This window comes from Pelodiscus sinensis, chromosome 8 (assembly GCF_052426305.1).
Source record: "Pelodiscus sinensis isolate ZL-2025 chromosome 8, ASM5242630v1, whole genome shotgun sequence".
NCBI lineage: Eukaryota > Metazoa > Chordata > Testudines > Trionychidae > Pelodiscus > Pelodiscus sinensis.
The window spans coordinates 56,905,754-57,194,111 of record NC_143059.1 but is presented as its reverse complement, the minus strand read 5'-3'; the positions used below and the strand labels follow the sequence as shown (position 1 = coordinate 57,194,111).

General features: G+C 42.4%; 1 protein-coding gene and 1 pseudogene across 3 annotated transcripts; one reads left to right on the top strand and one right to left on the bottom strand.

The window, feature by feature from the left end:
* Positions 1-85,465: 85,465 nt before the first annotated feature.
* Positions 85,466-194,504, top strand: PLPP4 (phospholipid phosphatase 4). 3 transcript variants are annotated; one of them, XM_089780194.1, is made up of 8 exons: positions 85,541-86,177; positions 89,467-89,568; positions 124,736-124,844; positions 131,704-131,794; positions 135,609-135,672; positions 137,013-137,137; positions 179,447-179,617; positions 191,405-194,504. In XM_089780194.1, exons 1-8 carry the CDS (start codon positions 86,122-86,124, stop codon positions 191,602-191,604), a joined length of 918 nt encoding a protein of 305 aa, XP_089636320.1. In that variant the 5' UTR covers positions 85,541-86,121; the 3' UTR covers positions 191,605-194,504. The 3 variants fall into 3 exon arrangements, with proteins under 3 accessions (XP_089636322.1, XP_089636320.1, XP_089636321.1); XM_089780196.1 differs by lacking the exon at positions 179,447-179,617 and having other exon boundaries at positions 85,466-86,177; XM_089780195.1 differs by lacking the exon at positions 89,467-89,568 and having other exon boundaries at positions 85,557-86,177.
* A 23,959-nt stretch (positions 194,505-218,463) lies between these two features.
* On the bottom strand, positions 218,464-219,623 carry LOC149524016 (uncharacterized; annotated as a pseudogene).
* Between the last annotated feature and the right edge of the window lie 68,735 nt (positions 219,624-288,358).

Below are 288,358 nucleotides of genomic sequence, written 5' to 3'. Positions count from 1 at the left end.
TACAGATGCTGGGATCCACCTGTGCTGAGTTCATTGCAGGGGTGGGCCAACTATTATTTTTATTGGCAGACGCAGGCCTGGTTTGGTACTATACTTTCAAATAGGTTTGCACAGAAAGCAAAGCCAGCATATTTTCCCTTTCTTTCTGTGATCTGAATGTAGGTGAACAAGAAAATCAGGAAGAAAATCTTTATTAAATTTAAGATGTAGTGCATCTGGAGAGCTCCTTAGGTGTCCAGTTGAAGAAAACGTCTTAGCCCATCTATAATTTACCACAACTTGTGGTCAGGACATACTATATTTCAGCTGTGATAGTCATCAAGGGCCTTTGAGTTTCTGAAAACCTTCTGAGAAGTGAAATCTATTGATTTCATGGTGGTGTTCAGCACCCAACAGGATTAAGCAACGTGTCTTTCTCCTAGACCGTACAGTACTATCTATAATTGCACTACTGTAGAGCTGCTCTGGCAAGATTTGATTGAAAATCTACTTTATTGAAAGCCTTATTGAAGTAACCCCAAAAGACTGCATTATACAGACCTACTAGACAGTGATACAATAATCTACAATGATTCTGGGACTAGAACTAGAGAAATGGACTTGGCAGCTCACAGATGCTATAATTTATCATTCTACTGCTAGCAAGAGAGATAAAGATGCAGGATGAGGGGCTCCCAAGTTTTTTTTTTTTTTTAGTTTATTTGTTTTTGACATTTAGAGGCTCTCTGGCCTACAAAAACCAGTCCTCTGGGTTGAAAATACACAGCAGCAAGTTTTTCAAACATTGCTCCAGATAGGCTGGAAATAAATAGAGGCTTTCCGCCTCTTATCTCTATACATGAGGGATTAATATTTTATTATTTGGGCTATTACTAGTCCACCATGCTAGCTAAAGAACTAAAGAATCTTGTTCAAAAATCTTTTTCCTCTCGTAACTTCATTTAGAACTTTTTGTGAACATATGCCAAAGTCGTTACATCATGATATTTCACTTTATTTTCTGTGTTGCTAGGCTGGACAAACTCAGGAATTTGAGAAAAAAATAGTTTTTTTTCTATCATGCAGAATTCACATTGGACCCATTTTCATTGGCTGCAAGTTTTTAATCAAAGTTGTACTGAAATACTTACCAAACTGGTTTCCAAAATTGTTGCTTACTGAAAGAGTGAAAATCATTTCAATAGAAACATTCAATTAAAAATGTCAAGAATTTTTTTGCAAAAAATAGAAAATTTCAGTGATGTCCATAGTTTTTCACAAAATGTATCTTTCTAGTTAAAGGCGTATTTTATGAAAAAAGCCCCTTTACGTTCTCTAATTTCCAACGAGATCTATATGATACAAAATTTCGTCTTCTTAAATCATATAAATTTTATTCTTTATGAGGCAATAATATGTCTGATTTTCCATAAAAGCACTGAGGATGTGTCTGAATGTTCCCCAAGATCTTTTATAACTAACCAGTTAAGTGTTGCTTATATTTTGATAAACTAACTAAGCCAATTTTTCTTATATATTTAATGCACTATAATAATATATATAATATATCATGCATAATAATTTCCTGCGGTAAATTTATTTAACTTAGAACTGATTTCTGAAGCTGCTGTGTTCTTCACTAGTTACATGAAATTTGGTTTTAGTTTATGTACAACTGTAGCAGAATCTATTCATCCTGCAATTTTACCTGTTTTTAGATTGTAAAAAACACGTTCTAAATAAAAAACTGAAAAAGAGATAATGAAAAGAGGAAAAGAGAATTTGAGAGAAAATGAAAAGAGGAAAAGACAGAAAATAATCATTTGAGAGAAAATAAGTCATTTTCAATCAAAAGGATACAATAATTAGATGAAAATACTTTTTTCTAAGATCAATATCAATGTTTCTTTTGCAGAAAAAATCATTTTGCACAGAAAACCACTGAACTTTTTAACTCTGTGTTTTCACTGTTCTCAGTAAGAGGCAGTGTACAACCATAGCACAAAGCATCACAGAATTGTGAAACACAGTAAAGTTCTTTTCAATTGATTTAGACAAAATTAAAAGGCAAAACACAAGTACAGAGAAAGAAAATGTTCAGTTTTGCTGCTTTCCTGAAGGTTTTGATGGCAACCCATTTACACAAGGAAATAGAAGGACACACAAAATACATTGCTGAAGAAGTCCGGTTGAAAGAAATGATTAATATGTGGTAAGGGAACAACAAAAGGACAATATTTTAAGTTTTCTAGTAATACTAATTGATTTGGCATTATTGTTTTTAATAACACTGATCGTAATTAATTCATCTGGGATTAAGGAAGCTATGTATTGTATGGCCTCAGAGGGTTCAATTCTAATTCATTAGTAGTAAAACAAAATCATTAACTCAGATTTTGTTAAAAACAGAAGAGCAGCACATCTCTGGAAACAAATTGGACATGATATAACAATGAACCACAGGAGACATGAATAGAGTATGGGAAATAGTTTCAGTCTTATTACTGCTGCTTCTAACCAGGTAATTTGGGACCTAATCATAGAGTCATAGAAGATTAGGGTTGGAAGAGACCTCAAGAGGCCATCTAGTCCAACCCTCTGCTCACACCAGGACCAACCCCAACTAAACCATTCTAGCCAGGGCTTTGTCACGCGTGGCTTTAAACATCTCTAAGGAAGGAGACTCCTCCACCACCTCACAGGCAGCCCATTCCAGTGCTTCACAACCTTCCTAGTTTTCCTATTATCCAACCATTGCTCCTCATTCTGTCATCTGCAACCGCTGAGAATAGCTTGACTTCATACTCTTTGGAACCCCCACTTCAGATAATTGAAAGCTGTTACTAAATCATCTCACATCCTTCTCTTCTGCAGACTAAATAAGCCCAATTCCCTCAGCATCTCCTCATAAATCATGCACTCCAGTCCCCTAATCATTTTTGTTGCCCTCCCCTGGACTCTCTCCAATTTGTCCACATCCTTGTTGTAGCAGGGAGCCCCAAACTGGATGCAGTACTTCAGACGTGGCCTCACCAGTGCCAAATATAGAGGAATAATCACTTCCTTCATTCTGCTGGCAATGCTTGTACTAATACAGCCCAATATGCCATTAGCCTTCTTGGCTACAAGGGCACACTGTTGACTTATATCCAGCTTCTCATCCAGTGTAATCCCCAGGTCCTTTTCTACAGAATTGCTGCTTAGCCAGTCGGTCCTCAGCCTGTGGCAGTGCTAGAGATTCTTCCATCCTAAATGCAAGGCTCTGCTTTTACTCAGTCTTCTTAGTTGCTTTCCTTGATATGCTCCTCTAAACTCTCAGCATATACATTCGATGGCCTCTCATAGACTTGGGGATCCTAATTCAGAGATTTATGAAAGGGTTTAAATTTCCCATTAATAAATGAATGTGAATGAAGTGTAGCTTTACTGAGATGGCTTTAAGAAGATGCAGATTACACCAAATTAAATTCCCGTAGGTTCGCCTCTAAATTTCTACCTGAGAGGTCAAAACTGAATTTTTCAAATACAGCTTTAGGTGCCTAAAGTAGACAGCTGCATTTGTATTTAGATAAGTGGGATGATTTCAGAAGTGCTGGGCATTTGTAGGTCCTAATGAAGCCATAGGATTTGTAGTGAGTGAGCAACAAGTACGTGCTTAGCACTTCTGAAATTCAGTCTATTTGTTGGTAGTTACCAACACAAGAAGGAATCAGTCATGGTGAGTTCTCTAAACATGTCTGTCTTCAGGGGTTGCCAGAGGGTCATATATGCATTTAGGATATTTAATTATTTGAAAAGTGAAAGAAAAAGGCAACCCCCCCATAATCTAAAAGAAATTCCAAAAGAAACCCCTTCCCTTGGATTAACTGTTACTCCTTGTGCAATGAGGAGTAACAGTTAATCCGAAGGAAAGGGTTTCTTTTGGAATACTGTGTCTACACGCGGCGAGTTAATTGGACTAGTGGATTTTTAAAACGGCGACCGGACGCAAATATGCTAATTAAGTGCGAGATGTTTAAATCCCGCATTACATTAGCAACTTCGGTATGCTACGTTTGCATCCCTAGTTCGGACTAGTAAGCAAGTGTAGACATACCCTTTGAGACTTGTCTACTCTGTCTCCCAGGTTACTAATATTTATAAACTCTGGCCATGACTGTGGAGCTTAGAATGTGTCTTACCAGAAACTGATATGGGAATGACCAAATTATCTCACTTTTATTCCCCCCACTTGAATTTGACAAAAATTACAGGAATAGGTATATTTTCTATTCATCCCCTTGACTTTTTTTCCCCAGAAAGAAAAATCTGCTGCTATTGCTACTTATAGTGCCCTGACCCAAAGAGGTCAGCAATGGCTAACTGTGTTGCTGACTCAAGTTGCTTCATAGAATTTTTTAAAAAATACTTTGGAGATCAAGTATGGTTAGCAGACTGATTCAATAGCCAGTCAGCCTGATTTATTCTCTGAAATCCTCTTACTCCATAAAGAAGAAGCATTAGAGGAGTCTCAGTCTAACATCTCTCTCTTTGAAAACAATTAGTGAAGACAGGCTATTTATATCAGGCTATTCCTAAAGCAATGATGATTAAAGTGATGGAGCACTGTACACAATGTTTCTGACTATGATATGTGAGAGTTGGAAAGCAGAGATATGTTGCCTCCCTTTTGAGGTTATTTTTAAGCCTTTTCTGATGCCTTTGCTCTAGAATCTGATCTGATTGTGTGCATTTTCATATAACACAGAACATTTAGCCATTCTTTAACCCTCCAATGTGAGGCTTTCATAGCCCAACAATTTAGCCTCCGAACACCCCTGTAAGATAGCGAAGTATTATAATCCCAATTTACAAATTAAATAGCTTGCCCTAGGTCACACAGCAAGTTACTACGAGAACCAGGAGAGACCCTCAGACTCCTAGTTCTAGATTTGTGCTCTGAGCACTAGCACACGTCTCTGACTTTTTTCAGATTGGCACTGCTGGCTTGGGTGAGCTGCAAAAACTGTCATTGTCTTCCAAAGGCTATAGTCTTCTTTTGCCTTGCCTGCCCCCTCATTGCCTTAGAGGCTACTCCAGGCACATTTACCCTTGACAGCTGTCACTTAGATGCTGATGCATGTTTACTTCTTCCCAACCATATGGCTGCATGGCTGGCTTCCTTCCTTCCTTCCTCCCTCTCTCCCTCTCAAGTTGCCTCCATACCCCATTTCCAGTCCCCTTTTGATCTTTATTTTGGATGAATGGTTTTATATCACAGCCTTTAATTAGTTGTTTTAAAAATAACATATTGAAATATTATCAGTTAATTTGAATAGTATTGTTAACTTACCAGTAATTTTAATAGTACTGTTTTGTAATTTAAATGCTTACCATTAGATTTTGGTATTTCCATATGGCAAGTACATTTTGTGGGAAGTCTCTCGTGGAGTTTACATGCTATTGATGATAGAACCATAGGGTTACAGCCCTGATCACTTTTTAATTTTACTTGCCCTGTGGTTTTGTGAGCAGTGAAATACAAACTATTTGTGATGGTAATTTTGAATATTGGAGGAAATAGAATAATGACACAGGACATCCCAATACAATGGATCTGCGGGGACCTGGATGCGCAGCCCTGTTACAGGGAAAATGTACAAAGACCTGACATTGTGCCCACTGTGTTTAAATTATAAGGATGGCAGGTAGTGTGGTCTATTATTAAATTTGTTCCACTCTTTCCTTTATAAAATCCTGTTATCAGTTGCTTATAACATTGCTAAACTTTAACTGTTTGGGCTGAAATTTTCCATGTCAGGGTTTGGCCTCAGGCTGAATATTTTGGGAAAATTTCAGCTGAAATGGTGTTGCCATTTCTGATAAGTCTGCAGAATGATCCATTGTCTTGCTTATGTTAAAAAGAATATTGAAATTCTTTTTAATAAATTCTCTAGTGCACCCATGGAATGGAGCTGGAACATGAGATTTAAAGGTGGTGCAAGGGGCACTTTCATCAGGGTTGTACAATGTGACATCCCTGTTACAATACACTCACATTTGCCTATGTTATAAACCTCTAAAATATCAGTTTGCACATGCTCAATAAAGACTTCTTAGATTTCTTTAGCAGCTCAGATCTCTGCACTGGGCAAGCTTGCTCTTTTCACAGTTCCTAATGTATGTACATGCATCAGCCCCACAGAGCAACTAAGTCTGGTCCAACCCAGGGCTGAAGCCAGACTTTCCATGAAATTACTGCTTCAGTTGCCTTGTGGTGATGCTAAACACTGGACCTAAGAAAAGGGAACCTGTCTCTCTCGTGTTCTCAATGGCTATTTATGCTGACACAGCCAGTGTGGAGGAGGAAGCCATATGAGTCAAATGCAGCAGAGATAAAAACTTTTCCAGGGGAGGGAAAGGAGTAGTTTGCCATAAGGAAACTGGTAAGACTGGGATCGGGACTCACTACTAAGGAAACCGGGACCCTGCTCTGAGAATTATTCAGGATTATGAAGTAGAAGAGACTCTGTTGTCCATGGAACCCCTGCATTATTTGTTACAGAACCCAGAAGATGTGTAAAGATTGAGGCCGGACAGTGAAGGAAGAGAAAGTATGTGCGTATGGTTAAGGCAACTGAATGCTGCCCTAGAACAACAGAGTCAATCCCAGTCTCTGTCAAAGGGTTCCTGTGTGATCCTGGGGGTCACTTATGAACTTCACAGATGGTCTCTAAGGCTATGTCTACACTCGTGGCTTCTTGCACGAGTATTATGCAAATGAGGCTAGACGTAGAATATCGCCGAGCCTCATTTGCATACCTAATGAGCCACCATTTTTTTCAGAAGAGGCTCTTGCGCAACAAAGAGTGTCTACACTGACCCTTCTTGCACAAGAAAAACCCTCTTGCACAATGCTTTTCTTCCTGAAAAGTAATAGGTGTAACAGCATTGCGCAAGAGGGTTTTTCTTGCACAAGAATGGGCAGTGTAGATGCTCCTTCTTGTGCAAGAGCCTCGTCTGAAAAAAATGGTGACTTATTAGGTATGCAAATAAGGCTCGGCGATATTCCATGCTTAGCCTCATTTGCATATTACTCGCACAAGAAGCCGCGAGTGTAGACATAGTCTAACTGTGTGTTCCACATTTTCTGGGAACCCAACTTGAGAACCTGAGATCTGATCTGAAAGGCTAAGCAGTCACAGCTGCAACTGACATTAATGGGAGCTGTGCATTGAACATTCCCATTTCCTGGATATTTATGACCACAATTAGTGGATACTTTTGACCTGATTCGTTCTGTTCCTCAGCCTCCCATCTGTAAAGGGGGAGGACACCTCCACCGCACACACAGGTGAAGATTAATTCATATTTTCATATTTGAGTGATTTGCTAGTGATTGGGCGTTAGAAAAAAATTCCTAACTGTCAGGATGATTAAGTGTTGATAAAAATTGCCTAGTGAGATCGTGGAATCACCAAAATTGGACATTTTAAAGATCGTATTAGACAAACACAAGTCATGGGTGGTTTAGATAATACTTAGCCTTGCCTAGAGTGCAGGGCACTGGACTAGATGACCTCTCGAGGTCCCGTCCAGTTCTACATTTCTATGATGAAAGTCACAGAAAAATAAAATGACCAATTCTGTCTTCAGAGTAGGGTTCAAATAATGTGCAGTAAATAAGGTCCAGAGTTGCACAAGGAGGATAAAACAAAACGTTGAATAGCTTCTATTAAATAAGCACTATCCATCCATACACAGAATGAGGCAGGGACACCTGTGGAAAAAAATTATGTGATCATGTAATTAAGGACTGTATCCTAATGCATATGCACAAGAAGACTGAAATATGATTGCATAGTTAGCCTTATTTCTGGCACGTCCTAACTTTCTCATGTTTGGCTTTGCAACATAATGTTCTTTGAAGGTCCTTTGTGATTTATGGGCTAAAAGCAATGACCTGGATTCTCCCACTCTATGAAAGGCAGCCAAAGGGAGGACTGCTCTAAAGTTTTATCATGGAGAGTTTCTTCCTAGTTGTTTGGGCACTGGAAATGCACATCTATTTATATCCACTTTTTCCTTTCCCTTATTTTGAGCAAGATTGTGGCTTTAGATCCAGCCCAAGCAAGAGAACCTGCATCACCCTAGACTTGTCAGCATCACCATTCCTCGTCTAGGGCTGGATCTACCAGGTGCTCAGCACCTTCCACTTTCAATGCCTTCAGTGAGTGTAGAGGCTGCTCAGCACCTTGCAGGATCGAGTCCCTGCTTTCCACTTGCGCCTCTGGGTTATTGCTGGTCTAAACCAGCAACAAATAACAAATCCCACCCCCATTCTGGGTGAGCCATGCTGGCCAGCAGAAAGGGTGTGGAGCCAGTATTCTGCCCAACAGCTTCAAGTGTGTCTACTTACTTTCAGGCCCACCAACAAGTGGGGGAGGAGGAAGGGGAATGGAGGAAGTTACCCTGGGTCCTGGTGAGTTAAAGGGGCCTAGGACTGCTGGCTACTGTTGCTACTGTGACAATGGTGGCAGTCGGAGCCGTAGGCCCTTTAAATTGCCACCAAAGTGCTGCTTTACATGCTGGCTACGTCTACACTGGCCCCTTTTCCGGAAGGGGCATGTAAATTTCACGAGTCGTCGTAGGGAAATCCGCGGGGGATTTAAATATCCCCCGCGGCATTTAAATAAAAATGTCCGCCGCTTTTTTCCGGCTTTTAAAAAAGCCGGAAAAGAGCGTCTAGACTGGCCCCGATCCTCCGGAAAAAGTGCCCTTTTCTGGAGGGTCTTATTCCTACTTCGAAGTAGGAATAAGAGCCTCCGGAAAAGGGCACTTTTTCCGGAGGATCGGGGCCAGTCTAGACGCTCTTTTCCGGCTTTTTTAAAAGCCGGAAAAAAGCGGCGGACATTTTTATTTAAATGCCGCGGGGGATATTTAAATCCCCCGCGGATTTCCCTACGACGACTCGTGAAATTTACATGCCCCTTCCGGAAGAGGGGCCAGTGTAGACGTAGCCGCTCTGTGTGGCTCTCAGTCTGGGCAGCATGGAGGGCTGGCTGCTCCCCCTCCTGCCCCTTCCACTCTTAGCCCCACCCCTTCCAGCCACCTTGCCCGGGGGCTCGCAGAAGCAGTCAGTGCCCCTGCTTGCTCCTGCATCTCTGGCACCAAGGTCTGGATGCAATACACAGGGGCTGTGTCTAGACTGGCCAATTTTTCCGCAAAAGCATCTGCTTTTGTGGAAAAACTTGCCAGCTGTCTACACTGGCCGCTTGAATTTCCGCAAGAACACTGATGATCTCATGTAAGAAATCAGTGCTTCTTGTGGAAATACTATGCTGCTCCCGTTCAGGCAAAAGTCCTTTTGCGCAAAAGCTTTTGCGCAAAAGGGCCAGTGTGGACAGCTCAGATTTGTTTTGTGCAAAAAAGCCCCGATCGCGAAAATGGCAATCGGGGCTTTTTTGCACAAAAGTGCATCTAGATTGGCACGGACGCTTTTCTGCAAAAAGTGCTTTTGCGGAGAAGCGTCTGTGCCAATCTAGATGCTCTTTTCCGCAAATGCTTTTAACGGAAAACTTTTCTTAATGTGCCCAGCCCAAGTCAAAAGCTAGCCCTGTGAGTGCTGACAGCTTTTGCACATATTAATTAATTGTTTATTTTAATTGGCTTGTCAGAAGCTTTTGAGCCACACTGACACATGCTGCTGCATTACATTGTTCACAGTGTTATCTGGAAACATACAGAGCACACAAAACATGAACACAGCTGTTTGTCACTCAAAGACTTTCATTCTTCTGGGCTTTTATTTTTAGAGGAAAATGTCTTTTCTCCTTACTTTGTCCCCAGTTTGATATCAGAATGAAAAAAGGGTAGCCTGGATTTCTCCTTGTTGTTTACATATGTGGACAGTCTCAGTCCCTCTTCCCTTATGTTTCCATTTGCACAGGCTCCTTTTAGGTTCAGCTGTGAAAAAGCAGCTGGGTTTTCCTATTTGGCCTCCCTTGTTTCTTTGCAACAAAATTAATATTTAATGTTTTCTCCAAATCACAGACCCCAAGACTTGTTCAGCAACAACATCAAATAATAACGTATATTATGATAGCACCTATGAACCTGAGACAAGGATCAGGATTTTGCTGTGCTAGGCACCATATAGGCATGCAACAAAGAAGTCAGTCTGCCCCATAAAGCTCACAGTCTACATGACAGATGGGCGCACCGTATAAAGAGAGTGTAGTATATTTGAAGTAAATCTACTGCTGTTAACAAAAGTTTCACTGGGGGAAATCCATAGTAAGTAAGAGCCGAGTTTGGTCCATTGTATTTACTGACTCGAGCAGGAGAACAAAAGTAGATAAATATTGGGGTGGGGATTTTCAAAATGAGGTAAAACTTTCACTTACTAGAATGGGAAGAGAGGAAGGCCATTGCTCTACACAGTTGAAAATCTCGCCTTAGCTATTTACAAAATTATTTAAACACTGGGGATAAGTGGAGTGTTCAAAATTTTACTGGCTGAGACCATCCTAATGGATGGATGCATCGATAAGGTGGAGTTAGGAAGGACAGGCAAAAATTGCTTATGCCAGAAGGTGTTGCCAGGGGAAGGCTGAAGTAAAGCAAAGTGACAGGGGGTCTCGGTGCATCTGGATCTTTCTCCTCAGCCCCTGTTAATGATCCCCTTTTCTGTGGCTTCAGCGTGGGCACACATCCAGTTTTCATCTGGAAAGCACAGGTTTGGACTTGTGTGTCTGGGTATCATCTGGTAAGCCCTGATGTTTTATTTTTGATTTTATTTGTGGAGATGCTTGCTGTTGATTTTGAACTTTACCCAAGCTTACCCAATGAATTCTCATCACCTTCATGAAGAAGGGTCTGTCTGCATTTGAGGGGACTGACCTTTGGTTGTCTTGGTGGGCTATGCCTACTGATCTCAGTTATCAAACAGACTGTCCCCTTTTGACAAATGCCAGGTACAAAAAACCATATAAATATAAAAAGTAAAGAAAAAGAACAAATCTAGGATCTTTTGGCAAAGTAGAGATTTTTGTGCTATTTCTAAGAAAAATACCAAAGAACTAGGCCAGGTACCACAAATATAATCAGAAAATGTGCCCTGGAGCAAACTATCTGTAGACATTCGCAAATGTATGTCTTGACTGTGGCTGTGTAATTAATTAATTAATCTCTTCTGGAAAAGCTTCTTCCGAAAGAAGCCTGCAGTCTAGACAGAGCCCAAGATTATGTTGATTAGCTAAAGGATTTAAGTGTGTGCAAAAATGGTTGTGGACCACTGAAAATAGATGATGCCCCAGATTGTTCTTGTAGATAAGTTCTCCACAGTGTGTAGATCCTCTGTAATCTTGACAGAGGATGAAAACAACATGCAAACTGACTGCTGAGAGTTTTTCTGATTTCAAATGAAAGCTTCAGCGTGGCCTCAACCTAGAGCACTCAGCATCAGGATGTGAACAGCAGTCATCCCTGTGTCTTAATCAGATTAACTCCACCATCATGAAAGACTAAAGTGATCAGAACGTGAGTTTAACCAAGGGAATGAAGATGCTAAACTAGAGTTTTTCAAGGATTTAGCCACCATAGATCAAATCTCTCCAGCACACAGCTTGGTGCAACTACACATTACCTATAATTTCTCCTAATGGAGTACATTTTATTCCATCATAAGGCACTGATCCTGCAAGGTTCTGAATGAATTTGGTCTTTTTTCTTCTATTTAATCATTCAATAACCATCTCTGAGTAAATGCCTTAGTTTTTTTCTTGTATTCTCTCATAAGCATGTAAGAACAATTTGCATGCTGTCCACTATTCATGATATGCAATTGATTTCCTAAAACACATGCTAGTTTTTCTGCTAGCTGATTGGATAACTGAAACTTTATATGCAGGAGAATGACAAATGAGAGCTATGAAATAATGATATCTATGTTCACATGAAGAACAGTTATTCCCCAACCACACTAAAATATATATTTGCATGATTATCAGCGGATAGTGAATAAAAGAAGGCATGCGGATATTTACCTGAGTTGGCATTTGGCATGTCAATATGAATGTTGTTTCTGCAGCATCTCACCAGCTTTTCTCAGAGGCTATATCTAGATTGCAGGCTTCTTTCGGAAGAAGCTTTTCTGGAAGAGATCTTCCAAAAAAACTTCTTCCAAAAGAGAGTGTCTATACAGCAAAAGTGCATCAAAAAAGCAATCTGCTTTTTCAAAAGATAGTATCCACACTGAATGGATTCTATCTTGCATTTAAGCTGTGATTACTATGGTCGGAGTGGCCACCAGGGCACCTGTGCTTGTTTCCTCTCCTCTTTTTGCAAAAGTACTCCCTCTTCCCCATCCACACATGCCTTCTTGCGAATGAGCTCTTTTGGAAAAAAGCTTCTACCTCATAGAAAGAGGTTTACCAATGCTGGAAAACCCCATCTGTTCTTTCAATTTTTTTTACGAAAGAATGCGATTACATTGTGGATGTAAGTGATGTTTTTTCGGAAAAACGGCTGTGTAGATATATCTTAAGTTTAAATGAAGACCATGTTTGTCCAAACATTCTTTGCTAAAAAAAACTCACTCTCCAAATCCAATTCTTGGCAGCTCTCAGGTTTGCTTTATTTATGTCTTGAATCAAAAGATATCAGCAATGGGTTTGTGAAGCTTTTCTCAAATAATTCTAGAGGGACCTCTTCAAAATAATATGAATCTTTAGCAAGCATGTTGCAGTGGTAATTAATACTAATACCAGGGCTTGCTACATTAAATCATTGGAAAAATATCATAGCTGCACCAGGTGTCTTAATAAATACCACTTATTTATTTCACAGGCCTCTTGTCAATGATTTCCCACACCTTGACTGTAGGATACATTCTGTCACATCCTCCATCCACACGGAAAGCATTTTATTCTTAGGAAACTTTTACAACCCCTTAGTAGTGGACCTTCTAACTTTTTGTCTGTCTAAACTTTGGACTCTAACGTGACACCTTCACCTTTATCTAGATATAATTTACTTTTTCCTCCTGTCTTAAACACAGTCCTTTCTTTTTGTGTCTCTCTTCAACCACCACCTAGTTTCTGTTGGAATATCTTCTCTGTATTCGGTAACATATGGGCACTAATGCCCTGACATCATTACAAATGACAATAGAGAGGTGCTAAATCAAAGGTACTTCAGCATATGTAGGAAGGTTATCTGGTTCATTATGATAGATAACTCTCTAAAAATGCTAGAACTCTCCTTATTTCATTGACTTTGTACTGTGGCAAGCCTACCCATCTTATAAAGCTATTAATAACTTAATCTGCCCTGTTACAGCTAATGTGTTTCTGAGAGCTGTGTCATCTGGGGGGAAATGATATATTTATGTACGTTTTTAAACAATCAAATTGATCAAAACTGGTGCCAGTTTTCCAAGTGAAGCAAATTTGAAACTAATTCCTTGGCTATTTCTTTTCCCTGATTGTTTCTTCTGAGAAGAGATTACTAGATCTATAACAGCAATGGAAAGTCATTTGTATAAGCAGAAACTCATGGATCAGAGACTTCAGCCAAATCCTACTGAAGTCAGTTGAAGTACATCTCTTGACTAGTGGGCTGTGGTTTACCTATACATATGTACGTACAGAATACCAGGGCATCAATATACCCTAGGGAGCTCAAGAGTCCTATGTGTTTCCTTCCTTTTTGTGGGTGGCTGCTTACCTCAGAGCATGAAAAAAGTCTGCTAATCTCGCTTATCCATTGAATTGCCATTCTGTGGCACATAGTGCACGAGCAGAAGTACAAATATACAAAAGTAAAGTAAGTATAGCAGGAGAAGCTATCTAGCACCTAAACATTAGTCTATAGTGTGGCTAAAAATGATCTAACATGCCTTAGTTAAGCCATTCAGAGCTTTATGGATCTTAAATTCCACCCAGAAGCCAAAAGACATTATCACAGTCTCCTAGCCAGATGAGGCAAGAGGAAAGCATTCCTGCAGATTATTACTGTGTGAGATCATCTGTCAGGAGCTAGAGATCCAGCAGAATCTTCAAGCTCTTATAAAAAAAAGTGGGCAAATACCTTATGTAAGATAAGGGGCATAAAGAGAGGTGGGAGAGGAACAGAAAGAGAGAGAATGAATGAATATTATACAACAGAGCAGGGTGGGGAGAGAGAAGAGAAAGAATGATTTTAGTTAGGAGCTGAACATTATCCATTAAAAAGTAGATAGTGGTCCAGAATCCAGTCTCCACTCTGGCTATGTAGGGGTATGTCTACACTACCCCGCTAGTTCGAACTAGCGGGATAGTGTAGACATACCCTAGGGGAACTCCCTGGTGAAAACAGCTCTTATGCCATGGCGTTTCCAAGTCAGTGGCAAAGGGGTACGACCTGGTGATATGCAAATATTTCTGAAGTTTCCTGGCTGCTCAAATGGCCAGGTGTAAGTCTGAGTGCTCCTGAAAATCTCTGCGGGTGAGTCCGAACAGCACCCTTTATATCAGAATGAGCTGCACAATTTGCGCTATATTGCGTAGCTTATTTTGACTGTATTTCGAAATACTCAGCTTATTTCGAAATTTGGTGCTGTCTACATGGCACCAAATTTTGAGATAACGTGCTTGTGAGAGGGCGTTTGCCCTGCACTGACCCTTTAAGGGCAAAACCCCAGCCCTGAGTGAGGGCTGAGAGTGAAGCCCCAGCTGAGGCAGTCCTTGTTAACAAAGGCCCAGCTGGGGGCTACATAAAGAAGGGCTCCTGGAGGGAGAGAGGGAACTGACTGCTGCTCTGGACAGAGGGCAGTAGGCACCTGACTGCCAGGGAAGCAGGAGGCTTCCTGGAGATAGAGCAGTGTTGGGGCAGGCAGGAAGGAAAGCAGGGCTGGGGAGGATCTGGCCAACCAAGCTCTCAGGTTGCAGGGCCTGAAGCTACTGGGCTTCAAGGGCAGCCATGATAGGAAGGGACATCAGGTGTTCCCTGGAAAAAGAAACATGGGGAGATACCAGTTAGAGGGAGACTTCCAGCCAGCCAAACAAGCTAATTCCCAGGTCTGCCAGCTGGGGGTGCCATGGTGGTGAGTCAGCCCCCTGACAGTGCTATTTCGAGACATCCCTTAACCCTTGTGGGTTATTTTGAAATAACGGATGCATGTAAAAGATGTGGAATAGCTATTTTGGGATGCCTCTGGTATCCTGAAGTAGCTCTGCTGTCTAGACGTATCCTGACTTACACCGAGGACCAACTTGGTTTTAAAGATACTTTTTTCCCCCTCCTCTCCTGAGTGCAGCCGGTAGAGCTCACATGCAGCTCAGGACCTGGGACCGCGATTTTAATTTGTAGTAAAGCACCGCTGTTTAATTGTTCATAACCAGTAACTGGTTCTAAAACTCGCAGTATCTCCACATTGCTCTGGCCGACGGAGCCTCATGAACAGCACAGCATGCCCCTTTCCAATCTGAACAATGGCCTGGGGAGGCTTGTGTATTAGGATGTAATAACACGAAGCAGGAGCCACATTACTAACATCACTCAGCTTGCTCATGGGGAACGCAGACTAAGGCCTCGGGGGCTTTTCATTTTTCTTACATATGTTTCATGTTTTTGCTTTTAGATTCTTTTTCAAGCAAGATGAGCTTTACCCTATCTTTCCAACAGAGCTGTGACTTCCTAGTAAGGCACCGTGCACCTACATGCTTCGCTTAAAGATTGAGTCTTTTGGGAGGTGCAAGTTGAGGGTTGTCAGCACCTTACTGCTCCATAGCACCCCAGTCATCACAGATTCCTTAAGCCCTTCCCAGAGGCATCCTGTTCCTTGCAGAATCAAGCCAGTTATATGAAAGGGTTTCTGCCACTGGTTTCTGCATTATCTTTGATTTTAATTCAGGCCAGACCCATAAAGGACACCTATCAAGCTTACAAGCTACTGCTCTGTTTCATTTGGTTATCCCTACAACATGCTGTAGGATGGACATGCATTGCAGTATTCAGTTTGATTTTCACATTGGAGATGTATGGGAAAGTAACCACAGTATTATCTTTTTTAGGGCTATCTGGCCAGGATTTTGAATTAAGACCAATTAAAATGGATGAGTGGTTGAAGGACATAGTTTGAGGCCATTAATTCCTTGTTGATGGAAAATCTAAAACACAAGTATGTGAACAGTGTGTTACTTTGTATATAATGAGAGATCAGTCAAGGAAACGCGTGCTCCTCTGTGTTTATACATATTACATTTACAAAATGCATTCAGTCTGTGCACATGCTTAGACCCTTTATGGCTACACTGACAAATCAGCTCCAAAGACAGAAATAAAGGCAGAAACTGCTATAGAATTTACTGCCTCAGTTCAAGGTACACTGAAAAATAAAAAAGATATTTCTAGTGAACTGCAAAGCCAACAGCCGAGCTGACAAGACAGAAATAGTTAAAGAGGGAAACATTTTGAAGACTAGGGACACTCTCAAACCTTAAAGTTCATGTCTATCTTATTTTGTACCATGAGATCCTCCAGAAAAGTCCACAAAATTGCTTGGCAAGAAATTAGGCCAACAGGTATAATCAAAATAAACAAATGAATAAAAATGATGCCTCGAGCGTTCTTGGAGCAAGGCAAAGCCTGCATACCAGATCAGTGCAAGGAAAGGAGAAAGAACAAGAACTGTCAGGAGGATACATCAAGAGAGGGCTCCAGATTAATGGAAGCTCAGATAGGAATGAGAAGTCAAGGATTAGTAAGCAAGAAATCAACAAAGATGGCCTATTCTGAATAATTTATCTCTGCTGTGAGAAACTGACTTTAAATTTTACTAGCAAATCAGCATTAGCACAGAGCTGGAATGGAATTTATCTGGAGAAGAATGCTAGAAAGGATGAACTGAAGTTTAGGGAACTATTAAGTACAATTGGCAGGACAAGCTAAACATGACAAATACCCATGGGCCAACTCTGCCCTGACTTTCAAGCATACAGTCCCTCTTGAAGTTTAGAACTGGGCTTTTAATAATAGAATGTGCCTTTTAGCATAGTCTTGGTTCAGAAAGTGCTCCAGTGCAGGCTTAGCGTTCAGATAAATTGTACTCCAGAGAGATACCCCGCTAAGGCACAATTAATTCCTTCCCAGCTTTCACCTTATCCCAGAGAGGCAGAATAATAATTTGCTGATAGCATATACTATCATCAGATTACAACACCCCATGTGCCTGCTCAGATGGACTGTGGCTGCCTGTACCCTGTTTCTCCATTCCCACCTAGACACCTGGGTAGACTACATAGGTAGTTCTAGACACCTACTTACTCCTGTGTACCTGGCCCTTGGGTAGACCACACAGGGCATAAAATGGCTTTCTACTGCCACCGATTCCCCTGTGCATGATTGTAGCCTGTCATAATCTGGTCTTTAGAGCCCAAAGCATGAACTCATAAGTCCCAGAACTTCTTCAGTTAGTTCAAGTGAGGGAAAATAAAAAGCTGTAACTCAAAGCAGCAATTCATTATGAGATACTCTTCTAATAATGTATAAATCATATATAGTGCCACTGATTGGACATCACAGAGGAAAAGATATTTCCTGAATGTATATCATTTTTGTAAGTGCCATGCTATTATTACACAGACATTGTAGAAGTTCAATTAAGCAGGAGAATGCAGGTTTTAAACACTGCTTAGCCATCAAAAATTTTCACCACTTCTTAAAGTAATCTATGACCTAGAAACAATATGCAATCAAGAATCTTTCAGTATATGTGATGAGAAAATCTCTGCAGAACTAGATCAAAAGGCAGAAAACTAATTGTCACAAGGCAGAAAACATTTCAAGAAATTCAGAGGGAATCTTTCAAAATTGAAAAGGTAAGCATTTCAGTTGCCAAAGGTCATCCATTTCTAGGACCTCAATTACGTCAAAAGAAAATCTTTGCTAGAGTAATTTATCTCCCTTTGTCAAATAATTACAAGGAGATCCAATGTACACAAGTCAAAGAGGTTCTCATTCATTTTTTAAAATTTTCTCTTGTGTTTGTTGTTAACAGCCTATATCCTAGATAGCTGTTACATTACCATTATATTGTTATTAATATTATTAATATTTATGAAGAACTTATCTTTTGTGTCATGTGGGTCACACAACTTGATATTTCTGGCAGTGGCTTTTCAGTAAACAGTCTGACTTTTTGGAAGGAATCATTAGAGACCCGATTGTTTGTGTATAGAATAATGATGCTTTGTATCATTATAAACTTTTCAGTGACTAAATCTTTAAGTGACTAAATCTTGTAACCTCAGTATTCATGTACTCCCATGACTTAGTTTGTGGTAGTTTAGATAATAGCATGATAATTATCTAATTTAAAAGTTAAATTGGAAACCTTTTCAAGGGTGAATACCGTGCACAGTGCAGTTTAAGTATTTCAATGCATATTACAAACAATAATCAAACCCGAGTGTATTCCTAGTCATATAACCCTTACTCACGTTGGTGGCAATTTATTCAGACAAGTGCTTAAGAAAGTGGTCTCCATGTGATTAAGAGTAGGAAATCTACCACAAGTATCTATTCGTAATCCATGGCTCAGTGTATACAACATATCCCTGTCCATGCTTGATATACAAAGGATATGGCCATGCTAGAAAAACCAGTAACGGGACTCCATCCTTTAATGAAAACTGTATAAGCTGTTGCTTCCAGCTGTAGAAATCTCACATTTAATCCCTAATGATGACCAAGATGATGGTCACCAAATACTGATAGTGTTATCAACAGAATGTGCACCTCTCATAGAATCTTAGAAATGGAAGGGACCTTGACAGGTCCTCAAATCCACTCCCCAGCAGAACTAAATATTATCTAGACCATTCCTAACAGGTGTTTGTCTAACTTGCTGTTAAAATTCTCCAATGATGGAGATTCCACAACCCTCCCTAATAATTTATTACAGTGTTTAACTACCCTCATAGAAAGCTTTTCCTAATGTTCTGCTTATAGCACCCTTGCTGAATTTAAGCTCATTGCTTATTGTCCTAGCCTCAGAGGTTAAGGAGAACAATTTTTCTCCCTTCTCCTTGTAGCACCCTTTTATGTACTTAAATACCGTTATCATGTCTTCTCTCAGTCTTCTCTTCTTCAGGCTAAACAAACCCAGTTTTTTCAATCTTCTCTCATAGGTCGTGTTTTCTAGACCTTTTTGTTGCTCTCATGGCAGAACAGTCAAGGGCAAGGTTCCAGACCAAGTGTGATCCAAGAAGTCCTCAATGGCAGAGCAGTCGAAGGATAACTGCACAGTGGAGTTGAAACTGTTGTGTAATGTTACAGTGGCTGTGAAGGTGGATGAAGGCTACAGCAGCTAGAGAATCTCCAATTTGTCACAGTGTCCATGCCATTGGTTTCAAGCCCTCTATCTATCAAGGACAGTGTGATGACTGTTGTGCACTAGTCTCCCTACTTTAAAAGAAGTCCCATACAGGCATCTTCCAGTTTTGAGGAAAACAGCACCTGCACAGGTGAAAAGTCCGGTAGCGATTGGTGAGTGGTGACAGGAACAGGACAGTGAGAACTGGAAGTTCCTAGTCACAGACTGACACTCAGGCGGTAGGTGTGTGATTCGGTCGTCTTGCTCCAGGATTGAGGCAGGTTGAGCCTCTTGGCAGCTGCACCCATGACTGAGCAGACCTCTTTAAGGACCCACTCTGCTCACTCCACATGGGGAGAGGGCTAGAAAAAGTGCCCTAAAAATAGTCTTCCCTGTTTTCTTCCTGTCTGGAAAGCCACAACCAGCAGAATCACCACCCCAGTGGTCGAAATATAAGAAACTTTTCAACTTTGGAACCTGGAACATACGTACCCTGCTGGACAACTCAGACAGTGACTGTCCAGAGCAATGTATAGCTAACATCGATATTGCTGTCTTGTTCAAAACTAGAAGAGCTGATGAAGGACAGGTGCGGGAGGAGAAAGGAGGATACATCTACTTCTGGAATGGGAAATCTTTAGATGAACCTCTATTGTATGGAATAGTCTTTGCTATTAAGAAGAAGCTCATAAGGTGCCTCTCTGAGCTGCCAGTAGGCATCAATAGGTGGCTTATGACACTCTACTTGAGGCTCACCAAAAACCAGCAGGTAACTATTATGAGTGCCTATGTGCCAACCATGGATGCTGATGAGAATGTAAAGGAAGATTTCCTCTCTCCGTTGGAAAATATTTTATTGGAGACCCCTAAAGAAGATAAGATCATTCTTCTGGGGCATTTCAATGCATGCATTGGATGAGACTCAGACCTGTAAAAAGGAACAATTGGGAATGAAGGCGTAGGCAAAACTCAGATGGGATCCTGCTCCTGACCAAGTGTGCTGGACATGAACTTATCATCACAGACACTCTTTTTCCACAAAAGGACAAGTTCAAAACATCTTGGAGACACCCGTGTTCAAAGCACTGGCTTCTTCTCGACTATGTCATAGTTCGTGCTAGAGATCATAGTGATGTACTTCTCACAAGAGCAATGACAAGTGCTGATGACTGTTGGAGTGATCATCGCCTCATTCAATCCACAGTGAAGTCCTATGCAATAGCTCCTGAATTTTGAATTTGCCCGCCAACTTGCTGAAGAAGAGAAGAGGCGCAGGAGGAAGGACTGGCTTCTAGTCATGTTCAACAGCCTCCTGCTGTACCTGGAAACATCTGTCCTCACTGTAATAGAACTTGTGCTTCAAGGATCGGCCTTATCAGCCACCTGAAGGTCCATAACTCCCATGGAAGATGATCATACTCAGCAACAAATGATTCCCCCTCCACATCATCGTCATCTTCTATTAACCTTCTCCAATTTTCCCATATCTTTCCTGAAATGTGATACTCAGAACTGGACACAATGCTGCAGTTGAGGACTAATCAGTCTGGAGCAGAGCATGGAAGAATTATTTCTTGTCTCTTGCTCACAACACTCCTGTTAATACATCCCAGGATTGTGTTACACTATCGACTCTTATTTAGTTTGTGATCCACTATGACTCTCAGATCCCTTTTTGCAGTATTCCTTCCTAGACAATCATTTCCTATTTTGTATGTGTGCATACAAACTGATTATTTTTTCCTAAGTGAGTGTTTTGCATTTATCTTTATTGAATCTCATCCTATTCACTTCATACCATTTCTCCATTTTGCATTTTAATCCTGTCTGCCATAGCACTTGCAACCAACATAAGCTTGGTTTCTTTGCAAAGTGTATTTGTATTTGTAAGTGTATTTGTATTCTCATTAACCATAAAATGTCATGCTAAACACCTATTGATATTTAAATATATTTATATATACATAGATAAATAAAACTCAATTCTGATTGCTGTTAATTAGTTAATTCAATCATGTGATCTTAGTTTCGGCCCAGAAGCATTAGTGGCAAACCAGCAGAGTCTAAATTACTGTTTATCACAATTATGTAGTAAAACTGTCTGATAACAAAATTGGAGTCAGCTGAGTGTGAATAAAAACAGGAAGAACATATTTTGTAGGTCCATTAGCTAAAAAACAAGAAAAATTTATTTGGAAAAAATATGCTCTGGAGATGGATGATAAAATGGTAGTGTCAAAGCTTTCTTTAAGGTGTGAAGCGGAATGTAGCAGTTTATTAAATTTATTTTTGTATCCATAGCTAGGATTTTATTTCTAGGATTTCTATTCACTGAATACAGGCAGTCCCCGGGTTACGTACAAGATAGGGACTATAGGTTTGTTCTTAAGTTGAATTTGTATGTAAGTCGTAACTGGCTCCAGATTCAGCTGCTGCCACTGAAACTGACCAGGGGCTGACTACAGGAAGCCGGAGGCAGAGTTGCTCTGCCCCCAGCTTCCTGGAATCAGCCTGATCAGTTTCAACAGCTGCTGAATCTGGAGCCTGGGACAGAACAGCTGGGGCGCTGCCCAGTAGGTTCCCACAGGACCAACCCGGCAGCACCCCAGCTGCTCTACCTGAGGCATCCCGCAACAAAAGCCTGGTCTGCTGGGGGGGGGGGGGGAGGTGCACTAGCTGCACCCCCCCCCCCCCCCAGCAGACCAGGGAGACCCGAGCAAAGCCGCACAGGCGGAGGGACCCCACTGCCCATGCGGCTTTGCTCCTGTCTCCCTGGGGTGCTGGGGGGAGTTCCCCCCAGCACACCAGGGAGACCCGAGCAAAGCCGCACAGGCAGAGGGACCCCGCCGCCCGTGTGGCTTTGCTCCTTTGCCCCCGAGCAAAACTGCACAGGCGGCGGGATGCTGCCTGTGCGGCTTTGCTCCTGTCCCCCTGGTCTGCTGGGGGGGTCCAGCAAAGCCGCTGGACCCCTCCACCAGACCAGGGACACCCGAGCAAAGCCGCTGCCTAGGCGGCTTTGCTCCGGTATCCCTGGTCTGCTGGGGGGGTCCAGCGGCTTTGCTGGACCCCCCCAGCAGACCAGGGAGACTGGGAGAAGCTTTTCTCACCCCGGAGGACACGGGTGGCGACCCGCCGCCCGTGAGCTCTGGGGTGAGAAAATCCCCGTTCGTAAGTGCGGATCCGACATAAGTCAGATCCGCGTAAGTCGGGGACTGCCTGTGTACTTTAATAAATTACCTTTTCCCTGCATAGTTTGTATCTAACATGCTAACAATAAGAAACAAAGAAAAATCACAGTGGATACACACACAGAAGTTTTAAGGGTTTCCTTTAAAATTGTGCTCCTTTTCATGAGGTTTTCTTAACTGAATATAACCAAGTATTCCCAGAGCTGGAAATTACAGTTGTACTTTTTATTTATGTTTGGCCTGTGCATGGTGTAACTTAGAGGGCTGCCTCCTCCATTCCAGTAACTTACTGTCTCTTCTGTGAGAGGCATAGTAATTGAGTCTTCTTTCTGGAACTCTTGAATGTTTACTTACTTAGTTACTTACTTAGAAGTCTGTGCATATTAAATTGCATAGCACTATGCATAACACAGCAAGGCTTTTTATTTTAAAGAACAACAGAATATTTGGGAAGCTGAGGTCTAAGCAGAGAGCAAATTCAATTCACTTCTGAGGTAAAAGTTGCATTCAGAATACAAACCAGAGAGGCTACTGCCTTTCCATTTCTTTGCCTTTCAGTTGATGTTAAAATTATCCACCTAGCAAAGCCCCAAAGCTTAACTTTAAGAACATGAGTAGTGAAACCTATTGGTATTATTGGGACAACTCATGGTTAACACTAAATACTACAGACAAGGCTAAGTATCCTTAGGGAGCAGTCAGCAATCAGTTGTAACTAGACCCAGACTTTGGATTCCACTTGGATCCATATCAGCACTGAAATTAAAATTCAAAACTCAGAACATGTTAGGTTTTTGGAAGGTTGATACAGCCCATCACCTACTCCATTCTGTCACCCGAGGCATATTCTCTCTCCGAGGTCCTCCTAGGACATCACAGGATCAGTCTGTCCCCAGGCAGACTCTGTGCCACGATTCTATAACTGTAACCATGACAGTCAATGGATAGCAATCCCTATCATGTGAGCTCATTAACTTTTTTAACCCTGTGTTATGATATGGGACGGAAGCTAAGAAAGGGTATGTCTACACTACAAACTTAGTTCGAACTAACGGACGTTAGTTCGAACTAACTTTCATAGGCGCTACACTAGCGCTCCGCTAGTTCGAATTTAATTCGAACTAGCGGAGCGCTTAGTTCGAACTAGGTAAACCTCATTTTATGAGGATTAAGCCTAGTTCGAACTAGCTAGTTCGAATTAAGGGCTGTGTAGACCCTTAATTCGAACTAGTGGGAGGCTAGCCCTCCCCAGGTTTCCCTGGTGGCCACTCTGGCCAACACCAGGGAAACTCTATGCCCCCCTCCCGGCCCCGGAACCCTTAAAGGGGCACGGGCTGGCTACGGTGCCCGTGCCAGGTGCAAGCCTGCCAGCACCCAGCCAGCAGACCCTGCACCTGGCACGGCTCGAGCCAGCCACCCGATGCCCCCCAGCCCTCCCCCTCTTCCCGGGACCAGGCTGGCGGCTCCCAGGAGCTTGCCCGGGACCGCAAGAGGCGGGCACCCTCCTGGGCTAGTGTGGACATCGTGGACCTTGTCCACAATCTCCTCACTAGGCACAGGAAAGTGGCCAGCTTGGGCAGGAGAGCTGCCAGCCTGGCCACCCAGGAGCAGGTGTGCATGAAAATCAAGGGAGTCCACTGAGACCCCCGACCCTGAGCCCTGAGCTTACAATGGCCGTCCTGGGTCAGACCAAAGGTCCATCTAGCCCAGTAGCCTGTCTGCCGACAGCGGCCAACCCTAGGGACCCTGGAGGGGATGGACCGAAGACAGTGACCAAGCCATTTGTCTCGTGCCATCCCTCTCCAGCCTTCCACAAACCTTGGGCAGGGACACCACTCCTACCCCCTGGCTAATAGCACTCCTTGGACCCAACCTCCATGACTTGATCTCACTTCCCTTTAAACTCTGTTCTAGTTCTAGCCTTCACAGCCTCCTGCAGCAAGGAGTTCCACAGGTTGACTCTTTGCTTTGTGAAGAACAACTTTCTGTTACTAGTTTGAAGCCTGCTACCCATTCCTTTCCTTTGGTGTCCTCTAGTCCTTCTTTATGGGAACTAATGAAGAACTTTTCTGTATGCACCCTCTCCACCCAACTCCTGCTTTTAGAGACCTCTATCCTGTCCCCCCTCCATCTCCTCTTTTCTAAGCTGAGAAGTCCCAGTCTCTTTAGCCTCTCTTCATATGGGACCTGTTCCCAACCCCTGATCATTTTAGTTGCCCTCCCCTCTCCCAGCCTCTCTCTTCCCCTCTCCCACCTCCTTTTCCCAGTCTCCCCCAGTTTTGTTCAGTAAAGACAGATTTCATTTTTGAACACAATTGTCCTTTATTTTGTACATCAAGAAAAGGGGCTAGGGAAGGGTAAGTGGAAGGAGGTGAGGGAGGAATGGGGCATGAGCCCCCGATGGGGAGGACTGGGATGTCTCTGTGGGCTTCTGGGGGTGGAAGCTCTCCTGCAGCCCCCCAATTGCCTCCTCTCCCCAGATGGCAGCCTGCGGCAAGTGCAGCCGGGCTGATGGCCGAGTGGTGTGATGTGCCCAGTGTGGGCACTCCGGGCACTCCAAGCCAGGACTGGTTTTCAAGCGGGGCACCCCTGCGAACTGTCTGTCCGGGGTGGGGGTCGGGTCCCTTTAAGCACAGCCCTCGGCTAGCCTGAGACAGCATCTCCACGCTCTAAGTCCTCCTCTGATGCCCTGCCGGCACTGCTTCCGGCCATCCTTAAGCCCTGTTCAGGGTCTACTTAATGTGGACATGCTAGTTCGAATTAGCAAAACGCTAATTCGAACTAGTTTTTAGTTCTAGACGCATTAGTTCGAATTAGCTTAGTTCGAATTAACTAATTCGAACTAAGTTAGTTCGAACTAACTCTGTAGTGTAGACATACCCAAACAGAGCAATAGACTCATAGACTCCAAGGTCAGAAGGGACCATTATGATCATCTAGTCTGACCCCCTGCACAGTGCAGGCCACAAAATCTCACCCACCCCTCCTAGAATAATCCTCTCACCTATATCTCAGATATTGAAGCCTTCAAATACTTTGAAGACCCCAAAATGCAGAGATCCTCTAGCTGTGATCTGTACCCCATGCTACAGAGGAAGGCAAAAAACCTCCAGGGCCTCTGCCAATCTACCCTGGAGGAAAATTCTTTCCCGACCCCAAATATGGCGATCAGCTAAACCCTGAGCATGTGGGCAAGACTCATCAGCCAGACACCCAGAAAGTTCTCTATAGTAACTCCTATCATCCCTCCATTGACCTATTTCCCACTGATAATGAATGGTCAATTAGATACCAAGATCCTGTTATCCCATCAAACCATCCCCTTCATAAACCCATCTAGTTTAATCTTGAAACCAGATAGATCTTTTGCCCCCACTACTTCCCTTGGAAGGCCATTCCAGAACTTCACTCCTCTAATGGTTAGAAACCTTCGTCTAATCTCAAGTCTAAACTTCTTACTAGCCAGCTTATATCCATTTGTTCTTGTGTCCACATTGGTATTAAACTTAAATAATTCCTCTCCCTCCCTGGTATTTATCCCTCTAATATATTTAAAAAGTGCAATCATGTCCCCCCTCAGCCTTCTTTTGGTTAAAGTAAACAAGCCAAGCTCCTCAAGTCTCCTTTCATAAGACAGGTTTTCCATTCCTCGGATCATCCTAGTGGCCCTTCTTTGTACCTGTTCCAGTTTGAATTCATCCTTCTTAAACATGGGAGACCAGAACTGCACACAGTATTCCAAATGGGGTCTCACCAATGCCTTGTATAATGGCACTAACACCTCCTTATCCCTACTGGAAATACCTCGCCTAATACATCCCAAGATCATATTAGCCTTTTTCACGGCCATGTCACAATGGCGGCTCATAGTCATTCTATAATCAACCAGGACTCCGAGGTCCTTCTCCTCCTCCGTTACTTCCAACTGATGTGTCCCCAGCTTATAACTAAAATGCTTGTTATTAATCCCTAAATGCATAACCTTACACTTCTCACTATTAAATTTCATCCTATTGCTATCACTCCAATTTACAAGATCATCCAGATCTTCCTGTATGATATCCCGCTCCTTTTCTGAATTGGCTATAGCTCCCAACTTTGTGTCATCTGCAAATTTTATTAGGACACTTCCACTTTTGGTGCCAAGATCAGCAATAAAAAGATTAAATAAAATTGGCCCCAAAACTGATCCCTGAGGAACTCCGCTAGTAACCTTCCTCCAACCTGACAGTTCACCTTTCAGTATGACCCGCTGTAGTCTCCCCTTTAACCAGTTGCTTATCCACCTGGTTCAGTATTTTGCAATGTTGTGATAGCCATATTGATACCAGAGTATGAGGGAAACAAGGCAGGTGAGGGCTGAATGCACTTCTGTTGGTACAAGGTACAAGCTTTCAATCTACACAGAGCTCTTCTTCAAATTGACCCTCAGCTGCTCATGTCTTGTAAAGTGACCTGTTACAACATGTATTAAATATTCCATCCTGATTTGTATTTAGCTCAGACACTCTGATTGCCTTCCCCAGACTTGTACAGGTTGAAAGCTTGCACCTTGCACCAACATAATGTGGTCCAAAACTATATTATCTCACCTACCTTGTCTCTCTCACTGCCAGGATTACCACATTTGATCTTAGCCAAAAGCCCGCTCCTCTGCACTGTAAATGACACAATTTAGTCCATTGGCAGGTAAGTTTATACTTATAGTTTACATCCAATTCAGGTCCTATTAAAGTCAGTGAAAGCTTTGGTGTTATCCTAAATGGGACTGGATGAGATTTTTTTTAAATTCTTTTTCCGTTTCTCTACTCTCTTAATAAATACTGCAAAATCTGCCTTATAAACCCTGCCATTGTAGAACTTCTGAAGTTGCTACCCGAGGGGTCTGTTTAATTGAAGACTATGTAATCCAGTCACCTCTTTTCACAAAAAGTGATAGTGTTGCCAGCTCCCGCCATGTTATTGCAAGTCTCTTGATATTAGTTATTCCCTAAAGCTCCACTGCCGGGAGCATATGTGAATGTCAGCTTTCAGTTTTAAAAAAGTATGTTTCTAGACTTCCTGGTTGCAGAGAAAAGCTTGAAAATAAAGAACATTAACGGCTCAAACCCTGGAACCTATCATCAGATGTTAAGCCAATTCAGTGACTAGGGACATGGAGTGGGGGCTCAGCTATAATTTTTGAATGTCTGGATTGGCAATAATAAAAATATCAAACACAGCCGGAAGTGTAGATGTACATTGGTTGCATTAATTCTTGCATTGCTAGTGGAAGTGAATTGAAATCTGACATGGATCTTCACACTGGCCCTAAGTCATTAGAATGGTTTCCTTTTTCTGTTTTAAACATTGTTGGCTGTGTCTACACTGGCCACATAACCCGTAATTGCTATGGAAACGAGAGAAGTCACAATAGGGAAGTGCGCGGGGGATTTAAATATCCCCCGTGGGATTTAAATAAACATGGCCACCGCTTTTTTCCGGCTTGGGGAAAAGCCGGAAAAGAGCGTCCAGACTTCCTACTTGCAAGTAGGAATAAGAGATCCTCCGGAATAGGGCTTTATTCCGGAGGATCGCGCCAGTCTGGACGCTCTTTTCTGGCTTTTCCCCAAGCCGGAAAAAAGCGGCGGCCATGTTTATTTAAATCCCGCGGGGGATATTTAAATCCCCCGCGCATTTCCCTATTCTGACTTCTCTCATTTCCATAGCTATTACGGGTTATGTGGCCAGTGTAGACACAGCCTGTGGGGATAATCTGTGGAACGATTGGCTGAGTTTTTTAAAACACATGGGCTGTGTCTACACAGGCATGAATTTCCGGAAATGCTTAAAACAGAATAGTTTTCGTTATAAGTATTTCCGGAAAATGAGCATCTACATTGGCAGGCTGCTTTTCTGGAAAAGCCCTTTTTCTGGAAAAGCATCTGTGGCCAATGTAGACGCGCTTTTCCGGAAAAGAGCCCCGATCGTCATTTTCGCGATCGGGGCTTTTCTTCCGGAAAAGACTACTGGGCTGTCTACATAGGTAAAGCAGCTGATTTTCCGGAATAAGTGGCCCAGTGTAGACACAGCCAGAATGATTACAAGATTCAGAGTTCAAGCTGCTGGTCCCATCCTGGTAGATCAGCCAAATGTAGGTTGTCATGCTTCAGACCCAAGAAGACCCAAACAAAGCAGAATGTGGCAGACAATGAAAAAACTAATGTTAAGTACTTTGATTTGGACTTCAAAATATACCACATTTGATGCTAACTAATTATTCACAATGTCATTAGGGAGCTAAGCATTGGGTTTGAAATACCAAGACTCCCATATTGGAATCCCTAAAAGAACATGGTAAATAAAATGTCAGGCCCTTTGGTGTCCATAAATCTTTTCTGATATAAACCATGTCCTTAAAAACCCATGCTCCATCTGTCACCCATAGGGACGTTAGTGATCCTGTGACATCTATGAAAGCACAAGAGAGTTTTGCCCTTCTGTCTTTGGCCAGTGTTTCGTCAGATATCCCCAGTGGCTGTTTTTTCCCTGACTTTCCCCTCTACTTCAGAAACTGATGTAACGTGATTGGTTTTTAGTTTTCTTTCAGTTTTCAATTTACAAGGCCCAGGAGGTTGCACGTACTTGGGAACTGTTGCTGCTGCTACATATATCACAACGGCAGAATTTTTAGGTTTCATTATTGCTATAGCAGCTCTTCTGACCTCTTCATGTTGCACATTGGTATCTCATTTTGGCACAGACACAGAGATGGGCATGAATAGCTGAGCAAACCTTTCCCATGTGCTACCATGCAGTTTCCTCTTATTGGAAAAACGTGCCACCTCTCGGGGGCAGCCTTTTATTTGTTCATCATCACAATAGATCAACAATTACATTAAGATTTATTTATATTATTGTAGTGTCTAGTGGTGGACTAGACCTCAATTGTGCTAGTTGCATAAATACAGAACAAGGACTGATCTTCCTTCCTTCCCCATTCATGTTAGGGATAGGACATCAGGGGAGAGAGACATCTGTGGGGTGAGAGGGTAGCTCTCTTTCCATTCTGATACAGTTCTTGGAGTTGTCATAATTCAGGGCAATTATGTTGGTATTCCTCCCTTGTGATCCAGCATGTCCACCAACTCTTAGGCTTCTCACTCTCCAGGATATGTCTACACTAGCCACCCTAGTTCGGACTAGGGTGGCTAATGTAGTCATTCAAACTTGCAAATGAAGCCTGGGATTTAAATATCCCAGGCTTCATTTGCATGTTTCCTCATTGCAGGAGGAATAACGGTAGTTTGAATTAGGAGTTTTAGTTCAAACTACCAAGCCCATGCTGCGTGTAGCCGCGGGCAGGTATTTCAAACTACAGGGCATTTAAAAATGGTGGCGCCCGGGAACATGCAAATGAAGCCCGGGATATTTAAATCCCGGGCTTCATTTGCAAGTTCTAATGACTACATTAGCCACCCTAGTCCGAACTTGGGTGGGTAGTGTAGACATATCCCCAGCTATTACCTCTCTTGAGCAGAGCCACACATCTCTTTCCCTCCTGAATGGAGTATTTTCCAGCTGCTTAGCTATTTGCCTACACTGTGAATTTCTCTGTAAAGTCAGACTGCCTAAGCAGACCTGCTTTCCCTTCTCCTCAGAAGCTATAAACAGCATAACTGCCCACACTTAGAAGTTATCACATAGGCCTTTCTAAGCAAAACCACATTTATTCTTACAAAAAAAAAAAAAGCAAAAACCACATTAAAACAATAAAGCACATGTCAGTAGAGTTCACCCCAACACCAATAATGGTTTTGGTCAGTAAACCATCCTTCAAACCCCATGAAGGGGTTTTTCTGTGGTCACAAGTTCCTAACTACTGTACTATTATCTCTGAATAAACAGCCCCATAAATCTGAGTCACTCTTTTATCCAGTTTGCATCTTTGAAGATATGTGAATAGGTAATCAGCCAGACAGTGGATTTCTCCTCAAGTCACAGCTTCAAAAGACTGCATCTGGAGGTGGTTGTTTGCCTTCCCCTCCTTCTAAATATTGTCTAAGCTTCCAACTTAACATTGTTTAGCACTTTGTTTCAGGGAGTGCTTTGAAGCTCATAATATTTCCCCTAGTTTATATTAGCCATGTCTTCTCCTTAAGGAAGCTACATACCAATCCACAATAATAGAAGAACATTTGCATTCTTAATACAATGAGCTCCTAAAATTCAGGCTACTGCAGGAAATTGCCATGTTCCTCACAAGTATCTCTGCTATCTGTCAAACACAAAACCAGATTTTGTGATATGGTCATCTCTCTTAAATAATGGCCTGAATCATAAGTTTATTTAGAGCAATTCACTTACTATGTGTCATATGGGTCATTAATTTAATTTCCTATTGGAGCTTGTTGAAAATTTTTCAATAGAACATTTTTTCATCAAAAATGAAATTTTATAAAAATTGAAACATTTGAGGAATAGTTTAATAACAACATTTTCACTGGGAAAAAGTTGAAATACTGTATTTCAAATGTTTTTTTTTATACTGTCAAAATATTTTGTTTTAATAATGTCAAAATGTTTCATTTCAATCAGGTAAAATGTTTTGGGGCTCTTGTTTAGGTAATTGTACTTTGCCTTTTAATGTTAAAATATTTTAATTAGTACATTATATTTGTGTATGTGATATTTTAATGTGAAAGTTTAAATAAAACAAATCACTGTTATTGAATCAAATGTTTCAGTAATTCTGAATTGAATTTTTTTTCTGAATTTTTTTATTCTATGGGAAATTTTGGCTTTTCATTCCAATGTGGAAAGAAAAAATATTCTCTTTCCTAACACCTCTAGTTCCTACCAAATTGGAAGAAATTAAACTTATAACCTATAGATGAAGGGCTCCAAAACCAGGTTTCTGAGCCATCTAGTTCCCCTCAAGCCATGCCAGTAGCATGGCACATGATCTCTGAGTCTGTCATATAACATTCACTAATGTTGAATAATTAAATTTCATACCAAATGATGCCCAGAATGCAGTGTTTACATATTAAATGTTGTGGACTTGCTCCTCTGACGGTATTCAGGGATATAGAGAGTCAATGGAGCTTTAATGATTTACAGCAGCTGTGAATTTTGCCCAATATTTTTATTTTTTGTGATTTTTTTTTAAATTGTGTGTATTCCTCATGAAATTAGAATAGGTAGTAAGAGATCCAAGGACAATGAAAGCAGGCACAGCTTAATCTTCCTCCATGCAGCTCTGCCAGGGAACCTTCATCCTACCTCAAATGTTTTTAGTGCATAGTGGTCATAATTAAGATCAGCATTATCCAGCATTAGGGATGACTAGAAATGACTCGGATAGGATTGAGCCAATTTTTCTCCTATATTAAACTAGGAAATCCCTGACATGTCAGACCTTGTATGATGACTTGGGAAAAGATATGTTTTTTATGGCTATCACTTCAGCTGCAATTTGACAGCTACACTTATTTATGTCAGGCATCACTGTGATACATATGTGGCTGTGTCAGGTGGCAGGGTGACAAATGGCCACCTCTACTTATGCCCCTAACATTCAAATCTATGACACAGCTTTTTACAAGCAGTCCAATTTGGATAATCTCCAGCCTACTCTCATGACAAGATGAACATTCATCACTGTGAGCTGAAGGCATGGATGAAATTAACAGTTGGATTGTTTAGTGGGAAGTACTTAAATCTGTCTAGTTTATATTTAGCTCCTTGTAGCATCACTTGGGGAACAAATATCAGGACCTGAAGCTACATGCCCTTCTAACTGTTGTAATCATTTTGGCTGTGTCTAGACTGGCAAGTTTTTCCACAAAATCATCTGCTTTTGCGGAAAAACTTGCCAGCTGTCTACACTGGCCGCTTCAATTTCTGCTAGAACACTGACGAACTCATGTAAGATCGTCAGTGTTCTTTCAGAAATACTGTGCTGCTCTCGTTCGGGCAAAATCCCTCTTGCGCAAATTGGTTGCGCAAGAGGGCCAGTGTAGACAGCACAGTACTGTTTTGTGCAAAACAGCTCTGATGACTAAAATGGCGATCAGGGCTTTTTTGCGCAAAAGCGCGTCTAGATTGTTGAAAAGTGTCTGTGCCAATCTAGATGCTCTTTTCTGAAAATGCTTTTAACGGAAAACTTTTCTGTTAAAAGCATTTCTGGAAAATCATGCCAGTGTAGACATAGCCTTTCAGCAATCATTTGACACAGAGGATTAATTTCTTTTCTTGCAAAGCCAATTGTTGGGATATAAAATTTAACAGAACAGAAAGCTCTGTGGTCTTTCTGAACTCTATCTGTAGACAAACTAGCTGAGAACAAGGGTTACACCAAGCATTGTGATAATTGGAAAATACTAGGGTTCTTTCCCAAGGTATGCTGTCTAGAGTGTAAATATGATGCTAAATTTTTTCTCATCATAATACTCAGCTTTTATATTGGGTTCTTTACTTACAAACCCTTGGAAGATATTATATATTGAATCCTTCCAGTATCCTTTGGAGGGAGAGAAGTATTAGTATCTTTAGTTTATTGTTAAAATTCAAAAATTGAGATATGGCCTCTAATTTTAGGGATGTAGTGCCTGATTTACAGAGGTCCTCAGAACTCCTGCCCCCATGGAAGTAAATGGGAAATACAGTTGCCCAGCACCTTTGAAAATCAGGCAGCAGGTGGGCATTCAAAAGTTGACATACCCAAGACTAGAACCCCCTAGATGAGAACCTCTTATTAAACTACAGAGGAGATTAATATCAAACAGATGACTAAAACACATTTCTCCTGCTTCGTATGGGAGAACATGAATTGTATGTGAAGTGTAAGGTCTGGTGATTGGACAGTTACTCTCTAAAGTAAAGTGACCTGATGTATAGTGATTGGACTGTACTAAAGCACTCACAAATGCTATGGAAGTCTGGATTCAAACTTTGCAGCTGGAACCTTCTTCATATTGAGCCAAATGAAAACTCTGAATTAGAAAAAGAGTAAACTTTGGGAAAAGGCAGGTCTCACTTTTTGGCCTGGACCTATGTCTGCTATAAATTAGCCAGTGAAAAGACAAAGGTTAGCATGGGTGATGCTGTCTAAGACTATCAGAATCATTTCTAAATGGCTAGAAAAACTCTGGATTGGAATCTAGTTCTCTTGGTGTGGAACGGAATCTTGCAAATACCGCCGGCCCTTGCTTGAAATAACAATAGCCAATAAGCTGTGATATTTTTGAAAGTGGTTCACCAAGTTGCTTGAAAGTCCCAATAGACAATGCAGAATGTATCTGTGGTTAATTTGCATTCAATATTGTGGTTCTGGGGAAGTATTGCAATGGATACATGTTTCCTGTTAAAAAGAGAGTTTCCCCAAGAGCCACTTAATGCTTTCCATTGAATTCAGTGGGGCTTGAGTATGTTCAGCAGCTATCAGAACTGGACCCACTGTGAAGAGAGAGAAAATAATAGCTCACCAGAACAGAGCCAATCTGCAATGCCAGTTGCTTAGCAACTACTTAAAGCAATTTGTGAAACAAATGACATAGTCTAAAGACAGTAAAATTCAATCTTCAGCATCAGAACATAGGAATTACCACTCAAAACCAAGTAATTTTGAATTTTAATCCTATCCTCTAAAGCACGTACAGCCCCTCCCACCTTAGTATCATCCATGAACTTTAAATAAGTGTACTCTCTATGCCATTATTGATGAAGAACTGAACAGAACCAGACTCAGAAATGATAGCTGCAGAACTCGACTTGTATATCCTTCCAACATGACCATGAACCACTGATAAATTAATACCTGGGAATGGTTATCCAACCAGTTGGACCCATCTAAGTTTATTTCCCTAGTTTATTAATGAGAAGGTCATGTGAGACTATATCAAATGCTATACAAAAGTCTCCTGATAGACCACATCTACCTCTTTCCCTTTATCTACAAGGCTTATTGTCTGATTGAAGAAAGCTATCAGGCTGGTTTGCCATAATTTGTTCTTGACAAATCCATCCTGACTGTTACTTATCATCTTCTTATCCTCTAGATGTTTGCAAATGGATTCCATAATTCTTTGCTTCATGATCTTTCCTGTTACAGAAATTAAACTGACTCATCTGTAACTCCTTGGGTTTTCCTTATTTCTCTATTTATAGATGGGCACTACATTCACCCTTTCCCCATATTCTTGGAATCTTTCCTCTCTTCCATGATTTTTCAAAGATAATAGCTAATACAATGCAATACAATTGTATAAAATTATTCTGTGGACCTATAAAAATAAGATAGAGAACAACTTTCCTCCTTTAGTATGTTGTGGCGTGGTAGAGGCTTTTTTTTTTAAAAATGCATCCTATAGGGTTCTATCAAAAGGATATAATTTTCTATTAAATTCTATCTGACTTTTCTTTAATGAATATCAAAGCACAGAATATAGGGCAATTTTCTCCACTAGTTTAAAATTAAAACCAGTTTTATGTCAAGTACAATAGCAATTTTGAAACATTTGAAGTTGGCTGCTTCATTTATTGATTTATTTATTTCCAAATACAACACAGATGAAGAACATTATGGAGAAAATAACTACACAACTGCCTGTGGAAACACAATCTCTTTTTGAGTCCCAAGAATACAGAAAGAAAGCTTTCATAATGTGCGATTTCTTCTCCTTTTACACTCCTGTAATTTTAACACAGCCAAAAAGAATTTTTTAATGGAAAAACAGTTTAAAATGCACTCCTGGGCCCAGATCTAACGAGTTTCAGAAAGAAAAAGGGGTTAGTATAAAAATGTGAACAGTCTATAAACTATAGCAGTTCTATTGGGACAAAGCAAAGGATAAAAAAGAAAGTAATACTTGCTAGAATGTTTAGGCTCTGCAAAGGTAAGAGTGGTAAATCTTACGGCTGCTCAGGCATTAGGGTCAACGTAGTAAACCAAAGCATTTCCTGGTTGATGTTCAAAACAGTGGCAATTGCAGAGGTAGATTTCATACTCTGCTTCCTCCCCATGGGTAAGACATGAATGGTGAATAGGGTCTCCAACACAGGTTTTGCTGCTCACCCCAAGTACAAAACTCAGGCAGGTCTTTAATTTGCCCTTCCCATGTGCAGCCCTGTTGGCCTGACTGTTGCCACCTCCAAATAGAAAAGTTAAGTTATCCCTATGGTTGCCAAATACATGAGGAACTATCATCATCATTATTGTTAATAATAATAAACAATATTTCCTACGTTCACCAAGGGTATTTTTTGCTGCTTTCGGCAGCAATCAGCAAATCCTGATCTCATTGAACAGAGATGGAAAAATAAGGGACTCCTGGCATGCCTAGAATGGTGAGCCTCCATATAAGAGGGGATTATGGACATGTTCAGGGCTGGGCAGGTGGGTTAAATCTACATGTCCTAAAATCAGTGTGGAAGAGAAACTGTGGGATGTGTCCACTTCACGCTCTTTTTACTGCCATCTCCAGATGACACTGAAACCTGATTATCTGTCCTCCCATATTAGGGTTCAAGATTCCATCACCTAGTCATGTGACACAGAAACACCACTTCCTATCAGTAGTCTTTGGGCATGTCTACACAGCAGGCCGAAATAAGCTACGCAATTTGAGCTACGTCAATTGCATAGCTGAAGTCGAAATTGCTTATTTCGGCTTTTGACGCTGTCTACACAGCAGGAAGTCCGAGAAAGAGCACTCTTCCTCTGACTTCCCTTACTCTTCATAAAATGAGGGTTACAGGAGTCAGAGTAAGAAGTCCTCCAGCTCGATATTATTTAGACATCATGATGAAATAACTGCTTTCAGTGTAGACACAGATTATGTTATTTAGGAATAATGTCAGTGATTCCAAAATAACACTGATGTGTAGACATTCCCTTTGAGTCCAGATTTTCTCCCTTTATCATCCTTTGACCCAAGGTATCTGAACCATGAGGTTCCACATATATCTCTCAGGCTACGTCTAGATTGCACGCCTTTTTTTACAGAGGCTTTGTTGACAGTATCTGTCAACAAAGCCTCTGTCGAAACAGAGAGTCTAGATTACATTATGCAGATCGAAAAATAGATCTGCTTTTTTGAAAAAGCGTGTCCAGACTGCCAGACACTCTGTCGAAAAAAGAAGGCACCCGGAAGTGCTTCTGGCAGGGCATAGGGGTAGCCTTTATTTCCAGGTGCTGCTGCATGCCCTTTGCAGAGACATGTGCTTAAAGGGATCCCCCTGGACAGCCGTTGCTCTGCTCCTGCTTCTGGCTTGCCTACCTCCTAGAGGGAAAGCAAAGCTGCTGCAGTTCTTGCTCTGATTGCCCTGCTTTCTCGGACACCACAGCAGTTTATTTGCAGGGTATTTTTCTGCTTTTCACCTTTTATTTGGCCATGGAGCCTGAGTTGCCCCTGGGCAGGATATGGCCCCACGCTGCCATACTGCAGCTTCTGCTGCATCTGCATGACTCTGTCATGAATCTCCTGCCCATATGGACCCAGGCCACACCAAGGAGACCCTCCTCTGGGATGCAGGAGCTCTGCCCTTGCCCCCAAACTTTTTTGGGGACAGGCAGAGTTGGAGGCATGAGACGAGTTCGGACTGGTGGGACCGGCTCGTCGTGCAGCTCTGGGATGAACACTGGATCTTCAACTTCTGGACACACAAGGCCACATTCCTGGGTCTGTGTGCCTGGCTCGCCCCTGCTCTGGAACATCAGGACACCCACCTGCAGCCCACCATCCCCCTGCAGAACCGGGTCGCAATCACCCTGTAGAAGCTGGCCACCCCCGACAGCTACCGCTCCGTGGGACACCACTTTGGCATGGGGAGGTTTACCATCAGGGCTGTCTTGATGGAGGTAAGTCACTGTGGGTATGTCTACACTACCACCCTAGTTCAAACTAGGGTGGTTAATGTAGGCAACCGAAGTTGCAAATGAAGCCCGGGATTTGAGGTGTATCGGTAGTTCGGAATAGGAAGCCTAATCCGAACTACCTAGACCATGCCGCGTGTAGCCGCGGGCACGGAGTCCGAACTAGCGGACATTTAAAAATGGCGGCGCCCGGCAAGATGCAAATGAAGCCCAGGAAATTCAAATCCTGGGCTTCATTTGCAACTTCGGTTGCCTACATTAACCACCCTAGTTCGAACTAGGGTGGTAGTGTAGACATACCCGGACAGGGGACAGGCCCTGCTGAGTGGGAGGGTTAAGAAAGGGGGACTGCCAGGCAAGGGCAAGGGGGAGTGGGGGATGGAGTGGCACTTGGAGGCTGCTCCTCGGCCACCTCTGCACTGATGCGGGGTAGGGAGGCATCCTGACAAGGGGGAAGAGAGGACTGGAGGAGCTGGGGGGGAAGAGAGGACTGGAGGGGCTAGGAGAGCTGGAGGAGCAGGGGTCTGGTGTGCAGGAGGAGTGGAGCCCGTGACAGGGGCAGGCAAGGCAAAGAGCTCCCTCATTGTGACACAGATGGAAGTGCGCTGCTGGACCAGCTCGCCCAGCAGCCTGGTGCACCACTCGGCCTCTGCCTGTGTCCTCTGCTGGAGGGTCCTGTTGAGGTCCTGCAGGGCCACAATGTGCTCCCTCAGCAGGTCCGTGTACACACGCCAGTACCTGCAGGTGCCACGGGTCCAGGATGGTGGTGGGGCAGGTGTGGTGCTCCCCTGTTGGGTAGAGGGTCTGTCTGTGGAGGGAAAGAGGAGGAGATAATCAATGTCTGTGTGCACCCCTGCTGTCCCCGAGGGCATGCCATGGCTGTCAGGGGCTCTCCTTTGGACAGGAGACTCAGGGGTGTTACACGTGACACTGCGTGTGAGTTGGGCAGCGGCCTGAAAACCTCACAGGGGCCCCACAGTGGCAATGTGGCTAGCTGGCCCCCCACACTGCCAACCACCTGTGTGTGGTGACCCCTCAAAGCACTCACCTGATGTTACCTCTCCAATGTCCATAGACGCCTGGGAGGCCTCTGTGGTCTGGGTCCCTGCTGCCTCTTCTTCTTCCTCCTGGTGCAGCTCTCCCGCCTCTCCTGCCTGGTCTTCCTCCCTCAGGAGGGGTCGGTCCATGATGTGGTGGGGTAACCCAGACTCCACCACACGCAGTGGAGTCTGGGCTTCCCCACCGCCCAGGATCTGCTCCAACTCCTCGTATTAAGGGCAGGTCTCAGGGGCTGCCCTGGAGCGAGAGCTCTGGTCCTGTGCCCTGGTATATCCCTGCCGCAGTTCTTTTACCTTGGCCCTGACTTGTGCCATGGTGCAGGGGTGATGTCCTTTGGTGGCTAGTCCCTGGGCCAGGTGCTCATAAATGTCCGCATTCCTGTGGCGTGTCTGCAGGGCCTGCAGGGCTTCTTCCTGGGACCAGAGCTCCAGGAGGTTTTTGATTTCTGGCCTTGACCAGGCCAGTGACCACCTGTTGGTGCCCCTGGGTGGGCCCGAGAAGGGCCAGGGGGACTTGAGGCTGGGACATGACTGTCACAGCTGGCATGAGTGTGCTGGCTAGCTGCCGGACCTCAAGGCCTGTCTGTGCCTTTAAGAAGCTGTGGCCAGGAACCACAGAGGTGCTGTACCTGTAAAGGCCAGACTGTCCACCAGGGCTTCTTCCTGGAGGCCTTTTTTGTCGACAGAACTGGCTCCCTGCATCCACACACCCCTTCTGTTGACAGATCTCTGTCGACAAATGCATTCTTCCTCATAAAACAAATTAATGGAGATTGCCTATCTCCTAGAACTGGAAGGACCTTGAAAGGTCATTGAGTCCAGTCCCCTGCCTTCACAGCAGAACCAAGTACCATCCCTGACAAATTTTACCCCAAATCTCTAAATGGCCTCCACAAGGATTAAACTCACAACCCTAGGTTTGGGGGGGAGGGGGCAGTGCTCAAACCACTGAATTATCCCTCCCCCTGAAGCTTTACTGCTGTCAACAAAACTGCTGCTTTCTGTCGACTTACTGTCGATAGAATGTGGCGGTAGTATAGACGCAGGTATAGTTTTGTCAACAAAAGGCCACTTTTGTCGACAAAGCCCTGTAGTCTAGACACACCCTTAGGGATTCCTTTTTCCTTCCTTGATTTCTTTTAGAAACACATTAGCGTCCTTTTTAAACTGCTGGGACTTTGCCTTTTGAAAAGGAGGAGATAGCAGTCCCTCCTTCTGATATTGCATTTCATTCTCTCTGTCGGCTGTTCTGTGTCCGTGTGTTTGTAGAAGATCTAACATCGTTTTGCCTGTTCTGCTGTTACCCCCTTTTTAAGTAATTCTTGCTTTTCTGCTCCACGCATGTGAAGTCTGAAGTTTCCCTCTGATCAGTGTATAAGTGCATAGGTCTACTGTTGGAATAACGTACTACTCAGATGGAAAGAGAGTGGTAGAGTTGGGACTATACAGGTATTCTATTGTTTAGGTTTGAGAATTTGTACCATATAGTCCTTGATTCATTTTCAGTCTTGGCCTCTATGCTCAGTTGCATATATCTTGCTTTACCGTAGGCTTACATCATGTCTTCTCTCCTAAAGAATATTGAATCCACAGTAACACAGCTTTGTAGAATTTAGTAGTTAAGTTTCCATTGAACTCAGTGGACATTTGTCAGAACCTGTGCTGCAAAAATTTCTATAATGAATGCAAGTTCACAGTCCGTTTTAGTTGACAGCCTTTTATGTGTCTTGGACGTTCTTTGCTTTTCCTTGATTAGTCTCTGTCTAGCCCTGGTCAGCCACATTTCCCATTTTCCACTGTTAATTTATGTACTGATTCTAAAAGCTAAAGATACTCATTGAACTATGGATCTGTAATAAATCTCTGCAAGTTCTTTCTTTCCATGGATCCTTCTGACCCTTTCCATTTTCCAGTGCACTTTGCTTATCAGTACAAGCACATTCTTAAGAAATTATCAGCAAAAAGGCCCATCAGAACATTGAATTCTCTCAGTTGTTTTATGTTTACAATTAAATTAGACAAGGAGGGCCCAATATACTATCACAATTCAGTGGGGGCAGAAATGAGCTTGTAAATAGCATATTTAAATGTACTGTCCACTTTCTGTTCTCTTTTCCTTCTGAATAAGAGCACCACTCTCCTATCAGAGATGTGTTCCAATGGAAATCAGAGACTAACATGCAGATCAGAGAGAGGAAAGTTTTGCTCTTTATAATCTCTACACATTTAAACATATAGGCTGCATGATGTCACTGCACCAAATATGTTACTTCAGATAGCCCCTAAAGTAGGCACATAGTGATACTGCAAAATTTGTTTAAATCGGTGTTTTGAAAAAAACACAAAATCATAAAGAGATCCTGTATGCAGATTGTCTAGAGCATTGGAAGCAGAGATGCATAGAATCTTACTGGGTAGGAAGTATAGGCACCAGCAGTTACAGACTATACCTCCAGACACTAAATTCATCCCACTTCAGGGTGCCCCTCATAATATTTTTACAGCTGGGACAGAATGAAAAATTACAGTATGTCAGCCCTATGGTCTTTTGGGAACAACAACTAACCAGAACTGGACTCACTATACTTTAATAAGAAAATGATTTCTCTGGACCAATAACTCCTGTTCCATGTGTTGAAAGATTGCAAAGATAAGATGGAGGTTCCTTTATCTTTTATAACTGCATCCCAAGTACCAAGATTTATAATTTATTTTCTTTTAGTTGAATTGTTTTCACCACAGGTGAGGTCACTATGAAATTGATTGCATATAACATTTTTACTAAACTGAATGCTTAATGAGACTTGAAAGCTGGAAGAATGTCTTGTCTCTTGGTATTAGTAATTTGAAGGGATCTGTACATTTCCAGTCAGTATTATCTGATTTGGTTTTCTGTTAGTCAGAACTGGAGCTCTTTAAAGATGTGGCCTTATGATTGGGAGACCATACACATGTGAAATAATAAATCTTGGAGTCAGCATTAATTCTGCATTGACATATTTAAACTTCACTTGTTAATCCTCAAATACAATTTATTTGAAGACCCTAAAAATTCTCTCCTTATACGACAGCATGTTTTTAAACCAAGAAAATTACACATCTACAGAAAAATGTACATATTAATATGCAATCAGTATCTGAATGCATATCTACTGGCTAAAGTATAAGGGCTGCATGGCATGATAGAAGATCAGACACCCACAGACAGCAAGCAGAGAGGCAAGTCAGACAGAACGGAAGACAAAGCAGGCAGGGAGGAATTAGGAAGGATTATTTATTATTGTTGTTTATCTGGATAGCAGACTGTGCTAAATACTCAATAGACACTTGAAAAAAGTTTCCTGACCCCAAAAGTTGATGAGCTAAAATCCTGATGCTGTGAAAAGATCTGTGCACGCAGGCACTCCCCAACTCCTTGGGAGACTCTGTGAGGAATTCTGTTCAGCTGAGGGATTCACTTGTAGGATCAGAGTCTTAGCAGACATGCCAATACAGGAAAGGGGGAAGGGATGCATGGAAAAGCAATGCCAATGAACAATATTAGCCCAGTGGCTGAGAGAGGGGCAGAAATTTGCCCTCCTGGACTGTCAATTCTGCCCTTAGTCACTCTCTTAGGTGCAGTGCATAATTTTTGTGAAGTGAAATTTCCTGTTAGAAAAAAAGTGTCAGAAATGCATCACCAGCCCTTCATATGAGAGATAATGCTGTATGGTGACGCATTTCCTCTTTTCTAATAAAAGCCTGAAAAGTTGGGTTGGATAAATCCCAACATACAAGACAACCATGTCTCTTAAATTATAATTTTTGTCTGAAAATCATTCTAAAATATATATTGGTAAAGTGTTGTATATAGCCTTGTTTTCAACATTTTTCTCCCAAGGGATCAACAGGAAGGAATTGTCTCTCAGTCAGAACAGTTAAAGCTAAAAGAATAAATGAGTTGCCATAGCAATCTTTTATTCTTATGGGATTTCCTTCTGTTCCCGGTGCCACTTGCCTTTTCTTTTTACAGCTGGAAGTACAGTTCCTAATCTTTGAGGGTATGTCTACACTACCACCCTAGTTCGAACTAGAGTGGTAATGTAGGCAATCGGAGTTGCAAATGAAGCCCGGGATTTGAATTTCCCGGGCTTCATTTGCATAAAGCTGGGCGCCGTCATTTTTAAATGTCCGCTAGTGCGGACTCCGTGCCGCGCGGCTACACGTGGCACGGAGTCCGCACTAGCGGACATTTAAAAATGGTGGCGCCCGGCTTTATGCAAATGAAGCCCAGGAAATTCAAATCCCGGGCTTCATTTGCAACTCCGGTTGCCTACATTACCACCCTAGTTCGAACTAGGGTGGTAGTGTAGACATACCCTGAAATTCCCCCAGTACCCAAAAGTCAAGTGAACTTCATGGATTTTACTGAGCTTCTCTGCCTTTCTGAAAGTCTGAATCAGGGAACTTCTCCAGGCATAGATGATAATTTCAGCTTCTCACCAAGCTGCCACTTTCCCTCTCATTTTCAAAGCAATCCAAAAGGCTTTAGTTGTGCAACTCCTGCTGATGTTAAATGGAGTTGTGCAACTTCATCTCTGCATGGGGTTTTGAAAAATGGAGGAATTATTTTCAATTGATACTACTCATCTCTAAAACTGCCCCTTGATTTTCAATGTACTCTTTGCAGCCAATGCAGCTGTGACTAAGCTCTGCTATGTATTTGAATGTGGGGTGAATTGGCTTTGCCTGCCAAAGGGAAGGGGAGTAACAAGGGAGGGAATCTTGAAAATGTGAGGAAGTAACCAAGTCTTTAACTGAAAGTTCCTTTTACTAACTGCTAGGTGGAACACTGTATTATTAGCAGGGGGTATCTTTTCCTCATTATCTACATGTATGCCAATGGGTAGGAAATGAAGAAGACAGGAGTTACTGTAGGTCCTGAAGTAAAGAATGTGGAAGTGCACAGAAGCATTAGTCATTAAATTTAATCAGAGTTGGGTTTTAATCAAACATTGTTTTTCCTCTAGGAAATTTTGAGTTTTCATTAAAAAAATGAAAATAAAAAATTTCCAACAGAAAAATGGCAATTTTTTCCCCAGAAAACAATGACCATTTCAATTCTCGGGAGTTAGGATTTTCATAAAAAATTCAAAATTTTGCCATTTTGTACCAAAAAGATCAGTCGGTCAAAAACTCAATTTTCTGTCAAAAAACAGTTTTGACCCCCCCTTCCCAAAATCCATCCAGCCCTGGTTTTAATTACAGTTTTGGAAAGACTGTGAGTTTAACTTAAAAAAAAGTGTGATGCTGTATGTTACAGTGATAATGTTGAGTACCTTAGAATCAGGAGTGCAACAGTTATAGTTCTAACTTGCTTACATTGTAAATGGAAAATATTTGCATTTCCACATCTAGTGTAACATTTATTACATTATATGCATCCTCATCCTCATCCCTATGATTAAAATAATTAATTAATAATTTTCAATCATAGAGCTGCTTTTATCCAAAGATCTCAAATCACCTCACAAATGTCAGTATCTGTAAGGTAGCGAGGTACCATTATTTCTATTTTACAGCTGAAGAAACTTAGCCCATAGGGAATCCACCTCTAGCAACTCTTTAGCATGTTCAGCTCCCTCAATTCCCACTGAGGCTAAATAATTTGCCTGGTGTCACACAAAAAGTTAATAGAATTGCTGGGGACAGAACCTACGTCTTTTGATTCCCAGTCCTGTATTTTAACCTTCATCCAGTGCTGAGAATAAAATTACATTAACTGTGTCATCAAGGAAGTTTGTCCCACAAATGCATTTGGAAACCAAGAGCAATTCCTTAATATTTTAGAGGAAAAAGAAACCCCTATATTTAACTAGGAAATGAAAGGACCTAGCATCTTATTTAGTGAGACCATATGCAATTTTCATACAATGGGCATGTCTATACAGCAGCGTCATTTCAAAATTATAATTAGCATTATTTCGAAATAACAAAGTGAGCATTTACACAGCAAGCCCATTATTTCTAAATAATATCAAAATAATGGGCGCCATATGCCAAATTCTGTAACCCTCATTTTACGAGGAATAACGCCTCTTGATAAATAACTATTTCAAAATAGGGCATGTGTAGACAGGGCAGCTGGAGTTATTTCGAAATAAGTGGCCTCCAGGGCTTCCCACAGGTACCCTGCTGGCCACTCTGCCCACACTCATCAGAACTTTATGGTTCCTTTTCCCCTACAGCCCTTAAAGCCATAGCCTCAGGGGAAAGGGCTTGTGGCACAACACAGGCCCTGCCAGCCCTGTGCCACATAGCAGCAGCCTTCACAGCTTTAGCTGCCAACATGAGCCATCCCCATGCTCTGTCTGAGCCCTCCATGACTTCAACCAAGCAGGCAGGCAGCTCCCAAGACCTTGCCCAGGGACAAAAGAGGCATGTGCCTTCCTGGTTTGGTGCGGAGATCCTGGACCTCCTTGAGGTCTGGGGACAGGAGGCAAACTTCCAGGATCTCCACACCAGATGCAGGAACGCCTAAATCTATGGCTGGATGGTTGACAGCTTGGGCCGCAAGGGCCACATGCACACTGAGGACCAGGTGCGCATGAAGATCAAGGAGCTCAGGCAGGCCTATGCCAAAGCCAGGGAGCACAACTCCTTCTTTGGGGCGACACACCACACCTGCCACATCCTGAGAGGGGGGTCAGTCCCTTCATAGAATCATAGGGCTGGAAGAGATCTCCAGAGGTCATTGAGTCCAGCTCCCTGCCCAAAGCAGGACCAATCCCAACTAAATCAACCCAGCCAGGACTTTGTCAAGCTGGGACTTAAAAACCTCTAGGAATGGAGATTCCACCACCTCCTTAGGTAACCCATTCCAGTGCTTCACCACCCTCCCTGGGAAATAGTTTTTCCTAATATCTAACCTAGACCCTCTCCAATGCATCCACATCCTTTCTACAGTGGGGGGGCCAGAACTGGATGCAATACTCCAGATGTGGCCTCAACAGTGCTAAATAAAGAGGAATAATAAATTCTTGAGATCCCTGGCAAGCGGCATCTGCCGCTCACACACCTCCCCCCAACACCCTGCCCCCCTCTCCTCCAGCAGGCCGGCATATAAGTCTTCTGTCTGTGAGGGACACTGACACTGCCAGACCCGGTGTGTGCGCGATATGGAGGGAAGCTGAGCCGCTCCCTTGCTCCTCCTCCCGCATGCAGGCTCCTGGCCTAGCCATCACATTCCCATGCCAGCTTGTCCCCATGGTGTGGGGCAGTGAGGCTCCCCCCTGGGATATCTGTGTCCCTGCAGGAAAGGGCCCGCTGTTCTGGCCTCAGGTGTCCTTGCTGGAAGCACATCCCCTTCATCTGACCTGATTCCTTTTAGTCTTGGCTCAGAGATGAGGGCTAAGCTTCATGCACAGTGCCTCCAGGGATGACTGCCCATCTCTTTGTTCTCCACAGCTGGACCAGCTGCAAATGGGGCGCGAGCCACACCTCCCATGCCAGCCTCCTGACCCCGCATGACCAGCAGGTGAAGGCAAGTCCAGAAAGATCTGTAGTGGGAGCACATTGCCTGCCTGTGTGCCCTGCAGCTTTCCCTGGACTGGCAGTACTGCAGACTGGAGGCGAACCTGGAGCTGCACTGAAACACCTGGCAGGAGCTGCAGCAGCAGGACTGGACCATGTTGCAGCTTTCACCACCACCCCCGACCACCTCATGGTTGCTTCTGCTGATATTCCCACTACTGCTTCTGATTCTGCTCCTGCTGCTGCCCCTGCCCCTGCCTTCTCCCCGTAGCCCCTACCATAGCTGCTGAGGGCCCTGCACAAGAGGCAGTGGGAGCATCCGAGGCAGGCACCAATCCTAGTGATGTGAATGACTAGTCAATTAGTCGACTATTGTATAAGCAAATGCTTATCAGATAGTCGATACACTAGTTTACTAGTTGCTTCCCCACCTTGCTGCCTTTATAATATTATGTCATATTGGGCACCCAAGAGTAGAGGCACTCAAAATCACTAGTAACTTTTGAAAAGCTCGGCCTTATATATGTGGGTATGTCTAGACTACATGCCTCTGCCGACAGAGGCATGTAGATTAGGCTACTCAACATAGTCAATGAAGTGATCAGCTGATCCAGCGCGGAAGTCTGGATGTGGATCTGTCGGCAGGGGAAGTCTTTGATGACAGATCCTGTAAACCTTGTTTCACGAGGCATGAGAGATCAGTAAGCAAAGGCTTCCCCAGCCCACTAGACTGCCACGCTGTGCTGGATCAGCTAATCGTCGGCATAGCGCGGTGGCTATGTTTATTTTAACAAAGCAGGGATTATTTAAATCCCCACTTCATTGACTACGTCGAGTAGCCTAATCTACATGCCTCTGTTGGCAGAGGCATGTAGGCTAGACATACTCTAGGACTGTGTCTACATTGGCAAGATTTTGCGCAAAAATGGCCGCTTTTGCGCAAAATCTTGCCACCTGTCTACACTGGCTGTGAGTATTTGCACAAGAACACTGACGGTCTAATGTACGAAATCAGTGCTTCTTGTGCAAATACTCTGACGCTCCCATCAGAGATAAGCCCTCTTGTGCAAGTATTCTTGCGCAACAGGCCAGTGTAGACAAGCAACGTTAATTTCTTGCGCAAGAAAGCCCAATGGCTAAAATGGCCTTCGGAACTTTCTTGCACAAGAGAGCGTCTACACTGGCACGGATGCTTTTGCGCAAAAGCACATCTTTTGCACAAAAGCACATGCCAGTGTAGACACTCTCTTGCGCAAATACTTTTAACAGAAAAAATCTTTTCTGTTAAAAGTATTTGCGCAAAATCATGCTGGTGTAGACGCAGCCTAGATGTTTAAAAAAATCCATTTAATAATAGGGACAAGACAATATTATTTAACAACTACTAACAGCAATAAAAAAAAGTATAGTTAGAATATATAGTGCCTCCACCTAAACAATGGTAACAAGAGTTGACTGAATTATAATACATGGAGTTTTTGTTTTGTTTTTTAAAGAGAGGATTGTCATATTCTGAATTAAATAAAGCCAGAGGTGAAAGGTAGGGAGACTATCAGGCCAGTTTATAGTTACAGGCAGTCCCCGAGTTACGCGGATCCGACTTATGTCGGATCCGCAGTTACGAACGGGGATTTTCTCGCCCCGGACGACGGGAGCGGCGGGACACCCGGTCCCGCTGCCCGCATCCTCCGGGGCGAGAAAAGCTGCTCTGCATCTCCCTGGTCTGCTGGGGGGGGGAAGAGGAGCCAGCAGACCAGGGAGACGCTGAGCAAAGCCGCAGAGGACCCGGGCAGGACTGCGGCGCTTCCAGATCAGTGCCGCAGTCCCTCCCGGGTCCTCCGCCGCTTTGTTCAGCGTCTCCCTGGTCTGCTGGGGGGGGACGCAGCTAGTGCGCCTCCCCCCTCCCCCAGCAGACCAGGGAGATGTGGAGCAAAGCCCCGGGCCTCTGGTAGAGCAGGTGGAGCACTGCCGGTTGGTCCCGCAGCACCGCTCCTTGGTGCTACTGGACCAACCCAGCAGCACCCCAGCTGCTCTGCCCCAGGCGTCCCCAAGTCAGCCGCTGCTGAAACTGACCAGCGGCTGACTACAGGAAGCCCCTGCCCCGGGCTTCCTGGAATCAGCCGCTGATCAGTTTCAGCAGCAGCTGACTTGAGGATGCCTGGGGTTCTTAAGTTGAATCTGTATGTAAGTCGGAACTGGCGTCCAGATTCAGCCGCTGTTGAAACTGATTAGTTTCAGCAGCGGCTGAATCTGGACGCCAGTTCCGACTTACATACAGATTCAACTTAAGAACAAACCTACAGTCCCTATCTTGTACGTAACCCGGGGACTGCCTGTATTTCTGAGTTAGCAAAAAAGCAGTTATTATTATCATCACAATGAAAGATAAACTGGGTTAAGAAGAGAGAGTATTTACCATAAATCCCTTAACATTAATTGGCTTCTATTTTAAATATTCCCAGTTCACGTACCTGATGTCCATGGGTGTAACAGGGCATTTGCCCTACACTGTCCCTTTAAGGGCAAAACCCCAGCCGTGGGCAAGGGCTGTGACCAAAGCCCCAGCTGAGACAGTTCTTGTTAATGAGGGCCCAGGTGGGGGCTACATAAAGGACTCCTGGAGGGAGAGGGGGAACTGATTGCTGCTTTAGTCAGAAAGAAGGAGGATCCTGACTGCCAGGGAAGCAGGAGGTTTCCTGGTAATAGAACAGTGCTGGGGCAGGCAGGCAGGGCTGGGAAGGCTCTGGCCAACCAGGCTGCAGGGCCTGAAGCAAGTCCAGAAGCTACTGGGGCTGCAAGGGACAGCCATGGTAGGCAGGGGCAGCAGGACCACGCCCTTTTGCCAGTGATGAGTGGCCATTACAGACTGCAATTTGCCCCTGAGGCAGGGGCTAGATGAAGACTGACAGTGGGTCACTGAGGCAAGGTGGGTGCAGAGGGGCTGAGTGTTCCCTGGGAAGAGAAACACGGGGAGACACCAGCTAGAGGGAGGTGTCCAATGAGCTAAACAAGCTAATTCCCAGGAGTGCCGGCTGGTGGTGCCATGGTGGTGAGTCTGCCCTGTGACAATGGGATAGGAGCCTCTCCATTGACTCCAGTGGGCTTTGACTCTGTCCTCATGCTCATCTATCTCTAAAGATAATGGGAGCTATTTTCATCACTAGTATACAGTTAATTTCTCCACTACACCCTTCTTTTATTATTGTTTTTAGTACAGTTGCACTCAAAATGACCTTTGAAACACACACTCCTTCCCCTGCAGAAAGCACCATCAAAAGATAGCTCACCTTTGTCTTGACCTCTGACATTGCACTCTGTGTTTTGTGGGTATAGATCTTTGTGAGGTTACACTCCATTTTCTTCATAGACATATTGAGATGCTCTGAACATGGTATATTTTATGCAAGATGTGTCATGTGAAGTATTGTTGACAAGGTGATGTGGTACTAAATATGTTTATTGAATTTATGTGCATGTATACATTTCTGTATCTGAAGTTAGGGGTATTGTCTATGTAACAAATTGCCCTGACACTACAAAGCCATGTGATAGTATCCCCTGGTACAAAATACCAGCTTCAACATTGCTGGTACTTTTTCACTGGAAACAAAGACTTCTCGCCTTATGTAAATTCTCTTTAAGGCTGGGAAGCGAGGCAATCTGCCTGTTTCTTTAGGGTATGTCTAGACTATATACTTCTTTTGAAGAATCTTTCGAAAAAGCTTCTTTTAAAAAAAGCTTCTTTTGAAAGAGATCGTCTAGAAAGCCACAACTTTTTCAAAAAAGCAATCTGGATGCTTTCTTTTGAAAAAGACCTGTTTGCAGTCAAGAACACCTTTTCTTCAAAAGAGCTCTTTCAAAAAAAGGCGTTTTTCCTCGTAAAATGAGGTTTACCACTGTCAAAAAAACCCATCACATTCTTTCAATTTTAATTTTGAAAGAACACATCGGCAGTTTAGATGCAGGTGAAGTTTTTTTAAAAAGGCCACTTTTTTCAAAAACCCTGTAGTCTAGACTCAGCCGTAGTGTATCAAGCTTAGTTCATATTTTGTTTTGTTTGCTCAGTAATCTGCTCTGTTCTGTGTTCTATCTCTGAGAATCAATTACAATTTATCTTTTGTAGTTAATAAACAAATATCTTATTTTATAACATTACCCAGTTTGTGCATTCTTATCTGCGGGTACTAGGGCAAAAACCTATGCATATTTCTCTCCACTTCAGGGAGAGGTAGCTATTTTATGAGCTTGCACTGTGTATGCTTTTCCATACGGCTTACACAGTATGTGTGGGGGAAACATGGGCTCTGGTGGGTTGGTCTAGGGGAGCTTCCCTCCCCAAGCCATGGGGTCATCCATTGCCCATGCATTGTGCTAATCTCCCCAGAAAATTCTATGGTATGGACAAGCAAATTTAGCACTACTGATGTACATCTGCATGCAAGTAGGGATCTAAAACTTATAAATTAGGGATTTAGAGGAAAATCTGGTCCAATATCATTTTTATATATATGAACTATCCTATTTTAAAATAAGGTTTATTGCTGGATTTATTGGGGTCCCTCTTTCTCCTTGCTTTCTTGGCAGACTTACCTGGCAAATGTCACCAATGCTTTGATTGACTTCCATTTCTGACCCTAAGATTACTCTATAGGAAGGGCTACAATAATTCCTCTCTTTGATGGAAGCACCTGTCAAAAGTGACATTGAGGAGAGAGTTCGGTCCAAAACAAATGTTAGAAATAGAGATCAAATTTACATATATTTCATAGCTGCTGCCAATAAATGGAATGCCCCAAATCCCTGTAAATCTTGTACTCTGGTGCTGTGCAGAGCAGACTTGATACAACTAGCAGAGAAACGGTCTCATCCTGAGCTGTCACCCAAAATATTTCAATGTGTGTAAGAGGAAGCAAGCAACCTCAGTAAATATTGTGAAGTGAATTTAATGCTTCTTCACAAACCTAAAATGAACAACTCATTTTAGTCTCAGCTCCATACTAAGACAAAATAGGTTGAGGTCTATTATCAGATTTCTGATTTAATAATTAATTATTTTTCTCCCTTCAATCCCCTTCCAGTCAAAAGAAATATAATGAAGAATCTGTTAACTCATCCCCAGCAAAAAACAAGCAAGCAAACAAAACCCAGAATATAGAAGGCATAATGTGTACTATATATTTGAGAGAGTTTGTCCGTGTTTGTGTGTGTCTGTCTGTCTCAGTGTCTGATTGTTTAGGAGAAGTTCTTGAACAAAAAGAGCTAGGACTACCAAATACAGTATTCAGCTTCCTCCTATAATATCTTAAAGCAAAATAAGAGTTTAGTTGTGCTAGGAAAAGGGACTTGTCTGGAGTGGGATTGCTTCACATACACCTATAGAGAAAAGAGAGAGAATAATGAGGCGGGTGAAAGGGACTGGCTAGGGACATGCTCCCCCTCTGGTACTGTGCCAGGCCCAAGCCTCCCAACCCTCACAAGATCTTTAGGAAGGAGGGCCCTCCTAGATTCATGTAGGGACATTTCTGTCTCTTTTCATTCATCACGGAGCAAGGGGAAAGTGCACAGTTTATTGCATTCCTGGCTCTGGCTGGGGAGTGCAGGAGGCAGATAAGTTGTGAACTTTGCTCTTGCTCCCTTACAGGAACAGAAAGGGGAAGAGCAAGCAGCCCTGGTACAAATCTTGGGGGGTTACTCCCCACCCCCCGTGCATCCCCACGAGCACACACACAGAGAGTCTTCTGTCTAGATCTCCTCACCGCCCAACCCTGACTCCTGCATCTCCCACACTACCAGCGCCCCTGCCCAGAGCCTCTCCTTAAGGATCCAAGCAACATTGGGTAAATGTGCTAGTAATCTAAATAATCATCCTTTATATTCTTATGCACTAAAGAATACAGGGAGCCAGATACTCAGCTGGCTTAGGAAAGCTTCACTGAAGTCAATAGAGCTATGTCAGTGTATATCAGCTGAGGCTCTGGCTCACTAAAGCTATGATATAGCAAAATGAAAAGGGTTAGACTAATTCTAGTCTTGAATCATCCCTAGTGCATAATCATCACTCAGAACATCCACATGTGACAATCAATACAGTTCACATCTTGCAAAACAAATCTTGCCGCGAAAGGAGGAATTGCTTGATGCCTGAGCTTATGAGCCTATCAGTCAAAAGAATAACTTGTCAGACACTTATCATTAACATCAGTAAAGGGAATGATTTCCTTGAAAACTCAGTGAACATATAGGCCTATTATATGCAAAAGTATAGCTAGTGGCTCCAAAAACTTGTATTGCATTTCTTACTGTCAGTGGCTTGGAAAGAGGTGCTCTCCATTTTAAATTGCTGAGTGGAAAATGGAATCTCTATGCTACTAAGGAGAAATAATGGGACATTCTACATCCAAATATCTATTACTCATATAGCTGTCAATCATGTGTATCCAATCCTAATGCTGTATAACAACATTTACCCATTCAGTCACACTTGAGAGCTGTAATTCTCATAGGTATTTTGTTATGCTAAGGACACTGGTTATAAATTTGTTTGGTGTGCAAATCAGTGTGTTTAGGAGAAGAATGCATACCTCACATTCAGTAGTCTACATTGCAGTTGAGAGAGTTGATTGCAACAACACAGGTGAGCATATTCAAGTGAACTCAGGCTAAGTCAAAGTTCCTCCTTTGATCTAGCTTGATCAAAGGTATCTCAGGTATTTCTACACAGATTGAAATGTAGATCCTGGCTCATAATCATGCTGGGAATTAAGAACGCTTAAGAGAGGGAGAGGTTAAGTCGAGTTGGTCAGAAATTTACCAATGGAACTTTTTTCCGCTGAAAAATTATAATTTGTCAAAAATGAGATATTTCAATTAAATGTGTTGATTTTAATGAAATAATTTTGAAAGTAAAATGGGGGGGAGGGAGCATTTTGTTCTTTTGTTTAATTTAATTTAATTTTATGGAAAGTTACAGAGGGCTTTTCCCCTCTGTTCCACTTCAGTATCAAATGTATTTTTCTACTTACAGCATTCCCCACAAAACAAAAACTCCAATTTCTTCTCTGCTGTCGAGCTGAGATTTTAAATGAGGGGATGTCTAACAAAGAATGCTCAATAACTGTGATCACTGCACATGTGAAGGGATATTTGCTCTACAGAGAGAGAAGGCAAATGCATAGGGATGATACTATTGCTTTTTGTTTTTAAAGTGTGGGTATCATCAGAAAAGTAACTGTAAAAATAGCACCTTTGTATTGACCAAATCCATTCATCATGTATATTTAGAGTTCACTCTGCTGACCTCAGTATCAAAGAGATTCTTACAACTGGCTATTTCTGTTAGTCTTACAGAGCCAATGCAGATACTAAAGAGTGAACTGGGTTCTATTCTGCCTTGTGCAATTGGCAAAGAAAGTGTTAACTAAGTTCCAGTTATGGAATCTTTGTTGCTACTGATGATATATAAACCAAAGTAGCAGTTTGATTTTCAAAATCCAGAGTGAGTTCTCAGGGCAAGCAGATAGAAAGTACATACTTTACATGAGTAAAACAATCATTTGCTCTGAAGTAATTAGTGGCAAGTTCCTTAGCTAGTATAAAAAAGCATAGTTCTGCGGTTGCTGAGTGAAGATTCAGCAATTTACACCAACTGGGGATCTGATCTGTACGTACGGATATTTCATTGTCTCACTTAAGACTGTAACCTTGCTTTCAAGAGCATAGCTGACTAGAAATGGGATCCTTAGTTCAAAGCAGGACAATAAACAAGCACGAATATTTCCAATATTTTAGAGAGACTATATTTGTACTGGGCCATAAAATGACACCATAAATCACAGCCGATGGCTTCTCATCAACTGTATTAAAATAGATGTTGAAATGTGTTTATTACAATGGGGCTTTATGTTTTCATTTCATTTTTCAGTGAGAAAATAGGGAAATAAAATATTATTTCTCAATCTAGGAACCCAGAGTTGCTTCAGCTGTCGTCAGACAGAGGAGGTAGGTTTTCAGCCAAATTCTATTGATTAAAACAAATAACTATGTCTGTATCATTCTGGCAGATGACTTTTTGCATTGCATTGATGTGTCCCTAATCTGCCTGTAGGAAGCCTGCAGATCTCACAGTCTTGCTGGCTCTCCTTTTAGTGCCATCTAGTAGAAATCAAAGCTGATCTCCCTTTAACTTCTGCTTATTGCTGGAGTGTCTTATGCTCGAAGTAGTCACAGATCAATATTCCACCAATAAAAGCCATAGAACGAATATGAAATCAAGGTTATGTTTGGGTTGTGATGGCATTAAACCCCTTTTGATGTTTTTGCACCATAGTGTAGCTAAGTCACCCTAGATGTGCAGCAAAAGGAGACCGCAGTCTCAAGAAGGGGGGAGCAGGCCACTGCAATTTTTGTCATTGATTCACAACGATGTCCTCTCAGGACAGGTTCTACATGACTTGAGTCACTGGGGCCAAAGAACAGAGTTGGCAAGGGGAATGTGCCCTGAATATAGAAGAAGGACCAGGGAAATTCAAGAGTGGAGAGCTTGAGCAGAACCAGAGAGCTAGAAATGGTGGAGAAAAGCAGAATCAGAAGCAACAGGGGAATCAGAGGCAAAATCCTGGCCCTACTGAAATCAGTTGGAGTTTTGCCATTGGCTTCAGTGAAGCCAACAATTCATCTCAGATGGGTAAATCTTGGATGAAAGCCTGGTGTCCACAAAATGGGCAACAAAATGGCAAATGAAATTTAATGTTGATAAATGTAAAGAAATGCACACTGGAAAAAATAATGCCAGCTATATATACGATACGATGGGGACAAATTTGGCTACAACTACTCAAGAGAAAGATCTTGGAGTTATTGTGGATAGTTCTCTGAAAATATCCACTCAGTGTGCAGCAGCAGTCAAAAAAGCAAATAGAATGTTAGGAGTCATTAAAAAAGGGATAGAAAATAAGACAGAAAATACCTTATTGCCTCTGCATAAAAGCATGGTATACTCACATCTTGAATACTGCACACAGATGTTGTTGCCTCATCTCAAAAAAGATATATTGGCATCGGAAAAGGTTCAGAAAGGGGCAACAAAAATGATTAGGGGTTTGGAAAGAGTCCCATATGAAGAGAGATGAAAAAGACTTGGACTTTTCAGCTTAGAAAAGAGGAGACTAAGGGGGGATAGGATAGAGGTCTATAAAATCATGACTGGTATGGAAAAAGTGAATAAGGAAAAGTTATTTACTTATTCCCACAATAAAAGAATGAGGGGTCACCAAATGAAATTAGTAGTCAGCAGGTTTAAAACAAACAAAAGGAAGTCTTTCCTCACTCAATGCACAATCAACCTTTGGAACTCCTCGCAAGAGGATGCGGTGAAGGCTAGAACTTTAACAGGGTTCAAAAAAGAGCTAGATAGATTCATAGAGGTTAGATCCATCAATAGCTATTAGCCAGGATGGGTAGGAATGGTATCTCTAGTCTTTGTTTCTCTGGAGGTGCGTGACAGGGGAGGGATCACATGAGGATTCTGTTATGATCCCTCTCTCTGGGGAATCTGGTGTTGGCCACTGTCAGCAGACAGGACACTGGGCTAGATGGACCTTTGGTCTGACCCAGTATTGCCTTTCTTATGTCCAAACAACCCGACAAAATTTAAATACTCTTGGGGCAAAACTAGGTTGTCCGATCATGTAATCACCAATTAATTTTTGAATGAAATGTATTTTTCTATTTTAACTTGTTTCTGTTAACTAGTCCTTTATTTTGTATCTATAAAAACCAACTATTTAATGTGCATTTGTGAAATCCGAAGGCAAATTACAAATATTTGATAGGAGCAAAATATTCTGGTGGTTAATATAGGCAAAAGGTTGTGAGACTGAATCATAAAGGGAAGGAAGTTTGAGAACCTCTGAAAAAAATGTTATCAAAACTCTTATCAAGACATTTTGATGATTACAATGTGGTTTGGTGTTTTACATTTTTCTCTATGCCAAGCAAAATGTTGGAATAATCACTGACTCCTCATACATATATTATCACCAACAATACTAAAGAAAGAGTGGGACAGATTGTCATAGGGCTGACTGTAATTTGAAGGCATAGTTCTTTTCATGTCTCTAAGGCTACGTCTTCACTGCAGAGCTATTTCAGGATACTGGACGTATCCCGAAATAACTATTCTGCTGCTTTTGAGTGCACCTGTTATTATGAAATATAACAGGCTTGTTATTCCAACGTCCCTGTAAACCTCATTCCACAAGGAGTAATGTGCTATTTCGAAAAGTCCTTATTTTAAAATAAATTGCAGTCTAGACAATGCCAAACTTCAAAATTACATCGAAATAGATATGCAATAAACATTGCTCAAATTGCATGTCTTATTTTGACCTCTACTGCCATATAGACACACCCTAAAGCACCTTTTTTGGAATAGCAGTTTTCTCCTCTTTTTTTTCCCTGTTTTTTCAAAACCCAGGTATGAGGGAATTTCCCAGGTATTCAGAGTTTCCCATCTCTGAATTAATAGCAAAAGCATCCTGATGGAAGATTAATAAAACTTTATTACTTACACAGGAAGCTCTAGTGAGACTAATCAAATCCATTTCAAGGAATAGTTTTACAAGCATTTTACAGATACTATAAATCTATGATACTGTTATAGTACAACCTCAATGCAGGAGCCTCTAGGATCAAGTTTCCTCTACTGTTTACTTGTACCTCTATGTCTAATTGAAGTTCAGTTAAAAGCTCCCTTTAGAACAAATTAGAGCATGAAACATTTCGGAGCCTTGGAAACTTTGGCAGAAATTGTGTTATAGTTATGGGCTACATTATTAACAGAAATGTTCTTTTGTGTACAGAGACTGCAAACTGTGAGTGGTGTTAGATTCTTCCCTAACACTCAACAAGAAGTGAATAATCATTAATTCCTTTGGTATTCATTGGAACAACATCAATTATGATGAACACACTTAGAATTAATTTGAATGTAGTACCAAAGTTTGTAGGAATCCCCTTGTGTTGTTTTAATTGATATCCTCTTCAAAACGGCTATCCCTTTTGATACTGATAGTCACAATAAGAATCTTTATATACACTTATAGAAGAGGAAGTGGAATCTTTCAACAACTTCAGTGTGGTATTTGAATACAACAATATTGGTTTCTCATCTCACAGTGTAATGTGGCTTTCTCTACAGGGTCACAATTGTGGCTAATGGAATAGAACAGAAATAGGATCTGAGTATATAAATCGTGTGGTGAGATTCTGCTCTTAGGCCTGGTCTGCACTTGGACCTTAGTTCAAAATAATCTCCCCAAGTTCGAATTTGTAAGTGGTGCATTCACACTACCAAGTCCATAATGCCGAAATAAGGTGCCGTGGAATTTGAACTCTGTACTCCCGCTTTTCATGAGGAATAACACTAATTCTGAATGTGTAAGTCCGAAATAATAGTAATGGGGATGCTCTGGTGTTGCTAATTCAAACTAATTGGCCCCCGGGAAGCCTCCTGCAGCTCCCCATAGTGCTTCCTGGGGCTCTCAGTCCGAGGCAGTGAGTCCACATTAACGGAGCCTACCTTGGACTAATTTTGATGCTTCCTCGTAGTGAGGACCCAGAAGTTCAGATTTATTAAATCGGGAGTCCATAAATCGAATTTAGTAAATTCAGAATAATTTCCTAGTGTAGACATGGACTAAGTTATAGTTGCATCAGATTAACCTCCATCAGTGCCTGCATAATTACTTTGTATTAGCACTGGAGGAACTGAGCGCCAATCCTTCTGATTGACTCATACAGAGTTAAATTCTGCCTGTAAGCCCTGATCTACCCTAGTAAGTTATTTCAAAATAACTCCCCTTATTTCGAAATAACAAGTAGAGCGTCCATACTACCAAGCCCGTTATTTTGAAATAATAGAGTGGTTATTTTGAAATAATAACTCTTGCTTTCCATGAGGAATAACACTAATTTTGAGGTAGTTATTTCAAAATAGCGGTAGTGTGGATGCTCCGGTGTCACTATTTCAAAATGACTACTCTCCAGAGTAATTCATACTTGTTACTTGCCAGTGCTTCCTGAGGTTCTAAGTTGAGGTAGTGTGGCTATATTAATGGAATCTGCCCTAGACTAATTTTGAGGCTTCCCCATAGTGTGGACATGTTATTTCAAAATGATTATTTAGGAGGTTATTTTGAAATAAGTTATTTCAAAATAATTTCCTAGTGTAGACATGCCCTAAGTTACAACCATCTAACTTGTAAGCAAGATATGAAAAGCAATTCTTCCACTCCACTCAGAGCTGATGAAGTGTCAACTGGAGTCTTGTGTCCAGTTCTGGGCACCACACTAAACGAAAGGCATGAAAAAATTGGAGAAAGTTCAGGGGAGAGCAACAAAAATGATTAAAAGTCTAGACAGCATGACATGAGAAAAGACTGAATAAAGAGTTTGTTTAGTCAGGAAAAGACACGGCTGAGGAGGGACATGATAACCGTCTTCAAAGTAAAAGAGTCTTCAAAGTTATAAAGAGTAGGGTGATAAATTGATCTCCTTAACTGCTGAGGACATGACAAGAAGTAATGGGATTAAATTGCACCAAGGGAGAATTAGGTTTGACGTTAGGAAAATCTTCCCAACTGTCATGATAGTTAAGCATTGGAACAAATTGCCTAGGGAGGTAGTGGAATCTGTCATTGGAGATTTTAAAAATGATTTAGACAAATATCTGTCAGGGATGGTCTAGATAATATTTAGTTCTGACACAGCACAGGGGACTGGACTAGACTGAAGTCCCTTCCAGCCCTACATTTCTGTTTTTATCTATTTTTAATTGTATATCTGGTACAGAAGCTAGAATTGGAAACCAGCATGTCAGTCTAGCTGTCATTTAGGCTTGATCTAAAATCAGCTAAAAATAATGGGAGTTTTTCCAATTATTACAATGGCCTTCTGATAACAGCCAGGTGTATTAGTACAAATCGGGACCGCCTCTTGTGAAGTTACATCTGATGGACAGCAGTGTTACTGAGTGCGGAATTGGGCTCCATTGTGGCATTACTCTGAATTTACACAATGCCCCTGTAGTGTGGGAGTCCCTGGATGTGTTGTAGAATGAGACCATCCAACACTCACCCCACTTTGGCACATCCTGCCCCTGAGGTTGGTTCCCCACTCCATATTCATTGAGACCTGACACAAGGTCTTGGCACATTCCAGGTTTGGCAGAGGTGTGGCTGGGCCAAACCTGAGGCCTTCCTTGTCTTTACTTATGTGGAGATCAATGCTCTAGTGATCGATCTTCTGGGGTTCAATATAGTGTGTCTAGTAATGATAAACTGAATGCTGATGGCACCCCCATCAACTCCTGTACTCTATAGGATTGCGAGGAGTAAAGGAAGTTGATGGGAGAGTATCTCCTAACAACCTCCTGCAGTGGGACTGCCCCAGAAATTTGCTTTAAGAAAAATCTACTTCAGCTATGCAATTCTCATAGCTAGAGTTGCGTATTATAAGTTGAATTTCTGGCATAGTGCAAACCTGGCCTGAATAGTGCTGAGACTTTGTACAAAGTGAAAACACCTGAAGTGGGGAGATGAATATTGTTCCATGGGACAGGAGCTGTGGGAGTTGCTGCTACTCTGTGATTTTTATTTTTTTATGGTTTTTAAAGTACTTTGTCATTTCATTTCATATTATTTCACATGTGTGAAAAAGGGGGCCCTGACAACAATCTACAACAAGTTTTTTCAGCCTGGTAGATGTCAAACCTAAAATAGTTGTATGTTCTTGGAGCCCAGCTAGTTCCAGGAAATTGAAGAGAAAAGATGGGCCAGATAATATCTTTCATTGGGCCAGTTTTTATTAGTGAGAAAGACATGTTTTCAAGCTATACAGAGCTCTTCCTCAGGGCTGGGAAAGGTATTTTGAGTGTCATAGCTAAATACAAGGTCAAACAGATAGTTTAGCATAAGTAGTTAACACATATTGTAAGGGATTTCCTGATAACACTCCTGTTGTCATATGGCAAAAAGGGGGAAAGGGCAGGCCAGTAAATTACAGATTGTTATTATAGGACATAAACCCAATGGCTACGTCTACACTGGCCCCAAATTCCGGAAAAGTGATGTAAAGCAGGTAAGTCAGAATAGGGAAATCCGCGGGGGATTTAAATATCCCCCGCGGATTTAAATAAACATGTCCGCCGCTTTTTTTCCGGCTTGGGGAAAAGCCGGAAAAAAGCGTCTAGACTGGCGCGATACTCTGACAAAGCCCTTTTCCGGAGGATCTCTTATTCCTACTTTCAGGAAAGGGATTTATTCCGGAGGATCGCGCCAGTCTAGACGCTTTTTTCCGGCTTTTCCCCAAGCCGGAAAAAAAGCGGCGGACATGTTTATTTAAATCCGCGGGGGATATTTAAATCCCCCGCGGATTTCCCTATTCTGACTTACCTGCTTTGCATCACTTTTCCGGAATTTGGGGCCAGTATAGACGTAGCCGATGTCTCTATTAAGAGCATGGTTTTCAGTGTTTTCAAACAACCCCCACTATTTCCAAGCATCAGAAGCAAGCTTCCCACAAACCAGGACACACTAACTCAGAGCAGCACCGGACCCTGCCTGAACAATAGGGCTACGTCTCCACTGGCATGAATTTCTGAAAATGCTTTTAACGGAAAAGTTTTCTGTTAAAAGCATTTTCGGAAAAGCGCGTCTAGATTGGCAGGATGCTTTTCCACAAAAGCACTTTTTGCGGAAAAGCGTCCGTGGCCAATCTAGACGCGGTTTTCCGCAAAAAAGCCCCAATCGCCATTTTCGTATCGGGGCTTTTTTGCAGAAAACAGTACAATGCTGTCTACACTGGCCCTTTTGGGCAAAAGTCTTTCGGAAAAAGACTTTTGCCCGAACGGGAGCAGCATAGTTTTTCTGGAAAAGCACTGATGATTTTACATGAGCTCGTCAGTGCTTTTCTGGAAATTCAAGTGGCCAGTGTAGACAGCTGGCAAGCTTTTCCGGAAAAGCTGCTGATTTTCCGGAAAAACTTGCCAGTCTAGACACAGCCCAGATGTAAAACGTGTAGTCATTGCTCCATTGTTCTAATGATCAACATCCCCTACATTACATCTTTTATGCTCCATAGATCCTACACATCCCTATCGCAACATGTGATGTACCTCCTCCCATGGACTAAATTCTCTCATAACTGTATTGTTGAATTAACACAGGCAAATGATAAAAGACAAAACTTGCCCCTATCACCTGTGGGCAAGCACTTTTCTCAAAATAATCATTCTATAGCTGATCTGTCAGTCCTCATCCTCAGAGGAAACCTGCACAATATTTTTAAAAGATGAGTCTGGGACCTTAATTCGTAACTTTGCTAGACACTAGAAATCATTTAAAAAAGCAAATAGAATGTTAGGGGTAATTAAAAAAGGAATAGAGAATAAGACAGAAAATATCGTATTGCTTCTTTATAAAAGCATGGTACACTCACATCTTGAATACTGGATACAAATGTAGTTGCCTCATCTCAAAAAAGATATATTGGCATTGGAAAAGGTTCAGAAAAGGGCAACAAAAATGATTAGGGGTTTGGAAAGGGTCCCATATGAAGAGACATTAAAAGGACTTGGACTTTTCAGCTTAGAAAAGAGGAGACTAAGGGGGGGATATGATAGAGGTCTATGAAATCATGACTGGTGTAGAAAAAGTGAATAAGGTTAAGTTATTTACTTATTCCCACAATATAAGAACTAGGAGTCACCAAATGAAATTAATAGGCAGTAGGTTTAAAACAAACAAAAGGAAGTTTTTCTTCACTCAGTGCACTGTCAACCTGTGGAACTCTTTGCAAGAGGATGTGGTGAAGGCTAGAACTGTAACAGGGTTCAAAAAAGATCTAGATAGCCATTGATGGACCTAACCTCCATGAATCTATTAGCCAGGATGGGTAGAAATGGTATCCCTAGCCTCTGTTTCTCTGGAAGTGGGAGACAGGGGAGGGATCACGTGAGGTTTACCTGTTGTGATCCCTCCCTCTGGGGCATCTGGTATTGGCCACTGTCGACAGACAGGATACTGGGCTAGATGGACCTTTGGTCTGACCCAGCATGGTCGTTCTTGTGTTTTTATGTGACATTTTAAGATGTAAAGAAGAGCTCTATGTTGATTAAAAGCTTGTTTCTCTCACCAAGTCATCTTGTTTTTCTAAACTTCAAATGAGGGCTGTCGAGCAATTAAAAATGTATTGTAATTAGTTTCATGATTAAAAATATTAATTGTGATTAATTGCACAATTGTGCTGTTAATAACAGAATACCATTCATTTTAAATATTTTGGATGTTTTCTACATTTTTAAATATATTGATTTCAATTACTACACAGAATACAAAGTATACAGTGCTGACTTTGTATTTCTTTTTTATTACAAATATTTGCAATTCAAAAAACAAAAACATATTTTCTATTCACTTTAGACAAACATTTTAATGCAACCTCTTTATCAAATGTAGAGTTATGTACAAAAATAACTGCATTTGAAAATAAAACAATGTAAAACTTTAGCGCTTGCAAGTCCACTCAGTCCTTCTCTAAAGAGAAGCTAGATAATTTCATGGAGGTTAGGTCCATAAAAGGATATTAGTCAGGGGCTAGAAGTGATGTCCCTAGCCTCTTTGTCAGAGGCTGGAGAAGGATGGCAGGAGACAAATCGCTGATCATTGTCTTCAGTCCACCCTCTCTGGGGTACCTGGTGCTGGCCACTGTCGGCAGACAGGCTACTGGGCTAGATGGACCTTTGGTCTGACCCAGTACAGCCATTCTTATGTTCTTGTTCAGCCAACTTCTCAATCAAATAAGATTGGTTAGAATTTGCAGAATAGAATGCTTCTTGTTTACAATGTCACCTGAAAGCAAGAATAAGTATTTGAATGACACTGTTGTAGCTGGTGTTGTAAGATATTTACATTAAACTTCTGAAATCATGCTCCATATCTCGACCCACCAGATTTTGGACAACACTTCAGATTCTTAAGCTTTGAGCTGAGTGCTGAAGCATTTTTTAGGAATTTTACATTGGTACTGTCTTTGTGTTGTGACAAATCTGCTGTGAAAGCATTCTTAAAATGAACATGCTGGGTCATCATCCAAGACTGCTATAACATGAAATATATGGCAGCACAGGAGACACAATTTTTCCCCAGTCCCTCAGTCACAAATTTAATTGATGCATTTTTTTAAACATCATCAGCATGGAATCATGTCCTCTGGAATGATGGTGGAAGAATGAAAGGGCATAAGAATGTTTTGCATATCTGACAGTTAGTACCCTGCACCATCAGCTACAAAAGTGCCATGTGAATGGCCTCTTCTCACTTTCTGGTGTCTCCCATCAGTGTAAATAAACATTTTTGTCTTAGCCACTGGCAGAACAAGAGATAAAAATGATTGGACTTGTAGGCTCTAAAGTTTTACATTGTTTTGTTTTTCAGTAGTTATGTAACCAAAGAAAAATCTATATTTGTAAATTGTGCTTTCACAATGAAGAGGTTGCATTTCAGTACTTGTGTGAAGTGAAATGAAAAATATAGTTTCTTTTGTTTATCATTTTTACAGCGCATATATTTTTAACCAAAAATAATACCACAAAGTGAGTACAATAAACCTTGTACTCTGTATTGTAATTAAAATCAATATTGAAAATGTAGACAAACATCCAAAACATTTAATAAATGTAATAAATTGGCATTCTATTTTTACAAGTGCAGTTAATTGTAATTATTTTTTAAAATTGCAATTACTTTTCTGAGTTACTCACATGAGTTAACTGTGCTTAACTGACAGTGTTATTTAAAATATTATTCCTATTACACTCTTTGCCTTTACTCCCTTTACTTCAATTCTCAAGTCTAGTGGCCATGGTCTCCCTCTCTGCAGAAAAAAAGCCAATGATGTATATCATCTGAGAGAGTAAACACCTTTCAAACATTATAAAACATTAATCTCTAAAAGTTGGCTGCTAAAAAAATTTCTGGATGGGAAAGTAATCAGAATGACTAGACTGTAAAAAGTGGATGTCATCTAATTTACTCCATTACATTGTTTCTGAATTTTAATTACATAAAACTTCTCAGTACTTTAAAAATATATACAGAGAAATTATTAATATTTATGCCTGATCTTATATTCTGTCTTTCAGCCAAGACTGTGTGGGATCCATCATAATACTTTCTTATCTTTTTATCTGACAAGCGCTACAACTACCCAGTCAAAAATAAAAATCTAACTCTGGTTCATGCCCATACAGAGGGCTAGATCATCAGCTGGTATAAACTGGCATGGCTCCACTGAAATAAATGCCCGTTGAAACCAGCTGAAGATCTGACATAGTATATTCTTATCCATCTTCACCAATAGCTATTACTACTTTCAATGCATTTGGGCAAGACAAGCAAACTCATGCTTAATTTGGCAAATAAATATATTTCAGATTTTATTTGCTTGGTGATAAACTGCAGGATTACCAGACAATGGCATAAATGTGTAGTTCTGCACATTGCAAACAACCGTGTATCAAATTGACTAATGAATTTAACTGATGTGGAATAAGAGGCTGCTTTGCATTGTGAACTGGAACAATACCAGCTCATTTACTTAATAATCAGCCTTCCCTTTGACGAAATGCCATAGGCTGCATGAAATTACCAGTAACACACACACAAAATCAGTGGTGTGGTCTGTTCATTTGGCTGCTGTTTTTGTCACATCCTTTAATGCAGGCAAGACAAAAGGCAAGGAAAGCAAAAGAAAGAGAACATTTAAGATGACACTAATGCTAAAGCAAATATAAGCACCATAGTCTCATAGGCATTTCTAGGCTGCATTACAGGGAACAATTAAATTATTAATACATTTTCCAAGCAGCTAATCAGTAATACCAAATGACTGAACACCATCTTCATGAACTCTGTAGGTTGCATCTGTTCAGAGAAGGCAAAACTAAATACTGGAAATATTTGTTGTTAACTCAATCCTAACCCTCAACAATGTCGTGCTTTGCCTGATCCTGGCAGGTTGTGTGCTAGTCATGTCCTGTAACCCAAGCCAAAACAGCCTAAGAATTGCAGTGTCAGGGTTACACTGGCTGCTAATTCCCCCCAAAATTCACAGAGCTGCTGGAAATTGCCAGGGTGTAAGGAGGAGGCAAGGTTGCAGGGCATGATTTTTTTTTTATTAAAGAGATCTTCCAATGCAACAAGCAGAAGGCTCTACTCACAATACTGGAAGCTGGGAACTTGCTGTTTTATTCAATTGCATCACAGAACAAAATAGGGCAGGAAAAATTCCCACTATCGAGAGTGAACCTCATAAAGGCCACTTTACTATAGGTGGGATTTATTTTCTGATGGAGACTCGGTGTTTAAAGGGTTGGGAGCATTGCAGGACGAGATCTATAGATGGTCACATGGTAACTGCATATTACATAGTCAAGTTAAAGAAATGCTTGCTAGCTTGCATGGATCAGCTTTTTGATTCTCATTTCATACATTGGTGAAGCCTTTAATTAAACAGAAACTACATTTGCATATTGGTCACAATAAAGATTACATTAATGTATGCCTAGTCTCCCAGGGTATTTCTGATAGTGTTATCATCTTGGATTGTAGAGCTAGCTGATGCTGCAAGATGGCAAATTCATATAGGTGCCCTATTTTTCTGGAACATGGTTTCCTTACGAGTGATGTCAATTTTAAATATCATCTAATCAAAGTCTGCAAAATATGTCCTGCATTAGTCCTCTGTTGAAATTGCATGAATTCTATGGGAGGACACAATATACTTACAGATTAAACAGGATATTTTCATTGGTTGAACTCTACATTTGATTGATGGGTTGAACAGCTGTGACTTGTACCTTTATATACAAACACATATATAATGTATTCTTAATGACGCCAAAGTTCTACCTTCTGGGCTGGAGAATACTTAGGTCAGATTTTCTCATCTTTGGCACGAGCTGTGGGTGACATCAGTTACCCAGACTGGGCATAAGATCCCCTTCAGAAGTGGTCTGAGAAATAAACTGATATAAAATCAGAACTCCTTCTGTACTCCATGAGCTTACCCAATATGTCTAACAAAACATCTTCTGCATGTCCCTATGATACATACAAAATAAAGGTGTACCCTCTAAGAGTTGCAGCTTTTGAGTATGTAGTTCAGCATTCACTGGGTTAAGATGACACGATTGTGAGAGAAGATTTGCTCTGCTGGTTCTGTCACACGAGTACATGAACCAAATCTGACAATGGCCTAAGAATTTCAAGTAGGAAAGAACTTTCCTTTAGCATTATCTGGTACCTATTTAGGAACAGAATTCACATCTTACTCACAGAAGCTATAGCTTAGCAGCTGTTGTCACAATTACTCATCAGAGAAACTTCACTTTCCCTGTCACATTATCACTGACACATTCTAGGGTTGTGGTAGCCTGTTGAATAATAATGTAACATGATTCACAGTGGGAAACCCTCTGGGCACAGTTCTTCTGCTTACTTGAAGGTATGGTTGCATTGAGTACAGCCATAGCTGAACATTTTAACTTCTTCCAGCATTGTGAATTAGTTTGTGCATTTGGAAGGGCTCTGGCTAGGTAATGAAGCAGTCTGCCTACTGATAGTGTGCACCTCAGGACCTTCTATAAGGTAAGTAAAGTGTGCTGGACCAGTCTCACCCCTGGTATAACTCCACTGAAGTTGCACCAAACAGGATTTTGACCAGAGACATTTCATTGCAAAAATATTACTGCTTCTCTTATTGTTACTGTTACAGAGGCTCCTGGCATGGGTAGGCTATTATGAAATGTCAAATCAAGACCAGAGCCACTGCATTATCACAAAAGAGGAATCCTCAGGATATGACTTACCTGGCATCATAACAACACTCGTAATCCTGGCTTTCCTGATCGGAAGATAATAAAAGGCTAAATTGGCACCCATTAAGTTATTGGAACCTGTCCCTTCTCATGACCTCTCAGATTAGGTTCAAGCAGAGATGAGACAGAACCAAGGTTCCAGATCAGAACAACTGAAGTTCTGGGCTACTCAGATATAACTTTTGTGAATGAGCTCTGGCTTTTACAATGTGGCCAGACAGCATCCCAGATCCAAACTCTCAAGGATTCAAATTTTGCAACTTGTGCATATTCAAGGAGGGAGCCATTCCATTTTATTATCTCATGGTGTTAGGTTTATTCATTCTTTCTCCTTGAATTCCACCTCAGTTTTACATTTCCTGTTTAGTGTAACTTTTTTTATCTGGTGGCTAAATGTCAATTTTCAACAAATGACCTGAAGTAGAGATCGGTGAGCTCAAAAGCTTGCCTCTTTTGCCAACAGATGACTTGGGGTCCAATAAAAGATCTGACATACTTTGTGTCTCTCATTTCAATGAAGTGAGTTTGCTAATCAAGGGCAAGATTCTGATACCTTCACTTGCTTTACAGGAACTTAATGCACTAATACCTATAATGAGATTATGATGTAAAGTGCAATTAAGAGTAAAGGTATCAGAATTTGGCATCAAGGGTGAAAATGGCTATAGTTTAACTTGGAATTACAATAAATGCCAAGAAGACAAAATGGTAGCATCTTGGGTGGGGGACAGTAGATAAAGTATACAAATGCAGCAACGAAGTACTCATAGCACAAGTAACATCTTATGTGTACCTAGGAAGCTTGATCATTGCCAATGGCTCCATCAAGGATGAGGCATTAAAAAATAGTTGTGCTTTAGCTACAAGAACTGAAGAGAAATTTATTATAAAAACACTACATTTGGTGCCAAAGTGAAAACTTATGAAACCCTGTACTAGCAGCATTAATCTATTGTCTGGAAACAGTTGCATTAAACAAAACAGACAACAGAAAACTAGATTCAGTAGAGAAGAGAGAGTTTTGGAAGATGGCAGGTATAAAGTGGAATAATATTAAAGAAAATGAAAAGCTAGGAGGTAAGTAGGATGTGGGTACAGGATTGACTTCAACTGAAAAGCTTGTGGCAGTGCAAACACAATAGAAAACACATGAAAGCATGTCAAAAGAAAATATGTGAACTCAACCAAGGTCAATCAGACTTAGGTGCTGGCCACAGGATATTATATGCCCGGAATGACCAGACTGCATTTAATAGAAGAACAAGTCATGAGCAGGAATGAATGGTGACCACCAACTGTGTCCAAGTCTGTAAAGAAGTTTTGTAATGAGAAGTGATTCTCCTATTACATACAACCTTATGGATGCTTTAATACAGATCACTGTACAGTGTTATTGTTAGAAAGCAGATTTAACACAGGTATATAGGATCATTAATTGGTTTTATGAGCATACCAAAGTAGGAAGTACGTATTGTACTGGAAAACTTGGTGACTGCAGTGTCACAAATAGCCAACTGGCTCTTTAACATGATATAAGCATTGCACTGTTTAGCGCTGGCGTGAAGACATGCCCACATCCATGGGAGCAAATATGGAAATATAGTTAACCTATTTCAAAGCTCTTTTTCCAAGGGCAGGTGAGAAATGATGAAGTCCACTGGAATCAATGTTACACTTTGCTGGGCTCTGTAATTTAAGGAACTTACATAGCTTACCCTGTTGAGTCAGTGGTATCTGTATCACTGTATACATATTAGAAAATTCTGCTTCAGTAGGTAGATGCAGTGAGTAACTTATACTTATTGTGGTGTAGTTCTAGGCCACAAGATGGCTCTAAGCACATGCATTCAGGGCTTAATAAATTTTCAGCATGTGTATTTGACATAATTTCATTAAATGAGGAGTAGTGAAATGCACTGATACTTTAATGTTCAGAATAACTGTCTAATTAGGCACAATCATGAGACTATTATAGATACTTAGACAGTAACTAAAGAGAAATGCTAACAATTTTCTTCCATAAAGGTTTAAATATGATATTCATTCAAAATGATTACATGATTACATCAAAAAGATCGAGGTTTGTAATTCTTTTGAGATGTAATCACTGAAGTTTCTTTTGCCTGTTAGAGACCACTTTAAGGTAAAAAACAATCATCAATAGACAGAATAGTAGATATTTAGACACCAAACCACTCTATGTCCCTACTCCAAAGGCCATTTTCTACCTAGATTCTGGTTCTCTCTACAAAAGTTCTTTGTCACCAGAGTAATACAGTACATGTTCTAATATGATGCCTAAGGTTAAGGGTTATGTAGCATACCATGTGTGTGTGCAATGTAATGTATATGATCTAGCAGTGGCAATTAAATGTCTTTACCTGCACAGGCTATGTTTGTTCCAAGCAGGAATAACATCTCTATTTATGTAATGGCACATTTACAGTCAGAATGGATGTATTTTTTTCAGTGATGTGCCCATTTCAAAACCATTTCCATAATAAGAACGCTATTGTGAACTATGCAAAAGTACATATACTGTAAGCATATGCGGCCCAAGAAGCAGGTTTTGTTGGCAAAAATATGTGCATTTATGCAAAATACTTTTGCTAGATACATAAATAAGTATGTGTGCACAGCAGACAAAATCACCCGAGAGTGTCTTTAAAAATTCTGCCCTGTGGAAATTCTGTAACACAGAAATCATTACCTAATTCAGTAGGTTAAATCCTTCAGTGATGTAAACTGTGGAAGTCTGAGACTCAACTTGTTTGTTACCACATTCCTAGAATAGAGCCCTATAGATCCCTTAATCCTGATTGCCATGAAAGTCAATGAGCACTGTAAGGAATAATGTCAGGATAACTTCTTGAGTATGTTCAGAGAATCATAAATATGAGCTGTGTAGCTGGGAAAGAGAGTGAATTTTCCCTCAGTAGCCGTTGGGTCAATTGGTCAGGCAGTCATACAGAAGAGAGACAGGGACAGCAGTCCCAAAGTTAAAGCATGGATAGCTCTAGTATCATTGAAGGCAGGAAGTCCAGGTGACAGAAGGGAGTCCAAACTACTTCTTCCCTATGTGGAAGAAGAAGCAGATTGTTTCTTTTTAAGCTGGAATTTTTGTAAAGGTAGAATTGGGTCTATCCCTTGGATTCTTCTTGAGTTGGCTTTTCATTTTTTTAAAAATTGACTTGCATGGATATACATTGAACACAAGACAGAGGGCTGCAGGGTTGATAAAAGTTGGTTCATCTGGACATTTTCTTTGTTTTTAGCTGTCTGGGCTCACCCCAGCAATTTGGGCTTTGGGTGGCAGCTTCGGACAGCCCTAACACTCAAAGAACAACGAATTTGGCATCAGAACTGTTAAGATTTGACTAAAATGAAAAGCTTGGCTCAAGTTCACTCAAGTCTTAGCAAATCATTTGACAAACTTGGGCTGAATGAAAAATCGAACCAGAAGAGATTTTTGGTTTCAGATTTCATTCCAAACATCTTGCATGATTTTGGTGGAGATTTGATTTTCTTCTTTTCTGAAATATTTTTTCTGTGATGTATAGAGATCACTTATAGGGCTGTATGGCAGATTTTCTCACCAGTGGGACCAATTTCCCCTACAAAAGTAAAGTTTCTATTGCCTTTAATAACAGTTGTACCAGTATGAAAAAATATAGAATAACTTTTGCTCTGTTATACCTATATGTAAGCAGAGCAATTTTAATGGAGTCACTTTCACTTGGTGGCTTCAGCTGAGTGAAGTAATTCAATGGAATTGCTTAGTGATTTTGTGCCATATATATCCATGTGTTAGAGACAGCAAAATATGTTGCTTAGGGAGCAAGACTATCTCAGGTAGTTTAGTCATCTTTTTACCTGCCAAGTCTCAATATCTAAGCTTGGCTTTGCACTCCAGAGGACCTCTTTGATGACCCATATCTCAAACTACTAAATTGTACTTGCAAATATGGTATTGGTCTTTTTTCTTCTGTTAATTAATATGGGGTGCTGGCTCTGGCCCACTTCCAGTGGTATATATGTACCATATACTTGTCTCTTCACAGCCATCTGAAACCCTACCTCTGTAAGTATGTTTTTTTCTCTCTGATTTTTTATAAGCAAAAATATAGGCTAATTCATTCTGGAGTGAATTTTAGTAACTAAGGAATGACCTATATAAATCTTAAAATTCGCTTATCAGATATTCATCCATATACATCGAAATTTAGCCAGAAATAAATGATGCAAACAAATATATTCTACATTTTCCATAATTTTTACTGCTTATAATGGTTTTGATAAATAACCTGAAATAACAGATGGTACATTGTGTTAAGCTATGGGACTTTTAATCTACAAGGCTATGCACAAAGTTCATTCCAAGGCTATGGGGACAAAATTGTTCAATGATGCAAGTGAAATGAGTTGGTAGCAGTCTAGTTGTTAATGCATGTGTTGTCACATCACTTTATCCATGATCACACAGACCCTGTTCTTGCACTGCAAACGCTAGGTAAATTCCTGTAGCTGTACACTGACTTCAAGGCTCTGGGTGGACACAAGGGTTTGCCTGTACACTACTCACTAGAGAGTGAAGATTCAATTTTCATTTATTGGTTCCCTTGTTGGAGATCTGAAGTTAGGGACCACGGGCAAGATTTTGAAATCCATCTTGCCCTTCAAGATGGTCCCTTAACTCAAAATTCAATGACACTAGCAGAGCAGTATAAGGAAATTTACACTGTTACTGCCCAAGTGGGACCTGTTTTGTGTAGAAATTGGGCTTGAATTTCTAGTGCTATCAATCTTCTTCACTATCACTAAAATCACTAACTGAAGTAGGGGAGCAAAGGACAGAAAGTCGACTGGAAAAATGTTCAACCTTAAGACTAGAGCAAGTTGGGAATTGTTCACCAAAGTTTTTTTGTTGATAAGTACTGGTTCAGTGAAACTAAAACTCGGCATGGAAATTGGATAGTTTTGATTAATGTAAAAAATATCAGGGAAGTTGTTAAAATAGGACATTTTTATGTTTGCTAAATTAAAAGTTTAATTTTCTTGGTTCAAAATGACTATTTGTTTTGAAATCTAAGTTCCAGGAAAAAATGTGTTTTAAATTAAAAAATGTCAACTTCAAAATAAACTACTTCAATTGACCCAAACCTATTTAAGCTTTTTTGAAACACTAGTATGATACACATTTTGAGATTTCATATATTTTTTTCCAGTTTGGGAAGGGATTTTTTTTCAAAATGTTGAACATTTTCCCAGAATAGAAAAATCATTCCCCGTGCACTTTTACTTAGTTCTTTGAGTGAAAAACCTTTCATAGTTATGATCTCCCATGATTATAGCCACTCAGCATGAACAAGGAGGTAATAATTTCTGTTTAGAAGCATGTTTACAGCCACACAGCATGGACAAGCAGGTAGTAATTTCTGTTTAGTGGTGGGATATTAGCAGAAATCATGTGGGTCATACAGTTATAATTTCATTTAAATGAATGAAATCTGCAGGGCTGAATTTGGCATAAGAACTTTCATGACTTGCGCTGTTCCCCAAAAATCAATGTTAGTGGATCTGACTCAACAAAACATTTGGCATTATAATTATATCACAATGTGTTTAAATCCTCAACACGCATAACCAGTGATATCATTCAAGAACTGTGTATCTGGTACCTTCAATTGGGTAGAAGTCAATTTAGCAAGAAACAACAGCTACATAGATGTGGAAAGAACGTTAAAATCAAGGTATTTACATAACCCTCAACTATAAGAAAGATGATCCTTTTCATTTCATATAATTGATTTGTCTGTTTATTGTGATTATGATTGATTTGGCTATTTTTGATTGTGCTATATGACTCAAATCCTTCCCAGAATGAACTCTAACACTGATTTCTCTCTCTCTTGTAGATAGATCTGGTACAAACACAAAGAACTGATGGGATCACAGCACTGAGGCAACAATACTAAAACAAAGACTAAAAGAGATTTTTTTATTTGGACTCCCTATGTCACTTACAGAAGTTAGTGCTCCACTGGGGTTGAACTACCTTATTCTTGCTTTCTGCCAAAAGGTCATTTAAAAAAAAAAAAAGTAATTATTATTTACAAGTTATATTGTATGTAAGGTCCTGAACCAAAGCCCAATCCAGTTAGGAGAAAGACTCCCATTGACTTCAATAGGTTTTACATCAGGATCTCAGTCATTTATTCTTTAGCAAGGATGTGGAGATGAGTAGCTATGAAATAAACGTTCAGAATTCTGGGGTGCTTTGATCTGTGAGTCATTTCATTACCCTCCTTGCATCCAGAGACAGGAAGACTTGCTTGTATTTAACTGGGTGTCAGCTCCCTTATATCACTAGTCTGTTGGCCACCCAACAGTTTCCTCAGGGCTCTACCAGCTTTTCCTTTGCCTCACAGGTTATGTTATCCCACAAGTCCTTCTGAAAGTAGCCTCTTGTAATATCCATCGCCTGTCACTGGATATTCACAGAAATTACCAGGCTAGCTGTTCCCGGAGAACAGTATATACAGAACTTGGCCAGCACAACTCAGCATCATGTCCTTTTTACACTCATACCACAATCATAAGTTTATTATTAAAGGGTAAGATTTAAGAGATATAAAATAAGAATAATACAAACAAGAAATTGTTCCATATAAAACAGAAAATAAAATGCAAACCTGTGTCTACACTTATCATTAGTTATCTTTCCTATATAATAAAGCAAATTTTCCCACAAGGATTCAGTCTTTCATAGAGCTAGCTGGTTTTCAGTTAGCCAGAATCCAAGCATTCATGAATATCAGTGAATGGATAACAAAGTGTCTTCGTTGCTTCTCCTTATATTTACCAAAACTCATTGTTTTTGTCCATAGAGTTAGGATGACCCTTCCTCTCTCTTCATTCCATGCTACCTTCCTGGTGTTCTGGTTCCAAGTTGTCTGTCACATCCTTATGTTGATTCCATATGCAAAATAGGGCTTTGTCTGAATTGGCTTATTATGAACCAAGGTAGACAGATGATTCTACATTTCCTTTTTCCAGCAAAACTGATAGTCCTGACTGCCTGGAACACATATTTAAAAAGATCTTTTTAGTACATATACACATGCCTTAATTATCACCAGTATATACATCTCACAACAATATGAGAATTGGTATCTCATATAATTTTCTCTATAGATAAATATTAGGAAAGTGACTTGCTAGGTATAATAAGTTTGTCAGACCCGTTAAGAGTTGTTGACTTACAGTAATGTACCCTTTACTAGTTGGCCTTAACCAGTGAATAATGACATTCATCTGATGAAGTGGGTTCCAGATCGTGAAAGCTAATGTCCAAATAATTTTGTTAGTCTTTAAGGTGCCATAGGACTCCTTGGTGCTGTAGCTGAAGTCAGCATACTTAGATTTACCTACCACGGTGTCTTCATTGTGGTAAGTCAACAGCTGATACTTTCTCATCGATTCTGCCTGTGCTTCTCATTCTGGTGGAGTTGAGACGAGAACACTCAGCAGGCAATATATCATGACTATACTATGTTAGGCACAATAAATCGACTTTGCTGGATTGATCACTGCCCATTAATCCAGCGTGTAGTGTAGATAAACCCTTAGAGACTATGGCTGTTCCTGGCCAGACAGACCAAGTGGAGCAAGCTCCTTTAAGAGTACTGGTAGCCTGAGAGCCATTCTAAAAGAAGCAGGGAAAAGTTGGGATCATAAGCTCACGCCTCCATAATAGAAGGCGGAACAGGGAAGCCACTGAGAAAAGCAAATGCTGCACCTCCTTTCAGGGATAGGCAATGACCAAGTTTCCACAGCAGTCTGAGCTCCAGGAGGAATGGTGCCTTTCAAAGACACAATGCTTGTAAGAAAATCTGCCAGTGCAGAGCGGGCTTGCACCTCTCCTAATTCAGGGCTGTGGCTAAATGACTCAGGGCATGTCTTCCCTCACTGTGTCAGAGGTCAACATTCTGGTGTTCAGTTTAGTGGGTCTAGGTAAGATCTGCAAATCGAACGCTGAGGGCAGTTCCAGCTGGCATCCATACTCTTTGAAGTTGCAAGGAGTAAGGGAAGCTGACAGGAGCATTTGCTCCCATTGGCCTCCCGCTGTGGGGACGCGGCCAAGCTCAGTTTAAGGTAAACCAATGCAAGCTACATATTCTATGGAGCTGGAGTTGCCTACCTTAAGCTGACCTTCCAGCTCTAGTGCAGATTTGGCCTCAATATAGACATTAATATTGCCCCCTTCCCCCTGAGATGTCCTTATATCTAATGGGGTATTGGAAAGTTGAAGAATCAGAACAAATTGTATCCAGATGCAACTTTGTATCAGAAAACCAATCTGAGACATTTATGTTTCATAAATTACCAGGAGCAGTAAAGATTTTGGAATCAGACATTAGTAAACAGATAACTGCAATAGGATAACTTTTGATTCATTTTAAAATTATTTTCTATTCAAATAAGGGTTGACTAAGGCCAAATGAGGACATATAGGTAGTATGCATGGTTCTTAGGTTGGCTTTGGCAGACGACCTTGCAACATACTCTCCACATGTCCCAGACAGAGAAGCTTGCAAGCATCCAGCACACACCATTGACTAGTTCGCTCAAGGATCTTGTTACTAGTGATCCATTGGTCCCAAGTAACTGCAAGAGGTTTTACTGAGACAGCAAAGGTGAAAGGTGGAAGCTGTTCTATCTGGAGTATGTGACCCAGCTTTTACAGCCATAAAAGAAGGTACTGAGGACACAAACCCCAATAACCAGATGCCTTTATGTTCAGGGTTAGCAGCTTGTTGCCCCAGACATGTGAGGTAAGTTTTCCAGTGGTGAGCATTGCCAATTCTCACATCAAGTTCCCTCACAAGGCTAAGTGCACTGGTTAAAGTTGAGCCAAGATAAGCCATCACAATACACATTGTCTGGAGTTTCATTATGGACATAGCTCTGAGAATGGCATGTTGGTGATATGTGAAGTGACAACTGTTTTTTGATAGTGATTACCATGCCAAACTGGATACATGCATCAGAAGATTTATTCATTATGACCCGTAGTTCACTGGGTGAGTCAGGGAAGAATGCAGTGTCATCTGCAAAGAGCAGATACCAAATAATGAGTTGGGTGACATTACATTTGTGCTAAAAATTGTCTTGCGCATTGTCCTCAATTTGATTAATACTCCAGAGTGAATGTTTCTGAAAGCATGTTTAGGAAGACTAGAGGAAAAGATTCTAAACCCATTGGCTACATCTAGACTGGCATGATTTTCCGGAAATACTTTTAACGGAAAAGTTTTTCCGTTAAACATATTTCCGCAAAAGCACGTCTAGATTGGTCCCGGAGTTATTGTTATAACGATGCCCTTTTGCGCAAAAGTATGTCTACATTGGTAGGATGCTTTTGCACACAAGCAGAAGCCCAGAATCATTTTGCAAAAGGCAAAAGGGCACCAGCCCTTTCTGGGGGCGGGGGCTGGAGCTCCTTTGAGACACGTGCTTAAAGGGATCTCCCTGGACAGCCGTTTCTCTCCTGCTGCGAGCTATAGGACCTCTTGCAGGAACTGTCAGCCGTAGCAGTTTTGGTGGTTGCCCTCTGCCTTTTTGGTCACCACTGCCTTTTGCCACTTAGTGCCTTTGCTTGTTTTTTTTTCATCTCCCTTATTTTTTCTGCCATGGAGCCAGGGGTGGCCATGTGCCTGCTCTGGCCCCTGCCGGCCATTTTGGAGTGCCTGCAGCTGGTGCTCCAGGCTGCTGCCCTCCTGTTCCAGGACATGGAGGCGCAGATCACTTTGGATTCCCTCACCACGGAGGCCATGGCGTCCCTGAGCATTCCCACCCCAGCGTGGAGAGGCCACTGTGGAGACTGGACACCGGTATGGACTGGTGAGACCGGCTGGTCCCGGGGCAATGGGGCGATGAGCAATGGCTCCAGAACTTTCACATGCAAAACCAGATGTTCCTGGAGCTGTGTGCCTGGCTCGCCCCTGCGCTCCAGAGAGCCACCACCCAGCTGCGAGCACCCAACCCCGTCGAGAAGAGGGTCGCCATCGCACTATGGAAGCTGACCACCCTGGACAGCTACCGATTTGTGGCACACCAGTTCGGGGTGGGCAGATTGACCATCGGTGCTGTCGTGATGGAGGTAAGTCCCAGGGGGAGTAGGGTGGGGGGAGGGTGTTGCACTCCATGCCCAGGGGCAGCCAAGACTCCAGGCTGGGTCACCCAGGGGTTTGGGCCATCCCTCCCTTGCACAGGCCTGCTGGTGGGGAGGGGCATGGGGTGAGGGGGCCCTGCTGTCTGTGTGTGTGTGTGTGAGCACAGAGGGCATCACGCGGGGGGAGGGGCCCAAGGGAGCACACACTCACCCTGCCTTATGTGATGTGTTCCCCTGTGTTTTTCTGCACCCTTCTGCAGGTCGTCTACGCCATCAACGATGTCCTGCTCCCAAGAGTCATCCGCCTGTGCGATGTGGATGCTACCATGGCCGGTTTCGCTGCCTTCGGGTTCCCCGTCTGCGGGGGAGCCCTGGATGCAACCCACATCCCCGTCTGGGCCCCGGAGCATTGAGTGGCCCATTTTATGAACAGGAAGGGATACTGCTCGATTGTACTCCAGGCCCTCGTGGACTACCGTGGCCACTTCTTAGACGTTTATGCGGGCTGGTCCAGCAGGGCACATGACTCCCGCATCCTCCGGAACTCTGGTCTGTTTCTCAGGCTGGAGGCGGGCACCTACTTCCCCCGGTGGGAGTTGACTGTTGGGGATGTACCTATGCCCATATGTGTCATCAGGGACGTGGCCTACCCCCTGCTGCCCTGGCTAATGCAGCCCTACACGGGGCGGCCGGACCAGAACCAGGCCCAGTTCAATGACCACCTGAAATGGGCCTTCAATCATGTGGAGTGCGCCTTCGGCCGCTTGAAAGCCCGCTTCCGGTGTTTGCTCACCCGTCTCGAGGTGGGTGAGCAGAATGCCACGGAGGTAGTGGCTGCATGCTGCATGCTCCACAATCTTGGGGAGCGGAGGGGGGAGGCCTTCCTCCCTGCATGGATGACAGCTGAGGGCCAGGCCTAAGAACAGCCCCACACAACTGCCATCCACCAGGTGCACCAGGATGGGGTGCGCATCCGGGAGGCCCTAACGGACATGTTTGCCCAGGCCCCATAGTAGGGTCGCCTCGGTCGCCCTTTACAACTCCCTCCCATCCCCTACCTTCCCCCTCCCTTCCCCTCTCCTTACCTCCCAATAAACACCAAACACAAGTTTTGTTTTGAACAGAAAAAACTTGTATTTTTTTATTTACAAGGGGGAGAGGCGGAGGAGATCTTGAACTGGGAGGGGGAGGAGTTACTCCTGGGAGGGGTGGCCCCTGCGAGCGCTCCTGCGGGGGCAGACCTGCACATGGGGGGCAGGCCGCATCGGGGAAGGCTGCACGGGAAGGTGGGCAGGAGTGGCAGGAGCAGGAGGGGCAGGGACAGGAGCAGGAGGGGCCATTGCAGGAGGGGGCAGGGGCAGTGCTAGGGGAGGGATGGCGGGGGCATGGGGCAAGGCCAGGCCATGATGGATGGCATGGCCAATGTGGGCGGTGAGGGTGGCAATCGTATCCACCATGTGGACGCACTGGGCCTGGAAGGTGCCCCAGGCCTCCTGGCGCCACTGCAGGTCCACCTCCATGTGCCGAGTGATGGCTGCCTCGATGCACTCGACGGCCTGCATGTGGCACTGACAGAGCTGGTCCCGGTGGCAGAGCCGCCGCCTTGATGGTTGGGCAGCTGGGGGTGATGCTGCTGCCGCTGCTGCTGCAGGACTAGAGGGTCCCCGGCTTGTGCTTGGTCCCGCTGCAGGGAAGAGAAGAAAGGATGGGTCAGTCAGGCAGCCTGGCCACTGTTCCCACCCCTCATGCCCTCCACTCCTGAGCCCAGGTGACATCACAGTAGTGTGGCTTGGGCCCACTCGGTTACCCATCTTCCTCCCGTGTTGTATGTTTGCATACGGGACTGCTCCTGGAGTAGAGTCCTCCTCCATGTATTGTAACCACCAGTCTGTGTCCTGGCCCCCTGAAGGGTGGGAGGGCGCTTGTGCTGTGTTCACCTGTGGAACTCCCTGCCGGTGGAGGCTGTTAGGCTTTGGGCTAATCAATGGTGTTTGACAGGGAGCGAGATGAATCCTCACACAGTGCCTGGGAGCACGTCTGGCAGACGTGGTCTGGGCTCTCAGATCCCCATCATGTGGGATGTCTCCTGGACAGAACCAGGGGTGACTGGGGAGTGTACCATCCTTGCAGCAAAACTCAGGTGGCCCTAGGGCCGGCCCGAGCACTTCCTCCCTCCTTCCCCCCTCGTTAGCCCTCACACACGTAGCCCAAGGACATGTGTGGCCGCAGTGGGGACTTCCCTCGGGGAGCCAGCCAAGGCACCAGGAGCAGGCGAGGGGTCAGTGGGGGCCACGCTCACAGGGCTGTGATGCTGCTGTTTTCCCAGGAGCAGTTGGCTGTGCCTCACAGCCAGACATGGGACAGTGGGCCGTTCTGTGTGCTGCACCCTTGCGGAGGTGCGGGCTTTGGCCTGAGTCTCTGGGAGGTTCCAGCCAGCATCCACCCTTCCCCCCTGGTCCTGCCGGATGTGTGTGAGCAGCATGGTCCCAGGCGTGCCCTGCAGCTGCCTGCCGTGGCCACATGCTGCTCGGTCACCAGGCTGCACGTGGTTGCCTAATGCCTAATGCTACACAGCATGTAGCTCATGCGGCCTGAGTGACACGCTCTCCTCCACCCTCCTCCGGGCGCCTGGCCCCTCCCGCGCGCCCTTGAGAGTGCAAAGTGTAACACTCACCGGTGGATCCTTCCCCGGCCTCTGTGGATGCATGGGAGACATCGGGGCTGCCGGAGGGGGCCTGCAGGGTGGCAGTGCTGGCCTCGTCCTCCGACGCACTGCTGATGTCTCCTTCCCCCGTCTTGGAGGTCCTGGTGACGGGGGGGGGGGGGAGGGAGAGGGCTCATGCTGCTGTCCACGGGGACATCTGGTGTCTCTGGTGCTGGCTGGCCCAGGATGGTGTGGAGCCATTGGTAATGGGGCCAGGTGTCGGCTCCTGGCCCTCGCTGGCCTGGACATAGCCCAGGCGCAGCTCCTTTACTTTAGCCCGGACTTGCTCCAGGGTCCAGGCTGGATGGCTCTGCTGGGCGAGTGCCTGGGCCATGTGGGAAAAAATGTCCGCGTTCTGGCGCTGGGAATGGGTCTCGTGCAGGGCCTCCTCCTCCTGCCAGAGGTCCAGGAGGTCTTCCAGCTTCCCCGGGAACCAGGATGGGGCCCTTCTTTTTCTGGCCCTGGGGGCCTCCTATGCTGGGGGTGCGGGTGGCTGATCCCCACCTGGAGCTGCCATCATGCTTGGGGAGTGTCTGCTGCATGGCAGGGGCCATGTGGCAGAGCTCTGGCCAGAGGTCGGAGAAGGGCTCCTGCCTTGTGACCTCAGCGTCTGCTTTAAGAGGGCTCGGGTTACCAGGGAGTCCAGGAGCTGATTGCCTACAGAGCCTCCAAGCGTCCACTAGGGCTTTTTTCCGTTTAGCCTGCTTTTGCACAAAATGTCTTAGCTGCCTGTCTACACTGGCCCTTTTGTGCAAAAACATTTCCGGAAAAGGGCTTTTTCCCAAACGGGAATGTCAAAGCATTTGCGCAAGAAGCACTGATTTCGGACAGTAGAACATCAGTGCTTTTGCGCAAAATCTTGCCAGTCTAGACGCACCCACTAGGTGCTACAACACAGCCTTATTTTATGCCAATATCAGTGCTAAACTCATTGCAAACAAGGCCAACTATGTTGAACGCCTTTTGAAGGTTGGCAAATGCTACATAGAGAGGTGCTTGCTGTCCATGGCTTTTTTCTTGCAATAAGCACATTGTCGAGCACATTTCAGTTACAGAGCATCCAGTTCTGAACCCACAAAGGCTCTCAGGATAAATTATCTCAGCAAGAACTTGATGTTTTTCAGCAGGAACCTTGAGAGCACCTTGCCAACCATGCTGAACAAAGATAGCCCTGGGTAGTTGTTTCTGTCTGCTCTTCTCCCTTAGGCTGTGTCTAGACTGCAGGGTTTTTACGAAAAAAGTAGCCTTTTTTTGAAAAAACTTCACCTGCGTCTAGACTACAGCCGCGTTCTTTCGAAATTAAATCGAAAGAACGTGGCTTTTCTTTCGACGGCGGTACTCATTTCACGAGGAAGAACGCCTTTTTTCAAAAGTGCTCTTTCGAAAAAATGCGTTCTTGAATGCAAACAGGGCTTTTTCGAAAGAGAGCATCCAGACTGCCTGGGTGCTCTCTTTCGAAAAAGTGGCTTGCTTTTTCAAAAGTACTGCTTGCAGTCTAGACGCTCTTTTTCGAAAGAGGCTTTTTTGAAAATATCTTTTGAAAAAGCCTCTTTCGAAAGAGGCTTGCAGTCTAGACGTAGCTTTAGGGTATTTCTACATTTCATTCCTCTTCTGAGAGAGGAATGCAAATGCAGACACCCAAAATTGCAAAAGAAGCGTGGGTTTGAATTTCCTGCGCTTCATTTGCATAATCATGTTATGGCGCTATTGTGGAATAGTGCTATTTCGAGAAAAAATGGGGTTATTTCAAGATAAAAAAGGAGGGTTTTATCTTGAAGTAACCCCAATTTTTTTCTTGAAATAGCGCTATTCTGCGACTATGCAAATGAAGCGCAGGAAATTCAAATCTGTGCTTCATTTGCAATTTTGGGTGTCTGTATTTGCATTCCTCTCTCGGAAGAGGAATGGAGTGTAGACATACCCTGAATTTGGTATAAAGTTATTAAGTTAGACTGTGGCTTTCTTCTCACCAGGTGCAGCGAAGTGTATGGATGTCACTCCCAAGCCGTGTTCTCTCTAATCTGCCAGGCAGCACAGCTTCACAGGTGATGAATCAGCCCTGTCCAGTCAGAGGCTCAAGGCTCCATGCAGGAGCAGATTGACTGGGTGGGGCTAATTCATCACCTGTGAAGCTGTGCTGCCACAGATGAGAGGGAACACCCTTCACAAGCTTCCTCTCCCCTGCCTTTAGCAGCTCTGGACCTATCCAATGGGATGTGAGCAATGTTCCCTCTACTTTTTGTCAATCTGTCTGCAGAGAAAAATTTGTATGTGGATGTGCACCAAGGCATTTGTGGATGTGCACCACCAGTAGAAATACACGTTGCTTGCTGTGGGAGACTGTGGGATCTCTGCTAATCAGCTAGGTGGCATTTGAATCTCTCCTGGGTGGCTGGATGTCAGTGAGGATTACTCCCATGAATAAGGGTTATTCATATATCTCTGCAGAGGTGATGCACAAACACGGGAGGGAGAGAGAGAGAGAGAGAGAGGGAGGGAAGTAGTGTGTGTGTATGTATTGTGTGTGTGTATGTATCAGCTAGGTTAGAAAATGTTTGACAATGGAAGGCATACCAATTAAGTCTTTTCAATGGAGAAGGAGATTAACTTCATTTAAAAGAGCAATCAGGTATAGAGGCCTCAGTGGGACTACTCATATAATTAAGCACATGTTTAAATATCTTGCTGAACTGAGGTCACAATTATTTTTAAAAACCAAGAAAATGTGAAAGGAAGGCTCTAAACTCTATTTCCTATTTATGGCCATGCAAGGAATACACTCTAGCCCTATGGTAGACTTTCCTTCCCCCCCCCCCCAAGCTTCTGAAACTTGTTTTATGGCCCCAGTTACTTCTCACTTATTTACACACAAAGGAGTATATTAATGCACAAGGACCAAAGATAAAAATGTGAGCATAGTGCATGTCTAATGACATATCTTTACCCAATACAAATCTGATTTTTATTAAAAATCAGTGCAAGCCACAAATAAACAATAATAAAGATGAGTTGCTAAGAAATGTCTTTTCAGTAGCTATGCAACAATATGAGTTCTTGAAATGCGTCTGTGTTCCAGATGAGGACTCACCCTTTGTGAGTCATATGCACTGTGCTTCAACCACTCTTTTCAAAGGAAGTAATTCCATTGTATTTAATCAGGTGCATCTCAAATACTGCCTAGAACAGGACTAGGCAAAATATGATCTGTAGACAGCCCGCAAGAGCCTCAGCTGACTCCCTGCCTGTTCTGCCCCCATTTGGCACTTAGGGTATGTCTACACTAGTCCCCAGTTCGATCTAAAGAGGCTAATGAGGGCAACCAAAACTGCAAATGAAACACAGGATTTAAATATCCCATGCTTGATTTGCATGTTCCCGGCCGGTTGCCATTTTAGAAATTGACTAGCCCGAAGTAACTACCCGCATATACACGCAGCAGTGAAATTGGATTCCGAATTCAAGTCCTAACTCAAATTAGCTGGTAAACCTCATTGCAGGAGGAATGTTTGGCAGTTACTTCAGGCTAGTCAATTTCTAAAATGGCGACCGGCCAGGAACATGCTAATGAAGTGTGGGATATTTAAATCCCGCACTTTATTTGCAATTTTGGTCACCCTCATTATGCTCCCTAGATTGAACTAGGGGGCTAGTGTAGACATACCCTTAGTGAAGGCAGCTACTGCAAGGCCATGTGCATCTCTGAATGCTGAGAGCTCCAGGGAGAGAGCTGAGGAGTCTCACACTGCTCCCGCTCCCAAGAGTTCCCATTGCCCAGTTTCAGGCCAATAGCAGCTGCCTGTTTGCAGGACAGGCAGTATGTGAAGTGTCCCTCCCTCCTGGATTATAGAAACAATCCAGAGCATGCAGTTAGGTATCTAAGTATGAATACACTGAAATGAGTTTGTGCCTACATGTTACAATGCTGTTTACTTTGTATCTGTATGCTGTAATCATAACCACACACACTTTCCAAAAATATATATTTTCAAAGGCCACATGAAAGTAAGTTTGGAGTTTATGTAAATAAAACTGAGTTACTCTTTTGCATTAACTTCAGTGATTCTGAACTCCCACATGGTGAATATACCAAAAATAATTCAAGTCCCCATATGCATTCAGGAAAGAGGAACCTAAGTGAGGTTTGTGTTTGCCAATCTGCACAGAGACATTGAGCCAAATACACTTGTATAAATCTAATTTCAGATATTAGTTGGACATTGTCTGTGTGCAGAAAAAAATGTAGTTCTGGGAACAAAACCTCATCCCTAAAGCTACAAGAGAAGAATTCAGTCAAAACACTCTGCCTTGGTTATACACAGAGATCCATAAGCAATAGGGAAGTTTATTTGGATCAATTTACAAGAAGGATTAGGGACTGAGGGCAAGGGACAACTGCTGGTTTATCACAAACTGAGATGCGAAACAGATTTCATTGCCTAAATATTAGAACTACTGATTCAGAAAATATATTAGCAGCTGCTTTCTGAAAGGGAGCTATACATGATATTCTATTAATATCACTGATGTTACAATAGACATAATGGAGAACTGGAAAAGGCCTCATGTTGCCTCTCTGTCTGTTCATTGATGGTATGGATGCAGATTCTGCCATTTGGTCTTACAAACAACACCACTGAAATCAATGGGGTTACTGACTGAACAAATGTGGCACAATTTAGTACTTGTATTATAAATACAGAAGTTTGACTTTTTACATGACTGTGAAGCATTTAACAGAATGTTAAGTGCTATATAAATCATACATATGATCAGAGATTAAGATTAATCTCTTACTTGCACTGGCAACAAATGTAGTTAAGATGTCAGTGCCCAAGCTCAGTAGAGAACCTATGCTAAATATGATGAATATGAGTTTGGCTTGTAACTGCCAGCTACACAAGTTACCAGCAATTAAAACTGCTTACAACAATATCCTTTGCTCTTCCTCTCTTTTTGCCTGGTCCATTTCTTACTGCAAATTCCTGCTTTGTGAGCCAGTTACAAGAGAAGGAACTCAATATGTCGAATCCTGATCTTGGATGCTATTTGTTTAAATAACACAGGTTTAGAGGGGTCTGTGACTCAGCGTTTTCCAGGGTGTGTCTGAGTAGATTTCCCCAAAGATTAAAATGGCAACAAAGACTCTATAATAAAGGCCAATTTGTTAATTTCATTCTCATTGAAAATGCACTGAAAATTTAAACTGTCTCTTCATTTCAGTGCAGCAGCAATATGCAAGAACATTCTTTCCCAGTGTTACCCCAAAACTCAACACAAGTAGAGGGTCCTTTGATGAATGTGAACAGCCCTCAGTAACGAAGTCCCTTCTACGAGGGGAGGCTGGGAGATTAGGACTGGTGTTCCGAAGGAATATTCAGCCTTCGATTTAGAGGCAAGTGTGAAATGCTGCAAACCTGAAAGTACCTGGGGAGCCGTCACAATCCACGGAAATGAGCCGCTGCTCAGACAATCTTTCCTGATTACAGTGGGTGTCCCTACAACGCAGCCGGGTGCATGAATCCAGATGGGTCCCGGGCAAAGAACGCGGCGCCGCAGGTGTCTGCTTGGGAGCTGTGGGAATCCCCCTTTTCCAGAGAGCGTGGGGATTTCCAACTTCACCGAGCCAGCGGGGGAGTCTCGTCCGTCGGGAACGGTAAAACCCCCTTGGGGCGAGGGGGGCTGTCTGGAAGGGCGGGGGACGGCCTGTGAAATCCCTGCGCATCAGAGACAACGGGAAAGCACCGACGAGGCTGAGAGCTGCACGGAAGGGGGGCGACACGAGCGATGGAGCTGCGTGGCTAGCGGGAGGGGGGGGGGGGTAGCTCCTTTGGGCTGCTGGGCGGAGCCTGAACAGCCACGGGCAGGCAGCAGAGTTTGCGGAGTGGGGTAGGAGGGGAGGGCAGGGCGGGGGAGGGGAATTCCCCAGGATTCTCCCCCGCCCCCGTCTGGAAGTTAGTCTGGGGACCCTCCCCCTTCTGCGCCTGGGCACGAGCGGATCAATAGCAGCCGCCGCCGCCGCACGGGCGCAGGTGTCAGCGTGGCTGGCAGTCAGCACAGCCCGGCGCCAGGTGCGCTGCTCCGCGGGGAGACCGAGCGTTGCCTGCGGCTGCTGCCACTGCGAGCCCGGCCCAGCCGTGTCCCGCCGCTGACTCTCAGCCCAGGCGGGGAGGGAATGGGCAGGAAGGGCCCGGGGCTTGCTCGGGCTCTGCGGGGGCTGCTGATTTGCCCAGCGCCTGGTTCCCCCAGCGGGCGTCTGGCCGGGCGAGAGCAGCCGAGCCCCGCACCCCGCGGCCGCGGCTCTGGCGGATGGAATTGAAGGTGGGGTGCTGAAGTGGCCGACGCCTGCCTGGATCCTGCCCTCCGCCGCTCGGCCGAACCATGCGGGATCTAGCTCTCGAGATCGGGATACGAGTTCTGCTCTTTGGTGTCTTCGTGTAAGTACCCGCCCGAGGGAGAACTCGCTCCTGGCTGCCCCCGCTGCTGCTGCCGAGCGCCCGAACTTCTCCCTGCCCCCCTTGAGTTGCCTGTGACTTTCTTTGCTATCCGCCCCCCTCCCATTGCTTTGCTACAGAATCCTCCCCCATACATAGAATTCTAGAATCGAATCCTAGAATCGAATCCTAGAATTCTAGAATCGAATCCTAGAATCGCAACATAGAATCGCCCTCAGGAAGTCATCGAGTCCATCCCGCCCTCTGTCCTTTTACACACACACGCTCCATCCTTTTTAGATATAGAACCACATCTAAAATGCCTTCCAGAAAGGACGTCCAGAGCTTTGCATGCATGGGCTGGAGTGTTTCCTGCTCAGTGCCTTCCCATTTTTAAAGTCAAATGGGTTTGATCAAGAGAGCCAGGTGGGACTGGACGGGCTCGAAGGAAAATAGAACTCGAGGAGCAAGGGACTGCAGAAGTAGGATGGATGCACGCCAGGCGTCTGTCTGTATCCCTGGCCGTCAGTCCTTCCTCTTATTTTTGCCCAGCTTCTTTCTTAATAAGCTCCTGGCTTTACTTGATGTCGAAGGTGGGGAGCAGGGGAGAACTCCAAACAGAAGGGTTTAATCAATCCAGTCAACACCGATGCATGCTCCTAACAACTGACGCCTCGACGCCTTCCTAGCCTTTGCCTGAGTGCTGTATCTTGGGGCTTGTAATGAGGAAGCCGTGTCCGTCTGTGTGTGTGCACGGTCGTTTCCAGCCGTGTATTCAGTTTCGGTGGCGCCCACTGTAGCTTTAAGTGAAGGGAGAACTGTTGCTATTCGCCGATCTCAGAAAATAGGAACGTAGGATAGTAGGGACCGATGGTTCCTTCCTACCCCTTTCTTGTCACAGATGTTTTTGAAGGCTCTAGAGCTGCTGCAATGAATTTCGTTGTGTACCGAGGATAATCTGTAAAGAATATGAATAAAAAGACAGCGATGCCCTATCTATGCTGGGACAACAATGATGTGTCAAGGACCAATAAATAAATAAAAATCCCAATTTGCGGGAAGGGAGGGAGCGTGAGTGAGCGAGCAGGTGGTCTTTTCTTTTAGATCAGTGTTAGTTTAAATTTCATAGCTAATATATCACAGCCTTGAAACAACTAGCTGGGTGTCAGAGTGTCATGCCTCTTTCAGAATCTTCAGCTCACATTCCAAGGACATGCATTCATGAAAAAAGAGCAACATCATGATTCCTAAGAAAGACTAGTCACATGAACATAAAAATATAGTAATTAAGGTTATGAAGTGTGTATTTGTATTTGTACAAAGGAAGCTGAGATGTTGGAAAACTGACTTTTTAAGATTCTGGGAGAAATACAAGTGTTTTCTATAGCTACTCTATTTCCTTCTTATTCCTTGTCAAATAATTACTATTGTTGTACAGTAATTTTCCCTGCATCAAATCTTAAACCAATAAAATGTAACAATCCCTTTTTTCCTTTGATAGAATCTGTCACACTTTAGAAATTTGAACAATAAAAAACTTGATTTTAAATGGGTTTATTATTCAGCAGCTAAATGTTTAAAATATGTATTATCAAACTTTGCGATCTCTATAGTGTAAGTGAAACTGCAGCAGTTTCTTTGATCAAATGAAGGTTATTGCCACTGGATGGAATTTTTAAAAACCTTGTTTATTTTTTACCTACTTAACTATGAATCTGGTTTGACACCAACACATATAAAAATAGTACACATAGACATTGCCTCACAGCTAGTAATATCTGAATCCTTTGATTTTATTTCTACCTGAGTCTGTCATTGCTAATGAGCATAATATACTTCTAGCTAACAATCTTCAAAGCTCTTATTTAAAAAAAATATTAAGGCAGGTCTTTTATGAGAAATGAAGCGCATTGGATAAATGCGACATCTTCCTTTTGATCTAAATCCTGATATTTTTCATTGACTCATAGAAGAGTTGGGCTGGCACCTTGAGAGGGCATCAAGCCCAGTCCCCTGCACTGAGAGAAGACCAAGTAAACCTAGACCAAACCATAGCAAAAGTTTGACCAACCTCCAAGTGATGGAGAATCCACAACCTCTTTTGGAAGCCTTTCCTGAGCTTAAACCTATAGCTAGACAGTTTTTCCTGTTACCCTAAATCTCAATTGTTGTCACAGATTAAGACACTTACCTCTTGTCTAACCTTCATCAAATGAGAACAATTGATCACTTTCCTTTTTATAACAGCCCTTAACATATTTGAAGGTCCCTTCCGAGTCTTCTTTTCTCAAGACTAAATATGGCTTGGTTTTTTTTTTTAAATCTTTCCCATAGGCTAGATTGTCTAAACCTTTAATCATTTTTGTTCCTCTCTTGTCCTGTGGACTTTTTCTAAGGGTGCATCTAAACAGCATCCTAAACTCGAAATAAGATACACAATTTGCACAGTGCAAATTGTGTATCTTATTTATTTTAAAATAGACTATTTTGAAATTTGGCAAGTCTACATAGCACCAAATTTCGAAATAATGCACTATTTCGAGACATCCCTTAATCCTCATGGAATGAGGGTTACCAGGACGACAAAATAGCTTGCCCCTTATTTCGAAAACTATTTGAAATAACTGGCAGCTTTTTAAGACGTGGGGTAGACCAGAGGTATCCCAAAATAGTCGCACAGAGTAGAGATACCTTAATTGTCCACATCACCCAGAATTGAACATAGCACCCAGAACTGAACACAATACCTCAGGGGAGGCGTCACAAGTGTGAAGTGAAGTGCGATAATTATCTCTTGTGTCTTACATATGACAATCCTATTAATACACCCCAGAATATTAGTGTTTTTCATAACTCCATCACATTATTGATCCTTATTTCATTTGTGATCCACTATAACTCCAAGAGCCTTACTCCAACCTAGACAGTTATTTCCCATTGTAGCTGTGAATTTTTCCTTCTTAAATGAATTATTTTTCACTTGACCGTACTGAATGTCCTCTTTTAGACTTCAAACCAATTATCTAATTTATCAAGGTAATTTTGAATTCTAATCTTGTCTAACATGCTTTTAACACCTCACAGCTTGTTCTCCTTTACAAATTTTATAAGCATACTTTCCACTCCAGAATCTGTGATTTCAGTACTTTCATTAATTTGTATTGGACTCAAGACTGACACTTGTGGAACACCCTTAGATACATCTTCCCAGTTTGACATCAAATCACTGGTAACTACTTTAATTACAGTCTTTCAACCAGTTGTATATCAATCTCATTGTAATTTCATCTAGACCACATTTCCCTATTTTGCTGATGAGAATTGCCATGGGACTGTGTCAAAGCCTTACTAGGATCAAGATCATATTTGCTGCTTCCCACCCCTCATCTACCAGGTCAGTGGACCTTTTAAAGAATTTTTCTTAACAAATTCACGCTGGCTCTTTCTGAAAACTCTGTTATTCTCTAGGTGATTGACAAATTTTTTTCTTTGTCCCTTTTGGGAGTATTGAAGATGGGCTGGCTAGTCTATAAGTCCCCGGGTATGTTTTGTTATTTCTTTGTAAAAATACAGTTTTGTGTTTTGCCCTTCTCCATTCATCTGGGAGCTCACCCATCTTCTGGAAGTTCTCAAAGATAATTGCTAATGGTTCCAAGATTGCAATAGCTAGTTCCTAATATGAATTTTATCTGGCCCTTCCAACTTAAATACATCTTTCTAGTGAAGACTGAAGCAAAATTGGAATGAAACAGCTAAGCTTTCTTGATGTCATAAGTTATTGGCTCTCCTTCATTGCTAAATAGATAATCCACATTCTCCTTTCTCTTCTTATAGCCTTTTAGGTTCTGTACATTTTGTGCCTTAGCCTCTAAGATTTTGTCTTTACATACTTATGTTATTCTTTTATACTCCTCCTTAGCAATTCATCCATGTTTCTACTTTTTGTAGCACTTTAAAGACTAACAAGATGGTTTATTAGGCGATGAGCTTTTGTGGGCCAGACCCACTTCCTCAGATCAATATGTGGAAGAAAATCGGCACAACCATCTTGTTAGTCTTTAAAGTGCTACATAGTTCTGTCTTTTGTTTCAGCTACACCAGACTAACACGGCTGCATCTCTATCACTATTCTACTTTTTGTAGTATTTCTTTTTGATTTTCAGATCTTTAAAGAGTTCCTGATGGTATTCTTCCTAGCTTTCCATCTGCTCTCACCTGCTTCTGGACCTCAGAACAAATATACATATTTTTGATTTATAATGCACCTTCTCCTTTTTTCCTTACCTGTTTGGCTGGTACAAGCTATACCCCCATACTATTATTCCAGTCATGAGCTATATCCCATCAAGTCTTTGTAATGTCAGTTAAGTAACAATTTAGTTTATGTATTAATACTTCCAGTTCTTCCTGTTTATTTCCAATTGGTCTTGCATTTGTGTAGAGCGGACCACTTATGAGGGGAGGGGATAACTTCCCTGGGGCCCGGCGATTCAAAAAGGCACAGAGCTTCTGGCTGCTGCTGCTACTACCATGCCAGCTACCCCGGGCCATTTAAATCCTTCCTGGAGCACTGGCCACACAGTTAAGATGGCTGCTCCATCCCCGCCCCTTCTAACTATGGCCTCGCCCCACACCTTGCCCAGAGTTCTGACAGTTCTGCCATCCCCGCTGGTGTACCCATGTCTAAGATGTTAAGAAGATTCTACCCCAATTTCATTTTTGCAGCTCCTATGACTCTGCTATAGTTTTCCATGTCCCTCCTCAGTCACCTTTGAACTTAGTTCAAGGCCCTCCTCAATAAATTGGTGAACCAGTGCATGAAGGTGCTCCTTGCCTTCTTGGTTAGCTGGACTCCTCCTATTCTCAGATGGTCTCCTTCCTACAACAGCATCCATCGATGTTCTTGATTTAGTAGTTCACAGCTTGTAATGGTGGAAAGAAATGCTTTAGGTAACATCATACAAATTCCAAAAGCACAATAACTTATCATACAAGACTAGCCCTTTCATATGGCTAGTCTTCCACTTTTGCCTTCTAGTAGTTCTGGTTTTTAAATATATTGCTACGTCTACACTGGCATGATTTTCCGGAAATGCTTTTAACGGAAAAGTTTTCCGTTAAAAGCATTTTCAGAAAAGCGTGTCTAGATTGGCAGGATGCTTTTCCGCAAAAGCACTTTTTGCGGAAAAGCGTCCGTGGCCAATCTAGACGCGCTTTTCTGCAAAAAAGCCCCGATTGCCATTTTCGCGATCGGGGCTTTTTTGCGGAAAACAAATCTCTGCTGTCTATACTGGCCCTTTTGCGCAAAAGTTTTTCGGAAAAAGACTTTTGCCCGAATGGGAGCAGCATAGTATTTCCGCAAAAGCACTGACAATCTTACATGAGATCGTTAGTGCTTTTGCGGAAATTCAAGCGGCCAGTGTAGACAGCTGGCAAGTTTTTCCGGAAAAGCAAGTGCTTTTCCGGAAAAAGTGGCCAGTCTAGACACAGCCTATGTGTGCGTGCACACATACACACAGAGTAAGATATTTTCAGCATCCATTTGGCAAAGAAGAGATCATGACTTCTAAAAGTACTGAAGTCATATCATTTGAAACTCACATCTGGGTACGTATTTTGGTTTATGATCGTTTGCACATTAAACTATAATAGTTATAAGGATAGGATCTCTGGGTAGAATGGGAGTATTCTGATAATCTTAGCTTCACACTGCTGTTTGCTGATAAATTAGGGGTGGCTGGCATCCGGTTTTCGCTCAGACAGTCCGGTAATTGCGTCTTCTGTCCAGAAAAAAACCTAGAAAATACTGGACATATAAAATGTCCGGTATTTTCTGTTTTTCTTGGATGGAAGGTGTGGGCGGGGAGCACGGGGAGCTCAACAAGTTTGGCTCCCCATGTTTTTTTTTTGTTTTTGTTTTTTTTTTTTTGCTTAACCAATTTTTTTCCCTATCATGTTTGGGATTTTTTGTGAAAGTATCTGGCAACCCTACTGATATTGTAACCCTGGCAGATATTCTAACCCAGTGGTCCCCACCCTTTATGGGCTCCCGGGCGTGCCTGGGGCCGGCACGGGCGCCGCGCACCCGCATGTGCCCCGGGGCTGGGGCCGCCCGAGCGCCGCGCACCAGGCGCCGGTGAGTGTCGCACGCCTGGGGCCTGCGCTTCCAGTGCGCCGCGCGCCGCGGGGGCGGGGCCAGCCCGGGTTGTCGGCGGGCGCCTACAAATGCCCCAGCGGGCGCCATGGCGCCCGCGGGCACCGCGTTGGGGACCACTGTTCTAACCCATCGCATTTGTGACCTCTGGAACATGGAGTGTGAACCTCTACCACATTAGCTGATAGCCAGCTGGCTTTTAGCTCATGCTGTAGAGCCAACTCATTATTCTCTTTCTCTAAGTGGTCTCAGTGCCCCATGACGGGACAGTACACCACACCCAGAAGGTGTGTGGTCATACGATTATCAGGGCTCCCTTTAAGCTGTGCACAAAAAATTGTAAGCTGCTCACTTAGCCTGCAGAGCCGCACCACGGCACTCACCACCACTCACTTTCCTGCTGGACTGGAAGATGAGTGGTGGTGGTGGTAGTGGCCTGATGCGTTCTGGTGGGGCCATGTGGTAGCAGGCGACTGCCCCCGTTTGCTCCAGCTGAAGCTGGGACACGGTGACACTGTCCCTGCTGGAGCAGCCTCACCAGGCCTGGTTCTAGCTATGGCAGGCAGGATCCCATGGCCGAGCCAGGGCTGGAGCTGCGTGGCGGGTGGTGGCAGCTGCTCTGGTGGCCCTGGCTGAGGCTCTCGGTTGCAGCACTGGCCAGGTGGGCAGCTGGCTGGTAGCGCTGGGCTCTTCCCTTGCCCACCAGTTGATGGAGCTGGGCGTCCCAGCCCTTCCTCCTATAAAGAGCTGCCAGCTGGCTAGGGGTTGGGCAGCCCAGCTCCATGTCCCTCCCCCCAGCAAACAGCTTCCGGAGGGGTCAGGTAGCCCAGTCCTGGGGCCATACCCTGCAAGAAACCACCAGAGAAATGGGCAACTCAGCTTCAGCCACCCCCCAGCAAGAAGCTGCTACCTCCCCAACCTTTCAGCCTCCCATACTGAGCTCCGCTCTGCCCTGAATCCTGTACCCTCTGGCCTGAGCCCCCCCCCCCCCATACCTCCCACCCCTTGTCCTGATTCCTGTACCAAAGAGTCATGCACCATGTTAATTATCCCTTGGTTTAGGATTTTTTTTGTATAACAAGTTAAATCTCTCTCTCTCTCTCTGAACCGTGTATTTATATGTGTGTGTGTTTTGTTAGTAACTGGTGCATATCCGAACAAGCACACATGATGTCAATGTTGGTGCACAAGACAAAACTCACTCTGTTCAGGGATGAGAAGTCTTAAAGGGAGCACTGCCTATGATAGACACTATTTTCTAATCTCTGTATTTTCCTTTCTAATAATTTTTTTGCTGTGAGAGAAGAAGGAACTCTACTTCTGAAATGTTGTTAGCTCGTACAGCTTTATATTTTATTTGCGTTTTTGTTACAACTTGTAATACAATTCATGGAGTCATTATAGGGAGGAGAGATCTTTCAGATATCTTAAAACCCCCCATTATTCTACCAGTGTTAACGAAATCCGGAAAATTGTCAGTCCTTGAAGTCCGAAGCTCTCTGACTATCTAGACCGCAATATTACAAATTTTCCTATGCTGTCCCAGTATTGGCCTGGAGCAACCATCTAGCATTGAGATGCTCTAGGATTCAACAAAAGTGACAAGGAGTCCTGTGGCACCTTATAGCCTAACAGATGTATTGGAGCATAAGCTTTCGTGGGCAAAGACCCACTTCGTCAGATGCAGAAGGATTCAGAAGGCTTTGTGGTCTCCATCCTTCATTAGGGAAAGACACCCATTGACTTCAGTGAGCATGGGGGGGCATTTCTATACTGAAATTGCCCATTGAAATGTGGATACAGTATTTGTCCTCTAGAAACTGGATTGAGAACATCTTTGTAAACTGAATGTATTTTGTTGATTTTTTGGGTCAATCTTCACAGACTTAGAATGTTTACTTTAGGAGAATGGTAATAACCCATGGAACCAATCCTTTGAGAGTTGTCTTTTCCCCCAAGATGGATTTTTAGCTTCAATCTTCAGACTAACTCAAAATAATATACTGGAGCATTTTTCACTGTGAGACACAAAAGAGAAAAATGCATTTTCAGTGCCATAACATTGGCTGGTGATGACTGTCGTATTTCCTGAAGTGCTGAAATATGTGAAAGTGGAATATTTGATATAGTAGTTCAGGTAACTTTGTTGACAGTTGTTGAAATTCACTATATGTCTAGTTTGAAAACATACTGCAACAGCTGTATCCCCTGTATTTAAAAGACTAGCAAATTTTTCTCTCTGTAGGGCTGGTAACCACCATCACTCTTCTTGTGATGACAAACAATTGTAGTCTTGAAAGTTTCTGAAGTTCTTTTTGAAAATAATACCACAAACCACCATAATTTATGCACCCGTTTGGCACGTACAAACATGGAGTTGGAATAATTCTCTAGTTCAGACTAATACAATCATAATAACGAAGCAGTTTGAGAAATCATTTAAGTTGGTGTCTTTATCTACACTTGATAAACAAGGCACATCTTAGCTATTAAAATCAAGTGACAAGGTCATGTGCTTTCATAAGGATCATGTGCTGAAGATTATTTTACTCCTCAAGGCTTATTGCTACTGAAGGAGAGGTGAGATTAGTAATATTTATTTATTTTGCTTCCTACAGTTCTGAACCACAACTTGCTAAATTGTTTACAAGGAAAAACATAGGCTGATGCACACTTTCCTGAAATGAAGGGTAAATTTTCTTTGAGTGCATCGAGTGAAACAACCTCCACCCATAACTGCAAACATAGGAAAATGTAGTGTTGTTTTTTTATTCTGTACAGTTTTCTTCTGATGAACTACGTTTCCTTCCGTGTTAAAAAATATTCAGCATCATAACATGGGCTGACTGAGACCATCCTTCTGAGAACGGATATGATCACATATAGGCAAAGGAATGCTTTTAAACTGTAGGAGTTCATCAGCTTTATAATGTAAGTGGAGGCAAATTTTATATTTGGTTCGATAAAATCAAATACCTTTTAAAATCAACTCAACCATTTTAATAATTAATTTGAACTTCATGTTGCTTTTTAAAATTACTCTGCATTAAAAATAAATACTACTCTGAGGTTACAAAGCCAGATATTTAGGATTGTGGAGACCCATTGTTGATATTACAAACTTAAGAGTTTAATCCTTTATTCTTAAAATAATTAAAAAAATAGTTTGGATGGTTCCATGAACTGAACACATTTTGTGCCTCATGTATTTGTAGTTATTCCTAAGACTCATAATATTTTTGATGGTGTCTTATTGATGCAGAAGCATGTTAAATTTAACCTTTCAACTGATACACGGTAACTGTAACTTTTGCCAGTCATTGGAGATTTGATAAGACAGTCTTTACTGACCTGACAATTAGAGGAAGCTATAGAAATATCTCAGGGTATATTGGTCTTTTACATAAAAAAGGAAATATTCATGGAGTGTTGCTATTACATTTTAAGGATGATTGCAGATAGGAATTACCTAGTAATCTATATTGTGAAAGAGAATCCTTTTCAACCATTTCTTGGATGTCTCAGAACATCACACCATTGGGTTAAAGTGAGGATATGAGTACTGGTGTTCATTGTTGACGGTTTAGCGTGAGGATTTTTAAAAGAACAACATATCCCTAACATTTCTCAAGCTGCTTCCAACTGATTAAAAAGAAAATCTTTCAGGACTGCTTCATCAAACCTTGAGCTCTTCAGTGAATATGATGTAATTACAATATAAATGCTACTCAGGGTAATTGGATATCTTCCCGCCAGCACAATCTTGTTAACGGCATTTCTGGAAGATATATATTTATCTGCCAGCTAATATACATATGTATTATATACATATATGTGTATAATATTTATATTATTGTTTACTGTGTGTGCTTTATCTACAACAGAGATGAATATTTGTAAACAATAGATCATAGCACTAATTAACTCTGCCTACTACTTTCCATAGTATGCTTTTCCTCTTTCATTATTAATATATCTTACATTAACTGATGAAGTGGGTTTTACTCATGAAAGCTCATGATCTAATATATTTGTTAGTCTCTAAGGTGCCACAGGACTACTTGTTTTTAAAGTTACAGACTAACATGGCTACTTCTCTGAGACTAATTATCTAGACAGGTGAGCTCTTTCTTCAGTAGACTTTTCTTATCTACTGTCTATTGTTGTAGATTAGGACCAGAACTTGAACGTTTGTTCTAAAATGAATGGGTAAGCAGGGAGGATCTGAAGTCATAGCATGGTTGTGTCTGGATTGTCTTTTATTGCTCACTAGCAGATTTGCCTGGTGTTGCTTGGGTCTGTAATTTGGGAATTCCATCAAGTATATTTTCTTTCTTCAATCCTATAAACTCTTAGCATCACTGTGTTTTAACAAAAAAAGGTCTCTAGTCAATTTGGTTTCCAATAACACTGTCTTCTACTTTTCAAAGCTTATGCATTGATTTAGCTTTGCAACAACTGAGCACTACTCCAAATTTCTCTGTTGTATCTCTTTTCTGTAAGGTTTACTGAGAAGCAATCCTATTCCAGGTTGATTCTATTTTTTCTGATTAATCTTGGTTCATTCTCTTTCAACATGCACGCAATTATGTCAGTTTTGAGGACTGTATTTGTTTTGTTGATTCTCTCTTGATTCTGTTTGGTTTTATGAGATGCAATCCCATTCCAGGTACATCCCATTTTTCTGGCACAACCAAATCCTCATGTTGCTTTAAGTTATGATGAGAGGAAGCTGTATGCCAAATTTTGGTGGTCCTAACTCTTACCATTTAGGAGGAGTTCTTGATCAAACAGACAAACTCTCTAAAATACTTGCATTGAACCCAGACAGAATGAGTTGCAGTAGCTTACCCTGAAAGAGAAGGAAACATTGCTCACTGTATGAGGTTGAATTATTGTGTGGAAGGGCATGGGTATAAATAAAAGAAGGGCTTCCTTATCCTAACACTTGCGGCATTTATATGGGTTTGATAATATAGAGTTTGATGCCCTCATTTGTTGGTGAGACTAGAGACCTGGCATTTCCCTTTCCCTACCAATGTCCTTTCTACCTTTCCTAAGCTGTGATAGAGCCAAATGCTCCCTACCTCTTTTCCATTCCAGGAGCATCTTCCTGTTGTCTTAGGGTATGTCTAGACTACATGCCTCTGGCGACAGTAGATTAGGCTACCCGACACAGTAAAATGAAGCGGCGATTTAAATAATCGCCGCTTCATTTAAATTTACATGGCTGCCGCGCTGATCCGACAAACAGCTGATCAGCTATTTGTCGACCACCCAGGTATGCCTCCTGGGATGAGGCATACCTGGGTGGTCGACAAATACCTTTGATGTCGGCAGGGGAGCGTCCAGACTATCGCGCTGAGCCGACAAACAGCTGATCAGCTGTTTGTCGGCTCAGCGCGGCAGCCGTGTAAATTTAAATGAAGCGGCGATTATTTAAATCGCCGCTTCATTTTACTGTGTCGGGTAGCCTAATCTACATGCCTCTGTTGTCAGAGGCATGTAGTCTAGACGTACTCTTATGCTTCTTCACTGCAGGAGACATACAGCTGTCCATCATCAGCAAACTGACGATACATAAATCTGAGGCATCCCATGATCATTCTAAGTAGTGTCTTGGTGAATAGAGGAGAGATTATAGCATCATACACAACTCCAGATGATCATGATCTAATGACAGGAGTCCATCATGACTCTTTGTGATATGCCTGGTAGAATTTGTGGATTTGCTGAAGTGCTGCCTTATTTAATTCTGCAAGAATTTTTATGCAGGGGTTCTGTATGGCTAATGGTGTTAATTTCCTTCAAAGGGATCTAGAAGTGATGCCATGTAGAGTGCAGAAGTTTGTTTGTTATGCAAGACTAGGAAATGGTTATTTGTTAGTGACAGTCAGGTAATTTTTCTGTCTGGAACTGCGTTGTAAAGGGTCTGGGACAGTGTTCCCTCTAAGATTTTCCATCCATGCATGGAGTGAGTTGTGTCTTATGCACCATTATTGAGGTCATGTGCACTTGTTTGAATGTGTGCCACTGTGGCTCCCAAGTAATTAACAAATATCTTATATGTATTTTGTAAAATGTTATGGAAGAAAGAATACTAAAACAAAGGATAATTAACACGGTGCATGAAATATGCAAAGAAATACAAAGAAAGTCAAATACAAAGAAAATTAATACTGAAAAATTTTCAGTAGCCAACTTCCTCTGTTTATAGTCCTCTTCCAAACCCTCCTCCAGCTGGATCAGATGATCTCACTTCCAGTTGTGTGCTTACTATTAGAAATCAAAACACCAAAGCATATTAGAGCATTTGCCAGCAATATCAGATGTATGAGATCCAGCACAAAAGTTTGAACTACAGCATCTCTCCACTTTTATTACATACCAAGTAGGGATGCAATATTGTAGTCGATGAACCAATTAACCAATAAGCAAAAGCATTATAGGTTAATGCTATAGCACGACATACATTTTCCCCCTCCTTGCCCTTGCCAGTAAATTTTTTTAACAGGCTGGTCAGCAGCCTGGTTCTGCTGGCTTGCGCCAGGTCTGGGACCTACCCCCACTACGGCTCTGCATTTAAAGTGTACTAGGAGCCAGGCGAGCAAGCAGCCCAGCTCATTTCCAACTCACACTGGGTCTGGGAGTTCAACTCCCAACCTGGGCAGAAGCTGCTGCCACCTCATGCTGCTGCCTCTGTATTAGAGACAGCAGCACGAGGTGATAGGCAGCCAGTCCGTGAGGGGAGTTGGTTTTTAAACTTGTTCCCTTTGTGGATAAGCTCCTGCCTGGCAACACACGCCGCTGCCTCTGATACAGAGGCAGCAGCTTGGACTGGCAGGGGGCTGATCCTCAGGAGTGGAGCCAGAATGCACTGGCTGCCTGCATCATCCCTGGGGACTATAGAATGGTTGAGTAACCAATAAGAATTAACGAGTTTAATCGATTATTCAATCAATCGATATTTACCATCTCTAATACTAAGGCATGACCACAGTGCATCGATGCAGGAATGCTGAAAGAGTGAAAGATGTTTCTAAGCTCCCTTAGTGCCTCTGTATTTTCCATCTTGCCAGAAGCAAGTCAGCTGCTGTTGCATGTTAAATTATCCTCAAGGCTACTCTAAATCTGCACTGCACAGTTCCATAGAAGTCATAGGAGGCCAAGAATAAGCACAGTGCAGAACTGCTCTAGTTTTCTTTCAAAATGCCCCTATCTTGGGAGCTTTATGGGGGAGGAGTCAGCACAGAGCCATTCAATTGGCTCTAAGCAAGACAGGGAGTCCCTTACCTACACTGGGGGTAAGACCCAGGTAGAGAAGGGAGATCACTGTGTAATTCTGCAAAAATAGCATGGACACTCATTGGCATAGCCAGGTGGAATCCTTTCCCCTCTCTGCAGAGGTGCTGGGAGCCTGTGGCATGCTGCTGTGGGAGTCATCACCTCTCACCCCGTGGCTGGGTCCCTTCCTGGTTACCCCCCACCCAGTCTCTGAGCCAAGTTGTTGCTGTCTTCAGACTAGCAGCAGGACAAGCGGCGGGTAGCGCTGTGTGGGCTGCCATGGGCCCAGGTGCTGAGCCATGAACCTTCCCCTAGGGAAGCTCCCCACCCCCAAGGCAGAAGGGAAAGGCTGTTACAGTAATTGTCTATATTGTATTTTACTGTCTATTTGCACTGTATAAGAGTGTCAGCTTCAACAATCCAGGTGGTCAAACATTCATTTTTGTTACTACGTGTTCATTGAAATTTTATTACAACCAAACTGGAGGCGAAGGAACCAGAGTAACTGGATTGCTTTTGTTTGGGGGTAAGGTAACAGTGTTTACAGGCTGTGTTGTTGCTTATATTAAGATTGCTCATGCAGTGAAATGAATCAAATGGCAAAACAGCTATGAATCAGAAATGCACCCATAGCAATAAATCTTCAGCTAGTGTAAATCATCTTCAGTGGAGCTACTGTGACTTACCCTAGCTGAGCTCTGGCACAATATGTATAGAAGCCATTGAAAAAACTCAAATGAACTAACAGCAATGTCCTGTAAAATAAATTGCATTTACAGGGATAGGTAATGGAAGGCAAAGACTGTAGCAATATACACCCTTCTTGGGAGGATACTGAGCAGTTTCAGGAACTGAGCATGAACTCACCTGCAGGCTTGTACAGACATGAGGACACCACTGCACTCGGGTATCATCGTTAAATATCCTGTATCTGGGAGTGATCGTGGGAAATAGAAATCTCAGACTTGGTAGGGTTGCCAGTTTTGGTTAGATGTATTCTTGGAAGATCCATCAAATGACATAATATTTAATTAAAGATTAATCTTTATTTTTGGAGGATCCAAGAGAATCCTGGAGGTTTGGCAACCTTAAGACTTGGTTAGTCCTCCATCTTATCCTGCAGACTTGTAGTCAAATACTTCTATAATACTCTGAAAGAACAAGAGTTTTGCTGCTGTCCTTGAAATTTATAGCAAAGGGGTAGCTGTCAGCTAAACAATATTTCTTCTTAAGAAGGATTTCAGAATGCTTATGGGATTCTGCTAGGTGTACTATGGATAGTATAGTGATAGAGGTGCAGCTGTGTTAGTCTGGTCTAGCTGAAACAAAAGACAGGACTATGCAGCACTTTAAAGACTAACAAGATGGTTTATTAGGTAATGAAGCTCATAGTCCTGTGTTATGGATAGCATGTTTTCTCTAGAAGCAATGGGCTAGATCCTCACTTAGAATAAGCTGGCATATTCCAATTGGCTTCCACTTTATCTGGCTAAATATCTTCATAGCACAAATTGCCGAGCCAGTGGTGGGAGCCACCCGCCACTGATAGGGCCCTGGGTTGGGGCCCGGCGGAGAGGGAGGGCCCAGGCCCCCTTAGCCCTGCTGCCCAGAACCCCGGCGAGTGGGAAGCTCAGCCAGAGGACTAGGCTGCAGAGCCGGCATCCGGAGGACTAGACCAGGAGGCCGTATTTCCCCTAAGAGAGGGGCATCGTACTTTGGGACTAGGCCCGTGGGCCGTATTTCCCCTAAGAGAGGGGCATCGTACTTTGGGACTAGGCCAGTGGGCCGTATTTCCCCTGGGAGAGGGGCATTGTACTTTGGGGGCTAGGCCCAGGTGGGGCCGAACTATGCCCCGGATGGGGGTGGCAACCCCAAACCAGGGGGGAGCCCCCCGACAAGTACCCAAAGCTCTTTGTCAGGATGGATGAATACTGCTAGTAGAGATTGGCAAAGGGTGCGGAAACTGAATTGGGATAGTAATCTTGCCCATGTTCAATTTCCTTTTCATCCACTATTAACTAGCCGCTTTGTACACATCTTTGTTCACACTACTGTCTGCTGATTGGCTAGTGTTACTAATCTTGGATTTGCTTGTGAACAAGTCTATTTGTTTTTCGTTAATCTACTTTTTCTGCAAAAATTATACCATGGTGTCACGAATTCCCCTCACCCTCCTCCCTCCCCAGGTTCGTGTGGGAGTGGATCCTCGCATTAATGGCACGGATGCCCCGCTCCCTAGCTTTGTTCTGGGCTTGTACTGTTAAGGGGGCTAGGTATCGGTCTACGCCAAGGTACTTGGGAGAGACCAACCTACCGCCCAGCAAGCCCTATAGGTCCCTGTGGTTGGTGCAGGATCACCAGTTGTCTGGGGTGGGGTGAGCTCGGCGCCCGCCGTGGGGTTACTCATGGCCCTTCCGAGTCTGTCAGGAGTGCTGTCAGGGTTGGGGTCTCCGGGCGTCGCGGCCACGGGTCTCGCGTGTGCCCCGGGGTCTCCTGTCTTCTGGCGACCTCCTGGCAGTCTCTGCCGAGTCGGCCCCTCAGGCTGCCCGCGCGCGGTGCTTCCCGCCTGCCCCTGCCGGCTTCGCCCCCTTTTTCCACCGTCCCGCACCTCCGGCTGCCCTCTGGGAGGCCTGCGCCTGTTCCGCGTTCTCGGGCAACTCCGTCGCCACCCAGTAGCTCCAGTCGCTGGTTCTCCCGCTGCGCGTCCCCGGCCTCTTGCTGGGACTCTCGCGACGACTCCCCGCTTCCGGCCGCCTCCCTCCCCGACCAGCTGGTCTGGCCGCTTTTTAAATGCGGCGCGCGGACCTGAGCGCATGCGCCGCACCGTCGGGGGAGCGAGTCAGTCTTCCCTCCCTGCCCCTGGATCTCGGGGCTGTCCGTGGGAGTGCACGTGGCCGAGGGCACCCTGTTACACATGGCTACATCTAGATTGCATCCCTTTTTCGGAAAAGGGATGCAAATTAGACGTATCGCAATTGCTAATGAAACGGGGATTTAAATCTCCCCCGCTTCATTAGCATAAAAACGGCTGCTGCTTTTTTCCGGCACGGAGCTTTGCTGGAAAAAAGCGCCAGTATAGACGCAGATGTTTCAGAAAATAAAGCCTTTTCTGAAAGATCCCTTATCCCTCTTAAAATAAGTTAAATATCCCTCTTAAAATAAGGGATCTTTCGGAAAAGGCTTTATTTTCCGAAAGATCCGCGTCTAGACTGGCGCTTTTTTCTGGCAAAGCTCCGTGCCGAAAAAAGCAGCAGCTGTTTTTATGCTAATGAAGCAGGGGAGATTTAAATCCTCGCTTCATTAGCAATTGCAATACGTCTAATTTGCATCCCTTTTACAAAAAAGGGATGCAATCTAGATGTAGCCCATGTGTTTAAGGTGACTGATTGCACATTATGAATAATGAAACATGAACACTCAAAATGAAAGTGTCACGAGTGACTTAGCCGTTGAAAATTGTCTAGAAAAGTGATGGAGGTACAAGCCGCCATGTTTGTCTCTCCTTAGCTGGGTTTGAAGTCCTTATGATGTGGAAGCAAAATGCAGGACAATGTAGCACTTTAAAGACTAACAAGATGGTTTATTAGATGATGAGCTTTCTGGGCCAGACCCACTTCCTCAGATCAAATAGTGGAAGAAAGTAGTCACAACCATATATACGAAAGGATACAATTAAAAAAAATGAACAAATATGAAAAGGACAAATCACATTGCAGAACAGGAGGAGGATGCGGGGGGGGGGGAAAGGAAGGAAGGTAAGTGTCTGTGAATTGATGATATTAGAGGTGGGGAGAGTGGGATGTTTGTGAGTTAATGGTATTAGAGGTGATAATTGGGGAAACTGTCTTGGTAATGGGTGAGATAGTTCAAATGTTTGTTAAGTCCTTGTTGGCAAGTGTCGAATTTTAACATGAATGACAGTTCAGAGGATTCCCTTTCAAGTGCAGATGTAAAAGGTCTTTGTAGCAGAATGCAGGTGGTCAAGTCATTGAGAGAGTGTCCTTTCTGGTTAAAATGGCAAGAAACTGTTTTCTCTTTGTGATCTTGTCTGATATCTGTTTTGTGGGCATTAATCCTTTGGCGAAGTGTCTGAGATGTTTGTCCAATGTACATAGCAGACGGACACTTTCGGCACATGATAGCATAGATTATATTTCTGGATGCGCAGGAATATGTGTTCTTGATCTTATAACTCACTTGGTTAGGTCCAATAATGGTATCAGCAGAATGAATATGTGGACAAAGCTGGCAACGGGATTTGTTGCAAGGGAAGGTACCAGGGTTGGTATTAGTGTGGTATGTCCTGTGGTGGTTGGTAAGAATCATCTTGAGGTTAGGTGGTTGTCTATAGGAGACTATGGGTCTGTCTCCCAGAGCCTCTTTGAGTATGGTATCCTGTTCCCCCAGACTAACACGGCTACATTTCTATCACTATTCTTATGATGTGGGACCTTGAAGAGCAGAAGCAAGGGGGGAAATGGTGGAATGTCTACCTCAACAATTACATTTTCTATATGCTAAAGCTGATGCTGCCTATGGACAAGCTGCCAGAACTACACAGCTACTTCCAGCTTGTTAGGATTGGGGGAATGGAAGCCAATTGCTTGAGAAGGCCGAGTTATGTTAACACAGGACTGACTCTTGAGAAACCCCCTTTTTTTACTGTTTATATGCTTTCGGAGATTCCCTAGACAGCATCAGTATTTCACATGATATTTCTTGCAAGGATTCCTCTCCTGGTTAACACAATTTTCTAGAATCTTGTATGACACAATTGCTCACTGATCCTTGGCATGGCATGGATCTTCCTACTTGTCTCTTCCTATTAAACAGAAAATGTTGCTTCTGATCTGCATCTTTTCTGCAGCAGAAGAGTGAAAGCTGAAGGTGTAATGACACCACTAAGCCTTTTCATTCATCCCCAGAGTTATGGCTGGGTTCCAGTGAAAACTACAAAAAAAAAATGTTTTGATAGAGCAAAAAAGAAAACCATTAAATAGCACGCTCAGAAAACTTAGAACAAACTGTACAAAGCTCAGCTGTTTCCCTGCACAGGGACTATGTGAAAAATGCAGATCACCTCTTCAATGTTGATTTCTGCACATTGATGTCACCTTTTGTTTTGAAACTCACTCAAAATTTGTTCTTTCATTTCACATCAAAACCATCAGCCTCTACTAATGGCTCAAAGGTGGCACACAATCGAAACAGATCAATAATGGGACCCAACACAGCCTTGGTGTCGAGCTACTAGATTTAAAGAAGGGGGCAAGTGCTTATCAGTTTAGAGGTTAGCATGGAGATGACAGTGAAATACAAAGGGACTTCTAGCAGGGAGGTACTGAGAGGATGAAAGGAAGGGGGAAGGAAAATTAAGGTCACCAACAGAAATTAAATCTCTTTGTCTTCCTTGCGGTTTCATTTCCTCATTTCACAGCCAACAAAAGGACAATATACAAATAAAGATGGAGTGTGTGCTGCTTTATCAAACTATCTGTGAACATTAAGCAAATGTTCCAGGGAATTCTGGGAGCATTTTGGTTGAAAGCAAAGACTCTTTGAGGTATGAGAAAAATCAAACATTAAGAAGTAGCAACAATAAAACTTTTTGGCTGTCTGCAATATAGTTTGATTAATTATTAATGTACTTGGGTGATTAAGTGTACAATAGGAATTATGTTTTTCTGTGCGTTCTGAAGAATAGAAAACAGCCTGCTTTCAGTCAAATCACTGGCAGAACAAAGCCTTGTGAAATCGCCTACTGCTGTGTCAGCATTTTAACTGCTTAGGGCTATGTTTATTTTCACAGGATATGTCTACACTGCAAAGTTAATTTGAAATAACTGTTATTTCAAATTAACTTTAATAGTGTCTATACATGCAAACCGCTATTTCAAATTTAAATCGAAATAGTGGAGCCCTTAATTCGAATTTGGTAAACCTCATTCTACGAGGAGTAACGCCAAGTTCGAAATAGCTATTTCGATTTAAGTGCTGTGTAGACACTTAATTTGAAATAGGGGGCCTCCAGCCCTTCCCAGGGAGCCCTGGTGGAGCTGGGCACAACCAGGAAAACTTACTCTTCTCTCCCCCAGCCCCAGAGCCATTAAAGAGGTAGACCCTGGCCACAGTGCCTGTGCCAGCTCCAAGCCTGCCAGCCCAGAGCCAACAGTGGCCACCAGGGCCCCTGACCCAGTGGCCCCAAAACATGAGCCAGGAAGCCACTGGCAGCCAGCCCTCCACCACTCCCCCGGAGCAGTCTGCCAGCTCCCAGGAGCCTGACAGGGGCTGGAGAAGGTGGGCGCCTTCCTGGTCCAGTGTGGAGATCATGGACCTTATTCAGGTTTGAGGGGGATGCCCCCAACATCCATGATCTCCGCACTAGATGGAGGAATGCAGCCATCTATGGCAGGATAGCTGTCAACCTGGACACCAAAGGCCACATACGAACCCAGGAGCAGATTGGCATGAAACTCAAGTTGGTCTGGCGAGACCCCCAACCCTGAGCCCTGAGCTTCCCCTCCCTCTTCTTCCCCTTGCTTCCCCCTTCTAGCTCCCTCCTCCCAGGTTTCCCCCTTCCCTCTCCCACCCTCTCTCTTCCCCTCTCCCACCTCCTTTTCCCAGTCTCCCCAGAGGTTTATCTCTCCACCCAGTTTTGTTAAATAAATAGAGTTTATATTTTTTAACATACGTGTCTTTTATTTGACATCAGGAAGGGGGGCTAGGGAGGGGTAAGTGGAAGGACATGAGGGAGGAATGGGGCACGAGCCCCCAGTGGGGAGGACTGGGAAGGCTGTGAGGGCTCCTCGGGGTAGATGCTCTCCTGCAGGGCCTCCTGGATCCTGACAGCCCTCCGATAGGCCCTCCCGGATAGCAGCCTGCAGCAAGTGCAGCCGGGCTGATGGCAACGACCCCACGAGACGCACTGGCATGCTCGGGGCAGCTCTGGCTCCATGTGGCCGAGTGCTGTTGTGTCCCGAGTGCAGGCACTCAGGGCACTCCAACACAGGACTGCTTTGCTGTCCATCATTGAGGTAGACAAGTAAGCGGGGAACCCTGAGAAGTGTCTGTCCAGGGTGGGGGTAGGGTCCCTTTAAGAATGGAGCTCAGTTAGCCTCAGGCAGCAGCCCCACACACTAAGCCCTAACCTGATACCCTGCTGGCACTGGTTCCGGCCAGCCTTAACTTTCGTTCAGGGTCCACTCAGTGTGGACATGCTATTTTGAAATAACAAAACGCTATTTTGAAATACTTTTTGTGTATAGATTCATTATTTCGAATTAACTTAATTCAAAATAGTTAATTCAAATTAAGCTAATTCGAAATAGCGCTGTAGTGTAGACATACCCACAGAGATTAAAGGGACATTAAGTAGCTTAAACTCCTAAATTAAGTTTTGTCCCAAAAAAAGCGAGCGAGCGAGAGAGAAACCCTCTGGGCAACAGTACTTAACATAAATCATTCACTGATACATAGAATCAAAAATAATTCAATAAAAATATTAGCTGGCGGGATGAGGAATAAGGTATCATTTCTTGGTATCTGTGCTATCACAGGCCTACCATTCTTCTTAGTTATTTCTGCTACACCAGTGCAGAGATGATACATTGGGCTAGGTGCTGTACATACACAGGTTGAGAGAGAGTGCTAGCCTCAAAGGGCTTGCAATTAAACAAGACAAAGGGTCAGAGGAGGAAGTATGATCCTCCTGTTGGCTGAAGTAAAGAACAGGAAGATTGATTTACTGCAGAGTCAGACAGGAAGTCCATGGCACAGCTAAGAATTGAACCAATCTCTCCCTGAATTCCACTGTAGTGCCTTACCCATAAGGCCATTCTTTCTCTCTATTGGCATGTCAGTCATGCACAGAATCTTGTAGGAAGAAAACAGTAACCAGGACCTAAATTTCTTAAAAAAAAAAAAAGCCTTCTTTATACATCATAAAAATAAGCAAACAAACCCATTTTCCCCCACCCACTTTCCAGGTCATGTGCCCAGAATTAGGGCTAAGAGAGTCAGTTAGGGTGAAATAAGAAATAACCAGAACCTTTACCCTAAACTTTACTCTCTTTGTTTGTTTCAATCTTTGCTCCCACCACCATTTTGTTTTTGTTTACTTTTCCAGACTTTTGTCATGTCCGGAAGGAGAAATAGGGTTGTCAGATGGTACTTTTTGGTCGAGCAAAAAAAAAAAAAAAAAAAAAGGAACGTGGGATAATAAGCCCCCTCCCCCGTTCTGGGGTGCCCTGAGCAGCGATTGCAACCCCGCCTCCCAGCTGGGACTCCCAGGCTGATAGGCGGGGCTACGATTGGCGCTGGGAGCCTGTGATTGCACAGAAGCCTTGTGGGGGAGTGAGGAGTGGTTGGGAGTCTCAGCCACTTCCCCCGCCCCTGTCATACTCCTGCACAATCACAGGCTCCTACTGCCGATCATGGCCCCGCCTTCCAGCCGCTCCCCCCGCCCATGCCAGGCTTCCATCCGGTTCGCAGCCGGAAAAATCAGAGAATATCCGACATTGCACATGTCCGGTATTATCTGATTTTTTTTACCGGACAAACAGTGCAAATACCGGACTGTCCAGTAGAATACCGGACACCTGGCAACCCTAAGCAGAAATGCAGAAATGTCTGGAGTAGTTTTAGAAGATTTCCAGCTTCAACTTATCAGTTTCAGATGTGATGAGAATTGAGATGCATTTCGATGTCCGGATGTTGTACCAATCAAAATTTCTGACCTTTTCACCCATCAAGAGCTCATACCTCTCTCAAGGCATACATCCTGCTCACAGGCAGTATGCTGCTTAGCCAATACTGTGGGTGCAGATATCTATCCCAAACCAGTAGTAAGCTATAATGTTTTAGGCTCAGATGTACTTGTTACTTGACAAATGAGCACTACATATTTGTTGGAGAAAGAGCTAAAAGCCCCTTTATTAGATCCATCCCCTTGTCCTATTCCTTCCAAGTTTTAGACTACAGCACAACAGACCTCCTGTTACAGAAAGGAAATGAGATAGCTGAGGGCTATTTATCACTGTTGATTTTCACAGTGGAGCAGTCTGTTGTGATTAATCTCAGATGCTTCTGCAATTCTGACACTTGGAAAACATCAGACACTGTTCCGTTTTAAGCATTTCCGGAAAAGGGTGCCAATGTAGACACAGCCCAGATGTTTCACTGACTTCAGAGCTATACTGTCCCCTGTCGTGTTTTTTGGTGTTTGTACTCTGGACTGTATTGCAGAACACAGAACAGTCAATGATTTCAATTTACTAAAGCATTTACCTCATAGCATCCCCATAATGTCCATGCTATTAAGCCCATTACTGAGCAGCCATAAGCATGTGATATTATATTTATATTTCATCTAATAAAAATTAATTGTAATTATTATTATAAAAGGGGTCCGATGACTGTTCAGAGTCCATAATACTGTATTTTAACACAGTTAACAGTTTTTGCAGACATTTAAGGAACTGTAGTGCTTCTCTGTCTTTCCAGACTACTACTCCCCTTGCAGTTTGATTTATCTTGCATACTCCCAAGTTTCATTTCACTGAAAAACTACTTGCTTACAAAATCAGACATAAAAATACAAAAGTGTCATAGCACACTATTACTGAAAAAATGCTTACTTTCTCATTTTTACCATATAATTATAAATCAATTGGAATATAAATAATGTACTTAGATATCCATGTATAGTAGATGGAGCAGTATAAGCAAGTCCCAGCAGACCACAGGCACCCAGACTGAAGCGCCAGCAGCGGCGGTTCCCCGCGCCTCTGAGGCTTTGCTCTGGCAAAGCCTCAGAGGCGCGGGACCCCCCCGTGGCTGCGGCTCCAGTCCGGGAGCCTGTGGTCTGCTGGGGACCGTCCCCAGCAGACCACAGGCACCCAGACTGAAGCCGCAGCCGCAGCGGGGTCCCTCGCCTCTGAGGCTTTGCCAGAGCAAAGCCTCAGAGGCGCGGCACCCCGCTGCCGCTGCGGCTCTGCTCCCCGTGTCCCTGGTCTGCTGGGGGGGGGGGGCGCAGCTAGTGTGCTCCCCCCCCCCCCAGCAGACCAGGCTTTTGTTTTGGACTCTGGGGCAGAGCAGCTGGGGCGCTGCCGATTGGTCCTGCAGCGCCCGCTCTGGGCAGTACTGGACCAACCCGGCAGCACCCCAGCTGCTCTGCCCCAGGCGTCCCCAAGTCAGCTTCTGCTGAAACTGACCAGCGCTGACTACAGGAAGCCCGAGGCAGAGTTGCTCTGCCCCGGGCTTCCTGGAATCAGCTGCTGATCAGTTTCAGCGGCAGCTGACTTGGGGACGCCTGGGGTTCTTAAGTTGATTCTGTATGTAAGTCAGAACTGGCGGTCAGTTTCAGCAGTGTCTGAATCTGGACGCCAGTTCCGACTTACATACAGATTCAACTTAAGAACAAACCTACAGTCCCTATCTTGTACGTAACCCGGGGACTGCCTGTACTTTTATGTAGTATGTTCTAAAACTAGGCAACTATGTAGATTAATTGAAGTATCCCTGGAGGAGCTGAATGCCAACATGGGTATGTTTTATTTTAAAGTGATTCTTACATATTGAGATGAACAGAAAGCAAATGATGCAAAGACAGAATTAAATAGGTTAAAGAAATGACCTTTGACTAAAAGAAGCAAAGAGAACCCAAAATATAAGAATTGGACTAGTTCTGCTGTGGTGATTTTTTTTTTTCCTGCTTCACCGTAATCACCCTGCAATCTGCTACCTTGTTCAGAGCTGTGGTGTAAATCTACTTCTTCCTTCTCACTTTGATCATTTCCCTCTGTATGGGTGAGAGTCATGAAAAGGTCGGAGTAAAAGTTCTCTTAACTCCCACATAACAAATCTCTTTTGCGTTTCATGTAGGTTTTCTTGCTCCATCTCCCTCCTTCCCAATTGTACACACTTGGGGTATGTCTACACTACAAAGTTAGTTCGAACTAACAGACGTTAGTTCGAACTAACTTTCATAGGCGCTACACTAGCGCGCCGCTAGTTCGAACTTAATTCGAACTAGCGGAGCGCTTAGTTCGAACTAGGTAATCCTCATTTTACGAGGATTAAGCCTAGTTCGAACTAGCTAGTTCGAATTAAGGGGTGTGTAGACCCTTAATTCGAACTAGTGGGAGGCTAGCCCTCCCCAGGTTTCCCTGGTGGCAACTCTGGCCAACACCAGGGAAACTCATTTGCCCCCCTCCTGGCCCCGGACCCCTTAAAGGGGCACGGGCTGGCTACGGTGCCCGTGCCAGGTGCAAGCCTGCCAGCACCCAGCCAGCAGACCCTGCACCTGGCAAGGCTCGAGCCAGCCACCCGCTGCCCCCCAGCCCTCCCCCTCTTCCCGGGACCAGGCTGGCCGCTCCCGGGAGCTTGCCCGGGACCGCAAGAGGCAGGCACCCGCCTGGGCTAGTGCGGACATCGTGGACTTTGTCCACGATCTCCGCACTAGGCACAGGAAAGTGGCCAGCTAGGGCAGGAGAGCTGCCAGCCTGGCCACCCAGGAGCAGGTTTGCATGAAAATCAAGGTGGTCCACTGAGACCCCCGACCCTGAGCTTACAATGGCCGTACTGGGTCAGACCAAAGGTCCATCTAGCCCAGTAGCCTGTCTGCCGACAGTGGCCAACCCTAGGGACCTTGGAGGGGATGGACCAAAGACAGTGACCAAGCCATTTGTCTTGTGCCATCCCTCTCCAGTCTTCCACAAACCTTGGGCAGGGACACCACTCCTACCCCCTGGCTAATAGCGCTCCATGGACCCAACCTCCATGACTTGATGTCATGTCCCTTTAAACTCTGTTCCAGTTCTAGCCTTCACAGCCTCCTGCAGCAAGGAGTTCCACAGGTTGACTCTTTGCTTTGTGAAGAACAACTTTCTGTTACTAGTTTGAAGCCTGCTACCCATTCCTTTCCTTTGGTGTCCTCTAGTCCTTCTTTATGGGAACTAATGAAGAACTTTTCTGTATGCACCCAGTGTGGGTAGTCCGGGCACTCCAAGCCAGAACTGCTTTGCAAGCGGGGCACCCCTGAGAACTGTCTGTCCGGGGTGGGGGTCGGGACCCTTTAAGCGCAGCCCTCGGCTAGCCTGAGACAGCATCTCCATGCTCTAAGTCCTCCTCTGATGCCCTGCCGGCACTGCTTCCGGCCATCCTTAAGCCCGGTTCAGGGTCCACTTAATGTGGACATGCTAGTTCGAATTAGCAAAACGCTAATTCGAACTAGTTTTTAGTTCTAGACGCGTTAGTTCGAATTAACTAATTCGAACTAAGTTAGTTCGAATTAGCGCTGTAGTGTAGACATACCCATACCTAGTAAGATACAATGCTATTCATGATACCAAATAAGAGCTTCTAAAGGCTTTAGGATCTCAGATTCTTTTGGCACTATAAAACAAATGTTAGATCCATGTCATTGAAATTATGCTGCTGTGTTTTTCAAATGTACTTGTGTGGCTTATGCAAGTTCACTTAACGAATGCCCATTCCTCTTAGGTTTCATAGGACCATATGAATTAGTGCAAGTGTAATCCACACATGGCTGGGTGTGGTGAGAGTCATGAAAAGGTCTGAGTAAAAGTTCTCTAACTCCCACATAACAAATCTGTACATGGCTTTTAGACCATGTACAGAGAGAATAATGAGTCTGCTTCTTTACAGCCTTACCTGAGAGCCAGCTGGCTTTTAGCTCATGCATTAAACTCTAGAGGTTTCAGGTTCGGTTCTGTTTATCAGCATTACAAGTAGGGGTCATCCGGGATTTCAACTGGGATATCTGAAGCTCCAGAAGTGATTCCTCAGCAAGGGGGAAATGTGTGTTCTTAGATTAGCATGGAAGCAAATTTATTTTATGGTCCTTTTGCCCCTCCCTCCGCCCCCAACTCCTAATGCACTTCTCTTTTGATTCACAATTATTTGATGCTTTCCCTACTGATTTCCTTCAAACATCTCCTGGGCAAAAACATGCTGAATTTTTTATGTTTTTTTACATGGAGCAAAGTTTGATGTCACAGAGGAAACATTGTTAATTTAGTATAAACACTGTAGCTTATTTATTCACAATACCCAGGAGAGTGTGAGGATAGCAAATTAGTGGGAGGCTGAGTAAACACGATTTCTCAGTGATAAAAGATCATCTGATCACAGCTTGGAAAAGTTTATTGGCCTTGAAAATATCAGTACTACAGGTTGACCATCTCTAATCCATCATTCTCTGGTCTGTCAACATCCATGGTTTGGCATGATTTTAGTTGGCCGCTGTCCACTTTCATGAGTGTGGCCAAGTTTTCCGCTGTCCCATAAAGTTTGTTTATAGCCACCAGTCCTGGCTCTCAGTGTTCTGTGCTGTTATTTAGCTCTAACTTACTCCTACATTCCTTTTGACAACTCAGTAAGCAGTGGAAGTGTTGGTAATGCTGCTAGACAATATTGACTTCCAAGTGCTTCCGCAAATTCTCTGGTCAAGCACTGGTCAGGTCCCGAGGTGCTGGAATGGAGAGGTTCAACCTGTAGTCGGTTAGCTGTATTCCTGCCACAGAATGCCAGTGAGCAGTGGTCTCTCCAATAAACCTTCATCCTTCTCTGTACTGCAGCAACCTTAGTGCACAGCATCTGTGCAACTTTCTTTCCCCCACAGTTTTAGCTGCTAATTGATATTATTTATTATTATTGCTTACCATATGTTAGGTGCTTTCTGAGTACAGAAGAAATCAGTTCTTGCTGCAAAGACCATACAGCAGGGGTCAGTAAAAGGGCCTCCATGGGCCGGATCTGGCCCACCAAGTGGATTGACCCGGCCTGTGGAGGTCCTGCTGCTCCCCCTCCTCCAGGCCAATTAGGGCCTAAGGACTGGGAGTATGCAGTGCTTAGTCGACCCTGGTGGTTGACTCTAAGACCCATGCCCCTGCGGGCAGGGAGTGTGAGACTTTGTGCTCCCACCTGCCCCCAGGCCAGTCTTCTCGTGCCCTGCAGGGGGCGTGGCACTTCTTAGTACCACGTGCTCCTTGCAGGAGGAGGGCAGGGCGGGAGACTTCATGTGCTCTCCCCCGCCAACAAGTGCTGATTGGCCAGGGGGTGAAGGGAAGCGTGTGAAGTCTCCTTCTACCATCAGGGGCACGAGCACCTACAGGGAACCGCCAGCTGTTCAGAACAGTCGGTGGTTCTCTTGAGGGGCGGTAGCAGTGGCAAAGACTTCACATGCTCACCCACAGCCAGACCAATCAGGATCTGTGGACAGGGAAGCAGGAAGTGTCTTGGCCCTGCACCTTCTCGGGTGTCCTGGGGCTACTTGAAAAGTGTCTGAAGTGGTCCTCTTATCATCTATAAAAGGAAGGACCCCTTGAGTGTGTGTGTATGGGGGGGGGGGGGGGGAGGCTTTGCAGCTAGGCCATTTCTAATCTATTTTTTCTGTTGCTATTCCTACAGTCATAATAAATACCAGCCCATAATCACAGAGTCACGATGAGTTAATTTCTGGAACAATAAAAACAATTTCTGGATTATCAGTGTTTCTGATTAATGTTAAATAGCCTGTGTCCCTCAGGATAAGTAAAGTTTCACATCAGGATTATAGACAGTTAATCAATAGAGTGGAAACATTACAGCTCATTGTTTTTGGGAGTATATAATGCCATATTTTAGCTAATAAAAGGAAGGTGACAAAGTTCCCTCTTAAACACTATAGCTGTTTCTTTATCTCCTTTCAGTGCAGGTGGAAATTTGATATTTATTTTACCTCCTTGTTTCAGTGCAGCTGTAATGTGTTATAATAACCACCTTCTGTCAAATCATCCCACAATACTTCACAGACATTAATAGCTGAGCTCTCACAACATCCTTGCTAAGGGATAGATCTAATGAAGCCACATTTTATAGACTGGGAAACTGACAAACGGAGAAGTTAAGGTGAGTATTTTCCTGCTTTGAGACCAGTCAGTTGTGGATATTCCAGATCTGTGAAAATCAAACTGCTAATTGAGTTGCCTAATAGGGATGTAAGGGAGTAGCTGAGTAGTTGACTAACCAATAATAATCCTGCCAAAATCCTGCAATATGTACCCTAAAGGGTACATATTGCACCTGGAGGAGAAGATTTAGTAAGTTAAATCTCACATTCAACTCCCAGCAGCTCCTTCCCTACAATGGAAAATAGAGTTTTTTACAACTTAACAAGACATTAAAGGTTCCCAGACATTAAATATCTGCTGTCCTGACATTAAAGATCCCATGGCATTTTTTTCTAAGAGTAAAAATTTTTCCAGTCATCTGTGGCCAGTATTTTCCTCTCCCCACACCTTATGCTCTTTGTATATGCGTAAAAAATGCACATGTCCCATAATCAAATCAACCCATAAAGAATAAGGATGTTAAATATCGGTTAGTTGAATAGTCGCATAATCTCATGAATTCTTATCGGTTAGTTGACTAGTCTATAGTCCCTGGAGGCGGGGCCAGTAGACAGTGTGCTCCACCCTCATTCCCGAGAAGACCCTTGCCACTCAGCGCAGCTGTCACTGTATCAGAGACAGTAGCACGGGGTGCCAGGTGGGACCTGGTCTGTGAGGGGAACCAGTTTAAAACCCAGCTCCCTTTCTGGACCCGTGCTGTCGCCTTGTGCTGTTGCCTCTGATGAAAAGGCAGCAGCGTGGGGTGGCAGCAGCCCCTGTCTAATCTGGCCTGAGTTCCCAGATCTGGCACAAGCCGGAACTGAGCTGGGCTGCTGGCCAGCCTGCAAAAAAAATTTACTGTCAAGTAGGGGAGGGGGGAATGCATGTAGTCTATAGCATTAACCTATATGCTTTTGCTTATTGATTAATCAACTTTCACATCCCTCATAAAGAACCACCTCAGCTTCTGCTGGTTCTCCTCCCACCCCCTTACACCTGGATCAAGTTACAGTATAAGGGTCAAAATTTGCAAAACCGTTTAAAGTTAAAGATGTGCTCTAAATGTTTTTATTATTACATTCAACTGCTGAAATCCACAGTGGCTGTGAAAATATTCAGGCACAGAGGTTATCCATATGCGAGCCATTAATTCACTTAAAAGGGAATGGAGACCAGTACTTTGCTAGTCTTTGCCTGTGAGGTAAATATTGATAAGGTAGCTCATGCTGAGAATTGTGAAGAATATTAGACAACCAATTCATATTTAAAGAGTGAATATTTATCTTTATTTTACTGAAATTACTCTAATTTCCATTCTTTTATTTTAAACAGCCTCTTATGTGAGAGATTCATTGACCTTCATAATTTTGCTGTTACTTTAATAGGGCAGATAGGGAACTATACAGAAAGCAGTTCCAGGCTTAGATCCATTTGCCTACAGGTATTGCTTAGAAGAAAGAGAAGTCTAGTCTCCTGGCATTTAAGAATGAAAAAATCATCAGCGACAAATACCTGCCACAACCACAAAATAAGAGAGGAATTTCTTTCATATTTCATTTTCACTTGACTTTATTTCTGCTGTTCTTTCTTCCTTTCTTGCTTCTATAGTATCTAGCTGGACTTCCTATTCTTTCAGCTATTGTAACAAACTGCTTGGTGCGGCACCAGCTCGAACTAGGGAGGCTAATGTAGGCATTCGAAGTTGCAAATCAAGCCCGGTATCCCACGTTTGATTTGCATCTTCCCGGCTGGTCGCCATTTTTGAAATTTACACGTCCGGACTAACTGCCTGCATCTACACGCGGAAGGGACCCGGTATTTCAAATTAAAGCCCTAAATCGAACTACCTGTTATTCCTCCTGCAAGGCAGGCAACTGGAGAGGTCAGGGTTATCCAGTTGCAATGTGTGCTTGTAGGATGCCATAACCTTGCAATCACTCTGGAGCTTATGTGTGATCACCTCTAAACCCCTAGCAACATTAAGGCAGCTCAAGATGTCAAGTATTACATCCCTCAACATAGTAGCCAACCCCATCCTGGATAGCAAGAACCAGGGAGTCAGTGTCCTCACATAACTGAGATCAGGTTCCATAGTCTCAAGTGGTTACCATTTTGCTATCCATTAAGAACTGAATTGAGACCAGCAGATTCATCTCTCATAATTCACCAGTCCGCACACAACCCCTTTCAATCCCTACCAATCTGGGTAGGAATAGGAGCCAGCCTATTTTCTAGTCTTTTGTATTAAACATCCCACCTTCACTTGAGCATTTTTCCTGCAAGGTGGGTGAGGTAATATCTTTTATTGGACCATTTTTTGTTGGTGAGAAAGACACGCTGTTGAGTTTGGTTCAGTAAAAGATATTACCTCACCCACCTGGTCTCTCTCTAATATCCTGCAACTTACACAGCTACAGCTACACTGGGTTGTGCCAACGGGGATGTGCTCATACCATCTACATTTTTTTGTTTGTCTCTAAGACTACTCATGTTTTAAGTTTTTCCAGTTACAGACTAACATGGCTACCCCTCTGAAAATTTTTAACCATAGGCATAGTTTGCTTTCTATATTTCTTGGAGAGAAAGCTCCAGCTAGAGCTAAATAGGCTGCATAATTCTGCACCTGCCCATGGCTTGCCATTTCGGGAGCAACATTCCCCACCTCTCTTCCAAACAACACCCATTCATACAACATTTTTTTCCTTGGGACATGTATTTAAATTCCTTTGCCTTAATCTATAGTTCTTCCTTCTGCAATTCAGATTCCTAAAGTGGTTTTTCTGTGGGCAGACTTTTCTGGCTCCTTGTTTCACTGATGGTAAATGCTCTCCTGCTTCCTTTTGGTTTCTTTCTCTCTTTATGATACCTCCTTCTTTCTCATGTTTGTTTCCTTTCTCACACCCAGTTCTCAATGTCTTCTCCTTTTCTCCTCTGCCAGTTTTTTTTTAATCCATTTTATCCTCCAGCTCCATTACTAATTGGATTTTTTGAATTATGCCTTCTGTCTGCATTCCCTGCTAGTGCTCTCTCCTTTTTGCCTGCCATCCTTCTAACTGCACATTGGAGTCACTCACTCAGACATAGCACCCTGGGCAGAAGAGGAGACACTACTATGACACTTTGGCTTGATAATGGACAATGGCTACTTGAAATATGTAAAGCTCAGCATTGTGCACGTTCTGAAGTTGGAAGAAGATTGATTTCCTCACCCATTTCTCTCTTGATTTGAACTCATTTGCTGGCAGATAAAACTCATTCATCTCTGTGAATAGTTAATTCTTCTGGAGTTTCAATGCCTATTAGTTTCTGCATTTATCCATTCAGAGTGGGAGCCCTTACACCATAGTTGAAGTCTGGTCTTGTGGCTAAGCTACTAGGATGGGTATCTGGAGAGCTAGTTCAATTCCTGACTTTGCCCCAGGCTTTAATGACTGAGAGAGGGCTTGATCCTTCACAAAGTTAATTCCCATGGAAATTCAGCACCTTTTGAGTTCTAGTCCAAATTCACAAACGTTTAGGGGATGGAAGTTTTGTTTCCAAGAATGGTTGTAAAAAAGTTTAAACCATGCAAATGTTAGCAGAAGAAAACATTTGCAAATATTCTTAGAGTTTCCCATGGGCAGCTTGCTTACTTTTTATTTCCTCAAAGACTTGGACAAGTGCTTTTGATTTATTAATTTTGTGGTCCATTACCTTTGGCTCTGTGGGTGAGGAAGCACAACTAATGTTTCTAGGGTGCACATTTTTCTGGCTTATAAGCAACATCTATAGTTTTGATTATAATACATGAATATAGGAATGAATATAAATAGTGGGAAAAGTCCTCAAAATCTTGACCAGTTTTGAGGGTAATTTTCAAAAGGCAATGGACTTCTCTTATTAATACAATTTAGATTGTCAAATCAAGGGGGAAAAAAAGTGTGCAAGACTAGGGAGCCTGACTGGAATAGGGAAACATTTGAAAATTTTTACCTCATGTGGCAGGAAATACAAAAATCAAATAGTTACCAATTTATGAATAAGCTGTAGTGGATAATTAGCCACTTCCCTTACAATGTCCTGCATTTGGGTTGGCCATGTGGTATTCCAGGGAAGGCAAATCATTCCATGTGATACACATTTCCATCAGTTATTAGATGAAGAAATGTAAATTGCAGCCAGTTCTTGGAATATTTGTGAACAGAAAAAATAATTATATGAATTCATCAGATGATGATGATTCACAAAAAAAATCTGATGAGCTCTATTAATAGATTCCAAGACAAGAAGGGTCCATTGTGACCATGTTGTCTGATCTTCCATATAATCGTCTGGAAAAATCATCTAATACTGATTTAAATGGACAGTGATCCATGATGACCCATGGTAAATTGTTCCAATGGTTAAAAACATAAGCCTTAATTCCAGTGTATGTCTAGCTCAAGGGTGCACAATAATTTTCATGGGGGGCACTCCAAGTATTTTGTCAGTTATCATGGGCCACAGTTTTCTACTATATTAATGGAGAGGGTGGGTTTGGGAGCAGGAGGGGATTGGGACATGGGAGTGGATGCTGGGTGTAGGTTCTGGCCAGGAGGCACTTACCGTAGGTGGCTCCAGAATGGCGACCCAGCAGGCCTCTCAGGCAGGCTGCCTGCTTGCCACTTCCCCACACACTGCTCAAAGTGGCAGACTACTGGGGCAAGTGGATCTCTTTGCACCCTTTACTAGGGGTCCTTTGCTGTCGAGCCAGAAAAGACTGCACCCAGAGCTCCATCTGCACACTTCCCATGCCTGCAGGATTTGCTCCTGCAGCTCCTATTGGGTGGGAATCATGGCCAATGGGAGCTGTGAGGGGCGGTGCATGCTGGCAAGTGCAGGACAGTGTGTCAAGCCACCTGCCCTTTCCCCTCCCCAGGGCCTATGACAGAGAAGGGGAACTGCCTCAGGTAATTGCCCCTCACCTCAACTTCCTGTCCCAGCCCTGAGCCCCATCCCACATCCTATCTCCTACTCATAGCCCACACTTCCTACTTCACCTACTACCCAGAGCCCCTTCCCACACTCCAAACTCTTTGCCTCTAGCCTGGAGTCCCCTTCTGCATCCCAAATGCCTCATCCTCAGCCCCACCTCCACCCCAGAGCCTGCATCCCCAGCCAGAGCCCTCACCCCCTTCCATACCCAAATCTTCTGCCTCAACCTGCAGCTCGCTCCTGCACTCTTAACCTAGGGATGTGAACGATTAGTCGACTATCTGATAAGCAAATGCTCATCGGATAATCAACACTCTAATTGATTAGTTGCTTTCCCCCCTTGCTGCTTTTATCAGAAAGAGCAGCAACAAGGGGAGGGGAAAAAGGAGGGGGTGCTTCAAAGTGGCCGCACTACATTCCCAGTTCACCTGGGCTGTTTGTGGCATTTCGAAGCAGCAGCACTGTGTGGAGCCCGGGGTCTGACGCTTTGAAATGTCGCGTTCAACCTGGGGCCAGCTAGGAGTCTCCTGTTCACCCTGGGCTCCATATGGCGCTGCTGCTTTGAAATTCTGTGTGGAGCCTGACTCCGGGCTCCTTGCGGCATTTCAAAGTGGCAGCGCCATATGGAGCCCGGGGTCACTGCTGCTTTGAAACACCAAGGGGAGCACGGGGCCAGCAGGGGATTGCTTGAGTCCCCTGCTGGCCCCATTCTCTCCGCAGCGCTTTCACCTTCAAAATGTAGCAACAGCCCTGAGGTTGTTGCTACACTTCAAAGGTGGAGGTGCCCTTATCTAGCCCTTATCGACTAGATGCAAATTGTATCAATGATTTGATTAGCCAATTAATTGAAATTTCACATCCCTATCTGAAGCTCCTCATTTTTGACCCCACTCTTGAGCCTGGAGGAGGGGGATAAAATCTAATAGCTCTGAGCCCCCAGAAGAGTTAATCCAGCCTCGTGCCCAGGAAATATGAGATTTTTTTTTTAATTCAAGGATGGATGTGGCTAAATTTTGATTTATGATACAAAGCATATAGAAACCATTTTTCTTCAGGTAAGACCTGGTGCAAAAAAAAAAAAAGATTATAGTCATCTATTACTAATATATATACTCATCCAAACAAGCTTGTGCTAGTTTATTAATAGTAATAGACTGTACTATCAAGCAGGACCAAGGCACATAAATCATTCAGTATCAGGAAACTTAGGAAACCAGAGTATCCACATATTTGATTAATGGGACATAGGCATTCAAAGCTGGTAAATTCTTAGAATCTGTTACCCACCTGTGATGTGAACTGGTATGAAAAATAATTGGTCTTTCTATACACAAATGTGATTATTTTCTGGTACAGTCTCTTTCATTCCCTCTCGTTCTGTCATTTCTTTCTTTATTGCTCACATAACAACCACCTTCACTCTTGCTTCCCCTGGTTGTGTTATAATTTTGCTTAATTGATTTTTGTTCAATTTCAGCAAATTGCTTTCCTTTTTGTTCATTAAGTTCCAATGCAGTACTTGATCAGATTTCATAGAAAGAAGGGAGAACGCAATTAAAGGGAAGCAACACATTCGTAATCAAATTTAATAAGCTATGTGGACACAGCATTTTATTACTAATTATATAATTATAATTGTTGGTTAGATGCTGAGACAAAATTAAATCTCTCCTTGGAAGATTACAAGGATTTTGGAAGCTTAACAATCAGAAAATTCAGTTATGATTCCTACTAGAGCCAAAATATGTTAATGTTATTTATTCTAATTTGTTCTCCTCTGCATATATAATAGTTTGTGTTACTTTTCTAAGGGGTTAACTTTAGTGCCTTAATATGTATTTGCATTGTGGTTGGGTGCTGGTTCCTATGCAAACTATCAATTTATATTTTTTTACATCTGTTTAACTTCTCAAACAAATGTTTAAGCAATACCTTTTGCTTTTAAGAGGAAAACAGGAGACAGAAGACAAAAAAGCTGAAAGTCCCAAAACATTTAATTGTGCTGTCATTTGTTTATATACTCAAATGTGTGTTTATATAAATGTGTGGTCTAATGTGACACATTTCAAGAAGTGCACTGATGCTCGTACAATTAGAGGCCAGGAGCACTTCCTTGAAGCATCAATCCCCATGTATTCATTGGTCTTCAGAGCTTGAGGAAGTGTGCTTAGCTATATCAAAGTGTGGCTGTGCTTCAGGGTGTTCCTTGGCATGTCTATCTTCAATGCCTTGCAACAGCAGATCCTTGAGTCACTGAAATGGCTAAATACACTGGGGAAGGTGTCATTGAAGATGTGACATTACAATAAATGCATTTGCTGAAATTCTAGCAGCAGCTTTTGTTTAATTGTCTGGTGTGCTTGTCTCTGTATGTATGACTGGATAAGCACTCTGAGGAGAAATTCTTGCCTTTCCACTTTTACAATCAGAGACGTGACATGCCTTAGATATAGTAGAACAGTGGTCCTTGGAGGCTTTCAACTTTCCCAGAATAATTTGAATGACCAGACTGAATTACTGATAGATCTTTTCCAGACCATATAGTTCCAACACTGAATGCCCTCAACTGAGAATGCTTCACCTCCAATTCTCAGGCATTTTGTCCGGGACTTTGAAAGCTGCCTAGCGGAAAGGAGTGTACTTTTCCAAATTGGCCACTCATATACTCATAGCAGCCTGCTGAGGTGGCAGCCAAACAGTCTACAAAAGGTAATACATTTCCTTATTTTCAACATTCAGTCCCACATGCGGTGAGTTACAGTGATCCATCTAGGGCTTGGCTGATGTATCACTGTGGCCAGATCCTCAGTGCAATGGGTGTATGGAATTTCCTGCAGAGATGGAAAGGATATGTTTTCACTGGAGCTAGAAGGTACGAATCCTAGCTCGCATAGATGTACCCATGATAGCTTTGCTTGAGCTAGCCCTTAGAATTAGCTGTGTTTCTGGTAGCATGTGCAACCACTTGGGCTAGCTAGTCGAAATACAGTGCAGTCCTAAACACCTGGGTATATTCTCAGGCGTCTAGTCCAGTTCAATGGACACACTGTTGTTTTTTTAGGTGCTAGCTTGAGCAGAACTAGCATGGATCTATTTACATGGGTCTGCCTGCCAGCTCAAGTGTTGCTATACCCTGAATCTACTTGTATCAAACTGGACCCCAATGATTTGTTCAGCTTCGATTAATGGTGTGTGTCTCTGTCTGTATTCAACAGACAAGAAGACAGGGTCTGACAAATTCTCTGGGCAGCATCATTGTATCTCCACAGTTAGACCTTGTTAACCTTAGCAAAGCACATATTTCTCAAAGAGGACTGCATACTTGTTTAGCACGTGAGTAGTTGGAGCTTTTCAAACATAGCAACAGAAAATTCACTGTAAAATCTTTAGCACTGTAGAACATGTTTACAACAAAAATCTTCATCTTCTTAATCTGTGTCACTCAAACAGCCACCTGGCATTTTAACAGACTTGATTAGTCCCTACCTAATGAGCAAGAAAAATATTGTATGAAAAGTGTGAGTATAGAAGGGTTGTTTGTTTTAACATGAGTTTGCCATTTGTTCCTTTGAAAATCTCCCATTGAATCTACATGAAATATTTCTCTTAATTGAGGACTTTTAAAAGCTGACAAAATATCACAGATACATGAGAAAGTGTGTTGTTTTTTCTAGACCATGCAGATATTTAAGGAACTAACCTAAAGAGAGGTTTTAGTATTTCTAGACTTTTTAATATTTTTGGGTTTATTAACCTTGATACTGTAATAGAACTAACAGAATCCGTAAATCATTGATATAATTCATTTGTATGGCATAATGTTTGCAGCCCCTATGAGAGAGTTTCTGGTTTTCTGAAATATCAGCTTTATTCCATTTGGGTTTTGGCCCAGACTTACTGTAAATGGAGCTAAATGTATTGTGTGTCACAGATTTGTAAATAGTTTAGATTTCTATTCAAGCTTTTAAAAGAATTTGGATGTTTGTTGTGGGGAAGAAAATGGAGGAAGGAGCTTCCAGTCACCAAATTAAGGTGTGGTTTGGGTTTTTTTTTGCATATATTTGGCCACCTTTATTGCCTTGGTGTTTCTTATAGCCTTAGTCATGACATTGACAAGAAGATTCAGGTGAATTTCTGAAAGAGCTCTGAGACTTAAATGAGATTTTGTTTCAGTGGGACTTGTGTTCCTATGGCTCGGAAGATTTACAAAGGTATGCAGAAAGATGCCTTACGGGACTTGCAGAAGTGATTAAGCAAGATTTCCATTGACTTCAATTTGAGTTAGGAATGTAAAATCCTTAAGCGCTTTTGTACATGTGACTGGGTACCTAAATATTTTTTTATAAATGTGGTCCTACATTCTTCCCTTCTGAATCCTGCTCTTTATGGTTGGGTCATACCATTGCCTCCATCTGCATTCTACAATATTAAGATAAACATCCTGTCCTCCTTGTGAATTTTTCTACTTTTCTGCCATTTCACTTTTGCCTCAAGATGGCATGAGTAGAGGACATGGAAGATTGATTTCAGCCTGCAATGTTTTCAAGAGATACTAATAAATCTAGACCTCCAGATTGTCCCCAAAGTTCTGGAGGACATTTCTTTCTAATTAAAAACTTCAGATGCTGAATGACAATCCAGCCTAAGTTATCTGAACAAGAGAGATGGGACTTGCTAGCTTGACTTCAGATTTAAGTCATAGCTCTTTCCATTTTCAAAGGCTGGATACTGTCACTTACCCGTGTTCCAAATCTAAAGAGCTCACCAGCTGTCTTTCTTTAGAGAACAACAGTTTTTTGGAAAACTTGTTTGGTAAAGATTATCCAGTTCTTTCTATTAATGGAAGACATTCTCTGCATTTTATCTATCTGCATAATGACCATGGAACTACTAGTTTTTGAACCTCAAACTTTGGATCTGGAGGCTTGAAAATTATTTGACTTAATTTGCATATTTCTTTTTCTGCGCATAGCACCTTCATCTCCTGCAGTCTTGTTCTAGTGTTGTACCTTGAGCAGAAAATAATGGCAATTTATTCCCTAGAGTGCAGTTTAAGATACTCTTTAAAAAGGTGCAGTTCATGCAGTTTTCTGAACAATGTTGCTGAGTGTGTATGTATTGAGGTTATATAACTATCACAGTGATGTAACATGGTAATGTGTGTGGATGACTAATGGATATAGTGTAATAATTTAGTTTTGGAGTTGAGGTTCCATCAATCTATTATTTTAATACCCATCATTCTGAAATGAAAAAATATCTTCTATTGTTGTGTTTAGTTTTACAGAGTTTTTGGATCCATTCCAGAGAGTTATCCAACCAGAAGAGATCTGGCTCTATAAAAATCCTTTGGTACAATCAGACAACATACCTACACGCCTCATGTTTGTAAGTACTGTATCAGAGATTTAATGGATCATTTCATAGTTGATATGAACTGTAAACTAAAGACACTTTAATTTGGTAAGAGGGTTATGATATTTCAAACCCATGTTCCCCTGAACTTATTCATAATATGAAAAATCTTGCAGAGCTGTGGCGGTAGAAGTACTATATTTTGAATTCTGTAATACTGATGGTGCAGTTTCAGATTTAAGCAAGAGTTCACTAATGGATGTGAAGAATGAGAGAACAACTCCTAAATTAGGGGTCTGAACACTTTTCAAAATCTCACTAGGCATCTATCTGCATCTTTAGGCAACTAACTACCTTTACAGTTGCTAGATGGTTTAACCAAAAATACCGAACACCCCCCCCCCAAAAAGAAACCACTGGGGAAAAAATTCTGTCGAGGGGAAAAAAAATGGGGAGACCAAAGTTGTTGAGAAAAAAAAGGACCCCGACAGCAGTTATAAAGTAAAAAATAATAATAATAATAATAATAATAAAAAAAAAATCAGCATGGCCCCTTCAAGAAGAGGCTTTTTTGCCAGCGGCCATCTTGTTTTTCTGTTCCAGCCACAAGACAAGCCCCTGCAGAACCAGGTAAGTGGGGGCATCCAGAGGGAGGAGAGGTGGCGTGCTGGTGGGCAGTCCAGGGGATCTGGGGGCTGGGCCCAGTTGCTGAGTGTGTAGTAGGGTTGCCTGGTGTTCAGTATTTTCACAGGGAAAAAAACCCACAGAAAATACTGGACATTTTAAGTGTCTGGTAGTGTCTGAATTTTTTTTACTGGACAGGAGGTGAAAATACCAGACTGTCTGGGTCAATACTGGACACCTAACTACCTTTCCTAATGCCCTTAGGCATCTTTGACACTGTTGCCCCAAATCTCTACATTGTTATTTGCTCACGTTTATATCCCCTTTGGGTTGGTTTTCTGCGAAGTGTCAAGGGGTCAGTGGGAGACGAGGGTGCATACTATACAGCAGAATCAGACTCTAAAGCATTCTCACATTAACCTGACAAGACAGTGCTATTGTTCAACTTGCCACGCCTAGGAGGGTTCATATGCTCATGCAGGAAGGTTTTAAGCTAGTGGGAGCAACTAATATCAAGATACCTTTACAATGTTAGCTCTGAGCACTTAGGCTATGTCTAGACTGCAAGCCTCTTTCGAAAGAGAGCGTCTAGACTGCACGTTGAACTTTCGAAAAAGCGGCTTGCTTTTTCGAAAGAAAGCATCCAGTGAGTCTGGATGCTCTCTTTCGAAGAAGCCCTATTTACATTGAAGAACGCCTTCTTTCGAAAGAGGAACTTTCGAAAGAAGGCGTTCTTCCTCGTAAAATGAGGTTTACCGCCATCGAAAGAAAAGCCGCGTTCTTGCGATTTAATTTCGAAAGAACGCGGCTTGAGTCTGGACGCAGGGGAAGTTTTTTCGGAAAAAGGCTACTTTTCCCGAAAAAACCCCTGAGTCTGGACACAGCCTTACTGTGGAGAGAGATTACATTTGTTTGAGTTAATTCTCTGCTACTGAATACTCCCATCATACCAATTGCCTTTACATACACAGCAGTATTTTTTAGAAGATAGGGGATATAATTGTATGAGTGAATTCAGCCTTATTAAATCTCCCCTAACTTGAGTGGAATTAACTCTGGAATGAGTGCGGCATGTAGAGTGGAAAACCTGGGTTCCCTGAAATCAAAGGAAGTTTTCTACTGACTTTCCTGGGGCCAGGGTTTCCCTATGAGTCTTTGTCTTAAAGCCATTGACTTTAATTCAGAAGGTAGGTACAACAAAAAATGTAACTGGATGATTTTTGTCTTTAGATTAACTCTCTTGTCCAATGTTAATAAATATTTTAGTTGTGTAGCTGGTAAGTTGAGTGTGTTTCTTATTTATAAGACAATAATTCTATTCTGACCAAAGTCAGAAATGGAAGGCCACAATGTTTAATCGACCAGGCTACAGTTATTACTGAGTTAGGAGGAAGCCTGATGAAGCATTTTCTAATTACGATAGAGTGAAAAATGTTTGTTTTCCAGGTTAAATGAAAATTTTGAAGAGCATAAAAAGATAGAAGTTAATGTAGCCAGGAGCCTAATTCTGCTGACTTTACTCACACCGAGTAGTATCCTGCTTCATGAACAGTCTTGCTAAAATCAGCAGAGTAAAGTACGACTCTCAGGCCTGGTCTACAGTAGGACCTTAGTCCAAAATAGGCTCCCCCAGGTTGATTTTGTCCGTGATGTGCCCACACTACCAAGCCCATTATTTTGAAATAAGGGGCTGCAAAATTCAAACTCTGTAGTCCTGCTTTTCATGGGGAATAATGATATTCCCAAACTTGTAAATTCAAAATAACATTAGTGTGGATGATCCAGTGCTACTAATTCTAACTAATTGGCCTCCAGGAGGCCTTCTTCAGCTCTCCAGAGTACTTCCTGGGGCTCTGAGTCTGAGGCAGCACGTCCATGTTAACGGACTACATTTGATTCTTCCCCGCAGTGAGGACACAGAAGTTTGAATTTGTAAAATCAAGTGCCCCGAAGTCAAATGTAGTAAATTTGAAATAATCTAGTGTAGACATGCCCTCAGTGTGAAAGGGTGACTGAATGCTGTGCAAAATTTGCTTTGGGCATATAGCAGATAAGTTGTTAGTGCAGTCGTAAATAATTCTGCATGGGACTGCATCAGTGTGGAAATTGCATTAAAAGTCAGATGGCCATTGGGGAAGCAGGTAAAATAAGGCATTAAATGTCATAAGAGACATCCAGTGGGTGGTTAATAGCAGGGATGTAAGGATGGAACATTTCATCCTTAACACAGCATTTCTCAAACTATGGGTTGTGACCCCCAGGAGGATCACGAGCAACTTAGAGGGGGGTCGCATCTGGATTCATTTTTTCACTTGCGACCCCTCTTCCCCAGGCCACGAAGAGAGGCAGGGCGGCGGAAGGCAGCCGTCGGCAAGCCACGCAGCATGGCTGGGGCTGCGGGACTCTTGGAGTGCGGCTCAGCTGCAGGAGGAGGCAAGGCAGCGGGAGAGTGAGTTATCCCACAAGGCATAACGGGGCGGTCGACAAAGGCTTTTGATGTCGACTGCCGAGTGTCCAGACTACCGCGCTGAGCCGACAAACAGCTGATTAGCACAGCGCGGCAGCCATTTGGATGTAAATGAAGTGGCGATTATTTAAATTGCCGCTTCATTTTGCTATATCTGCAAAGCTCATCTACTTGGCTCCGTTGATGGAGCCATGTAGTATAGACATACCCTGAGAGAGCTGCTAACAGGCCACTCCGGTTTGTTTATAAAAGGCTCTTCAGCCATGGAGCCTCATGGCTTCCCTTAGCTCCGGTTCACTATTTCCAGCCATGAGAAGCAGCATGGCCCACGGCCCACTTTGAGAAACACTGCCCTAAAGCCATTAAAAAACATTGTTAAGCAATAAAACAGCTTCTAAGTGAAAATCAGTATTTTTCAGCACACAAATTAAATCTTGTGTGCCAGTGGTCTTTATTGAAGTAATCAGAGACAACCACCAGCGCTTTCTGGGGGATTTGTGCAACCTCCATTTATCTTTAAGCTGCCAAGATAAATAATGAATGTGCTAGACTTTTACTGGTGTCTCACCCATCAAAGCAATATTAGAAGATTTTACTGTAGGAAAAGAAAATGTGACAGAATCATGAAGGGGATGTTATTAGCTAGACCCTTGTGATATATATTATAGATGTAAGCCCTGCCTGGCTCTATTGCAGAAGAAAAAGAGAATCTATTGCAAGCCAGGCTCAGTTTATACATATTGACCTCCTAATATAACAATGGCCATACCAGGGCAGTCCATCACCATTATCCTGTTTTCCAACAGTGGCTGATGCCAGATGCTTGAGAGGGAATGAAAAGAATGGAGTAATTATCAAATGATCCATCTCCTGTCACCATTGCCAATTTATGGCAGTCAGAGATTTCAGGACACCCAGAGCAGAGGGTTACCAATTGATGTTTTAAAATGAGCAATAACAGTCAACACAATGCATTGCAGATTTGAAGAATTCTGAATCTCCATCATAAATCCATCAAGTTTGGTAAAAATATGTGAAACTCTGTAGTGTTACCAGATGTATTGTGCAATATTTTAATGTAGTTTCTGCTTTACTTCTATCCTCTATTGTCTTCTGCTGCTCCTGCCTGTTCAGAAGATTTCTATCTATTTTGTTTCATCTCTGTAAGCTACAAATCTGTCAATGAGGCAGATTGACGTATTCTTGTTTGACATATTCTTCAGTAAGGGAAGATTGTTTTGCTGTTGTTGAGAATCCTTCTTCTTTGTTGTTGTTATTATTATTAATAATAATAATAATAATAATAACAATAACTTAATATTTTACCCTAACCATTTTTTCACTGTCTCTGACGATAGGGTTTAATTTCTGTTTTCAGAGCAAGATGGAAATATTTGTGCTCCTAGGGCATCTGTAATAAAGTCCATTCTTAATCTGGTATCAGTAATCTGCCACCAATCCTCGTATGAGATTCAGCTGGAATGAAAGATGCCTTGCACAGAAATTGATGGCATGCTTAATAAACTGGAAAAATAAGGAGCCATCCCCTTCCCTCAGTGTTACACTCAAGTCAACGGGGTTGCATGGATGTAAGAGAGAGTGGAATCTACTGCAGGATATATGAAACTTTGCACTTTCATACAGCTACCTCTGATCATTTAAAAGAGCTTAATATTGGTTCTTAGCATAGCAATTCCTTCTTTTTTCTTCACAAGGGTGATCTAGGACATTGAGTCCTCTTGTCACAGTCTACATCCATTTCTCCATCTTGAATTTAAAAGGGACAACTCAAGGTGTAAGTGTATGTCTACACTACAGCGTTATTTCAAAATATCTTAATTAGAAATAGTTAATTGGAAATGTTATTTTGAAATAACGAGTCTATACACAAAATGCAATTTGAAATAGCTTTTTGCTAAATCGAAATAGCACATCCACACTGATTGGACACTGAATCGTATTTAAGGCTAGCTGAAACCGGTTCTGGCAGGGCATCAGGTCAGTAGTTGCTTTGTGTGGCTGCTGTCTGAGGCTATCTGAGGCTTGTGCTTAAAAGGACCCCCCGGACAAACGGTTTTCAGCTTTCCCTGCTTGCTTGCCTACCTCAATGAGGGACAGCAAAGCATTTTTCTCTTTGCCTGCTTGGTTGCCCTCACTCGGGACACCACAGAATGGGGCACCATGGAGCCAGAGCCACCTCTGGGCACTCTGGTGCTTCTTTTGGATGTTTTGCTGCAAGCATGGCACTTTTGCAGATTTGAGAAAAATATTAAGAAAAAATTTAAGCTCCCCCAAACTTTTAAAAAGTTTGTTGTGGATTCTTCTACTCTTAATGACACTGGGCATGTCTACACTACCTTCTGGAGGTCAATCTTCTAGTGTAGACTCTCAGATCGAACACTGAGGGCAGCCCCCACCAGCATCCGGTACTCCTAACACTGTTGATGCTGCGGCAGTTCGGCTTAAGGTAAACTGAATCCATGGCGTACCTTAACTTGGCCTACCTGGTCTAGTGTAGATGAGACCACTGAATAGTGCCTTGCTTCTCAAGTGGTCCTGTTGAAGTGAATGAGTTTTCTTGTGAAGAAAAGCACTATTCAACACAAGAGAATCGAGGGATAAATATGAGGTTTTTAAATCTGAGCCCTGTCTCAACTCTGAAGTAATTGCCATGTTTGTAGACCCTCTTCTTACAGTGCAGTGAATGAGCAGTAGTAAAGAATGGCAGCCAGATTCCAACACTAGTGGATTTGGGGAGATTTGTGATAGGTAGGATCGGATATGTGACCGATTGTATGTTTCACAGCCATGAGCCCAAGCATTTCATCCCTAGCCTGTAAAGTGCCCCATAATCCTGTTGTTCATGAAAGCCAAAAAAAGGACGTTTTTAGGTACATGAAGCAAATGAGTTCAATTAGAAATATTTTTCTGTCAGGAATCTGTACAGAGGAAAATATTGGATCAGCAAAATAGTAACTAGGCTGTTTGCTTTTGTACTGTACTGCCAGTTACATATGTCAAATAGTTCATTCTTTTTACGCTTCTGCACAATCTATCTATCTATATATATAGTGAGTTGTTCACCAAGGGTGTTAATTGTGACTAGCCTGCATGAAAAACAGTACCAATAATGTACCATCTGACATTCTTTGTCACACTGAGTAGTAGCTTTCTCTGTGAATAGCCTCACTGATAAAATTAGATTCAGTGGGACTGCCTACGTACTGAGATTTTTTCATAACACAAAGGTGGCAGAATCAGGTCCAATACTATTTTCTAGTGTCTAATTTGCAAAAATATGGTCTGGATCCCACAGACACTTAAAGCACATGGGCACCTTTGTTCAATACATAAAGTTACCAACTTGCTTCTTTGTTTGCAGGCTCAGCGTCTACAACTTGACATGTTTTATTGTATTGAACAGTACATTGTTATGGGTGACGTATGTGTTCCCTAATAGATGGGAAAGGTGAAGAACTTTCTTTCACTTCGATAAACAAAGAGATGTAGTTGTTGGCAATACCAAGTCATGAACTTTATGGACGGTTCTTTTTCATTTACAAAGCTGACACTTTAAATGTAGCTCCAAGTAATTACAAATCAATTATAACCCACAATGAAGTTACAGTTTTTAAGTATATTCATTGTCTTCTAGTTACAGATATGAATCATCCTACTTTGCTCTAGGTCAGAAGTTTGATAAAGATTATTCAGAAGTCCAGTCTAAATGGCGCTAACTGGAACTAATTATTAATCTGTGGGGAGTTGCTGTCATACATGATTATTTGTTATCTCTCCCAGGCAATTTCATTCCTGACGCCACTGGCTGTCATTTTTGTGGTGAAAATAATCCGGCGGACAGACAAGACTGAAATTAAAGAAGCTTTCTTAGGTAAAGCATATTGAACTTCAAAATGGCAAGGGCATAAGAGTTTCTACCAGTGATTGTTCTAATTAGTATTCCAAGCCTTGAAAAATCTGTGAGTGAAATCCTGGTTCCATTGAATTCAAGAAAAGCTTTAAAAAAATCTCTCTTTTGCATACACTTCTAAGGCTGTGAGTTCCATGACTTATTTTTATATTCTACTGATCAAATCAGATTCTGGGCCTTGGGTAAGGTAATGAAACACAGCTGAAATCTTTCTAATGCTGATTGGCTAGAATATGTGACAGATGCTCCTGTATTTTCTAAGCCACATTGGATTCCTGTTTATTTCCAGTGCTGTTTAAGGCAAGGGTGTTAATTTTTAAAGCTGTCTGTGGTTGGGATCCTTATTGCCTGCAACAATGGACCTTCACATTGATTCTGTACACTTCACCCCTGCCAATGTCTGTGGTCAGCCAAGGAACTTTTGCCAAGGCATTATGATTTCAAATATTTGGAACCTAGTGGCAGGGCATTTGTAGTGAGGAATCCATGACTGGAACTCTCCCCTTTGGCTGGTGAAGCAGGACTTGAGTTAGCCCATGAGCTGAAAATCAACAGACACCCATCTATTTGCCAAGACTTTTGCCTGTGCAAGACTGGATGTAGAGAGTATTAATGCTAAATCAATTTTTTGAAAGAGTGGAATTCTCTGTGAGTTTATTCATCTATTCAGATGCTATACCAGCTGGAGAAAAGATTATGGGGATTGGTTTTTGATGCTGCCAATCTTTGCAGTTGGCTGTTAAATTTATCATGAGCAATGTTTTATTGATGAAAATGTATTTAGTAGGCGGGGGAGCATGCATTTATACATATAAAACATAGTCATGGTGCTGGTTTTCATTCTATGTCTCTCATTTCAAAAGCAAAGGAGCTCTGGATCTGTCTCCATGATTTATTCACTCTCCATGGATCAGGGATATTTGATTAGTATCCTCTATTTTTGTGAGAGATTTTGGACTGCCAAAACTATTAGCCCCATAAAGCCCAAATCATAAAAAAGTCCAGTCACACAAGAAACCATATTTTTAATATTTTGCAAAGTAGCCCAATGTTCAATATTTGCATAAATTCAGGGGCTGGTTATATTCAAAAAGAAAACTCAGACTCAAAATATTAGTAGGAGTGATCTTCAGCCGGCATGATGATCCTATGCTGATTTTCATCAGATGAAGCTCTGTCCCATTGCCCTCTGCCCTGAAAGAATAAGAAATGGTTATTCTATAACTATTATTTTCTTTTGGAACTCTGATTCTCTAGGGAAAATGTTTGAAGATACTGGTTCTGATCCACTGCCTAGCCTTCTGTATAGCCAGTAACATATATGTTAACTAAATCCAGGGCTTAGTACTACTGCCACTTACACCAGTGAGGCGGGCAGCGGGAAAAGGAGTAGAACTCCCAGCCCCGTCCCCAGCCACTCCACCTGGCTCTGGCTCCGTGTACAGGATGGAGGGAAGCAGCGTCCGCAGGTCTGCTCCTTTTCCCATTCCCCTCCCAGCAGGGGAAGGAGCAGAACTCCTAGCCTCACCCTACCCAGCCCTGTAGCTCTAATAGCTCCATGGACGGGCAGGTAAGGAGTGGAACTGCCCCCAGCTCCTCCGTACGGCCCCCACTTCTCCCTTCCCCTTAGGTAACTTGGGATGTAGAAGGAAAGAGAAGGAGGGAAAGAGCATGGGGATTCCAGACTGAAGGCTGGGCGGAGTCATGTGGGGGCCATGTGCAGAGGTCACATGGCCTCCCTTAGTTGGTATGTCCCCCTACCGTATCTTATGATGTACGGAGCCATCAGGGAAGGACATTGTGGCTACAGAATGATAAGTGCCAGTGAAATAGCGATCCAGTGACACAATAGCCTGACTTCTCAATCTTCTAGTTTTAGTCACATCTAGATGGGGCTTGTCACTTCAAGTCCTTCCTCTGCATTCCAGTTTATACATAATAGCCTGATGCAGGAGCCATAACAATACATCACATTGCCTTGATTGTTCTCCAAAAATAAGTAATCTGCCTGATAAGATTGCCCAGAAGAAATAGAATGCCATGGTTCTTGCATTATAACCATTCTAGCATATATAACATGCATTAGGAATGTTAGATGTTGATTAATTGAATAATTGTGTAACTGCATCAAATTTTAGTGGTTACATGACTATTTGATAGTCCCCGGCATCAGCATCCAGTGTGCTCCTCACTCCACTTCTAGGGAGCCCCCACCATACCGCACTGCTGTCTGTCTCTCACAAGCAGCAGTGAGGGGTGGCAGGTGGGAGCCGGTCTGCATGGGGAGCTGGTTTTTAAACTGTCTCCCTTCGCAGACCATATCCTGCAGACCACCGCACGCTGCTGCCTCTCATAGGGTATGTCTACACTACCACCCTAGTTCGAACTAGGGTGGTTAATGTAGGCAACGGGAGTTGCAAATGAAGCCCGGGATTTGAATTTCCTGGGCTTCATTTGCATATTGCCGGGCGCCACCATTTTTAAATGTCCGCTAGTTTGGACTCCGTGCCCTTGGCTACATGCGGCACGAACTAGGTACTTCGGATTAGGCTTCCTATTCTGAACTACCGTTACTCCTCGTGGAATGAGGTGTACCGGTATTTCGGAATAGGAAGCCTAATCCGAACTACCTAGTTCGTGCCGCGTGTAGCCGCGGGCACGGAGTCCAAACTAGCGGACATTTAAAAATGGTGGCGCCTGGCAATATGCAAATGAAGCCCGGGAAATTCAAATCCCGGGCTTCATTTGCAACTCTGGTTGCCTACATTAACCACCCTAGTAAGAGCTAGGGTGGTAGTGTAGACATACCCATATAGAGGTAGCATTGTAGGGCAACAGCAGCTCCTGTCTGTGGGGAGCCCAAGCTGCCCATCGAAAGGAGCTGTGCCAGCATCCCATGGAGGAGCCCCTGTCACGGGAGGACCTGACCTATCTGCAGACAGAGGCTGCACTAGCATGCCAAGGAACAGCCTCTGTCCGCGACAAGTCTGGGCTCTGTGGCAGCCTCCTCTGCCCCCCACCCACTGACTGATAGAGAGGCAGCAGCATGGTGGGGGGAGCAAGAGGATCCGTGGGATCCGATGGTCATGGGCTCACATGCACTGACTCTTGCCCCCCCCATCCTGCTGCTTCCGATACAAAGGCAGCGGAGGGAACGGGAGGTGGTGCATGTAGCTGATTAGCCTAGGCTTATAGGTTAATTGTTTAGTCAACTACACGTTGGCATCCCTAACGTGCATGTATAAAGTTATAACATAGATTGCAGCAGGGAAGCAATTTAAATCCAAACAGAAAGGAACTTGAGTCTGATAAAGTCAATGAAAAGGCTTCGGGGGGAAGTAGATCAGGTCCTTTGCAGACACTGGTGAACTTTTACTTAAATAAAGTGTACAATATTTTCATACCATGATGGAATGACATTTTATTAGAAAGTTGCTCATTAATTTATTCTTATGATTATGTTGACAATATTATTATTATCATCATGTTGACACTGGTTGGAAAATAGTCATGTTTTTATTAATTTTTTGCAAAATATGTTGTACCCTTTTTCCTTCGGCACGACCCAATCAGACTAGGCTTATTACTCTGTTCTGCAGTTTACATTCAGCCACAGTAATAAAAGAAACAATGTTATTAAAATATTTCCACTGTACCGAATAATCCAATTTCAATCTGTTACAAGTTTCAGTTCATAAATCAAGTGCTGTAACTCTAGAGTTTATAAATGGTTGCCTAGGTTTTGATTGTTCTGTTCATTCTTTTTGTTTTTTAGCTGTTTCCTTGGCTCTAGCTCTGAATGGAGTCTGCACAAATACTATTAAATTAATAGTGGGGAGGTAAGTCTTCTCATGTTTTTAGTGATGGCTTAAATTGTCAAAGAAATTAAGATAGAGTTGACAATCTATAATCCTTTTAATACAAAGACTAAGCATGGCTCCAGAACACTCTGGATTAGCGGAGATTCCTGTTACCCTGCTCTCACCCCTGTAAAGGTTGGTGCATATATTTATTATGTGACATCTGACTGTTGTAGGATATTTTGCTGTCAACTTTTGGAATTTGTGTGGCAGGTGGACTAGTCTGAAGATTCAGGCAAGGAAGACAAGGTTATAGAAAAGGTGTAAATTGAAATCGATAGATTTCCCTGGTGATAAATAAGGGGAATAGTTGCAATGGTTACTTGCCAGCTCCCACTAGCACCACTAAACTGAAATCAGTTATTGGCTCTGCATTTCATGTAATGCATTTTTACTGTCCAGGAGCTCCTCCATCCAAATTACCAAGACCAGGAGTGTGGTAACCAATGGACTCCCAATGGTCTCATATTTTTCAGGAGTGCAGCATGCTGACCATCCCTGCTTGTATTTTGACATACCCTGCTCCACCCCAACACTGCTCTGTTGTCTGTCATAATACTTAGCACTTTTCATTTTAAAAGTGTATTAGACACATAGCTAACAGATCCTTACAGGAGCCCTGGGAGATGGGTAAGTATCATTAGCTTGATTGTACACATAGTCAAACCAATGCAGAGAAGTTAATGGACTTGTCCGTGGAGTCAAGCCAGATCCTCCATAGGTAGGTAGGTGCCTAACTCCTGTTGAAGTAAATGGGAGTTCGTTCCTAAATACCACTGATGATCTGGACCTCTGGGTTGGGATTAGAATTCTGTAGTTCCTTGTTCCCGGTCCTTTAGTCTAACCATCAGGTTTAGTTTAACCTCTTACAGTAACTGGTAAGGGTGCTACTGGGCAGAGAGTCAACAAGGCCCGTGCAACCTTTTGGAGCATGTGTGGTAGTTATTGCTATGTTGGATAGTGCGCTTGATCACTGAGTACGATATGCAAGTTGGCTGGATTATGCGAGGAATCACCCTGCACATCCTTTTTCAAGATCAAACCCATGTATGTCCATCAGGAATGAGCCTGTTGGAATGCAGAGATGCTACCATCCAAAGGCTGCTAACACACTCTCCTGGAAGTTTTCCTACAGCATGTATGTGTGAAAAAGTTTGGCCAAAGGAAAGGAATAAAGAGACATAACTATTGCTACCACACACAGGGTAAGAAGAAGGAAATTAACTCTCTATGGGATAGTCAGTATATTTAATAATCACTTTGAGGTTCATTTATAACAACACCTCTTATATTTCAAATGTCCATGGTGTTTTTTGTAGACCTCGTCCCGATTTCTTTTACCGCTGCTTTCCAGATGGATTAATGAACCCTGAAATGCACTGCACAGGTGATCCAGATTTGGTTTCCGAAGGCAGAAAGAGCTTTCCAAGTATCCACTCTTCCTGTAAGTTCAAATTCCACTCATCTTTGGTAACATTAGCCTCATCCATGTGCTAAGTGCTATTTCTGATAAATCATGTACCTGGTCCTAGCTGGAGGCACCAGGACTTTTGCAGAAAACATCTGGGTTGAACTTTTTAAACACTAAGACTCTGACTCTGTGGTCCTCTGTGACCTTGAGCTCTCCCAGCCTTGGTCTACGCTATGGAGTTATTTCGAAAGAAGCAGCAGAGCGTTCACACTACAAAACCTGTTATTTTGAAATAGTAGGCTGGTTATTTCAAAATCCGTACCCCTGCTTTCCTTGGGGAATAACACTTATTTCAAAATAGTTAATTCAAAATAGTGTGTGGGGGGATGCTCTGCTGCTGCTATTTTGAAATAACTGGTCCCCAGAGTAATTTGAAGTAATTACTCCCCGGTGCTTCCTAGGGCTCTAAGTCAAGGTAGCGTGTCCACAGTAACAGAACCTGCCTCAGGCTTATTTCGAGGTTTCCCTGTAGTGGGGCCACAGTATTTTGAGTTTGTTATTTCAGGAATTATTATTTTGAAATAATTTCCTAGTATAGACTTGCCTCCTCATTCCACAGGCAACCAACTCAATTCATTTGGACTTTCAGAAAGGTAAGAAACCATTCAAGGTGAGAGAAGGTGACAGACTTGAGAACTGTATTGTGTCACAGGTTTCCAGTATTGGACCCTAGTCTCTGAACTGGCTGGAGTCTACAAATATTAAATCATGTTTTATCTTACTAGTTATATTCAGACGAAATCTGCTTCAATTGAGCACAGGTTCATTAATTTGAGTTTTGAAAAAATTGCAATTAATGTCCTAATTAGTACTTTTCCTAGCTCCATTTCATGAATGCAAAGCTTGCTCATCTGTACAGGTTTACATTTATCAATAGCTTTACAGTTTCACAGTGACGTTCCCTTACCATATTATCCTAGGGTTTTTACTTTTGTTTCAGTGTTAAAGGCTGGACTGTGAAGGGTATAAAAGGGACTAAGATTGCTTCCCCTTACTTACATTCTTATCTTGTGTCAACGGCTCTGAGCAGACAGGGATAAATGAGAGCTGTGTGCTCATTCTAAGGAGGTACGTGGAGAGCTTTGACTCCACCCTTAAATGTGCTAGCACAGGTGATTCATCACATAATGGCAGGCAGTAGATTAGTAACAAATTACTATTTGCTGGTCTGGAACATAGCGGAAATGGAGGTGTAGTTCTGTCCACTGGTTGCTGCTAACACAGTACAGCTAGAGCCCTGCGTGGATACTAAAATGGTACATGCATCTGCAAAAATGATCTGTGCATATCCACATCCATGGCTGCAGATATCTGCAGATTTGCAGGGTACTAAGTATAGCTTCTCCTCACCCCATATGTTGGGCATGTGTCGAGCCCATGATCTAACTCATATATGGTAAACAGTGCATGCATATAGTACATATGTCATGTCATGTTCAAGTAACTTGCAGTATTTGCAATACATCCCCCAATGTTGGCTCCTTATATTTGGTTGTAATGAGCTTGGTTCAGCATAGTGAAGAATTACACCTCCACAGATTTAGATACCTGAATTCTTGCTTTAAGTACTGCAAATCTAGGGACTCTGCTTTGCTGACAGCATGTTAAAAATATGGCTCCAAGTCTACAGCATAATGTTCCACACTACTGTGATGTGAATTACAGTGTGGCTACCCTATTCTGGAACATATTATATTCTAAATTGGGGGCTCCAAAGCCCTACGTACTACAGGACATTCAGTGTACTTGTCCCCAGAGGATAAGAACTTCCTGGCTATAATGTGCACTGGTTTATATTGTCTCTCATCCCAGAAGCCAACCTCTGTTCCCATGCCAAGATTCCCTGTCATATAGCAAAGTACATTATTGTTGTGCCCTGGGGCCAGAGTGTATGTTTGTGATCAATTTTTTTTAAACTATATTAGATTTGTAAGCAGTGATTTATAAATTGACTTTGTGCAACATCAGTAAGGGTACAGTCCAAAATTATGAGAACAGTATTTTCCTTCACTGGTTATCATAATTTTATTATATGGCTTAGTTGATTATATTTTCAACCACAAAGACTTTTATGTCCAAGTGATATGACTGAGAGGCTGTTGTACACACATCAGTTGTTATCTATTGGTAATTCTACACTAAAGCACAGCAATTTGGAAACCTTGCTACAAGTTCTTAGTTATGTCCAATTTGATGCCATTATATGACAGTGTTGTATGCTCTGAAGACTGAGAAAGCAGTCTAAAATAAATGTTTTATTTCTATGCGGAAAAAGTAAAGCTCTAATCTTATAATAGTTTCTATTAGTACCTACCAAAATTTCCACATGGCAGGGGGTATTCAGATTATAGGACTAACAAGAGTTTATAAAATTAAATTTAAAAAAAACACAATAATTGTAAATTAATTTCCTTGTTGCCACTTCATCCTTAACTTACTGCTCTGGGCTTAAGTGTGGCGAGCAGGAAACACATAAAATGCAGCAATAGACCATGTTCTTGGTGGGATGTGTACAGATGTGGAATGCGTACAGCTCTGTACAGATGTGGTCACCTCATCTCAAAAAAGATGGAAAAGGTTCAGAAAAGGGCAACAAAAATGATTAGGGGTTTGGAACGGGTCCCATATGAAGAGAGATTAAAAAAGACTGGGACTCTTCAGCTTAGAAAAGAGGAGACTAAGGATATGATAGAGGTCTATAAAATGACTGGTGTGGAAAAAGTGAAGAAGGAAAAGTTATTAACTTGTTCCTATAACATAAGAACTAGGGGTCACCAAATGAAATCCATAGGTAGTAGGTTTAAAACAAACAAAAGGAAGTTTTTCTTCTCACAGCACACAGTCGGCCTTGCCAGCGGAGGTTGTGAAGACCAGGCCTTTAACAGAGTTCAAGAAAGAACTAGATAAATTTATGGAAGTTAGGTCTATCAGTGGCTATTAGCCAGGATGGGCAGAATGGTGTTCCTAGCCTCTGTCAGAGACTGGGACTGGGTGATGGGAGAGGAATCGCTTGAAGATTCCCTGTTCTGTTCATTCCCTCTGGGGCATCTGGCATTGGCCACTGTTGGAAGATGCCCCAGAGGGAATGAACAGAACAGGGAATCTTCAAGCAATCCCTCTCCCATCACCCCTTCTGGAAGTCCCAGCCCCAGCAGAGGAATCCCCAGTGGTACCGGGGCCAGGGGTGGCTGGGTGGTCTGGGGCTGACGAACCCCAGTGAACCCCACGTGGTGCTGGCTGGGAACCCCTGAGAACTCCTGGCATAACCAGCGGGCAGCAGGGCTGGAAGCCTCAGCCAGGTCAGCTTTAGCATGGCAGCTGCAGGGCAGGGAGTCCAGGGAGAGGAGACAGCAGCAGGGCAGCCAGCAGGGGAGCATTGACATCTCCTGATCGGCAAACTCCCTGGTCGAAGACAGCTCAGGTCCAGAGGGTGCTGGACTAGGGAAGTCTAAGCTGTAGTAATTAACCAGCAGCTCCCTGCCTGGATCCAGTACTTGCCAGCAGGACAGGACAACAGGAGAATCCATTCAACCTGTTACAGAAGTATGAATCTAGCTCTTAAGGACAAATTCTCATCTCAACTACATGGTGTAAATCCAGAATAACTCCTCTGACATTAGTTGAGTTGCACCACATTTACAAAGGCACAAGTGGAAATAGGAGTTAGTGTTGCATTAGCTCCTTCCTTATCTTCCCTTGCAGCTTTTGTGCTGTAACATGCAGAGTGTATGGAGCAGCCCTGGAGGCAAGTTTTACCCCATGTCCCTTTCACTTCACTACGCATCAAAGATGCTTGTAGTTTTTCCATGCTTTTCTGGTAGAAAAAAATCCTCACACTGGTAGGAATGAGAGTTGATATGATAAACCACAGTATCTCTATTGGACTGACAGTTAAAAGTAGCCTGCTGAAGTTTGATATTTCCTTTTTCATTTGGACATAGGAAGGAAATAAATCACAAGTGAAAGTAACATGCTGGCCAGCAGCTGGTAAGGAGAAAATAAAAGCCTCAGTCAAAAGCTATTTTCATCTTCAAGCCAACATTCCTTACAGTATTCCTTAGCCAGGCAGTCAGTCAAAAGCCTTGTTATACAATATCTGATACCTGATCAATGCAGGCAAGACTTTTGACAGGAAGATTTATTGTGGCTATGGTGCTACATAAATGCACAGCAAAGCCAGTCATGCTGACAGATCATCAATGGGGGCACCTCACACTACATGTTCAGTAATACCATCTTGAAACCCCCCTTTCTTGCAGTCTAGGCCCTTGTATGACTTGCTCTTGCACTTGGAGAACTGAACAAGTTATATAATTCTTAAGCTGCCTGATTATAAGTATGAAACAAAAGACAGGACTATGTAGCACTTTAAAGACTAACAAGATGGTTTATTAGGGGATGAGCTTTCGTGGGCCAGACCCACTGTATTTCATAATAACCTGATTTTTCCTGGCAAGGTTGAAAACTGCTAGGAAGCTATAATTTGCTCATGTCAAGTCAGTAAATGGTGCCACTTACAGAAAGCCCTTTCCAGAGTCCTATCACTGAAGAGTACAACTGGAGAGGTCCAGTCATTTGACTTCACTAGAGGAAGCACCATTTTCAGGGCTGGTGTTTCAAGGAGGGGGTATGATTCAGAATGGCAGTGCAATAACCAGGATACAAACTGACTTATGTTAGTTGATTATCAAGGGTAGATAGGTTATAACCATATGTGACTTATCTCAACAGGGGTGGGGTAAGAAGATCAGCAAAAAAGCTTTCCTATTTTCAAGGATCTTCCCATGATTCCTAGTGCTCCTTTCTATCTTCAGGAAAATGCTACAGGAGTTGCAAGCATCTGTATAGAGCAGGGTTATTCAAACTATGGGGTCGTGGCTTGTAAGGGTAAGTTGCTAGTTGGCCATGAGACGCTTTGTTTACCTGAGAGTCTGAGGCATGGCTGCTCACAGCTGCCCGTGGCCAGTCAATAGGAGCTGCAGGAAGTGGTGTGGGCTGGACCGTCGCTTCCTGAGCTCCCATTGTCTAGGACAGTGTAAAGCAGCTGCTAGGAGCTGCAAGTGGCCATGCCTGTGGATTCTCAGGTAAATAAAGCATCTTGCAGCTACTATCTTGCAGCCAGCTAGAGCAGTGGTCCCCAACGTTGCGTGGCTGCCGGGCGCCCGGGGGCAGAGCCACTCACGTGCCGGGCACATGGGGACGGGGCCATGCATGTGCCGTGCACCTGGGGGCGGGGCCACCCACAAGCCATGCGCCCGGGGTCGGCACTGCGCATGTGCCGCGCGCCCGGGGCAGGGGCTGGCAACGCACCCCGGGCCGGCACCGCGCATGGGCCGCGCACCCGGGGCCGCCCACGAGCCACGCGCCCCAGGCCGGCACCGCACATGTGCCCTGGGGCCGGGGCTGGGGCCACCCACGCACCCTGGGCTGGCCCTGCGCATGTGCCACGCGCCCAGGGGAGGGGCTGCCCATGCGTCCCACGCCTGGAGCCGGCACCATGCATGTGCTGTGCTCCGGGGGCGGGGCCAGCCCAGATGTTTCAGCGGACGCACAGAAATCCCCCGGTGGGCTCCATGGTGCCTGTGGGCACCGCGTTGGGAACCACTGAGCTAGAGGGTTATCCTTCCAAACCATGACACAAAGGGTATGTCTGCACAGCGGAGATATTTTGGGATACTATGGTATCTCGAAATAGCTACCCCGCATCTTAGAAATGCACCCATTATTTCAAAAATATTTTTTGAAGTAATGGGCGTGCTGTTTCGCCATCCCTGTAAATCTCGGTGCACAAGGGTTAAGGGATGACTCGAAATAGCATGTGATCTTAAAATTTGGCGCTGCGTAGATAGCACTAAATTTGGAAAATAACCTATTTCGAAATAGACTCGAAATAAGCTATGGAATTTGCGTAGTGCAAATTGCGTATCTTATTTTGAGTTTCAGGTGCTGTGTAGACACACCCAAAGTGTGAAAACCCCAGGTATGTAGGACAAGAACAGATCCAGATCCTTAATGTTAAAAATAAAAATTGTACCCAAGTTAGAGTGAGTCATTTGTGGGCATTGTGTTGGGCTGTGCTGTTGGTTTGGTCTTCAGGCTGATTAACAGCCCTCCCAGGGTGAGGAAGATATGCATTTATGGAATCGCAGATTTGTTATCTTGGTCATCTGTGAGTGGAGTGACTGTACATGAAGTTAATTTTCCAAGTGTAGACAGGTGTCTCACACAAACTCTACTTTAGAGGGACCCTTATCATATAGGAGTGTGTTTATTCAGGGTAAAGGATTTGACTACTATATTTAGCAGTTGAACTCCAAAGCTGATGACAGCAAGAGCTAGAAGCACATAAAGTGTTTTTTCTCTGTAAAATATGTTTCACTGCTTCTTGCAAGCGGTACAGAATTATTTTTAAGTGCATCTGGAAGATTTATGCAGCTTGGATACTTTTGTTTTTAATTTTGAACCTCTCTAGTCCAGCATCCTGATTCCTGTTAGCCCTGACTACTGCCGAAAACTGCTGTCCTTCCCTCTCTGATAGAGGTACTGGGAAGTGCCACTGTTGTATGAAAACTCCATATTCTTTGGTTTCCTTTTTTTAAACTCTTGAGTGAGGCTTTTATAAGTGATGGGCCAGATCCAGAGCTCACTGCAGACAATAGACTTCAATGGAAATTGCTGGATTAGACTCACCCTGTGGCTAAATGATGGACAAAATATAACAACCCTATTGTGAATGATGAAAGAGCATGGATCCCATTTTTCATTTAAACATGAATTTTATGGGGGTTTAGGTGAGTTGGATGGTTGCAGATCAAAACACCATTTTAAATACAACCTATAACTAACTAAAGTTCTGGGGAAAACTTCCAACTATACACAATCCTTTGCAAAGAGCTGATCAGATTCACTAGTAGTGGAACAGGAAGTTGTAAATTATGTCTGTTTGAACATCTGAGCTCAGATTGGGAGGAATGGATTAACCCCAAAGTAGACAATGACACTGACACTACCTTCTCTTCTGAATAGGAACGTTTTGATTTGTGGTTAGAGTCTGACCTAAGGATGCTGAGGTAGTGCTTGGAATCAACACAACCCCCAATTCCTATTCCCACCTTTCTCCCATGTTATCCCTTTGGTAAAACAACTGAGGTTGTGGATTCTTGATACCAGTTCAACTTCTTATCTCAGAATGTTTCAGTCGGGGGTCCTGCTCTTTAAAGTTTACCACCAGCATCAACTCTGCATTGAATCTCAGCAGAGTCTTTCTAAAATGCAAGGCTACTCTTTGAATTTGATATTGCAATGCTGCTATTGTGGCTATTTTATTTACTTTATTTCAGGTTACTACCTCTAAAGATATGTCAAAGCACACAGGAACAGAGTAAGTTACAGCACACGTAGCGAGGTAGCTAAGTTGGAGGAAATCAGATGTGCCTCTGGAGATGGCTGTCAGTAATGTGCCTTTCAAAGGCATAATTTATCCTGAGTGACAGGTGGAGTGTCTTTGGCATGCCTGTGCAAAAGATCTAGCTAACTTTCCCCCTTATCCCTGATGCAGCCATCTCAGTGTACAGGGGAAGAGAGTCTGTGCCCCTTCTGAGGTTACTCCTCCCAGTGCAAGGGGACAGATTATTCCTCCCTATGAACAGGTGCACTAAATCAGCCCTGTAATGTAGCAGAATGAAAGCTGACTGGAATAAACATTAAAGGACAAAATGGACAGAATGTGGACTTGATGCACTGGTACGCTTAGCGCAACAAACAGCACAAATTGGGCAGAAATCAGTAAAAGCTATTGTAGTCTGAATAAATTGGACAGAATGATACCTAAAACAGAATGATTATCTGACATATTGAAATGGGGAGGGAATACAGTGTGTAAATAAAGTCCACTTAATTGATTAAGCCAGGCACATAGTAGTTGAAAAGCACACTGATCACACGTACAGCATACTGATGGGGTGGACAGAAAGCTTCCTATAATTGATTTTTTGACCTTTATCATTGACTGATGTCATTTTGATGGCTGTGTCAGGTTCACAAAGCAGTGAGTGCGCCTGGCATTCTGTCATGTACTTTATTGAAAAATCAGTAATGTCTGACTTTTTGAATATCTGTTGTTAAAAAGTCACCATCACATAAAGGATCCTTGTTAAGTTTCATTATTGACTTCGTCAATGGAGTGCAGGGAAAATGCATGGGCAATAAACCCTTCTAATTCCAGTTTTACATGCAGGAAAGCAATTCCAAGCAGACCAGATGGCCAATGATAAAGATGGAAAATGAAATCAGAAAGGTTCTTTTCAGTATCTGTCAGCCTTTTGTTACTGTAAGTAGCTTTGTGTATTTACCAATTCAACAGAGATTTCTCAGAGCATCATTTTTGAGTGCTAGTTTTGCAGTGAATATTTGATAGTAGGCTCCAGCTAGTACTCGGTGGACGAGAGGGGTCTGAGTTTGCTCGGGTGACAGAGTTTGGAAGAGAGGAACAGAATACAGTCTTTCAATCATTTTGGGACCCCAGTTTCCAGTTTTATAGTTTAATGGCCATCCTAAAATATCATTACTGAATTATTTTATCCCTTATGATGAGCATGGGACTATGGAGAATAAAATCAGTTGACCTGCTCTGTGTCCTCTTCAACACAAATAATCTGAGTAGCTTGCAAATAAAACCAAAAACCAACTCTCCATCTCTGCCATTGCTTTACTTGGGAAGTGAATTCCCTCCTGTAGGGAGTATTCGTGAATTCCTTGTACGCTCAAAACTCCTGTTGAATTCAGTGGGAATGTTGGATCTGCCAGGCATGCAGGATTGGGTTCTTTGTCTGCCTCCATCTCCCCAATATTAGTAAGCTTTAACAACACGACAAAGTTTCTGACTTTCTGTTGAATGGAATGAGCCATATCTCAAGTACCCAATGAGCCAATGTGACAAGAATGCAGAATAGATTCTCCAACACGAGGCCTCATGTTTCCATAAAGGAGAAGAGGAGGAGAAGTGAAAGTGCAGCTCACCTTTCACACAAAGGGCAAAGGAGAAGACTATCCTGATTTCATGGTAGAAAGCTTTAGGAGTTTCTTGGGAGCGGAGAACCGTAGGGGTTTCTTCGGGACTTTCCTAAAGAGAACTCAGAAAGTTGCTAGTACCAGAGCTAATATTCCTGCTAAATTAACAAAGTATTCTAAGACCTGTTTACCTGCCTTGTTTTTGATTGCATCCATATTCTAATTCACTTCCTTTCCCGGGCTGAGAAAAATCTTTAAAAATGAGTGCAGTCATCACAGGAGCTGCATCTCCTTTACACAGGGTGCTGAACGGTATTATTAGAGGCTGGAATGTTGTGTCTTTCTGCCTCCTTGACCTGCCATAGAGAAAGACAAAGTGAACTACCTTGGCCACAGGCCAGGAAGCTATACTTAAAACAGATGCTGCTTCAACCATTTCTTTTTTGCAAGTTCAATGTAGTGCATATATTTCTCTCTCATCTAATCTTGAACCATGTAATTGGATATTTCTCTTTTTTGTACTTGATGCGTCATTTCAGAATGCTCTGAATTTGTTTCAGTATGTTCTCCTCTATTAAACTATGCTGTATTCTATTCCAGTTTTCTAAGTGCTCCAACAATTTGTTACAAAGCCTGCTTTTCGCTCTTAGGAAAGTACAGCCTATTCAGTTACCTCAAATTTCATTTGTAGCATGTCACATATTTTTGTTGCCTGAACAAATAGTAATTGAGAAACTACAAATACTGTTTGACTGATTTAGGTATCAGTCAAAATGGATAAAAACACCTGCCCTCACCTGAAGGAGCCAGATGCATATTGGTTCTGGGAGCAGAGCTGGCTACCAGTCAGCACAAGAGCTATCATGCAACTTCTGCGTTCAGAATGTGGTGTTGAAATATATAGCCAGCGGCTGTAGACAATGCCAGATGTATTTCCTAGACCCATTTGATCTACTGTGGAGACCTACCTTGTTGTTTGCATAGAAGAGACTTCTCCCTCTAATTATCTCCCATCAGGGCAATACAAGAAAGGATTTAGGGACGCATTTGCAAAGGTATTTAAGTTTCTAAAAATGGAGATCAGCATTCAGTGGGAATTTTGAAAGTTCCTTGGACTCAGATCCTCAAAGATATTTAAACGTCTAATTTTCATTTATTTCTGGATCAAAGGCTTTATCTACACTACCAGGTTATTTTGAAATAAGTTATTTCAAAATAATAACTCCCGAAATAACTATTTTGAAATAAGCTTATTCCTTTTCACAAGCAGGAGTTATTATTTCAAAATAACAAGTTCATTATTTCAAAATAAGAGGCTGCGTAGTGTGGATGCTTGCCTTGTGGTTTCCAGTGTAGACATGCCCTAAGTGAAAATCCTGTTAGGAATGTACCTGCATCTTTAGGTGCCTAAATTTATTTAAAAAGCTGGCTCTTGTGTAGTATTGTGATTTTATTCTTGTATCTTCTTTCAGCAAGAGCAAAATGTCACCACAGGAAAAACTAATTGAAAAATCGTACCTTGCCTTATAAAATATGTTTTCAATTATGTTGCATAAAATAACTCAACCACCATTTCAAAAACTTGATACTTGAATCCTGAAACTAAGGGCACCATTTCTGTAGAGCAGGAGGTAGGGGAGGGGGCAGCAGCCATGTATACTGGGGTGCTTCTTGCATTTCTTCCTGTTTCCCTGAGGGAGCAAGAGGATTTCACAGATTTCATGAATTACGTCTCTGCTCCTCCCCTCACCAGTGAGAGGCATGAACACAACCTATGTATTTTCCCCTTGCTCCCTGATAGTCAAAGGAAGGGAAGAAAAGCAGGCAACGCCTTAGTTCTGCCCCTTCGGCTCTCCTGAAATGACACCCTTGCCTGAAACCTGCCAGCTAGAATTACAAAGGATATTTTAAAGATTAATTTCTGTGAATTTAGCTAGGGAGGAGTCGGATATGTAAAGCCAGTATTGAGATCCAGTTGTTTCTCAAGTTTGTCAGCCAAATGAAGAAAAACCGGACCCCTGTAATTTAGACCAAGCTCTGTGTGTACTTTCCCCAAAATGCAGATTTATGGTTTTGATTTAGGCTAATCTCTTGTAAAGCATTTCCACATTCAGTTTTTAACTGAGTCTGTACTCACTTAGTGCTTGGTGTATGTCCATGCATACAACATGGGTAATACAGGTTGGACCTTCCTTGTCCGGCACTCTCAGGACCTGAGCCGTCCTGAATGAGGGTATTTGCCGGATATGAGGAGGTCCCCTGCCACCGGCCTCCCACGACGCTCCCACACCCTGTGTCTGGCTCCACTCTGTTCCCACTGCCACTGGGTTCCAGCCTTCAGGCTTAGATTTGTGCTCCGGCCCACTGAGGCTCCCCAGGGGCAAAGCTCCCCAGCCACAAAAGCCCAGCTTCTCCACTGCCTGCCCGGGAATCCAAGGAGCCAGGGCTTGCTGGCTGCCCCGTTTCTGCCGTGCTCTGCTGGGAATCCCCAGGGATGGTGCTTGCTGGCTGCTCCACTCCTGCCACAGCTGTCTAGATTTTTCTCCTTTTTCAAACTTGATTGGCCCTATGGAAGGTGTGGCTGCAAACAAAGTTCTGTTGTGGGAAAAGAAAGAGTGTGCTGTGTTTGTTTAAATTGCATCCAATAAGAGCATCATAAAAGTTGGATGTACTTACAGTCCAACCATAGCCTTAACAAACAAGGGCTCAGATTCATATAGCAGTTATTAAGCATGCAGATCAATAAAGGAAAAAATCAGACACGGTTGAGTAGGCTGCCAACACCATTGTGTCTCTAATCTTCCCACTAAGTAGATTTGTTGTCTTGGTTCTGACTCTGAACTTCATAAATTAGCTACAGGGAAAGCGAAGGGAAGCAAACCATTCTGTTTCTCAGATGGTGGGACTCTAATTACCAGTAACTGCTGCCTTCTTCACATGGCTTAACTGTTCACTGGGTAGTTATAAAAGCTGAAGAAAAGATTTTTTCAGATTAGCTTTTCAAACTTATATAATTTACCCAGCCAAATCCTACACGAAGGGTGTGTGCAGGTCTACCAACAAATCTACGCAGGCCCATCCATCTCAGCTTAATAACCAAAAGGAGATTTTGAGAGAGCTCTAGTTTTGTAGTATCAACAAGAAACATCTTCACAAACACAGCAGTTCTTTCTTAGCATGTTAATATATTTAACACATGAAATACCATGAGGGAAAGTTGCTAGTATGTAAAAGCTTTTGAGTGCTGCAAATAAATACTAACGCAAAATTACTGCATATAGTGTTTTACTTTTGAGACAAATATTAGAGATTATGAGCCAATTAGATATCACTGCCTAGCAAATATGTGTCTTTTCCAATGGTTTCTTTTTTCTACAATCTTGAAGGAGGAATTTGTAGGCAATGGCTCAGATCATGAGCCCATTGAAGACAATGGCCTTTGTTGGAAGATGCTGGCTCAGGTCCTTACAGTTTTCATATGAATACATAATGGCACTGATACAGAACATTTCATCCCAAAAACTACAGACAGTCTTTGCAGATAACATGCCATATTCTAGCCATATTTTGCTTGCTCAGTAGAAACAAACAACTAATTTGTGACGAATAATTTATTCTTTTTAGTCTCTATTTTTTTTGCTCAGAAATAGCTGTGAGCAGATTGCTGTTGTTTCAGAAATGCATTCATTATTCTAATTCATTTATTGAATGTTTTAAAATGTTTTACTTGTGGATTGATCAAGAAAATTCAGCCTTTGAGCTATGTTTCTTAGAGAAAGAATCTGTTTCATACAATATGTGATATTGTTTCTGCTTCCTGTTGATGAGCACAGAAGTACTTTTTGTGTGAATATGTACATTTAGAATATTTGGGACCTGATTATTCATTCTGTTACATCTGTTCTGTTTTGCTTTTATTCTGTAACCACTGAACCCATGTTTTGTGGGTGTAATTCTGAGGTAACAAGTAGAGAATCAGGTCCTTAACTTCCATGAATACTCATATATGCAACTTGAAATCTGCTACCATCACGCATTTTTACCAGTAAAATTAATGAAAGGGACTACGCATGTGAGTTCAGCTCTCACCAACTTGGGTTTTATTTATAGGAGCCTGATCCAAAGTCATTGATCCAAATGGGAAGGTTCCAGTTTAATCCTGTGGGCTTTGAATTTAGCCATCTATGAAAAACAGAACTGATACAAATAAAAGTTGTCAGAGAGAAACAAAGTTATAGACAGGCGAGGTTTAGTTTTATGTAGTGATATTAAATTTAATAGCAAGCATACTGCTTTGTATGAAACAAACTCAGAGTGGCAAGAACATGAACAAAAATGTCCTAATGGATCTTTTGCATATACCATTTCTGTGATTCTGTTATTTTAGATTTAAGTCAGTAACCTAAATGAATTTGAGTCATTGAGCTTAGGTCATATAGCCCATGGAATCCTCATTAATTGAAAGGCCCATCCATTTCTAAAATAGTTTTTGGTTGCATTTTGATTCAAATTTATCTGCTTCCAGCACAAATCTTAAACTCTTGCTGTGCATGAAACCATCTCTTTGATTTCTGTGTAGTTTCTTCTATCCCTATGCTTCGTTATACTGTCTGAAAAATTGTTGTAGCAATTACTATTAAATACAGTTGAAGGATTCGGAGAATATAATTAGAAACCTGAGATGAAGCATGGAATTAACATGTTTGGCTGTAAGTGCAACAAAAGTGGCTTTTGTGTCATATGTTTTTTTAATTAGTTACTCCTTAATCATCTCTTGATATGTCTGAGCGCTCTTGATAAGACTGAAAGAATTCTGACTCTTTGGTAGTAAAAAAGAAATTATCTTAGCTCTTTTTTGCAAAGTAAGACATGTATTACCTCATCATCAAAGCAGCAAGCAACTAGAAAAATGGTTAATTGATATATATATATATATATATAATCCTAGCACGACCCTTTCTTCTGTAGGAAATAAATGCTTTTAAAAGCAAATCTTAAATCTGTGAGAATGAAAGTTAAACAGTCCCATTGAGGGACTATTTTTAGTAACAGAAGCATTTTTTCATGCAAAAAATTCTATATGCTAGCACTGAGGATGTTTCTTATTTTCCCATTGATCATATCTAGAGACTTCAAATTTTTACTATGTAATTTTGGGGTGATTTGGGATTTGTACCATCTCCTCATTAATTATTGTTTTGCGAAATTAAACCCAAACTCATAAGAACATAAGAATGGCCATACTGGGTCAGAACAAAGGTCCATCCAGCCCAGTACCCTGTCTGCCGACAGTGGCCAATGCCAGGTGTCCCATAGGGAGTGAATCGAACAGGTAATGATCAAGCGATCTCTCTCCTGCCATCCATCTCCACCTTCTGACAACAGAGGCTAGGGACACCATTCCTTACCCATACTGGCTAATAGCCATTAATGGACTTAACCTCCATGAATTTATCTAGTTCTCTTTTAAACCCTGTTATAGTCCTAACCTTTACAACCTCCTCAGGCAAGGAGTTCCACAGATTGAGTATGCGCTATGTGAAGAAGAACTTCCTTTTATTTATTTTAAACCTGCTGCCCATTAGTTTCATTTGGTGGCCCCTAGTTCTTATATTATGGGAACAAGTAAATAACTTTTCCTTATTCACTTTCTCCACACCACTCATGATTTTATATACCTCTATCATATCCCCCCTTAGTCTCCTCTTTTCCAAGCTGAAAAGTCCCAGTCTCTTTAATCTCTCCTCATTTGGGACCCGTTCCAAACCCCTAATCATTTTAGTTGCCCTTTTCTGAAACTTTTCTAATGCCAGTATATCTTTTTTGAGATGAGATGACCACATCTGTACTCAGTATTCAAGATGTGGGTGTACCATGGATTTATATAAGGGCAATAAGATATTCTCCATCTTATTCTCTATCCCTTTTTTAATGATTCCTAACATCGTGTTAGCTTTTTTGACTGCCACTGCACACTGCGTGAACGTCTTCAGAGAACTATCCACGATGATTCCAAGATCTCTTTCCTGATTAGTTGTAGCTAAATTAGCCCCCATCATATTATATGTATAATTGGGGTTATTTTTTCCAATGTGCATTATTTTACATTTATCCACATTACATTTCATTTGCCATTTTGTTGCCCAATCACTTAGTTTGGTGAGATCTTTTTGAAGTTCTTCACAGTCTGCTTTGGTCTTAACTACCTTGAACAGTTTAGTGTCATCTGCAAACTTTGCCACTTCACTGTTTACCCCTTTCTCCAGATCATTTATGAATAAGTTGAATAGGATTGGTCCTAGGACTGACAATTGGAAAACACTACCCCATTCTGAAAATTTACCATTTATTCCTACCCTTTGTTTCCTGTCTTTAACCAGTTCTCAGTCCATGAAAGGATCTTCCCTCTTATCCCATGACAACTTAATTTACGTAAGAGCCTTTGATGAGGGACCTTGTCAAAGGCTTCTGGAAATCTAGGTACACTATATCTACTGGATCCCCCTTCTTCACATGTTTGTTGACCCCTTCAAAGATCTCTAATAGATTAGTAAGACATGATTTCCCTTTACAGAAACCATGTTGACTTTTGCTCAACAAAGTATGTTCTATGTGTCTGACAATTTTATTCTTTACTATTGTTTCGACTAATTTGCCCGGTACTGTCATTAGACTTACCAGTCTGTAATTGCTGGGATCGCTTCTAGAGCCCTTTTTAAATATTGGTGTTACATTAGCTATCTTCCAATCATTGGGTACAGAAGCGGATTTAAAGGATAGGTTACAAACCATAGTTAATACTTCCGCAATTTCACATTTGAGTTGTTTCAGAACTCTTGGGTGAATGCCATCTGGTCCTGGTGACTTGTTACTATTAAGTTTATTAATTAATTTCAAAACCTCCTCTAATGACACTTCAGTCTGTGACAAGTCCTCAGATTTGTCACCTACAAAGGACGGGTCAGGTTTGAGAATCTCCCTAATATCCTCAGCCATGAAGACTGAAGCAAAGAATTCATTTAGTTTCTCTACAATGACTTTATCATCTTTAAGTGGTCCTTTTGTATCTCGATCGTCCAGGGGCCCCACTGGTTGTCTAGCAGACTTCCTGCTTCTGATGTACTTAAAAAACATTTTGTTATTATCTTTTGAGTTTTTGGCTAGCTGTTCTTCAAACTCTTTTTTGGCTTTTTTTTATTACATTTTCACACTTAATTTGGGAGTGTTTATGCTCCATTCTATTTACCTCACTAGGATTAGATTTCCACTTTTAAAAAGATGTCTTTTTATCTCTCACTGCTTCTTTTACATGGTTGTTAAGCCACAAGGACTCTTTTTTAGTAGTTCTACTATGTTTTTTAATTTGGGGTGTACATTTAAGTTGGGCCTCTATTACGGTGTCTTTTAAAAGTGTCCATGCAGCTTGCAGGGATTTTACTTTAGTCACTGTACCTTTTAATTTCTGTTTAACTAACCTCCTCATTTTTGCATAGTTCCCCTTTTTGAAATTAAATGCCACAGTGTTGGGCTTCTGAGGTGTTTTTCCCACCAAAAGAATGTTAAATGTTATTATATTATGATCACTATTTCCAAGCGGTCCTGTTATAGTTACCTCTTGGTCCAGAGCCTGCATGCCACTCAGGACTAAATCGAGAATTGCCTCTCCTCTTGTGGGTTCCTGTACTAGCTGCTCCAAGAAGCAGTCATTTAAGGTATCATGAAATTTTGTCTCTGCATCTCGTCCTGATGTGACATGGTACCCAGTCAATATGGGGATAGTTGAAATCCTCCACTATTATGGAGTTCTTTATTTTGATAGCCTCTCTAATCTTCCTTAGCATTTCATAGTCACTATTACTGTCCTGGTCAGGTGGTCAATAATAGATCCCTACTGTTATATTCTTATTAGAGCAGGGAATTATTATCCATAGCAATTCTATGGAACATGTTGATTCATTTATGATTTTTACTAAATGTTTACTTCTTTTTATTCTACATTTTCTTTCACATATAGTGCCACTACCCCACCCTCATGACCTGTTCTGTCCTTCCGATATATTTTGTATCCTGGAATGTTGTGTCCCATTGATTGTCCTCACTCCACCAGGTTTCTGTGATGCTATTATATCAATATCCTCCTTTTACACGAGGCACTCTAGTTCACCCGTCCTATTTTTTAGACTTCTAGCATTTGTGTGGTGAGTGGGGGGAGGGATAGCTCCAGCCAACGGGAGCTACAGAAAGCTGTAAATGGCAAATTGGATCCAGTGGGAGCCACAAGGTTCCATGGCTATAGACCGTTTAGGTAACCAAATTGGTGCAGGCGTGCTAGTGGCTTTCCCAACATAGGCTAACAGAACACTTTGAGAAACACTGTCATAGAATGGTGGTGGGGACAAAGTGCATTCATCACTGATCCCACCCACAACCCTTCTCTTTCCCCCTTTCTACAGAGGGCTGCCCATTAGGTCCAGGAATGGAAAGATGCTGACACAGAGGTAGATGGGATAGCCCGCATAGCAAAGGTCCCCTGTCTGTGGAGCACCTGTGGGCAGGGTCCAATGGTGACTGATCACAAATAAACTCATTCTGCTCCATGTTACTATTCAGCACCCAGCTGCAAACCAATGACAGTTAATTTCCATGGGCTATTATGTTCTGGAGTGCACTGGACCAGTGCCAACCAGACATTCATTAAGCAGATATAGCATGCATTAGAGTGGGAGATAATGTGTGCAGTGTGCATTAGCCATGTCGGTCTCAGGAGATTAGAGAGACAAAGGGAGTGAGGTAATACCTTTAATTGGACCAACTTTTGCTGGTGACAGAGACAAGGTATAGAGCAGGGTTACTCAACACGTGGCCCATGGGCCACATGCGGCCTGTAGCCGGTTTGTTTGCAGCCCGCGGTGTGGTTTGGGTTTATGTGGGGCACACGGGTGGGATCCTTTGAACATGGCTTCCACTGGGAACATGCTCCTCAACGCGAGGCATCTCCCAGGTGGGGTGACCGTTGAAAGACACAAGCGGACAAGCTGGCTGGAACAGACAGGTACAGGGTATCAGCGTTTTTAGCCCCCACAGAGGAGGTGCTGGGAGTGCCGGGGCATTGTGGGAAGTGCTGACTGCTTAGCCTTGTGGGCAGAGCCTGAGAGGTGCTGACTGGCTCACTCTGGCCACATTTGGGTCCAAAGCCATGGCAAGGCAGCCCTCCTCCATCCCGCACGGAGCAACAGAAACCCGTGTGCGGCATCAGCCCTGCTGGGAATCCAGGACGGGGTTCCTGGGAACCTGTCCTTTTTTTCCTCTCCTGTCTGGCCTGACTCGCCCAGCTCCCTGCCCGCTGCAGGTTGGAGCGCTCTGGTTTGGAAACTTTTTCTGAGTAAAATCACTCCGAGGAATGCACAACCAAAAGCTTCAAGGTAAACACCCCAAATGCTGGTATACAATTTGCTTTCTAAAAGTGCTCATTAAAAGTGCTGTCATGTGGATGGAAATCGGGTAAATATTGCATTTTATTAATATCAGCAGAACTGACTTAAATTGGGCCTGCGAGTTGTATAGTCTTGCCTTAATTGTATTCGTGCCTGTCGGTGTGAAAGAAACGATTTGCATATATTTGCATGTACATGCAACCACACTTAAGTTGCGGCCTTTGGTATGTGCTGTGGGTATCATTGTGGCCAACAGGACTTCCAAAGTTGAGTAGCCCTGGTTTAGAGCCACATAGAGCTCTTCTGCAGGTCTGGGAAATGTACTGGAGCATTATAGTTAAATGCAAGGCAGAACAGATTGTTTAGAATAAGGAGTTGATACACATTTTAAGGGACCATACTAGGCAGAGTGGCCTGTTAACACCTCTGCAATTATAGAACAAAAAGGGGAGGGGGTGAACAGGTTACAGGTTGTTGTAAATAGCTCTAAATCCTGTGTCTCTCTTCTGTCCATGGTTTTTAGTGTCTGTCAGAGTAAGGAATGTAAGCTCCTAGGCTTGTCTTTTGAAAGTGTTGTGCAGGTTTCCTTGGAGGATGAGAAGGAAACCTGCACAATAGGATCAGATGGAGAGTGGTTGCTTCATGGAAAGTGTTCACCCACAGGTGATAGGGTGCTTTGGTAAAGAAGGCAGCTTTCCAAAATCATTTGCAAGCTGTTTTGTTTATGAAATGGACATAATTACATTAATATGCCCTTTATCTGACTCACAACACTTACCAGTCTGATGATATACTGAATCATAAGTGAAAAGGACAATGTGTTACCTTTCTCTTACCGGCCTTCTATTGCTCTTTAATACTCTCAAGAACCAAATCTTTTAACTAAACACACTGAAGGATTTGCAACATGAGATGTTCTGACTCAACGCAAATCTGCAGAAGGCTATCCAAAGAAAAAAAAAAAGCTTGATTTTGCCCAGTCATACACATTCCTTACCAATACCGAGGAGATCTTCAAAAATAGATATTTTTCTCCAAAATCAGATGATGTTTATACAGAAAGTAAGTTACCACCTTGGTTCAAGAGTTGTGGTTGGCACATCATTTAGTCTCTTGTTCATTTCGCTCCCTGCGCTGTGTGGTTTGGTTTATCTGAATCTGGAGGTGGGGAAGGGAATCATGCAGAGTACGCAGCAATGAAAAACAAAGACTGAAGGGATAATTGTAGTTAAGGGGCAAACCAGTTCAGCATGTTAGACGTTTAATATGAACCAATGTGAACCAATCAGCGTTGCTCAAAGAAGCATGCTTCTGGGCAGGATAGGCAGACGTCAGAGCAAGTGTGAGCAGTTCTTTGCAACCGCTCTCCCTTCTCCCAACTCTATGGTCTGGCGAGAGCACTACCCGCCCCCCACCTCCTTGCTATTTGAAGCACTTCTGGGCAGGAACTTGATGATCTCTCTCTCTCCTCCTTAGTCTTACTTCATCAAAATGTTTCTTGTAAAGTGAATGTTCGGCTTGGAATTAGGGATGTAAGGGAGTACTCGACAACCTGAGAAGCCTAGTCTGGTACCCGCTGGGACCTCCTATGGACTGGGGCTGCTGTTAGCTGGGCAAGCAGCCTAGCTCAGTCCCAGCTTGCACCAGTCCAGGACCAATCCCACAGTAGCTCTGCAATTTAAAAGGCAGTAGGAGCCAGAGGGCAGAGGGACTGAGCTGAGCTGCCTATTGACTCATTGAGAAGTTGATAGAACTTTTATTGACTACTCAGTTTAGTTAAATACCCACCTCTTAACATCCCTACTTGGAATCTATACCAAATTTCACATGAATTTTGCTTGAGCAGGATTTGGTTGTGACTTCACATGCTTAAATGCATTGCTGGGCCAATGTAAACATCCCATTACACTACCTACACCTTGTTTTAACTATAAATATATATATTTTAAAGTTGCAGTAGATTCACTGATGTTCGAAAGAAATAGCTCCTGGTCAGCTTCTTATGCTAGTTTAAGGTTTTAGGGTTCTAATTTTTAAAGCATATCATGGATCAAACTCCAGCTACATTAATCAGTAAATTTTGATCTATGATAGTGTGATAACTTTGCTCTTCAGGGACAAATCGTGAAGCTCAAGGCAAAGCAGGTGGGACCTCCTTCCCAGTTGTGGAGGATCCTGCTATGGAGCAAAATCCTAAAGGAGATCACACAAAGCCAGAGTCTGATTACCTTTAGGAAACATTGCCAAATCTTCTTCTTAAAAACAAATAAACAAATCAACTTTCCACACAGAAATAACATCTACCACACTGACGCCTATGCCTAGCCAATAGATCCCAACCAAACAAACCAATACATAATTAAAAGCCTTCGAACAAATTAAATGATGCAAAATAGAAATTCAATAATTCAATAAAATCTGAAAAAACCCAAAATAAAAACTTTACCCCCAAAAAGGGACAAAGAGAGATGTACCAGAGATTCCAGGAAGGATATTTGGTTCTTTATAATTGATACCAATTTTGTGTGGATGTTTCTTTTATTTATACTCTGAGAGTGGTGGGCTGCAATATATAAAGTCCTCAGATAGATAACTGAAAATCAAAAATGTCTCCTATCACACAAATGTTGAAGAAGTCTTGAAAACAGTGTTTTAGCTAATACATTTTACACACTAAATATTTATGCAAAATACTTTTTAAAAGAAAACACAACTTCTTTTATTTACATCAGAGCTTGTTGTAGAATAAACAACCCTGCCTGTTTCCAGCTTTTATATGCCTCTTCTTTGAAGATACTTTTAGAAATCCCTTGTTTTCATCTGTACTAAATCAATGTTTTCTAAACTCTATGACTAGAATTTTTGCAATCTGATAAATGAGTCAAAGGCCTCAGAACAACTTTGTTTGGATCTGGTCTGAAGCTATTATAATTCATATTCTAAGATGGCTTAATAATAGCTTTCCTTTGTAGGTTTCACCAGAAATAACATCTAGAATGTGTCCTCTAATTAATTTATAATCAACATAGGAACAAAATCAAATGGTTTGAAGGATGCTTTTGTATATTAATATTCCCATAAACAATAAGGCTATGTCTACACTGCAGGCTTCTTGTGCAAGAATGGCCGTTCTTCTCCTAAAACTTGCGGCGCGTCCACACTACAAGCCCATTCTTGCACAAGGAAGTTTACAGTAGATGATCAGAAGAGAGGACTTTTCATGAAAGAATTATTCCTCTCCCCACGAGGAATAAGCCTTTTTGTGCAAGAGCTCTTGTGCAAAAAGGCTAGTATGGAGGGGAAATGAGTCAAATGCCCATCAGAGCTTTCTTGTGCAAGAGAGTGTTCACACTGCACGGCAGTGTGGACGTGCTTTTGCGCAAGAACTCTTGCGCAAGAAGCCTGCAGTATGGACATAACCTATGGATTTTATTTTGCATTCTTCATTCTAGCAGCCATCTCTGTCTCCCATAATCCATCCCTAAACATTGAAATTAATGAGTTTTGCCCAATTAATGACAGCAAGATTGGGCTTGGAACCTGCCTTGGAAGACTGAATATTCCTTTTACAATCAGTTGCTATTAAGAACTGAAATACCAGATTGCACCAATGAAAACATGCTTTATTTATACTCTGAAGCAGTGGGAAAGGATCGCACCCTCTGGTAGTGCTCAGTAAGGCAATGTCTTGCTTTATGCATCTCAGTACGCAAAGGGGCTCCACTGGAATCAATATTTTATGCCATGAAGAAGGGATTTGTTGGGGTGAATCCATTTGCAGGATATAGCCCTGAAGTGGTAACATAATGTATGTTTACTTTGAGAGGTTTTCTAGAGTGAAATTTTCGGGATCAATAGCAGGCCTATGCACCAGCAAAATCCCACTTAGGTTGCAGTTTGAGGGGGATTCAGTTGGTCATAGTTGTTGGCAACAATGAAGCTGTACATCTGTGTTTCCTGTGTGTGGGTGATGAGCATTCAGTCCCCCAACCCCAATATAAGGTTGCAGGATGGGCAGGTTTGCATATTTTCTAATTAATTTTTGCCTCTGGTTTAAAGTATAAAGTCTCCCCTTTCCCACAGCTGTCCTTGTTCGCAGGGTGATCATCAGGTGTTTTCTCCTCATTCTCTGGATCCCCCGGGTTAGTGTCTCCCCAATTCAAGCTGTGGCCCCCATTGTGAGGGTATGTTATTTGCCGTGAGAATGGGACAACCATTGAACACACAATCTTAATTCAGACAGCAGAAGCCACTCAGAAAATGGACCAAGCGGCACTCGTGTCAGTCTCACGTTGTGTCTGTTTGCTGCTGATCTGAATAGGAAGGGTCCCAGAGGTGGGTTCTGAATGTTCATGAGTTGTTCGATGTTTGGAGAAAGGAGGGACAATTTTACTGCACTGTACAAGTCCGAAACTTCCAATGGATTGGGAGACAATGTGAAATGACTTTGTGGTTTTAGCTGAGTTCCAAGTGAAGGACCTGTCTTCCATTGGCATGGAAACTGATGGTGGCAGCCTACAAGCTCATGAATCTAGGATGACTAACTATTTCATTTTTGTGTTTGGTTTGCCATTATTTATTCTCCTCAAAATGGTGAAATTTACCACTGGATAGTTCAGTATCATCATATTACCCCTGGAGTAGTCTTTCCCTAGTATGATATCAAAGCCAGTTATGCTAGCACCATGTTTGTCTTGTAAAGCATTCATCATATGTGTGTAGAGTTTGTTGCATGTCTTACTCTTGCCATTGAAAAGAAAAGAAAACAGATGAGTGAAAAACACAGCACAGCAGAGGTAAAAGGACTACACAATCCTTTTACTGTAAAGTAATTGGAACACTACTAAATTGTAGACAAGACAATATTTTTACATTTTAAAACAAATTAATTACTTTAAAACTTTAGAGTGGAAAAATTATTTAATTTCAATCAGACTGTTTTCTGTACTCAGAGAATTAATATCAAATATTACTCCAGCCCATATAATTATAGTTGGATATCTGAATTTGAGCTGTTAATTATCTTCCTTTAGTAATTTCATGGAGGATAAGCATATTACCTTCTGCACTGATAGTTCACTTTAAGTAATAGTTTAGCTTCCAGCTCCAAGTTCCTGGCTGTAATTGCTTCTACTTTCATATTTTCAAGATAAAACTGTTAATTAACTACTACATTGCCATGTCAGTCTGAAATATTTCATCCACTTAAAGGAGAGTCCAGGAAAATAAGGAAAGGATTTCTCAGATAAGCAATAAGAAATCTCCTTTAGGGCTTATCAACTTGTTAATTTGGTCCTAGGCATATGCAGAAATTGTCCTGTTGTGCCCATATTTGCCTCTCAGATATGCAATAACTTATGGCTGTTTCAGCTCTATAGTTCACGACAAAGTTTCATTCTTAGGAACTAGCAGTGAGCCAGCTCCCGCAGATCTATATGGAGATCATAGAACCATAGAGCTGGAAGAGACCTCAGGAGGTCATCAAGTTCAGCCCTCTGCCCAAGGCAGGATCGATCCCAACTAAATCAACCCAGCCAGGGCTTTGTCAAGCGGGGGTTTAAAAACCTCTAGGGATGGAGATTCCACCACCTCCCCAGGTAACCCATTGCAAAACCCTCCTAGTGAAATAGTTTTTCCTAACATCCAACCTAGATCTCTCCCACTGTAACTTGAGACAATTGTTCCTTGTTCTGCCATCTGTCGCTACTGAGAACAGCCTCTCTCTATCCTCTTTGGAACCTCCCTTCAGGAAGTTGAAGGCTGCTATAAAATCCCCCCTCACTCTTCTCTTCTGCAGACTAAACAAACCCAAATCCCTCAATCTCTCTTCATAGGTCATGCGCTCCAGCCTCCTAATAATTTTGGTCGCCCTCCACTGGATCCTCTCCAATGTATCCACATCCTTTCTATATTGCGGGGCCTACAACTGGACACAGTACTCCAGATGTGTCCTCACCAGAGCCGAATAAAGGGGAATAATCACTTCTCTAGATCTGCTGGCAATGCTCTTCCTTTATGTGAGATAAAGAACTTCAAGGACAAACTCACTCTTCTCTCTCCACACAGATGACTTGGTTTCACTGGGAAAAACATACACTTTCACCCATACTTAATTTGTGCCAGGGCTGAACCTCGGACCCTCTCGGCTTGGCAGTTTGTAGTTCTGGCTCTTGTGGACTTGCTGCATTCGTTATGAATATAGAAAATTGCTTGAGCCCCAGCACCTCCTTCATTACAAACTAAGCACTGGTTTTTAACATGTGTTAGCTGCTTAAGGTAAAACCTAGGATGACCTTGATCAGGTAATGTGTTAAAATTACAGCTCACTGTGTCTACACTAGGATATTAAAACATGTGAACTAACACATTACACCTTTTCTGGAGTGTAGACGTGACCAGAGAGACTTTACCTACTTCCAAACCTACTATTCATGGTTTTCTTTCTTTCTTTGTTCTCTTTTATGGGTCTGCATTCTCAGATCTATTATATATGCCTGGCTGCGTACCCTTTCTCTCCTCCCCCAACTTCCCCTTAAGCATCTGGGAATCACTAGGGCATAGTGGATCTATGATTAACCTCTGGGCCTTCTTGTGAAATGGGAATATCAAGTGAAAAATGTTAAGCTTGTTTCTCAATTTTGGCAGCAGTGAAATGCTCCTTAGAAAGAAAAATGTCCTCAGACATGATGACTTGGCTTAAAAGATCTGGAACCTGTTAATGAAATAAAAAGTTACAGATCTAAAAAACAAAAACAATAGTGAAAATAATCTTAGTGATGATCTCAGTCATATACCCCTGTCCCAGATAACTGCCCCCACCACCCTTTTGTTTTCTAGATATATGTATTTGTAACCCCAGCAAACTCCAGATGTCAGCAGACAGGATTGAACATGAGATCACTAGAACTAAATATATGAGACTCTACTGCAGGAGCTAAAGGCTGCATTCCTTTTAACTAAAACTGTAGGTGACTCATTAATCTCTAGGTGGTCTAAATGCCACTAGAGAGGTACAGAGCACCACAGGGACAGGCAATAGGATACACCTATGTTTGGGTATGTCTACACTACCACCCTAGTTCGAACTAGGGTGGTAATGTAGACAACCGGAGTTGCAAATGAAGCCCGGGATTTGAATTTCCCGGGTTTCATTTGCATAAAGCCGGGCGCCGCATTTTTAAATGTCTGCTAGTGCGGACTCCGTGCCGCACGGCTACACGCGGCACGGACTAGGTAGTTCGGACTAGGCTTCCTAGTCCGAACTACCATTACTCCTCATTTGAGGAGTAACGGAAATGAGGAGTAACAGTAGTTCGGACTAGGAAGCCTAGTCCGAACTACCTAGTCCGTGCCGCGTGTAGCCGTGCGGCACGGAGTCCGCACTAGCAGACATTTAAAAATGGCGGCGCCCGGCTTTATGCAAATGAAACCCGGGAAATTCAAATCCCAGGCTTCATTTGCAACTCCGGTTGTCTACATTTCCACCCTAGTTCGAACTAGGGTGGTAGTGTAGACATACCCTTTGGTACTAGAAGATTTACTTGGCATTGCTCAGGTCTGTATCGCAATTAATTTATGGTGTTTGGAAAATAAAATGAAAATGTGCACGTCTCGTTTAAATCATTGCTCTGGGGTGGGGCTGGGGATGAAGGGTTGAGTAGGCAGGCTGCCCTAGGGAGAGAAGATCACCCCTCCCTCTCTCAGCAGAGCAGCGTGGGGCCAGGTGAGAAATGCCTCTCCATGGCCACTGCAGCTCCATTGGGCACAAACCCCAGCTGGGGCATGACCAGGTTTGTCTGCCCCTTGCACTCCCCAACCAGAGTGAGGCATGCAGGAAACCATGCACTTCCCCTGCTCCCTGATGAAGGGGAGCAGCCTGCAATGTTCCTGTATGAATAAGGGGAGGAAAGCTTCAGGCTCAGTGCCTGGGGAGTCAGAGGCTGGGGCTGGGGCAGTCCCAGATGAGGGGAAAAGGGTGCTCTTCCCAACAGTCCCTTTCACCTGCCTGGTGATTGTGTCTCTTTTCTGTACGGTTTTATGAGAAGCAATCCCATTCCAGGCACATCCCATTTTCCTGGTACAACCAAACCCTGACCTTATTTTAAATTATGTTAAAAGGAAGCAGTATACTGAATTTGGTGGTCCTAATTCTTACTGTTTTGGAGGAGTTCTTGAACAGACAGACAGATCAACTCTTAAATATAAGTAGATAGTGGTGCGCTTAACTCCTTAACATCTCTGCCATGTTGTTTCTACTAAATTGTCTGTCTTTGTTACTTCTAAAAACAAATAATATTCAACAACAAAAAAAGATGGTTGACTCTCATGCTTATTTAAAAATTCTAAAAGCCTGTGACACAGAACTCAAAATGTTCTCATGAAAATTTATTTCTATCAAATCATCTTTGCAGTGAGTTGCAGCAATAAAATTTACGCAACCATCTGGTACCATACATTTTCCTTTAGGAAAGATAAACATCCATTCTCTGAAGAGTGTGATCCTGAAAACAGACACCAGTTACCCCAGCTAAAATTGCAGCAGGCTGCTATGCAATTCCATTGATGAATGGTATCTGCTTGTATTTGGGAAAATATACAGTGACGATTGCAAGTATAAAGTGTTACAAAGAGATGGATCATTTTCTCTGATTGTTATATAGGCAGTTTTGGAAATTGTTGTTTTTCAGTTTCATAATTTGTTGCTATTTAGATATGTTGGAGTTTTTCTTCAATACAAAAGCAGCTATGAGTATGGAAGACACACGTTTAGCAAAGCAGGCATTAAAACTTCATAAGATTTGTATTCTGGAGAGGGTAGTTTACTTCTCAGTAAACACCAACAAAATATTTTTCCCAGTAAACTTCCATATAATATTAACTATCCTATTTAAATTAACATTTGTACAGTGCTTTCTTTTATGATTCTATAGATACATATCAATGAACTACATTTACCAAACTCATGGGTGATAGATTGTTATTCCTAAGAAGAGATAACTGAGATTGGAAGTTAAATGATTTCCTCAATGCATTAGTGTACATTAATAGTAGAATGAGGATTAGAACCCACCTGGGACCTGTTCTAAGAACCATGGGAAGTAAATGGAAAGAACCTCATTGATTTTAATGGGATTTAGATCAGTCCCTTGTTCCTCATTTCTAGTTTCATGGGTCTTAGTCTTGCATAAGAATTTGTGCAGGTGGGTCTTTGCATTCATTAGGAGCCTTGCAAGATGGTGTGCCTGGTCTCTCTTCTAGAGCATACTGCCTCTAAATCCTAGTTTTCTTCCCTAATCACTGTTCAGAGAGGTTGGAGGGAGGAGATGACAGGAAACAAAAGAAGCACAAATAACCCTGGGGTGCATTGTTTACTGTGTTATAATTACAAATGTCCACTTTGAACATAAGGGCTACATCTAGACTGGTATGATTTTCCGGAAATGCTTTTAATAGAAAAGTTTTCCGTTAAAAGCATTTTCGGAAAAGAGCGTCTAGATTGGCAAGGACGCTTTTCCGCAAAAGCACTTTTTGCGGAAAAACATCCGTGGCCAATCTAGACGTGCTTTTGTGCAAAAAAGCCCCGATCGCCATTTTCACAATCGGGGCTTTTTTGCGCAAAACAAATCTCAGCTGTCTACACTGGCCCTTTTGCACAAAAGTTTTGCGCAAAAGGGACTTTTGCCTGAACGGGAGCAGCATAGTATTTCCGCAAAAAGCACTGATTTCTTACAGTAGGAAGTTAGTGCTTTTGCGGAAATTCAAGCGGCCAGTGTAGACAGCTGGCAAGTTTTTCCGGAAAAGCGGCCGATTTTCTGGAAAAACTGGCCAGTCTAGACACAGCCAAGGGGTTTCCCGATCCTGCTTTCAGGCTTGGCTGTTCTATAGGGAAGCTTGGCATCAGAAGCAGTTTGCAGAAAGCCAGCCTATAGTGAAGTGAGACATGTCTCTCTTGGAGCAGCCTGCTTTGTGTTTCATAGGTTTCAGTTTCTTGTTCCAAGACATAAACTAGTGTTTTCCAACAGAAGTATTTTGATATTTCTTTAAAAATCTTACTTCCTTGCATATATCTGTAAACACAACACACTCCAGCTACACAATCCTCATAGCTGGAGCTATTATAAGTCAAGCTATTTCTGGTGTAGTGTAGACCTGGCTACAGTCACCCATTATTTCTTTTTCTCCCCTCTACCCCCGCTGTTCTCAATGATCTAAAAGTTCTCTGTGTTAAAAAGGAAGAGGGACATCTCTTGCCAAACCTCATTGAGACTCCTCTCTGTTTCACAGCCAAATCAGCACATAAATATTAACAATCTGGTGAAGGCATTTAGTGACATCTTACACAGACAAAATGCCAGTCCTAGTTTTCTTCCTGTTCCTCCATGCTATTAACATAAGCTATTCCTAAACATTTTGTTTTGAAGCACTGTATCATACATAACAACATACTCTGCGGGCACAAGTGTCTCAAACTGGTCTGCCATACCATTGCAGGAGTGGGGTCAATCAAATCACCATAAAGCTTTTAGAAATGTAGCCGTGTTAGTCTGGTGTAGCTGAAACAAAATACAGGACTATGTAGCACTTTAAAGACTAACAAGATGGTTTATTAGATGATGAGCTTTAAATTTTAGCTAAAATTCGACACTCTCCATGGGGGGCTGAACAAAGACCCCAACTACCTTACCCATTACAAAGATAGCTTCCCCAATTATCACCTCTAATACCATTAACTCGCAGACATCTACCCTTCCCCACCTCTAATATCATTAACTCACAGACATTTACCTTCCTTCCCCCCCCCCCCGCATCCCTCTTCTGTTCTGAAATGTGATTTGTCCTTTTCATATGTTCATTTTTTTTAATTGTATCCTTTGGTATATATGGTTGTGACTATTTTCTTCCACTATTTGATCTGAGGAAGTGGGTCTGGCCCACGAAAGCTCATCATCTAATAAACCATCTTGTTAGTCTTTAAAGTGCTACATAGCCCTGTATTTTGTTTCATAAAGCTTTTGGCACTCAAGGACTCTCACTCCTGCCTGTCTCTTGTTTTCACCCTGCTACCCAGAGAGTTGATTTCAGCAATTTGCAAAGACTCCCAAGTACAGTAATGGAAAGGAAAAGTATGAGCTCTGGGATGTCAACATCATCAAGCTGGAACTCGTTCTTTGCTGCGTTTTAGTGGTTTATAACCTCGGCAAAGCGCCTATGAATGAGAGCTTGGTGCTTAGTCACATCTATTGTGCTCCTCTACTGAGTCACCATTAAAAGCACAGAAATACATCAGGTCTGTAGAACATGATGTAGGGCAGGGATGAGCAATTTCTGAATGCGAGGCCCACTTCACAAATTTCTGAAGTGATTGTGGACTGCCCTGGAAAGGGTGGGGCCTCAGGCATAAGGAGCAGGGCTAGGAGGTTTCCCCTGCTCCCCCGTCCCAGACTCTGACTGGCCTGGGGGAGTGCATGAGGTCTTTGCCCCCTGTCTGCTCAGAGCCTAGAGAGAACCGCCAGCAGCGGGTGGTTCCCTCTAGGCACCGTGGACCCCTGGTGGTGGGGGGAGACTTTGCATGCTCCCCCCGCCCCAGGACAATCAGGGTCTGTGGGCAGGGAAGCACATTAAATCTTTGCCCTCCACCCCTGCCCTGCCAGGGGCACGCGGTGTCTAGAGACAACCGCCAGCTGTTTTAAAGAGCTAATGGCTCCCTCTGATATTGTGCACCCCTGGCGGGGGGAGAAAATTTCATGCACTCCCTCTGCCTCAGGTCTCGATTGGAGGAGACCTGTTCCAGGGGAGCAGCAGGGCAGCCAGAAATCAGATCAGTTGGCTTGGCAGCCAGATCTGGCCTGCAGAGGCTGTCTTGACCCTGATGTAGGGTCTGAACAGCATATCTGATCAGTAAAATGACAAGTGAAATACATACAGTACTGCTATTGGTTAAGTAAAGAGAATCAAGGTGAACATTCTGATTTTTTTTTTTAATGACCAAAGGGCTGGGGATTTTGTATTTGCTATTCTGCCAGTGTCTCAATATCATGTCACAGGGTATTTTTTGGAAGGCAGCAGGATGTTCACTTTATACTAATAATAAATTCAGTTTGCACTTAAAACAAAAGAAGAGGGTTTTTCCTTTTTAACATGTACCTAAGAGGGGAGGTACTTTTTTTTTCCCCATGTGGGGCCCTGGTGCAGAATTAGTCCTGAATTAGCATAGGAGTGAAGCACACATGTAATGACATATATTTGTGAGTAGCTGTGCATGTACTCCAATACTGTGAAGTAAAACAACACACATGGGTGTGTTGTATGGAGGATTTAAGGAATCATTCTCTAGATCACTGCTAAAGCACCCAGTGTGCATCTGTTCTTTCCTCCATCCTATTCTAAGTACTTTATTGTCTAAGGGCCCGATTCAACAATCAGGGCCCAAAGTGGTCATGATTTAGTCTTCTTTTTGGTCAAACCAAAAATAAGTCAGTTGTGGTTTGCTTTTGACTGAGTCTCACTTCATCTGCACCATAGGTATTCAGCAGGAAAGAGGAGTTAGATAAAAAGTTTCTCTCTCGTCCCATCTATAGGATTAATCACCTTACTATACCATTAATAGCGTCAGAACAGCAAGCTGGTAGCAAATTGGGAATGCAGGCAAAAAGTGAGCCAGCTTCATTTAGCTAGCTGACTCATAAAGTCTATGAATATAAGAGGTTGTGCTTTGATCAAAGAGGTTTAATAAAGAGAAATGCAAAGTGCTCCACTTAGGAAGGAACAATCAGTTCCATACATACAAGATGGGAAGCGACTGTCTAGGAAGGAGCATGGCGGAAAGGGATCTAGGGGTCATAGTGGACCACAAGTTGAATATGAGTCAACAGTGTGATGCTGTTGCCAAAAAAGCAAATATGATTCTAGGTTGTATCAACAGGTGTGTTGTAAGCAAAACTCGTGAAGTCATTCTGCCGCTCTACTCTGCACTAGTTAGGCCTCAGCTGGAGTACTGTGTCCAGTTCTGGGCGCCACATTTCAAGAAAGATGTGGAGAAATTGGAAAGGGTACAGAGAAGAGCGACAAGAATGATTAAAGGCCTAGAGAACATGACCTATGAAGCCAGGCTTCATGAACTGGGCTTGTTTAGTTTGGAAAAAAGAAGATTAAGGGGGGACATGATAGCGGTTTTCAAATATCTAAAAGGGTGTCACAAGGAGGAAGGCGAAAATTTGTTCCTCTTGGTTTCTGAGGACAGGACAAGGAGTAATGGGCTTAAAGTGCAGCAGGGGAGGTTTAGATTGGACATTAGGAAAAAATTCCTAACTGTCAGGGTGGTCAAATATTGGAATAAATTGCCAAGGGAGGTGGTGGAATCTCCCTCTCTGGAAATATTTAAGAACAGGTTAGATAGACATCTGTCAGGGATGGTGTAGACGGAGCTTGGTCCTGCCTTAAGGGCGGGAGGCTGGACTCGATGACCTCTCGAGGTCCCTTCCAGTTCTATGATTCTAGGACTCTTACAGATTCAGAACATTTGTGAATGTGTTAGTGCTGAGTAAATACCTGTTCCTTTAAATTGATATTCACAGGACTTGCTCATTTCCTGATAAGAAGCACAGAATCAAAGTGTTCATCTCAGATCAGTCTTCTGAGAGCAGGATGGGGATGCAATTAGGAGAGAGGGGTTGATAATATGTATATACAGCATCATATAATTTGGGGTTCATTTCACACAGCAACTGTATGGACATAGTCAATCAGACAGAAATATATTAAAGTAAAAGCAAATGACAAAGAGGAAGCTTTAATGGGAATTTTATAAAGGCCTTGTTCCACTAATGACCTAGGTAGTGTTCTGAGTAAGTAATGGGGCAGTGTAAATTCACTGTGCCCAGATCCAAGCTAAGCCAGTGGCAGGTTGGTCCAGTGTGTACTGGTACTCAAAAGAGCCTTGTTCTGTGGCTAAGAATGGGGATTGTCTATGATGAACAGAGGGAAGACAGCAGATTCCTTTGTAACATCCCTTGGGCATGGAATGTTTGATGGAACATGCTGTGTAGTGAGTAAATGAATAGATTTGCAACCATACTGAAAGCAAAATTAGTTAGACATCTGGAAGGATCTTGGGGTTCATTAAATAACAAAACAAATGAGAGAGGAATAACATTTAATAAAACAAACTGGAGAACTGCAGTGAGTGCTGTACATAGCCATGTGGCATTTCCCCACACCTGTCTCCATGGCACATCTCCCAATTGCTTTGTCCTTATGGGGGCAGGTCTCTCAATTATAATCTTCTATAAACATATATCTACAACACTTCTGACTTGCAGGTCTGTATAACCAACTGTAAGGCAGTAAAAGCAAAAATAAAACGAGTAAGTATAGCAAAGAATGGCAGGGAATTTAATTCATCATGCAGAGAAGCTTAAATGGCTAACTGGGCACTGAGTATATTACCTTCAGGAGGCCTGCTAATGGTGGGGGGGAAGGAGGGAGGAGAGGGGACTAAAGGGGCAATTTTCATTGGGGCCTGGCAATTCTAAAGTGCTTGGGGCTCCTGGGCCCTTTAAGTAGGTGCCAGATGGTGTGCTGCAGAGCTTTGCACTGCGTGCTCTGGATAGCTCAAAGGGCTGGCGGGAAGGGGGAGGGGGTGGTGTGGCGCAGTCTGGGTGGTGCTGGGGGCTGACTGCACTAGCTCTGACCCTTCTGGGAGCACAGAGCTACCCCAAGCGCATTGCCCAAGGGCCCAGCAATCCTGTCAGCCCCCTTGATCTTAAGGGCAGTATTCGATAACGAACTTTCATTGCTAGTGATGGTTTTGAATTAAATCATTTTAAATATGCAGGTTGTACCTCCCTGGTCTGGTACCTTCAGGACCTGACTGGTCCTGAACCAGGGAATTTGCCCGACCGGGGGGAGTTCCCAGTGAGAGGGGCTCTGCTTTCCTCCTGACCACTCCAGGACTTCACTTTTCCCCAGGCAGCTCCACTGCCACCCAAGTGTTCTGCTCTGTCCACAGCAGGCAGTGAGTGTGAGGAGGAAGGGCTCCACTTCACCAAGGCTTTGCTGGCACCCCAGGCTCCACTGCCATCTGAAGCCCTCTCTCTTCACTGCCAATGGCTTCACTGCCACCTGGGACTTTGTGCTCCCACTGGTGCTGGTGGGCTCTGCTTTCTCCCCAGCAGCTCAGCTGCTGCCCAGGGGCTCCACTATAGCCTGGCGGCTCTGCGCTCCCCCCAGCACTCTGCTGCCACCTGGGGCTCCGTGTTCCACCCATGTTCCATCCACTGCTGTTCGGGGCTCACATTCCACCTGGCGGCTCCATGCTTCCCCAGCCGTCCTGCTGCTGTCCAAGGAGCTCTGTGTTCTGCCAAGTGGCTCTGCTGCTACTTGCGGGGGCGCCGCATTCCTCCCAGTGGCTCTACGCTCCCCCAGAGACTTGCCCTGTGGCCTAGGAGGCTCCACACTCCCCCTGGCAGCCCCTTTGCCACCCTCCCCCATCCCAGTTACAGGGAACTCCACTATCCCCCCTTCTCCTGACCACATCCTCCCAGCAGCTCTGCCCCCGCGGGGCTCCATCTCAGCCTTCTAGTTTAGCAGTGCTTCTTATCCCTGTGAGTCATGGTGTAACCCTGACGATGCTGGACCAGGGAAGTCCGGATTATGGAGTTTCAACCTGTAGAAGACAAGTTTTAAAATGGATTCATTTTTTAAAAGAATCCTTGGCAGGTGCTACACATCCCAGGACTGCTTCCGCTTCCATTCAAAATGGCACAAAGGTTTGCAAATACAGAATCTTTATTGAACCTAATGCAGCCCTGTAGTCCCCAATGCCTTTTTCTAATGCTGTCAGCAGAGCTAGAAAATGTAAGCATACTGTAACGGGAGGAATAGAGTCTTGCTAAATCTATTTTCCTCGTCACTTTTGGGTCTATTGTTCCCTGGATGTCAGCATGTAACAACCATTAACAGTAAGAACTAAATCCTGCTTCCTAATTCCAATACTCCCCTCACTACGGGCATATTTTGTGTCTATTCCAGCCTGTTCAGAGAGAGCTTTTATGATTGCTATTGAAATGCAGAAAGAAGCTGTATGACTGTTATGAGGCAGCACAATTCTGTGGTCAAAGCACTGGTCTGGGGCCCAGGAGACTTTAGGTCTGGTTCTGCTTCTATTTCTGGTTTTGGTGTGTGTGAGCTTCGGGGAAGTCATTTCCCTTCTGTATGTATTTTCAGTTCTCCCACCCTTAGTCAGTTTTGAATGTAAACTCTGTGGGATGGGACTTTACGGCGTGTTTGTACAGGGTGTAGCACAATAGGGAGCTAATCTTAGCGTAGGCTGCTACACAATGCTACCGTACAAATAATTATAGCACCGCACACATTTTAAACAGGCTGTTTTCTTCATTCAACACATGCCACGTTCCACATTGTTTTTCAACTTAGTGACCAATCTAGGAAGGTCTGTTTGCCCTCTTTGAGGTGCTGTCTGGGGTCTGTGTGCGCTAAGATACCAGCAATAACAGAACAAACAAAGGGCAGAAAATTGTTACATATTCCTGTGATGCCCATTTGGATCATTCCTCTTCTTCCTCCCATTCCTTCCATAATTCAGAGCCAGTTCAATATTTATACTGGCACTTCACAACATCTTCCTGAGCATTAGTTACACTGTTTCAGCTGAATCAGACAGACGTCTTCGTTTTTGTTTGTGCTGTCTGTTTCCCAGAAGGGCTGCTGGGATTTTATGTCATCCCTTGTCTCCATTATACAAGTGGTTCAGAATATTAATAACACAGGTCCAGGGGATCAAAACTGCTCAAAATGGAGCAAAAAGATAAATATAGGTCAATAGCAATGGTTCTACTGGTTGTTTAAAATCTTTCTTATACATTATTCATAAGAGCTATTTTAGTAGGATACTGGACAGTTTTATTTCCATGTTTAGTTCTAATATGTGCATGACCTGTCCTTTTGTGTATGTTCTCTGCCTATTATGTGCCATACAAACAAGTTGTTGACTTTTCCTATAGTAGAAAAGAAAAATCAACTCAAATACATGCAGTTGGTTGGCTGGTTCTTGAATGTAAATTGCACATATGATCCCACATTGGTTTCCCTTTGTACAGAATTGCCCTGCTGAATGTTGTTGTCTGACCACGGCTTTCAAAATACAGTCAGCAGGCAAAGAAGTAGCCTTGACAGAGTGCACAGTATTCCAGCGATATTGGAGGATACTCTTACTTCTCTATTTGATGCTCCTCCATCTGAGAGGTGTTAGCTGCTGAGTCCGTGGTCTCCTCTGCTGCTGACAGTACACACCGAGGCCCTGGAGACAAGCCTCTCAGTTCTGGATGTACAGATTCCAGGTTGCAGAAAGTCAATTTCACAACACTGTAGAGAATATTGGTTTCACGGTCACAAGCCAAAGCATCATTATTTCTCTTTTTCATCTTATGTGGGGCATAAGCCTCCCTCCCACCTCCCACCTCCCACCTCCCACCAACATGGAATGTGAGAGTCAATCTTTATTTCTGCCCTTCGGTTCATAGTTAAAAACTCACAGCTTAAGGCAAAATTTGTTTCTCCACCTGTACTGCGAATATAGATCCTTCTTGTGCCTTCTTTTATAAGGCAGAACTTCCACTGACCTCAATGGAAATGTTACATGCTTGGAACACACATGGGAAAGGGATCAGGAGTGCAAGGAGCATTTTTATTTTTCCCCCCCTCACCAGGGTCTTTGATTGGATGTAATCCAGGCCTTATCAAACTAAATCTATCACTAAATTCCACTGCGTGGTTGAATGATGCTCTTTTCTGTGGATTGTGCCAGCATTCTTCGGAACAATAGAGCAAATCCATTATAGTTCTGGGTATTGCATTGTGGATTAGATTGAATAGGACAGAATACAAGGCAGATGTCGAGGCTTCTTAATACAGGTAGGGTTGGCTTTGCCTATCTTCTTTTGAGTCAGAGTTTACTGTGATTTAGCTTCTCAGTCTATGGTTTTAATTACCTTGTTGCCTTCAGAATGAAAAGCATGTAATTTATAACATTGTGTGACACCCATATATTGTTTATATGGAGTATATTTAGCTACAGCCCTATCTGCTTTTCATTTATTGAAGTATCATCATGAAGGGAATTCTGTAAAAGAATCCAAGCCACAGAGTGGAAATTCACAATGCAAAAGATTTTACATGCAGGAAGGATTTTAATGATCTCCCTAAAGACTTAACAATAAGTACAGAAATTGTGGAAAGTATAAAAATATACACAGATCCTTTCGGTAAAGGGCACCACCATGATGATGCCATGCTTCTTCATGTTATTCAATAGAAGTGGGCACAATTTTTCATCCAGATTTTTTGCTGAAAACTATAGTTTTGAGACAATTGAAACATTTCACAAATTCATGTCAATTTAAGTGAAATTTTTTACTGGAAAACAATTGAAAAATAATTTCAGAAACATCAGAATCATATAATCAGAGAACGGAAAGGGACCTCACAACAGGACTGAGGGCATGTCTTCAACTCACTGCCTCAGAGATTGATGTTCTGGCATTCGATTTAGCTGGTCTAATATAGATCAAACACTGAGGGCATCTCCGGCTGGCGTCTGTACTCCTCGAAGTTGCAAGGAGTAAGGGAAGCCAATGGGAGCATTTGCTCCTGATGGGTTCTCCTAGTAGGGATAGCCAGTGCCAGACTGAGCCATACTTGTGCCCTGGGCAGCGGGCGCGCGGCACATGCGCGGTCCCACCTCTGGGCACGCGGCGCCCCATACCACTTCAATCAGGTGCCCCCCATAGGTTGGTGCCCTGGGCAGCTGCCCAGCTAGCCCCGCCTTTATCCGGCCCTGGGGATAGCGCCATGCTTGGCTTACGGAAGCTGACTCCAGCTATGTATTTTACATAGCTGGAATTGCGTACCTTAAGTCAATCTTCTAGGTCAGGTGTAGACATGGCCTATGTATTATCTAGTACCCATGAAAGCTTATGCCCTAATAAATCTTAGTCTCTAAGAGCATGTGTACACTAAGAAATTATTTTGAGATAACTAAATTTGAAATAATAACTTCCAAAATACCAAAATTGAAGTAGCCTGTCCACATGACAGGGAAGCCTCAAAATTAATTCAAGGCAGCCTCAGTTAATGTGGATGTGCTACTTTCATCTTAGAGCCCCAGCAAGCACTGGGGAGTAATTTCTTTGAATGACTCTGGGGAGTAGTTATTTCAAAATAGCAGCAGTGGCGCGTCCACACTACTGCTATTTTGAAATAACTATTTTGAAATAAGTGTAATTCCTCGTGGAAAGCAGGAGTTACTATTTCAAAATAACCAGCCTGTTATTTCAAAATAACGGGCTTGGTAGTGTGAATGCTCCGCTTGTTATTTTGAAATAAGTGTAGACCAGGGCTAAGGTGCCACAGGACTCCTTGTTGTTATCCCTGTCAGGTGTTTGTCTAACCTGTTCATTAAATATCCAGTGTTGGAGATTCCACAGCCTCCCTAAGCAATTTAATCTAGTGCTTAACTACCCATTGCTTCTTGTCCTACCATCAGAGGTTAAGGAGAATCATTTTTCTCCCTCCACCTTTTAACATTATTTTAGCTCCTTGAAAGCTGTTATGTCCCCTCTCAGTCTTCTCTTTTCCAAGCTAAACAAATCCCATTCTTTCAATCTTCCTTCATAGGTCATGTTTCCTAGACCGTTAAACATTATTTTTTACTCTTCTCTGGATGTTCCCCAATTTGTCCACATATTTCCTGAAATATGGCACCCAGAATTGGACACAATATTCCTGCTGAGGCCTAATCAGATAAGCACAGAATAGAATGGAAGGATTACGTCTCATCTCTTCTTTATAACACTCCTGCTAATTCCCCTCAGAATTGCGTGGGGGTTTTTTTTGGTTTTTTTTTGTTTTGTTTTGATACAGGGTTATTCTGTTCACTCATCTTTGGCTTGTGCTCCACTATGACCCCCAGATTGCTTTCTGCAGTATTCCTTCCTAGGCAGTAATTTCCCATTTTGTACATGTACAACAGATTGTTCCTTTGCAAGTGGAGCAATTTACATTTGTAGTTAATGAATTTCATTTTATTGACTTCATACCATTTCTCTAGTTTGTCCAGAACATTTTGAAATTTAATGTGATTTTCCAAAGCACATGCAGCCCCTCTCCTTTTGGTATGGTCTGCAAACTTTGTAAAAGTATACTCTGTGTCAATATCTCAGTACTGAACTTGACCCAGAACTGTTCCTTGCGGGACCTCATTCATTATGCTCATCCAGTTTGACTGACAGTTTGACTGATAACTAATCTCTGGACATGGTTTTCCAACCAGTTATGCACCCACCTTATAGTAACTCCATCTAGGTCAGGGTATCCCCAGGTGGCTCTTAAGAAGCCATTCATACATTTTTTTTAAATTGCCCTGGGTCACCAAGTCTTCCTGAATTGTCAAAATGGGTCCCCATCTGGAAAAGATTGGGAACTGCTGATCCAGGTTGTATTTCCCTAGTTTGTTTATGAGAAGGTCACAAGAGATAGTATCAAAAACCTTTTAAAGTCAAGATATAGGGCGTCTACTGCTTCTATACTTCAACATTTTCAAAATGAAACATTTCAATTTTTCTGGCTAGATTCAGGCGCTGTTCACAAAACTGGGGAAAAGGAGGGTGGCTCCTCGGTTTATACTGAATATTCTAGTGCACTAGCCTGGTATATAGGAGAAGTAGGTTTAGATATCTCCTCTAGGCTACTGGCTGTTCCAGTGTGGGTCTGTCTTAGTCTTTCCCATTGAAGCAGTTTCACTTTGTATAAATACTTAAATATGCACTTGAGCCCAAGTTGACTGCCCAGCTACAGAATCGGTCTCACTCTCTAGCACACTTTCATATCAAATGTGGGGATTTTAACCTGGGTCCCCCATGTCCCAGTTTAGTGCCCACTAAGGAAAAGGGGTTGGTACACCACCATGGGTTTAGGAATGGTTCCTAATTCCCTTTGTGACACTAGCCTGAAAGTTTCCTTTGTGTTTATTAAACAAACACCCCAAATGAAACAAAGTATTTCCTTTTGAAGGAAGCATTTCATTCAACCCCAAAGGACATTTTCCAACTTTTGTGATTTGCTGAAAGTTTTGAAAACCTGTTGGTTATTTTAAATTTTAAAAAGAATGAGAACTGCCAGCAAACTGAAAAATCACTACTTGACAGGTAATAGCCATGGCAAGAGACTGAATGTTTATAATATACATGGCGGGGGGAAAGTCTGCCACTACTAAGCTGTTCAAATCTGCATCAGATGTCTCTGATGCCAACGGCGCTACATTTTTCATTTCAGTTGGCAATAAGGCATTTCAGCACAATTAAAATCACTGTCAGTGTTTCAAAATTACAAAAGTTTCTCTTCTCAAAAGGCATACTTTGAAGGGGTCCCTTATTAAGAAGGTTTTGAAATCCCCATTGATAAGTTGTTTCCTTTTGCTTTGCATTGTACTGTTTTGAAGCAAATTTGGATAGCCCTCCATCACAAAGTTCCCTGAGAATCCCCCTGAGAATATAAGGCAGATAATAAATATCAAGGAAGTTCTGTACTTACCATTCCCTTTTGGAAACTTTTAATGATCTTAGCTATAAAATCACTTTGGTTTTGTTTTAGGTCCTTTCTTTAGGGGCTAATTAAGTTCATTGAAATGCAATGCGGTGCATTTTTTAAAATTTTGGTGGGTACTGCTGTGCTATGATTAATATTTGTTTCACTGCAAATCTGTGGCACTGGAGGATCTTAATAGAACCCAATCTTGAACCATGAATATGAAAATTACTTGCCTGGAAATAAAAAAGTTTAAAGAAGTTAAGGGAGACTCTTCCAGTTTTTTAGTTGCATGATGTATAAGAAATAGGGCTGTTCCTGCATCTGTTCATAATGTACCAGCCCGGCTGGGCCACAGGTTAACCATAACCTGTAAGGGTGATGCTTACTGGTGAACCGGTTAATCATTCACATCCCTGTTAGATACTTACCTTTGTTTGAGAGGTCACCTCCCACCTTCTTCAGCCAAGAAGAATGTAGTGAAATCACCATAGTGAGCAGGGAGCTATCAGAAAATTAAGTAATCAGTGCCACAGTTTGATGGTTAGTATGTATTTCTCCTCTAGCTGCAAGTTCTGTTCAGAAGAGACCATTCGTTTCTGAGTTTAAAGGTAAAAAGCAATTTTTATATTTAATTGCTGACAGGGTTAAAATGTATGAAATTGATGCCACTGTGGTATCAACTAAAATTGACTATTAAATTCATCTGCAGACACAAAGGTAATTACGTTGTTTTGTTTAGCAATGGAAAGTATGTGCAGAAGGACATTTGAAAGGCCTAAGCATAAATTTAGAAAAGAAATCTGGGTTTGATCCAACATTACTGGGAAATTTGCCATTGAATTCAAAAAGAGCAAGATCTGTGGATTTTACCATATGAACGTGACCTATTACCTTACATTAGTAATGTCTAGTTCTTACAGTGATAAACACATTACAAATGTTGCAGGGAGGTACCCAGCTACGTTAACTACATCAACAAACATTTAAAATGTATAATATACATATTTTTAATTAAAAGTTTTTAAAAAAATGTGTTAAATCGCTGCCCTAGATCCATCACCAGCTGTCAGGAATGTGAACAGGAACCTATATTGAAATACTCAGTATATGAAAACTTGGCATTTGGATTCTGCCATAAGTGCTAGCTAAGAATGTGATACAGAAGCAAGTAAATTGAGCCAATCCTATCTTTTAAATCCTATAAAATACCTTTATATGAGTGAATCCTTTTACACCATCAATCCTGGACTTTTCAGCATAGGCCCCAGTCCGGCAGCACTTTTAACCATGTTCCTGAAGTTAAGCATGTGCTTACGTGTTTGTTGGACTGGAAACCATAAAGCAAAAAGATAAATATGCAACACTGGATAGGAGGCCTGACTCTTCCAGAGGAAAAGAGTTTACTGCTAAAGACAACTTTATTGAAAAGAGTAAAAGAATAAGCTGATCCAGTATTTTGGGATATGGTGGGTTATGTGTGAGCTGCACATTTTTGAAAGTCGGGTAGATTTACTCTGAAGTATTTGCTCAACCTCATTACCGTGTATTACTGTATAGCTGTATATCACAGATAGGGAAAGCATGTATTAATAATAGGTCCAATCTTGCATGGGACTGAGAACCAACAGCTTAGTACTTGTAGGTTTGAGCCTAATATTTTTAATGCCACTATTTTAGCAATAACCATTTAAAAAATCAGCTACTTAAGAAGGTTAAATTAAATATAATAGTGTATCAATACAGTTAAAATGAAGGCTGGGGTTATCACTCTGCAGGCCTCTCACTGATTATATGTGTAGGGTTTACAGGGACAGTCAATAGACAGCCTGTGGGCCAAAGCCAAATTCAGAGACAACCTGTTTACCTGGTGAATGTGTGTCTGAGCCTAAAAAATGTTGAGTGCCTCCCACCAGGAACTGTGCACCTGTGGTTCCTGTATGTGGTCATTAGAATGTATGTAGGTTCAGGATGCATGGCCTGTGTTTTTTACATCCTTCTGGTTCAAACGGCCTCTAACCTAAAAGTGGTGCCAAGCATGTACTAAGATCAGAACCTTCCGGCAGGAGAGAGATATCTGTCATAAAGTCATAGCACTTAAGGCAGAAGGAATCTCTATATCATATATTCTGGCTCCTATAAATCACAGGTCCTTCACTTCTCTGTTAAACCTCCCAGGATCATATTCTTACTCTAGTTTTTAATTACATATTCTGTAATTTGTGTTTTTCTTTGGCAGTTGCATTTTCAGGCCTTGGCTTTACGACCTTCTACTTAGCTGGAAAGTTGCACTGCTTCACTGAAAATGGCCGAGGGAAAAGCTGGCGGCTTTGTGCAGCAATTCTGCCTCTCTATTGTGCCATGATGATTGCCCTGTCACGCATGTGTGACTATAAGCATCATTGGCAAGGTGAGTCATGGTGATGCCTTTCCTTGTTATTATCCCTGTAATCCAGTGGTTAACATTCTGAGAGCATCTGGGATGGGGCAGTCATAGCTTGTTGACTTGATGCTACTTCTAGGTGTCATTTGGTCCCTACAGTGTGTGTGAATATGACAGAGGCCCAGTATAGCTGTGAGCTTTTACATGCGGATGAATGCCTGTGAACAAGTGTTGGCCCAATACAGTAGGACAGAAAAATACAGGACTTTTTCATAATGATACTAGATGGATTTGGGCATAATAAGACATAAAATAGAATAGGAATGGTGACAACTTTTGCCCAAGCTGAAGGCTTTGCTGAAAAGCTGTATATTTTCTAGCCTATTAAAACTTTTTAGTAAAAAAGAAGTTTGGGTAAAAGGTTATAGTCATTATGGCTTTGGAGGAATGAGAACACCTGTTTCCCAATTTTGTAAGAAAAATCTATCATAGTCACATCATGTTCAATGCAAAATGATAATTTTCCATAGCTTCTGGCAGCTAATATTTTGAATCCAGTGTTTTATTTCAGGATGCACTCATTCCCAGAGTTCGCTGAACTGGATTTGTTATGTACAATGTATGCTGTACCAATGTATGTTCACTAAGTTGCAACTGCAAAGTAAAATATTCAGAATTTACTTTATTGTAACATGGTTTTTTTGGGAGGAACATGCAGTGCTTTTCTGATCTGCAGTTAGGGAAGATGTTACTACTGTAATATTAATGTATATAGAATAAAAGGATGTTAACATAAGCCAGTGAGGGTATGTCTACACTGCCACCCTAGTTCGAACTAGGGTGGCTAATGTAGGCATTCGAACTTGCAAATGAAGCCCGGGATTTAAATATCTCGGGCTTTATTTGCATGTTCCCGGGTGCCGCCATTTTTAAATGCCCCGTAGTTTGAACTCCCTGCCCGTGGCTACACGGGAGCCGCAGGAGGAGTAATGGTAATTCGAATTAGGAGCTTTAATTCGAACTACCTAGTCTGTGCCGCGTGTAGCCGTGGGTGGGGAGTTCGAACTACGGGACATTTAAAAATGGCGGCGCCTGGGAACATGCAAATATAGCCCGGGATATTTAAATCCCAGGCTTCATTTGCAAATTCGAATGCCTACATTAGCCACCCTAGTTCGAACTAGGGTGGCAGTGTAGACATACCCTCACTGTCCAACATTAAACAGTTTTTGCTTCTACCGAGACCTGAGCCTGATTAGTACCATAGCAAACACACCATTCAAAATTCTTTAACCTTTCATTAAAGATAAAAAAAGAAGGAAAAACAGTTAAATCATTTGAAATGCAAAGTATTAAGTGAGGTTTTCATGAATTTTCCCTTTAGCTAAAGTTATCAGAAGGGGGAAAAAAACCTTCTTTGGCAATCTATTACATGGTACTAAAGGCAGAAATAACTGTCCTTTTCGGTAAAAGAGAACCTAGATGAGATGAGCTAGAGCTATTGTTACTGCTGCTATTGTTAAAATCCTATTTTGCTTAATCTAAGGGCAGATCTAAACTGGGGGGTGAAAGCTGACTTAAGATACTCAACTCCAGCTACGAGAATAAGTTGAATTTCTGTAGCATCCCCATTGTGGGAGGACGAGAGGAGAAACTCATTGACTTCCCTTACTCTTCACAACTCTGTGAAGTACTAGGGTTGACAGGGGCACCATCAGTGGTTGATTTAGTGGGTCCTTACTAGAACTGCTAAATCAGTCCCTGGAAAATCGATCTCCAGAGTGTCAGTCTATGGGTAAGTATAGCCAAGGCCTTAGACATTTTTAGGATTTAGCTCAAGTAGGTAGGGAGACCAATGACATTTGAATCCCTTTCTCCAGCATGATCTGGTCAGCACTTCCCTAGGATCAGGGCAAAGAAGAGCAGGGTTCTAGGAAACGATGATGTTAGCCATGGCGATGGATCTCACGCCAGTAACTTCCTTCTGTTCTATTTCCCCCCCAGAGTATTTCCTTAAGGTCCCAAGTAAAGGGAATGATGGATGAAATAGCCCATCCGCTTGTTATGTTGTTCACCAATTAGATCTGATATCCGGCACATCAACTGCGGTTCCTCATAATCCAGTTACATATCTTTTGTCTTTACCAAGCACAGTTTTGACATAGATCTTGAACTATAGCATGAGACATTTTTGTTTTGACTAATTCGGGGCGGGGGGGGGGGGGGGGGGAAGCATTGGTCAGTTTTTTTGTACCTGTTGGCATTAACATTTGCTATTATAAGGTTAATGTGACATTTTATGACCTTTCACATATTTTTTTTACAGTTGAGCTCACAATTAGAATTAATTTATAGGCCCAATTATCATAAAATAATTCCTTTTTTTAATGAAGCAGTTACACCTAGGACCTGACATTTGTTCAAAAAAAATCACAGTTACAAAGAAAAATCTCATTTTATCTCATGCATATAGGGGGGAAAGGAAATGGAAAAGAAACTTAATTATTGTGTAAGATTTTTAATTTTCTTATTCTCAAACTGGGATTTACAAATATTACTTTATTAAATATTACCAACATTGCAGTTAAATTTTCCAGATGTTAACAATACCAAGAACTTACAACTTGGTTAATTTGTAGCTAAAACTCTTGCTGATATGTATTTGTAAGATGTTTAAGAACAAACTTCATTGTATGCCCAGGATGGGTAAAGATGGAAAAAATACCCCCCTCTTTTGCCACTTACACAGTTAAATCTTTACATTTACCCAAGTCACGAATATTTTATGCACTAGTGTTTGATTGCACACTTGGGGAAAAAATCTTTAGTTCTGCTGGCGTTCTTACTTAAGTTTGTTGCCTCCTTTAAAAAAGAATCAACAAATTGCTGTTCTTTTGCAACATCCAAAGAGGGAAAACACAAAACCACAACAAAACATTTGGAAAACAAAACAATCAGAAACATCACCAAAAACTTTGGTGTTGCAAGAGCCCTTATTTTAGTAGCTTGATATTCAATTCAGTCAGTACAGTAGCAGCACTGTATTAAGCTGGTATTTTGTTAACAAAGAGAAATTACCCAAGAAGTCATTTCAGAAAAAAATCTGCTTTAGCAACTTAACCGTCAACAATTTAAAATAGTTTAATTTTGCCAGTTTTGCTTTTTCTTTAAAATACTTTTCTGTTAAACCTGCAAAGCTGTTACTTACTATTGAAACTACAACACCCAAAACAATTAAAAAACGAAATGGTGTTTGTTCAATAAATTAATAAATATAAACTTTAAAAACAATTGTTTGGTTCTTTTTAAACAAAAGTATTTTTTTACTAATTTTAAAGCAAAACATAGGAAAGTGGGTATAGCCTGTTCAATTTTTTCCTTTTCCTTTTTTATTATTAGAAAAATTTAAAAATCCAGTCAAAATCAACATTTTCCTATAGAAAATGTTGTTAGATAAAATCACATTTTCTGAAACAAGAAAATGTGGGTTAAACAGTGTCCAGGTATACAAATAAGCAAGATTGTACATTAAAATAGCAACAATTTCAAATGCAGAGAAAGTCTTTTTATAGCAGTTTATCTATAAGACATTAAGAATGGTAGAACATTTCAAATCAATTAAAATATCACAATTATTTAAAAAATCAGATAACCACTTCAAAATACAGGCTAATTATTTATGCAAATTCATGTGTGTCTGAGATAGATATGTTGTGGAATGTAGTATTAAAACTACGTGTGTTTGTGAGAAAAAAATCCACAGCTCTTCTCTAGCTTTTTCTGTGCATGTCTGCAATGTGTTTTATCCTGCCAAGAATTATTTATGGGCTAAAATGTATGCTGTGAGGCAGATCATTATGATGCGTTTTATATGTTGTAGAAATAGATTATACCCAGGGGTTACCAACTACGTCCATTACAGATGAGCTGTGTCTGTTTGTCTTTGAAGCTTAAGTAGAAGATGCTGAAAACTCTGCTGGCTGCTAACAAGCCAGGGCTTATTCAGGCAACCATGTTACCCTGCAGGTGACTTTAATGCTTAGTGGAAAAGACTGTACTCTCTAGGGAAGGACTAAGTCACTCTGCAAGATTTAGCATTGTGGGTCAGCCCCTGTCTTTTGTGCTCAGTGGAGACAGCTAATTGTATTAAATTACTTATGGTGGCTTTGTGATACAGCCATAAGTGTCCAGTGGGGAATGAGCAAGGACCATCAATATACTGGACAGGGCTCAGTGAACTGTAGGTGTAAGAGGAAATAGTATATTTTTACATTAAGAAGCCATAGAATTGGATCTCAGAATGAATATTATGAGCATTCTCTGTGGCTCCTTCAGTTCTGATGGGAAAATATAGTGTTCCTAATCTTTGTGTTGGCATTAGTGAACTATAACGGATTTTAGCATTTTCTGTATTGAATCCCAAATACATTGACTATTATAAGTCCCTAGCTTTACACACTGTTTTCTCTAATCTGAAAAGATTCCAATGAATTTATTAACTAGATAAATATAGAAATAGCAGTGAACAATGAATCTGGAACAATGTTCCTTTTCTGTGATTGGAAAATGAATTAAAAGTAGCATTTTCCCAATGCTGTCTCTCTTAGGATCTCAAATAAAACACAGGCATCTTCTTGGAGAAAACCAAAATTCTAATTTTGCTGATTACATGGGGCAAGATCAGCAACCCAGATATGTAAAGCACTGCAGTCATGTGGTTAGTTTTTATCATGGTCGTTTCCACAGGCCTTGGCCAGTATTAGGGTCCCATTGTAGTAGATGCTGTAGAAACATACATTAAAAGCAGTCCCTACCCTCCCAAGAGTTGATGAATGGTGAAATTGAAACACTTGATCATACTGGTGAACATTTACTCACACAAGCAATCCCTTTGATGTCAGTGGGATTCTACATGTCAACTTGTGTTCACCAATTTAAACATTTGCACAGTCCTAGCACTGATTAAGGAGATATAACAGATGGGAGTAGCATAGAATATAAAGTAGAAACACTTGATTGTGTATCCTAGCTATATATAGCAATATGCTCATGTGAGTAGTAACAGTCCATCAGAATGCTCATGAGTAAGGTGCTACTTACTACAGCTTGAACTTCCCAAATCTGGGACTTTGATCATGCTACATCCATGGTCCAGCAGGGCAATGGATGTTGCTAAACCAAAGAACCCTGGAGGTGGGAGCAGGAGCCATACAGGACAATGTGGGGGCTGGGGAGCCATCAGGGCCAGATGGGGAACAGGGAGCCCCTGTCCTGGCCAGGGAACCCCTGGCATTAGCCAGACCAAGTAGCAGCCAGAGAGTCCTGGGCCAGGGAATCCTGGGGAAGAGGAACCCCCAACAGGAGCAGGACTGGCCCTAGCAATGGAACTGGTGATGGTCAGGTGGCCCCGACTGGAAAACTCTGGGAAACCCCTGATGGCAGTGAGCAGGGCCACAAGGTGGGAGGCCCAGATAGAGGGGCCAGGGAGTGGAGCAGCCAGCAGGGGAACATTGATCTCCCCTGGTCCAGCAAAATCCCTGGTTCAGGACTGCTCAGGTCCCAAAGGTGCCGTACCAGGGAGATCCAATCTGTACTTGTAAGACTGGTAGAAATTAATCCTCAGTTACCAGTCAAGGCATATCAATAACCTAAATAAGGGTACGTCTACACTGCATCCCTAGTTCGGACTAGAGATGCAAATGGAGATGACCGAAGTAGTTAATGAAGTGGGGATTTAAATATCCCGTGCTTCATTAGCATGATCTCGCCGGCGCGCTAGTTCGAATCACAGCTGATTTGAACCAGGAAGTGCGCGCCAGGATGCGTTAGTTTGGACTAAAGCCCTTAGTCCAAACTAACATTACTCCTCAAAAAATATTTAAATCCCCGCTTCATTAACTACAGGCAGTCCCCGAGTTACGCGGATCCGACTTACGTTGGATCCGCACTTACGAACGGGGCTTTCTCGCCCCGGAGCTCGCAGGCAGCGGGACCGCCCAGAGCGCAGCGGTCCCGCCACCTCGACCTAAGGGGTGAGAAAAGCTGCTCCGGGTGCCCCTGGTCTGCTGGGGACCGTCTCCAGCAGACCAGGGACACCTGGAGCAAAGCCGGGGAGGCGGAGGGGTCCCGCGCCTCTGAGGCTTTGCTCTGGCAAAGCCGGGGAGGCGCGGGACTCCGCCGCTGCTGTGGCTTTGCTCCCGGTGTCCCTGGTCTGCTGGAGACAGTCCCCAGCAGACCAGAGGCACCGGGAGCAAAGCCCGGGAGACGGAGGGGTCCCGCGCCTCTGAGGCTTTGCTCTGACAAAGCCTCAGAGGCACGGCACCCCGCTGCCGCTTGGCTCCCGGTGCCCCTGGTCTTCTGGGGACCGTCTCCAGCAGACCAGGGACACCTGGAGCAAAGCCGGGGAGGCGGAGGGGTCCCGCGCCTCTGAGGCTTTGCTCTGACAAAGCCTCAGAGGCACGGCACCCCGCTGCCGCTTGGCTCCCGGTGCCCCTGGTCTTCTGGGGACCGTCTCCAGCAGACCAGGGACACCGGGAGCAAAGCTGCAGCCTCTGAGGCTTTGCTCTGGCAAAGTCTCAGAGCGGCGGGACCCCGCTGCCGCTGCGGCTTTGCTCCCTGTGTCCCTGGTCTGCTGGGGAGGGGGGGCACAGCTAGTGCGCCCCCTCCCCAGCAGACCAGGCTTTTGTTGTGGACCCTGGGGTAGAGCTGCCGGGTTGGTCCTGCAGGGACCTACCTGGCAGCCCAGCTGTTCTGTCCCAGGCTCGAGATTCAGCCGCTGTTGAAACTGATCAGTGGCTGATTCCAGGAAGCTGGGGGCAGAGCAATTCTGCCTCCAGCTTCCTGTAGTCAGCCCCTGGTCAGTTGCAGCAGCGGCTGAATCTGGAGCCAGTTCCGACTTACATACAAATTCAACTTAAGAACAAACCTATAGTCCCTATCTTGTACGTAACCCGGGGACTGCCTGTACTTCGGTCGTCTCCATTTGCATCCCTTGTTCAAACTAGGGATGCAGTGTAGATGTTCCCTAAGTTATTATCTCATAATTCAGCCTCCAGGAAGGATGAGCTCTTTTAGAAAGGACCAGCACACCAGGTTTCCCAGGTGTGTTCGTATTTGCAGAACCTGAGAGAGAGAACAAATACTCATGCTTGATCTGTAAAATCCAAAGCTGTCAGGAGAAGTTTCAGTCAAAAGGAGTTCATTACTCTGAAGCTAACTGTGTTGATCACGGTGAAAAGGACATAAATGATTATCAGTATGCTTACAGCTCTGGATACGCTGGGTATCCTAGTAGCCTCTCTAAATGAAAAAAGCGCTGCTCTTTCATCTTCATTAAGATAATGAGAGTTGTCATTATATTGATAGGAGTTCCAACGTGATGCTTATCAGTTAGGACAGAGGGAATAGAGATCACTATAATAGAGGGTCTATGTAATCAAGAATGCCATGGAGAAAGTGAATATGGAACGATTGTTTGCCACTTCACATGTCTCTTCAACAGAAGAACTAAGGATCCTCCTAAGCAATTAATAGGCCAAAGGATTCAAACAAAAGGAAGTTTTTCATGAAATCAACAGTCAGAAACTGGAACTGCTTGCCAGGGCATACTGTGAAGGCTTAAAAGTGTAGCTGGGTTCCAAAAAAGTTCATGGAGGGCAGGTCCATCAACCCTATGTTCTGGGAGGCCATTCATTGCCAACTGCCAGAAACTGGGACTGGGTGACTAGGATGGATCACTTGAAATTGCCTTTTTCTGTTCATTCACTCTGAAGCCTCTGACAATAAGTGGACCATTGATTTGACCCAAGATGACCATTCTTATGTTCTTACGAGGCCCCAGTCTAATGTTCCTTACATTCACGTATGAGTCTTTCCATTAATTTCAATGGGAATTTGATGAGGCCTGAAGAAAGCTATCCACATTCAATCATTCTTTGACTTTAATGGAATTGATATGACACCATCTGACACAAGTAATCTTTCATGTAGCTGCAGTGTAAATTATTTTATTCTAAACATTTTTTGTTAAATATAGCCAGTTTTGAAAGTCTATGTTATTGCCCATATTGGAGTCACTGAATAGTGACTTCTGCCAAGTGACGGGGTATTGTTAATTTTTTGTAACCCTGATCCTTGGGATGAGATTGAAGTCAGGAAATAAAGATCAAAGATGGGATTTTCAGGTCACTTTCAAGGGGAATTATGCTAAGTCACTGCACCACTGTCAGTTCTCTTATGGGGATAGTCTAAGCCAACAAAAGAAACTCCCCCATGAACACAGCACTGTCTACACTGGGGCTTAAGTCAGCCTAATTTATGTTGCTCAGGGGAATGGCTAAATCACACCCCAAGTGCTGGGAGGCCAACAGACTTGCAGGGCCTTGTGCAAGTTTAAAAAAGAGACGACTGAGAGGGGACATGATAGCAGTTTTCAAGTATCTAAAAGGGTGTTACAAGGAGAAAAATTGTTCTCCTTGGCCTCTGAGGATAGGATAAGAAGCAATGGGCTTAAATTGCAGCAAGGGAGGTTTAGGTTGGACATGAGGAAAAACTTCCTAACTGTCAGGGTGGTTAAACACTGGAATAAGTTACCTAGGGAGGTTGTGGAATCTCCATCACTGGAGATATTTAAGAGCAGGTTAAATAGACACTGATCAGGGATGGTCTAGATAGTGCTTGGTCCTGCCGTGAGGACAGGGGACTGGACTCGATGACTTTTTGGGGTGTCTAAGATGGGAAGGAGGGCCGGCTCTGCACCTCTGGGCCCTTGAGCAGAAGGGACAGAGCTGGAGCTAACCTTCCCCAGCTGGGCCTTCAGCACTGCCCAGAGTGTGCCATGTAGCGCTCCACCAGCTATTTAAAGCCTTGGTCGCCATAACTACTGCAGTAGCGGTAGCAGCAGCCAGAAGCCCATGGGCCCTTTTCAACTGCCATGCCTCTAGGGCAGCTGTGCCATTTTGCCTGCTCCACTCCCATTGGCAGGCCTGACTGAGTGACATACATACGTTACCTTAAGCCATAGCTCTAATCTACACCAGACTGACTGAATTAAGGTTTAAATTCTAAATTACTCATCACATTTAAGACTGCAAAAGCTTTTTATTTTAGCAATTTGCTCCTCTTTGTAATTAGACAATAATTTCACTATTTTATTACATTGTCATTTCCTTTAAGAAAGTGCAAAAGAAATCTGTTAGGCCCCTTTTTGATCAGGCTAAAGTTCCTGAACAATATTAAACATGTGATGTCATTTAATAATCAGTGTCTTTCACTGTGGTTTACATTTGAAAATATGGGGCCTTTCCGAGCCTATGTGTATTTAGAGGGAATTTTCCCTTCACTTGAAAATAAATAATTTCCCAAAGAAAATTTAGTATTAAGGGGCATGTAGTAAATACCTTGACAAACAGCGAAAGCATTTTGCACATGAGAGACTGTTGTTCTCTCAGACAGAGAATAACGGTTCCACAAAAAAAACCTAGGAAGCAAATCCCGTTGTGTTGCAAAGAAGTCTGTTATCTTGTTCATTGTAGTGATGGCACCCAGGAGAGGAAAGCTACAGGGAGAAGAAACTTTAATGATCACTCTCCTTTCAAACCCAGGCATGCTAGTGCCTTCCTAATACCTGCAGGTGTGTTCAGGACTTCAAAGTAGTTTTGTTGCCAAGCATCACTGCAGGCGTGGAGAGGGGAGTGATGTCTGGCAGAAGCAGAAAGAAAAGACCAAAAAGCCAAACTGTTTAATGAAGGGTTTGTCTTTCCAGATAATTGTATTAGTTTTCAGATGAATGTGTTGTTTTAAAAATATAAAAATGCCACTGCTGTGGCTACAATAAAAACTATTTTGTGGCTACAGTATCCATATAGCTTAGCAACTTTAAGAATATTTCCCTCCCCCAATTTAGAATATAATGGCTAAAAGATATTAATGGTGCAAATTATTGTTAGGGCCCAATAGTGCAAGTTGCTGAGTGGCTGATGGACACAGGAGGAGAGGCTAAGAGGGGGTGCTCTGTGCAAACCTCAAATAGGTATACAGTTATAGATGGCAAGTGGTGGTCAAAGAGAAACTCTTAAAGCCATTTCTATCACTATTAAAGCCATATGTGCATTTAGTGACTCATAACTCTTGTAGGGAAAGAGGCAATGCAGAATCCTACCCATCTCATACCAGCCACAGCCCTCATAATTTTCAGTGCACAAAGAGAATATAGTCTGAGGTAAATGGGATGTAATTCAATAAGGACAAATACAAAGTACTCCATTTAGAAAGGAACAATCAGTTGCATACATACAAAATGGGTAACGATTATGTAGGAAGGAATACTTCAGAAAGGGATCTGGGGACATAGTGGACCACAAGCGAAATATGAATCAACAGTATGACACTGTTGCCAAAAAAGGAAACACCATTCTGGGATGTATTAGTAGAAGTGTTTAACGAAAGACACAGAAGGTAATTCTTCTGCTCTGTTGTACTGATTAGGCCTCAACTGGAATATTGTGTCCATTTCTGGGCATCCATTTCAAGAACAATGTGGAGAAATTGGAGAAAGTTCAGAGGAGAGCAACAAAAATGATCAAATGTCTAGAAAACAGGCTTTATGAGAGAAGATTGAAAGAACTGGGTTTGTTCAGTCTGGAAAAGAGAAGAAAGATTGAGGGGACATGATAACAGCTTTCAAGTACCTAACGGGTGTTATATATGGAGGAGGGAGAAAAATTGTTCTCCTTAATATCAGATTATAGGACAAAAAGCAATGGGCTTAAATTGCAGCATGGGTGGTTTAGGTTGAACATTAGAAAAATCTTCCTCACTGTGAAGGTGGTTAAGTGCTGGAATAAATTACCTAGGGACGTTGTGGAATCTCCATCACTGGAGATTTTTAAAATCAGGTTAGACAAACACCTACCAGAGATGGTTTACACAACACGTGACCCACGGGCCACATGCGGCCCACAGTCCATTTGTTTGTGGCTCGCAGTACAGTTTGGGTTTACACGGGGCTCAACACATGGCCTGTGGGTTGGATCCTTTGAACATGGCCTCCGCTGGGAACACACTCCACAATGGAGAGGTGTCTCCCAGATGGGGTGAGCATTGAAAGATGCTAGTGGATGGGCTGGCTGGAACAGAGGGGTACAGGGTGTTAGCATTTTTAGCACCCCAGGGAGGAGGCGCCAGAAGTGACAGGGCATTGTGGGAAGTGCTGGCTACTTCGTCCTGTGGTCAGAGTCTGAGAGGTGCTGACTGGCTTACACTGGCCATGTTTGGGGTCGGCGCCACGGCTTAACGCTTAATCTTTGTATTTGTGCCTGACAGTGTGAAAGAAGCTATTTGCATATATATTTCCATGTATATGAAACCACACTTAAGTTGTAGCCTTTGGCATGTGCTGTGAGTATCAATGTGTCCCCCAGGGCTTTCAAAATTGAGTAGCCCTGGTCTAGAGGGTGCTTGGTCCTGCCATGAGTGCAGGGGACTGGACTTGATGACCTCCCATGGTCACTTCTAGTTCTAGTGCTCTATGCTTCTATGAATACTTTTAAAGATTTCCTCACAGGGACTCAAGCCACCTGCCCCTGGATAAGGATGCCATCTGCTGGGCAGCAACCCACACAGTTTCTTGTGGGCCTCCATTGTGAGTGCTCTGTATGAGGATAAATCCAGGAGCAGATTAAAGGATGCTGAGTGCTCCTACCCAGGGAAATCTTTTGCATCTTTTTATAGGCAGGCTTTAATTTTCCCATGAACTCCCATCAATACTGGCTACTATTTCAATACTAACTATTTTTTGTTGCTTTTCCTACCTAGATGCTTTTGTCGGAGGAATCATTGGCCTAATTTTCGCTTATATTTGCTACAGACAGCACTACCCGCCTTTGGGTAACATGGCTTGCCATAAACCTTATGTCAGCCTCCTAGTTCAGACCTCAACAAAGAAAGAAGAGAGACCTACAGCTGATAATGCAACTGGCCTGCCTCTAGAGGGAATAACTGAAGGACCAGTATGACTAATGAATGTGCACCGTGAACTTTTAGCCCTTCTCACATTCCTCCAAACTGGCCTCTTAACATGATGTTTTCTACATTACAATCGAGCAGTGATGTTTTTAAGATATTCCTTTTCACACTGTAACATCCTCCTACTTTTAAGGTTCAGTTTTCAATGCATAATGTATTGTCTAGGTGTCTGTTTTAAGTCCATCGCCAGAGCAAAAAAAATCCAGGGAGAAGAGTGTCAGTAGAAAGAACATGCCAAATCCAGGCTCGTTAAAGGAATAGTTTTGAGAGGTATTTGAAGATACAATCAATCTGAAAACAGTGGATGTTGTTTGATGCTGAGTACCACCTAGAAAGTAGATTGTCCTAAACTCTGAGTGATTTCAGCAGGTGTTGAGTGTAGGCATCACTTTCCAAAACCTTTCAGCAACTATTAGAATCAGCTCTTGGTCTGTTTCTTAATATCTTAATATCATTTGATGCAACTTCCTTATGTTTATGTTGTGGTCTTCTAACATAATCAATCTCTCAAATACTTTGTGCTCCTTGTCAAGTTTTGGCAGGGTTATTCTGAGCTCGGTAATTAAACAGTTGCTGAAATGTATGAAGAGCAAGAGTCTGAAAGGAGCCAAGTCTACTTACATCAGGGGTTTTGGAGGATGATGCTGACAGTAGAGTGAGCCAAAACTGTGGAAATTGTCAGGTTGCAATAACATATGTTTGGAGATTGGATTAAAAACTGGGTATTAAAATATTAGCATTTTTTCTGAGGGCTCGAGCAGTAATTATTTTCCAGATTGAATGAAACTGCAGCAATTCCCATGACATACAACAAACTGCAATCTTAAAAACAAACAAGCAAAAATCCTAAAACTGTGCAGTTGCAAAAATACCATGTTTTCTGTGAATCTGTGTGCTTGTCCTGGTGGAATTGTCTACTGACTCACTGCAGCATTGGTGCTGCTCTTAAAGAATGTAAGGACTTTGGCTCATGAGCATTGGCTTCATATGTATGAATACTTCTGTCTGTTTCCAGCACTGTATGCCTGAATGAATTCTGATAAATATTACTTCATTCCCCATTACTTCATTCCCCATTTTCAATTTGTTGTAGTCATAAGCAAGGCATTTGTAAGGGTCATCTTGTTGCCTGATACAAAGCTTATTAAATCAATGGAAATCATTTCAATAAGATTTGGGTGAGGTGCAGAAGAGATAACTATGTGTCTGACCAACCTATGTTAGTTAATTTGGGGGCTTTTTTAGGTTCCTATTTCCATTCAATATCCATTCACTAAAAACATATCACACTCCAGTGAAATGTGCGTGGAATGGCAGAGTTGTCAACTTCCAGCATTTCTTTTAATAGATGGATTATGAAAGAGCAGGTAAAATGTTCTAAAATCACACCCTGACAGGAGAACATTTCTTGGCTAGCTAATCTAGTGAAGGTGATCGTGACAGCTTTGATCAACAATATCCATTATGGTGCTTTAGACTGGAGGAGACCGGTACCATAGCTACCTTACAACTAATGTGTTCCTGTTGGAATATGTATTGGCCTTGTAGGCGTTTTGTGATTCAAAAAAGCTGTATGTGTCAGTGTAAAGGCTTGTCATTTATTTTTGTCAAAGGTAAACGTTGTAGATTTTTTGAGACGAGCTATTCCCTGATTGGCGACACTTGAATTTTTATAGAAGAAAAACAAAGTTAAAGACCCTTTTTATAAATAAAAAATGCACCCCAAAGAATACTGCCAAACTCATTTGATGAAAACCTACAAAATTGTAAAATATACATTAATATGGAAAAGTCACAGAAAATGTAATAGGGATGAGACCAATAAGGATTCTATAAAAATTAGGTCTGGGCTAGACTTACGACTTATACCAGACTTACCATGTTAATTAGGGATGGCATATTTTCTCACTATAACTAAGCTGCTATAGATTCTAGCAAAGATACAATTATACCAGCACAACTGTTTTTATATTCCATTCCATTATAACTTATGCCAGTTCCTCAAACTGACATCACTTAAACCAATATAAGCTAATTATGCTGGTTTAACTGCATCCTCACTAGAAGGGTTTTCCCAGTTTAGCTTGACCTACAAAACCCAGCTAGAGTAGACCAGTCATTACTCTAGAAACCTGAGAAAATGTAATAAGCACTGATCTCCCTGATATAGACTTTTTGCACCATTTGATAGAATTCTATATCAGAGAACTAATTTTATATAGGATGATTTTAAAAAAAAACCCTCTGGCAAAGTTATCATTTCTATAAATTCCGTAGGACTTTTCCATTGGCTTTGTCTTTCACTGGAAAAACTTGGCTTCTGGCATGTATGCAAATATTTCAAAAATTCTGAAACTCATATCAAAAGTTTATTACTGAGGCATAGTGCATTTTGCACATTTTTATATGAATCTGCTGTATTCTTAAAAATGAGTAGAGCCTCCTAAATGTGCTGTATAAATTCCTGCTATTTTAATGGACTTTGATACAAGTAAGCTCTGTTTCCCTTGTTAGTTGGGATGTAAAAGGCTGACACAGCACTGAGAAGAAACACAATTGTGAAAATGCTGGAATATGAAATATTGTTTAGCATAAGTTATATTGCAAGATAAACAGAAGAAAAGGACTTTGCAATGCAGCAAATAAAGCACTTTTAATGGATGTAATTAAATGGAAAGTAATAAAACAGGCCATGTAAAAGCTTTGATTAAGGTGTAATTAAAATATGAAAGAGTTAATGAAATAAAACTTGGTCCATAAGAGTTACAACTACCAGTGCACGTCAGCATAAGGAAGGCATTTTGTAGATCAATGTATTTTAATTTCATGCTCTCTTAATGTGAAGGAAATGTAATGTTGTAATGCACCAATAAAACTGCACATAAATGTGGGTTTTTGTACATCTACATGTTATCTTTTTTTGGTAAGGAGAAAGTTCACCAATTTGGTTGCATTAGTAAACCATAACAAGTGTTGCAAATCACCAGTGCTACATTAACTACGTCTACCAAAGGTATCCTGAAATAGCTACCCCATGTTTAGACAAGCTGCCCATTATTCCAAAATATTTTTTGAAATAATGGACGTGCTATTTTGGCATCCTGGTAACCCTCATTCCACGAGGGTTAAGGGATGTCCTGAAATAGCATGTTGTTTCAAAATTTGGTGCTGTGTAGACAGGCTATTTTGAAATTTGGCATATTTTGAAATTCAATCAAAATAAGATATGCAATTTGCATAACGCAAATTGTGTAACTTATATCGAGTTTAGAGTGATATGTAGATGCACCCTTGGAAGCAAAAAGAAGTTCCAAGAGTTAGCTGCAGTTGTTGCAAGAGGGATCTGTCCCAGTATTTGCTTAGTAAACATTATTCAGTTTCCATCTTTGAAAACCATGCAGTTCAAACATTAGAATTTGAAGTTCATCCCAGAACATCTAACCAGCTGAATTACAACAAGGCTCTTTGTGACGTTCAGAAAATTACATACTTCATGAAACATCTAATCAGTGTAAGAGGAGTGTGAAGCTGTTATGGAAAACAATGGGGCAATCCTGAAATCAAGAGCAGCTAGAGACCAGCTGAGAGTCAGTTAAATTTGGGAAATGTCTGCTGGGGTGGATGCAAGTTTCAGACTAGAAATACATCTAGGATGTTAAAAGCCATCTTTTTCAGTTTCTTGACTGTAGATTGGGGTAGGTCCAGGATCTCTATTTTTTCCAATGCAGTACAATAAGTCAAGGGTTTCTAGCATAGTGAGAATGTTTGTAATTTGCTAGGAGGTAGAAAATACTGTCCTAAAGATTCAAGATAGAAATTAGAGGCCTGGTTCTGGTTTGACACCACTATAACTCCACTGACTCAGATTTATACTGATATCAGCAAGACCAGAGTCAAGCTCCAAATCCAACTTCTTTTATTTTACAGATGGTTTTGTGAATAAGAGTGAATCTAATTAGATTTGGCTGCAGTTCTGGGTTCTTGGGACTACTTAGTGTTGGTCTAAAAACTGCTCTGATGAGATGGAGGAATAGTCATTGAACAGAGCACAAACAAGAACAAAGGAGTGGTAAGGTCACCTTTGCTCTGCACAGATTAGACCAAAAATTTGATGAACATTTATTACACAGTACAGGAAACAATTAATACATGATTTACAGTGTCTTATTCCATAATTATACATAATTATAGTAGTTGGTGTCTACAAATATGACACAGTCCATGAATCAAACATTTACCCTACTATACTCATTCATACCAATTCCTAAAGAAAGAGCCAAATTCTGCTGTTAATTAATACAATGTAAATACTGAGTAACTCTATTGGGTTATTCCAGAATTAAACCATTCTAATAGAGCCCTGGGACTTCAAGTACCATGGAACAAAGTTATGATAGTCATTTTGTGAATGAAGGCCATGGCCCTGCTGAGTAATGTATAAGAACTGAGAGCAGAAACAGGAAGAGTAGGCATTCAGGAAAGGCATATCTTCCAGAAACCCCCAGTATTCAGGGGGATCATGCCTCCTGCTATCTCTCTGAGGGGATGGATGCATCCAGCCAATCGCTTTTTTGGGGGAGGGAGGGCTAGACCCTACAGGAAAATGGAGAAGCTGCAGTTGTGCCTGACCACACCTAGGCTGTGTCTAGATTGGCATGATTTTCCGGAAATGCTTTTAATGGAAAAGTTTTCCGTTAAAAGCATTTTCGGAACAGAGCGTCTAGATTGGCACGGATGCTTTTCCGCAAAAGCACTTTTTGCAGAAAAGCGTCCGTGCCAATCTAGACGCACTTTTCCACAGAAAAGCCCCTATGGCCATTTTCACGATCGGGGCTTTTTTGCGGAAAACAAATCTCAGCTGTCTACACTGGCCCTTTTGCGCAAAAGCTGTGCGCAAAAGGACTTTTGCCTGAACGGGAGCAGAATAGTATTTCCGCAAGAAGTACTGATTTCTTACAGTAGGAAGTCAGTGCTTATGCGGAAATTCAAGCGGCCAGTGTAGACAGCTGGCAAGTTTTTCTGGAAAAGTGGCTGATTTTCCGGAAAAACTGGCCAGTCTAGACACAGCCCTACAGTGTACCTGGGTACCATCTAGCTCTCAGTTACTTCAGAGTGTTCCATATACTCTGGGGAGAGTGCCTTGTTATCTAATGGGCATTAGGCTTTTAGCAGTGGGACCTCTTGGCCTAGCATAACAATACAATAAATATACTACCATTAGCGCATAGTTTAATGCGCAGATTTTATTAATGTAGCACCATAGGTGTACATGGCACTTTAAAAAAAAATGACCCAATACTGCTTTTAGGGAAATCAGTGGAAACACTTCCATTGACCTCCATGGGAGCAGGAACAGGCCCATGAGAGAGAGAGAGAGGGTGCATGCATCTGTGTACTTAGTGCTGGAATTCAGTTTCTCACAGTCAAATCCTGCACTTATTTAACCCTGATACAACTCCATTATATCCAGTGAGTTGAAGGGGGTTTACATTAGAGCAGAACTTGGCTTCTTCATTATTAAAGAGGATAATTTACTCTTCTATCATTTGAGACCTGATTGTAAAATTAAACAAATGGATGCTACAATACAACTCAATATAATTACCACCTTTCATCAGGGAATGGCACCTCCTTTAGGAAACCTTTAATATAATCTAATGGCCACAACATTAGAAAGGAAAACTCAAGGAGGAAAAGTAGATCAAATGGAATATCAGAGGGAAGCAAATGAAAGAAGCTCCCTGTTATCCAGAGAATAAAGAGGAAGAGACTCAGAAGCAGAGTAAGCATTGGCAGCAGATGCAAGAACATTGTCAATTTCAATAGATGCCATTGTCAGATAGGAGAGAGAAGGGGAGGAACTGCCAGGAGAAATGTAAGAAAAGAACTAATAGAATAGGAAATAAATAAGAGGTCCATGACCCAGTTAGTGATCAGTATAAAATGTCAGCATGGAATTAGGCCAGAAGAACAGCACATGTGCATACACATAGCTGAGCATCACAGTGTGGGGAAGGGAAGGTGATTTTCTCCCCTGAATTGGACTATGATCATAGATCTCCTAGGAAGGAGGAAAGCCTTAGGTACTGAAAGTTCAGTTCCTTTTTCATTGTACGACATACAGCATCACCTCTGATCAAAGCCACAGGGCCAAATTCATCCCTGGCTTCATTCCAAGGATTTATACCAGGATGAGCATTGCCCAAAGAAAGTAGAATATTAAGGGCTGGCTGCTGGAGAAATACTAGAGAGTAGGGAATGAAGAGGCTAGGAAGCCGCTTGTGATTATGCTCTCAGAGTTTCCCAGCAGGTTTACCACAGAGGAAGAGGTTTGTGAAGAGCAGAGTGTCCAGCAGATGCACCTGACAGGCCCTGATAATGCTCATAAGTGAGAAGGAAAGTGAGGGCAATTATACCAGGCCCCAAGCTCAGGGAGGCCCTCAAAGATCTGCAATGTCTGTGTAAATAAAGTGGTGAGGGGCAGTGAATATAATTTACCAGGGCCCCAAATTTCTCTTGTAGCACTTCAGATTCAGTCAGCTAGACACAGACACAGCTGTTTGGAGGTTGGGTTAGCCCATTTCTCCATTGACAGCAAGGCTTCCCCTCAGCAAGGCTCCTGTGGCAGCAACAACAAAAAGGACCCTAGTAACACAATGCAGCTATGAGCAATGTACATTCCTAACAGCTGTGACAAAGTCGAACCAGAGGGCTGCACTAGAGCGGGAAAAGGCAGCCCCAGAAGGTTAAAAAGGAGATGCCCCTGTTAAATTAGAAGTGGGTTATTGCAAGCAGGAGTAGCTAACAAGGTTGTCTGGGTCAGAGGTATCTTGGAGGGAGGGTCATTTAGGGTCAACGGATCTACTTCAGGCCTGCCTGAGATCTTTTAAAAGCCTCCCCTAATGGGTGGGAGGAGAGACAGGAGTAGCAACACCTAGGCTATGTCTACACTATGAGTTTTCTCGGCAAAAAATATGCTAATGAGGGACTTATTTCCATGAGTGGTGATCTCATTTGCATATTTTCTGCTGCTCCGTTTTTGCGCTGGGGTTTTTGTGCAAAAACAAGCAGTGTGGACGTTTCTTTTAAAGCAAACCACTTTTCCCACAAGATCAGTAAACCTTTTTGGGGCATAAGAATCTTGTGGAAAAAGGGGTTTAAACTTAATTTGCTAATAACTGCATGTTATTTAAATACACAATGAAAAAATTTATAGAGATGTTTCTCAGTTATGTAACAGTTGCTAAGCATCACTATGTTTCTGAATAACCAAGAACAGTATCTGTATTAACCTACTGTTGTATTATCCTCTTGACTCCACCTTTCCATGATCTGCCTTTATGTACTTTCTGTGTGAGTTGATCAGAATGGTGCGTACCTACATCCTTCTTCTGAAAGGTTAGACCTAAATTCAATATGTCCAATCTGTGAGAGCCCTTTACAAAAAATGCTGTCACACATTTTCTTCTCCATGGAGAGTAGCTCACTTAGCATTTCACCACAAGAAAATACCCAGAGTTCCGTCCTAAGTGATCCATCCATCAGGAGATGGAAGTTTGCTCTATCCCACTGAACACACAGGGGAAATAGTCCCAAAAGGCCCAGTTAGAAATGGAAGAGATCAGGATCAGGAAGCAGAACTGTGCTAGATTGTGCTGTCTATAGTTCTGATCAGCTGCGAAGCAACCGACTGGAACAAATCCAAATATTAAACATTATATAAAATTGCAACGAGGATACTGCATGGAGATCTTGTGATATATTTAAATGAAATGACAATCTTCCCCCTTGTGCCTAGGTTTCCCAATGGCTGGACTATGAGATTTTATATTAAAGTCACAGTGACAGCCAGAAAGCCTGCAACCATCAATGCATCCCAGGGATCAGATTGTCATAATGTATAAATTCAGCATAATGGTATTGGAAACACTCAAGCTATTCTGCATTTACATAAGAATAACTGAATTATTTATGCAGTCCGTTTCTGAGAAAACTTTCCAGAAAGAAATTGAAAAAGTACAGCCAGGTAGCATATATCAACACAAGTTTCTGAAATCCAAACTTTTAATGAGGCATGACATGGAAAATCCCTGTCTGGTGTAGTGAAGCGATACAAACAGTGATATGATGATCTGAACTGATGTGTGTATTACAGATTCTCAGACACAAGTTACAATTAAAAAAAAAATCCAGCTCCTAACCTCAGAGCATTTAGGATGCTGTTTTCCTATTAGCTGAGATTTCCAAAGCAGCTAGGGGAGTTACAAGCACAACACCTATTAATTTCAATGAGAACAGAAGATCTAAAACCCCAGGACAGCTTTTAAACCCTCATCCATTACATGTTAGACTCACTACACGTTTATGATACACATTCTGATCAGAGTGAAACACAATTTTATTGTGAAAGCTTATTTTAAAAAACACACATCTATTATTTACATTTTTTATCTAGCATTCACTGATATAAAAGCCCAACGTAAGCCCCCAGTGCTCCTTTGGGTCCTGCTCCAGACTCAGTCTCCATATCCTTCTTTCTGATGCTAAAGAGAGAGAAAAAGAGAAATGTTCTTGGAGACCAGAGAATGAATTCTTTCCTTCTGTAGTATTGCTCAAAGAATTTTAAAGAGGTTTTTTTTTTTCTGCAGTTCAATACATGCTCTTATTCCCCAGTTATCTCGGTTTTGCTTTGGTTGGCCTGATCCACATTCCAAAGACTCCACCCTTTAAGAAGGAAACCCCCATGTAATGACTAAACTTGAATGTTATGGCCTAACTTCAGCAGTTCTATTAGCATTCACACTTGTCCATCAGGAGTGAATTTAGAGCAGGCTTTAGAAATAAAAACAAAACCAAAAAATACCCCTCACTTTTTCCCCCTGCCAATGAACTTGTCTGCTCAGGTTGGAACATGGATAAGCTAACAGCAGCGCAAATACAACACATGGGCAGTGGATTTAGTACAGGTCTGTTGTGCAGCAAATCTTCAGACAGTCCTTGTCCTTTAAGCAACATGGAACACTGTTCTATGGAGGTTCTCTCCATACTAGCAGTGGAGCAACTGCGATTAAAGTGTTCATCAGCCAAACACTTTGACTGGAGTCTCCAGCAAGGCTGCAGTTGTGGTCACAGAGCCACTTTCAGGCTCCTCTGCAACTGAGGAAAGCAGGTTTTTCATTTCTTCCTAGTCCCTGAGCAATTCTCTTATGCACAGCCCATGTACCAAAGCAGTGTGTAACCATCTGAAGGCAGATTTGAAGCAGGGACCTCTAGAGCTTTAGTGTAGAAGCCTGTATAACTTGAGCTATAAAGCCAGGTGATTCTCAGCTTAGAGCTCACTCATTGTTATCTCTCTGCTGTAAGTGGTCTAAGTGCCACTAGATGGGACAATGAATCATACCTACTGGGTGTGTGGGTTGCATGTACACAGGGACCAGGGTTTCCAGCTCAAGAACTGGAAAGTCTGGAACAAGTGCAGCCAGTACCAATAATGTGTTCTGAGAACATGACATTTGGGTGATGCTGGCTGTATGGGAAATATTTATGAATAAATAATGAAGAGCCATAATGAGAAAAATGTCAGGAACATTCAGGTTTAAGTACATAAACATATTTCATAAACCATTTCTCTGGCTATGTTGCTGATCCTGGAGAGAGTGATACCAGGAGTGTGTGGTTTTAATTTTCAGTATTCAGCACAGACAGCTTTAGTGTTTACAAGGGATAAATTATAATTAGTACAATTATTATACATTCTAAGCTACAATTAGTCTCAAGATGTAATTGTAGCTCATGAAAGATCCTCTAGTACAGTAGACTCCCTATCATCTGACCTAAACAGGACCGACACATGGTCGGATTCCCAAATATGTCGGATGATACGGACTCTACTGTAGAGAGCAATGGAACAGCTGCTGCCGCTCCTGCCAAGACAAAGAGTCCCCGGCAGAGCAGCATCAGCTGTTCCATTGCTCTCTAGGAGCAGCTGCTGCTGCTCTTGCTGGGACACTTCCAGGCAGGAGCAGCAGCAGCTGCTCCTAGAGAGCAATGAGGCAGCAAGTGGGGCCGTTCTCTTGGCCCACACTGTATCCAACCCTGCAGCTCCCAGGGACAAAGTCCCCGGGAGCTGCAGGGTCGGATAAAGCAGAGTGTCGGATTACCGGGTGTCGGTTAATCCGGACTCCACTGTACTCTAAAAACCATTGCAGCCCTAACTATTTTTTAAAAGTCTTTAAATATCCCAGCAGAACAACTCATTTTACACTTAAGTCCCTAAAATAATCAGCAGCTGACTCATCAGTAGTGTACAGGCAGTCCCCGGGTTACGTACAAGATAGGGACTATAGGTTTGTTCTTAAGTTGAATTTGTATGTAAGTCGGAACTGGCTCCAGATTCAGCTGCTGCCACTGAAACTGACCAGGGGCTGACTACAGGTAGCCGGAGGCAGAGTTGCTCTGCCCCCAGCTTCCTGGAATCAGCCTGATCAGTTTCAACAGCTGCTGAATCTGGAGCCTGGGACAGAACAGCTGGGGCGCTGCCCGGTAGGTTCCCACAGGACCAACCCGGCAGCACCCCAGCTGCTCTACCTGAGGCATCCCGCAACAAAAGCCTGGTCTGCTGGGGGGGAAGGGGCGCACTAGCTGCGCCCCCTTCCCCCCAGCAGACCAGGGACACCTGAGCAAAGCCGCCATCTGGGCGGCTTTGCTCGTAAAGCCGCCCAGGCGGCGGCTTTGCTCGGGTGTCCCTGGTCTGCTGGGGGGGGTCCAGCGGCTTTGCTGGACCCCCCCAGCAGACCAGGGAGACCAGGAGAAGCTTTTCTCGCCCCGGAGGACACAGGTGGCGACCCGCCGCCCGTGAGCTCCAGGGCGAGAAAAGCCCCGTTCGTAAGTGCGGATCCGACATAAGTCGGATCCGCGTAAGTCGGGGACTGCCTGTACTGGAAAGAGGCATGTTCATTTGTAAACTTCTTAAAATCCTAAAACTGCTGATGAGGAAGGACAGGTGCAAAATATAGCCCTATTTTGCTCTCAACGTCCAAGGGAGTTTTACCACACACTTCAACTGGAGCAAGAACAAGTTCTTGTTTTTCACATTCATGGTCCATATTCTACCACCAGGCATAGCAACTCACCTATGATCTATCAGACATGTTGGACTTTCTATAAAATATATTTCATGGCTTTTATGGATAGGGGTATCTCAGTTTAGAAACAATTCTCCAAATCTTTCAAGACTCACTTTCTGCCATGACACCTACTAATCCAGCCTGTTGATTGTGTAAAGTCAAGTTCACATAATTCACACCTAAAATGGACTAAGTCATTAAGGGAGTACTACCAATCCCTTCCTAACACAGGTTTGTTTTTGGGGTTTTTTTTGTCAGCATTATGGCATATTTGTGTCCACACTGCTGAGCTGTGTAACTTCAATTTCAGGATCATGCTTCAAAGCCACAACAGCAGATTAAAACTATAATCCCTAGTTGCAAACAAGGAGGGTGAAAGGAATAATCTGGCAATATAATTTTTTTTAAATGAAGACTTCTGGTATGAATCAATCTATGAAGCAAACATGCTTGGATTCATATCTGCAGCATTCTCCAAACAAGCAAAGATAAAACATTTTAATACATTCTCAGTGCTACAGAGAGTGCTAAACACTCTCTCTTTCTCTCTCTTTCTGTAACAGTTTCATAAAGCAAAGAGCTAAATGTGTTCACTTAAGGGGGAAATTAAATACTAGAGTTCTTTGAATGCAGGTTTATAGAACTTCAATTAGTGTTACTGGGAGCTAACCAAAGAATATTACATTACAGTAAGAAATTCAAAATTATTAGGGATGTGAATACAGGTTTCTGCAAACCATGAACATTGCTTAGCGGTTATTTAAAAATACAGAGGAAAGTTTGTGCAATCTAAAACCCCCCTGAAAAATAATAATTACATCATGGCTGTTCATTCAGCTACAGCAAAATTCTGTGCTGCATTTTGCAGTTGAAGAATGAAGTATTTATTACCCAGTAAACTTTTAAGCAAAGAAAATCATGGAAACACTGCCTCATTATTTTATGATAATGCAGTAAATAGCTGGAGTCACTAGTAAGAACATTCAGCTATGTGCCTAACTCACATACAGTAGTCCCAGAATCTTGTGAGGTGTATCAGTCATGAAACCCTGTAATCCTGGTTTTCATTGTGCTAAATCTTTTCTAGCAAAAGTGCTGCCACCCACTGAGGAGCTTGTTTACCAGAATTAACAGGTATCACCAAATTTGAAACAATCCTGTGTGCTGAATTTCAGTGGGCTTTTCCAGGAGACACCGTGGGAAATGCATCTTGCTGTCAACAGGACTCAGATAACAGCTTTTCTATCATGTTCCCATTGGATGGAATTTTCACCTTGCTCCAAGATTCTTCCAAAGTTTGATGAGGCAGTGAAGATTGAGGAGGATGGAAGTGGGGGTATAATGGGACAGCTGCCACTCTGCAGAAAGACAGGTGTTAAAGTAGGTTGGAGGGAGCCTGCACAGAGCCCTGGCCAATCAGAGGGGGGCTTATAAGGAGCCAATCAAAAAGGCAGCTTGCTGAGGCAGCCCTGGTTATAAGGAGCTGCTCTGCAGAGCAGAAAGTAGCTGGGGCCTAGCTAGGGAGAGTGTTTGATTGGCTCTCAGAGAAACATTTCAGAGGCTCTAGCCTGGTACCTGCCATGCTGCAGGCCTTCATACAGGGGCCAGGAGGGTGCAAGGCTGGGTCACAAGGGATGTGGCCCAGGGAACAGAAGGTAGTTAAGGGAGAGTGAATGAGGACCAGAAAATGCTGCTGCCAGAAGGTCTCTGGGCTGGGACCCAAAGTAGTAGATGGGCTTGTGTTTCCCCACCTTACCACCAAGGATGGTGGCTGATACAGACTGCAGCTTGCTCCTGAGGCTGCAGTCAAGCACAGTCGATGGTGTAGAGACTGAGGAGTGATCACATCCCCAGAAGGGGGCAAGAAGCCAGAGTAGTGAGTTATATCAGAGGCAGTGTCCCAAAAAGGATGCTATAGTCCTGGGAGCAAAACAGGTCCAGAATGAGAGTATAAGGAGTGCAGAGTGATGACAGGCAAGATGCTGTCTGGAAGGGGGTGCCTTGTTGAGGGTTGAGCTAATTCCTAAAGTGACTAGCAGGAAGTGCTTCAGCTGTGAGTCTTGGTATTGTTGGCAGGGTGTGTGTGTCACAAACTGCTTAGAAAAATAGCAAAAATTAACAGTGAGGAATATACTCCCACCACCCAGAAAACACCAAACTGCACTGTCAGCATTGATGTTTTATTGGCCAGTGATGCTCTTTCATTTGGCAGTTTAAGTGTTCATACCATTTAGTCTACAAAAATCTATCTTTTTATCTTGGGGTAGCTTCAAAATGCTGATACTAAAACACAGCGACTTGCATCAGTTACTTAAAACATGCATTCAGCAAAAATAGCTGAAAAGAGGATTTCACTTAGATTAAGGTTTGGTTTCATTGCTACAATGCTTATTATTGGGGGCAATGAGTGTTCATTATTAAACACACATTCTCAAAGGCCTTTCTATCTACTACATAGTATAGGCCTTTACTACTTAAACTGCCATCACCTGTTCAGGTCATTTGACTTCCACAAATGATCGCCCAACAATGTCAACCTCTAATCATGTGCTTGTTAAGTTTTTGGAAAACCAACTTTGTGCTTTCTCACGTGCAGTCTTTCATGCCTAGGAGAAGCTACATGTAAACATTTGCAAAATTAACTCAGTGCTCTCCTTAAAATTATTCTTATTGTGTGTCTACAAATAACTTGACAATGTCTAATGCTGTTGTACTGAGACCAGTATTGTCTCATTGTTTCCTCGTATTCCTCTATTGGTTTGTGTCCATTTGTTGTGTCTCTTCTTATATTTAGTCCCTATCCCAAATAGCATACGCTCTGTCTCCTTGTTCTGCATTTGTACAGCACCTTGCACAATGAGGGGTCTTATAAATATTATAACACAAATGCGAAATAAAAAAGTCATTAGTGGCCATGAGCTAACTCATACAAAACAGTTATATATTTTACAGAGATAAGTTGCCTAGTTATTCATGAAACGAAGTGCACGATTGATAAATTATTAATACAGACATAAAACAAAGTATGAGCCATATACAGAACTGCCTTTGACCCACTGATAATCCCATTGGCTGAGAATATGGTAATATATAACATTTAAGCAGTAATAGAATTACCTATATAAAAGTTCATTTTTCCCTTAAAGTCTGTGTACCATGATAATGAGAAGTGGAATATTTCACAGCCCAAATAAAGCATGATTACTAGTGTCCCTCATGATCCAGTGTGGTGAAGAAAAAAGATTTTTGCCAAGATAAAGAGGCAAATTGTTCACAATTTTAAATCTTTACAGGGGCTGGTAACATGACACTAAAGGATCTGTTAGAATCATAGTTTTACAGGTTGTGCTGTTATTATAATAGACTTATAAGCCCTGGTTAACCAAATGTAAAAACTTCAGTTTTAGGAGAATGTAGGTCTTGGGAGAAATGCATGTTGCTAGCTGTAATGCAGTAGTTTTTAGCAGTTAAACCCATTCCCAATAAAAGCTTGTTCACTGCTTAAATCTTGGGCTAGAATAATTTCTATGCTGTAGCCTTCAGAATACACTTTTGACAAGTGCACAAAGATGTTACATCACAAAAAGTCAAAAGAATGTCTCAGATACAAGATACTTTGGTAACATTTTTGTCTCTCTTTGCCAGCAAGTGGGTATAGTTTTTATCATAAAAATTCCTTCAACCTAAAATTTTCAATAGTCAGAGAATGGACCAGATGAAGCCAACTCTACTTGAGTAAGCATTGTAGCCATGTCCATAGGTAGTTTTACTAATGTCTTTGTATCTGGGAGCATGCCTTTCAAAGTAATGCATTCAAAATCACAAATCACAGGACCTAGCCACATAAATTACTACATTAGGGGCTCATACAACTGCACATCCTCTTGTGTGGTATATGCCATCACGTGCCAGCAATGACCCTCTATATTGCCCATACTGTATGGTCTCTATGACAAAGGATAAGCGGACACAAATCGGACATGAGAAATGGTAACATACATCAACTGTAGAGGGAAACGTTTTAACCTGCCTAGTCACTCAATCATGGATTTAAAAGTAGCCATACTTCCACAAAGAAATTTCACTAACCGATTACAAAGAGTTTGCAGAACAGGAATTTATCTACAGATTTGACACTCTTACTCTGGTCTTGAACAAAGCCGTTAACTGGTTGGTGCATTACAAAGCCAATTTCTCCTGCCATTAACATCTGCATTTCCATATCAACAGCTATGTGTGGGGCACATCCAGCCTTCCTTAATTAGCCTCATTAACATGGGTCCTATAGACAAGTATTTCCGCTGTTTTATATATATATAGTTTTATATATATATAGTTGCCCATGAGCTCATGATTCTATATATTTTGGCAAGTCTTTAAGGTGCCACAAAACCACTTTTTAAAAAAAATTCTGACTAACCTGGCTACACCCTGAGATTTTTTAACATTAGAGTGAAATGCATCTTTAGCAAGAGGCAAGATGAGTTCAGAGTAAACTCATAGACATTCTAACATCATATTCATCAATATTGTATTTCAGCATTGGAGAGATACTTCTCAAGCACATGTAAGCTCTGGCTTCCCTGCATGCTTATGAACCTTATATTTGAAAGAGCTTATAGCATCAAATATTAAAGTCAGGCATCTTATTATTGCAAATCATATAAATGAATTTTTTATTAAGTGTTAGGTGTTACATGGTTTCCGTGTTAAAGCACTTTCATCTTGCCTGCTTAATTTTTAATGATATTTATTATCACTTTTATTGACTTTGTTTTTGTGGTTTGGTATTATGTGAAAATCTTAATTAAAAATGGAGAGTTGAGAAAAATGGCAAACAAGGCTGCTTTATCTTTTCTTTTCTTCCTTTATTCTTTCATTGGTAGATTAAAAGACATTTTAATGTTTCACTGGTTGGAACCCGTGTGAGCTAGATTCAGGTTTCAGTCACTCCTGTGTGAAAATGGAGTAACTCAGCTGACTTTTGAGCAGTCATGCCTGTTTACATCAGTGCAAGTGAAGTCAGACTGTGTGTCCATCATCTTCTACTGCAGGGCTACTCAACTTTGGAAGCTTGGGGGGGGGGGCACAATGATACTCACAGCACATGCCGAGGGCTGCAACTTAAGTGTGCAAATATATGCAGATAGCTTCTTTCACACTGACAGGCAAGAATACAAAGATTAAAGCAAGACTACACAATACGCAGGCCCCATTTAAGTCTGTTCTGCTGATATTAATAAAACACAATATTTACCCAATTTTCACCCATATGACAGCACTTTTAATGAGCAATGACAGTCCAGGAATTTAACTACTAAAGTGTATATCAACAGAAGACCATTATATTAACTACTTTTCTGGTTTGACTCTCACCCGCAGGCTGTGCGTTGAGCTCTGTGTAAACCCAAACTGCACTGCGGGCTGCAAACAAATGGACCGTGGGCCGCATGCAGCTCAGGGGCCATATGTTCAGTAGCCCTGTTCTACTGAATAATGAAAGGGACTGAGCCTGAACAGGTGGATTCATTTGACTCTATTCCTGATTTTTGACACTTCTGGCTCCAACACCTCATCATGGTGTACACACACAGTGTAATAACAGCTAAAATAAGCGATTTTCTTTTTGAGCAACTTATCTAGGTTGCTGTATGAGATCAGGGATGCTGGGGATTGTCTATGAAAAGATTTTGTTTTTTTCAGCAAATTTGGGACCCCTATATGAATCAACTTATAATTTTTATAGTGCCTGGTGTGTCTGACCTTGTAATTACTTAGTATCCATACGACTGGAGTATCTCTACCCAAGGGAACAAAAGGAGAGAGAATCCCTGGTCAATGGCAGCCTTGCAGTTAGGAACAGGTCTATATAGATTGCTCTGAGCATCCCTGCAAATCACTACAGACCGGGAGGGAGCTGTTAGTCCTAGCCTTGCCCGGACATGGTGGCTCATGTAGCAAATGCAGGGGAGCAGAAATGAACCATCTCCCTTATAGACTCATAGCCTTTAAGGCCAGAAGGATCATCAAGATTAGTTAGTCTGATCTCCTGCATAGTGCAGGCCACAGAACATCGCCCTCCCACTCCTGAAATAGATCCACAACCTCTGGCTGAGTTACTGAAATTCCTCAAATCATCATTTAAAGACTTCCAGTTACAGAGAATCCATCATATACACTAGGATCACTAGCAAGTTTAAAGGTTTAAACATCCCTCATGCTGCAGAGGAAGGTAACAATCCCTTCCCACACACACCAGCTGCAGGGTCTCTGCCAATTTGACCTGGGGGGCAAATCAGTCCTGACCCCCAAATATAGAGATCAGTTAGACTCTGAGCATGTAAGACTCACCAGCCAGCCACCTGGGAAAGAATCCTTGTATCTTCCTGAAGCACAGCCCTTCCTTGAGTCTCCGCTGGAGTGGGGTACCTTCACACCAGGTCCTAATCAGACTTGTGACTGATCCACTCTGTCACTACTCACTCCATAGCAAATGGTTGTTTTGGAGTACAGAAGTTAGCTCCCTATGCAGCCATTGCTCCTGCTAACAAGAAACTGTTGTTTTCCAAATGAAGGTGAGCAACTGGGGTCTGTTCTTTATTTGGGGAGCAGGAGCATAAACAAACAATTATTGACAATTCTATATTTATATTCACTGTAAAAAGGGCTGTTCAGCAGTCTGTTTGGAATAGCTTTACAAACAGTATTTAAATTTCCCTCTGAGGTAGGAAAGGATCACTGTACCCATTTTACAGGTGGGTAAATTTGGGCACAGATTAAGAATAAAAAACTGTTCACTAATTCCAAGTGCCTCAAGTTTTAATTCCCATCTTGAGATATCAGAAGGCAAATCCTCAATCTATAAAAATTGTCATCGGTCCATTGAAGTCAGAGCTATGACACTTTACACCAGCTGAGGATATGTCAGACTAGAAACTCAAACACTGAAGCATGCAAAATCAGTGGCTACTATCAAATACTTATTCCAAATATCTCTGCAATTCAGTTTGCTCATCTGTATAACAAGAAATTTAACTCAAGGAGGACATTAGTGAATAAATGTTTATATAGCGCTTGCAAGATGGCCTGCAATAGATACAGCATGGGCTAGGTTGTAGGATGATTAGCTGCTTTCTGGCTGGAAATGTTATCTTCTAAGAATGTAAACACCAAAGCTCTGCCAATATGAGAATAAGGCTAAATATGCAAGCTGCCACAGGAGGATGCCTAGGATTCACTTATGCCAAACTTTTTCATTCCATTTCTTTTATGATCATGCTATTATGAGCAGCTATAACATGAAGGGAGTATTATTTCCTTCTAAATCAGGTTTAGTAAGCATACTTCAACTGTTGTATAAAATAATTGTAACAAATAAATACATCCATGCATAGTAATTCATTTTTTTTTAAGTTGGACCTTTCTGTTTTGATGGGGAAAGTAATGAAGTGCGGAAAACCAGAGTTGTATTCCATGCATTATGAATTTAGAGTAATATGTTTTCCTTTCACGAAAATCTCTTATAGGGAAAATTAAGCCAAGATATAAAACTTAGAGTTAAACAAGTCCACTGGTATAAAAAAAACAAGCAGGAAAAAATACCACCTCAGCAGTGAAACCAATAATCTCAGTGACCTAATTAATTGCTACAAGGTCCAAATGAGTACCTAATTATTTTACAATTAATAAATCAGGTAATTCATTATTTGTGAGTGGAGACAAGGATTGATTTACCAGAAATCATAGATGGATTTCTAAGGGCTGAATAACCATATTTAGCCACTCCAGAGACCTTACTTTAAAAGTGAGACTGTATTAGTCTCCTCTAATAGCATTGCTTATTACTTTTTAAATCCACTGAAATGTGCATCTGTACTATTCTTCCTTGTACCCTGTTCAAAGTTTTATAATGTATTAAATATGAGCTGCCTGTGTAAAAGATGATCATGGCCATTTTTTCCAGCCCCAAAAGGCATCACATTGGCTGATATTGGTGAAGCATTCATTAATCAAATGGATGAAAGGCAACAGTGACAGCATGATTAACTACAAACATTTTAATCTAAAGCCGCACTGGAAATGGAAGCTTTTGAAACAATATATTACAATCAGGGCATGGGCTAGAAGAACATGAACTTCTGGAAGTTTAAAACACTTGGGCTTAATCATCCCCAAAATGAAAAAGAAACCGAACAATTTCAGCCAAAAGGATAGGAGATTAGGGAATTTGCTTTGTTTCTGCCCACCTCTGAAACCTTAGGAAGCCTTATTAGGAGGTACCAGTCTCAAAATGTATGGATTTCCTGAGATGTTAGTCTGCAATTTTTTAATCTCTTTCCTTGTTTTCCTTTAACTCCTCTATTTCTTCCTTCTTTATTAGCATTATTAGAAAATCACTTTGCAAATGAAATAAATGGGGATATCACTTTTACTTTGGCATGCAGGACAATGGACTGTAATGACACAAAACCCATTTCTCGATAATGTTCTCATGCATCTATCACTTTCCAATAAAATATTCTTTATGCAGAAAAGAGTACACTTCAAACCCTGCCAAGCTGGATTTGACTAAGCAGTAGGACCCAATTCTACTACCAAGTGAAGAGGAGTTTGCCATGGACTTCAGAATGTGTAGAGTTGGGGGAAATATTTCCAAGGATTTTTACATGAACTGATCTTGAAATCCTTCTCTCTCTCTCTCTCTCTCTCTCTCTCTCTCTGATTCAACGTCTATGGAAAGTCAATGGACATCTTTCCACTGGCCTCTGAATCATGTGCTTAGTTTTGCTCCTCTTCTCCTTTCATGTCAGGCTTGGAATGCTGTAAGAACAACTTGCTTGCTGTATTTTGGCACGTCTGCTTGTCTCCAAGCCTACATCAGAAAGTATAGAAGCACATACACATTAACTTTCATAAAGATTTGTTAACTGCTTCAAAACTCGAAAGCACATGGTTCAGATTTGGGTCAGTCCTTATTATATGCAAACTGCTTTTCCCTTTCATAGTTAGAAAGATATTATAATGATCCCCAGACACCTGGCTGCAAGCCATTAAGGACCCAATTAAGTTGGCTTTTTCATGGTAACTAACTGTAGCAGAAATCAGAACCACAGGAATGTGCAAACTTTAGTAGAATCATATAAAATACGATTGCCATCAGAGGACAGATACCTGACCATTCAAATGTATTAATTGAAGTCTGATGTGGGAAGGGAACAGCCAGAAAGAAGCCGAGAGAAGACAATGTGAATTGTATAAATCAAATAAAAACCACAGGGGCTTCCCTAACTGTGAATCTGAAATGTATGCATTTGTAGGCTGCAGCATTTTTTACTAACTCAAACAGTTATCCTGTGTTTCTTTATGGAATTGGCCTAAAACAACCATCACACAACATATAAAGGAGTTTTGATATTCTGATCTTGGAACTTTATGTTTCTCCAAGATCAGTTCGCACCTAACAGAGCACTTGCTGGATTCTTGAACAGCAGGCGGGGGGCGGGGTTCCAATGCACACAACATTCCTAACTTACCAGGTAGGTTCGGATTTTACGGGGTCCTGGGCTAGACCAAGTGGGTGCCCTCTTTTTAACCCTTGCACCTGTGGTTTCCCCCCCCACACACACCTCTGAGTCCTGCCAGGGAAATGGGGTCCAGGCACCAGGATTTCCCTGCCCACACTGTACTCCTGTTGAGGAGCAGTGTCGGGGTGTGCGGGTTTGCCACACTTCACCCACTTAGCACTTTTGCTGGGAAGTCGAGTCAGGACACCCAGTGCTTCTGCTGGGGAGTGTGATGGGGGCTTCTTCCACTTCCCAGCAGGAGCGCTGGGCAGAGTGAGTCAGATCAGAGGGGCATGCATTTTTCCAGGGGCCCCCAAATAGTTAGGAAGCCTGGACATGGACTAACTTGGCCATTGGCTAATCCGCCACTGCAGACTTCACCAGTATTCTGACGAGATCACAGCACATTTCTGTCCATCAGTTTAGTAATCAGATATTCCATGCAACTTTAATTGGTTATTTTAGCCCTTAGTTTGGAAGTAGGCTTAGTATTTGTTTGTTGTGCCTACTGAAGTCAGTGGAAAGATTCTGTTCTAAATGAGGAGATTGGGGAATGGACTGGGGGGTGGATCAAGCCCTAAGGCTATGTCTAGACTGGCATGATTTTGTGGAAATACTTTTAACGGAAAAGTTTTTCTGTTAAAAGTATTTCCGCAAAAGAGCGTCTAGATTGGCAAGGAAGCTTTTGTGCAAAAAGTACTTTTGTGCAAAAGCATCCATGGCCAGTCTAGACGCAATTTTGCGCAAGAAAGCCCTGATTACCATTTTAGCCATCGGGGTTCTTTTGCGCAAAACAATTCTTCTCTGTCTACACTGGCCCTCTTGCGCAAGTATTCTTGCTCAAGAGGGCTTTTTCCCGAGCGGAAGTGTGAAAGTATTTGCGCAAGAAGCACTGATTTTGTACATTACAAAGTCAGTGCTCTTGCGCAAATTCAAGCAGCCAGTGTAGACAGCTGGCAAGTTTTTGCGCAAAAGCAGTTGCTTTTATGCAAAATCTTGCCAGTATAGACGTACCCTAACTGTATTCATAAAAGCTATGTCTTATGCTGGGATCCTAGTGCTACAAGGAAAGCTGATACAATGGAACACCTTTCTTTGGCTGCGGAAATGGGAGCTGGAAGGAGATTTATTATGTCTTCATCCAGAAGTGGTTCCTACAGAGTTTATAGTAACTATATATTTTTAGACATGATTTTTCTTCTTTTTTTCTGGTTTTCAAGCATTGAGAGGAAAATTCATGCCTGTTGTAAGCTCATTAAGGGCATTGACAACTCTGACTATAAATAAGACAAAAATGTGGCTTGTCTCACAGAGTTGCATATATTTATATTATTCTTTCAGTGCTTTTGCTTTGTCTGGTGGCTTTATTACAGTTCTGGAGACCAATGACTTCACAACACTTCTTATGTTATACTCTAAACTTGGCTTAGACTTGCACTATAAAGGGAAAACTCATACCTGGGTCATCAAAAAACTTGTGAAATTTGTGTCTGAATTTCAAATATTCCCCCCTTCAGGGATATCTAAATCTGGGGACTTGAGTCAGTCCATTAGAAAGATGAGTCATTTGCAAAATCTGGATCCAAATTAGGATTTGAAACACCAAAATTCAGTCGTGTATGCATTCCATGTACAAGAATTTCTGTGGCAGAGTGCTTTTTTAGAAATGTGGACCGCAATTTTTTTAAATATGAAGGAGTTCAAAATAGTCATGGAATGAATGTGAATAGGAGAGGTTAACTAACAATTTGAGTGGAAACAGTGATTGGTAAAATTCCAAAGCATTCAGTGTTAATCTTCTGAGTTTTTCAGTTAAGACTATGTATAGGCTAGTAGCAGTGAAATAGATTTTAGGTAACAGCAAATTTTTCTTTATGACAGTAAATTCACAGCAGTGTCTAAGACGTGTTCATAATTAGCTTCCCTCTTTAAGGAGAGTTTGAAGCTCCAGGCTTCTAAGGAACTTCCAGGCAAAGAAATAAAACACTTCATCCAAGTCCACTTTGGCTGCATAGCAGATTTCTATGAGTGCAAGACCTGACAATTGCTTTTGTGTTATGCACGCATGTAATTGTGCAGTCTCTGAAGAGCACTTACACTGCGTTTGCATTCAGAACTCGTGACAGGAATAGTACAGCATATGTTTGAGAATGTAAATATGTTTGGAAACATGCCATCATCACATTCCTTGATAGCTTTTGCAGTTGCATCTGGCTGTTCACTTTCCGGTTTGCTGCTATATTTGACTTTACACCAAGGGTGTGTCTAGACTACATGCCTCCTTCGACGGAGGCATGTAGATTAGCCAGATCGGAAGAGGGAAATGAAGCCGCGATTAAAATAATCGCGGCTTCATTTAAATTTAAATGGCTGCCCCGATCTGCCGATCAGCTGTTTGTCGGCAGATCGGGGGAGTCTGGACGCGATGCCCCGACAAAGAAGCCTTTCTTCATCGACACAGGTAAGCCTCGTGAAACCAGGTTTACCTGTGTCGATGAAGAAAGGCTTCTTTGTCGGGGCATCGCGTCCAGACTCCCCCGATCTGCCGACAAACAGCTGATCGGCAGATCGGGGCAGCCATTTAAATTTAAATGAAGCCGCGATTATTTTAATCGCGGCTTCATTTCCCTCTTCCGATCTGGCTAATCTACATGCCTCCGTCGAAGGAGGCATGTAGTCTAGACACACCCCAAATGATTTCCTGATGAATCAGGTCTTGTTCTAGAAAGTCATCTCTGAAAACCTCTATTCCTTCATCAATGCAAGTTATTTCCACATAACAAAACTGGTACTAAACCTAAAAGATAAGAAGACTTAACAGCTAAATCAGAGAACTGTCTTCAAGCTCTGTAGTGATATGAGCCAAGAACGGAACTGCCACATTTCTTCTATAGTATTCCTCTGGAGTAGTTACTGCGGCATTTTGCTGGTCAGCTGGTCTATCAACTATTTGAGGCATAGAAGGCTTCACATTGATGACATGGGCTACCCATATTGCATGCTGATAGATTCTACCAAATTCCTCACAGATATTTTCTGATATGGTGCCATAAGTTTTTTAACTTTAGCCATTTCCTTGTAGGCACTGACAACATCTATTGTTTTGCTTTGTAATTTGACTGTAATACCTGACAAATGAGAGAGAACTTCATAAATGAAAATAAATGTGGTGATAAAGTCAAATGCAGTCCCTCGGCAGAATGTAGGATTCAGTAAGCAGGTGGTATTCTTGAGTAGGTGAGATTGAATTAACCACTTCGATTATTTCTTCTTTCGTCATTGGGCATTCAAAATATTACCAATATCATCAACAGAAAGACTACCCACTTCTATCTTCAGCACTCTTTCCATCTCTAGTAGATGGCTTTCTTCATTGGCATGACATTCACTGATTCTACATGATCTTATTCCTGATAGATTATAGCCGATTCTTAATTTTCATCTGTATTCCTGTCTCAGCAACAACCTTCCTAGTCTTTTCAAAAGCATCTCTCTTCATGAAGGACTTGGCTGTAGCCTTTTGTTTTCTTTTCTGCTGTTTTTTTCTCCCCATAGCAATATTTAAATCTGTTTTGAATAAAAATGGGCACAACTGGAATATAAGGGAGTGTTTCCAAAGCGCCGCTAAAAGGCAGTGGCCTCCTTTCCTAGCTCTGCTGCCTCAGCTCCAGCCCTGCACTCTGCCTGGCCTCCACTCCAGCTTGCACCGGGGCTCTTACCAAAGTGTAAGGCAGTAAAGCCCCTGTGCATAGAGCTTCGGTTCGATGGGGGCAGCCACCAGACCTTATCAGAGAATGACAGAGGCCCGGGCCAATCCCGGTGCCAGGCCTCTGACATATCTACCTTCTCATCCACAGGATTGTACTAAAACCAAAAGAATATATAAAGATGAAAACCTGAGACATTTATTTAATAACAATTAAGTCATTATACCAATAGCATGTATATTAAAAATGTAACTTTAATTGTGAGTTTCCACTGCAAGCGAAGTTCTTCATTTTAGGAATTCTTTTCTGGCTTTGTTGTGTGCAAACTCATTTATAATTGAAGAAAATTCTAATTTACATGCAACATCACTGTTAATGTTAAGCATTGTAAGCCCATTCAAATACTCTTGTCCCATTTTAGAAGGATGATAGTTCTTTACTTGTTTTAACATGTTGTGGAGGCAGGAAAAGGGAATAAGAGAATTTGTGTGCAGCCATCTTGGTCTTGTTAACAAGAGAGCAAGAGTCAGGCTAAGTCTGTTGCCTGACAACGCGAGATCTGTAATTAGACGCTGCCTTTGCCTCTCGCCTCTATACGGAGATAAGGATAGAATGCTGACTCTGGCAGAGACCTTTTGATAAGGAGCATCTGGGTGGAACTAAATAACTGTTAACCATTCGTGTTTGAAATGGGAAGGAGACTAATTGTTATTGTTATTATATTTAATAGACAATATATAAACTGCTTCATAATTGCTTGTATTCGAAGATCTGCCTCGGAAGGGGGGGGCTCCCCCCCCATCCGAACCAGTTTTTTCCCTTGCTGCAGCTCATAATAAAACTGCCTCTGGCTACTTGTTGCTTAAACACAACGCAGAGTGAAGGCTTGTTTTCTTCCACAATGTTGAATGCGCATTCACCTGAAGCCACTGATGCAGGGAGACTGACAAAAATACGTAAAGAAATTGTGATAGTAGGAAATACAGTCAACAGGCCAAGATGTAATATTTCTTGAAGCAGTTCTTTTGGTTTGCAGTCTGATTTAAAGTTTGTGGAATGTATACATTTTAGGAAGACAATCTCATCACAGAGATCTCTTGAAATTTCATTGTTATACCTTTGTTGAAATTGTTCAGTGCTGAATATAGACCTTCATTGCCTAGTTCTCTGAACTCCCAAAGGAATCCAAAAAGGGTACAAATTTGTGGCAGTGACTCATATCAACGTATAAAATCAGTTTTGATAGAGTCAATAATAACAAAAAAACCATTGACTCGATAGCACCTTTCTACATCAGATTGAGATATTAGGCTGTGATTGGTGGAAAACTCAGATGAAATGTCAATACCCTGTGCTACTGATTTGAACTCAGAAAGGATTGCACCCATGGATCAGGAATTTTTGAATATCTTTAAGAAGTCATTCAATGTTACCCTCCTAACATCTAATATAGCATTGTGTGCTTCAATTACAAGATTGATTTTGTGGATCATTTTTAGCAGCTTCAGCCACATGGATGACATTAAAATGCATTCAAATTTGGATATATATTTCTGAATTGACTTAAGCTCGGTGTGAACCTGTGCTGTAATAGTAAGGATATGTCTACACTTGCCCCCTATTTTGAAATAGGGAGGCTAATGTAGGCTTTTGAAGTTGCAAATCAAGCCCGGGATTTAAATATCCCGTGCTTGATTTGCATCTTCCTGGCTGGTCACCATTTTTGAAATTTACAAGTCTGGACTAACTGCCCGTGTCTACATGTGGCAGGGACCCAGCATTTCGAAATAAAGCCCTAAATTGAACTACCTGTTATTCCTCCTGCAAGGAGGTTTAACAGGTAGTTCGATTTAGGGCTTGAATTTGAAATACCGGGTACCTGCTGTGTGTAGACGCGGGCAGTTAGTCCGGACTTGTAAATTTCAAAAAATGGCGACCGGCCGGGAAGATGCAAATCAAGCACGGGATATTTAAATCCTGGGCTTGATTTGCAACTTTGAATGCCTACATTAGCCTCCCTATTTTGAAATAGGGGGCTAGTGTAGACATACCCTAAGAGATTCAAGCTCACTTAAAGCTTTTCTTATAGAGTCCAGGTGCTATGCAACGGGTTTAACATCATCAATTCATTCTGACCATCTCGTTGTCAACATACTATGAAGGGAAACAGGCATATGCTGCTTCAGAATTTCCCACTTTCAAGGACTGCTACTGAAGAGGTTGTACAAATTGATGGATTGTTCCAAAGTATGTGATTGCTTCCTTGTCTTATTCAGCACAATCAACATGGACAAGATTTAGTATGTGGTTGCCACAACTGGAAAAAATACAGTTTGGATTTTGCTCAGGAAGGACTGCTTGTACTCTGTTGTACTTCTCAGCCATATTGGATCCATTGTCATAGGCTTGGCCAATGCTGATATGAAAATCTAACTTGAAGCCTTCTAGAATTTCTAATACATGAGCGGCGATTTCTTTTCCACATTTTTTGTGAAAGTATCGAACAAAATGAATCATTCTTCTATTGAAATCTTTGAACTTCCTGCAATTTTAATATATTGCACAACCAAGGTCATCTGTTCTTAATGAGAACAGTATGGAGTTGCATCTGTAATTGAAAAGTACTTCACATGTTGTATCTCTTCAAGAATTGTTGTTTGCACAAATGTCCCACATAGCTCAATAAACTTGGTTTGCATTCTGGTAGACAGATAATGGACTTGTATGCATTTTCTGCTCTCTTGTGATTCATGAACGCACTTAATGTGGCCAGATAAAAATGTGTCATACTTGCTAAGAAGCTCAAGTATACCAAGAAAGCTTCCATTTGTAGGATCACTGATACAATGACTGGAACCAAACAAAACTAATTCCTGTTCAGAAAAAAAAAATAGAATGACATTCAATATGTGCTCAAGGAGATTTTTCCTGTTATCAGTTTCTGCATTTATTTCACTCAGGAGTAAGTTTTCAATTGAATTTGTCAGCTAGTGCTGCTCGACTAGCTGATTTCCATGTAACATAGTAATCTTTATGCGATACTGAAATTTCATGTGGAGGTATTCGATCTTTCAACTTCCTCCATCCTCCACTGATGCATTTGGATTATTACTGTTAAAAATGAAACAAGGTACACAGTACAGAGCCAGTTTTTACATGCTCCAGCAGAGCCAGTCTCTTGTGTAGATATCTCCATTTGGAAGAGTTTTTGTCAGTAGATGAGTGGGAAAAGCATGATTTACAGCATCTTTCAGTATATTACTTGGAATCTGAAAACAACTAACTTTGAGAAACAACTGATTTGAGCAACTTTGTTCTTATCAAGAAGTCCAATATCAGGTTCTGATGCCACGGCTGTTACACTGTGTCCTGTGCTATTCATAAGTTCTTGCTCTTGCTGTGCAGCATCTCCGAGGTCCTCATTTCTGCCTACACAGTCTCTAAATCGATCATAGATTCTGCATCTATCACTACTGTTGACATTTTTGTCTTGATTAATGACCTCCTCATTTTGAATCAGTGGAATTGAAATGTCATTTGTGGGTACAAAGTTTTTATCATCAGAACTAGAAGCATCACTGTCAACGTGATCACTGTCCAATGGCTGAGGCATTTTTCCTATGATAAATGATGTTACTGACTTTAAACTCCTAATTGTTGCTTCACTCTGTTGCTTTTGCCGTCTCTTACTTGCACCACTTTCGAATCTTCACTTCATTGTTATAAAGGGGCTCTTTTAAAACACAGCAACACACAATAAATTAATTTGCTAAAGGCTATTGGTTATACAAAATTTTAATTGCATATACTTAATAATGAATATTATCAAATAATAATAATATCAAATATTTGGGGATGTTATTTACTATGGCCCTTATAGCCTTATTTCAAAGTCTTGAAATTTCATCTGCTAACATGTTCCCATTATTAAATTCCTCTAATAACTGGTGCGTTATTATGAATATGATCATGGGGCAATTGCCAGTTTAGATATCAAGTTTATTAATAGTGAATCTAAAACTGGATGAAGAGGTAGCTTACAGCTGAGCCTGATATATTTATTGTATACAAAGACATATAAGAATAAACAGGAATACGAAAATCTCTTATGCAGAGATAAACATCTAATTTAAAAGTTAAACTCACCCTCAGACCAAGCAAAATCACTTCACAATCCCAGAATTAATTACAACTTTCAATACCTCTAAACTTTGAAAAGACTGTAAATCGCATTTCATAATGTTGAATTACTAATTACAGAAGCTACTCCAGTCTCCAGCCACACAGATGAAAACTTGGAAGTGACCACAAAATTGTTGAAGGCTGTGAGGGTACGAGCAAGCTTCCTCACCCCGTTGCTCCACAAACCCTCTCTCAGTCTTTTGAGGCTAGGCTTGCTGGCCCCCTTTTTTATAGCAATTCAAGCCCAGGGTCCTGAATTCCCATCTTCTAGGTTTGGGATTATTGCCCTTTCTGCCAGGCTTTGGGTGATGCCCCGAGACCCCACCGTTGGTCTCTCCTCCAGAGGGTGCGTAAGGGAAAGAAAAGCCAGGAGAGAGCTAGTGCTGCTCTCCCTTTTTCTCGTGCTCATCTCCCTCCCCCCGTTTTGGACCCTTCCCTCTGGCCTTATATGCGCCCCTCCTTACACTTGTTGTCAAACCTGACATCACTTCTCCGGCATAGCTGCATCACTGACATCACACTTGCCTCTGCCTAGTCTACCTCCTCAGGGTCCTAGTGCTGGTTGATCCACCCTGAAGGGTCCCTGTGCATGCGTCCCCACTCTTCTGGGCACGTAGGGGCTTGGCAGCATCAGGCCTCTGTGCCCCTGTCCCCTACTCGGTGCGGGGAGTACGGTGCTGCATCCTTGCCCTCTCAGCTACCCTCATGGCTTCCCTGCAGGCAGCCCTCATGCATGCACTACAGGGCCACTGGAGTGGTGGCCCGCTTATCCCTAGATCCACTTCCACGGCGTCACTAGTGCAGGGGCTGGAGCCCCCATCACAAAGGCCCAAGGTCATCCCACAATGAAGTAAATAACTTTTTGCAGGTGTATATTGCTTCTTTTGTTGTCTCTGGTATAACAGCAAGGTTTATAATAAATGGAAATGACTTGGAAGAAAAATGTCAAAATTTGAGGTCCCTTTGTTTCCTGAGGTCCTGGCCAAATGGCCCTCCTCACTCCCCCTCTGATAGAGCCTGGCAGCCACATGCTGCAGCCTGTGTCTTCCTTTGCCTCAGCTGCACATAGTGAGAAGGCAGCTTGCACGTTGTGCCGCTTGCACATGGTCTGGTAGCCCTCCACCTAGGGGTACCATCAAGGAACTGGACCCTCCCTTGCTGGCTGGCATAGGGGAAGGGCTGACATCAGACACCCTCCTCATGCTTACTTAGGGGTCCATGGGGTGTGCATTCACCCCCTTTGTACTCCAGCCTGTGTATGGGCCTGGTATGGATCCAATACTTTGGTATGGATCCAGTGCTTTGCTATGGGTCAGTCTAAACTTTCAAATAAACATGGCCCAGTTTTAAGAGGAGCAAAGCCAGTTGTGTCTCAGTGAAGCTAATTGAAATCCAGGTATTTCAGTGGAGATTCAAAGAGGCTTCTCCAGGGATTATTAGTTCACAAAAATAAGATTTCCATAGGATCCTATGAACAAACTGAGCAGAATTTCATGCAGTCTAGTTAGAGATCTTAACATTATGATGGGGAACTGTTTCTTCTTGAATATCTCATAGACTCATAGGCTGTGTCTAGATTACATGGCTCCATCGACGGAGCCATGTAGATTAGGTTTATAGGGAAAGGCAAATGAAGCCGCGATTTAAATGATCGCGGCTTCGTTTACATTTACATGGCTGCGGCGCTGAGCCGACAAACAGCTGATCAGCTGTTTGTTGGCTCAGCGCGCTAGTCTGGACGCTCCCTTGCCGACATCAAAGCCCTTTGTCTGCAGCCCCGTTATTCGTCGTGGGATGAGGTTTACCGGGGCTGCTGACAAAGGGCTTTGATGTAGGCAGGGGAGCATCCAGCTGTTTGTTGGCTCAGTGCGGCAGCCATGTAAATGTAAATGAAGCCACGATCATTTAAATTGTGGCTTCATTTGCCTTTGCCAAAACAACAAATCTACATGGCTCCGTCGACGGAGCCATGTAGTTTAGACGTAGCCATAGACGTTAAGGTCAGAAGGGACCATTTTGATCATCCAGTCTGACCCCCTGCACAATGCAGGCTACAGAATCTCACCCACCCACTGCTAGAATAATTCTCTCACCTATATCTCAGATATTGAAATCCTTGAAACGATGGTTCAAAGACTTCAAGATGCAGAGAATCCTCCCCTAGTGACCCGTGCCCCATGCTACAGAGGAAGGCGAAAAACCTCCAGGGCCTCTGCCAAGCTACCCTGGAGGAAAATTCCTTCCCGACCCCAAATATGGCGATCAGCTGAACCCTGAGCATGTGGGCAAGACTCACCAACCAAGACACCCAGAAAAAAGGTCTCTATAGCAACTCCTATCTTCCCACCATTGGCCTATTTACCACTGATAGTGAAAGGTCAATTAATTGCCAAGATCATGTTACCTCATCAAACCATCCCCTTCAGTTCCATACATACAAGATGGGAAGCGACTGTCTAGGAAGGAGCATGGTGGAAAGGGATCTAGGGGTCATAGTGGACCACAAGTTGAATATGTGTCAACAGTGTGATGCTGTTGCAAAAAAAGCAAATATGATTCTAGGTTGTATCAACAGGTGTGTTGTAAGCAAAACTCGTGAAGTCATTCTGCCACTCTACTCTGCACTAGTTAGGCCTCAGCTGGAGTACTGTGTCCAGTTCTGGGCGCCACATTTCAAGAAAGATGTGGAGAAATTGGAAAGGGTACAGAGAAGAGCGACAAGAATGATTAAAGGTCTTGAGAACATGACCTATGAAGCCAGGCTTCATGCACTGAGCTTGTTTAGTTTGGAAAAAAGAAGATTAAGGGGGGACATGATAGCGGTTTTCAAATATCTAAAAGGGTGTCACAAGGAGGAAGGAGAAAATTTGTTCCTCTTGGTTTCTGAGGACAGGACAAGGAGTAATGGGCTTAAAGTGCAGCAAGGGAGGTTTAGATTGGACATTAGGAAAAAATTCCTAACTGTCAGGGTGGTCAAATATTGGAATAAATTGCCAAGGGAGGTGGTGGAATCTCCCTCTCTGGAGATATTTAAGAACAGGTTAGATAGACATCTGTCAGGGATGGTGTAGATGGAGCTTGGTCCTGCCTTGAGGGCAGGGGGCTGGACTCGATGACCTCTCGAGGTCCCTTCCAGTCCTATGATTCTATGATTCATAAACCCATCTAGCTTTATCTTGAAGCCAGATAGGTCTTTTGCCCCTACTACTTCCCTTGGAAGGCTGTTCCAGAATTTCACTCGTCTAATGGTTAAAAACCTTCACCTAATTTCAAGTCTAAACTTCCTAATAGCCAGCTTATATCCATTTGTTCTTGTGTCCACATTGATATTGATCTTAAATAATTCCTCTCCCTCCCTGGCATTTAACCCTCTAATATATTTAAAGAGAGCAATCATATCTCCCCTCAGCCTTCTTTTGGTTAAGGTAAACAAGCCAAGTTCCTTGAGTCTCCTTTCATAAGACAGGTTTTCCATTCCTTGGATCATCCTAGTGTCCCTTCTTTGTACCTATTCCTTCTTAAACATGGGAGACCAGAATTACACACAGTATTCCAAATGAGGTCTCACCAATGCCTTGTATAACGGCACTAACACCTCCTTATCCCTACTGGAAATACCTCACCTAATGCATCCCAAGACCGTTTTAGCCTTTTTCACAGCCATGTCACAATGACGGCTCATAGTCATCCTGTGATCAACCAGGACTCCGATGTCCTTCTCCTCTTCCATTACTTCCACTGATGTGTCCCCAGCTTATAACTAAAATTCTTGTTATTAATTCCTAAATGCATAACCTTACACTTCTCACTATTAAATTTCATCCTGTTACTATTATTCCAATTTACAAGATCATCCAGGTTTTCCTGTATGATAGCCCAATCTTTTTCTGAATTGGCAGTACCTCCCAACTTTGTGTCATCTGCAAACTTTATTAGCACACTCCCACTTTTAGTGCCGAGGTCAGTAATAAAAAGATTAAATAATAATGGTCCCAGAACTGATTCCTGAGGAACTCCACTAGTAATCTCTCTCCAGCCTGATAGTTCACCTTTCAGTATGACTCGTTGTAGTCTCCCCTTTAACCAGTTCTTTATCCACCTCTCAATTTTCATATTGATCCCCATCTTTTCCAATTTAACCAAGAATTCCCCATGTGGTACTGTATCAAATGCCTTACTGAAATCGAGGTAGATTAGATCCACTGCATTTCCTTTATCTAAAAAATCTGTTACGTTCTCAAAGAAGGAGATCAGGTTGGTTTGGCATGATCTACCTTTTGTAAAACCATGTTATAATTTGTCCTAATTGCCATTAACCTCAATGTCCCTAACTACTTTCTCCTTCAAAATTGTTTCCAAGACCTTACATACTACAGATGTCAAACTAACAGGCCTGTAGTTACCCAGGTCACTTTTTTCCCTTTCTTAAAAATAGGAACTGTATTAGCAATTCTCCAATCAAATGGTACAACCCCTGAGTTTAGAGATGCATTAAAAATTTTTGCTAATGGACTTGCAATTTCATGTGCCAGTTCCTTTACTATTCTTGGATGAAGATTATCTGGGGCCCCTGATTTACTCCCACTAAGATGTTGGAGTTTGGCTTCTACCTAGGATTTGGTAATATCTACCTCCATATCCTTATTCCCATTTGTTATGTTGCCATATCTTTGCAAATTTGGAGGATTCCAATGCTATTTGACACTCAGCTAGCCATCCTTAGGGATTCTTCCAATTAGTTACAGATATATTCTGTAAAGAAATCTGTCACATCTAACCTTTATGCTTTGCCATAAGGAGCTAAGAATTTAATAGTTAACCTTAGTTCAGTCCCATTATTAAAAATATACATCTAACAATAATCTCAGGTGATGCAAAAGTCTGACATTTATAATGCTACTTTGCTAGGTCAAGTAAAACAGTCACATTTTTAAAAACTGAGGGTGATTGCAGTAATATAAACAAAGAAATCCAAGAGGAAATGGTTAATCAGTGGAATTTATCATTTCAATTCACTAGCATTCCCAAAAAAGTGGTTTTTTTTGTTTCAGTAGCTTCCCCTGCAGTCACTGTCATGCTTTGATATCCAACTCAAGCTATTTCTATTTTTCATTAGCAGAGTGTCTTTTCTAAAGAAACATTGTTCATAATTCATACACTTCTAATTTATTTTAGCTTGTATTTTTGACAGAATGTAGCATGCCCTATTTCTCCAGTTAATTTGCCAAGTGGCTATTAATAACACTTCGCACACATCCTTCCTCCCATTAGAATTGCATAGGTTAAAGTAACTTTGGAATTAAGTATCAGGGTTCATAAAGGGACATTTTTATATGGGAAAGCCACAGAATTCACAGCCATTAGTTCTAATTTTCAATCAAAGCATTAACAATGTTATTAAAATATGTCACTCTTTAGAGAATGATGTTTTTGTAAAAGAGCAAATCCCTGTGGAACATTTTGCTCTGTAAAGACGTAATTGTAGCATTCCTTGCAGTAAGGCAGTATTTTAGTCATTATACAATACATACAAATCTCCAAAGCCCATGAAGATTCTGTTTCTTGATCAACAAATGGTTTTAGATCACGTTTGGCAGGAACTATGACATTTGAACTCCCAGCTGATACTGACAAACTATATGCTTGATTACCAGCAGTACGCTCAAGAGAGGTTTTTCCCCTTATATAAGCTGCTATGAATCTTCTCTCCTAAATGATAATATCTCAAATTATATCCAGCAAGGAGCAAGTCTGGAAACACAGCACAAAGTGCATGTGTCAAGGTTGTTCTCCACTTTGGAGCCCACAAGAGACTTTAAAATACCCTGCTACTAAAGGCTTCTGTTTAAAAAAACTCCCCAAGGTCACAGATTCCCTGTCCTTGGGTGGTATGCTGCCACCACACAAATGCAAAAACCCGTTGAGAGTCCAGGAAGATGCACTTGGAAATGTCTTGTCAAGTAACCCCACACTCTTTAACCCTTTCTCAGGAGAGAGCTTGAAAACAAACTGTAATTTCTTAATAGCTGACCTTCAGTCTCAGGCATGTACACACAGAACCTCCTGCCTTCTAGGGCAAAGGAATCAGATCATAGTCTTAAAAAGGTGAATTTATTAACAAATCAAAGAGATATATTTAGTAAAGCATACTTAGTTGCAAGTGTTCCAGAGCAACTAAAAACAAAACAAAACCCATATTAAAGCACAGATAATTAATTCCCTGGGATACAGTTTAAAAGTTACAGTGTACATAGGATCTCCTGGCTCCCTGCAAACCCTTCTTGGATCCCCACTGTCCCTGGGTTTCAACCTTTGTGGGTAATTTAGTTAACTGAATGACTGGGATGTCTAGAAAGGGTAGTATCCCTCCCATCCATCACAGCATGGACCATGTAAAAGAAAAGATGGCTCATGCTCACCAATATACTTTTATCTTTCTTAATCTAGTTTAGGTATCAATAGAGTGCCAATCATCATAGTATCTCAACTCTCACTAGCTAATGATGGATTTACTCTTCCTTATTCAGAATCTCAAAAAAGATGCCATTATCAATTTCAAAGACTTTAGTCTAGTAAATTGCAATATAGCTGGAGATTTGGGAGCCAATTTCAATATTCTGCATAGATAGAGAGCTTGAGAAAAATTGTTCAGAGAGATTTTCTCATCAAGAAATACATTTGCATTGATTGATTTGGCAATTCCATAGGAATGTTGATTCAACTTTATGGGAATTGTCTAGAGAAAGAACAGTTACTTAATGTACTATTTATATGTATGTTTTAGTGTAAAACAGGGTCAACTCAAAGCTATCAGTTTTAAGCATATATCTTTCTGAATGGGAATGTTCTATCAATTTTATTTTTAGATTGACACACCAGAGTTTTCTGAAAACACATTCATGATAGAGAAACATGTGTAACATCTATATCTAAAAAGGTCTGTAATCACTTGCATACCAGGTGATAAAGGGAATGGGTCTTATTTTTCTCTTCCCATCCTAACATTTTCATTTGCAGGAGCCCATGCTTTTTATAATTCAATGGCATTTTATATGCAATGTTGAAAAAATTCTCATGGATACAACTATACATGTATGGTTGTAAGATTAGGGATTGATTTAATAGGAAAGGTTAATTTGTGGGTTGTGTCAACCAATATCAAAGGTAGTGATAGTAGCCATGGTTGTGTTGCTTCCTGTCAGAAGATACTTTGTGTGACTCCATTTATTTGTTTCCATCCAACTCTCTCACACACAATCAGGCCAGTACTATAGTTGCTATCTAAACAATATCCCAATAGCCAGCGAAACAAGCCTTCCATACATTGAACTGCGAGCAATATCAATGGGAGTTCCACATACAGAGGGCTTGTGGAATTGAAGTGTCTTTGGAGTCTTCCTGTTGTTCACACAATTTTTTTAGAACATTCTCATTCAACTATTTTACCTCCTCCCCTCTTGTTAATGAAAAACATATATTAAGATCTACTAATATACACTAATATTGGGAAAGTCCAGCTTTTGCATTTATAATGTTCTCCTTGAGAAGTAGAAGAAATAGCTCAGAAAAAATAAATATATCTGCACATTGCATACCCAATGCTACAGTTCTGACAGGTCTCAGAAACTAATCAGGATTTGGCACAGCCAGTAATTTTTGATGCACTTTAAGGAAATGCTTCTGGAGATTTAAATAGAGTAGGTTGTCATTTTTTTGTCTGACTCAGTTCTAAACCTATGTACACATTGTGCTTTTAGGCTGTACTGAATTTCTAACTTTTCATTCATGTAGAAAAGATACCAATATAAAAGTCTGATTATTTGAGGTTATAAAACATCCCATAGCACTTTTTGTAGCTTAAAAGTTATCTGCCCTGTCCAAATTCCCTCTTGGACAGTGACATTCAACCATCCTAAAATCTTTCTATAGTTTCAACTGGATTCTTGGCCATGTCCTGTCTTAGCCTATTATGTAGTATGCTCTGCTAAACAGCTGATATGCTGTATCTTACAAATGTCTGCGCTTTGGTGTTCTGTGAAGTGATTCTTGTATATTAGATATTGTACATCTTTACTTCATATTATCACTTGCTTAAGGGGGGACATGATAGCGGTTTTCAGATATCTAAAAGGGTGTCACAAGGAGGAAGGTGAAAATTTGTTCCTCTTGGTTTCTGAGGACAGGACAAGGAGTAATGGGCTTAAAGTGCAGCAGGGAGGTTTAGATTGGACATTAGGAAAAAATTCCTAACTGTCAGGGTGGTCAAATATTGGAATAAATTGCCAAGGGAGGTGGTGGAATCTCCCTCTCTGGAGATATTTAAGAACAGGTTAGATAGACATCTGTCAGGGATGGTGTAGACGGAGCTTGATCCTGCCTTGAGGGCGGGGGGCTGGACTCGATGACCTCTCGAGGTCCCTTCCAGTCCTATTATTCTATGATTCTATGATTCTGAATGAATGGTGCTCTATTTCTATAAGATATCAAGTGTCTTGGAAAAAATCCAGAAATGAGACATCACATTTACTCCCCTGTTATTAAAGACAAAGGAGGCAACAATTATCAGTGAGTGTATCTGGGATAGTTTTGTAAATGCTTTTGTGGGGCCACATCAGGGTCTGGACTATTTTGTGTGGAGGATACAAACAGGCCTTTGCAAATGCAAGCTGTTTAAAGAAGTGTACATTTTACATCATTTTATATTTCTATTCTATTGTATTCTATTCGATTGTATTCTATTCTAGTTATCTATCAAACTAGTGGAGAATTAGCCACTCCCTCTACATAATACTGCCCTGATCTACACTAGGGAGTTATTTTTAAATAATCCCCTTCATTTCGAAATAATAAGTGGAGCATCCACACTTCCAAGCCTTTTATTTCTAAATCTGCACTGCTTTCCTTGGGCAATAGCTTATTTTGAAATAGTTATTTTGTGAGTTTTTTCAAATTTAGTTATTTTGAAATAATTTCTTAGTGTAGACATGCCCTAGGAGATAAATGCATTCTTCTGCTATAATATACCTTTAACTAATGTCTTCATATAGCCGCATGCTACAATCTTCTAGAATAGTCTTTTAATCAATCAATCAATCATCTGATCAAGTAAGTAGACAGCTTTTGCTACTGGGCAAGAATGAAGTAATGGAATTAGATAATATGATTTGGAATCTGTCTGAAGAGAATAAAATAATCAGTCAGACTGATTACAAACCATCAGATTCTAGCAGTCTCAGAAAAATGAACAAGCTACAGTGATAGCAGGGAATTGTATATTGCCAGCCCACACGGCTAACTTACATCTGATCATAGAGATGTGTTTGCATTATCTGATAATTGTGAGGAATCTTAATGAGCACGATCACTGTGTTTGCCAATAAGGAAAAGAAGAGAAAACTTCTGCAACAAACGAACAACTGCAGGAAAAACAAGCTCAATAATCTCATTGCAACAAACACACTGAAAAAATGTTCTTATTGACTGAAATTACCTATCTGTCACCTCAGTTATTGGGAATTGTACAACAGAGAACTGTCAGAAATTCTCCAGTCAGCCACTTCAACAATGTTACAAATGATCCTTAATATTGCTATCAGGAGAGTCAAGCAAAGAAGACACATTACCCCACACTGCACCATGAATAAGACTGAGCTGCATGTTCAGAACTTTGCAACAACATATACTAAGGAAGGTGAATGACCGTTGCCAACCAAACAACTAACTCGGACATAAAAAATATTCACTATCTCAACTGTTTATATGCAAATGTTTGCTAATGTAAGTATCAAGTAGTATAACATAATTCATCAACTACATTCTAATGATAAAATAATGGGTGCCTTTCTTGTCCCATTCTTTTTGTCTGCTGTAGTTTACATTAAAAACTTAAACAACAAATAGTCTAGTAGCGCCTTAAAGACTAACAAAACATGTGGATAGTATCATGAGCTTTCATGGGTGCAACCTAGTTCTTCAGATGACTGGAGTATTTGAGGGAGAAACAATAGGCAGAACTTATTCCATTTGACTATTATAGAGCTTGAAGCAGGTTACTGTGGCTCATTATTTTACTTGTGGCTGAAATGGCAGCTGCCAACTGCTGTCATTGTTTCAGAATTTTTTTCTCAATCCTGGATTCTCTCTTGGGGTGTGTCTAGACTACAGGATTTTTTCGAAAAACGTGGCCTTTTTTCGGAAAAAAAACTTCCCCTGCATCTAGACTGCTGCTGCATTCTTTCAAAAGTAAATTGAAAGAATATGGCAGTTTTTTCAACGGTGAAAAACCTCGTTTTATGATGAATAATGCCTTTTTTCGAAAGTGCTCTTTCAAAAAAAGGCGCTATGTAATGCAAACTGTGCTTTTTCAAAAGAGAGCATCCAGACTGCTTGGGTGCTCTCTTTCAAAAAAGTGGCTTGCTTTTTCAAATGTACTGGTTGTAGTCTAGATGCTCTTTTTCAATAGAGGCTTTTTTGAAAGTATCTTTCAACAAAACCTCTTTCGAAAGAGACTTGCAGACTAGACGTAGCTTTACTGAAAGTGGGAGAAGAATGAAGCTCTGCAGAAGGAGAGCTTCAGTTCCAGAGAAGGAACAGTGGAGAAGAATCATAGAATACTTCAACTGGCAGGTCATCAGTTCCAGTCCCCTGCCCTCTTGGCAGGACCAAGCACCATCTAGATCATCCTTGACAGGTGTCTGTCTAATGTGCTCTTAAATATCTCCAATAATGGAGATTCCACAACCTCCCTAGGCAATTTATTCCAGTGTTTAACTACCCTGACAGTTAGAAAGGATAAATTTTCAGTTGCTTTACAGAACCACCTACTGACTGCTCAAGAATGGGATATCAATCATTGAATTGGTCTTCAATCATGTTTTCTAGACCTTTAATCATTTTTGTTGCTCTTCTCTGGACTTTCTCCAATTTCTCCACATCTTTCCCAATATCTGGCGCCCAGAAATGGACACAGTACTCCAACTGAGGCCTAATCTAGCACAGAGTGAAGGGGAAGAATAACTAATGTCTTGTTCACAACAGTCCTATTAATGCATCCCAGAATGATGTTTTCTTTTTTTTGCAACAGTGTCACACTGACTCACATTTAGCTTGCGGTCCACTATGACCCCATACTCCTTTCTGCAGTACTTCTTCCTAGATAGCCATTTACCATTTTGTACATGTGGAATTGATTGTTGCTTTCTAAGTGGAGTACTTTGCATTTGTTCTTATTGAATTATATCCTATTCCTCAGACAATTTCTCCAGTTTGTCCAAATCATTTTGAATTATAACCTTATCCTCTAAAGCAATTGCAACTCCTCCCAGCTTGTATCATCTGCAAACTTTATAAGTGCACTCTTTATGCCATCATCTAAATCATTGATGAAGATATTGAAGAGAACTTATCTTTGTAAACCCTACTTGTTATGCCCTTCCAGCATGACTGTGAACCATTAATATTTACTTTCTAAGAACTGTTATCCAGCTAGTTATGTATTCACCTTATAGTAGGTCCATCTAGGTTGTATTTCCCTAGTTTATTGATAAGAAGGCCATGCAAGAACGTATCAAATGCCCTACTAAAGTTTAGGTATATCACGGCCACCACTTCCCCCTTATTCACAAGACATTTTATCTTAACAAAGAAAGCTTTCTGATTGGCTTGACATGATTTGTTCTTTACAAATTCACTCTGGTTATTACCTATCACCTTATCATCTTCCAGATGTTTGCAGACAGATTCCTTAATTATTTGCTCCCTTATCTTCCCAGGCACAGAACTTAAAATGACTGTTCTGTAGTTTCTTGGGTAGTCCTTATTTCTGTTTTTATAGATGGGCACTATATTAGCCCTTTTTCAGTCTTCTGGAATCTCTCCCATCTTCCATGACCTGTCAAAGATGCTAGCTAATGGCTCAGATACCTCCCTAATCAACACATTGAGGCTACGTCTATATTGGCCCCTTTTCCGGAAGGGGCATGGTAATTTTTGAAATCGCAATAGGGAAATGCGCGGGGGATTTAAATATCCCCCGCGGCATTTAAATAAAAATGTCCGCTGCTTTTTTCTGGCTTTTAGAAAAGCCGGAAAAGAGCGTCTACACTGGCCCCGATCCTCCGGAAAAAGCCCATCACATTCCTACTTATTTGAAGTAGGAATAAGATCCTCCGGAAAAGGGCGCTTTTTCCGGAGGATCGGGGCCAGTGTAGACGCTCTTTTCCGGCTTTTCCGGCTTTTCTAAAAGCCGGAAAAAAGCGGCGGACATTTTTATTGAAATGCCGTGGGGGATATTTAAATCCCCCACGCATTTCCCTATTGCGATTTCAAAAATTACCATGCCCCTTCCGGAAAAGAGGCCAATGTAGACGAGCCCTGAATGTTCTATGATGCATTTCATCAGGCCCTGGTGACTGGAAGACCTCTAACTTTTCTAAGTAATTTTAAAGTTGATGTAAAAGCCACATAGAATAGGGTTTTGCAATGTTTAACAAAGCTATGTGTTACTCCAAATATTATTTTCTCCACACTGCTTCTTAAAATTGACTGAATTCTAACCACAGACACGTGGGCACAATTATACTAAAGAAAATATATTCTGTTCCTGCCTATCTGAAATCTGTATTAACAGAATGGATGTTTTAAAGCACAAATACATGTGATCCTGACGATCAGCTTCTTGTTTCAATAGATACAAAAATTAATTGCTTGGGGAAAATGAGCACTAATATAGGGATTATAAAGATACAGCTACAAACCCCTATTCCTACCTGTTTGATTTCATGTCTGGTCAAAAAGTATTCTTAGGTGGGAAGGCATTATAAATAATGGACTAAATCCTCAACTGGAGTCATTTAGCATAGCTTTATTGAGATGGATAGAGCTATGATGATTTATACCAGCCAGGCCCTCCAACAGGGAGGAGGGGGCAAAGGAGAGTTGCCCCAGGGCTCACAGGAATGGCAGTGGCGAGAGCCCTGAGCCCTTTAAATTGCCTCTGAAGCACTGTGCTGTGTGCTTTGGACAACTTTCAGGGCTGGCTGCGGGATGGGAGGGCTAATATAGCACACTCAAGGCAGTACTGAAGGATGGCTGCCCCCAATTCTGCCTCTTTTGCCCAAAATCCCAACCATTCCGAGAGCGTGGAGCTGCCCATCACATGCACACACACTTTGCCCAAGGTGCCAGCAAGTCTGTTGTTACTCCTGGGACCGGCTAAGAATCTAGTGAATATTTTCTTAAGCTATTATGGCAGGCTAAAAGGAGACAGAAATTACTGTAAGGCTGCATCTAGACTGGCAAGATTTTGTGAGGGAGGAAGACTCCTTGTGAGGGAGTCAAGAGTGATCTGCGCCTCCAGGTTCTGGTGGAGGAGTGCAGCAGCCTGGAGCACCAGCTGCAGGCACTCCAAAATGGCCAGAAGGGGCCAGAGCAGGCACATGGCCATCCCTGGCTCCATGGCACAAAAAACAAGCTAGATCAAAAAAAAATCAGCCAAAGGCACAAGGCAGTGGTGTCCAAAAAGGCAAGAGGGCAACCACAAAAACTGCTACGGCTGTCAGTCCCTACAAGAGGTCCTATAGCAGGAGGAGAGAAATGGCTGTCTGGGGAGATAACTTTAAGCATGTGTCTCAAAGGAGCTCCAGCCCCCACCCCCAGAAAGGGCTGGTGCCCTTTTGCCCTCTTCAAAATGGTTCCAGGCCTCTGCTTTTGTGCAAAAGCGTCCTGCCAATGTAGACGCACTTTTGCACAAAAGCGCATCATTCTTACGATGTCTCCCGGACCAATCTAGACGCTCTCATGCACAAATACTTTTAATGGAAAAACTTTTCCATTAAAAGTATTTGCGTAAAATCTTGCCAGTCTAGACGCAGCCTAATATTCTACAAGAATATACTCTATGGTGAGAAAAATACACAAGACTCTGAAGATCAATTTTTCAATGGCATTCAATGAGCAGCTGCAGTATTTATTGGTAGCATAAGTATGCTCCTGTGTACCAACCCACAACTGCCCATACTGAATGGATAATTTTTCCTCCTTGTGCCCATAAACAGGCAGTTCTCTCACATACAATTATCTCTTTTGGATTTGCAAATGTGGACCTTTGCACAAAGCAAATAGATGTACCTATACATTTGAAGGCTACTAAAAAACTGAAAAGTAACACATTTTATAGAATACTAGAAGATTTACCCAACATTGCTCATGTGCTAACTCAAATAATTTTTGTTTTTCTTCATTTAAATCATTGCTTTGGGTTGGCTGGGCATGAGAGATTCAGTATGCAGGCTGCCCAGGGGAGAGAAGACTATCCCAGCCCTCACTTACCTTAACAGCTTTGGGCCAGGTGATAAGCCCCAAGCTGTTAAGGTAGCTTGCTATTCATGGCTGCTGCAGCTGCATCAGGCTCATCTAGTAGAGGGATGCATGTCCCCCAGCTGGGAGACAGAGAAACAGGCACATAAACAGACTAACTCTCTCAGGGTATGTATACACTACCACTCTAGTTCGAACTAGTGGGGTAATGTAGGCATACCGCACTTGCAAATGAAGCCCGGGATTTGAATTTCCCGGGCTTCATTTGCATAAGCCGGCCGGCGCCATTTTTAAATGCCGGCTTGTTTGAACCCCGTGCCGCGCGGCTACACACGGCACGGGCTAGATAGTTCGAACTAGCAAGCCATTCCGCACTATCTGTACGCCTCGTGGAATGGCTTGCTAGTTCGAACTATCTAGCCCGTGCCGCGTGTAGCCGCGCGGCACGGGGTTCGAACAAGCCGGCATTTAAAAATGGCGCCGGCCGGCTTATGCAAATGAAGCCCGGGAAATTCAAATCCCGGGCTTCATTTGCAAGTGCGGTATGCCTACATTACCCCACTAGTTCGAACTAGCGGGGTAGTGTAGACATACCCTCAGATATATAGTAGTGGTAGAAATGTAGCCGTGTTAGTCTGGTGCAGCTGAAACAAAAAACAGGACTGTGTAACACTTTAAAGACTAACAAGATGGTTTAATAGGTGATGAGCTTTTGTGGGCCAGACCCACTCCTGAGGAAGTGGGTCTGGCCCACAAAAGCTCATCACCTATTAAACCATCTTGTTAGTCTTTAAAGTGCTACACAGTCCTGTTTTTTGTTTCAGATATATAGTAGATAGCTATCTCCCACACCTCTTGCTGCCCCAATGGGCAGCTCTCCCAGTCCCCATCTCTGGCTCCTTGCTGCCCCCTGTGGTCATAATACAGTATAACTGTCCTTGCTAGCAGAGCCCTCCCTTTCCATTTTTTTGAGAAACAATCACAACCCAGGCACATCCCATTGTCCTGATACAACCAAACCCTGACCTTGCTTTATGTTATGTTAAGAGGAAGCTGCATACCAAATTTGATGGTCCTACCTTTTACTGTTTAGGAGTTCTTAAACAGAAACAGACTTTCTCAAATATATAGTAAATAATAGGAATAAGAGATGGGAAATATGGAAACTATTGAATATAATCCATCACCTTACCAGTGTGGAAGTTCCTACTACTTTGTATGGGACACTGTTCAACAGTATGAAAGATTCAGCTGGTTAGGAATTCTTTCCTAAAATTTATCTTAAATGTATTGGTGTTTTACTTTGCTCAATTACTCCTCATTCACCCAAGTACTCTCTTGTATTATGCGACCTATTTCTTCCCCTAAATAATCATTGATGGTAACTTTATGGTAACTTTCATTCTCCTCCCTTCTCAGATAGCTGAAGACAACTGTGCTTACCTTCCCTTTGATCATCATTTACCAAAACAGTAGATCATTTTAATCTATTCTTACAAATCAGTCTCCAAATCCTTAATTATTTAAGAGGAAACAAATACAAATTGCGTATCAAATTTGTTATATGAAATACTATAGCTAATCTACTCAGAGTTTTAACATCCTGTTTATTTGATCTTCAATTGCCTTCTTCTTATAAGATATATAGTATTAAATTGTGTATTTTAAGCCTTTTATTGCCTTTTTTAATAAGGAGTTAATAATATTTTACTCAAAGTCTGTCATTTTCAAATTGACTCCAAAGGCCTGGGCAGGGGGGAAAGGTATAGATTAAGTCAAGAAACTTGCATTATAGCTAATGGGTAATATGCAATTAAAAATGAACAAGTCTGAAAATCTAAACTGCTTTCTAAATTTCTGCAGCCTGAGGCTAACCTGAGCTCTATGTCATCTTAAAACAGGATTTTGCTTTGTTTCAGATAATTTGATTAAATATTTAAAACCCAGTAGATGGACAAAGAGCTTACTTGTAAAAATAAGTTCAATTATGTATATAAAATATTAAGCGGTACTTTTCAAATACTGTACACTAGCATCTGGATGAATCAGTTCAGAGATATTTTTGTGACTCTAAGGTGGGGAACATCCCATAAATGGCCAAGTGGAGGTGGGTTTAACTTGGTCAGGGAAGTGTTAGGGTCTGAATCCAAATCAGAGCTTGTGCTCTGTTTCACATTTTTGTATGCTGCTTTCATGAGGTCTCCAGTAACTTGGGCTGTAGTCTATGAGAACAGCTTTTCAAATGTTTCAGATGGATGAAGTCCATCTGTATGGATAAACCTTTATTCCCCACTGGGGGCCACAAGCCCACAGGAGAGAGCTATACTGCACATTGGCCAGTGGGGGCAGCTGCACCAGCAAGGGTATGTCTTGACTACTTGGCTCCATCGATGGAGCCATGTAAATTAGTTTACCCGACAATCAGCTGATCCGGCACAGCATGGCAGTCTAGACACGGATTGGTCGACAAGGGAAGCCTTTGTCAGCTGCTTCTGTAAACCTTGTTTCACGAGGCATAAAGGAGCGGTTGACAACGGCTTCCCTTTATTTAAATCTCTGCTTCATTGACTATGTCCGGTAAACTAGTATACATGGCTCCGTTGATGGAGCCATGTAGTCTAGACATACCCCAAGAGAGTAGTCAGCAGGGCTGGGGCTCTTCCATTTTGTCTGCCACTGGACCGGGTAAGTAGCCTATCTGCCTCAAACCTCCCCCATAGCCCTTGGCCACATGCCAGTCAGGGCAGGGGGGAGAAAAGATCTCTGGAAACTAGGGGGAGAGAAAAAGCCTTGGCAGCCAGGAGACTGTGGAGAAAGAAAAGGCCCAAGTGTCCAGGTAGAGGCTGAGGGCAGAGAGAAAGCCACTGGTGGTCGGGGGAAGCGGTTGGGGACAGACAGAAGGTCCCTGGTGGCCATGGGAAAGGGAGGGTCTGGGGCAGACAGAAGGTCCCTGGTGACTGGGGAAAATGGGTCTGAGGGCAGCGAAAAAGCCTCTGGTGTTATGCTTAAAAGAAGCTCATGGGATCTTTTTCAGGGGGATAAAGCAACACCAGTATTCATTTGCAAGGCCTGATCAGCTCCCAGAACTGAAAGAAGATCTCTTTTTACCAGTTTTCCATAGGCCCATAATAAAATCCTATGGGGCACATTAAGTCTAGGGAGTTGAATCCAAACTGCCTGTATTTCTAAAGATGTTTGCATTTATTGCGTCTACACAATACCTACCATTAGTTGAGATACAAATCTAATATAAATAACAATAATCCCAACTTCTGGTTTGGGTCCGTTTCAAAGTTTAAGCTAACGCTTCTCCAAATACCTAAGTATTACATTAATTTATTTTCTAAAACTTCTTTGTACATAGTGGGAGCATGAAAGTATTTGTGCAAGAAGCACTGATTTTTGTACATTACAAAGTCAGTGCTCTTACGCAAATTCAAGCGGCCAGTGTAGATAGCTGGTAAGTTTTTGCGCAAAAGCTATTGCTTTTGCACAAAATCTTGCCAGTCTAGACATACCCCAAATGTGTAAGAGCTTAAACCTAACTTCTAATCAGAAGGACTATTGCCATGCACAATTAGTCAAGCATGTGCATGCGTGCTTGCCAGACCAGGTCCTGAATGAGCTGGTAAAAGTGAGAATGACTGCTTTGATTGAACAAATACTTTTAACTTCTAACAATATACAACAAATCTAAGGGTACGTCTAGACTACATGCCTCTGTCGCCAGAGGCATGTAGATTAGGCTACCCGACAGAGTAAAATGAAGCGGCGATTTAAATAATCGCCGCTTCATTTAAATTTACATGGCTGCCGCGTTGAGCCGACAAACAGCTGATCAGCTGTTTGTCGGCTCAGCGCGATAGTCTGGACGCTCCCCTGCCGACATCAAAGGGAGTTGTCGACAACCCAGGTATGCCTCCTGGGATGAGGCATACCTGGGTTGTCGACAACTCCCTTTGATGTCGGCAGGGGAGCGTCCAGACTATCGCGCTGAGCCGACAAACAGCTGATCAGCTGTTTGTCAGCTCAACGCGGCAGCCATGTAAATTTAAATGAAGCGGCGATTATTTAAATCGCCGCTTCATTTTACTCTGTCGGGTAGCCTAATCTACATGCCTCTGGCGACAGAGGCATGTAGTCTAGACGTACCCTATGAGTAAAATGAGAAAAATATTAGCTCTATTCACTATCCCATAATCCTGCTGCATAAACACTAAATGATTAGTATTTTTTACAACAGATTTGTGGTATATTTGAAATTAGGTCTGAAAATGAGCATTAAGGTCTGCTCAGTATTATCTATTATATATTTGAGAGAGTTTATCTGTCCATGTGACTGTCTCTCTCTGTCTGTTTATTCAATAACTCCTCATAAACAGGAAGAGTTAGGACTACCAAATTCTGTACAGGCTGAACATCTCAATATCTGGCACCCTTAGGACCTGACCAATACTGAACCAGAAAACTTGCCAAACCATCGGAGGTCAATATTGTCTAGCAGCTTTTCCAACAGTTCCACTGCTTACTGGGCTCTTAAGAGACATTTAGGGGGTATAAATTAGAGATAAATAATAGAACAGACCACTGAGAGCTGTAAACAATATTTATGGGACCGCAGGAATCTTGTACACACCCATGATAAGTGGACATCTGGCTGATTAAAATCATGCCAGGCCACGGATGCTGCCATACCAAAGCATGCTCACCTAGAGAGGTTCAGTCTGCATACAGCTTCCTCTTATAATAACTTGAAAAGCAACAGGAGGGTTTGTTGTGTCATGAAAATGGGATGTGCCTGGAATGGGATTGCTTCTCATACAACCATACAGAAAAGAGACAGAATCACCAAGCATGTGAAAGGGCCTGGCTGGGGGTGGGGGCATGCTCCCCGGTCTGGGTTGGCCCCAGCCATGAGCCACCTCCCCTAAGCACCCTTTACGAAAGGTGCAGAGAAGCCTGAATTCTCCCCCTTCCCCCTTCACATGGAAACATTGCTAGCTGTTCCCCTTCATCAGAGAGCAAGGGGATAGTTCAGTTTATTGCATTCCTCATTCTGGTTGGGGAGTATAGTGGGCAGATGAAACTGGACCTGCACCAGCCAGGGGACAAGCACCCCTCCCCTGGAGTACCTGATGAAGCTGTAGTGGCCATGGATAGGCAGTTCTCAGCTGGTACCAAGCTGCTGTGGTGAGAGAGGCCTGGGGCTGTCCTTTCTCCCTGGGGAAGCCTGCATACTGAACCCCTCATCCCCAGCCCCACCCCAGAGCAATGATTCACATGAAGCATGTGCATTTTCATTTTATTTTCCAAAAACCAAAAATTAATCAATGCCAGCTTCTTGTGTGTGCGTGTGTGTGTGTATGTGTGTATATACATATATATACACACACATATACATATACATTCCACACACACACACTATATACTATATATTTTAGAGATGTGCCTCTGTCTGTCCATGCATTTATGCGTCCATGTGTTAGAATCATAGACTACAAGGACTGGAAGGGACCTTGAAAGGTTCCTGATAGCTGTCTATCTAACCTACTCTTAAATGTCTCCAGAGATGGAGATTCCACAACCTCCCTGGGCAATTTATTCCGGTGTTTGACTATCCTGACAGTTAGGAACTTTTTCCTAATGGCCAACCTAAACCTCCCTTGCTGCAGTTTAAGCCCATTGCTTCTTGTTCTATCCTCAGAGGCCAAGATGAACAAGTTTTCTCCCTCCTCCTTATGACACCCTTTTAGATACCTGAAAACTGCTATCATGTCCCCTCTCAATCTTCTCTTTTCTAAACTAAACAAACCCAATTCTTTCAAGAACTCCTTCTAAATGGTAAAAGCTAGGAACACCAAATTTAATATGCAGCTTCCTCTTATATTAAGTTAAAGCAAGGTAAGGGTTTTGGTTATGCCACAGCAATGGGATGTGCCTGGAATTCGATTTTCTCATAAAATAGAAAGAGAGGGACCTGGTAGGAGGGAGTTATACTGTAGAACAACCATGGGGAGGCAACAAGGGGCAACTCCGGAGATGGGGTATAGGACAGCTATAACTCCTTTGGGCCAGCAGGGGCAGGTATGGAGAAAGGGACAGCTATCTACAATATATAATGAGAAAGTTTGTCTGTGTGCCTGTTTGTCCCCCAGCCAGGGGACATACACCCCTCTTCTGTCTATACCCAGTAGCCATAGACAGATGCTTTTCACCTGGTCCCAAGCTGCTGTGGTAAGAGAGGGCTAGAGCAGAAAAATACAGGATGAGTATAATTAAAATACTGGGATATTTTTAATCTTATTTACCTACATCACACTATAACTTTTGTTAATGGATAACCAGCAATACTGAAAACAAGCTACTAGAAAATATAAGAGGTATCAATGGAAAACAGTGAAATAAGACAATAGCACTTTCAGAGGAAGTTACATTACAGTCCTGTAATTTGTTTAAGAAGACCAGGGAAGTCTAGAGCAGAGAAAAGAATCAAAGTGAAGTGTATTTCTATAATGTGACGTGAGCTGAAAAATAATAAAAGAGGCACATAAACACAGATTTTGTTTTAAGTTAAGCAGTTCTTTAACTTTTTAAAGAGGATGCCCACAAGATAGCTGAGAACATGGTATTTCATTTTCAAACCAAGAACAGCCATAGCCACAGAGAAGATATTTTCAGTGTTTTAGCTATTTCACTTCATATTGTCTCAGGAAGGATTTTTCTTTAAACCTAATCTGAATCTAGATAAATTTCACGGTTTGTGTAGTTTTAAAATTGACTTTCTATTAATAATCAGGATGTGCTACAGCAATTAGCTAGCCAGCAGTTTGTGGTAAAGTCATGTTCTTTATTTTTACAGTGCTGTTTGCTTTAATATGAAAAATGTAATAGGATTTTTGGTGAGACATTTCTGTATTCATGATCTTGGAATTGTATTGTTATTGGGTTTAATTATCCTATGCTTTTGCTTGATAGTTCTGATGAGGAACAAAGACCTATTTGCTTTCATTTTCAGGGCTCACATAGGTGTTGGGGACTAAATAATCATTCAGAACTGTGGTACGGATTGAATGGTCAATCAAGTAATTATAGGGAATATTGGAAACCATCAGGCCCACCTCCAGGGTGGGGGGCAAAACGGGCAGTTGCCTTGGGCCCGGAGATTCAAAGGCGCTGGGGGCTCCTGGCTAATCCCAGAGGCTGTGTCTAGACTGGCCAGTTTTTCTGGAAAATCAGCCGCTTTTCCGGAAAAACTTGCCAGCTGTCTCCACTGGCTGCTTGAATTTCCGCAAAAGCACTGACGATCTCATGTAAGATTGTCAGTGTTCTTGAAGAAATACTATGCTGCTCCCATTCGGGCAAAAGTCCTTTTGTGCAAAATTTTGCACAAAAGGGCCAGTGTAGACAGCTCAGATTTGTTTTCCGCAAAAAAGCCCTGATCGCGAAAATGTCAATCGGGGCTTTTTTGTGGAAAAGTGCGTCTAGATTGGCACGGACGCTTTTCCGCAAAAAGTGCTTTTGCGGAACAGTGTCCGTGCCAATCTAGACGCTCTGTTCCGAAAATGCTTTTAACGGAAAACTTTTCCGTTAAAAGCATTTCTGGAAAATCATGCCAGTCTAGACGTAGCCACACTGTTTAAGTCACCACCCAGAACACCATGCTGTACGCTCTGAGCAGCACTGAGAGATGTGAGGGAGGGGCATCATGCTCTGGGTGGCATGGACAGCTTGCTGCCCATGCCCTTCCACCCATGGTTCTGCCCCTTCTGGAACCATAGAACTTCTCCCCACCTTGCCCAGAGGCCTGCAGAAGCTGTCAGCACCTCTGAAAACCATAAAACAGATTGTCTTTTCGTTTGGAAAAAGCTGCAGAAGGGATCTCTGAGGAAGGAGACTCATGAAAATCCCCCCGAAGAAGAAAATCAGAGCACTAAGCCTGTCTCTTTGCCTCACAGAAGATGACCGAGATTTCAAATGATCCATGCAAGATCAAGATAATCTGCTTCATCTTCTGCACTAAGTTTGGCCTCTCATTGTTGGCTTGGTCTCTGGCAATAAAGCTACTTCAGAGTAAGAAGTAGTGAAGACCTTTGAGAAAAGTACCCCACATTGCAGTCTGTTTTCATTTCACACTTTTGATTCTCTTGCTTCAACCAGTGCACTTGAAACCTTCAGACTAAAATTTAAAGGAGGAAAGTGTGCTAAGGAATTAACACTGCTCCCACTGACCTCGATAATGAGGGGCCAGTTCCTACAAGACTTATTTTCCCTCTACTGCTAAACCAGTAGAATCACTCCAACAGATTTCAGTAATAGATTATGAACATATGCAAAACAATTTACCTTTTACTTCCCAATCTTACAAATTTCAGTGTGTGTGCAGACACCCACTGAAATTACCGAGACATGGGCACAGCTTGATACCCTTCTGAAGAAACATCCAGTGCAGTAACAATGTAGAGAACAAGAAGAAATTTCTCTTAAACTACAAATGAAACACCTCAGGAAAGAGTCTTGAGACAGCCACAGATTCTAAGTTTGTCTAATTTAGATTTATTGCAAATTATCCCAGGTCCAAAAAACGTTGCAGTAGGTTTTTATACCTTAGTTTGGAGTACACTTCACATTTTTCTTCCTGATTAGGTGACTTTTGTGATCATGCAGGAAACTAGTGTAAGATGTTTTGTCCCTTGCTCTTTGTTAAACTAGTACTCAGATTTCTTTTACTACTGTATTTTCTGGCGTATAAGACTACTTTTTATACTAAAAAACATCCCCCAAAAATCGGGGGTCGTCTTATACGCCGGGTATAAACATACTGTAGCTTCGGCTACATACAGAACGTCCCTGTGCTGATACTGTATGTACCGCGCTGAGCCAATCATGGCAAGCGGTGTCATCTATTAATGCATACAAAGCCTGCTCAGATTGGCTGAGTCAGAGAGGCGGGCTATTACAACCTTTGCCAATCTGAGCAGGCTTTGTATGCATTAATAGAATACACCGCTTGCCGGGATTGGCTCAGCGCGGTACATACAGTATCAGCACAGGGACGTTCTGTATGTAGCCAAAGCTACAGTACTGTATTAGGGCACATCCAGCGGGCTGGTGTTTTTAAATGGTGTTGCCTCAGAAGGGGGGGGTAGTCTTATATGGCGAGTATAGGCCAAAACCTATGTTTTAACTGGAAAATTAGGGGGTCGTCTTATACGCCCAGTCGCCTTATACGCCGGAAAATACGGTACTTTTTCTTCAAAATAAAGTTTAACTGTTTCCTCAGCAATTCATCTTTCCTTCTAGCTCACTCTCCATGCCCAAATCATTCAATAATGTAGGTTGTTTTTTTAATATCAAGCTCTATGGTATCTAGCATAAGTTATTTCAGAGTAAGTTGGCTCACTTTGACTTGTAGGCAGGCCCTTGAATGCATGCAGGTGGATAATTAACCAGAGGTGGGAATTAGGGTGTACTCCTGGTGTTGCAAATGCATTAATTAATGCTTGCATTCCTTAACCCAGTGAGTTAATAAGCAGACAGTTGAAGTAGAAAGAGCTGCATGTTGTGAAGATAATTCGTGACTAGACTCAGTGTTAGTCAGATTTGATTTCTGAAGTATTCATGTTTTCCCTAAGTAGGAGTGTGTATCTCCATGAGCAAAGGCGCACAGTCAGAAACAATCTATCTGGCTGTTTATGCAAATACAAGTTGAGCCTCTTTAGTCCGGCATCCTTAGGACCTGACTGGTGCCAAACCAGAGAATTTGTCAGACCACAGGAGCATAGTTTAGCGGCATTCCCAACATTCCTACTGCTTAATGGACTCTTAGAAGACATTTAGGGGTAAATTAGAGTTAAATAACAGCACAGAGCACTGAGAGCCAGGACTGGTGACTGTAAATAAAATGTATGGAACCACGGGAAACTTGGCTACACTCATGATAAGTGGACATTCGGCTAACTAAAATCATGCCAGACCACAGATATTGCCATGCCAGAGTGAAAGACTGGAGAGGTCCAACCTGTAAGTGCTGGATTTGTACATATAGAAATATTTATATACATTTATTTTATTACATGTTTCTAAGGGTATGTCTACACTACCCTCCTAGTTCGAACTAGGAGGGTAATGTAGGCATACCGCACTTGCAAATGAAGCCTGGGATTTGAATTTCCCGGGCTTCATTTGCATAAGCGGGGAGCCGCCATTTTTAAAACCCCGCTGGTTCGAACCCCGTGCAGCGCGGCTACACGGGGCACGAACTAGGTAGTTCGAACTAGGCTTCCTAGTTCGAACTACCGTTACTCCTCATTTCACGAGGAGTAACGGTAGTTCGAACTAGGAAGCCTAGTTCAAACTACCTAGTTCGTGCCCCGTGTAGCCGCGCTGCACGGGGTTCGAACCAGCGGGGTTTTAAAAATGGCGGCTCCCCGCTTATGCAAATGAAGCCCGGGAAATTCAAATCCCGGGCTTCATTTGCAAGTGCGGTATGCCTAGATTACCCCGCTAGTTCGAACTAGCGGGGTAGTGTAGACATACCCTCAGTGGTTTGGCTCTGCTTCGGGGACCTATAATGCAGTGTCTGTTAGCAGATTGCTACCTGGGAAATGTTGTGACTTATTTTAATGAATGAGACTTAAGTAGGTTCTTGTTTCTTGTCCTCCCAGCATCAGGGTTTCTCCTGCCCACGTCCTATCACAGAGAAAGGAAAAAACAAATAAACAAACAAATCCTCATCTGACCATTCTTTGGCCTGTTCCTTCCTAGATATTACTTTGCAATTTCCTTCCTTCTAGATTCCTTTGATGCTAGTTGTTTTGAGCCCTTGAAGTTCTTGAATCTGGTTATTTGTTCCGGTCACTTCTCTAGACTGTCAGAGATGACTCTGGATTTCTTTTTTTCTCTTTCCTAGAACCATCAGCATGTTTATCCCAGTATTTCTCAGCTTATCACTATGAATAGGATCCACAATAGTACGAAAACACTAAAGTATGTTTTTAGGTATCACTGTGATCCACAGAACATCTGTTTGGTTGCTACTTACTCCTGTAGGCATCTAAATTTTCTTAGTGCCTATGTTTTTGCAGTAAAATTTCCCTTGGTGTTTATTTTTTTTCCTTTGGGCACGTGTGCTGGTCCCTCTCTCTGGGCATACTGACCCTTATCTCCCAACTATGCCCCAGACTGATTTATGAACCAGGGGAAGATAGGTGCTGGACTATCTAGGTCATGTATAGGGCCCAACCTGGAAAGGGTGCTTAGAGATGCCCAATCTCCACACAACACGGCCATGGTGGAGGAGCTATGTTATAATCGTCAGTCTACTAGATACAGAACTCACCCAGGATGTGCAAAGTCCCTCTTTCTTACTTCTCCCTCTCCCACCAGAAGAGAAGGGATTCAAACAGAAATCTGCCACTTGAGTGTCTTGACGACTAGATTATACAGTTGTTTACAACTGTCTGGCCCATTTAATATTACATTATAGTGTAACAACTTCAAGCAGAGCCCCACATCAGAAGATTCCATAACCAGGATGCATACACCTGAGAGAAGGCTGTTCTCTGTTCATATCTCTTCTTCTCTTTCTCAGAAGACAACTGACTTGAACAAGAGGTCTTTCAAATTCTAGATGAGTGCGCTATCCACTAGGCTAAAGGCATGGTCTCCTTCTTTCTGCTGATCTTGCTTTGTGTATAGTTATGCAGGCTCTGCATGTGTATTAGATGACTGAATGCCTCTTTTCCACAAGCAGAGACAGGTGCCTCCCTGAAGTCTGTGTTTAGGTTAGGGTTGTCAGCTCTCCAGGACCAGATGCCATTGCTGCAAATGGCATCCAGTTGGGAGAATTGACAACCCTAGGTTCCTCTTGCCCACAATTTGGCTCCCCACCTATCATAGTGCTATTGTAGATTGCATTTTAATAAACTTCTCTCCCCATTCATTATATAGCAAGCCTATGTGCCTAATTCAGGCTTTATACATCACACTATTGCTCCTGTGATTTTTCTAGTTGTAATGCCTCAGTCCCTTTTGTGGATCCAGGCCTATGTTTTTATTTTCTCTTTCTCTTTGTGCATTAAAGCAAGGAGCTTTGATAAATTCCTGCTTCTTCTTGCAAGCCATAGCTGTAGCACTGTGGGTTTCTAAGGATACGTCTACACTGCAAGCGTCTTTTGGAATAAGCTGTTCCAGAAGATATCTTCTGGAAAAGCTTATTTTGAAATAGAGCATGTACACTACAGGGAAACCTCCTAATTAGTCCGAGGCAGGCTCCCCTAATGTGGATGCATTAGCCCCAGGAATCACTGGGGAGGAAAACTTTAGAATGATCCTAGGGAGGCGCTATTTCAACATAGCTGCAGTGGAGCATCCACACACACCCTCTTCTGAAAAAGCTTTTTTGGAAGAGGCCTTATTCCTCAAGGAACAAGGTTTACCAATGTTGGAAAAAGCCCTCCGTTATATTGATTTTCTTTCAAAATAATGTAATTTCTGTGTAGATGCTAGTATTATTTTTCTGGAATAACGTCCGTGATTTTGGGAAAATGGTGCAGTGTAGAGGCACCATAACCCTTTGATGAGACATTCTGTTTACTCAGAGCAGCAGTCTGACTTAAGTCTGACTTAATTTTGCTCTTACCTCTAAAGGCCTAACTCAGGACTTTAACCTATCAATCCAATTAGGGTTTCATAGCAAAGACCCCCCTCTCTTACAAACATATGCATGGCAACTGGGATGACCAGATGTCCCAATTTTATAGGAATAGTCCCAACATTTGAGATTTTTTTCTGATATAGGCACCTTTTATTCCCACCCTCTTCCTGATTTTTCACATTTGCTTTCTGATCACCCTGATGGCAGCTCTGGCTCCCTTTCTTACCAGTGATGCTACCCAGTTACCATGGTAACTCCAGGGGCTGGCATACATGGAATTTGGGCCTACATGCTGCACATTGCTTTATGCAGTAGAGCCTCTTTGTCCAGACAGCATCGCAATGAATATAATAATACTCTACCTTGTCACAGAGGTCTTCATGGCTGGAGGATTGAGGATTAAGGATCCTGGACCCTCTGTGCCAATAGTGGGCAAGAGATATGTATGCTTCCTGAATCCATCCATGAAGAAGAGTTACGAGAAAAACTTGCCTTACTTTGGACTTTCTGTTCTAAATGCTACAAGACCCTGGATTAAGTTTAAGTGGTCTACGGGTTTTTTTAAGCAAATCATAGACACCCCAACTATTTGTTAAGATATATCAGTTGATACAGGTACCGCAGAAGAAGGATTTCTGCCTGATAATTTAGTTATTATTAAGTAAAGTCCCATTAATTCCCACAAACAGACAATTACAGTACTAACTTAGGGTGTGTTTTTTTTAAATAGAGTGCTTACTCTTTCATTCTTCCCCAAATTATTGCCTGGCATCCAAATTTAATTTATTTTAATTAACTGCATCTGCAGTTGCTGAAGTTTAAAAGGTAAATTCAGTGAAAGAGAAAATAGATCTCTGGCATTACCTGAACCATATACAATATTCAGTAAAAGATAATGCGACAAAAGCAATTTACTGCCTGAAATTTACTTATTAATCTTCAGTGACTGACTAAAAAGTGTAAGCATTGGGTGTATCTAAGCAGCTTATATGTGCACATAAAGCTTTTTCTGTGAGAAAGCTATACTATTCTTCAATGCTCCCATAGGATAAGTACATGAAATTAACTACCATTTCCAGTGAATCTATTTTGGGAAGTGTAATGCTTCAAAGGTAGACCTAATTTTTATAGTAGTGTAGCCAGTTAGGTTTTACAGTTACATTTATGAGCTTGCACCCTGAAGCATAAAATCACATATCGAGGGTGAAATTATTTATTACAGTTGGGGAAAGTAGGCGTTTGATTATTAAAAGTTACTGGAATACATCATTATAGAATGGGGAAAAGTGAGTTATCCCTGGTACATAAGCGCTGCATTGTCCTTTGGAAGTACAGTACTTTGAGATACAGCTTTCAATAAAGAGACTGCAGAAAAACACCCAACATGTAGTAATGGCAGAGTGACCTAGAGGATGGGTCTGGGAACCCTGGTTCCTGACCTCATTTATTTGTGAAAAGTGCCTGAGTCTACATCTCTAGCTGCTGAGACTTTCTGGCCTGTATAAATGCCACTTAGTGAAAAACATGCAAGCTCCACACACGGCTGCAAATGCACCCACCTCCATGATAAGAGCCTCTGTTTCAGGGGTTCTCAGCTTGGGGGTCATGACAATGACCAGGGGATAGAGAAGGAAGGGATAGCACAGAATCACAACTACCTTGCTCTTTCCATATTGTCAAATGGGAAGGTGATTCTAGGAGTCTTGGCATGGAAGAGCTAGAGAAATAGTTGCCAAAATTTCCTGTACACTACCCCCAGCCAGAAACATCCAAACTCTCAGTTTGGTTTGACCCTTAACACTGTTACTAAAAGTATTTGGGCTCCGAGCTTGACAGTTTTGGTCACCTTGATTTATAGTATGTTTATGTACGTGTAGTCTATGTTTATTTTATATTAAGACCAATCTTCTTAGTGTATGAGCAACATGCCTCAGATAGCATGTGAGCAGGATTCATCACTGAATTTGGTCCACTGGTTGGATCACTAGCTTCCCGAGGCTGGGCCAGGTAGTGATGGGGAGTGTTACATGAACACTGATACATACCTCCTGTCAAAACCAGTAAGGAGGTAGATAGGAATGATCAGAAATAAGGGCTGAGCTTAGATCATAAATTTGGCAACTGAGTCAATATTTTTATATTTGAGACAATATATGTTAGGATAACCAGAACCCAACCTTTCCCTCCATCCCCAAAAATCTATTTTGTGCCATTACAGTTCTTTAAGGCCATGTCAAAAAAAGCAAATATGATTCTAGGTTGTATCAACAGGTGTGTTGTAAGCAAAACTCGTGAAGTCATTCTGCCGCTCTACTCTGCACTAGTTAGGCCTCAGCTGGAGTACTGTGTCCAGTTCTGGGTGCCACATTTCAAGAAAGATGTGGAGAAATTGGAAAGGGTACAGAGAAGAGCGACAAGAATGATTAAAGGTCTAGAGAACATGACCTATGAAGCCAGGCTTCATGCACTGGGCTTGTTTAGTTTGGAAAAAAGAAGATTAAGGGGGGACATGATAGCGGTTTTCAAATATCTAAAAGGGTGTCACAAGGAGGAAGGAGAAAATTTGTTCCTCTTGGTTTCTGAGGACAGGACAAGGAGTAATGGGCTAAAAGTGCAGCAAGGGAGGTTTAGATTGGACATTAGGAAAAAATTCCTAACTGTCAGGGTGGTCAAATATTGGAATAAATTGCCAAGGGAGGTGGTGGAATCTCCCTCTCTGGAGATATTTAAGAACAGGTTAGATAGGCATCTGTCAGGGATGGTGTAGACGGTGCTTGGTCCTGCCTTGAGGGCGGGGGGCTGGACTCGATGACCTCTCGAGGTCCCTTCCATTCCTATGATTCTATGATTCAGTTGCTGCACCAGAGATCGATCTTCTGGCATTTGATTTAGTGGGTCTTATATACTTAAGCAAGTGTTTTAAGTCCCAGGGAAGCAAAACTGCATTATGGGAGATACAGTCTGATGGTAGAGCCTGGCCCCAAGAAAATGGAATCAGGAGGCACTCAAAATTCAACGTCCATGAAGCACTTGGACAGTATTTACAAATCAAAATATTTCTTTCAGTTTTTGTCTAAAATATTTCAAACTTCTGCCAAAATTTTAAATTTTCCAAAGAAAATATTTTTTCAACCATCGCCATGTTCTAAATCTAATGGCAAAGAAGTAAAAGCATCACCCAAAGGCCCTCCAGGCTGCCTTTCCCTTCCCCACACAAAGAGATTACATTTTTATCAGCAATGAATCTTTCCTGTCATTGCTGAGATTGTCATCCAGGAGTTGTGTAGTGGCATGAGGGAGATTAGTGTTGTGGGTGTCAAAGCTCAACCCTCTTCCTCTCCCCCCCCCCCAGGTATTGTGGGGACGGGCCACTCACATTGGATTCACGGAGTCCCACTCCTAGTTTGCTCTAGGCCTTGCCCTGAGGACTGGGAGGGGTCCCATGCACTCCGATTATGTCGACGGCATGGAACCCTCCCACTCAGGCCTTTACAGAGTCTCTGTCCTGAAACAGAGTCCACGCCTAATCGGACGCTCTTCCCTGCCCCAGGCTTAAGTCCTCCTGGAGGGCTATTCACAGTATTGCGATAGGGGAGTCGTTGGATCAAAGTAGGGGAACTCGGGCCCTCCCACACTCCCGAGCTCCGGTCCTAGGACCCTTAGGGTAAAGCCTGCAGGCTCTTACCCAAATGGTGAGTCGCAGTGTATCTCGCTCGCCCCCCTTCTCGGGGAGCTTTATGGAGGGGCTCCCTGCTGACCCTGCCGCTGTGTCCCCATCCTGGGCCCGCTTCCTACATGGCCTATATGCTCTGTCTTTGGGGTCTTCGCCACCGGTATGGCGTGGCCACAACCCGAGTCCCTGTCCAGTGTTCTCCCCTATATGAGGGTTCCCCGTGGTTGTCAGCACTGCAAGGGCCTGGCCCGGTCTGGTCACTTGCCTCTCCCGCCACCAGGTCCCCCGCGTGCCTACCTACCTGGATAACAGCTTCGGCGTCCTTCCCGGAGTCTGCGGAGGTTCCGGCGCCCTTGCTCACTCTCACGCCGGGCTCGGCGCCTTCATCTGACTCAGAGCCCTCTGCCACCTTCTTCCCCTCCTGTGTGTCGGTCTGGGCATCTTCTCCCCCTCCTGCACCGCCTCCGCCATCCCCTCCTGGTCCTGTGCCAGTGTCAGCGCTTTCCCCCTCCAGCTGGGCCAGCGCCGGATTTGAGCGTGGCGCCCGGAAGAGGGCACATGTGCAGCAGCGGTGGAGGAGGCTGCGCCACTCTTGCCCCATGCTGCCAGCTGCGGGTGCGCTCTCAAGTGGGTTTGGGGATGGGCTCAGCCCGTCACAGTGGGTATATGTGTTTCCTTATATGGTGCATGTTGTATATTGGGTTGTAGATATAGATCTTGTTGTTATGGTAACTGAGTAGGTCACTGGGGTCAGCCCAGCTAGTCTGGGCTTGTTCTGGTGAGTTCTGTGCTATGCAATAAAATGGATACTTGCACCTACTCCAGCTCTCTGCCTTTCCACTGATTTCTTCCTATGCTGTGAAACTCCCCACGACATAACAAGTGGTGACGAGGGTGGGATACTTGTGCTGCCTCCAGCAACAAAAGAAGTAGAAGTCAATGTAAGAAAACAAATTCTTTTTGGCTGTTCTGGAAGGTGGGGGTAAGAACTGACTGCTACCCTGTGCAAACTGAAACTAAGATCAAGGAGCCCAGAGACTGGAAAAGAAAAAAAAAAGGAGGGAGTGCAGCAGCCATGGCTACACTTACAGGGCCACTGGGATCTTTTGAGGAGACTGTAGAGCAATGGCACGTATATACTGAGCATTTTGAACTTTTTGTTATTGCAAATGACATTAAAGAAGAGAAGAAGGTGCCAATATTTTTAAGTATTGTAGGGGCTAAGATCTATTCTCTGCTACGCAGTTTGCTGCTCCCTGTTAAGCCAGAGACCAAATCTTACAGTGACATTGTGGAAATCCTGGGGTCACATTATGCTCCAAAACCACTGGTAATTGCAGAAAGGTACAGGTTCCATAGCAGAGACCAAAAAGAAAGTGAAACAATTGTACAATTTGTAGCCAATTTGAAAAAGCTTGCTGAACTCTGTGAATTTAAGGAGATGTTAAATGATGCCATACATGACAGGTTAGTGTGTGGTCTGCACAGTGAAGCTATATGGAGGCATCTGTTAACAGAAGCTCAGCTCACCCTACAGAAGGCCATTGATATTGCGGTCTTCATGGAACTGGCCACACAGGAGGCACAATACCTTAGTGCACCCCCTGGGGTGCATAAAATGTCCCAAGAACCTACTCACAAAACAGTGGGGAGCCAGGAATGTTACCGCTGTGGTAAGGCAGGTCACCATGCATCAGAATGCTGGTGTAAGAACCTAGTGGGTCGACAGTGTGGAAAAAAAGGACACATTGAGGACACTTCTTCTAGTGAGTTCTATGCTATGCAATAAAATGGATACTTGCACCTACTCCAGCTCTCTGCCTTTCCACTGATTTCTTCCTATGCTGTGAAACTCCCCACGACATAACAGTGCAGACAGAAGGAAGTCCCTGTGAAGTTGCAGAGTCTACCAGTGTCAGTAGAAATGTTCTGTGTGGGACATAAGGAATGATTAAGAAAACTGTCTTTACTTAGCTTTTCTTTTTAAGAGTTGTGGTGGGAGATATTACAGTTACTTAATCCTAATCCCTTTTAAATAAAATATCTGTTTATGGACATAAGTTATTAAAATTCCCAGTCCTCTGGGATGTCCTTGAAGTGATTCTGAGTGAGAAGAAAATACCTCAGAAAAGTGGTAAATCTTTCTCATAGCACTTGAATGACTAATCCACAACTGGTAAAAAAAGAAAAACAAAAAACTACTTTCCAGAAAACTTAATTTCTCTCCTCACGACCCTCAATATAGTCTCTGGTGAGAGGAAACTTCCCTGAGGACCTTCAGCCTGGAATGGCTAGATGAGAAAGCTTGCCTAGATTAAATTGTAAATTAAAGAAGGCCTGAATTTGGAGGCGTGAGAGCAGGGCATTTGATAAAAATCCTTTGCCATGGACAGAAGAGTTTCTTGATCCCATTGGTGATTTATTTCATGTCAAAAAATTGTGCAATTTGGATGTTCATTAGCTTGTTATCTTATTGGAGAATCTTTCCTTCCCTTTATGCTAATTGGGACTATCTCCTATTAATAGAAGTATGATCTTGTGGCTAAGGCACTGGATTGGCCCACAGGACATCATGTTATTTATTGGGTCTGCCACAGACTTCCTATGTGACCTTAGCCAAGGCACTAAGGGTGGCTTTTCAAGGTACCTAGGCTCCTAAAGATGCAGACAGGTTCCTAAAATGATTTTCAAAAGCACCATCTGCCTCTTTAGGAAACTAAATGCCTTTAAAAATCTAGACCTTATCCTCTGCAACTCTGCTCCCTTCCTGTAAAAGGAGGAAGATAATACTCCCTTTAACCACTTGTCTGCTTAGATTGTAAAATCTTCTGGGCAGAAACTGTCACTATGTGTCTATATAATAACTATCACTATGAGGCCCCTGGGCACTACTGCAGGAGAAATAATAAGTACTTTGACACGGGTTGCCCCAGGGGGCTTTGGAAGAAGAGAATATTTTGCAGTGCTCTTTTAAATAACTGCATTCCTGAATGTTTGAAACTTTGCGGTGTTTAGAGAAGATACTTTATTGTTATTGTTAATTTCAATGGAGCTATAATTGAGGAATAGAGGAGAAAAAGAAAGAAAGAAAGAAAGAAAGAAAGAAAGAAAGAAAGAAAGAAAGAATCTTTCTGGGGAAAACAATACAGGAAAGGTGATTATATCTAAACAGAAATATTTTCCATGCAACATTAATTTGGCATTTTATGCATATTGAACAATGGTGGATGAATACATTCAAGTTTTCTAATGCTGCTGGTGAATAGCTTATCTTGTCTCTTCATTTATATGTGTGTTGGGTTTTAATAAAATTGTAACATTTTCATAACTACATTGCAGCTGTGTTTAGAGTGGCATAGTGAATACCAAGTATGATGTGTGCAAAACTATCAAGGCCAGATTGTCCTTTAAGCACAGTCCTGAGTCAGGCTTTGGTACCAAGGAAGCATTGTACCAAAGGGAACATCAGCATTTGAGCTGGGAGCTGTCCTCAAACTGCCAACTAAAAATATCATTGCCTCTCCTGCAGCATGGGCGACAGTTCAGATTATCTATCCAAGTACAGGCAGTCCCCGGGTTACGTACAAGATAGGGACTTATGTCGGATCCGCACTTACGTTTGTTCTTAAGTTGAATTTGTATGTAAGTCGGAACTGGCTCCAGATTCAGCTGCTGCTGAATCTGGAGCCTGGGACAGAACAGCTGGGGCGCTGCCCGGTAGGTTCCCACAGGACCAACCCGGCAGCACCCCAGCTGCTCTACCCGAGGAGTCCCGCAACAAAAGCCTGGTCTGCTGGGGAGGGGGGGGCGCACTAGCTGCGCCCCTCCCCCCCCAGCAGACCAGGGAGACCCGAGCAAAGCCACCCAGGAGGCGGCTTTGCTCGGGTGTCCCTGGTCTGCTGGGGGGGTCCAGCGGCTTTGCTGAACCCCCCCAGCAGACCAGGAAGACCGGGAGAAGCTTTTCTCGCCCCAGAGGACATGGGTGGCGACCCGCCGCCCGTGAGCTCTGGGGCGAGAAAAGCCCCGTTCGTAAGTGCAGATCCGACGTAAGTCGGATCCGCGTAAGTCGGGGACTGTCTGTACTTATCCAGGGGTTAGTGGGATTGTCCTCAGGAGAACAAGCCCAAACAGTGTCCATGCCCACACACACACTGCTATTTTTAGACACTAGCTGAAGCACTGCTAATCCAGGTACATCTATGCAAACTGGGTATCACACCTCCCAGTGCAAATGAATACGTACCCTCAAAGACAGTTTTCTTCCTGCTATTCCCTTGTTCTGAAGGGATTGAAGTTTGCTGCTGGCCTAGGCCATCTGTTCAGAGTAAAGAAGAAAATAAGCCAGTAAACAGCAAGGCAGTAGAGCTGCATTAGAGCAAATAATATAAAGCAAACAACAGCATAAAGTATGACCTCTCAGTTAAAAGGTGCAAATGTTTGATCTAGTGTACATGTGTAACCTGCTGGGTAGTATGTGCCTTGGGCATGGGTACTGCTCAATGACCAAAGCAGCTGGGAAGGCTTCTTTTGTTGTTTTTTTAAGCTTATTCTCTTTCTTTTAAGTGCTGGAGGACTTTGGTTTAATCCTCAGTGTGTCTTCCATGCGTGACTCTAAAATGTAATATGGACTCCCAACCAAACTGAAGTCAAGCGTACATTTCTTATGTCAAAAATACATTGGTAATGATATTTTTACAAGAGGGAATATTTCTATTTGATCCATGTAATCCTTATAAATTAACCCCATCTGCTGACTATCTGGTTAAACAAGGGGAGACCAGACTTTATAGCACATTCCACACTCAAGTAACCTGTGCCTCATTAAACAACAGATTGTCCAATAATATCTAATTAGTTGGTTAAATGTCTGGAAAAAAATTAAAAAGCCATCCTGGGCTTGAGGTGGCCTGAACAATTTTTAAAAAGCACAAACAGTAAAACATAATAGCAAATCCTGAATCAAATCCTTTCCAACCTCTTATTATAAAAAGCTGAGCTGCAAACAAACAGAAAGAAAACAACAACATTTAAAATACTGCACCTACTTTGTGTATCACTTTCATGTAAAAGTTGAACCTCTCTAGTTGGGCACTCTCTGGTCCAGCAACCTCTGTGGTCTGGCATGATTTTAGTTATCCAGATATCCACTTATAAAGGGTGTGACCAAGTTTTCTGCAGTCTCATAAAGTTTGTTTATAGCCACCAGTTCTGGCTCTCAGTGTTCTGTGCTGTTATTTAGTTCTAATTTACCCCTAAATGTCTTCTAAGAGCCCAGTGAGAAGTGGAAGTGTTGATAATGCTGCTAGACGGTATTGACCTCCATGGTCTGGCAAATTCTCTAGTTCAGCACTGATCAGGATCTGAGGGTGCTGGACTAGGTAGATTCAACCTGTATTATCATACCATTGTGCATCCTACCCTTACCCAAGAGCCCAGGAAAAAACAGTCCATGAAGGTCTAGAGAGTGAGCCTATTTTAGAACCAGAGGAGTAAATCCAAAAGCTGAGGGTCACTTATAGAGATCACCTTCCTGCTATTTGGAGGCTTCTAATGATCTGAGTTGCAGCAGTAGGTGAAATGGTCTCTTTGGATAAGCAGGTCACAAGCCATGCTAGGCTTCAAAAGTCAATCCCAGCATTTCAAAAATCTACCTGTTGATCCAGACCATTGGCACAACATGGCAATTGCTCTGCTCAGTAAACAGGCTGTCATATTTTGCACCAGTTTCCAAAACAATTTAAGATACAGAGGACCTCGTCAGCTTCTGAGATGGACTGAGCTCAGATAGCTGCCTGCAGATGTCATCAGCACAGATAAATGTGCATGAGAGTCTTGCTGGCACGTTGTTTATGTTCACATTAAACAGTACTGATGAAAGAACTGAACTTTGAGGAAGACTGTTAATCTGACACTTCCAGGAACTGCCATGGTCACTCATGTGTACTCTGAACTGTTTGTTGTTGTTGTTTTTTTTAAGGAAGAGCTCCTCTACTTTAATTACCCAACAAAGGGCAACATGAGAGAGTTTACACAAAAGGTCTCTGTGTCAGTTCATGTCATAAATGGTGGTCCAATCGAGGCAGAAGGCTTTTGTCTTTAGATTTTTTTGAAAATTGTTTTCAATAAAGGTGGCCAAGGCCAAGACTTGATTATGGGTGCTCCATCCTTTTCTGAACTCTGACGGTTCAAACTCCTGCAAAATAGGGATAATGTTACTGCCCCTTTTATAAGGGTGTTTAGGGGATAAACACATTAAAATTAATAAAAACATATAAAAACTCTGGTCATCTGAAGAAGTGAGCTGTGCCCACAAAAGCCCATGATACCATCGATGTGTTTTGTTAGTCTATAAAGTACTACCAGACCATTTGTTGTTTTTTAAGTTTATCCTGTACAGACTAACTCAGCTACCCCCTGAAGCTTCAGAACATTAAAATTTGTGATGTGCTCAGACATTAGGGACAGGTCCATGCTTAGTGTCCTATAGCAACATAACTGTGTTGGTGTAATCCCTTAGTGCAAACACAACCTACAGCAACAAAGGGGATTTTCCATTGGTGTAATAACAACACCTCCTTGGGCATGGTAACACTCTTCTGTTGACCTACCTGCATCTAAATGGGAGATTAGGTCAGCATAGCTGTGTTACTCACAGTATGGATTTCACTCTCCTCAGCATGGTAGCTATGTCAATCTAAGTGTTAAGTATCAAACAAGCCTATTGTAATGGTGGCCCTTATATATGTTCATTAACTAGTTCAAGATGTTATTTTCAATCAACTTTGGAACTTGCTGTGGGATAACCATGGCCAGGTTGATAAAGTTTTGGCCTCTTGCTTTAGAATCTACCTACGAACCTACTATTTATTTTTCACAAAACAGAATAACTAATAGTTATTTCCTGTAAAAAGTCTCAGAATACCTGCTGATTGTTAGCAACTTATAAGAGAACATTTAATGCAAGTGGGAAATAAACAACACAAAATAGCATTTTTGTGGCTTTAATTATTGATGAGGCTCATTGCCTTAACAACAGCAGTTAACAAGGAGGATGTGCAAAATCTCCACACTTGGGATCCAGTCTCCCAATCCCTTTCCAAGTTTAAAACAAAACAAACTTATTATGACTCACTAGGGCTATAGCTACACTGGTGGCTTCTTGTGCAAGAACATCTTGTGCAAGGGTTCTTGTGCAAGAAGTCTTGCGCAAGAAAACATCCACACTGCCATGTGCAAGCTGTGCTTTTGCGCAAGAGCTCCCATGGCAGTGTGGACACTCTCTTGCGCAAGAATGCTCTGATGGCCATTTTAGCCATAAGGCTTTCTTGCGCAAGAAATCCCTGCCGAGCGTCCACACTGCCCTCTTGCACAAGAGCTCCTGTGCAAGAGGGCTTACACCTGATAAAAAAGAGCATAACTCTTGTGCAAGGATATCTTACCACGCCATACTGTAAATTTCCTTGCGCAAGAGCGGGCGGGCAGTGTGGATGCTCTGCAGATTCTTGCACAAGAACAACCATACTTGCGCAAGAAGCCGTGAGTGTAGACATAGCCTAGGAGTTTTGCTGGAGTAAGAACTGCTGGAATCAGCCCTTTATGTGAACCTTGGTTTTGCCCCAATTGTAGCCCTAAATGAGCCTGTTCTAGTGTTACTACCTTCCCAAGTTTGTTTCCAAAAGGGTTTTTTATAACAAAAATCTTTGACCCAGATCCTCAAAGATATTTAGATACCTCTCTCCTATGCATTCATTTCAATGAGTTAATTGCCTAAATATCTTTGAGGAGCTGGACCTATATGATTTGGTTTTGGTTGTGTGAAAATTACACTACCGGTTATATTGCAAGAAGAAGTTGTTATCCTTAATAGCATAGGAATAGGAAGGGGGAATCTTACCTTAGGCATGGGGAGCAGCCTATAAAATATATGTCTATAGTTATTATAAATAAGAAAATTATTTACCTGGTGAATTCAGCTTCTTTTTCTGCTCATGGAAAATCTTTGTGAGCAGATTGTGGTTACCTTAAATGTAGTTGCTATAAAATGTACTTGATAATTCTCCTACTTTATGGATAAACTATGAAAATTTAATTGTGATAGTTAAAATGTGAGCTGCTTTGCCTAATTGGTTTGATTACATAAGTCACATGATATTGTTTTTGTCCCCTTATTGGGTGAGCATACTTTTACATCCAGGTTTAAGATTTGAAGAAGCTACTTGAAACTCTCAGGTAAAGGGAACAATTTAAAGGAAGAAAGCAGATAAACAGAATTAGAGAATTTTAGAAAAAAATTGTTTATGAACTATTTATTTTGGAGGAAACAATATTTGCTATGCACCTCAGAAGAACAAGTCAAAGTATCTGCTCCAAACAGTTTTCAATCTAAGACTCTTGTGTAGGGTTCTATGAAGGATTCATTTGAATGTATGAGCTTGTAGGATCAGGGCCTGAATAAAAACACAAATGAAAGCCAGACACAGACAAAATATACAATGTTGATATTGAAACTCATGGTCTGGTAGGTCCCAAAGAATAATGATATAGTCTTAGACTTCCCTTATATTTAATCAAGAAAGATCATATACTGAGGATAATAATTTATGAACACTTTCCAAATAAACAAAACATACATATCTGACTATGTGATACAAAATAGACTAAAGGTTTATTCTGTAGATTATGGAAATAATTCTGAAGAAAACACATTCTCCAGATTTTAAATTAGTTCTTTTAATGCTTAACCCCCTGTTAACACTAGAGGAAGGCAATCACAATTTTTAGCATGGACTAGCAGAATGAAATATACATTATAAATAATGCATAGCCGAATGATCTACCAAGTGCTTCTTTGCTGTATGTACACTATATAAGCCTTAAATCACTGGCACTATTAAATGTGACAAATTTAGCAGTAATCTTTCACTAATAAGACAAAATACTAACATTAAACACAAAAAGCAAATAAAATAATTCAATGCTCTCCAGTATATAAATAACTCAAAACTAAGTCTCTGTTACAAAGTAGATGGGGAGGGAGCCAGTGAGTTTGTGTTAAAGAAGCAGAGGTTTGATTATCAGTAGAGCTATGTGGAGAAGGGTAATTCTATTTCATGCAAGAATTTGGAATTTCATTTTATTCCTTAATTTGGAGCAAGTCCCCCAAAATTCTCCATGAAAAGAATCCCCACCCACAGGGGGAGGGGCAATAGAATCTTCTGAACAAGGATCTGTGCTCCCAGAAGGGGAGGGGCCTCAGGCACAAGAGGTGGGGCTCAAAGCTAGCCTCCCCCTGCCAACCTCTCAGTTCTGCCCAGACCGTTCTAGTCAGGGCTCTGAATGGCAATTTAATGGGGCCAAGGCTCTGGCCACTGATACTGCCACGGTAGTGGTGGTTGCAGTCCGGAGCCCTGGGCTCTTTTAAATCATTGGGCCCTGGGGCAGTTGCTCTCTTTGCTTCCCCTCTTCGGTAGCCCTGCCCACCCAAAATATTGTTCCCAACAGTTCGGGTACGTCTACACTACATGCCTCTGTCAGCAGAGGCATGTAGATTTGTTTATTCAGCAAAGGTAAATGAAGCCGCGATTTAAATGATCGCGGCTTCATTTACATTTACATGGCTGCCGCGCTGAGCCGACAAACAGCTGATCAGCTGTTTGTTGGCTCACCGCTAGTCTGGACATTCCCCCTGTCGACATCAAAGCCCCTTGTCGGCAGCCCCGGTAAACCTCATTCCACGAGGAATAACGGGGCTGCCGACAAAGGGCTTTGATGTTGACAGGGGGAACGTCCATACTAGCGGCGAGCTGACAAACAGCTGATCAGCTGTTTGTCGGCTCAGCGTGGCAGCCATGTAAATGTAAATGAAGCCGCGATCATTTAAATCGCGGCTTCATTTACCTTTGCCTACAACCCTAATCTACATGCCTCTGCTGACAAAGGCATGTAGTGTAGACACAGCCTTCATGTGGATCATTTCAAAATGGAATGCCCTAAAATGGCCTCTGGAGAGCTTGTGTAACCCACACAGCGAGTGTGGTTCACTGACCAATGCAGTGGCACCTAGACCACAGCAACAGCTAAGATCAAGAGACCTCTACAGCAGTGGTTCCCAAACTTTTCAGCATCACTCCCCACTTTCTGATTTTTGAAAAACCCTCACGTCCCTCCCCCCCCCAAAAAAATTGAGCCCAAAAAATAAAAGGAACTGAGGAGGGCAGCAAAATTTGATGGGGGGGGCTGGGTCACCTCGCAACCCCCCTGGAATTTCTTCCTGCCCCCCCAGTTTGAGAACCCATGTTCTACAGCATGAACTGGGAGTCAGTTGGCTTTTAGATTAGTGGGTAGAGGCTCCTATAATCATCTTCAGCAGTCCCAGGTTCAAATCTGCCCCGTGGTGGTTACAAGTGGGGGCTTGTCCGGGATCTCATCTGGGTCTCTGAAGCTCAGGATGCCCTTCCTCACCTAGGGGAAGCATGTAACCCACTTACCTAGTGAAGTTCACTGACCAATTCAGTGGCACCTAGACCACAGCAACACCTAAGATCAAGAGACTTCTACAACATGGCTTGGGAGGCAGCTGGCTTTTAGATCAGAGGGTAAGGGATCCTATAATCAGGTTCAGAGGTCCTAGTTTCAAATCGTCCCGGTGGCGGTCACACTTGCAAGTGCAGAGTTACCAACTGACGGCCAGGAAGGCTGCCCAGGAGTAGGGCTGAGAAGCAGGCTGGAAATCAGGAAGGTTTTGGACAAAAATCCTCTTCAAACACAGTGTTCTATATAAGGCCTGTCTGGATTCTTTTGGACCTTCATTGAAATGGAACCATCTCAGCAAAATATTTCAATTTTTACTAATTTGCACAGGAGAATTTCCAGCTAGCTCATATTGTCAGTAACACTCATGGGGCTACTGCTCAGTGTGTGGAGCTCCCACTGAACTCATTGTGATACCCAAGAGCAAGATTCTCTCTTTCAGTGTGAATTATTAATAAGGCAATTAGTAAAGCAACTCAGCAAGTGCTTGATCCTGCCCAATACTGAGCACTGGCTTCAAATTAACTTCAAGCATATAATTACTATACCCAATGAGGTCAACAGGACTAATCGCATTCTGAAAAGTAATGTAACCATTTCACTAGGTGCTAGTGGGAGCACAAAAGGCAGGGTCTATTTGTCTAGAGGTCCTTTCCTAAAATAAATCATTTCAAGTCCCCAACTCAGAGCCAAATTCCTACTTAGAACTGGGAAATTAAAATAAAGTCTGCCTTTTCTAGGTGACTGTGGTTCTTCCTCACTCACAAGCATTCAGGAGCAAAATGCAGGACAATGTAGCACTTTAAAGACTAACAAGATGGTTTATTAGATGATGAGCTTTCGTGGGTCAGACCCACTTCCTCAGATCAAATAGGGTGTGTCTAGACTCCATGCCTCCGTCGACGGAGGCATGTAGATTAGCCAGATCGGCAGAGGGAAATGAAGCCGTGATTAAAATAATCGCGGCTTCATTTAAATTTAAATGGCTGTCCCGCTCTGCCGATCAGCTGTTTGTCGGCAGATCGGGGCAGTCTGGACGCGACGCGCCGACAAAGAAGCCTTTCTTGATCGGCACAGGTAAACCTGGTTTCACGAGGCTTACCTGTGCCGATCAAGAAAGGCTTCTTTGTCGGCGCGTTGCGTCCAGACTGCCCCGATCTGCCGACAAATAGCTGATCGGCAGAGCGGGGCAGCCATTTAAATTTAAATGAAGCCGCGATTATTTTAATCGCGGCTTCATTTCCCTCTGCCGATCTGGCTAATCTACATGCCTCCGTCGACGGAGGCATGTAGTTTAGACGTACCCATAGTGGAAGAAAGTAGTCACAACCATATATACCAAAGGATACAATTAAAAAAAATGAACAAATATGAAAAGGACAAATCACATTGCAGAACAGGAGGGGGATGCGGGGGGGGGGGAGGAAGAAAGGTAAGTGTCTGTGAATTGATGATATTAGAGGTAGGGAGAGTGGGATGTTTGTGAGTTAATGGTATTAGAGGTGATAATTGGGGAAACTATCTTGGTAATGGGTGAGATAGTTCAAATGTTTGTTGAGTCCTTTTTGGAAAGTGTCGAATTTTAACATGAATGACAGTTCAGAGGATTCCCTTTCAATACCTTTTACATCTGCACTTGAAAGGGAATCCTCTGAACTGTCATTCATGTTAAAATTCGACACTTTCCAAAAAGGACTCAACAAACATTTGAACTATCTCACCCATTACCAAGATAGTTTCCCCAATTATCACCTCTAATACCATTAACTCACAAACATCCCACTCTCCCTACCTCTAATATCAATTCACAGACACTTACCTTCCTTCCTGCCCCCCTCCCCCCCTGCATCCCCCTCCTGTTCTGCAATGTGATTTGTCCTTTTCATATTTGTTCATTTTTTTTAATTGTATCCTTTGGTATATATGGTTGTGACTACTTTCTTCCACTATTTGATCTGAGGAAGTGGGTCTGGCCCACGAAAGCTCATCATCTAATAAACTATCTTGTTAGTCTTTAAAGTGCTACATTGTCCTGCATTTTGCTTCAGCTACCCCAGACTAACACGGCTACATCTCTAAGCATTCAGGAGTCATTGGTTATATCAAACCACAGTTATATTTTATTTGAGCAAGATAAGACCCTTTGACCGAGTCTCTGCTCCTGGGGCAGAGCTGCCGATCTCTGAGACCCATGTGAAGCATGGATCCCATTTCCACTTGTAAACTCAGGGTGATCCTCTTACATCTGGGCACGTCTTACACAATCCATGTGCCTGTTCGTGAATATAATTACACAAAAACTCTCATTTAAGCAATCAGAACATTCCAATTTAAGCAACAAAAGACAATATGCTTAGCTATAGGCAACACACATAATAATTCATGTAAATAAGAACAGCCACACTAGGTCAGACTAAAGGTCCATCTAGCCCAGTATTCTGTCTTCAGAGGCCAGTTCCAGGTGCCCCAGATGGAATGAACAGAACAGGGAAGCATTTAGTGATCCATTCCCTTTTGCTTATTCCCAGCTTCTGGCAAACAGAGACTAGGGACACCCTCCTAATTAATAGCAATCCATGGACCTATCCTACATGAATATATCTGGGAGGTGCGGGGGTTGAATGCTGTTGGCCTTCACAACATCCTCTGGCAAGAAGTTCCACAGGTTGAGTATGTGTTGTGTGAAGAAATACGTCCTTTTGTTTGTTTTAAACCTGCTCCATATGTATATCATTTGGTGACCCCTAGCTTTTGAGTTATGAGAACTAGTCCTTCCTTATCTACTTTTTCTACACCTGTTATGATTTTATAGATCTCTATCATATCCCCCCATTAGTTGCCTCTTTTCCAAACTGAAAAGTCCCAGTCTTATACATCTCTCCTCATGTAGAAGCTATTCCATACCCCTAATCATTTTGTTCTTTTCTGAACCTTTTCCAATTTCCATTATGCCTTTTTTAGATAGGACACTCACATCTGCATGTAGTATTCAAGATGTGGGCCTACCATGGATTTATGTAGCGTTTTAAGTTTTATTAAAACTCTATATAAATCCATATTTTAAGTTTCATTATCTAGCCCTTTCTTGTTTGCTTGCTTTTTTTTTTTTTTTTTGACTGAGGATGACTTTTCCCATTTGGAGGTACAGATAGTTCTTTGCCTCGCCAGCTCAAAGACAGCATGCTCAGTACTTTGCATGATTGGGCCCTAGGAATCTGAGTCCTAGCAACACAGAGCCAGATTTTTAACATGTGTAATGTATGTTCCTGGGAGTGAGATTTTCAATGCCATCTAGGAAGTTCAAAATGCTAATTCCCATTATTATCCATAGTCTTAGCCCTAGTTTATACTAAAAAATATTATAAATGAACATGCAGATGTTATTTTCATGCAAAAGAGACTAATTATGCTCTTGACGTGTATGTTTTCACATAGCAAATGTATTCATAAATCAGGTGCATAAAATTTGCACATGTGCACATCTTAAAACTGCAACAAAAGGAACAGAAAATATATTATAGGTCTGGTATTCTTGAGTTCCTTTCTCTTTTGTATGGTCATTTGGTCCATCCATCCATCTGTCCTAATCCCTACCTTCCTTGGTCTGTCTATTCATCTCCATCTCCATCTCAACCCCTATTTTCTTCTCTCTAGAGAGTTATTCACACCTTCCTTATATTTAGCATTGAGTGGAATAAGCCACATCTGTTAAATCATAAGTAATTAACCTGCCTTTCTCGGCAGGGCTCCACATCCTGCTATCAGGGCAAAGAACAATTCCTGCCGCTCGGATACAGCCTGCTTATGAGATGTTTTGTCTGCTTTCCGGAAGAATAATATTTACTTTCACTTTTCTAGGAACCACACCTGCTAGAATGTTAAAATATAACAACTGATGCACTGAATGAGATGCTCCTCTTCTTTTTTGAGCACCCATATACATATATTAGTAGATATTAATGCATTCAACAGTTAAGGAACAAGACAGAATTATATAGTCCTGCTAGTAAACATTCATACTCTGTAAATCTATGAGGAATACAATCCACAGCTTTTCCACTGATGACTATAAGAACATAAGAATGGTCCTACTGAGTCAGACCAAAGGTCCATGTAGCCCAGTATCCTCTCTTCTGACAAGGGCCAATGCCAGGTGCCCCAGAGGGTTAACAGAACAGGCAATCATTAAGTAATGCATCCCCTGTTGCCTATTCCCATCCTTAACAAACAGATGGTCTAGATGGTACTGGATCCTGCGGTGAGGGCAGGGGACTGGACTCGATGACCTCTCGAGGTCCCTTCCAGTTCTAGTGTTCTATAATTCTGACACCATTCCTGCCCATACTTACTAAATAGCCATTGATGGACCTATCCTCCATGAATTTATCTAGTTCTTTTTTTAACTCTGTTAAAGTCTTGGCCTTGCAACATCCTCTGGCAGGGAGTTCCACAGGTTGAAATATTTAAGTAAAAAATAAAGGACTTTTTTCAAATTCCTCTTTATTCTTATGAATATCATGTACTTAAAGTTCTTCATGGAGATTTTCTTCTCATTATTCTACAACTTTTACGACTCCACTAAAGCTTTCACCAGTTTACATACATAACAGAGGACAAAGTTTGCTCACATTTACCCCAGTATTTGATGGGGTCATACGGTTGCGAGGGAGTGATTGGAAGGAAGATTTTGCCCTACGTAGATATAGCTCAGAGGTGGGTATATACTGGCCTGTGGACCAGATCTGGCCTGCCAGGACGTCCACACCAGTGTTTATCTGCACCTCCTAACCTGCCCCCCAAACACCCTGGGAATCCCCTCCTCAGGGGATCAATTTTTCAATCTGCATAATGCTATCTAGACGCTCTTTTTCAAAAGATACTTTCGAAAAAGCCTATTTCGAAAAAGGCGTATAGTCTAGATATAGCCTTGGAGTCTGTGTGAGTACCAGGATCTGCCCGGAACACAGATGTCCAAAAGTGAGCCTTTGCCAGTGAGAATCATCTTCCTTCTTAGACAGAAACAGAAGCCTTGAGTCTTCTCTGAACAGGTATAAATTAGAAGCAACTCTCTGTATGTCAATGGTATTACAGTGATTTTACACCAGCGTAGGTGGGAGTAAGGCTCACAGAATTTTGGAAATCACATCCATTCTCTCTCCAAATCAAATGTATTTTTTAAGAATTTGGCCATTTTTGTCAATATTAAGTCTGATAAAATTGCAGGATGAATAAAGATGGCACTCCATATTTTGTAAACATTTAGAAACAGACACAATGCTTTTTAATTTCTTCCCATTGTGTTTGGGTAGATGTGGTTTTCCACATAAAGGCTGTGCTTAGCCAAATTTCGACTCTCAGCTGTTACAAATCCCTCCGGAACTTTCATGAGGTTCAATAACCTATGTCTCTCATCCCTGCCCCTCAAACTTTCCTTTACCACTCAGTGGGGACTCTGGAGACCCCACTGAGCCAAAAACATCTCTCTTATTGGACCTTATATCACTGACTGCCCGTAGAACTCCATCTCGTATTCCTCCTCCACTACTCCTGCAGCATGAGTGGAGGGCTTGCAAGGATTCCTCCTCGGACCACAGCTCAAGGAGACTCTAAATTTCTGGCCCTGACCTCGCAGGTGCCTGGCGTTTGGAGCCCCTGGGTGGGACTTTTGAAGTCTCCCTGGAAGGGCCAGGAGGATCTTTGGGCTGTGACATGGCTGGGATACTATGGGACAGGAAGAGCTGTGTGCTCCTGCTGGCTGCCTGCCACAAATGACTATCAGGGTGCCTGTCCCTTTAAAACATGGCTGCAGACAGGCACAATAGAGGTGCAAGGCATGCTGATGCAGTGGCGGATTTAGGGTAGAGCGAGCGGGGCGGCTGCCCCGGGCCCTGCACTTCCCGAGGCCCCGCGCATGCGCCGTGGTGCCACGGTGCATGCGCCGTGTCAAAGGCGGGGCCCTGCAAAATTTCGCTGCCCGGGGCCCCACGGTACTGCCCTGGGCCCCCGCGGCACTCTCATCCGCCCCTGTGCAGATGGACTGTCCATCAGGGCTTTTCCTGGAGGCCTTTTTTTCCAAAAAAACCTGGCTCCCCGCATCCACACACACCTTTTTTTGACAGATCTCTGTCGAAAAAGGCGTTCTTCCTTGTAAAACTAGGTTTACCGCCGTCGAAAAAACTGCTACGTTCTTTTGATTTAATTTCAAAAGAACGCGACGGTAGTCTAGACACAGGTAACATTTTTTCGAAAAAGGCTACTTTTTTCAAAAAAACCTTGTAGTCTAGACACACTCCTCCTGTTTCCCAGGTTTTGCCTGGCAGTCTCTTTCACTGTGAATATCTCAACTTAATTTTACCTTTAAAAGAATAGTTCTGAGATTTCTGGAGGTTCTTTTCCTTATGACATTCTATTTTGTTCTTTATCAGAATATATGTTATATCCTTCTTAATTAAATATTAACTTTTCTTTCTTTCCTGAATGAAAGAGTACAATTTTAAAAAGTTAGATTCATGCTAAAAGCCTGCTTCCAATAAATTTACCCGATCTTTTCATCTCTCCCCTCCAATATTGCTTAAAAGTTATTCTTTGAAAGACTATGGCTTTGTTTACACTAGGGCTGTGTCTACATTGGCAAGATTTTGCGCAAATACTTTTAACGCAAGAGTTTTTTTACTTAGAGTATTTGCGCAAGAGAGTATCTACACTGGCATGTGCCTTTGCACAAAAGATGTGCTTTTGCGCAACAGCATCCGTGCCAGTGTAGACACTCTCTTGTGCAAGAAAGCTCCGATGGCCATTTTAACCATCGGGTTTTCTTGCGCAAGAAATTCATGTTGCCTCTCTACACTGGCCTCTTGTGCAAGAACAGTTGCACAAGAGGGCTTATTCCTGAGTGGGAGCATCATAGTTCTTGCGCAAGAAGCCCTGATTTCACACATTAGAACGTCAGTGTTCTTGCGCAAGAATTCCCCGCCAGTCTAGACAGGCAGCAAGTTTTTGCTCAAAAGTGGTTGCTTTTGCTGGTTCAGAGTATGAAAAACACAGCCCAGACCAATATAAGATTCACTAATTAAAATGCTGGTGTGGACAATGCTATGTCTGCAGGAGTGGCTCACCTGCTGATATCGCTACCGCCTTTCCTTGGGGAAGGTTTAATTATGTCAGCAGGTGAGCTCTCTGCTGCTAGCAAAGTTCAGCTCCACAGGAGACCTTCCCCGGCTCAGCTGTACAATCACACCTAAGCTGCTGTGAAGTCTGTAATGTAGAACTTAACACTATACATGTGTTTTTAAGAGAAATAATAGCAGACCACTCTAAAGGCAAAATCTTGTGTATTTTTAATATTGGTCTTGAGGTGAAGAATTCAGTTGCTCTTTGTCCCTCTCTTTTTTCTTTTATTGTGCAGACACAAAGCTGAAAGGAAATGGGAGGTCACTCTGATTCAGAGATTGATAACAAATGAATGGCACACATCAAAACTTTCCAAAATTATCTCCAATTTGAATGCAGTTATTACTTCTAGGGAAAACCAGAGAGGCTGAGAGCCTATTTAGTGAAAATGTCTTTTGGATGCTACAAATGGTTGCTCCCACTAGAGCGAATTGTAAATGTGATTTATTGAAAGGGCAGCGACAGAAAAGTAGGCAGTTCTAGCAGAACCTTAATCATCTATTGTTTCATTTCATTTTTTTGTGCAGCAGGCATGCAATAGATTACATGAGCACATCCAGGAGCTATATACATCCTTCAGGCTAAACAATGAGAGCTGTCTGTCACCACAACCACCACACCAGATGCTGTGTAGAGAAAATGACAATGCAGAAAATGTATTTGACAGCATGATATGAATGGCAGGATGCAATAATGCTAAGCTGAGTCTTGTTCAAGGACCTGGTTTTCCCTTTGCTCAAAGCAGAGAAATAATTTACACTAATTACATTTGCTCAAATTACATGACTGATGGAGGAAATTATTCTGTCTTGGATAAAGGTGACATTTTTGTCATGAGTAACTAGAGCAATAGGGAGGTGTTTGCTAACGTGTGGAGCTCGGATAAACTCTGTGGAATATCAGTGTAAGAAAGTATTGTGTGAATCAGGCTATGCCTACGCTGCAGAGTTTTTCCGGGACACCAGAAGTATCCCGGAAAAACTCTGCTTTTTCCAGGGAAGCGTGTCTGCTCTTCCAAAAAAATTTTCGGAAGAGCATATGCACTTTTTCCAGCATCCCTATAAACCTCATTTTACAAGGAAGAAGATGTTCTGAAAAAGTGAGTTTTTCTAACATTTGACCCCATGTAGATCAAAGCCTCTTCTGAAAAAAAAAAGTGGAAAAAGCTACACAAACTGCGTTTCACTATTTGTGTAGTTTTTTCCGGAAGAACAGCGCAGTGTAGATATAGCCTCAGAGATTTAAGTGAGACAAGAGAACAATACACCTCCAGATTTGTCTGGGACTAAGACAAAATTCCTATGGAAGAAGACTGAAGCAGTTTGTTTGTCTGAACTTTTCTGCAAGATTCTTCTGTTTGTTTGCACCAGGCCTTGATGCAGATGCTGGGTCGTGACACTCAGGGTACGTCTAGACTACATGGCTCCATTGATGGAGCCATGTAGATTTGTTTGTTTGGCAAAGGGAAATGAAGCCACGATTTAAATAATCGCAGCTTCATTTAAATTTAAATGGCTGCCCCGCTCTGCCGATCAGCTGTTTGTCGTCAGATCGGGGCAGTCTAGATGCTCCCGTCGACATGGAAGCCCTTTATTGACCTCCCCGGTAAACCTAATCCTACGAGGCATAACTGGGAGGTCGATAAAGGTCAGCGCAGGAGCGTCCAGACTAGCGTGCTGAGCTGACAAACAGCTCATCAGCTGTTTGTCGGCTCAGCGCGGCAGCCATTTAAATTTAAATGAAGCCACGATTATTTAAATCATGGCTTCATTTCCCTCTGCTGATCAGCCTAATCTACATGACTCCATTGATGGAACCATGTAGTTTAGACACACCCTCAGAGAGAAAACATTATTCATTTTAGAAGAACTCAGGGGCTGTGGCCTGTGGTGAGTGCCAGCTTGCCTACAGTTAATGCACGGCTAATAAACACAAACATGATGCAGGTTTGGACACCAATCCCTCCTCTACGAGAATAGCCCAAGAAACATCAAATATACTGATTACTATTATTATCGAACATTTTGCAGGCCTGCTGATGGGGGAGCAAAGGGAGCAATTGCCCTCTTTGCCCTGTGATTCTAAAAAACCTGGGGCTCCTGGCTGCTGATACTGTGCCGCGCTCCGGGAGGCTCCAAGGGCTGTGGGTGGGGCAGCATGGCATGCTCAGGCCATCCCTCCTGTCTGAGGCCCTGCCCCTTCTGGGAGTGCAGAGCCATTCCCTCACCCCCATCTTACCCAGGTGCCCAGTGTGGCTGTTGGCTCCTCTGAGCATTTGTAGGGTAATAGTGCCTGGAGTCCCTTCTCATGAACCAAGAGCCCATTGGGCTAGGCACTGTATACACTCAGAACAAAAATATGGTCCCTGTCCCAAGGAGCTGTCTTCTCCAAGCCTGGCTTTACAAAACAAGGCAAGTATTAGACTTCCAGAGTGTTCAAAATAACCAGGCTGTCACTTTCCAACTTGGCAAAATGGAATGACCCTTTTAACAACCTGAGCCATACAAACTGCAAAAACTTTATTATTATTCAATTTGACATGCCAGTCCTCTATCCGAATCTAAAATAGTGCCCCCTCCAGAAATCACGGATATTTTATATTTAAATGAAATTGCCCAAGGCTCTCTCAAAATATTCTTGAGCAAGTTTTATTAGCAAAAATAGTTATGAACAGAGAATTGCTAACTTCTCTATATAAACAGCCAGACACTGATTTTTGAAATTCATACACACAAGCGTGAAGTGTTAGCATGCTCATCTAATTAGTAAAATGGAAATCATACCATATGACTTTTACTGGTGATTTGTTAAAATCTGCAGCGTGGTTTTCTGTATTGCTTTTATTTTTTGCATTCCACCCACTAAGTAAATAATTTGAAAATCAGTTCATGGAATGATGAATACATTTGTAAATGAAGATCTACCCATGAATCAGAAAAAGAAGCCAAATTGTTCAGATAAATGAATAATTCTGAACTATTTCCCCAGTTCTAGTCTTCAGTGAAAAGCTACGGACTCCCACAGCTTCCATTTTGGTGATCCTAACATCTACTGTACCATTGCATAGAATGACATTCTTTGAACCACATTTGCAGCACATTCTGCTTTTAAGTACAAGACAGATGGGCTGGGAATAGAATGCCAGATCATTGTGAGTGTTGCCATAATACTTTACCTGCTGGTGCCTACAATCTACAGTGCATTAGATGGGTGCCATATCAGCCCTGGAAGCATCACCAGCAATGGCATTCAGAGTCAGCTCAATTACATTAAGAGGTCTGTTTTTCATCCCAGTATTTCCATTCCTCCAGATGCTGCGCCCATTTCCAGATTGAAATGCAGCTATTTCACTAATTTCATTTGTCAGGCCCTGAGAAAGCAGAAAAAAAATCTAGCTGATAGGGACAGGCAAACAGGAATAGGATCTGACTGTGTTCTCATCTCTCCCTGAAAAAATCTGGAATAATTCCAGTAAAGCCTTGAAGTTACACCTGTGTAAAACAAGTGTATGTAGGATGCCCAAACCGATTCTTATTGTGGCAGCAACAGCAAATCTGACAAAATCACGATGGAGAAGCCCTTGTGTAACTATCTCTGAAACTCCCAAATGAGCCATTTTTATTTAGGATTAAATAAAGCCCATTATTTTGCACAATACAAAATGATGCAAAGTTTTTATACGTGCCAGTATATTCATAAAAGCCTGTAAGTTTATTTATAACAGTGGTGGACAAATACTTTCTCACAGGCAGGATCCAGTTTGCCAGAGTTAGACCCTGGCAGGCCACTGCCACTATATTTACTTGCACCTCCACAAGTATAGGAGATTTTAGCTCTCATTGGCTGAGGATTGCCATTCCTAGCCAATGGGAGCCTTAGGAAGCAGTATACCAGTCTGCACCACTTCCTTTTGGATGGGAACGGTGATCCGTGGCTAACAGGGGCTGCAATATTCTGTTCTTGCAGAGGCACAGGTAAACATAGTGGCAGCAGCCTGCCAAGGGCTAACTCTGGTGAACTGCCACTGACTTATTGCCCACCTCTGATTTAAAGATACAGTAAAACCTGTGTTTTCTGGCACACTCGGGGATTAGGGCATTCCGGTTATCTAAAAATTCCAGTTATCTGAGGGTCCCATCAACCTAGGAAAAACCAATGGACAATAATAGTAAAACTCAAGTTTTTAATATTGGTAGTTTTGTAGTGTGAGGCAGTTGGTCTCACATTTCTATTTTAAGTTAAAGATGATTAGTACTTCTGAAATAAAAAAATTGTTCAGCCGATCATGGTAAACCAAGCCAGGCCTGTGCACCTGAAGATGTGATAGTATTGTGGTTGGGGGCAATGCTGGTTAATAAAGTTTTCTGGTTGACGGAGTGCTGGATAACAAAGGTTTCACTGTGTTAGTGATATCATAACTCAAGAGGAAAGCTCAAGTGATCCATTACTGTCAACAAAATCAAAAGAGAAAATGCCTTCGTTGAATGTTTAATTGTATGTATGCAATGTATGAACGCATGTACTATAGTATCATATTGGGTAACAAAGCATAGTGGGTCATAGTAGGTCAGAGAATGTATGACCTTTTCAGATTTTGTGTGATGGGGCATACAAACTTCACACATGGCAACATGGGGTTACTGAGCAAATATGTGTTCAGTTGACTCCACTCCTTCTGTCTGTCGCTTCCTCTTTAAGTTCAGCTTCCCAGAAAGAAGAGTCTTAAATCCTTACTCTTATAAGCCTGGCCTTGATATCATCTTCAGGGTCAAGGGCAGTGTTGCCATGAGTACTAATAACAAGGATTTATGACTAAGTGCCAAGTACCTCATTACAGAGTAAGTGCAAGTAAGAAATAGTACTTGAGTATTTTTATATAAAAGGCCATGTATTTCCAACTCCTCTGTGTCCTGCAATTGTCTGGTCAGTATATGGACAACTGCCTAAATAATATAAGCACATATTTGAAGAGAATAATAAATAGCATCGATAAAAATGTATTTATTTACACAAATAAGCATGGAATAACAATTTTAAACATCTCTTAAATGTAAGCAATTTATAATTTTATTTTATTTACAAATTTGTTATACAGCTTCCTCTTATAGCCTAAGCAAGGCAAGGGTTTGGTTGTGCCAGGAAAATAGGATATGTCTAGAATGGGATTGCTTCTCAGAAAAACAGAAGAGACAGAAACAAAGTAAAGGCAGGGCTGGCTTTAGGAAGTGTGGGGCCCAGTTCAAACAGTTTTGACGGGGCCCCAGCAGCCAGGATTTTTGAAGAAAAAAAAAAGCACACAAAAAAAGAGTCACAGCTCCTTTAAATACCCAGCTACAGGGCAGAGTCCCGCCTTCCAAGTGCTTGACTCACTCCTCCTGTGGCGCAGGGAAGCCTTTGTGCTCCTCCTCCAGGGCCACTGCCCCCTCCCGCAGTGCATCTGGCACGCCAGCACAGTTCCAGCTTTAGGGAGCGGGGCCCTCTTAGGTGTGGGGCCCGATTCTGGGGAATCGGGAGAATCAGCCTAAAGCTGGCCCTGGTGAAAGGGGCTGGCTCTGGATGTGCACTCTCCTCACCCTCATCTAGGACTGCTCAGTCACGAGCCTCCTACCTCCCAAGCACTCTTTAGGGAAGCCTGTGGCTGAAGCTCTCCCCCTCCCCACATTTGTACAGGAACACTGCTGGCTGATCCCCTTTTTCAGGGAGAGAAGGGAAAGTGCATGGTTTGCTGCATTCCTCTCTCTGGCTGGGGAGTGCAGAGGCAGATGAACCTGGATCTGCCCCAGCCAGGAGACATGCCCCCTTCCCCTGACTATGCCCATTGCAACTGCAGCAGCCATATGCTGTTGTGGTGAGAGAGAGCTGGGGTAATCCTCTCTCCCCTGGGCACCCTCATATTGAACTCCTAATCCCTATCCCCATCCCAGAACAATGATTTAAATAAAGCATGTACTTTTTCATTTTATTTTGAAAAACAAACAAACAATTGAGCTCAGGAGGCAAGCAAGCATCTTTCACCCTACAGAATCCTAAAACTCTTAAATAATATATAGGGCATGTGTGTGCATGTGTATTGTGTAAGAATTACTTCAACCATAAATAAAAGTGCAGCCAATTCTCTTATGGAACACATCATCTGTTTAACAGTGCACAAATATGTATCGCAATTTCAGATGGAAACTAAAGAAGACTATCATATCCAAATGAAACTACAGGAAATTTTGCATAAGCAGAATGTAATTATCTATATTGGCATTTGGCAAGAAGACCAGGGCCAATTGATCTAATCTTCCAAAAATTCATGAACACAGGTGGTCAGGGCCTTGGATTCATATCTTGCTGAAAACACAGTTTTTTGGCAACACTATGCTGCATCATATCATGTAACAACCATGGTTTCAGTAGAGATACAATGAATTAATGCCACCTGCTGAACTGCCAACAGTTTTAAGTATGACTTTGTGTACAACATGGACATACCAATCTTGTCTTTATACAAGTGAGTTTTTTATCAGTCCCCTAAATCTGTATTAAGTATAAATACCCTCCCCACCTACTCTTACATGATGCTATAACTTTTCTGCTGTTTGAACTTTGGTGCCATGGGATATTTATGGCCTATTATAAAACAAACTATACAAACCAGCACCCGTATGACCCCTTGTAGGGGACCACCCTCGTCTGCGTCCCCCAACTCACCAAGTAACACACCCCTTTTTACATGTCGGGTGCCTTATAGTTTATTAAATCATGCATTTTCACACTTTCTACAATGCGCCTGGTTGCCCCCCTGCTCGCTGGGGAAGGGGGTCCGGGCCCACCCTCGCTCCGGACCCCGACCCAGGGCCCTATGGTCAGGACCCGCATTCCTGCCTAGCGGAGGGGGTTGAAACCCCTAAACTCCCCCGCTCTCGGGATCCCATACCCCCACCCTGGGCCACTTCTTCCCCAGCCGTGAGCAGCCGCTAGTCCGGGGTCCCCGGGTTCAGACTCACCCAGGATCTCCAGTAGTCGGGTCCATAGGGTCCTGCCTGCGACGCTCCCACTCTCCGGGGATCCGTCCTCCCCTCTGGCCCGGAGTCCAAATTTAAATTTCCCGCCAAATTTAAATTCCCACTTCCCCCAGCGTCAACACCCGGCGGCGTCCCCGGGTGTCGCACCGGTGACGTCATGGCCAACGCCATCCCGGCCGGCCTCCTGCCCCGGCAGGTGTGTTCCCCCGCGTTGCAGCCCCTCTGGAGCATTCCTGCTCCCCGCCCGGGGCTCTGCGCGGCTCTTCGTCCCGGCATAGTGCAGGCTCCGCTTCCTCGTCCCTGCGGTGACACGGGTGTTCTAAGGAGGGGCGGGGCTACCCCGCCACACCCCTACAGAGGAGTTTTGCCTTTTTTATTTTGGTGCTTTTAGCAAAAACTTCCCCAACAAAAACTAATGGCATACATCTGAGTCAACAGCTGAGCCAATCCCCTCCCTGGACACATGCAAGTAGTTGCACTGAGGAGTTCTCTGGGGACTCTTCCCTTCTAGGCCAAATAAATGGCAGCAGAAGAATTACAGTGGCTTCAGCCACATAACAAAAGTGTCACAGTGTTGGAGAAAATGGCCATTGGATCTTTGTCATCTTGAATACATTGGCCCAGACTCTGAGTCATCCTTTGTTTCCATATCCTTGAAAAGTTGAGTTTTGTGGTGTACAAGGAGTGTACACCATTGCAAGGGTTTACCAACCTCCCTCTCATCCTGTTTAGTGCTTTGCTTAGAACTATCCTCTTATCCAGCCCTCATCCCCACAGGTTCTGAGCACTTCATTGTCATTAGTGGATTTTATCCTTATAACACTCCATGAGGTAGGCAAGGCCTATCCCACAAAAAACTGAGGCGGGGTAGGTGAAATAATTTGCCCTGAGTCATACACAACATTGAAATGGAGTTGGGAAAACATAATTGATTTAATTGTGATAGTCCTAGATAATCTATATTAAATGAAAATGGTAGCAGATTTAAAACAAACAAAAGGAAGTATTTCTTCACACAATGCACAGTCAATAGTGGAACTCCTTGCCAGAGGATATTGTAAAGACCAGGACTTTAACAGGGTTCAAAAAAGAACGAGATAAGTTCATCAATGGCTATTAGCCAGGAAGGGTAGGAATGGTGTCCTTAGCCTCTGTTTGTGAGAAGCTGGGAATGGGTGACGGGGGGGAGATAATATGATGATTACCTGTTCTGTTCATTCCCACTGGGACACTTGGCATTGGCCACTGTCAGAAGACAGAATACTGGGCTAAATGGACCTTTGCTCTGACCCAGTATGGCCGTTCTCGTGTTCCTGTGTGTGACGGATTTACAGGCACGAGCTCTCGCTCTCTTTCTGGAGGATGGGGCCCTGCGAGCCCACCGTCCTGAGTTCTTTGGGGTCTTATGGGGTCCTTTTGCCTGAAACGTGGCCCCTTCCCTGGGGTCCATGCTAACTCGATGGCCAAACCCTGGGTAGGCTGCCACTCCGTATGCCCAAGTACAAGGGCCAGACGAGCATGAGGGCAGAGGGTGAGGATCAGGGGGACCCGGGCATGCCCTCTCCACCGGGTCCCAGCCCGGGGTCCTAAGGGATCAGGGAGTTTAACCCTTACCCAACTGACAGGGTTCCTCCCCAAAGCGCGTCAGCCCACAGGCGCCAAAAGCGCTCTGCCCTGGGCTGCTTCCTATCTCCCTCCTGTTCGCCAGCCCTTCTGGATGGGCCCTTAGAGCTTACTGCTCCGTCATCTCCTCTGGTTCCTTTCTCACTGCTCCAGCCTCCAGGGAGACTCCATCGGCTACTCCACCTGGGTGGGGTAAAGCGTTCCCTCCAGGGTGCCCAGTGACTTCTCCCATGCAAGCCGCCCCGCTGCTTCCTTTCTTGGGCCTTTTCAACCGGACCGCCAAGGGGCATCACGGCCTGTTGCCCTGCCCTCTAGGCGTCCCTACACTCTGAGACGCTAGACCAAAGGGTTGGCACTCCGCCCCTCCGCGACACGGCAGGCCGCCGGAAGCGCGACGCCGGCAGCTGACAGCCACCCTTCCCCGGTGGTGCTTGGCCCTTCCCCCTTTCTGGCTGGGCTGCTGGAGCCCTGCCCGGCTCTGCGCCAGGCCCAACCAGCCTGGTGCACCAGTCATAGCTCTCTGGCGTGGCGCTGCCCTGCTCCCATGCTGGGAGAGCGGGGTGAGTGCCGCCGAGCTCTGTGTTCTTATCTGTTTTGGTCCCACCCTGAGGTACCACAACACAGCCTATCATGGTGTCTTAGTACAGCTGGTCCCACTGTTGGTCCTGACAAGACAAGAAATCATAAAACACTCCTCCCACCATTTCACAAACTAATGAAATACTGAACTAACTTTGAGTCTGAAGGAAACAATGGTTTGGGAGCACTGTGGAGACATTCAGATTTTTATTTTGCCAGACCAGTTGACTTTGTTACCAGATGCTATGCAATTCCTGCAAATGAGTTTGTTTTCTTCTATAATAATCAGCCATCTGCAAAGTACTCAAGCATCTTATGTTGTGGCATTGTGTTCACTGCTAATATAGGGTCAAACTTAATTGGGGGGGAGGGCAGCTTACTCCTACCAGTGTGTACAACCCATGCTGCAGGCCAGTACACAGGAGGGAAAGGTCCATACTCCTGCTTTGTCCTCTTCTTGATCTTGTGCCATAAAGATCGTTCTCGAAAGCTTTCCCTCTGTTGTGGAGTCTGCTGTTGTGGCTGGTTCTTACATGAATTGCTCAAAGTGGTAGTGGGGCGGGAGGAGGGAATGCTCCTTGCTTCACCCCATTCCCGCACATCTGTGCACATGCCTGCAGGTTGCAGGATGATGTTGATTGCTGGCAGCCACTCGCAGTAGGAGATCGGCATAGCACATCTTAATGAAACTATATTGATGTTAGAGTTGATTTTAGAAAGTGAAATCAACAGCTAAACCCAAACAGTTACCTATACTCACTGCCTTAACAGACCAAATATCATGTGTAGCAGATAGGCTAAAGGCTATTCAGCTGAAGATAAATGACTATGCTCTTGAAGAGGAATGTACAAGATATACTGAGTTACTCTGAGATGTGTCCATTTTCTGGTTAATGATATTAAAATTGCTGTATAATTGCAAATATTCAAGAAACATTTACATGGCATCATTTCATTCAGTAAAATAACTCAGAAAAGGGAAAAAAAGCCTAAGGAGAAGATTAATTTATAGAGTAATTAATCAAAGTGGCCACCTACGCTGACTTAGAGTAATTGATCAAAGTAGTCACCTACACTGACTTAATGGACTAGGATAATGCTAGTGAAGATTACTGTGTAGCCTGCATAGCATTGTGGGCAGGGAAACATAAATGCTTTATTTACCCACTGAACAGAGCACCCCAACCAGTCTGTCAAGGTGCCTCAGTCCTTCCCCTGGAATAACCACTTTGGTAGTGAGAAGTGATGCAGAGACTTATCCATTAGAGATGGAACTGAGCCCATCAGATCATCTCACATATGTCAATTGGCAAATATTTTCAGATACTGTGTCTGGCTATGAACCACTATGCCACATCTCACAATCAATTCTTTGAACTATCCAGTCACTGAATGGAGGGGGAATGGGGCAAAGGTTGCTCACCAAAAGAAAAGTGTCAGGAGAGAGAAGCAGGAAGGAAAACAGGAAAGGATGGGAGCAAAAAAGCCATGGAATGTCAGCCCGTCCAGGAGGATGGAGTGAACCCCAATGTCAAAAGGAGAAGAAAGGTCAAAGGGATGAGGATGGAACCTTGAGTCTTAGAAAGAAAGGGCTCATTAAAGACTTTGCTGATAGTAGCATCAGAGAGGTGTGGAGTAAATAATTGAATGTATAATAGCTATTGTTTTGTATTCGCTTCATATAAACACAGTTTACTTACTGTATACCTTGCCCTCTTTTACCCCAGATTTGGCAACACTGCCAAATGCTACATATCCAGAAAAGAAAAAAAATCAAACTGCAACTTGGTACGTGTCAAACTGCAATTTGGTACGTGATTAATGCCCCTTGATTTTCTTGTTCCTTGTTGTGTCTTTTTAACAATTACCATGGCAATAAAGAATCAGTGACACCACAGTGATATGATTTGCTTTGGAAAAAAATGAGGGTAATGCACAGATCACATCTCCATCGTATCGATAATGAAAAATCCTGGCTGGGGTCAGGTCCCGAGCTCTTCGCTTTTTGTTCTACTAGTTACTAACTTTTTGGTAACTGGAAAAGATGGTTTCCCATATATGTGTCTGAGTACTAGAAGCTTTTATTTTATTAATAGAAGTGAAGACATACACCCAGCAGAGGTCTAACGCCGTAAAGGGAGAAATGCCAGAGACTCCACCTAGTCCTGTGGAGACTTAGATATTGTAGAAAGAGCTCACTGGACTGGACTGAGACTGGATGTACCTTTTTTTAACAGTGAGGGTAATTAACCATGCTAGCAACTTATCAAGGACTTTGATGGGTTCTCTTTCAGTGACAACTTTTATATCAAGAATGGATGCTTTTCTAAGAGATGATCATGTTCAAGCAGGAATTAATTCAGGGAAACTCTTTAATATATTATGCAGGATGTCAGACTAGTTGATCACAGTGGACCCTTCTTTCTGGCTACTCTAGATAGAAGAACCTCCATAGCTGAAATTAAATTTTCCTCTCTGTCATTAATAGAATGAGTCTCTCTTTAAAAGACTATCCCAAATTCCCTTTTTATCTATATTCTCAGAGCAGCACTCCTTAGATCCTTTAGTACGATATTTATGCCTATTTGAACCCTGAAACAGTATTCATATTTACAGGTAATAGAGACCCATTTGCAAATGTCTAGTCATTCATTATAGTCACTTTGATAGTGTCTCCTAACAATTTGACTGCTCCTTCAACTGTGTTTTATCAAGATATTTATTTTGGCATGTTATAACTATTTGTGCTTTGAAGGCCAGGGATCAGATTAAACAAAGATATTGCAGGAAAATGTAAATGACTCTTCCACACATCAGCCGTATTCCCAGTCCCAAAAGGGTCAGTCACGCACGGTAAGACAACTGCTGACATCACCTTGCCATCCTTTGGGGCTGTCTGTGGAGCTTGAAGAAATATCAGGAGAAGTTGACAGGATGTAAAGCACCTTTTGGCCCAAATCCTCAAAAGATACTTTGGCTCCTAAATTCCATGGATCTATTCATACTTCTGATGAGCTCACAGAATAATAATACTGTTAATAGTAATAATATTACAGAATAATGAAATCCGTGGGTAGGTCTCATTTCTATGTTGTTTGGTGTATGTATGTGTTTGTGGTTTTGATAGTTGAGTTATTCAGTATCCAGAATTGTTGCACAGGAATGTTGGCCTCGTTCTCAATCCCTCGCTCCTATTTGTTCTCCATCACATTGAATAGATAAGCCACTTCTGAAAATATTCTCACACTGCTTCAAAAAATAAATAGGGAAGCTGAAGCCCATTCAATTGAACTTGTTTTTTGCTGATGACACAGAAATGGGGACCAGGGCAAGAGGATAGAAAGACACACTCGGATTTTGATCACACTCAGAAAGTGTGGTTGAGGTATTACATCTCACTTTCTGTTTGATTTGCCCTCTGTGCCCAGGGTGCTATCTAGAGTGTGGTACTTCCTCCCTGTTGAGGGGAGAGGGGTGTTTCATAACTTTTAGAGCCAAAGTGGATCCTCATGACATTGTAGACTGATCTCTTGCATAGACTATAGATTTCACCCAATTATTCCTGCATCTAACCTGCAAATTGTGGATGACAAGCTCCTCTCCTCCCCCCTTCAGCCCAGAGTATCTTCTAAGGGGAAAAGAATGTTCTAACAGTTTCAGACAGGAACTTGTCCCAAAACAAATTACAGCCCAACTATCACTTTTATTAACATTTCAAAAAATTTAAACTTTTAATGTCCTAGTAGGCTATAAACAGAAGTCATTTAGAAAATACATTTAGCACTTTAAATACACCACTTCTTCTTATGAGAATGACCTGTGAGACATCATAGGAGCATTAAGTAGTCACAGCACAGTGCATAATACTCTTTAGGAGATAATGGAAACCTTGCCTCCTTCTAACAAAAAGACCTTCAGCTCTTGAACCCTGTAAAACAAAATACCGTATCTGCTCACAAGCCGAACCTCTCCCTCCCTCAGTGCACTGGGAGACCTGTTTATAAGGGAAGAATCAGTCACAAATAGATGAACCCAGCTTGAATCATTTCAGGAAGTATATAGGTGACTTGGGTTTTAATCATTCCTCATCAGTCCCTCACTCTCTAGTGTCTGTTTGCTCTGCTGATTTTACTAAAACTGGCCAGGCAGAAATTCTGAACTGCCATTAACTAATGACCCTGTGATAATGAATGTTTGGGGAGTGACAGGTCTTTGTCAGTTTGGTGGAATACTGTATGACACAACTTAATGCCTTTTGTATTGTCTGTGTATTGCATCTTTTAAGTTGCTATGGCCTCTGCTATCTGCAAAGACTGGCAGACAGTTTGTTTTCAGCTTAGCATAGACAGTACAAGGATACTTACATACAGTGTGCACCCTCTGTTATGGAGATTGCTTTTGCTCCTTTCTTTGCTATGAGTTACAACGTAAGTGATTCATCTTGCAAGACTGATTGCTCCAGGTGTATGGAAAAAATCCCAGACTTCAGGGCTACGTCTACACTGGCATGAATTTCTGAAAATGCTTTTAACATAAAAGTTTTCCGTTAAAAGCATTTTCGGAAAAGCGCGTCTAGATTGGCAGGATGCTTTTCCGCAAAAGCACTTTTTGCGGAAAAGCATCCGTGGCCAATCTAGACGCGGTTTTCCGCAAAAAAGCCCCAATCGCCTTTTTCGCGATCAGGGCTTTTTTGCGGAACACAGTACTATGCTGTCTACACTGGCCCTTTCAGGCAAAAGTCTTTCAGAAAAAGACTTTTTCCCGAATGGGAGCAGCATAGTTTTTCCGGAAATTCAAGCAGCCAGTGTAGACAGCTGTCAAGTTTTTCCGCAAAAGCAGATGATTTTGCGGAAAAACTTGCCGGTCTAGACACAGCCCAGGTGTATAGAGAGAGAGCGTTCAGGTGAAGGTAGAATCACAGTTGTGATTTTACAGACATAAACGTAAGTCTTATTTACATAGATACATTAAGGCCTAGCTTGTAAATGTTATTATCAAAGAAATAGCTAAATGGAACCCTCTTATTCAACATCTCTGCTCTCAGCATGTCTGAAATCTCTGTTCTAGTGGTAAAAAGAACTTCTTGCTACCGTTCATACTCACAGAGCCAGTATGGCTATGGGAAGAGTCAGAAGGAATTCTTCTTGTTCTCACATTTCCAATAACATTTTCAGCTAAGTTCTAATTACTGAATTTGCTACTAATGATGGCACAATAGGTAGAAAAATGGATCCTAGCTTCTGTCTGCAGAGCTGGCAATTGGAAAAAATGTTTTCAAATAAAGAAATAAACAAATCTGAGCAGACAGTACCCGGAAGAGAATGTGAATCTAAAAATCTCACCATTGCTTTGTTTACAGTCATTCTTTACACTATAATTGAGCTTCCAGGTTTTGTTCTGTTCTGTTTTGTTTTGTATTGCATTAGGGAAACATAGCTTTACAAGTACAGTGAGTTTTAAAAGATGCCATTTTCATAAGCATGTTGTTTCCCTTAATGTACATTCCTGGCTCAAATGTGCTGTGCAGAGTGAAATGTCTGACAAATGGCACTTCAAAAGGCTAGCTTTGCACAGCAGTTGGTGTGGGCTGTTCTCATTTTCTTGTTTGGAAATTGGGGATTTATCTCCCAACAATTTGTTTTTATAAATTCTTTGCTCAAAAAGCTACTTGGTACTTACTGATTCTACAACAAATGCTATCTCTAATATGTTACTCTTGCATCTAGCTAAAGTATTTGCTGAAGATAAATTACTTGTTGGGTTTGGTCCTTTCTTCTCTAGCAATCTGTAAATAGCTCATGATCTTTGCTGATTTGTTTTGTATTTATAGTTGTTTGAATAGTTTATAGAAACAAACTTCAGCCATTGGGTATTTGTAAATTGTTCATAGAGAGAACCCAACCCCTTCAGTATTTGGAATTAGCTAGTCAGGTTGTGTTGCTGATCATTTGGTATATGATTTAATAAACTCATCTTTATAAGCAAGAGGAATGTATGAAGACATTACTGGGCACTGAACTTCTCCAAAGGGATGGTGGAATAACTTAGGGTATGTCTACAAAGCAGTGTTATTTTGGAATAACTAACATTATTCCAAAATAACAAAGGCTATGTCTAGACTGCACTGTAAAACCGAAAAAAGATAAGCAATTACATTACACAAATTGCGTATCTTTTTTCAATTTAATTTTGAAAGAGGCTATTTTGAATTTTGGCACCTCTACATGGCACCAAATTTAGGAAAAAAAAGTGCTCTTTCGAGCCATCTCTTATTCCTCATAGAACAAGGTTTACAGGGATGGCGAAAGAGCGCATATGCGATTTTGAAAATGTTTCCCAAATAGCGGAAGCATTCCTTGGACACGGCATTGCTCTTTTGGGATACTGCCAGTATCCCAACATAGCAATGCAGTCTAGACATAGCCTAGAGTGCATCTACACTGCAAGCCGTTATTCTGAAATAATGTCGAGCTGGAGGACTTCTTACTTTGACTCCTGTAACCCTCATTTCATGAGGAGTAAGGGAAGTTGAAGGAAGATTGTTCTTCCTTCAAGTTCCTGCTATGTAGACATTGCCAAAAGCCAAATTAAGCTATTTTGACTTCAGAAAGACAAATAGCAGGTGATAGTGTTACACAAGAAAGCGCATAATATTTAACTATGTGTCTGGACTCCAGTTTTAGATATAGTTTGATTCCTTCCTCACTGAAGAGGCAGAAAAGCTTAAATACAAGTCAGAAAACTGGTTGTCCTCTGTGTTCTGTGACCATACTCGCATCAAGTAACTATTGTGGTTGTTGTGTCTGCCTCCCTTCCTCCTGACTAGCCAATCTCATTATTAGTCCCCCAACATCTCTTAGCCCTGGTCTACACTAGGGAGTTTTTTCAAAATAACCCCCCTTATTTCAAAATAATAAGCGGAGCATCCACACTACCAAGCCCATTATTTCAGAGTAACAGGCTAGTTATTTAGAGATCTGTACTCCTGCTTCCCTTGGGGAATAACACTTATTTTGAAATAGTTATTTTGAAATAGTAGTAATTTGGATGTGCTGCTGCTGCTATTTCGAAATTGCTATTCCCTAGAGTAATTCGAAGTAATTACTTCCCAGAGCTTCCAGGGGCTGTAAGTCGAAGTAATGCATCAATAATAATGGAGCCTGTCTCAGACTAATTTTGAGTAGGGACATGCTATTTCGATTTTGTTATTTCAGGAGTTATTATTTTGAATGTAGTTATTTTGAAATAATTTCTTAGTGTAGACATGCCCTTAGAAACTAGCATCGGAGTTGGAGTCCTGTTCTCTGTGAGCAGCTCTTTAGTGGAATGCTAGCTGGTGACCATGTAATTGCTGTAAAAGGTTCCAAAGGGCAGCTGTCAAAAGGTGTGGATCTCACATCTCGTTAGCTCACAACAGAGACATTGCTCCATTTTTGCCTACGTCTCCCTACTCCACTATCGTCTCCTCCTCGGCCTCTTTACTGCTCATGATGAGGGATCTCTCCGCTGTTTCTTTAAAAATTATTTGCTTTTTTTAAATTCTCTTCTTCAGTCATTACCTCTTTCCCTGCATTATACTGCCACAACTGTGGTCCATAGTGGTGTTCAAGTTGGGTCCCTAATTATAAAAGAGAGGGTTTGGCTGGCTGGACATTTTCTATGAAGGCTCCAGGACTTTGGAACTTGTTCCTCACCTTGTTCCAAACTAGTTTGTATTTTCTGGGCCTTCTGCAAAAGATCTTGGTTTGAGAGGGTGTTTGGAAAGGGCAGAGGATGTTTCCTGGAGTGATGGAGGGTTGGAAAGGTTTTTTTTTAGGTTCCTGGCTGAATTGCTTTTGAAGTACTGCGATCTGCTGAGATTGAACTTCATTGCGAAGGGTATCAGGGGTACCTAAAGCACTGGATAGGTGTCTGGCTGAGCCCTGTAAGTCTCCTTTACTGGTATAAGCAGAGCTTTAATATGACGCATCCCTATTACAAAGCTTCTATTTAAACAGCAACAATAACTAACACATTCCATCTCAAGCAAGCATAAACTATGCATATAAGCTTGCTGAGCTCTGGTGCAAACTCTTTTGCATGCAGATACTTGTCCATTTGTAAATATCCCACACAGAATCCAGTCGTATGGATCTCTGCAGAAATTTGCAAACAAAGACGCCAGCACAGATCAAATTGTGATTTGGAATCTGCAACGTTATCTTGAATAATTTTCCTGCCTTGATCAAAATTAATGACTCATATTGAATACCACCATTGTCATAGTTCTAGTCACAATCATGATCGTATCTGGAGGTATTTATATTTTTTTGCTATTATGTATTATAAGTGTTTGTTCCGCAATTGGATCTCGCTTAGTTTTCTTAGTCATGCAATGATACCATGGCAAACAGCAGCCTTACAATGCACAAGCATGAAGATGCTTGCTTTCTCCTTTTCCTGCTTAACATCTTGAAAAATTAAACAAACAAAATCTGTCCTTGTAAGCCCCAAAGGGCAGGCAGGCAGTCTGAGCACAGAATTCTCAGCATGTTGTTCACTGAGGGGAAAGCTTCTTTTCCAGCTTCCCTTTGATGTTAATGTCTTAAAAGTCCATCCCCAGGCCTCAAGCAAGATGTGTGTGTGGGAGAGAGGAACTGGTAGCAAAAGGCCCTGTTGCCTAGACAAATGAGCTGTCATTATAATTTTTTTCCTATCAACTCTGAAAAATAAAAGAACTTCCAGTACTGCAGTGCAGGTGGGTGGGGAAGCACCTACATGCGTCACATTTGCAATATTCTAGTAAGATCACTGGTTTTCTCTCCCTTCTCTCTGGCTTATTCAAACAACTTCATAAAATTATCCTGAGACTCCAAAGTTGCGGGTGAGAATAACAACCTGCTTTTAGTCAGAGATTTTTTTTCTTTTAAGTGTACCTGCTTGAGGAAAAAGAAATCCCACTTGACTCATTTTTCCAGCTTTTTCCATATCTCCATGTGTACTTTTTGGGTAGATAGCAGAGAAGTAGTGTTAATCTAATTTTAATTGCAATTCTTTCAGTCCTCCTCAACAGTTACTGGGGGAGGGGAGGAAGGACTGTCAACCATCTCCTGCCTGTCAGATGAAAATAAAACAAACCAAAAATCATAAGGCCGCCTAGTATTAATGTAAGAAGACAAAACCCATCCTGCTCTCAGAAAGTACATATAAATGGGATAAAATCACGTACACACTGTTCATGGTGCTATCTCATTAGGTGACAAGGTTTGACTCAATTACTGCACCACGTTCCTTAATTGATTTAATATATTTACAACTGTGCAAGTCCTATTGCATTATCTCTAAGTAGGTAGATGCAACAGCCTGGCTGAGGACTCTGTTTCCTTTACTTCTACTAGGGGCTGTGCCCCCTGCTTTCTAAGCTCCCCAAACCTCTCCTCCGCTTCTACATTCGCCAACTCCTCCCCCCCTGGTTGCTATGTTTGCTAATGCCCCTCCTCTGGCTGCTACAGTCGCCAGCCTCCCCTCCCCCCTTGTGGAAGCTACACTCACCACTACCACCCCCGTCTCTGGGCGCTACGCGTGCCAATCTCTCTCCTGTCTCTGGCCACTATGTGCACCACCTCCCGCTCCCCAGCTGCTACGTTTGCCACCTCCCCCCACCTCTGGCTGCGACGTTCACCAAAATACCCTTCTGGCCACTCCACTCACTCCAGTCCCCCATCTCTGGCCGCTACGCTTGCCAACCATCCTCCTCTCTCCGGCTGCTACTTGCATCAACCCTCCCCAGTCTCTGGCTGCTATCCTTGCCAACCCCCCAACTCTGGCCGCTACACGTGTCAACCTCTCCGCCTACCCCCCTTCCCCCAGCTGCTACATTCACTAACCTCCCCTCTGGCCTCTACACTTGCCAGCCACCCGCCTCCCTCAGGCCACTACATGCACCAACCCCTTCCCCCTCTGGCCATTATGCTCGCCAACCCCTCTTCTGGCCACTACATGGTACCCCCAGCCTGCTCCGGCACCCTCTCCCTTGGCCCCACACCGTACCACCAGCCTGCTGATGCCCCCTCCCTCCTGGCCAGACAGCCTACCTCAACCTTGTTCCTGCACCGTCCCTCCTGGCCAGACTCTGCACCCTCACCCCCTCCCGTACCTCACCTCCTGCCCAGATCCTGCACCCCCATCCCTATTCCACTTGCTGGCAGAGACAGGAGGGGGGGGCATGCACAAGAAGAGGGAGGAGGGATGCCGCATAGCTCCAACCTCCCTGGCCCCCGAAGCAACAGGGAGGGGGGAGATAGGAGGCTGCACAACTTCTGCCTCCCCAGGGGAGGTGGAGCAGCCAAGGAGTTGGGCTCAAATGGCACAGGGACCCAGCCCCAGCAGCAGCAGCTACTCCCTGGCAGCGCAGCCCCCCAGGGTGTGAAGTGGGAGCTTCAGCTGGAAAGTGACTGAGGGAGGAGGCGGAAGCGGGTGGCGGCAGTGGCAGGAGGATGCAGATGACGTAATGACATCACTCTGCATTCCTATAGGAAATGTGTTTGTATATAGGGAGTTAACCAGCGCTTTCATATAATACAAAGCATTTTTTGTGTACCCGGTTGCACCCCTATTAGAAAGCAAGTCTC

Excerpts from the sequence above, each read along its gene's own strand:
- PLPP4 (XM_089780194.1), top strand. The coding sequence starts at position 86,122 with ATGCGGGATCTAGCTCTCGAGATCGGGATACGAGTTCTGCTCTTTGGT. Across the intron at positions 89,569-124,735 it reads TCCCACCCCTCATCTACCAG|TTTTACAGAGTTTTTGGATC; the intron begins GTCAGTGGACCT and ends TGTTGTGTTTAG. Across the intron at positions 179,618-191,404 it reads CTATAAGCATCATTGGCAAG|ATGCTTTTGTCGGAGGAATC; the intron begins GTGAGTCATGGT and ends TTTCCTACCTAG.